A 257050-nucleotide genomic window follows, 5' to 3' on the forward strand; every position below is an offset into this window, starting at 1 on the left:
AACTACAAAGCTAGGAAATTAATATCTGGAATATCCCTTTAGGCTACTGAGTGCCTTTACTTATCACTGCAGTAAATGCAGGAGAAAAGGAGGGGGTAAATCTCGCTTCACTTAGTTGAAAAAGGTCTGAGTAATTTGTTTAGTTTAATGTTGCATCTTGATGAATAATGTGCCTGTCTTGGCACGAGAGGCACAATCACATGTTGTGAGAGGAGGCCATGGAGAAAGACTCAATCAGTGCCCATGATGCCAGCACAGAAATTAGCTGCAAAAGATGCATTTTTCTTCTGCAATCCCAGTAAATCTGTCTGTATCCTTCAGTCTGTTAATACCACTGAGCACCTAGCCTAAGAGCATGTTGTGCCAGTAAGCAGGAAACGATAGCAGCCTGAAAGTAAATATGGTAGAGCTGAGGAGACTGTTTGGCTTACAGGTTCTGCCAGCTACGTTATCACGCTGGGCCCAGCTTTCCTCCCCTGGGGCTCAGCTGCCCTCACTGCTCCCTGGCAGCAGGAAAGTTTCTGAGATACTGATGCAAACAGTCCTTGTGCCACACCCAAATCTAAAAGCTGTTGGTCATCCCAGCCATTCAGAGGAGCCATGGCTTCTCCACATTGGCACAAAAGAGACACAAAGATTTTCTCATGTTCGTGAACAGTGATGGACATTTTTCTTTTCAAGATCAGCCTACAATGTTCTGATCTCTCCTCTGACTGACAGCTGGCAGCAGCTCTATCAAAAGTATGGCTGGACCATAATGGAGCTCTGCCAAAGGAGCACGTGAGACATTTGAGGGCCTCTACTCTTGGGATCCATACCTTGATTTACAGCCAGGCCTGACAAGACACTCCAGTTGTTCATTACCTGATAAGTTTCAGTGGTTCTTGTCTGTGACCATTATACCTTTAATATAAACAGCAGGGAGATTAAATAACCTGAAAATGCAGCCAGGCTTTGCTAGGTCTTGGAAGAGCCCTTATGGCATTCTGGACAGCTCTGCTTTTATTCCATTTCCTCCATTGGCAGGCAGCACAGCTCATTGTGCATGCGAGTGTATTGAAAAGTGTGACATAAATGAAATGCACTCAGCTTTATGGGATATATAAGAACCCAGATGTGCCAGGACCTCTGGTTGTTTTACAAGGTCCAAAGCAGAGGGAGTAGGTGCCAGTCAAAAGGTTTGGCTTCTTCTGTCTCTGCTTCTTTCTTTCTCCCGCTTTTTAGAGGTTTATTGGGAAGTGAGGTAAGTGAACGACTTAAATTCCCTCTTGGGGAGTTGATCAGCTCGGAGTCTGCAAAACCCTAAACAGAGATCCTCCTGCTGACAGCTTTTTGCTCCCTGGATGCTTCTCTTCTGAAGCATGACCAGCAGAGCTGTGCTCTGCTCTGCTCGTCTGGAGCAAACCCTGAAGCCCCTAGGTGCCTCATGACTGGCACAGGGCCATCCAGCATGACTCTCAGCCCCAGCCCTCATCTTTCTGAGGAACAATCTGGCAAGTGTCAGCACACACTCAGCTGCTCTACTGCTCATATGCAACCTCACAGACCTACACTGCTTCCCATGCCTTGCCAAACACCTGCAGTGATGGATGCAGGTCACCTGCCAATCAATCCAATTAATCTCGCCAAGCAGTAAAGGAGGAAGGTGAGCTGCCACAATGTTCCAAGTGGAAAATGTTTATGCCAATATGTATTTCCCCAAAAACATTGTACTTCTAGTGATTTATTCCTTTTTAGAAATAATCTGATCACTCCAGGACCCCACTGCAGTAAAGGTTTGGTAACAAGCATCTGTGGTTCTGAAAACAGTGTGAACTAAATAAAGCAAGCAGATGGAAAGAGGGGCAGAAAAGCTACTAAAGAGAAATGGGTAACCTTTTTTTCAATTTAGCACCTGTAAATGAAGCCTCATAACCTCCAGCCCAGGTCATTAGTCCATGCTGCCTGTGCACACTGTACATCAGCAGTATTTTAATTCAGGCACAGCACAGGATTTTTCTAAAGTAACTTAACTTGTTTGTCATGCTTCAGAGAAATACATATGCACCAGTTGTGTTGCTTCTATCTGGCAAGAGCAGGCATATGTGTCAGGTAGACACATACACCAGAAAAATGCTGAGTTATGAATGAGATGATAGGCAGTTTCAGTTGTTGTTAACTCTACCAGAGACATTGTCCCAGCGATCATCTTCTGGATCAAAATTTCAGCTTGGAAGCTGTCACACAGACAAAAGGGCACGTACTGAGAAAGACTGCAAGTGAGCACATTTTTTTGTATCTCTAGCCTGCAGGTGAGGATCCAGTTTCTCAATTACCTCTTCTGGCTTTCCTCACCCCCAACTGCTGCTCCAATAAGAAATCAACAACTTTTTCTATCAGATTGCTTTCAGGATCTTGGTTGTACAACTTGTTAGCAGGAGTCTATGGTTTTGTGTGCCTAGATACAGGAATAAACCGCATCTTCCACTCACAAAAAATTCCTGCAGGAATTAAAAACAATTGCAGATGGACCTGCATGTCTATTTGCCTCTGTGAATAGCATCAATAGTGAGTTCTCTTGGTTCCAGGTAATTCAGTAATCTCATCTAAAATATCAAGAGGAAAAAATGCTCAGACATCTTGACTTACCCCTTAGAGATCATAAAGCAGACATTTGCATGGGTGAATCTTCAGAAATGAAAAGGAGAGTCTGTATGGTAAGTTATGATACTGGCACTTCCCAGAACAGCTATCATATTGCAGTTTTTGGCACATGTACTAGCAGCAGACAGGTAAAAAAATGTATGCATTAAGTCACTTTTGCACGCTCTTCAGGGATTAAAGCAAATGGGATTCCATATGCACATGCACACAGATAAATATTTATATATGCACATACTTGTGCATGTAGTGCTTGTCATACATTTCCTTTCAAACCTTTCTTAAATATTTTTAAACCTTCATTAAATAGAGTATCCTTTTGCACCTCCTTTCTATTGGACTTGAAAAAGAGGGTAAATTGCACAAAGTCTTGTCATATATCAAAATTCAATTTTTCTCCATGAAGTTGTATACAAAGTATTATTTAGCTGGGTAAATAAAGATTATGTCTTTCACCAGTTCCCTCCTGATGCAGTTTTCAATGATCTGTCCAAACTGGCAACAGGCATAACATTCTTCCATCACTTTTAAAACAAGCAGGGCTTAGTCCACGGAATTCGCTGGGACACCCAGACTCCCCCTCTGGCTTTTATACATGATTGCGAGTTAGCACAGAAATGAAGCAAACACTCAGCATTATGTGAATCCAAACTAAGCAGGTATTTAAGTGCTGTGAAGACCCAGACCCTTAACAAATTCCATAGACAAGGCCTTAGGCAGAGTTTCACATGACCATGTGGATTGGTTTCCTTGCATCACAGGGGAACTTTGATGTGTCCAAGTTTTCTCCAGATTCTGTCTCTCCTTACTGTGCCCCCAGCCTGCTTGTTCAGCAGTATTTTTGGACTATGCTTGTTATAGTCATTAAAAATTGCTGTGAAATACAGCAGGGCATCTATTTTATCTGTCAATCAAGCCTGTGACATCTTTGGTGTGACAAGCTGGAGGAGATAGTAGTATTGGCTCTGGTCTATTCCTCTTCCTCCTAACTCCTGCATTTTGGTTTACGTCACTTATTTCTAATATTTTCTACCTATGCAAAATTTTATTTTTTACTAAAGCACTCCCAACCTAAACCTATCAGTGTGGAACAGCTCATGGGAACTTCTGTGGGAACTTCAGCACAGATTTTCATGTGGCCATTTTCCAGTCTTTGGGCAAATAAGCTCTCCCAGGTACTCATCAAACTGAAGGACACATGCTTCATCCCAGAGTCTTGTTTGCAAAGTCATAGAATGACAGAATGACTTGAAGGCCCATGAGGGAGAGAGTGTTTCCAAATCTTTACATTTCCAAAGCAGTGGGGTTTGTAAAAATAATCCCTGAAGATACCTTCTTTAAATACATTTTGCCTCCTGATCAGTTCTGCAGAGCCCAGCTGACAAGGCTGCATGAGTATTGTGTGTCTAGGAGGAGGTCTTCCAAACCCATGTGAGACATGGCCTTGCTGTGTTTCCCCCAGTCATAAGCAGAAGGCAAAACTGGGAGAGAAAATGTTTTAAGACTATTTTCTAGAGAGAATGTTTAACAGAAGACAGTAGACTGTAAAAAGTAAAACACACCCTAAATCATTTGTTTAGCAGTGAACTGACACCAGACAAAACAACAGGAGATGAGTATTACCAAGTTTTAAAGTTATCCGTGTAATTAACCAGAACAATGAGAATAGCAGTTTGTCCCTCTGTTCTTTAATGAGAAATGATAAAGATCAATCTAGGGGAAAAAAAAAACCCAAACCAACCTGGGAAAAAGAGTTGTTTTTAAAATTTAAATTCTACAAGGAATATTTAGCTTATAAAGAGAGAAAAATTATAGGTATGTGCTTAATGTGTGTTTATGGTTTAGACCCTAGGAGACAGAAGGAAGAAAAATGATCTCTGCTTTTTTCCATCTTTCCCTCTAAGCTGCATTAGAATGAACAATTCGTGGCTGGTTGTCCATAAATTCACTGGGAAGTGGCTGTGCAAAAAACATGCTCAATGAGGGGCAATGGTCTTAAACCAGAGCAGGGTAGATTTAGATTGGGTATTAAGAAGTTCTTTACTACGAGCATGGTGAAGCACTGGAACAGGTTGCCCAGAAAGGTGGTGGAGGCCCCATCCACTGCTGTTGGAGATGCCACAAGCCTTGTGAAACTGTAGCATCTTTTAGGTTTGGATATCCCACTACCAGCTGAGTTGGGGAAAACAGAGCCTAGTTTCATGTCACAAGTGACATGGTTCCCCAAAGCCTTTTCTGCTCTGAAAATACTTGTCTGCCTAGCAGTAGGCCTGAGACTACTACTACTAATCTATCTCCCTTGATGTCTCACAGGGGCTGATCTTACAGTGCAGTCTTTCTCCCTGGTGCCACAATAAAGACCGCTCTACCCCTGCGATCTTTTTTCACAAAATTCCAAGGAACTTAGTATCTGTGAGACCACTGTCAAATTTGGGTAAGGTTGCTCAAGAGATTCAAGTGCCCTGGGGTGCAACTGACTGACAGGCAGCACAATCACACATGCCTCGTGTGCAAGGAAACCATGTGAAATCCCGGGATGTTAAGACACTGCCTCCAAATTCATTAGGCTACATACGCAGCAGTCCACGGATTCCTCTGCTTGCGACAACTTGACAGTGCACTCTCAGCATGATTTTCAACAGCCAAAAACTATCATAGAATCGTCACAGAATCACAGAATGGCTTGGGTTGGAAGGGACCTTTAAGATCATCTAGTTCCAACCCCCCTGCATGGGCAGGGACACCTTCCACCAGACCAGGTTGCTCAAAGCCCCATCCAACCTGGCCTTGAGCACTTCCAGAGAGAGGACTTCGACAGCTTCCCTGGGCAACTTGTTCCAGTGTCTCACCACCCTCACACTAAAGAATTTCTCCCTAATGTCTAACCTAAATCTATCCTCTTACAATTAAAAAAAAACCAAAACCAACATAGAATCATATCATCATCATAGAACCATTACCCCCTGTCCTATCACTACATGCCCTTATAAAAAGTCCCTTCCCAACTTTCCTATAGCCCCTTCAGGTACTGGAAGGCTATGAGGTCTTCCCAGAGCTTTCATTTCTCCAGGCTAAACAACCCCAACTCCCTTAGCCTGTCTTCATAGAAGAGGTGCTCCAGCCCTTTGATCATCTTTGTGGCCCTCCTCTGGACTCTCTCCAAGAGCTCCTTCCTGTGTCGAGGGCTCCAGAACTGGACACAATATTCCAGATGGGGTATGATGATAGTGGAGTAGAAGGGGGAGATTCACCCCCTCAATCTGTTGGCCACACTTCTTTTGATGCAGCCCAGGACACAGCTGGCTTTCTGGACTGCAAGTGCACATTGCAGACTTATGTTGAGCAACATTCCCAGGTCCTTCTCCTCAAGGCTGCTTCAGGTTTCAAGTCAGCAGAATCTGGCTGTTCAGGCTTACAGTGTTGCCCCAGACATTGTAATGCCAAAGGCACATTCTTAAAATCTGTTGTACTGAAGAGAGGTGTAAAAAAATCCACTTAGCTGAGGCTCTTCTTGGCCACAGAAGGAGATTTGCAATTGTTAGTAAGTCTGGTGTTCCCACACACTGGAGCCAGAGCTTTCATTTCTTTGAGGTAGAGAAATGGGGCAATGTGGCAGGAATCATGTCCCACACCCTGTGTTATAGGGTTGAAAGCAGTCACAAGGATGGGCTGTATCTGAGAGAGACTTCTCATGGGGCTTTTTTGAGCCCAAAGTGCCAATAAATTCATTTTCACTGCAAGCCAGGGCCCCAGGACCTCTCTCATCCACAGCCCTAGGCAGGAAGGACCAAAGGACTGTTTGTAGGGCCCTGTGAGAAGAGAAGGGCCATGGTATTACACTCCAGGTAGATGGAGCATGGCTAAAACTGTAGAGACTCAAATACTTAAGGCCTGTATGCAAAAGCAGCAAAAGTCATGGAGATGGTCAAGCTCTTCCTGGTCTTGCAGGTGGACATGGTCACGAATCCAAGGGATGTGCTGAATTGTAGCTTCAGGACGCACCATCTCTTACTAAGCAACACGTTTGTTCTTACCATCTTTAGAATGTGCAAAGGAGAAAGTTAAGGTTATCCTGACTGATGCTGCAAACAGAATTTATTCTGAGCAATAAGTTATGCCACAGGAATGCGCATGTGGCTGCAGGCACTTGAGAAATAAGTGAGCAGATATTGATTTAGGAGCCTTCTGTAAGGCTTCTGGTTCTTCGAATTGTTGAAGCTAAGGGGCAGGTATGCACACAAACAATGGTATATTTAACTTACTGTGATTGTATAATCACACAAACATGCCAATTCTACAGCTACATATATAAATTGAGCTGCTGCCTAGAGCTCAGATTCAAGGCTCCATATATATCTTGCTCACTGGCATCTTTATGGAGGCAAAAGTTTATATAAGGCAAGGCAGAAAGTAAGCAGAGAAAAACAGAGTGAAATTACTATGGGGCAGCAGGAAGTTAATTTTGGTTCTACAGATAGAAAATCTGTATCATAATGTACATGTTAGGCTTAGTGTCAGAGTGATATAACTAATTCCAAACTCTGACTTCCAAATGAATTAAAGGCTGAGACATTTGAAAGCAGAAAGAGACAAGCTGTTCTAGAATATACACAACCTTAACATGGAGATGTGTCCACTTAAAAAACATGAACAATGTATTTTAATCCAAAACATGAAGGAGAAATGGGATACTCATGGAGATAGTGAGAACATTCCAAATATTTCTCATTTCTAGAGAAATCCTATCCTACAGCTCTTATCTGGCCCTATACAGTAAGAGTGAAATGAGCTGTGCACCTAACTTTTTTTGGTTGTTCTCAAATCCCAGTCCAAATGCCTTAACCATCAATATTTTCCTAGGCCCACTGATCTGAATGAGAACTGAGAATCTGACTGAAGACAACGAAATAGAACCTAAATCTAGTTACATTGTCGTGACAGTAACACTGTTGAAGGGGAGAGGATTAGAGTTTTTTAATGCCCTGATTTTATAGGTTTGTGCAACACACATCAGTTTAGCTGGAGACATCTGGACTCTCACTTAAATGAATAAAAGCTTTTTTTTAATGCAGAGGATTCTCAAAGGAAATAAGTTCACTAGTGGGTGAATAAAACATGGAATAAATTAGAAATACTCAAGAGGGAATGAAAAGCACTGCATAAAATTAAAAAAAAATAAAATGTGATGTGCTTGATAAAGAAAAATAACAGAATGTAACATGTCCAAGGCTATGCAGCCATGAGTAATGACAAAAGGTGATATTACATATTGCAGAACCCTGATTACTTTTGTAATAGTGTATAGATCTGTGAATGTACAACTTCAAAAAGAAGATTTAAATGTCCTTCTCTAAGCAGCTTACCAGAGCTCCATTTTTTAAATCTTCATTGTTGTTTCTCGCTAATTTGTTTTTACCAGATTCTCCTACTATCTCTCATGCACTCTGGTTATGAGGTGTTAAAAGGATTAGGAGCTCATGGATTTCAAGAGCAGTTGATCTTTTCTACGCATTCTTGTTCCAGGAAACAAAAGCTTCATTGCTAACTGAAAATAAACTCAAAACTGAACATCTTTTGCAAAACAGTTGGGGAGAAGATGGAGAAGAAGATGGGGAGAAGAACAGCACTGTCTACTGCTGCTGATTTGTAGCTAATCTAAGGTGAATAAAAAATAAATCAGAGGTATGGGAGATTCACCACTTCAGCAAAAATGCTGTCCTCATTTCAGGGTTATTTTGAGATGATGCCCACCAGAGTAACATTTAAATCCTAGATGCCCTTATTCTAAAGCCTGATGCCACTTGCACATCTTCAGTTGCTGTGATCCCACGATCTAGAAGAATCAGTTCTACCAGGTCCGGGTTTTTATATCTGACCTTATAGCAAGGAACAACATTTCCCACAGTGCACTGTAATGACTCCCTTGGTGCACATGAGGATTGAAGAGCTGCTCCAGGTTGTTCTGGCTCTTACAACCTGCATTCTGTGCTTCTGTCACCTTGCACATGCACCATGGACCTAATGCTTGACAATGGAATGTTGAACCTGGACAGAACAATTGCACAATACTGAGGTAGTTTTAATTTCCAAAGCAGAGGAAGACTTGCACAGCCAAATTGAGATTTTAAATAGATGGGTGGGATTGAAAGAGCAAATACTGGAGACAAAGAGATCTGGATCTAATAAGACTTGCAGAACTCTGCCTTATGGCATCTGTGTGTTCACAACTCCCACCCTTAAGGTTTTATTTGCGGCAAAAACACTAAGGCAATACCCAGCACTTGGAAAATGTTGAAACAGATGACAGGATGAAGCAAGAGCTTGCAAGGGGCTGCTATAGACACGTAGCCTGGAAAAAGAAGTTAGTGGAAGTATCACCTGCTTTGCGAAACACTTCAGCAATGCCACAGAGTGAGAATGGGCCTTCATTCTAAAGGGAAATTGAGCTTATATTATTGGTAGCAAATGATATATTGGGAAGATATGTTGCAGGAGATGACTGGAAAATTGAGGGAAATAGTAGTTTGATTAGTGGGTTAGCCTTATGTTTTGAGACAGGTGAGCTTTCAAGAGGTTCTAATTCAAAGATGAGAAATCTTCATTTATCCCCAGATTAGGGCTCTGGTAAGTATTCCCTTGTTCTAGGACAGAAACACCTTGATCAAAGTGTCCTCTACCTCTAGAAGTCATAGTAGTACACAAAGCCCTGTCATCTTGTGTCAGAGCGTGGCATTTCATCCAGCTTGCTTAAGGCAGAGGGGACATCCCCTGCCTATGGAGCCAACTAGCTCTTGCCCAGGCTAGAGAAACTGGAGCATATCTTTGAAAAGGGTGCCTGTTATGACTTCCAGGTGATGACTCTTTCAGGGGCTTTGCTGAGCCAGCACAGAGACCCAGCTCACAACACAGCGTTTCTTTCCCTCCTGCTTAGCTAACCAGAGCAGCAGCAGCATCTGTCTGTGCAGCATGCTCAGAGTGTCTGGCGTTGGGAACATACCATGCTCTGAAGAAAGGGGATTCAGGAAGAAAAAACCCAGCTTCTTATAGCTGAGAGAATCCATCACTATTTTCCCCTGACTTTGGCCTGCTGCAGGCAGGAGATTTCTTGCTTAAATGCTGAGCTAACAAAGTCACTTGGAAAAGTGTGTATCAAAAGGCATTTTTTTCAAGGGGAATTTATTTTGCAGTAACAGGAATATGCCATTGCATACCCAGCCAATTTCATTTGGAAAGGCTCATTTGCTATAAACCAAAGCATCTTTTCCTCTTACCATGGACAGAAAAGTCTGTTCCAGAATCAAACTGGAGCTTTTTCTCCCTTATGCACTACAGCTACTGTCCTGACAGCCATGCTTAAGCTCGTTAGCCAGATACTCTGAATTTCAAGGCAGAAAGAAAAGTCAGAGAAGCCAGAAGACATCTGAGTTGCAGCACAGTAAAATCCATATTTTTAGGGATCACCATAAAATCAAAGATCAAAATCCTCCTCATGGATTCAGAAGAGGTGTCTGTCCAGTAGCAATACAGGACTCCAGGCAGGGTTCATATGAAAGGCTGTACTGGGAGAAGGCCCTTGTGCTCAGTGCAGCAGGGTTGGATTGGTTTTCCCCATGTGTTGTTTCACAATGAAGGCACATTTCCCAGGGAACTTCTGCTGCCATCCACAACTGCACAGCCCAGGGCACATACTTGAAAACCCTATCAGAAGCTTAGCTTCCAGCAGGAACATGTTGAAATCTGCCCATGCTCAAGGGAAGACGTGCACTGGGGAAGTTGGAGTCAGAGTTTTTGGTTGTCGGCAGAGAGCTTTTTTCTAGAAATGCTTTGGAAAGAAGACAGGTGCAGAGCCCCATCTGGCAGCCTAGTTGTGCTTCTCTGTTCAACCTCAGCAACTGTGTAAGGCTGGCATGAAAACAGGCCCACCACTGTAGTATGCAGCTTCCATTGATAAGTTAGTGGTACCTACGGGTGGTTTGCAATGCTCTACAGGAAGGAGCTGTCCTTTGAGCATTTTTTAAGGAGGAAAGTGAGTTTTAGAGGGAAACATGCTCATCAATAGGGCATGCATGTGCACATATAAACATATATCTAAAATGGACAGGAGTGTGTACTTGATGTAGACAGGGCTGCCTCTGCTGACTGCTAAACTCTGACATCAGTTTGGCAAGTGTGGGAAAGTGGTTGCTGCCTGAGATTATTGGGATTTAACTGCTTGCTTAATACAGAACACAGCAACAGTTAATAGAAGTTGGAGGTCTTTTTATGGAGAAATAAAAGGTCCAGGATTTCGTGTGTCCCAGAAGGGACAGATGAGGATATGGTGGTGCCTCTGGCACTGCATGGCTCTTCTTTGTCCAGGAATGAGCCAAGGGTGCTGACAGTCACTTTGTACTATTGAATTATTCAGGAGTCCTTCACAGATGACTGCAAACACGGGAAAGTGGGAGGTCCAGGAGGAAGTTTCAGAGGAAATGTCAGTGTTCAAGGAGAAAGTTAAGCATAAGCCAGATTTTCACAGGACTTCAGGCCAATAAAGGGTGGTGGACTCTCCTGATCAACGCAGCTGCTATGCAAGAAAGGCAGTTTCACCTGCTACTGAAAATCTTTGCAAGTGAAACTTTATAAAAATGAAAAACCTTACCCATATAAAAAACAAATCAAAGTAACAAGGTGGAAGATACCAGTTTAAATATTGGTAAGGTCAACTAAAAGACATATGTGGTATTTATGTATTTAGTGGGGACCTGTGACAGTGTAATGGGGCTGTTCAGACACTTCTAAAGAGATAACTTTTGTTTTATTTATTGGTATAGCAGAGCTTTCTCTAAACAGGTTGCAGATTAGACTTGTCCCTTCCTTCAGCCATGGGACACATAGAAACACTGAGATTAAATTGCCCGTGTTTTTTCTGCTTGTGTAGAGACAGGAAATACGGTGCTTGTTGCCTCCAAAACACCATCTTTCCCAGCAGCAGCTCATCATCTTCCTCCTCAAGAGGTATCCAATTCAGGCAGCTGCATATACCACACAGTGGCTAACAATTCAGACAACCTTGCATCAAAAAGTCCAAAGTGATACAGTTCAGCAAGACAGCTGGCTGCACTGAATAGCCTTGAATTACCTCAGCAGGATGTTTCTGTACTTTTTGAAATACAAAGTTCTCTTCAAGGACAGGCAGCAGAAATGTAATGGTAAATCATATGTCAGAAGCAACCTACAGGCAAAGCACACAATAGATACAGGATGACCCTACTGATTTATCAGGATGTCTCCTCTCTGCCAGAGGAGGCCAGGGTATCTGTTCATTTTTCTTTTTTTTCCCACTCTTTCTTTAATCTATGCCTCAGTTTAGTGGTCAGGGTGAACCAAAAACCAGATAACAGGATTGCTCTGTGTTGCCCCCCTTTCATCCTCCCAAGGGAAGATAAAAGGGGAATAAAGTAGAGAGACTTAAGGATTCAAAGTTAAAATTGGAACAGGTTTACTGGAACAGGGATCAGATAGTAACACATAGGATGAGGAAAAAATAAGTGTCCAAGGGTTCCTTGCAGCAGAGCCAACTCAGGAAAAGGGTCCAAGGCTCTTCCTAGCACCTGATGAATTTGAATCTTTCAGAGCACATGGCCAGGTAAAGACAAAGCAGGAACCTCTCTCCAAGATGCCTGAGCACAGTGAAACAGCAAGGAAGGAGGGTGCAGGAAGGGGAAAGACCTCTGGTCCTCCTGGCTTTTCTGGGGTATGACAGGACACAGAAGGGACTACTGACCCCTCTCCGTTCTGCTCTCTGGATCACTCAGAGTCTCAGGCCCTTGCTTTAGATCCTCATCTTGGTACCATAACGTTAGCCTAGGTCCCCTCGAACCCTAAGAATTTACCATCCTGCTTGGGTTTTGGCTTCCCCTTTTCCCAGCTCTACTGCCCTCAGGAGTGGCAAGGCTTAAGAAAAACTGGTTTAGGGACATTTCTGGTCATCAGGATAGTGAGCTGATGGTAATAAGGTCTCCCCGAAGCCGCCTCTTCTCAAGGCTGAACAAACTCCATTTTCTCAGCCTCTCCTCATATGGCAGGTTCTCTAGTCCTCTGATCATCCTTGTGGCCCTTCTCTGGACCCTCTCCAGCCTGTCCACATCCTTTTTGTATTGCAGGGACCAAAACCGAAAGCAGCACTCCAGGTGTGGTCTGACAAATCCAAGTACAGTGGGATGATGACTTCTTTATCTCTGCTGGTGATGCCCAGAGTCCTGTTGGCTTCCTTTGCTGCTGCAGCACACTGTTAATTTGTGTTGAGCCTGTTGTACACCAAGCCCCCGAGATCCCTTTCCACAGGGCTGCTCTCCAGCCAGGTGGATCCCAGTCTGAGCTGCACTCCTGGGTTATGTACTCCCAGGTGCAAGACCTTACACTTTTTTCCCATTGAACTTCATAAAGTTCTTGCTAGCCTACTGCTCCTGCCTATCCAGGTCTTCTTGGAGTGTGGCTCTCCCTTCTGGGATGTCAGCTTCCCCACAGAGTTCCTCACCTAGGAAAGGGTTATAAGGTTATAAAGCAATTTAATAAGATATCACCTGTTTACCCTTTCATCCTTTTACTCCTCTATTTACCCATTTTTTTTCCTCCTCAAATCACCTAAACACTGCTCCTTCCCACCTTTTCTTCCCTTTGGTCCTCCCCCTAAGCATAGCATAAAGAAGTCCTCTGCCATTCCAAAACCCCTTGCATTCCACCCTAGGCAGTGACTCCCCTCTGAGTGTGGAATGACATCTGGACAGCTGCTCCTAATAACTCATGGTGATAGGTTTCACCCCCAGACAGTGAGACTGATGGCAAAGACACTTCTGTCCTTGGGGATTTTCTGGCATCCTGCAATGCATCTGGGACCAGCCATCTTCCCAGTCTCTCATCCCTGTGCTGAAATGATAAAAGGTGTGCAATCCCTTGCTGCCTCTCTCACCACAGCACCACATCCATCACAAGATTGTGCAGCAGGCTCACCAGCAATGCTGCCAGCATTACCCCATCTCTCCTAACCTATGGATTTGATATAGCTGGCCCTGTTTAGCAAAGTGCTTCCTAATGGGAGATGAGTAGGTCTGTTCTGCTTGGAGTCAGGTATTGCAAATATCAGACTCAGATATCCCATACAACATGTATTCCCATCTCCCTACACCCGGAATTGTATGTGCCCCTGTTTGGTAATCTCATCTACTTACTAAAGCAGTGGTACCACAATCCAGGAAGTCTCTTGCTGTTTTTCCAGGGATCTGTGGCTCATTCACCTGCATGATAGGGACACATAGGTTTCTGTGGCAGACACATTGCTATTTCTCTGGCTGCAGAATAATAAAGGGGCTTTTCAGACACTCTGAGTGCTTCAGTGCTTCTGGGACACACAATACTGAAGAACAATGGTGCAGCCACAGGGGAAAAGCAAAGCTGATCAGATAGCCTGAAGAAAGGCTTAATTTTCAAAGAACGACTCTTTTATCCTTGCTATTCCTTTTTCTTAGGTTTGATGTTAATATTTGATGTCCAGCTATTTCTAGTGACAAAAGCTCTCCAAAACCCCCCCCCAAAACCAAAACAAAAAACAAAAAAACAAACAACAATCTTGCTTTCTACTCCCTTACTACATTTTCTTGGAAATAAAACATAGCTTCTCTGGCACAGAATTTTTTTTAAAAGAGCTGAATAACAATTTTTTTAAATTAACTGGCTTTCTCATAATAAGAGTCTTGAGTAGCTCTAATTGTATACTTGGCTTTTTTTACAACAGTTACATCAGCTTCTCTTTTCTCTGTAATTTATTGCCCAGTGTTGTTAGCCAGCACACGTTTATGTAATTTGTTTTTTCCAAATGAGCTGATTGTTCCTCAAATGCTTAAAGTTGCTGCTATGCTCATTTCTTAACTCAGGTTGCTGACTCTGCATAAGCCAGAGTCTCATTCTTCTAGATACAACTGTTGTCCACATCTCAGACCAAAATGTGCTGCAAGCCAGTTCCTGGCCTTGTGGAGATGTCAATCAGAGGAACAGGATGTAAATCACACCAGATGATTGGGGACTGATGAAATGCTGACAATCCTTAAGGAGCCAAAGGTCTTCTAAGGAAATTGGGAAAGCAGATAATGTTGCTCTGGGGCACTGAATCCTCTTCTAAACATGGTTCTGCTCTTTCTGCTCCACAGAACAACTTTTTACCTATTGATGTCCAGGAGCCCCTGCTACAAAGCCTTGGAGATCATGAGCTGCCACAAAACGTTAAACTGGGGAAAAAAACCCACAAAATGTTATGTGGTTCGTGGGGAAAGTTTGGAGGAAGCTCCTTGTAACTCCTGCCTTTTGAAATAGCAGCCCTATGTCTTTAAACACTTCCAGACCTCCTACATAAATTAGTTGTCCATTTTCTCATGCAGACACATGCATATGATTTTGGGTGACGCAAGACATATGTCACAGCATACTGGAGGGCAGGAAAGACTTGAAGCTGGATTTGTAGACCTGGGTGAAAATCCCAGTCTGGAAAATGGGTGAGGTACTGCACTGCTATTCTCTCCTCAGTTTGGTAGACTGACATTTCTGCCTGTGAACCAAAGGATTCAGTACATTAAAAAGTCCCAGAATTGTAGTTGAGCAAGCCAATATTGCTGGGAAAATGCTCACATGTAGAGATTGTCCCAGCAAGTGTCAATACCAGCCCAAACTCTCATGGTAGAAAAAAGAAGTACAAATAATCACTCATTTTCTGGAGAAAATTATAGGCAATGAAAATACTCCCAGGGTTCACAGCACACTTTCAAAACGGACAGATAAAAAAAATACATGCTATCAATCTGTCAAGCAGGTTACAGCAGGGAAAAAACATCAAGCACAGGAGCTAGCACCTCCAGTACTTTGGGAGAATAGGCAAACATGAATAGCAGAAAAGTCAATTATTCTGCAGCTTGCATGAAATTTATGGGACTTGGTCAACTGCACTAAACACAGGAAAGGACTGAATGCACAAAGCTGGACAGAGGGATTTCAGCTTAATTCAGCTCCAAGATGTGCCTGAGTCATAAGATATTTATGTAGGTTTACCACTTTTTCTACAAAACTCCTGTGAACAAGTTATCAAGCAGTATTTCCTGCTTTCAACTTTCCTGGCAAGGCTGCACTCATAATAGAAATTTCCATGTCAGAAGGAAACCCAGAAGTAGAGAAGTATGCAAATAGGAGAAAAGAATAGGAATTCATAGATTTATTTTTAGGTTCAAGAGTTCAATCTGGCTTATTTTGTAACAATTTTAACTGTTTCCAATGTATCCGATCCCAAACTCAAATGGTAGTAAAAATACTATAATCTAAGAGGAAAAAAATATCTGGATGTTTTTAAAGGGAAAACTGTTCAACTACTATGTTTTGTCAGCCTGGCCACAGTCACACTGTTAGCTGGGGAGCAGGGCAGAGGTGTGTGTGTCTTTTTTCTTTCTCAGCCAGGCTGGGAAGAGATCAGAGGGGAACATTTGGGAACAGCTGGGGTGCCCCATACAACACTCAGAACTCTGAGCTCAGATCTCAAGGGAACACCCCATTAATAGATTCCAGGAGGAGAGCAGACCAATTTTAAAGTTGTTAACCTCTAATTAGCAGGCATATATTTCCCTGTAGGGCAGTGGGGTTGGAGGCTCTTCTAGTTCACACAGACATGCAGACAGCTCTCATCTGGGTGCCCACTTCTTGCGTAAGCCCAAGCCTGCTGATCTTAACTTGAACCCTGTGCCTCAAAGCTCCTGCACTCAAAGGATTTAGTTTCAGTGCAGGGTTGGGAAAGACTTCCTTGGCTGTTCAGGGCTGAACTCACACTGAAGAAAGAGAAGAGGAACCAAAATGAAGATTGGGAAGGACACAAGCTCACCCAACAGCTTCAAAAGGTGCCCCTTCAGCTTCCCTAATGCTTATGAGGCAGAGGGGTTTTTTTCATCCTTGATTGCTGGAAACGACCTTTACTCCTTTCCATCTGTGTTTAACTTTAATCCACCCTTGCTCTCATGCCAACCTCCGACCCACAAAGGAAAAGCAGGTCCTTCATAAAATCCTGCCTCTAGAATGCATGCTGCACTTTCACTTCTTTGCCAGTTGCTGTTGTGTTACTTCTCTCTCTCACTGCTAATGTACTCACATGGCCAAGGCAACATGCAAACAGAGCAGCATTAACCTGCTCTCCTCGCTGCACAGTGCATGTGCATGGGTGCAAATCACCATGCTTTGTGCTGAGCAGAGGAGTGACAATGCTCCATAGCAGGAGTCACTGGCTCTGTCATATGTACAGCAACATGGATGACCATAAGAAGGGAAAATAAGTCCAAGTTAGCCTTTTCCAGACAAAGTGACTGTTTGAAGGAGGGCTCTGTTTTACTATTGTATCTCACCTTCCACTTGACCAAGATATCCTTGCAATCCACAGAATAAAGGCTAACCATTTGCAAGGCACTGTTTTAAAGTAAACACTGGAAAAATTACTCACCTCTTCATCCAAGAGATGAGAAGCAGCCATCCAGCCCCCAAAAGGTTGCAACATGCAATTCTGTCCACAACATCCTAAAAGCCATGGACAGTAGAGAAACACTGGAGAGAAGCACTCTGGATGATCTAATGTGACTGCTATATGAATGACTACTCTGCTGATACCAGTGACTCTCAGCACACACCTCCCATGGTACCTAAACACTATTGTGAGACTGGACAGCCCATCTTGTTAAGATCTGATGCTGTTTTACAATGCCCTGCCTTGCCAGCTTCCAGGCCTCTTTCTTTTTTCATTTTAGAACATGTTCACCTTAATAACAGTGTCAGAAATGTGTGTTCTCATTATGAATGAAAATCTGATCTCCAAAAAACTAATCAAGGAACACATTCTTGCCTGAAGCAGCATTATAATGGGGAAAAAAACTTCATGTGCATGTTACTAAAATCATCTCCTTACAATTGCATACTGTTTCCATTCATAGACTTTCCACCACTCACCTTGGTGCACAAGTTGGGTGGAAAACTGGCTGGCCAGCCAGGCTCAAAGCATGAGCAGCATCACTAGATACTTGCCCAGCTCTATTAAGGTTGGCCTTTAGAACAACACAGTAACGACCTGATACATCAGGGGGAACACTGGATGCCAAGTTAAACAGATTTAAGTATAGAGATCACATCCAAGTCCAGAAGAGCCTTGCATGGCCCCATCTGCCACAGCTTCAAATGTGAGAGAGTCCCATGTTAGCAGCACTTTCCATTTCAGCCATCCTGGCCTCCCTCTGCAGTTGCCCAGGAGGCTGCCATGGAGCTAAGCCCACCAACAGCACTGAGGGGTTAGTGCTCCCTGCCCACCTCCCTCCCCTCTTTGCTCAGCAGAGCCACTTCAAGTCTGCAAACATGAGGATTAGCAGCTCCCAGGAAGTTAATGCATTTTTCTTCCAGTAGCCAGTGGCCCAAAATAAAATATTACAGCTGTTGGTGTTGTGTGGGATGAGAAATTACAACAGGGCACCAATGCTGTAGACATGGATGTGGCATACAGCTACACTACAACTTTACCAACCCATAGATTAGAAATTACAATTTTACTCTTAGTGAGACACCCTCCCACCTTGTGATGGACCTGTCTTTGCACTAGAAAAGCATTAGCTATAAATGTGTAGCTGAAAAATAAATTCTTAATAAGGAGCTGAAAGATTGTTTTAGCTTTTTGAATGAAGACTGTTTATTAAAGAAAATAGTCTAAGTAAGGTTAACAGCTGAAGACACTACCTGAGGAAACAAACAAAGCTCAGGAACTGAATGAATGAGAGAACACTATATGATCATGGGACTTAAGTATCTAATGGACAAAACTGACAAAATCAAATAAGTCTTTACATACCAATCTCTAAGCTGCTCAGTGTTTGTCATGGGATTTAAAAAATTGTGAAAATGGAACTAGAGAGTGAGGAGAGAAACTTCAGTTCATCTTCTCAAGCCCTTCATTCTCACAGTCTGGTGTTTCTGTAGCATTAGCAGATGGCCTAAAGAAAAATACTTTACAAGAAAGAACTTTCTCATTGTGGATCAATCCGTAAAGGCACACTTGACATTAAAAACAACTTATTAAGTGCTTAGAACCATTTTAAACTTCACTCCGGGGCCCAAAAAGAGGTGTCTGACTTAGTTTACATCATCCCTTCCTCAGTCTGTCTACAGTTAATCACTACGTACTCTGATTTTGCATGGCATGACATAGGAAACCTGTTTAAAACTGTCTGAAAGGCAGTGTTTCAGCACTTGTGAAAACTATTTTCTCAGAAAAGACCACTTACTGAATTCAACCCCTAAATAGCTTCCATCTCCTTGAAATACCTTTTCTCTGCTAGTTTACTACTGCTCAAAGTTTCTCTGCTCAGATCCCCCAAGCTGTGCCACAAGGACAGAGAAGGAGAAACAAGCTGAGATTCAAACCTGTCTCTGCAAATATGCTCTTCCTTGGGAGGGGGACTGGCAATCTGTGATGGGCCTGCCAGGAAGTCACCAAAAACAAAACAGCTGAAAAGACAAGTTTGGGTTAGAGATGGCACTGGGGAAAAGCTGGGTTTTGTCCTTTAGCAGTGTGATGCTCCACCACCACCCTGGAGATCAGCGGTCCATCTCTAAAGCCCATGGGCAGTTTTTTGCCTGGTTCATTGTATTATCTGTGATGCTGCTTAGGAAGACAGCCATGAACCAGGACACTGCTATCTTTCCATTCTATACCATCTCCAGAAAGCATCTATAGAAACTCATGTGTGTCCTCATCACCTCTCCCTCTTCTACTTTCATCTACCAGACACACAAAGGAGAAATTACCTGGAATTGTTACCACCCAGCTATACCAGTCAGGCCTCAAGCCTGTGAGTTCAGGAATCCACTTTTACAGAGTGATATTTGAACAAGCAGCACATATGCTCAGCAATGAGAACTAGCAGACAATACAGTAGGACATTTCAGTAAAGAGATGGTGACAAAGAGTCATGACAGCCTGAAAATCTGCTTGGTTTGCTTTTACATTTCTTAAACAAAATAATTCCTATCCAAACACTTTTTTCTTTTTCTTTTTTTTTGCCAGCACAATTGGGTTATTTTTCCCCAAACCCTGGGAGAAAAGGACATTAAAATATAAGCAATTAGCTTTATTTTACATTTTAAAATGTCTGTGCAAAAGAGCAGCGAGACAGGAAGGTAAATCTGCTACAAGTTTGTTCTCAACAAAAGTTTGTATTTTACCAGAAACAACCCTCAAGCAGAATAAAATCAGCAAGAAATTGGTGGAAATGGGGGCTGATACAGGTGAATTCAAAGGCAGATCTTTTTTTCACCACCCCTCATCTAGGCCATGAACATGCAGGGAAGGGAGACTTCCAGCACAGCTGTCACTGAGTTAACTTCTCTCTTAACTCTTCTGAGACACAGCAGTCTGGGCAGATACTGGGAGCTGACACAGGTATCTGTCCGCATCTTTTCCCCCCAACTTATAACACCTGTATCAAGGTGTTATAATGATGCTTCCTTGGGTTTTGCAGCCCTGCTCTCCCAGGAATATGGGACAGTCACCAGGACATGAAAGGGCAGGGGAGGGAGCCAGCATTCAGAAGCCCCTAGGATCTGCAAACACAAGCACTGACCAGCAGGGGAAACACACGAATAGGATTTTGAACCCTGGTAAAAATGCTGGGAGAGAGTAGCTGGCAAAGAGGAGGTAGACAAGGTTTGATCCAGTAAAACCCATGACATTGCTTGCTCACCCTTTAGGGCATCACATCTTATAATACTCAAGGCTGTCCCACCACAGGCTCGTGACATGGCCATCAAACAGCACCTGCTGGTGGTGCTGGGGACACAGCCTATGCTTATACGTTCACCTTTTGGGTGTTGCTGTGCACCAGAAAAGGGGCCCACTTCCCTACTCCAATGATCAAGAACAGATTCTGATGCTGAACAGCATGTAAACCAAGGCTCAAAGCCCAGCATATGCTTCCTATCCTCCCCTGCATGCCTGACTGCCCCACAGCATGCATGCTTGGCATTTCCTTCCAACCATCATTTTCCATTTCTGATTAAGTGATGCTGAAATAGCTATGATATTTCCTCTCAGCCATCCAGGGTTAGGTTTAAAATCATGGCTATCTTCTTGGAAATATGATCTAAAAGGTGTCATGAGTCCCTGTTCCTGATTCTCCCAGGCACAAAGAATAGAGATCCCCGTTTCTTTCTGCCTGCTCTGGGCAAACACACACTTTTCCCCACCAGTCTTTCTCACATCACTACTTCTTTGTGGAAAAATAAGCGAATTTGATAAAAAGCAGGACTCACAGTGACAAGTGCTCACAGGTCTTCACCACACAGTGCCAGAAAGCCTGGCACAGCCTCTGGGTTCTTCCAGAAGCATCTGTTTTTCTCATTTCCAAGAAACACCCCCTAATCCTACATCCCCAGCTGGGACTGCTCATGAGACAACACACTCCAGATTTTGGATTTGTTTGCCTCATATAGGAAAGAAAATCAGCCAGAAGGACAATGAGGAATCAGTGCCCAGCGTAAAATATCTTTCCCTGGTGTTTGCCGTCTTTGTGGTTTCACACAAAAGAAGCCAGAAGACTTACCAAGCAGACTACAGATTTTCAGGAGCATACTTTCATAGCTACATCCACAGGAATTAATCTGAGACATAAATAGGTGATACAGAGGTAGGGAAACGTCAGGAACACCATGATGAAATAATCTGAAGCTGCTGTTGCTGAATTTGGTGTAAACCCTCCCCCCCCCCAACCATTTTCAAATGAGCTGAGGTATCTGCTGCAAATTAGATGTCAGAGATAAGTGAAAAAGAACCAGAAAAAAATTAAAACAGACAATAACCAACTCCTTTCAGAGGCCTAGAAAAAAACCCTAAACCTCTGTCATGGTTTGACTCAGGATGGGCAATTAAACCAGCAACAATAATGCTCTTGATCCCCTCCCACCCAGGTAGGGAAAGGAGGGAGAATAAAGAGAGAGAGACTTTCTGGATTGAAAAGTAAACTAGACAGCTTTAATTAAATACTAATGATAAAAGAAAACATGTACAATTATATACAAATATGTGCAGGAATATGCAAAGCCCCTATTGCCTCCTCCCACCCCCAGCAATTCCCACAGCATCTCCTGAGTTGTGAGCAGTTCTGAAATGTCCTGGAGCTGCCAGAGAGAGCGGCAGAGCAGGCAGGAACTGAGGGGAGAGTTATGAGGGTCAGGGATGCATGAGCCTGGGGATCAATGGTGATGGAGAGATGGAGTCCTCCCTGGACACTGGCCATGGATGGAAGAGAAAGGAAGAAGAAAGAGGAAGGGGCTTGACCTCCATGATCCCTGACCTTACACCAAGGTTACATAGATATATGGAATGGAATACTTTGGTCAATTTTACTGCCCATCTAGTCTACTCCTCCCTGCAGGAGAGCTGCAGATACGACTCTTCTGCTCCGTTAGTATCTGAGGCTCCTTAGTGACCTTGGCACCTCAGCAGCATTATCAGTCCACTAGCTGGAAAACTTGCTGCTACTTAAAATAGAGCTCATTGAAGAAAAAAAAAAACCTCAGTAAAAAGAAAATTGGCTACATCCTGGCTCAAACCTCAGAGAAAGTTTTATAGAAGAACTATTTAAAAATATAGATGTTTGAAAACCTAACTAAAATATGCATAAATCAATGTATCATACTGACAATTTATTCATTTCACATTGTAGTGCAGTTAATTTTCTGTCTTCTAAATGAAAGAACCTGTCTGAGAAAATGAGTGGTTCTGGAAGCAGAGAAATGAATATTTGCATAGATTCTCTCATGTGTAATAAAGACCAAAACTGTTTTTTGGTCTTTTCCTTTGTAGAAATATTAACAGGATCTCACTTTTCTACTTAGCCATCTATTTTTATTATGTTTGTAGGGCTCTGTTGCTTCTTCATCTGCTGCTCCAGAGCTAAGATTCATTGTCCCCTTCTTTCAATGACTTACTGCCATTCTTTCAACTGGGACACTTGTAAGAGCATGTGTTTGACTGTACAAATAACCAGTGACCACTCCACAAAGAAATCCCATTGCTTGGTCATTTACACATTATTTTTCAATGAAATAGATATGATATGGTATGTGCTGCTGAACTTAGTATAGTAATAGTGCTGGACTAGACATCGTGCAGTAGAAGGGGTGCTGCTGCCAAAAACAATGAAGAGGAAAGCCAACACATCCATCAAACTGTCTTTTACTATTAGTAGGATTATTCTGATTTAAAGCAATCTGGTCAGAATGCATCCACTATCATAACTAGAGCAAAACAAAAGAAGAAACACAGCTAGAAATCAGGCTCCCTATTCAGTTTGCTTCTCTAAGTGCCATCACAGCACTTGGAAATATCATTCACTGGAGTCCAAGGAGGAAGCTGAAGTCCAAATCTTCAAGTGTACATTTCATCTACGGAAGGAAAAATTACTTATTTTTCTTAATCCCTCCAAGTATGAAAACAGAATTGATGTGCCATTGTTATTGGCAGTCACAGAAGTGACTTTTCCAAGTAATTTGTAGTCTCTATAAAGTAGAAGGATTTGAGATTAATGACTCGTAACAGGAGTAAATGTAAGTGGATGGAAAGAACCAGCAAAATGAAAAGAAAAATGGATTATCAGGGAGCCTGACAGGAACAAGACAACGCCAAGAAAAGAAATGAAATGTAATAATGAAATCAAGTTTTGTCTGTGATGCTTCAGTCTATACCAAAACAAGGTTTATTGTGCTTGGCAGCAGACTGCAAGAGAGGGGAAGTGAAGCAGTTTGAATAGAGCTGTTTCTTTTTCTCTGGTCTGGCCTTCATCAGAGCTTGATGAGGAAGATGAATTTCCTAGAAGTGTGTATCTTCTAACTGAAGATAAGTACTGGAGATCTTAAAACTTATGCCTGATCAAAGTTAATTCAAACTGCTCCCCCATTCCCTCACAGGTATAGTAACCAGCCTCACAGGAGAGACTTCGCTGTCTCAGCCAAGAGGGATGGCATGGCAGCTTAGCTGGCACATGCACCCTGGTAGACCCAAAAGGCCCTGACTGCACCTCCTTCAATCAAAAGAGACCTGATGCCAGTGTCAGCATGAGGAAGAACTTGCCATTTCAAAAAACCAGGCACTGCCATGGCAGGGGCACAGCCATCAGACAGAAGCTTACCTAAAACCAGTCAGCTTCAACACATTACTGGTTTAGGTCCATTTTCACCAGAAGACACAAAAAGGCCTGGCAAATTTAACCACAACAATCTGCAAAAACATCCTAGTGTGAAATACCCATGGAAAAACTGACCTTACAAGGAGCTGTGCAGCAGGCTTTCCACACTGAGAGACAGAGCTGCAACAGAGACAACTAAGAACAGCCACAGTTCACAGGCTGAAGATAAGGAGCATATTTTAAATGCTGCACCGAAAATACATGACCTTGCTATTGTGAGGAAGCAAGGGACTGATCCAAAGCCCTTAAACTCGATGGAACAATCTCAGACCTTGCTGGATCCTCAAAATAAAGACAACAAGGTTTAGCTGTATCCTTTCCTTTACCACTTCAAAGTGTGAGTAGGTTCTGACAAGGCACCAGTTCTCTGGGGTTTTTAATTGTCATATTTATTCTGTCCATGATTAAATATATATATTATTATGTATAATATATATTGCCTGATCCTTACAGAACATATCAACTCCATCTTCAAACAGGCTGAGCAGGCACACTGTCTTCAGGGACTTTTAAAATGTATTTTATTTCATGCAAAGAACAATCTATTGCCATAGCGAATCAAATGCAGTGAACTGCACATCTCTAATTTTGTTCAAATAAAGGTTTTCATATTTTTTCTTCTTTTCAAAATTCAGGCTTGATGTGCTTTCAGTAAACACTGAGGTATTAGTCTTGCATAAACTAAACTGCCACATTTTCAAACTATTTGTTATGTATACCTGTTTTATAAGGCAAACCATTAGAAATCCTTCAGTTAATACTATGTTTATCAGCAGAGAGGGAAACTCCCAGCTCTGTGGAAAATTTGTCATAATGTGCATCTGAGCAATAGCAGTGAAACGTAACTTTCCTCTGTCGAGGCAAGATGGACATGCTGAACTGAGAGCTTCCCAGTTTTGCTACAGATGCCAGAACAATGGTTCAGATTGGCAGGAGACTTTTAATCCTTTTCAATACCCTGGATCGTGCAATACAAAGCTTATGTGTTTTTGATTCTTACCAAGGCTGAGGCTGTGACACTGGTTGGTGCTGGTCGACAATTTCAGCTGCCTACAGTAAAATAAGATTGTGCTTTGCCATTTGAAATAATTCAGTAGAAACATTAGTTGTTTTCCAGTGAAGTTAGAGAGTTAAGATGCATTCCTCATTACACACACAAGGAGGGCTCTCACACCACCCTTTTACATTTGCCAAAATAATGTGGTTTTGACCTAATGTGTTGTAATTAGACACTAACAATGCTTTAGGGACTGAGAGTTAGTTCTTCCTCATTTAACATCTATTATAGCTGCACTCATCCCAGAGGCAGTCCATAAGAAAATGAAGTGTATTTGTGTACTTGGTTTACAAAATAAAACTGGAAAAGAACTTATTTCAAAGACAATCCTACTCAGAGAAAGGAGGATGCTTTGTTTGTCTTTTTCATAAAACAAGACATGGTTTTGTGCATGCTGGACTCCACGAGCAAGGGCTGAGAAGCCAAAGATACTTCTGGAACTTTAGGAAAGCTTGAAAGTAAACTAGATGCAGAACAACAAGAACTTGCAAAGGTTTCAGGAAAGGGAGAGAGCTAGAGTGATACCCAGAAAAACAGAATTGAACTAGATTTTTTTTTCCATCTTGGCACAAACCTACCTGGTTTTCAGCTGTGTTTGTGAAGACAGAATGAGAGAAAAGTTGTTGACTTGAAACAACCATTTGTTTATTCTGAAGAGTGAGATGTTCAGTACATCTCTAGCTATTAGCCTAGCTTCTGCAGTGGAAATCAAAGCACAATATGTGTTCTGAAGCCTACAGTAAGGCACAGCAGAAATGAAACTGCTCATTGTTCAGCTGACTTCTTCCTTGCTACATCACATACATTAACTCAGGATTTAATGTTTTGTGCAACTCCACGTCATAGTTTTGATCAACACATCTTGCTGGCATGAAGCTCTCTGAAAATCTTGGACAGGACCATAAGAAAATTCCATGCTCGTTTTGCAGCTCCCAAGCAATTTGCAAAATTAATTTAAAATCAAACTCATGAAAGACTCTAGATTTTGAATGTGAACCTTGTGAGGCATCTGAAGTGGCTTGCATTCATACCAAAGTGGGGCTGACTGCAGAGTATCATTCTGAATCTGTTTGTATTCTCACTTATTACTGTATCCTGAGCAGAACTCTGATAATGGTTGCAAACACTGACATTTTGCTATAGATAATATATGCCACTGCCATTTCAGGAGGCTGTGTCTGCCTGAAGTCAGAGACAACTTTTCCATTGAGAATATCAGAAAGAATATCCTCTAGGACCTCAAAACATGGCTAGGACAAACAAATACTAGTCAAACCCAGACAGGTCAGAGCAATGGACATCTTGGGGTAGAGTGCTCTCCAGACAGAACTAAGGTAGTGAGATGAGACTGAGAGCCATGCTCATGGGATGCTGTAACTCCGCATCGGGAATGATGACACTCAGAAGGATATTTTACTTGCACTCAAAGCCAGGAAAGCAGCCCACATATCCTGCAAGCCATTTGATTCAAGAAGATATGCATGTAATTTTTGAGAAGTTTTGCAACATCGCGTGATATCTACTTTTGATGGTATAGGACATGTCAGAAGACGTAAGAGAGGGCAGGAGCCAGAAGAGAGCTTGCAGAGGTAGACCAGAAGTCACCAGCTTTGGTCCAGAGGCTAAAAGGTGCACAAACTTGCTGCTGCATGGAAGCAATTGTGCCCCACAAACAGGCAATGACATGCAAGCAGATCAGGTTATTAATTCCTTACAAAGAGGGAAAGCCTTTAGACAAAGTAATCCCATTAATTACAACACAAGGCAAAAGATTTGCCATCTAACCCTTTAAAAAGAGAAGGCATATTTTATGTAGTCAGTTTTAAATATCACTGCAAATATGACACACTAAATCACAGCAGTTTAGATTCAACAGTTTACTGTAAGTCTTCAGCTAGATTTTTATTAACTAACAAAAGTAATATTCTGTAATCCTCCAAAGAATATGCTCTTTGCTATCAAGATAAAGTAAGATAACTTTCGTAACTGGTCCTGCACGTCATTAACTAATGAAACTTGCATTTTAGAGAAGCTCAAAGCAAGGTAAAGTTATGCAATTCTGGTGGAGCATGCATTTAAGATGTTTTTGCAGCAGAAGCAGTAAGTGAAAATATTAAGTTAGGCTCTGATTGTTGATTAAAGGATTAAGGACTTTAAGCCATATTACATCAAATCTTCTGTAGAGAGAAAAAGAGGATAAAGACACAAGTAATCACTGCTGATTACACATGTAATATATGCTTCTCTTCCATATGGACTTGATTCCTTACATCCATGATATTTGAGAGATCACGTGTATCTTTCAACCCTCCACTAATAAATTTGAACTCACTAATCAATCTCACTGAGCAGCTGTTGCTTCCAGAACATTATATCCCTACAGGTTTTATGAAAATTGGCATCTGGCTAAAGGAAAGCAGTTCAGAAAACGTTCTTGCTGTCTGTTATAAACCGTGCTGGGCAGCAGTTGGTGACCCATCAGCATAAGTGTTCTGGCTGGCTAGTGAGGATGGATGTAGTTCATCATTACCTACAGGCATCATAGATGACAGAACAGAAGCAGCCTATAAAGGAAACAGGACAGGAACCAGGTTTATGTAGGAAACGAGTTTTAATTAGTTCTTCTGCTTCTTGAACACCTTGTTTTATAGGACATTGAAGTCCTTATGGTGTAACTTGTCTCATGAGGCAGCACCATTCGGAAAGAGGAACACACACAGTTATAAGACACATGTAGTCCAAATGTGAGTCTGTGATCCCCTGCTCTAGTGCCTAATTCTTGCAGGGTGGGTAATGACCCTTTAATAAGGAAAGAGTGAGCAGCTATTTGTTTTCCAGAGTGCTGGTTTACCTTGAAAGAACAAAAGTATATCTTGTAAATAAGGGGTAATGGTTGTAAACCGAAAGAAGAGAGATTTAGGTTAGAGATCAGGCATAAATTCTTCAGTGTAAGAGTGGTGAGACACTGGAACAGGCTACCCAGGGATGTTGTGGGGGCTCCATCCCTGGAGGCAAGGGCAGGTTGGATGGGGCTCTGAGCAGCCTGTTCTAGTGGGAGGTGTCCCTGCCCATGCAGGGGAGTTGGAACTTGATGATCTTCAAGGTCCCTTCCAACTCCAAACATTCTGTGATTCTGTGGTTCTGTAAATGAGGAGTGTACAGAGGCCAGGTTTTATTTTGTTGTTTGTTTGTTGGGTTTTTTTCCTTGAATATCATGTTAAGGATGTGACTTTTTAATAGGTTACTTATTATGGTTTGAGGGGGCACAGGCTTACTTTATAGTATCAATACGAGGTCTTAAGGAGAAGGTGTTGTTTGGGGATTCAAGGGAACCGGAGTTAGAACAGAGAGGGGTCAGTATTCCCTCCCATTTCCTGCCATACCCTAGAAAAGTCAGGAGGGTGGGAAAGTGCCCCCTTCCTGCACCCTTCTTCCTTCTTGTGCTCCGGAGTGAGGGTCCTGCTCATTGTCTTCAGCTCACCACATGCTCTGCAGGACCTGACTCCATAGGGTGCTGGCAAATGCCCTGGACCCTTTTCCCAAGTCAGCTCTGCCACCAGGGACTGTTGGACACTTACGTAAGCAACTACTGAAATCAGGTTTTGTATATATTTGTATAATTTTTAATTACTATCCCAAGTGTTACTGTCCCTTCACTGTTATTGTAAACCTGTTTTAGTTTTAACTTCCAACCCTGAAGTCTCTCTTCGTTATTCCCCCTTATATCTCCCCCTGGGAGGGCGCATGGGAGTAACAGAGAGCAATCAGTTCTCTGGGTTTTGGTTCACCCAGACCACTAAACCAAGACAGCTACTTACTGCAATAAAACATCTGATGACCAGACATTTGCATAGACAGGAATTTCAATCAGTGCCTGTCTGGAATGAAGCAGATTGGCATCATCAAATAGCAGCATAACTGCTCTTACAGGGCAGACATTTCACACTTCATTTGTACCCCCATAGTCTCAGTGGCAAAACTGAAAAATTATGGAATCAATAATCAACCTGTAAATGTGCCTTCCATGGGTAAAAACAGGGGATGGAGCAAATTGACAGGAGAGATACAAGAACATGTGAAATAACTAGCAGCAATATTAATTTCTCCATACACGCAGATACTATATTAAAAATATTTTTGGCTCAGTGAAACATTTGCTTTCCAACAAAGGCTTTTGTGTGGGTGGTCAGAAAACCTTTCTGTGTTTAGTTATGATCCACTGTCTAATTTAGGAGTATTTTATGTGCCTTATGTCCCTGCTCTGTTTAAAGCATCCCCAGTCAGAGATTTCCTCCCTCGTGATCCCATTCTGTATCTCAAATAGAAAAGGGACAAGATTGCATCTCATCTAGTGAATCAAATATGTCTTTGCCTGGAAGCCAAATTGGATGAAATATCTGCATTCATACCATGAAACACTATACTCCAAAACAGGCTGGTCACATTCAAAATTACTTTTGGGGCAGCAGGGAACTCTACCAGTACATGTCACAATATCATACCAGCGCAATTAGAAGCAAACAGTTCTCTACAGGACAACAAATCTTTTGCTTAAGATCTTTTTATAATGGTAAGTTCAGGGGACCAGTCGAGTGGTTACTGGTGCAACCAAGCACCAGTAATGATTACCAGCACCTACTCTCAGTGTACAAAGCAGCAAACAAGGCCTCTGTTATGTGTTTGGATTTTGTCTAGAAGCCTTTATATCTCAGCTGTGGAGATAATAATAAAAACAAAGAATCACAGAATGGTTTGGGTTGTAAGAGACCTTGAAGATCATCTAGTTCCAACCACCCTGCATAGGCAGGGACATCTTCCACCAGACCAGGTTGCTCAGAGCCCCATCCAACCTGCCTTTCAACATTTCCAGGGAGAGGGCATCCACAACTTCCCTGGGCAACCTGTGCCAGTGTCTCACCACCCTCATAGTGAACAATTTCCTCCTAATGTCTAACATAAATCCACCCTCTTCTAGTTTAAAGCCATTACGCCTTGTCCTGTCTCTACATACCCTTACAGAAATGTGCAGGTCCAGTGTGGGAGGGGTGCACATTATCTGCTTCTTTTTTTTTTTTTTTTTTTTAATGTGCCAGAACATTCATTTTGCACCTGGTGAGTAACAATATTTGGATCTACTACTAGTTAGAAGCCAGAGCATCTTTTGGCAGGGACAGCACAGCAGGGACAGCACAGCAAGAGGGTGCAAAGCTTACTGGAAAGGGAAGGCAGCAATGCAACCAAGTAACCTAGCTACAGCAAAGACACCTAGACATCTCACTAACCCTTCAGGGAGCACAATCGCTTTGAACTTTATAAATGGAGAAACAAATGCCAGCCATCTGTTAGCAAATCCTTCAGTGAGGCAGAGCAGAGGGGTTCATTAAATCAGAAAGGGCTTAAAAAAAAAAACCCACCAACAGCCTAATGTTGTACCAGATAAAAAAATATAGTCATCTCAAAATGCATAGCCAGAGATTAACAAGTTGCACACAACTACGGAGGAGGCAGGGAACCAGAAAGGAAGCACAGCAGATAGATGCCAGAGCTACATTTAAGTGCAGCACTTGGCTGAGGGTGGATGGCTCAGGAATGTAGCCCAGTCACTCAGATGTAAGATCTGAAATGACCCAGCTGGACTCTGGCTTTGTCACATGAAAAACAAAGCAGTGAACTGCAGTAGGCACCTGCTGGCAAGAGAAAGACAAGGGCATCCTGCTGCATGGGGATGGTGCACAGACAGCCTCATGTAGCTGTGGGGCAGCAAGGACAGTTGGAAACATTTAAATTCTTGCTCCACATGTTGAGTAGGTAGCTACCCATGCTCTTACACCTTGCCAGGCATAAATTATGTTCTGCTCTGCCCAAGACAGGGGCACAGGGGTCGGAATTCCAAAATCCTACACCCCAGCTCCTGCTGGGAGAAGGAGTATCCCCAAACACTAGGTGAGGGAGGCCATGGCTTTATCTGCAAAGTCCAGGCAAATGCCAAGGATGGAGCATCTTTAGGTCTCTGGTTACCTCTTCCAACAGAGCAGGGGAGAATGAGATTGCCCTGGGGTTTCTTTAAAGCTAGACCCTTATTCTATTAAAACTTGTTCTACTGTGTAATTTGGAGGAGATGGCAGGTTTCTGTGTAAGTTCTGATATGTGTTGGAAGTTGGACATATAGTTATGTACTGTGGATTTCCAGCTCTCCACTTGAAAAGCTTCCCAGGCCTGCTCAGCACTGTGACTGAGCTCACACAGTCAAGCCACAGTCAAGTTTGCAAACTGTGAGGGAGAACTGGAACTGAAACCAAACCAAGTTAGATTTGGAAACATTTGAGTTGAGCATAATAATGGTTTGGGAGGACAGCTGAAACACCAGCCTTCGTAAGGGGCAGTGCTGCTACTAGTCTCACCCTGTTTCAATTCATACAGTAGCCAGTCAGCTGCACTGCAGCTTCCTTTCAGTTAATGAAGTCTGAACCCTTCCGGTGCCACGGGGTTTTAGATTCTCCCCTTGTATGAATTATCACAGAGAGAGGGACCTACAGTGCCAAAGCCATCTATGTAAGCATATTCATACTAGCCGTACTAAAAAAGAAGTGTATTCATAATATCTCTATGAATAAAATTTTTCAATGAAACACAAATGCAAACAAGTTGTTCTGGGCCAAGAAGTCATTAAGTAGAAGAGCTGGCAGGAGAAAGTGTGGAAGCTTTAAGGAGGGCAAAAGCAGTGCTTGAGCTACAATGGTGAAACTCAGTACTACCACGTTCAATGGTGCTGTACCCAAGTCTTCTCTCAGTTCTTGCAGACTTTCCAAAGGTCAAAAATTACCTGATCATGACAGAGGGAGAAAGAAACAGAGCATCTGTAAATCACACCTTGAAGAGAAAACGGTAGGGTATGATTGCCATAAGAAGTAAGGCAACAGGAAAAAACACTTTAAAAAAGAAAACTTCTCTTTGCATTGAAGACCAAGATTTAAGATGGCTTAAGCCAACAATGCTGCCCTGCCTTTGATTCACATCAGCCCTAGGTTTAGGCAACCAGCCCACCTAAACCATTGTTAGCACTTCAGTAATAGCTCAAATGAAGCTACCTTGTACGGAAGAGATGCACATGGCACCCAGCCTCTCTGAGGCAGAGTCATTCAAACCAACAATTGAATTCCAAAAAGCCAAGACCGGGAACACCTCATATGACCATCAGAGGGACAGCCTACCATTTTCCTTCCCTTCTCAGCTGGAGAGCAGGCAAAGTGAAATAAGTTGTGAGATGACATTTCACTTCATTTTTTCCTATGTGCCTGCATCTAACACTAGTAAGATCCAAATGAATGCCTAAAATATCCAGACACAACTGCAATGTAAATAATTAATTAGCATAACAATATCAATTACAGACAGTGCCTTAGACTCTAGTCAGCTAATATGACAAGTGCAAATTTTTCATAAGATGATAACAATCCTGCCAGTCTATAACATCTTTTTAAAATTATTTTTTCTTTTGCTGAAAAGGTATGAACATCTACAACTTCTTTTCAATCACCACCACATTCTGAAGGAGTTTTTATTACCTTTCGTCATGACTCATAAGAGTGGGAAGCAACAGTTATCCCTGCTTCAAATATAAACAATAATGCCTTAAAATTCCTTCGGTTTCTGTCTTCTGAACTGTCTGATTCTCAATCAGTTGGAGGATGTCAGAACATATTTACTCTGAAGAACAGCAGATGTTTCCATCTTAAGCTAAACTTAAAGTCGGCATCAATCGCCCAGAGAGAAATAAGATAACACTGGATCTCTTTAAGGCTTTCAGATAATGCCAAACCATCCTTGAATAAAACAGCTCAGAGCTGAGCCACGGCTGTACCTTGCCAGTTTAACTAAATGCATTTCACACTGGGACGAGCAGCTGCGTGTACAAAAGCCCTGAGGTATCTTTTTTTTTTTTTCTAAATCAGATGTTCCCACACAGATGTAGCATCATTCAATTCAGATCATGAATGAATTCATATGCTTTGCCTGATTGAAGCAACATTTGCTCACGTAACATGCTTCCATGACCTTCCTCCTCCATGTTCTGTTGCTTACGTGCCCTACACCATGCAGGTACACACACAGAAGTCTACCACCCCAGGCTTTGTCTCCTGCTGGATGGGAGAAATTCCTCCTGCTGTTGTGTACATCACATTAGAGCTCGTTTGAGGACTTGCCCTTTATTTAAGGGAGATGCCCCTGAGTCCAAGAATAGTCCAGTCTCATATTGCCAAAGTACTGCAGCTGTGAATATAGTTGGAAGGGCTATAAGAGACAAAACCACTGTCTGGATGGCCAGGCTCAAAGAGTTGTGGTGAGTAGAGTTAAATCCAGTTGATGACTGGTCATGAGTGGCTCCTCAGGGACCAGCGTTGGGGCCACTCCTGTTTAACATCCTTATCAATGATCTGAATGAGGGGATCAAGTGCACCCTCAGCAAGTTTGCAGGTGACACCAAGCTGGGTGGAAGTATTGATCTGCTTGAGGATAGGAAGGCTCTGCAGAGGGACCCAGACAGGCTGAATTGATGGGCCAAGGCCAATTCTATGGGATTTAACAAGGCCAAGTGTCAGATCCCACACCGGGGCCACAACAACCCCATGCAACTCTACAGGCTTGAAGAAGGGTGGCTGGAACTAGAACCAGTGGGGGAAGAGGATACCAGCAGGATTGCAGTAGGTCAGCCAGGGGTGGGCATGGCATCAGCTGCAGGTGGCAATGTTAGTGGGAATGTTTACGCTCCTCCTGGGAGCACAGGGGGCTCAGGAGCATATCTGAAATGCTTATATGCTAATGCACATGGGATGAGAAACAAACAGGATGAACTGGAAGTGTTGGTCAGTTCCCAGAGCTGTGAAATCATATGTATTAGTGAGATTTGGTGGAATGAGCCCCATGATTGGAGTGCTGGGATAGAGGGTCACAGGCTGCTCAGGAGGCATAGGTAGGGCAGACCAGGTGGAGGTGTCACTCTATGTAAGGGAGAGGTTTGATTGCTCAGCCCTTACAGTTAGTGATGGTGAGGATTAGGGGGATGGCAAACAAAGGAGATGGGTTGTAGTTGATGTCTACTATTGTTGGCCCAGCCAGGATGTAAGCACTGATGAGTTACTCTATACGCACTTAGGAGAAATTTCTGGATCAGCAGCCTTTGTCCTTATGGGAGAGTACAATTTCCCAGACATCAACTGGGAATACCATACTGCTGTGAAGAGCAGGTCTTGGAATATCTTGAAGTCTGTAGGAGATAACTTCTTGTCACTGGTACTCAGTCTGCTAACGAGGAAAGGTTCCCCCCTAGACCTGCTATTTGTGAATAGAGAAGGACTTGTGGGGGGGGATGTGATAGTAGTTGGCTGTCTTGGCCACAGTGATCATAAAATGATTGAGTTTAAAATTTTCACTGTGATGAGAAAAAAGGCCAGTAGATTCATTACCCTGGACTTCAGGAGGGCAAACCTTAAACTATTCAGTGATGATGCAGCCCCACCTTGAGTTCTGTGTGCAGTTCTGGACCCTACAGTTTACAAAGAATGTGAAGGTCCTTGTTTGTATCCAGAGGAAGGCAACAAAGCTGGTGAAAGGGCTGGAGGACATGTCCTGTGAGGAGTTTGTCTACTTTGGAGAAGAGGAAGCTTTGGGATGAACTTTGGGATTGCTCTTTATAGGTTCCTGAGGAGAGAAGTGGAGAGGCAGGTGCTGAGTTCTTCTCTGTGATATCCAGGGACAAGACATGTGGGAACGGTTCAAAGCTGTGCAAGGGGAGATTTAGACTGGACATTAGGAAGTATTTATTTACTAGGAAGGTGGTCAGACACTGGAACAGGCTTCCCAGAGAGGTGGTCAATGCCCCAACCAGGTCAGTGTTCAAGAGGCATTTTGTACAATGCCCTTAATAGCATGCTTTAGCTTTTGGTCAGCCCTGAGGTGGGCAGGCAGTCAGACTAGATGATCATTGTAGGTCTTTTACAACTTAAATATTCTACCCTAGCCAACATTTCCTCTAAAAACTTGACAAAGACTGAGAAAGTCAAACATCCTGGCCATGACAGGCATAGTCTGGCTGTTACCTGCCTGTGTTTCGTTCTGCATTAAGGGTGGGTATTTCCCCCAGCATCAGCCAGATGAAGGGAGTCTGGAGCCAATGGCTCTAGGAAGCTGTTGCAAGGACTAAAATCCTGAAGGAACACCACAGGTTTGCTCATGTTTCCAATATTCATAATTTCTTGAGACAAGATCTTGTAATTTAACAAGGTATAAATAAACAGATGAATTGTAGGACTTGTTCCTGGATGACTTTTATGAATACATATACCCAGTCTGACATCACATGAATCACAGCTTATCCTATGGATAATGATACATGTCTGTGTATCTAGAAAGAGCTCATGACTTCTAGTCATAGTTGTTTACCTGGGGTACACCTCAACATTTATTCTCTTTGCCACCCTCCAGGTAGTGAGCAGAAATAATGTCACACAGCTCAGGTAACCAACAGCCAGGATGCAAATGGCTGGCTGAACACCCACACTCACAAAACTATTTGTCCAAACCATTTAACAAATAAATTAATTCAGCAGACAAACAAGGCATGTTCGCTTCTGTGGGAGGGGCACTGGAAGGGACCACATTTGCTATGCTTCATTCCTGCTGTTGTCTCAATATCTCATGTGCTTTCAAGTTTTTTTATATACTTTGGGAAAAGCTGAAGGATATGGCTGGGAAATGTTATAAAATCATAGAATCATAGAACTATTCAGGCTGAAAAAGACCCTTGGGATCAGTGAGTCCAACCATCATCCCTACTCTACAAAGTTCTCCCCTAAACTATATCCACCAACACCACATCCAAACGACCCTTCAACACATCCAGGGATGGTCACTCAACCACCTCCCTGGGCAGCCCATTCCAGTGTCTAACCACTCTTTCTGTGAAAAGTTTTTTCCTAATGTCCAGACTAAACCTATTGCAGCTTGAAGCCATTCCCTCTTGTTCTATTGCTAATTACCTGTAAGAAGAGACCAGCACCAACCTCTCTACACTGACCTTTCAGGTAGTTGTAGAGACTGATGAGGTCCCCCCTCAGCCTCCTCTTTCTTAAACTAAACATTCCCAGCTCCTTCAAGCAGTCTCCATAAGATTTATTCTCTAGGCCCTTCACCAGCTTCGTTACCCTCCTCTGTACTCGCTCCAGCACCTCAATATCTCTCTTGAATCGAGGTGCCCAAAACTGGACACAATACTCCAGGGGTGGCCTCACCAGTGCTGAGTACAGGGGAACAATCACGTCTCTGCTTCTGCTGGCCACACTATTTCTAATACCAGCCAGGATGCCATTGGCTTTCTTGGCCACCTGGGCACACTGCTGGCTCATATTCAGCCCCTTGTCAATGAGAACCCCCAGGTCCTTTTCTGCCAGACACTTTCCAGCCACACTTCCCCAAGCCTGTAGCCTTGCCCGGGGTTGTTGTGGCCTGAGTGCAGGACCCAGCACTTGGCCTTGTTGAAGCCCAGACCATTAACTTTAGCCCAATGATCTAATCTCTCCAAGTCTCTCTGTAGAGCCTCCCTATCCTCATGCAGATCAACACCCCTGCCTAGCTTGGTGTCATCTGCAAACTTACTGATAATACACTCTATGTCCTTATCGAAATCATCAATAAAGATGTTAAACAGAAATGGTCCCAACACTAAGCCCTGAGGAACACCACTTGTGACTGGTCACCAGCTGGGTTTGACTGCATTGACACCACTCTTTGGGCCTGACTGTCCAGCCAGTGCTTGATCCAACAGATGGTATGGTCATCCAGGCCATGAGCAGCCAGTTTTTTTATGAGAGTTCTGTGGGGAACCGTGTCAAATGCCTTTTGGAGGTCCAGATAGACAATATCCACAGCCTTTCCAATAGTTGGGCCATCAGGTTACAAAAGGAGATCAGGTTCATCAGGCAGGACCTGCCTTTCATAAATCCATGCTGACTGGGCCTGATCCCCTGGTTATCCTCTATATGTCTCTATTCAGTTAGTTTTCGCAAGTGTTTTCTGTGAAGACACCATTAAGAGTGGGTACTGAGGCCACACAGAGGTCCTATATTAGAAGCTTCTGTTTCAGAGCCCACACATGCTTTTTCCTTACAGGAAACAAAACCCAAAACCACCACTCGAATGCAAGCAAATGAAGTACTGGGCAACTGGCAACCCTGAATCACCAGGACTTCCATTGTGGATTTGCAAGGACCACAGAAATTTTATTTTGAAATACTGGGAGCAAAAGGTCAATTTGTGACCTATTGTTCCTTTAATTTCACAAATAATTCCAGCTGCTATTCAGCACAGCAACCATGCAGCAATATTGTCCTCCTCCACTCTGAAACCTTTGCAACCTCTGTCTTTGGTTCCTGGTGCTCTGTAGCTAGGAGTGCTTTTGCATACACACAGTTTAGACTAGGGACGGCCTTCACCACTAATGCAAATCTTTCTGTTTTCAGCATCTCCTCTGGGCTATGCCTAGCTGTTGTTAGGAAATGAATGTTCAAAATTTGGAGACCAGACTTTTGAGCAAGGTAAGCAAGTCGCTTTGCCTCTATGAGCTAGTAACTAGTTTGGGTCCATACTTCTACATTTCCAGTGAGCTTGGGAAATAACTAGTTTTGCATTAAGGTGGAGTGAATCAGAGAGATGGGGAAGCACAGTTCCTGTTGCAATATACTGAATGTAGTAGAGCATTTACTCTCATCAGAGACAGCCTGGGTTTCTGTCACCAAAAACTCCACAAAACACTGGTGTGAACAGGCATGTGAACACCCACAGATCAGAGCAGAAATACACCCCTTGTACTTCTGAGTGAAAGAGCTCATATGATCTTCAGAGGCTTTGAAAGTATCTGTGGACCTACATGTGGTATGAGTATTTGCAGGGAATTTGGGAACTGACATGCTCCTGAAAATCTTGTCAGTTCCACTGGGGGATTGGTTACATAATTCAGACAAATGCCAAGCTCCCTTTTCTGCACTTTTGGGATTAAATGTGTTGGTTCAGTCACAATTTTTCCTGTATTTTTCCTGTGAGCTAATTGTTTCAAGTAAAGAAATAACATGCTATCAAAGAAAAAAATCTCATTTTACTGATGAAAGTATTGTTTCAATTTTATATTTGCCAAATGTTTTCCTTTTTTACGCCTTAGAATCTCCCATGTTTGGAAAAAAAAATAAACAAACCAAAATCCCACAGACCTAGAAGGAACAATAGTGATTTCCTAACTGCACTTAACCATGCCAGGATAAGAGGAAAACTTTCATCAATAAAAATCACTCTTTTTGTGAGGTATGCTGGAAATACTCTGGTTTAGACTCATTATTTGGGAGGAGAATAAATTAGTAACTGGTACAGCTTTACTGCAGTCACCGTGCAGTTACAGAAAGTATCACAGCTTCTTTTGCAAAACCAGAGTGCAAAGACATCTGTGAATGGCACATTCTGGACTGTTTTCCACATTTAAACTAAGATTTCTGGTTTGCAAAGTCTCCCTGGATTGCAACAGCACAGGAAGGACCTGTCTTGGATGGCTTTCCCATGTGCCCTCTGCAATGCATTCTCACAGCCATCATTACAGCCATGCAAGTATCATGGTCTTGACTTGGAAACCCCTGCTCACTGAGGAACCAGTGATCCCATCACAGCAGGCCCTGGTGGTACCAGCAGTGGTCTTGCCTTTACCTAAAAGTGCAGCAAGAAGTCCTATCACAGTTCAAGCCCAGCCAGCTACAACCAGGTGTCCGCTCATTTATCCCTCCTCCCCCTCTGTGAGATGAGGAGGAGAAAACCCAACTAAAAGCTCGCGAATCGAGACAAGGACAGGGAGATTTTCCCACACCAATTATGGTCATGGGCAAAATAGACTCAACTCAGGGAAAATTAATTTATCAGAACAGGAGAAAGAGAAAACATGACCAGATCTTAAATACCTTCCCCTCACCTCTTCCTTCACTACAGGCCCAAATTACTGCAGTCCTACCTCCCTTTCAGCAGCAAAGGGGATGGGGAGCGGGGGTTTGCAATCAGTCCATTGCACATTGTTTCCTGCTGTTCCTTTCTCCTCAGAGGGAGGACTCCTCACAGCCTTCCTCCACTGCAATGCAGGGTCCCTGCCATGGGAGACAGTCCTTCCTAAACCCCTTCTACATGAGTCCATCCCAGGTGCAGTCCCTCAGGAGCAGAGTGCTCCAGCATGGACTCCCCACAGAGTCACGGCCTGTCTCAGGTGCAGTCACCCACCCTGGCATGGGGTTCTCCACAGCTGCAGGTCCGCATCTGCCTCGCCATGACCATTCATGGTCTTCTCCACCATGCTCCTCCATGGGCTGCAGGGGACAACCTGCCATCTCCCTGCGGGCTGCAGGGGAACCTCTGCACAGACCCTTCCTCCCCCTCCCTGTTCACCCACCTTGGTATCTCTGCTCTGGTGTTGCTGTCACCTCCCCCTCTCCTCTGCTCCCCAGGTCTTTTTGCAGTTCCATTTTCCCCTTCTTGAACATGTTCCTGGCAGAGGTGAATCCACCTTCCCTAATCACTCAGCCTTGGCCAGAGGTGGGGCCAGAATCAGAGTCGGGGGAGCTTCCAGCAGCTGCTTACAGAAGCCACTTCTGTGCCCCCCACTCTGCTACCAAAATCCCACCACACTAACCCAAAACAAGTTATTGTGGCAACATCCTTTCTGTCTGATGCTAGGAATGATGCATGGAGCTGTCTTCTGGTAAGAAAATCACACAGTAGCTCAAATGGCCATACTAATGGCACTGCTACGTGAATGGCGTCTGCATGGCACACCCACTTCGTGCCGCACAGCTAGAGGTATCTGAAGGGGCACAGCATTATCTCTACTATCCTGTCCTTTTCAGTGCTAGCTCTAAAAAACAGCATTTAAATTATACTTCACAGCACCTGAATGCCTTTCTCTCTGGGATTGTAATGAAGCAGCACCTCCTGGTACATAATAGGTCAGTCCACACAGCTTCAATACGTTCCTTATGGGTACATCAGGCTGTTGCAGTCCTGGCTAGCTGTAAAACTCAACCCTGACACCTAACTGACAAATCTGCTCTCCTCCTAGAGAGATCATCTTCTACCTCCATGCCTTCCATGCTATGGCAAAGCCAACTCCAAATTAATACATAAAAATAATGTATGAAAAACAAGTATGACTAATGTTTTCAGGGATTTTAAAAGAATAAACCTTTGTAAATCATTAGAGAGTTGCCCTGGCAACATTGTTTTCCGTTCCTTTTTGGCTCAATGTTTTCATGTGTGCCTGTATCCCTAGCTTACATTTCTGACAATACCCGATACACAGAACAAATGCGATTCTTGAAAAGAGAAGAAAATCAGCATTCAGCCAAATGAAGGTCTTTCTTCCCGCTCACAGCATCACAGCTGAATAGTCCCATCTATTATTAACACCAGTTAACAACACCAGTGAATTACAAAAGCTAGTTTAGACATTTTCAAGGCTGAAAAAAACATCATTCAGAAAAAATGTTTTGAATAGATTCTATAGGAAGGGTGACCCAGATTATGTGGGAGGGGCAAACACCACTCTTAAATTTTATTTAACTGAATACGAGCCCAAAAGGAGCTATAACTTTCATGTAAATGCCAATTTTCATTAAACATACAGAAACTAATGTAGCAGGTAGGAGGTAACTGGGATATTATTTAAGTTGACAGCTTTGAGACCTCTTCCCTTTGGTCAGCTTGGTCATGGAATTTGGCAAAGAGATTCAAGAGCTGAGAGCTTGCAACTAGACAGATGAACAGGAAAAAAAAATACATTATGTCCTCTTGCTCCTCCCACCAGAAACTACGCTAAAAATGTAAAATGGTGTTTAGAAAGACCAACAACTCCTCTCCTAGATGCCTTGAACTTTCTGCATGTGTCATGAAAAGTGGTAGCATCAGCTATAAAAGCAAAAATATATGTCTTAAATGTGACTAGAGTACTCCTAAAATTAAAAACCAGTCACTGTCCAGTGGTCTCTTCTCCACTACACTTCATGGAGTGCACTGACTTCCATCTAATTCAGGAGAAATACTTATGACAACAGCACTGTATCATTGCATTTACACACATATTTTAGTTAAAAGTTACATTTTATCTTCTTCTAAATAACTCTCTCAAGTGTGGTTATATAACCCGTTCACCCTGCAAGGGCAGTGCAGAGGAGCTGCAAGAGGACAGATCTCAGCATCACATGTGCTCAGACCCTTCCATGACTTTAGCCAGGCCACCTGGGCTTCACAATATGCAGACAAGCTCCTTGCACCAAGCCTGTAGCTTCTTGGATGTGCTGTGCTAATACGTGACCTGGCAAAAATTCCTGTCTTTCCAAGTCAAGAGATGTATTGCCTTTAACAACTTCAATGCTTCATCCTTCTCTCCTTGATGTAGCCCACATCTAGGAGTTCAAAAACATTTATTACTCTCTGTAATTACCTACCAAGAAGCAGCTGACAGCGTGTTGACATCATTTTGCCAGAATTAAACCCTCTAGATTTTCTGAGAAGGCATTTAAAACCCTAGTTATTGCTTAGAGATTAGCCAGACTGCCAAAAATCCCAGGATTTAGTATATAAAAAACTCTATTTTATCCAGAGTTTAAGGTGTTGAGTTTCTTTGCCTTGAAATTTTCCAATACCTTCATGTGACCTTGCCTCAGGGAAATAAAATGAAATAGAGAGTTAATTCAAAACAGTCTCAGTCAGCATAGATATGTTCATTTCCCTGCATCCTTTAGCATTCCTAGATTTGGCAGTGCTCTCCATGAAAGCAAATAGAGTCATCACAGGATCTCATCTGTAATGTATGGCTCTAGACTTACTGTGGTTGTTACCAGGAGCAGATCATCTGACTGTTCCTGTTGAAAGACAGAAAGCTTATTTTCTTTTGATAGACTTGACTCTTCCAGTAGCAAATTGCAGCCCTGATGTGGGGATGGACTGCTGGAGGTCTGTAGTCCAACTTAGTATTAGCAATACCCTCTTGCATTACTTGGGTCCCATCAACTACTTAATGGGAAATTCCCCTTCTAGTTAAGCACAGCCCATAACCTCAGGTGAAACTCTGAAAACACTAAGGACAACAGGAATTTCCCCTCAAGAGAAGCAGGATTCTATGTATCACATGGCATGTCTGTGATAGGTCAAATTAGCAAGACTGTGGCAGGACCTTGGTCAGACTGAGAAGAAAAAAAAGATAGAGGGGCAAATGGCCAGAGGGGTGCATGTCTAGGTGGACAAGAGCAGATTCAGAACACGAAAAGATAAAAAAATGTGAAACATGACCTGCTAAGAAAAAAGTGATGCTGGATAGGAAAAATACATGGAGCCAGATGTCAGATTTCACATTAGCATTGCTGTGCCTCACGCTTTGATACCCCCCGAGGGACACTAGCTTTGACAGCTTCCCATAGAAGACTTGCAGTAGCATATCACCCCCCATTTTCCAGGCAGCGCAGATGATGATCAGGTTGGGAAGCCACTGTTGATCAACAGTCTTCCCAGCACTCATGTCTCCTGCTGGGGTATGGATGCTCCTTTTTCAAGTGCTGTTGGGCTGGTGAGTGGCAAGAAGACTTGGGAACACGCTCAAGTTCTCTACCTCATAACCCCTTGTGCTCAGATTCATGGGAACTTTTGGAGTTGTTTGCCATAAGAGTTTTGTTGTCCTTACTTCAATGTTAGCACTGCTTTTGTTACACCTTCAAATTGCAACTCAAAAATCTTCCAAAATAGATGGTACAAACACATATTGAGTGACAGTGGTGATTTTGCTTTCAATTAACACTCCTCACTAACCTGAAAGTTGGCAGGGAGTTTACAGGGTGCCTCTGGTCTCCTTGGAGTTCATGTGTTTTAATTGCCAAATATCTATGTATATTTCTGGTTGGCTTTGCAAAGCTCAAATAGATGTGAATAACTCAGAAGCTACTCAGCCATCTGAGCAACCCTGTGGGTCAGTGAAACAGGCATAGTGGGACATCAGAAGTGCCTAGCTGGCCACAGTCAAGTATTAAGTGATTTGCACCGAAAACCTGGCTTTCATTTAAATGGTGTTTTGCAAAAAAAAAGGTCTTGTTTCCATCTAAACATATCAATTCTTCATCCAAATCCAAAGTCTTGGTAATCTTGGTAATAAAATGTTGATCATTGTTTTGGACAGATTATACTGTGACATCATATTAAACCATGATCTTCTGAACTCCAAGACAAAGGTGATTTGAATGGCTTATGCCATCTAAGGTATAAAAAATTGTGATGTTTTATACCTCCTCATGAGGTTTTTTGGCTTGAACAGGGCAGCCAGTTCCAGTTGCATGCACTCAACAACATTATGTAAGAAAGCAGTATCCTATGTGGTGAAGCTCTTCACATACTCAAAGGAATGATCTACCATGCACTTCTTGCCACCTTCTTCCTTTGAAGCACATTTTTAATGTTTCTGAAGGTACCATACAATATAATCATCATGGCATTACAAGATGCATCTTTTCCTTATCAGGAAATCAACTTCATCACCTGCTTTGTGGAGATCCGTCATTCCCTTTGCACTTTTATCTTAGGATCTCTGGTGACTGCAATGCCAGCAGTCTCAGAGGAGTTTAGAAAGGTGCTGACTGACATCCAAGCATCTGCAAGACTGCCAAACTTGACTGCTCTTAAGCAGAACCAGAGTCGGAGGATAGATGAGCATCCATCACCCTGTCATGATGTCTCCAGAGTTGTTGGAGACTTTCCCACAAATGTTTTTTATACTATTCACCTACAGGACTCAGTAATTCTACTTCTCTAAGAATCAAATTACAACAGTGCCCAAAAGCACTGGAAAAGACCTTTTTCCATTTCTCCACCGGTCCCAGAAGAGAATTATTAAACAGAGGCTGCTGCAATAGGCTTGGGCTGCTCACTCAAGAAACCAAAAGCCATAGTCACCTGGAGACTGCCCTTTACAAATTGGAAATTGTCATTGTGTGCCTCAGTAAGCTCAGATCTGCTCCCCTGAAGTGTGAACTCCCATTCCAATTAATATTCTAGTTTGTGGAACAGATAAAAATCCTAAATCAAAGCAAATGCCTGTTAGCTGTTTGTATTGGATGTTGTCGCAACTTGGTAAGACTCTAGCAAGAACTGAAGTCACTGCAGAATATATATAGAGAACAAGAAATCAGATTTTACATAATGGGATTTATTATACAACTTAGGTTGAAAAGTGCTTATTAGTCATGCAATTATTTAGTCACTTGTGCTGAGGAACTGGGATGACTTAGAGCCTCCTAAGGGTCACATTTACCTTTAGCTTAATTCCACATGCTATAATATCAGTGTTGTTCACTCTGCTGTAAGAGCAGCTTTCATTGTCCTTAACAATCAAGTGCTGCTTCTCCCACAGGGAAGAGAGCAGTCCCAGCATATGAAAGTAGCATGTTGACCAAAGAGACCTGGTTATTGGCTCATGGAGAAGCCCGTTCCTGTAAAGGAGAAAGTATTTACTTGCATCTACTGCCTCTGCAGCAGCACAGATTAGTCACAGCCCCTACCAACCTTTAGAACAGAAAAAAATCCAAGGACATTAAGGCAAAAGTTCCCATTGGATAGCAGAGCAGCAGCTGCAGGTTAACCTCCAGGACCACATTTTCAACACTTCTAGCAAAGCAGTTTAGATTTTGTACCTTTAAGTACTTATGGCTCATTCAGTGAGAACAGGAAAAAAAAAGGGGGGAAAGGTCTGAATCAATTAAAAAAAAATGTTTTCTTTTGCAATGTTCTAAACATATCCAGCTTAAACAAAAATCCAAGATCAATCAGTAAGTTTTGCATCTGTTTTAAACCAATATTAATGAAATCTCTGACATTTTTCAACACTGTCACAGAACTGACTTAAAATATCGACGAGGAGCAACATTTAGTCTAGATCATTGGACCCTAAAACTTGGAATACAGTGCAGCAGGGAGCAACATGGGAAAACTGTAGCCTGACAGGTTCAGGCTGGGCTTTCAGAGAAATGTCTTCCCCGGGATCTGGGTCACCAACGAGGTTGGACTTGTGACAAAGCTGCAGCCACGTTTATCTAGTGTTGGTAATAGGAGGTTAGATTACAGATCTCTAGCAGTTCTTCCCACCAACACTTCTAGAAGTCTCTAAAGAGTGGCAAAAATGCCTTTCCTTAGCACCCCACACACTTCCCAGCAACTGGAAACTTCAACACATCCTGTGTTACAGGATCTCTAGGTGTACCCTGCATCCTGAACAACATGAATTAGAGATGGCAAGCTCAAGATAAACTGACTTATTCAAAATAACACTACAGAAAAAATCAGTCCAAAGAATAGAGAGGGCTGTTGGGAATTTGGGACATGTTTCCAAAATTATTTCAAACAATGAGATTTCCAGCTTCTTAAAGACTTTTCTAAAAGAAGCCAATGCTTTGTTTAATTAGAAATAGGAAACCTACAAAGTTCACCCTTAAATGTTTTTAAAAGCTTTGTAAATGGATTATCTGAGCACAGCAGGCATCATACTTTTGGTAAGTGAAGGATGATATGAGCCTCAGGGAACTTTTGAAGATAGTTCATTCAATAATTCATTCGCTTCCCTCTGATACTGTGTTGAAGAAAAGTTAAACACTGGCTCTGCTTTAAGAAGTGAATAAACACTCCAATTGTAGTTTCCTCAGAGGATTAATTCAATTTGCTGTATTCCTCGAAGTAACCCTTTACATGGCAATATCAGGAAAAAGGCTCAGGAGCAAAGTACCACACATGCACCACTAGATACCTCCCCATCAAACTAACGCTTAAATCTTTCTGAAATACAGTTACTGAGTGCAGATATCACAGGTGGTGACACATTTTCCTCTTTTTGCACAACTTCTGAAGCTCCCTTCTAGACCCGATTATTTGAAACAGGCAGCTTCCTACATAGGAGGGAAGCCTTTCAAAAAACTTTCATCAAGGTTTTATTTTGGGATCTGCTGGATTCCGGGCAAAACTCCAGAGAATTATATTGGTTGCAGGAATATAGAAATCTGAGGACAAGATGCTCCATTCCCAGTAAGCCCCAGTAAAACCCCTTGAAGAAAAAAGTGGAGGAAGGGCAGGCAGGAAATCATCCCAGGCCCAGCTCCCTAGCATAAGAGCTGGAGAAAGTGAGCTGCCAACTACCATAAAAAGATAAGCCTGATACTTAGTAGATAAAGTATTTCCAGAATAGCTCCCAAGAAAAGTACCAAGAAAAAAGTCCACAAGACAAGCCTACTTTGAACTCTTTGAAATATCAGAAGGAAATAAATAAAACAATCCAGATTATTCAATAACTTGAAAGTCCTTTTTCGTTTGCAAGGGACAAGCTCCAATTTTCAAGCAAATTAGAAAAGTGATAATTTTAACACAGCATGATTTGGAATCTGAATTTATTTGGGATTAACTATTTTGAAAAAGTTGTACTTTTGGTCATTTAATGACACTTCTATTCAACTTCCTGAAATAAGCAGAGAAGCCACACAGGAAAATAAAGGTGGATAGTTTTCAGAGAAGGAGGAAACAGAGTAAGTGTGAATGGTCCAAGGATGCAGCAGGAGGAATTTTTCCCTGAAGTCTGTAGGCTGCTGCCTCCTTATTCTCTGCATGGCTTTGAGGGCTCAGGCATGGCTCATATTTCACTTCCACACGCCAGGAAGAGCATTTCCAACCTCGCACAGGAATTTTACAGGCCCAGACACCCTGTGCAACCTCCATCAGATATTAAGAACTGTTAAGAAATATTTGTGGGATGTTTATGAAAGAAGACTCTTGATGTCCAAGTTAAACTTTATGCAAGTTGATGTTTATGGGCCCATTTCTTTTCCTATGTTGAAAAAATTAGAATTAATTCTCTCCTGGGACCAATTTTGGTTTAGCTTTGAAAAGTCTGTTATGAGGTGTAACTCTGCTGACATACATCTGAATAATGTTTTCTAGGAAGGTTGGAATATTCTTTGCTTACAAGATCTGCAGATCATTTGGAAGCAAGAGTGCTGCTGTTTTCACTCTAGCCATGGATTCTGCACAGTCCTTCAATGCCAGAGGTCCACATTCCCTTTCAATAAAGAAGTGGGATTATGTGCATCATATCCAGGTTTATGATTTCCCTAACCTAAAACTGAGCTGAAGCTGGCTATTTGATCCAGCTCTGGGCCTTCTGATTCACTCCTTTCACTCTCCAAGACAACCAAAGACCATGAAGGGTTTTTTTGTTGTTTTGTTGTGGTTTTTTGGGGGGGCGCTAGTCAACCCTAGCTTGAGAAGTTATTCAGGAAAATTTGCAGAATCATGGAATAACTCAGCTTCAAGAGTCTGCAGTCCCACCCTCCGCTCAAGCAGGGCAACTAGAAACCAGATCAGGTTGATCATTGTCCAGTCAAGTTCTGAAAATATCCTGTGATTACTGGTTTTCTCTCTTCCTGTTTTTCCCCCTTGTATTGTTTGAATGCAGCAATTTCTCTGGCAATTCTTCACTAATACAGTGCAACTAAGCTGAAGAGGCGGATAGAGGGTTCTTGTAATTCACAGCCATCTTACTGACCCTGTTGAATGCTGATTCATTTGTAATTAGTCACACAGTGCTCCCATTTCTCAATTTCTAAGTCTGTTTAACATTTTCAAAATGGTTGTTAAAAGAACAGCATCAAATCCAGTTTTCAGTAAAGTAATGACAATCTTCCACTATAATTCAATGTGTGTCAGGTGAGTTTCCAACACCAGAAAGCCAACACGGGTTGAAGAAATTATTTTCACTCTGGTGAAAAGACACCAGTTTCCTATTTGGAGTGTCTGTCCTTTCTAACACTTGATCTCAGAGCGGTGATCCAAGGACAATAAATTCTAGCACAGTTTGCTTTGCTGAATTTGGCATACCATTAATGAAAATTTCCAACAATAAAATAAATCAAATTGTTAGAACTGTACCAACAAAAGCAAGAAATCTGAGCATCAAGGCCACATTGCCCTGACTCAGTTTAACAGAATCATGGAATCACAGAATGGTCAGAGTTGAAAGGGACCTCTAAAGATAATTTAGAGGTGATCCTCTACTCCAACTATCACCAGAAGACAGTGGGTACTAATGGATGCCATCCAGAGGGACCTTGACAGCCTGGAGAGATGGGCCAGTGCCAACCTCATGAAGTTCAACAAGGCCAAGTGCAAGGTCCTGCACCTGGGTCAGCAGAACCCCAGGCACAAATAGAGGATGGGGGAAGAATGTCTGGAGAGCAGGCCTGAGGAGAAGAACTTGGGGGTGGTAGTTGATGAGAAGCTCAACATGAGCCACCAGTGTGTGCTGGAGCCCAGAGAGCAACTGCATCCTGGGATGCATCAAAAGAAGTGTGGCCAACAGGGCCAGGGAGGGGATTCTGCCCCTCTACTCTGCTCTGGTGAGACCCCACCTGGAGTGCTGTGTACAGCTCTGGGGCCCTCAGCACAAGAAAGATACAGACCTGTTGGAGAGGGTCCAGAGAAGGGCCACCAAGATGATCAAAGGCCTGAAGCACCTCCGCTATGAAGACAGGCTGAGAGAGTTGGGGCTGTTCAGCCTGGAGAAGAAAAGGCTCCAGGGAGACCTTATAGCTCCTTCCAGTATTGAAAGGGGCCTACAGGAAGCTGGGGAGGGGCTTTTCATCAGAGAAGACACTGATAGGACAGGGGTAATGGTTTTAAACTGAGAGAGGGGAGATTAGGTTAGATGTTAGGAAGAAATTCTTCACTGTAAGGGTGGTGAGGAACGGGAATGGGTTGCCCAGGGACGTTGTTGATGCTCCATCCCTGGAGGTTTTTAAGGCCAGGCTGGATGAGGTTTGTGCAATGTGGTCTAGTAGTAGGGTTACCTGCTCATGGCAGGGGGGCTGAAACTTGGTGATCTTTAAGGTCCCTTCCAACCTTCATGATTCTATGATTCTAATGTGTTCTTTTTTTCCAATAAGCTAAAGAACCTTCTGCCAACAGAAAACCAGAAACTGATGGTATCTTTTTTTGCTCTTGTTTTGTTGATTTTTTTTTCCCCTGGCAGTTGTATTGAGTGCAGTCAGAACAATGGACAAATCTACAATGCACCTTCCAAACGTCCTGCCGTGTCTTGCTGGAGTCAGACAGACCTGTTGTAAGCCCAGTACCTAGTAACAGGGTGAATTTTCTTGGTCCATGTTACATCACTTTCTTGATGTACATGTGAGTTTCTTGAGAACTTAAAATTGAAGAAGTACTTCTGTTTCCTGAGTATGCTTCTGTCCATCACTGATTAATGCTAGTTCAAATCCTGGAGCACTGCAGCTCCAAAAATATCCAGATACATTGAGGAGCTGGAAATAATATGAAATCTTATTTCCATTATTTGGATAAAGGCATAATAATAAGCACTAGCAAGAAAACCCGGTAAGGTTCCTAAAGGGCATAGTTCTGGAAAATACTGCAGCCAGTTCACTAAAGATGTATGGTTGTTGTTGAGACACAGCAGCATGACAAAACATCAGGTTAAATACAGTATTTGAGAAAGAAAAATCTTACGACAAGAGTAGGAAATCCATGCCAGCAAAATACAGTCCTTAAACTGTACACGTGCATCGTGAGGGACAGGACACAGCGTCTTCCACCTCACACCGAGCTTTTCACTGAGGAAAACCTTCTTGACTGAAGAAAGAACATGGTTTCTGTCTTCCACTGGCAACCCAAGGCACCTCACTCACCAAGTACAGAGTTTCCCTCCAGCAGAGGGGAGTGCAGCCTGTACAGGAGGAGCTGTCAGAAACTCCAGGAGAAGGGAAGATCTTGACATTTTCACCAAGCCTGTAACGATGATTTCATTTTGCGCAAATATCTATAAAAAAACACCACATACCTTCTCATATAACTTGGCACTGGAGGAAAAGCAATCTGAGGTTAGCAAACTTTCAGAGGTAGTGAAGTTTGGAAAGAAGCTTGTGTTGAATGAAAAAATTGTTACAGATCAGTTCCCTGCTTACAAAGATTTACAAAGGACTGGTCACATTTATTTTTGTGCATAGGTTGCTCATAGTGCCAATTGAATATTTGGAAAATGTGTTTGCCAACTCGTTTGCTGGGTCAGACCTACAGTTCTGTCTAAATGCCCATTTTGCTTTTCTGTAAAGTATCTGCTCTCTATTCTTTTTGCTCACACGATTTTTTAGTGAGAAGTTTTTATCTCTGTCTCCATTATGGATTCATATTTTCCTCCTGATACTGCTAAGCGTGTTCCAGAACATTTGTACTTCCTCTAAAAAGATACTAGACAGCAAAATATATGTTAACTTCCAGCCTTTTGGTATAAGCAGGTAAGCACATTTGTCACAGTATAGCCTTCTGAGAGGAATAATCCACATCAGTGTGGCAGAGATCACTGCTAAAAGTTCTGCAGAACAAAAGCCAGACAAAAATGAGAGAGCCAGTCACAAAGACAAACATTTGCCTTATTTTTCTTACATTTCTTATTTCACAAATTAAATTTCAAAATGCATTTGCTTTCGTATTGAGCTATATTGTCTCATTATTGCTCTCTCAAGATCACATTTGCCCATCACTGTAATTGTGGTACCGTAAAGAAACTGTTAGAATAACACCTGTAAAGATTTCACAGTTCAGTGCTAGAAAGAGCCTAGACCATTGACAAAATGTAAGAGTAGTCTAAAATTCAAATGTGTCTCAGAATAAGTGCCTTTGTCCTCAGGTACATTTAATCCCTGAAATCCAAAAGGAACTGAGGAATCTTTTGTCTGTGCCAGACAAACTGGGCTCTCAATTAAAGTCCCTTTCCTACATACCACACAGCATCATGCTTCTATCCTGCCATGTCCATTTCCTGACCTGAGCTCTGCTCTCTCCTTTACAAGACTCTATATAGACTGAGGAAATCAGGTTTTTTCCGAAAAAAGGCAGTGTCAGCAGATTTAGACACCAGCTGGGGTAAGTTTAGTTTCATTTTGCTCTGGAGGACTGGCATCTGATTCGGTACATAAACATGCTTGCCAGACTTGTTCACTGATGAGGGTAAGAGGAATTGACAGCTCTCAGAAGAAATCTATGTCAGAAAAGTAAGGATGTTATTAATATGGAAAAGGTAGTAAAAATAATAAGCCATATGGAACAGCTACCAGACAGAAATCAGAATCCATCAACAGAAAAGCAGAAACAGCACAATTTGTTCCTCTCTCTCCAGGCACAGGATGTGATAATAAATTATTGTACCATGAAGATAAGAGATATTCTGAAAGTGTGTAACCTGCCTTATATCTAGAGCATATTTAAAGTTAAATTTCTAACGCAGCTTAAGCCATGACTCTTGGCATCTCTGCCAGTTCAAAGTACAACTTAAAAAGTCCCCAGTAATGAATCTACAAGTCTGTCTATCACTAAGGTTTAGGCTTTTTAAAATAAAATATTTATTTTGCCCACACAATTTTTGTCTTGTTCAAAGATGAAGGTCTGGCATCTAGTTTAAAACTCAAGATTCTGCATCATCCACAATTTTAGATGCTACTCATCACTAAACACAACACCACCTTTGCAGGCAACTTTTTCTCAAGCCATCCTAGCCTCCCTCTCAACTACCCTGGGTAACCCAGTGTCTTCCTCTACCCATATTGCACTTTACCAGCTTTCCTCACCTTTGACTCAAAGCCAAGCACTTCCTCTGCTCCCTACTCAAAATCCTGTCTCCATCTGCCATGTTTTGAGGGGGAACAGGCTAATTTTATGGTGTCAATATAAGGAAGAGGCTGTTGTTTAGGGATCTAAGGGATCCAGAAGCAGAACAGAGAGGGGTCAGTATTCCCTCCCATTTTCCTGCCATATCCTAGAAAACTCAGAAGGGTGGGAAAGTCCCCCCCTTCCTGCACCCTTCTTCCTTCCTGCACTCAGGCACCTCAGAGTGAGGGTCCTGCTCATTGTCTTCAGCTCACCACATGCTCTGCAGGATCTGACTTCATAGGGTGATGGCAAGAGCCCTGGACCCTTTTCCCAAGTCAGCTCTGCCACCAGGGACTTTTGGTCACTTGTGTCAGTGACCACTGAAATCAGGGCTTTTTAATATATTTGTATATTTTTCATTATTGTCTCAAGTGTTACTATCCCTTCCCTGTTGAAGTAAACCTGTTTTAGTTTTAACTTCCAACCTTGACATCTCTCTTCCTTATTCCCCCTTATATCTCCCCCTGGGAGGGTAGAGGGGAGTAAGAGAGAGCAATCAGTTCTCTGGGTTTTGGTTCACCCAGACCACTAAACTGAGACACCATCCTTTTCCCAGCCTATCATCCCTCCCATCACTTTCCCCATCTTGTGCAATACAAACATTCTGCCTTTCTCTGGGGGTCTACCAGGACTTTCTTACCCCTGCTGCCAATTCCCGTGTTCACGTTCCATAACCAGATGTGCTGCCTGCCACCCTAATCAACCACACCAGTATCCATCTTAGTTATGGATTTGCCTCTCAGTATCCTGTGCACAGCACACAGGGAAAAGGAGACAGTAAATACAAATCCAGTGCACCAGCTGGCTTATCCCTAGCAGTCCTGGTATTCCTGTTTCTCAGAGAAACATGTCCTTGTCTTTTACCCTCCCTGGGATTGTCTTCCACATCCTTGGTCCCAGGCTCATTGCCTTCCCAGCAGCCCTGTTTACAGGAACCAGGAATTGGGCAGGTGACTACAGGCATAGCAGAGCTGCTCAGCTGCCCTGCCTGCACTACAAGAAGCAGCTCATTGCCAGGCCAAGCTTGGACAAGCCACCACCATTGTCCATCTTATTCCAGAAACAGAGCTGAACTCTTTCTTGGCAGAGCAAAATGCTGTGCTATATGGAGACTAGTGAACACAATCACACATCCATAAGATGACAGGTAGCCTGGAGAAATGGAGACCAAATTCCGTAAACTACAAACAACCAGGCAGTCTTACAACAGGAAGCAGTAAGCAATCTGATTTCAGCTGCTGCCTATCAAAGGAATTACAAGGACAATTGCTTCTCTCAGAGGTAAACAATCCCCATCTTTTGAAAGCCCTCCCTCAAACCTGGCTTCTAGACTGGAGAATATGCTTGAGTCTGCAGTTGGAAACTCAGCTTTCTTTTTGAAGCAGCAGGTGCTGGACACTGAATGATGCAGCAATTACTACGTGGTTCATTTGTGAGCTCACCAGACAGCTCCATCCTTCTCCCAGATTCCTCTTTAAACAGTCAAATAAATCATTAAATCTCTGTATGCACTCCTGGCTCATCTGCCACCCGCCAAGAAGAGCAGGGACAGTCTGGGAGGTATTCCCAACATATTCATCTGATGCTGAGCCATGGGAGTTTAGCTTGTAGTGTGAAATACTAACTTTTAAAACTTCTCAGGTTGGAGACTGGTGAAGACACAAGAGTCAAAATTATCCATGTGAGGCAAAGGGTTAAAATAAAAGAGGTAAGTTTTTGATCCTTCCCACCAAATTAGCAGACAGCAAATCCTCACCAGCTTTGCTTTGCAAGTGAAGTACTTCCTAAATCAGATCAAAGCACTCCCTGAATCTCAGCAATAGTACAGATAATTTCTGAGTAACACATCCCATGGAGAGAGCTCTTCACAGGGGCTGCACCAGCCAAAACAGGATTAGCAAGTGGTAGAAATAAAAAGAAGTTTTCACACTTTCATTCTAGCGGTGAAAACAATCGCTGCTTCAGTAACTCACAATGTGCAAAGTGCTTTCACTCTAGAAGATACCCAGGCTTAGGAAAACATATACACGATGGAATCCCACGCCACCAAAATGCCACCACTTTTGAAGGCAAGCATTGAAATTGTTAAATCACATTTCAGATTCTTGTTCCAAGTCATTCAGGGGCACACAGAAAATGCTGACTGCAAGACAACTGGTATTTGGGCTCTTGAGATTACATAGAAGAGAACAGACTTTATTGTTTCAAATATAATGCAAATATCTGTCACCTGTCCTTGAATGCTACATTGCCATTATCCTTTGGAGGAATTAAAATGGAGAGTCCAACCAAAACAGAGTTCCAAAACGCTTATTTCTGTAGATTCTTATAGTGACACAGGCCCTCTCTGAACAGCCTGAAAACTCAATAGCAGGAAGGAAAACGCAAAAGGAGAAATGTTATTCTTTCAGAAGGTATACAGACCAGACTTAGATGTTATACATCTGTCTACACTTTGCATGATCATTTGCTGTCAGGGACACATTCTAGGGGAAACACCACACACAAATCCTCTTCATTGCTGTATGTGCCCAGCATCTTAGCCCATAGTATAGGCCATAGTATCTATTATTGCATTTATCAACCTTTGACATATCAACTGTTGTAGAGTTTTCTAATTCTTTTTTTTTTTTCCCCAGCTTTCTCTCATTTAGATTTTCAGTCTGTTCAGCATCTTCCGGCAGGGAGCTCCCCAGCTTCATTATGCAACAAAGGACCCATGCAACATAGGATCCTTCCTTAAGACTGTTTAAATATTGCTTTTAAGAAAATCTTGGAACATTTTTATGAGAAGCAACATCTACTCTTCCTTGCTCTCACTCTTATTCATGAATATGGAGGACTTGATCACATCCCTTTTAGTTGTTTTCTTTCTAGTCATATTTAAACTCTCCTTAACAAGCATTCACCCATACTTTGGTTCTCAAATCCCCTCTTCCTATCTCTTCATGGTATTCTCTGAGACAGAGTGCACAAAACTTCATGTCATATGCAAGTCTGAGGCACATGGTGGGGTTTATACTGCAGGATAACAATATTGTCTGTTTTTCTCTGGATATCTTTCCTAATAACAACTCATATCCCATTTGCCTTTTTGAACATGGTGAGCTGTGAACTGATGTTTTCAGAGAGGTACACAAAATGTCTCACATATCCTCAGATCCTCGTTGTGAATGGTATATGATGATTTAGAGACAAACAGCACATAAGCATATTGAAGGCTCCCCTACCATGCACAGACATAATTTTACAGTTAAATAAAATGAGTTTTATTTGCAAGATCATTATGCATCTCCTCAGTCAGTTTGTACCATCCAGAATAGGTCTGTGCTAGCAGGAAGCTTGGCCACCCTCTTCTAGACCCTTCCAAAGACATGCAAAGGATTCCACAGACAAGCTCTCCCCATGGAGAAAATAAGCATTTCTTCCTCCTCTACCTTTTTAAGAATTTATTAATAAACTTTCCTTCTAGTTTCATCACAACTCCATTTCTTATTGCCACATCCCCACTAATTCTGTTCTTTCTTATGATTTCTTAAAGTGCCTGGTAGCTCTAGTCCCCTGCAACACCCAGTGCTACCACCAAATTTGCAGAATGTTTCTGAGCTAAACTGAGAACTCTGCAGTCTGTAGAGATTCATTCATCAGCCTAATGTAACTCCATCTAATTTTTCTCCCTCTTTGCCAGATAGCAGGAGTACAAATTTAACAACCTGTCAATCATTAAGATTTTTCAGAACCTTGCTCAAGTTACTTTATTCCAATTTCCTTCTTAGGTAGGACATGAAAAATCTCATTAGTTTCATCAATGAAAGCTTCTGTCTCTTTGCATCTGCCCTTTCCTGCCTGCACAGATAAGGAAAAATTAAAACAAACAAACAACTCTCAAAAAGTCTAAGTTCTTAATTATGGGGGGGAAAATAATCTTACCATAAAAGTTAACACGGGAACAGCAAATGAAGTGGCTGTACTGGAGAACATATGTTCTTTTTGCAGAGATATTCCAGCTGACGCCAACAGCACAGTGTCTGCTCCCATGCTTGTCACAGCACCAGCTGACTCATTTCCAGGCAGATAGGAAGCCTTAGCAGGATCACACTGCCATTTAGCTCTCCAACGGAGTTGAAATTATTGAGAATCTGTCACTGCTTCCAGATACACTGGAAGCACAGACATAAAACTGCTTGGATGTTTTTAAACCAGAATCCTTACACTTCTGGCAACCTTATGAGCTTAAACCACTAAGAATAACTTTACAGGCTGGAACAGATAAGTTTAATCCAGAAGACCTCACTACACTTTCAGCTAAGGCTAGAGTTTAGCTAAAAACATAATTCCATTGCAAAAAATGTAGAGTTTTATGCAGATATTTTCTTATTGTCTTGCTAAATCCATGTCTGAAGATACCGCATCTTCTCATCTGAACTGGTAAACCTAATACTGTAGAAAAAAACATGCTATGTGGTCACTCAGGTTTCCAGGAGAAATCAATTCAGAAACTTGCTGGGCACCTCTGAAGGCCTTTTGGTACCTGCTCTCTAACCCAAGATGCCTACACGACACTGAATCAGGATATCTCCCTAGGGGATGTCTGGTCGTCACATACACGTCACAAGGGGCTGCAAGTGGATCTGCTGTGGTTCTTGCACTGTATAGGTAGCCATAATTGCTAGAAACTGGTAGGCTCAGAAATCACAGGCACTTTCTATGTGTGGTCAAACTCCTCACTAAGGCATCCATTGGACTAGGGACACCACGACTATTTACCTGGAGTCCACTTGGACCAACCACCTGGTGCTATACAAGGGAGCAGCCAATGACCTCCAACTGAACATCAAGATTTAAAGTAGTCTACTAAACTCTACAAAAAGGTGGCCTTAAAATGACTGAAGTTATCTAAAAGCCAGCTGTTTTAGCTTTTATAGACAGGCCTCAGTATGTCACTGTACTTAATAAACCATAAAACCAAATTATTTCTGTTTTTCCTCTTTGGCAGACATCCATGCATCCTCAGCTGCTTGTGCTATTTAATCTCCTCCAAGACAGGAGATGACACCAAGGAGGCTGTGGCACAGCAGCACTGTTAACCAGGAATAATTGTGGAGAGTGAACAGGGAAGAAGACTAACATCAAACTGCAACTGATTTGTCAGCAGAGGGCAGGGGTATCAGCAGAGATGACACCTCTGCCAGCCAGGTTTTTCCAGGCTGAGCCAGGCTTTCTTAGGACACAGCACAAAAACAGGTTCAGAAGAAAAAAAAAAACAAAACCTAAAACAGTTCTGAAGAAATTAATGCTCTCAAAAGGTATGACAGACCATTTCTAATCTAAGAGCCAACTTCTACAAAGAGCTTTTGTTAGTTGGCACCACCTTCATTAGTGGAAACAACATACCCAGGAGAAGGGAAAGCAGGACATTGGTATAAAAGCTCTTCTGAATAAATCTCTAGACTGTAGTCATGATCTGGATGCACAGGCAGACTTGCATACTGTAAGATATATGCCCACTTCCGCCTCTTGGGCTATATCAGCAACTACATTTGCAGCATAAGATCCCTGCCCATACCCCCCACCTCTCTTGTCACATAGCAGACAAGCCATGTGTGGCACTAAGAAAATATAGCATTGGAAAGCACCATGTCTTTCCTTCACACCCCTGTCCCATCCATTATAAGATGTGGATGACCAGGCAGGAATTGACAGGTGTAGATAAAACGCTTCCTCCTTCCAGGAAATTCATTGCTACAAAAGCCCCAGTCAAAAAGTTTTTCAGGTGCTATGAACAGGGCATGGATAGTCATGGCCTATAGTAAAACAGAAAATCTTTTAGTAGAAGGGAGGTCCAGGCATTTTTCTGAGACTTTTATGCTCTCTTGGAGATGTTCCAGCCTTTTGCCCCATCCCCACCCTGGGGATGATGCCTAACAAGTGGAGCAACTCACAAATAAGAATAAGCATTGCCTGTGCAGGGGTAGAATCTTGGTCTGGGACTATACCATGCCACTTCCCATGCAACTCCTTTGTGTTCATGCTTGATACAATATTTTCCGTGTGCTTGGAAGCCTGTCTCAACCAGTTCCTTTCAGCTGTGGGTTGTATCCATCTCTTCGGAGAGAAGGACTTTCATGCCACTTCATAAATGTTATCCCACCGTCCTTGCCACAGGAGGGAGGGATAATAACACCTCTTACTTCCCTCTGCACTCTCCTTCCCAAAATACAGCTGTCTAAAGCCCTTCTCAGGCAGAAGCTCAGCATGGAAAATTTCAGCCCCAGAGGGGAATGTCTCAAAAAGTTATAGGGAAATGAAAACAAAAGGGATTGAATAGGAACTGGTTTGTGACGTCAGTGCCAGTGGTTGCTACTAGAGCCCAGAACAGGGATTGCTTATGACAGGATGAAAGCAATCTCCTTTATACCACTCACAAAGATTAATTAAAGACCTTGAAAAATTTGATTTATAGACCATATATTCCTAACAACCATGTATTTGTTATTATACATCAGAAAACATCCATACATATGACATTTTGCTAAACTAGAGAAGTAAGATACTTATTTTTGCAGTCACTAGAAGTTGTTAAGCTATCCACAAGTAGCCTTCAAAAACAAGAAAAATAAATTCCAAATTATTTTAAATGAATTAATTCACAATAATCACTGCTGAAGTATCAAGTGATCGGTCTCTGTCTCCACTGTCTTCCAATCCTGAATATTAAACTAGCAGAAGACAAAACACAGTGCAAAGACTAGGGTGTCTGTCATGGAGGTAACCAGCCCACCCCCATGAAAGAAATGTTTGCCTCTGTGCCTCTTCCCTTGGCCTGCTGGTGAGTAAGGAGCAGTCTTCAGTTCCAGAACACTTTCTCTATCAAACATTTGGATCTTGGAAATACAAAGAATCACATAATGATTGAGGTGGGAAAGGATTGTGGTCAGGCTTGGATGAGATTAATCAGGGCCATGTCCAGATGAGATTTGAGTGGTTCTAAGCATTGAGATCCTACAGCCTCTCTCTGTTTCTCTTCTCTGTTTCCTGATATTGAAATGTTCTTATTTTCTTGTGGCTGCTGACATCATCCCCTTTGTATGCCTTGAGAAAAGAGTGGGGTTGTTGGGGCAGTCCTGCTATGGTGAAGGCCAGTCCTGTGCCTCACATGTCAAGGGTCTTCTGGATATAATTATTGATTAGCAGTAGTAGGAAGACGAGAGTTGTCACTGATGCCTGAGATGCTCCTGAAATGTCCTCTCTTGAGCAACATCTTTCCACTCACAAATGCTTCATGCTGAGTGGGGGGAGCCACTCTTCACCCAGAGGCAGGCAGGTCTTCCACTTCCAAGAGCCCAGAGGCCACAATTTAAACAACTCACAAAAAATATAAGTTGTTGGGTCGTATTTCTGACAGTGCAAAAAGAAGTAGCAGGCAAAATCAGCTCCATTCTTCCCCTTTCTGCCCTCCAACTGAGAACGAAGGAAATATTTTGGGCAGATAGCCTTGAGGAAGGGAAAAAATTAGGAAACATATTCAATGATTGGACATACTGTGAAGGACTGGTGCTCTGCCAGCCTGGGGCTTGCTTTCAGACCCCTGAGAACATGCAGGAAATCATTAATGATTGCCTAGTAATTTTATTAATTGCATATTAAATCTGTTCTGTGTTGTATGAACTGCAGTAACAATATTAAGTGGCAATGTGTGAAGTATAAGCAGTCATACCCAGCAGTGTTTCCTCCCCTGCTTTCCTTGCTTTTTCCAGAGAAGTGGTAAAGCAGGAAGCCTCTTGCAGAGGCTGAAGTAACTCTCACTTCACCTGAGCAGGGGTAGGAAAGCAGAGGCTTGGGATGCCCCAGAGGGATGCACTTACAGCTTTATGGCCCCAGCACTGGCAGTGTGAGCCATTTCATGCTTTTCAGCAGGAAGTGATACTTCTAAGCTTTGTGTTTTGGCTATATAGGCCATTAAATACTTCTGAAACGCTAGATCCTTGACAGGTTTATGGACAAATTGATACCTTCCTTTTATATTTAGTCATGTTCATGTGCAAATTATCGATTTTCAGTCACACTAGCACTGACATTACATCCTTGCATCACCCTCTGGATTTGAATTTTTATCCACTTCAGTTCGTACTACTGCAACAGGAGGGTGCAAAGAGCTGCCCTTTGCCAGCCCCCACAGCTGTAGCTGCTGCCTCCAGAGCTTATACACATCCATGGAAGGATCAGAGCCTGAAGCACAGAGCTACTAGAGGGAAAACAGAGACGACTCCTTCCACTGGGAAACCTTTGCAGCCTCAAAAAGAAAAGCATTAATAGGGGTTTTCAGTTTTGCCCTTTGTCTTCAAACACTTGCAAGGTCTCATTGCACTCAGTCACATACTGCAAGTCACCAGCAAGCCAAATTAGGACATCTTTTTGACTGAGGTAAAAGGTAGATGAACAAAGCTGGAGGGGTATCTCTCACTACTCATCCCTGAATGGAGTGGAGCATGAGGCTGCTGACATGTGTGGTAGTGGAACAGCAGAGCAGTGAGCAGGCCAAAGAGTTCAAGGGGATGAGGAGCAGGACTATGTGGCATGCCCAGAAGGGCTACTTTTCCATAGTGAGACACTCATGACTGCAAAGAGCTGAGAAACTGGGCATCATGAACGGAGAGAGGCAGACACTGTCTGAGAGGCTGTCAGAGATGGAGGAAGGGCTCGGGCTGCCTTAGGAAAAGCCTTTCCTCCACTAAGGTGCTAATAGCATGCATCTCTGGTGATGGTAAGAGATCAGATAGCAAGGTCAATGGAGTGTACACACATGGCATCTCTTGTCTCAAGGACATTCAGGTGTCACCCAAAGACTTCTCTTCCTACCCTGCAAGTAGTGTAGGAAGGTAGGTACCCTACCCTATCACAGCCTTGATACACCTATGGACCATATGAGGTCGACAACACCAGGGAGAAACTTTGAAACCAGGGGCCCTGCAGCAAGCAGTGGGCAGCTACCCGTTCTTCCAGCACAAGCATGGGCTGGGTTTTCTGTTTCTGAACTGTCTTCCCTCTGGGAGTGAAAGCTGCTTGCTGCCAGTGTCTGGCCAGATGACAGCCTAAAAAGAAGGCCACTGTCACACTGAGGAACGTACAAGTGGGAAAATGTGAGTTGTGGGGAACATCTTTGCTGAGGCTCCCACAGAGGTATCACCCCCTCCAACTGTGAACATGTCTGGCTTTGTCAAGCTAGCATGGAGCTGGTGGATCGCGGCAGGCATGGATCAAACTACATTTTCCCCGTGAAAGCAATTTTGCTGAATATAGACCCTTTAATTTTAGCAATACTCATCAGTGTCTCTTCAAACTGATTACAATGTTCATCTCAAAAGCACTGTTTCCACAGAAGTGCTGATTATTATTATCACACCAACAAGCTGATGAACATGAATTAAAACATTCTGGAGAAAAAATGTCAAAATGCCATCACCCTGAGATAACTGCAGAAACAAGGGACCCTCTGAGCCACACTCTCCCCACAGGATGGAAAACTCCTTCCCAATCCCAAAGGGCTAAAAATGACCTCTGGGATTCCCAGGATGTCAGTCACTTTCAAGTGAAATTCTATGACCAAGCTTTATTCAGATAAAGCACCACTTTTATCCTGGCAGCTCCACTGGCCTGGTTGGATCTGGTCATGGTTTCACGACAGGGAAAGAAACCAAAATGGGTGTTCTTCTGCCTGTTCAGGGCAAAGGAATATCAGGCCATAGGCGAAGTGTAGAGCAGAAAAAATTCTGAAATACACAATACTCAGCCATTCAGGGCTCCAAAATCTTCTCTATCTGTGAAACGACTGGCAGAGCTGTGCTAGTGACACTCAGTCATAACTGAACAAAACCTGCCCTCAGATGCCTGCTGTGGTTGAAAGTGTGCAACTCCATTCTTTCTGCCTCTCTCTTCCCTTCATCCAGCCTAAGACTCTGAACATTTTGAAACCTTCAACTATTGTGTTGCTACACTTCTGTCATGTTGGGTCATGTTTTCTGGAACAGATTAAATTTTTTGCTGTAGCACTTGTTACATGTGCCATCTGCTTCACAGGTGAAAAAACATAATGGCTTTTCCTAACTGCATTATAGCCATACCTAGAAACCATGCAGAATAAGACCCTTCTGTTCTAAGTCCCTTCGTACCTTCAAGAACAAACATAATTTGCTGCCCTAAAGACACAACAGTGGTAACAAGTCTTATCATTTCTGTTTTGTGCAGGAATGAACCCGAACAGAGAAAGTGGTGTGTGCTAGCTGTATGAAGCAAACAGATTGGCAAAGACCTGAGACTATAAGCAGGGCATGGCTTGAAGGCAGAGGCAGTGAGTTTGACTAAGCTAGCAATGCAGTAGCAAAAGCCATGAAAAAGAGAATTTTCCACTTTCCACTTTTGCATCAACTGCAGGTTGAGAAATTTTTTAATTACCTGGACTCAAATGGGGTGGTGTTTGGGCAGCAGACAGGAGTATCAGAGGGGAGGGAAGTGGAGAAGTGGTTTAAACCCCAATGGTGGTTAGCAAAGAAAATAAATTGTGGTGATTCTCTATGGACCTCAAGGGGCAGCTGGAGAAAATTCCTATATGCTGTAAAACCAGCACCTCCTATTTTCCAGGATCCACTGCAGGTATGAATTTTTGCCCTCACGCTCATTTTTTGACGGCATGTTTGGAGATGTCCCTTGATGACCAAGATGGGAAAGTCAGAAAGTAAGGGGATGTTTTATGCTGAGTGTTCCTTCAATGGTAACCAAATGTGCTGCCCTTTACAGACTCTTTGTCTCTGTTTATACTATTGTATGGAAGTTTCTTGGCTTCCCTTACATAGTTTCCGTGGTGCACTGGGTGCATTTGAAGCATATTGTGTTACATAAAGCAGCTCATTTTAACGTCACATGCGTTGTGCCATTGCCTCCCTGCCCTCTGCTTCAGGCACAAAACAGCTATGTGATATGTATGAGAGATGTGGCTGCCACAGTGAACTCTGTGCAGACTCACATGGCTTTTATCAAGCAAGTGACAGTGCTATCAGCACTGGGCCTGATCCTGATCAGGTGTAAACTGCTGCAGCCACTCACATCAGGATGTTTCCAGGAAAACAAACAAATCAAGAAAAAAAGGCAGCAGGATTTTTTCTTCTGTCTTGGCAACATGCAGTTAATTTTTTTCAGCTGTGGTTTTCAAGTTTTAGATGACAACTCAAATATTTTCACAGAAAACAAAACTTTCAGGGAAAACCTCTGTCTCTTTTACTTTATTTTCAAAAGCAAAACTTTCCTTCAACAAAATTGCAACCAGTGCTGAGACGCCGCCTGGATCCTCTGCTGACTTCTGCTGGCTGGGAATCTGGCCTGTTGAGACCTGAGGTTTCTAGCAGAGAATTTCAAAATTGTCATCTCTCTGATGCTTTAAATAAATGTAGGCAGCTGTCTGAGCCATACATCTACCCTAGCCAAAATATTGTTCATTCTAAGTCAATTTGCTCCTTTATAAATTGCCTACAAATAATTTAAAAAGCAACAGTGTTTCTTAAATTATCTTATCAAGCTCTTTAAATATTGAAATGCATCAAAAATTAATGCTTGGCAATTCAGGGTATCCTTAGTCTTGATTACTGCAGTATTCTGATCAGCATTAGATCCATTTTCTGCCAGCCCTAGGATCTGGAGTTGGTTCTAAGAGAGGGGTCATGTGCCCCACTCCCATGGGTGCTTGGTTCTGGGGGTGTTCTTTGAAGGAGAGAAATGTGGAAGTACAAAGAGCCAGTATGGTTTCAGCAGGAGTGGAGCAAAGGGGTTAGCGGGCACAAGCAAAGCCAGGAGCAAACATGTAAAGACACATGCACCATCTAAATATGCTGCTGATTGCATGTGTGTTGTCCAAGTCCTGCAGCGCAGGTCCAGGGTGAGCTGTTATCAGCAGACCCCTTCAGTCACCACAGCAGAAGCACAGTTGTTTAAGGGCTTTTCAGTTCCATCCTGGTCATATAGTCCTCAAGTATCTCAAGTTACATGCAAATTGGAGCCCCTACCATTGTTTCTGAATTTGGGAATATCACAGGGACCAGGCTGCTGTGATACTCATCTCTTCAGCCCCAGAGGCAATTCTGTCAGAAGGCAGGAAAGTGTGAGATTAAAGAAAAGAAACTGCAAGCAGATGAAGAAGAAGCTTGAAGAAATCCCAAGTACAAGTGAATGCAGACCACCTCCTCCTTCTCTTCTAGCAGAAGTCCCAGAACAAAATTCAAGTCTTTTATTTTGGAAGCCAAGGAGAATGTCCAGTTCAGCTGACCAACGTATCTTATTTGGAAATGTCAATATGCCATTTTGTATGTGCATTCCCAGGCTGGGGTACAGTGAAAGGGAGCAGGGAATACAAGGCTGGGTCCCTGACTTTGGTATTTACCACTCCCATCCAGGAACCAGGAATCTTCAGGACTTGTCCACCAGCATGCTTTCTGCATGGCAGATTGCTCCAAACTCCAGTCCCTAGTAATGCCAGAAGACATGCTCCCAGGCAGATAAACTGAGGGGAGATCAGCAAGTGGGTTTTAACAGATTCCCTCTTTCCTTATTCCCACCCTACCCCACCTCAGCTCACTGTGTCGTATTGGAGATTCAGGAAAATCAACATGTTCTTCTGGAACATTTTAACTTTGACTATTCAGGAGAGTTTCTGACAGAAAAATGTTCCACTGGAAAATTTCTGACCAGCACCAATTAGCATTTTTTCTATTAGCTTTGTCCTGAAGGCACAGTAATTTATGACTTGGTGAAATAAACAATCACTTAATGATCACTAAGAATTGGAGGCTACCCAGGTTTGAGGCATATTTGCTTACCCTAAACAGAAAAAGCCTTATTCACTTGCAAAGGTTTACATACTTAACACAAGGAAAGAATGGCTGCCTGAGTTTCTTGTGCTTTACCTGGGCACAGGCCCAACTGCATTTTAATCACTTTGATTTTTTTTAAAAAAAGGGGGGGAGTGGGGGAAATAGTGGATTTTCACTTGTGGTGCAGCAAGGTTCCAGCAATACCAGATACAAGCCATGTATGTGGAACAAGAGATGGATCGGTCTCAAAAAGTTTGTAAGATAGTCATGTTACTAAAAACGAGAGGAAGACAGAAAATGACACAGGTGCCTTAGGAGTTCAGATTTCCTTGCTATTCCTCTGCCATGTGACTATATCCTGAAGTGAGTTTCTCACTGAATCACAGGATAATTTGGGTTGTGAGTGATCTCTGGAGATGCAGTCCCTGCTCAAAGCTGGGCTGACTTCCACATTAGATCAGGTTGCTCAGAGCCACATACAGCTTTCATGGCACGTAATGCTACATAAATGCACCTGAGCAGCACATCTGAACATGTTGAAGACATCAGCTGCAGTCTGTCCCTCCACCCTTTCTCTCAGCAAGCCTTTATTTTGGAACCCTGTACAAGCCAAGTGCAGAATAACAAGTCCCTGGAGGTCTTTGGGAAATGGCTGCAGATGCTGGGCATATGTTGCAGCTTTTGCTGCAGTGAGAATACAGCTACAGGGTCTCCTAGGAAAGCAGACAGCTATATTTAAATCTCTCTTGCAAATTCACATTGATATTAAGAAAAGACATTTCAACGCCTCTTTGGTGGCTTGAAACTGCAGCATACAGGATGGGAAAGGGCACTGGTGGTTCAGAAGAGCCCACTTTGTCTCAAGGATACAGCACTGGCCATGGCAGACAGGACAGATGGCACAAAAAGCACAAAACAAAATAACGAAAGAATGGAGACACAGAACCTTGTTGCTGAGTGTTAAGCTGGGGAAGATTTCCCCCAGGAGGGTGTGTGGCTCTGGGAGGGCACCAGAGTGAACTGACTACTCATAGGGGGACCAGGCCATGGCAGACAAAGGTGTACTGCCCTCATCTGGAGCAAGACACCAGTCCTCTGCTCACCAGCACTCCTGAAAATCTGTTCGGTGCCAGGCCAAGCAGAACTGCTGATGTCCTCCACATGCCTCACCACCAAAGATGGACTTTCTCCCTCTGTACTACATGTTTTGGGGAGGAGGAGACGAGTCAGTGGGCAGAAAGGTCAATGGTGTTTTATTTCCATCTCCCTGTGGCCCACTTGGTGCTTGGCAACACCGCTGCCTATTTTTTCTTTTGCTTTAGGAAAATGCCTTTCACCTTATCATCCACATGCCCTGATACAAGCTTCACCTCTCCCAGCAGGGACAAACTGAAAACCTCTCAACGGAAAATATGAGAACCTCTTTGGCCATGCTGTGCAGGGAGTGGAGCACAAAGAGGCTGATGTCACTCATCCAGAGGGTGACATGTGGTGGCTGTGCAGAAGGGTGGATCAAAGCCAGAAAATAGCCTGCCCCCTTGGCCCCCTTGGTTACCAAAACTCTATCAGTCCAGCATTATCATGTTATTCTCAAAGCTACATAAGTTTATCTTCAGTTATGCACACCTCTGCTTTTCAACATTTCTTTCATGGAAAGGAGGACACATGCAATTAATTGAAGCAGCAGTCTTGCTTTCCTTTGCCAGCTTTGGTTAGCCATAAGGCTTCTTAGGAGCAACACAGGAAAGTCAAAAGACCTGTGAAACACAAATACACTCACGTTAGAGCCAAATCTTGTTTGCTTTTTATGCTGCTTTGTGGCAGCTTCACATCCATATCTGAACAACCTAATAAGGCAGAGAACTAAAATGACATAATTAACTGCAGGAAGATCAAATGTATTATTCAATATTTAACATTAAGCAGGAATTTAAATGCTTTGCTGAATCATGTTTTAATTTGCATTAGAGCACAGACCTCCTTAGTCACCAAGCCTGTCTGATAGGGAATAGTGGCATACATTCTTATTCAAGCACCCTCCTAGGATGAGCCTGGCTCTTGCTCTTGAAAGGTTGAAGAAACCCCAGGACAGATTTCCAGAAGGAATTTTTCTCCTGCCGTTACTTCCTACCACCCCAAACAACAGGCACTGACCTTTTGCTGCCTATTTCAGACTTCCATAGGCCTAGAGATTACACTGGGTTGCAGGGGTGTGCTCCCAGGGCAGCTGTTTTTGATCTGGATTCTGAGTAAATGCTGGAGACCTCCCAGGATCCCCATCTATACACACACACCCCCTCTAATTTCTGAGACACTGAACAGCAGAAGTCAAATATGTCATTTGAAATAATAACCCCAGTTGGGCAATTTGTAACATAATAATGAAATTATGTAGTTTATCATTAATTGTATAGGGTGGACCTGGTGAGCCTTTAAAAAAACTTCTATTCTGCCAAGTGTTCAACAGATGTTTCTGAAATACCTTAAACAGTTGAGATTATTTGTGTGGGGAAATATACAAGGAATTTCTCCTGCAATGAATCAAAACCACTAAGTTTGAGGATGTTGTGGTTTGGGCCTAACCAACAACAAAGAACCAGCCACGTGGCTGCTTGCTCACCCCACACGCACACACAATCTGGGATGAGGAGGACAAAGGCCAACTAGAAGCTTATGGGACAACACAAGGACAAGGAGGGTTTCACTCCCCGATTATGGTCCTGGACAAAACAGACTCATCTTGTGCAAAAAATATCAATTTAATTTATCACTAATCAAATGCAAACAGGACACAGACAACACAAAGAGCAGGGCTTGCATATGTTACCCCACCCCTCTCTTCTTCCCAGGCCCAAATCACTTTGTTCCCGGTTTCTCTCCCTCCTTCCCCCCAGCGGCACAGGGGGACAGGGGATGGGGTTTAGAGTCAGTTCACAGGCTGGTGGTTCCTGCTGCTCCTTCCTCCTCAGGGAGAAGGATTCCTTACAGTCCTGCCCTGTTTCTCATGGGATCCCTCTCATGTGAGAGAGTCCTTCACGAATCTCTCCAACATGAGTCCTTCCCACAAGGAAGCAGACTGTTCCATCATGGGCTTCCCACAGAGTCACGGGCTGCTTCAGTAACAGTCACCTCCCCTGGTGCTGGGTCCTCCATGGCTGCAGATCAAAGTCCATGGGCTGCAGGTCCACATTTGCCCCTCCTGGCATCTTCAGGGGATGCTCTGCCATTTTCCTCTGTGAGTTGCAGGGGGACAGCCTGCCATCTCACCATGGGCTGCAGGGGAACTTATGCTTGGGCACCTTCTTCCCCAGCACTGCTCTAACCTCTCCAGCTCAGCTCTTCTACCTTGCTCTCTGCTCTCAGATCTTATACAAGGTTTTTTATATGGTAATCACAGAAGCGCATCCACTGTCTCTCTAATGGCTTGGCCTTGGCCACCTGAACATGGGTAGCCACCCCTAGTAGCTTCTTACAGGAGCCATCCTGGACTTCTGGCCTGCTACCGAAACCATGCCAGAACCAAACCAGCACAGAGTATATTTTCAATGTAAGTGGCCAGAATATGGACCCCTGTCTTCAGCCTTAGATATCTAAGTGCCTGAAAACATCTTTCACTAGTTTTCTTTTACTCAGGGATCCCAGTCTGAAGTAATCAATTAGGTCAAAGAATCACAGAGTGGCTGGGGTTGGAAGGGACCTCTGGAGCTCATCTAGTCCAGCCACCCTGCTAAAGCAGGTTCACCTAAAGCAGATGGCACAGGATTGTGTCCAGGCAGGTTTTGAATGTCTCCAGAGAAGAAGACTCCACAACCTCTCTGGGCAGCCTGTCAGTGCTCTGTCACCCTCAAAGCAGCTTTTTCTGTGCTTAGATGGAACTTCCTGTGTTCTGGTTTGTGCCTGTTGCCCCTAGTCCTGTCACTGGTCACCATCAAGAAGAGTCTGGCCTCATCCTCCTGATACCTGCCCTGTTAATAAGATCCCCTCTAAGTCTTCTCTTCTCCAGGCCAAACAGTCTCAGCTCTCTCAGCCTTTCATGATAAGAGAAATGCTTCAGTCCCCTGATCATCTTTATAGCCCTTTTCTGTACACTTTTCAGTAGTTCTTTGTCTTTCTTGAGCTGGACAGAATACTCCAGATGTGGCCTCACCAGGGCAGAGTAGATGGGGAGGATAACCTCCTCAACTTGCTGCCCACAGTTCTCTTAATGCATCACAGGACATGATTGACCTTCTTGACCACAAAAGCACGTTTCTGGTTCATGGATAACTTGTTGTCCACTAGGACTCCCAGGCTCTTCTCCTCAGAGCTGCTTTCCAGCAGGTCAGCCCCTAACCTGTACTGGTGCCTGGGGTTATTCCTCCCCAGGTGCAGGACTCTTGTTGAATGTGGTTCCTCTCTGCCCAGCTCTCCAGCCTGTCCAGGTGACACAGGATGGCAGCACACCCCTCTGGAGTGTCAGCCACCCCTCCCAGTTTGGTATCATCTACAAACTTGCTGAAGATACGCTCTGTCCCTTCATCATTGATGAGTATGTCCAACAGGACAGAGCCCAGTGCTGACCCCTAGGGGATACCACTAGCTACAGGGCTCCAGCTGGACTTCATGCCACTGCTAACAACTCTCTGAGCTCTGCCATCCAGCCAGTTCTCAATCCATCTCACTGTACACTCATCTAACCCACACTTCCTAAGCTTCCCTACGAGGATAGTATGGGAGACCATGTCAAAAGCCTTGCTGAAGTCAAGGTAGACAACAGCAGCTAGTTATGCCATCATAGAAGGCTATCAGATTGGTCAAGCACGATTTCCCCTTGGTAAATCCATGCTGACAACTGATTATCTTCTTTTCCTCCACATGCTCAGAGTCCAGAATTAGTTGTTCCTTATCTTTACCAGGGATGAAGGTGAGGCTGCCTGGCCTGTAGTTTCCTGGATCCTTCTTCTCGCCTTTTATAAAGACTAGAGTGACTCTGGCTCTCTTTCAGTCCTTGGGCACCTCTCCTGTTCTCCAGGACCTTAGGTTCCTAATATCTTTGTTACTCCTACTTGCCACTATAACGTACAATAATAATGACATATAATTAGTCTTGCCATTTCACCAAGCCCTTAACATTCCCATTTGCACAGCAGAGATAACAAAGATCAGAGTTAAGGTTAATTATATGGCTACTTTCCTGACCTATGGCAAAGAGGGCTCCCTCTGTGAACATTTTTTTTCTTTATCAGCCCTTTCTGAAACTGAAACCTAGGAAGTATGGAAGGTAGGAAGGGGAACGAGGAGTGATTTATTCATAAATACATTGGCAAGGAGTTTCCAAACTGTAGCTTCCACTCTTCAATGCTTCAGGCATGTCCCACAGTGGCTACTCTAATATCAGAGGAATGTGTACTCCTGCTACTGCTGCTAATCTGGGAGCAGTCACGTGGCTCTTCTATAATCTCTCTCCCTTCAAAAATTTGACTCTTAACCTTCCCTCACTACAGACATGATGTATATTGCCTTGACACGCTTCCAAGTATCAAATATGCAAAAGCCTGACCTATAAGCAAAGCAAAGGAAAAAAATGGGAAAAAATAACAAAGTGTTACTCTGGAAAGAAGAAAAAAAAAAAAAAGAAAAGGTGTTCTGAGGTGCAAATAAATAAATAAATAAATAAATGAAGGAGCCAACAAGCAGAGAAGATCATTATTTATTTATTTGGGCACATTTATGTGTCAGATGAAGCTGAAAGCTGCCAGATAGCTTCTTTTCGACAGCTTGAAGTTACTGTTGGGAACAGATCCATGTATGGAAGCAAAAGCAGAAAAGCATAGATAAGCTGAGATCCAGCTATGCAAACCATCTTTAGAGACACTTAAAGGACAAGCACCCCAGCTCCTTTCTTTCTGGTAAATTTAGAGACACTATCATATGAGGGCTTTTTTCCATTCTGCTTTACCCACAACTGCTGAGACTCGGCTGGGGTAAGTGGAAAGCGATTCAAGCATTTCTTGGGAACACCTAGGTATTTGGTTAGACTAACATCCTGAGAAAAGCCTTACATCTGGGACTATGGGATGACTCCAATAGCTGGATAGCGCTTAAGCTCTTTGTGTAAGGAAAATTACATGTAACAGCTTTGCCGCTGGAGGGACAGAAACTTTCCCAGTGCCTGAAACAGACAAGAGAAAAATGTTGGAAAACAAGCATCCAGTCATGAACTGGATTTACAGGCTGACTGCTTTTAGAGCTTTGGTGGACTGAGGGGCAGGAGGGATCAGTGGTGGTTTGTCTGAGACTTTTTGTGTTTCTATTTAGAAAAAATCATAAAAATAGTCATGGATTTTTTCTTCTCTAGTCTGTCCTACTTTCGTTTTGAGAAGCATGTCTCATTTGGGTTAAGCTGACTGGACATTGGGAAGAACTTGTTATAAACTACTGTTGTTTTTCTTGGCACTTGAAAGCAGTTTCCCAATGTTTCTCTGTAGATTTGAGGTTGATTACATCCTGTGCAAGGATTTTGGGTACAGTTTTAACTGCCATTACAGTGTTGTGAAAGTCGACCCCAATGAAAACAGCTGTGTGCTATTGTGTGTGCTTTCCAAAGCACTGAAGTAATAGCTCTCCTTTAAACTAGCACCAAAATGTTTTAGCTCTGTGAAACAGGCACTGCCAAAAAAGCAGAGTACACCCTCGGCAGAACACCTTTCTCCTGGGAAGTGTTTTGTTAAAAAGAGCACACAAAAAAAAAGCTTTTTGTAGCCTTAGCTTAAAAATCTTGTTAGTTTGCGGTGGTGCAGTTAAATGTGAGATTTTTCTCTAAGTGCTACAGAATGGCATTTGGGTAACAGTTCATGTTCTTTCAGGTGTTATAATATGGTATTCATACTCCCACTGCAAAGTGCTAGGTAAAGCTTTCTCATTTTTCAGGTGGTTAATAGACTGGAAAAAAACACTAAAGCAGGTAAAGTGAAATTATACAGAAAGAACTGAAAATAATATCAGGAATATGACTGAAATTGTAGGAGATTTCCAGAGATATGAAGGATGATTGTAAAGCAAAATTACTAGACCACAAATGTCAAACGTTTCCGTTCATGAATGAAAATGCTTTCCTGTGTCGTTACATAAGAAGAACATAATGCAAGTGTTTGCTTTTAAGTCTCTAGTAGAGTCTGCAGTCAAGAGGACCCGTGTGTAGTCCTTGTTTCCCCTTATATAGCTAGCATTTCCATGGATATTCCCACTTTTCTCATTTTTATAATCACTGACATACGAATCTTCTCTTTGGTTTCCTCTCAAGTGCTGAAAAGAAAACACTCTTTTCAGAGTGCTGCAGCTGAAATTTGTCTGTGTCAGGCGAACTTTTAATTTTTTTATGAGTACCTTTTAAACACATAACACCTGTCCATAGAAATGCTAGCACAAAAATGAATCTTTAAGCAACTGGGCTCAAGAGATAACTTTTTAATTGCTATTGAGTCATTAACAAAGAAACCTTTTTGCTGTTATTGCTATGAAAGAACACTTCTGCATTTCACACTTCCTCAGATTGCTTCTGTTTTCTGTTGGATACGGTTCTGCTTATAGGTTACCGTAAGCCTGCTGATAGATTCAAGCTTTTCCCCAATATTTCTCCCTTTTTTTGTGTGTGTGTGTGATTTTTTTGTTTTGCTTTGTTTTTTGTTTTCCCCCTCTCTTCAAGGCTATGCATTGCCCTTTTCCCAGAGAGAAAGACTAGCTGGTGTGCACCGTCCCTGAGCAAGACATTACTCAACAGTTGTGCTGGGCAGACTGGGAAGAGGATAGCAGGATGGAGCTGGAAAAGCTGGGACCTATTTAATTTGATCTTCCCATTTGTACCAAAGGTTGGGGCAGTGTGGCCCAGTAGACAAAGACCTGGTGGCAGGAGTCATCACTTGGTCCGCAGTCTGAGACCAGACCTGCCCAGGGACCTTGAGAATGACCAGGCCTTTGCACCCCCCTCCTTCTCTCCCTCTATTAGAAGCATTTGTCAGGCAGGCTGTGTTATCACTAATGTTTTGTTATTATCAGAGTACTATCTGTTATTAATATTTACTATTGATTAGTCGTGTGTATTGCTAATGTTTGTTTGGTCCCTTGTGTAAAGTTGATGCGATCTCACTCAGAGACCCTAGAGAAGAATATAAACAGTCATATAAAGCATTAGCGACAGTATCACTAACGTATCTTTTATAAGTGACTAGTCATTATGAGCTCTGCAGTCTCCAAGCATCAACCCCGAGGTCCTCCCACGCACCATTCTCTGCCAGAGTGCAGGAAGGAGAGGGGGAAGGGGGAGCTCTGCTCTTTCTCACAATCAGACAGAGGGAAGCTGCTGAGCTGAGCTGGGACAGCACAAAACCCAGAAGTCGAGTAGCAAGGGCAAAGCTGAGCTCAGTGCTTATTCTCACTAGCCAGGGATAAAAGCTGCCCTTGACCTGGCAGCATTTGGAACGAGCAAGAATACATTCTGTCTCACGTAAGAAGCCAAAGGCCCACAGCACTTCTAGGTGCAGTGATAGGTTTTGTTCCTAAATCTTAGTGGCTTTCAAAAAAAAATAAACCACAACACACTTGTTTTTCAGACATCATGTCTGAAGAAGTCTTTGCACCAGACATCCACAACTGGTTCGTGATTTCAGACTTTCCTGTGAGAAGGGAAAGCCATGTTTGTGGGTTATAGTGTGTCCAAGAAGAGAGCATCCTCAAAGTAAATCACACAGAGGACAGCTACGTGGTGAAGTTGCTCAGAGAGGATTTCACAGACTGGCATTGGCTTGAAGTAAGTCCGGTGTATACTTTTCTCCTTCAGACAACCTCAATATTTTTATGGTGATTCCTGAAGAATGGAATTTGGACACCATCTCTGTCTTTTGTCTAGTGAGTAAGAAGATAGAACCAGATTCTGGAGACACATTCACAGACTGATTCACTCCTCTGGCCACATACATTTTATTGCCTATGTTCTGGAGAAATGGGCTTTATGCGATGGCTCAGCCTGTTCCCAGACCCATTTGCCAAATAAAACCAGGTTTGCTCAAGGAATTGAGGCCTGAAGAATATGATGTTCCAAAAAAAATCTGAAAATGGGCAGATGTGTTCTTTGGTTTTCTTGCTCCCAAAATATCATCTTCCTATTCTTGTCTTTCCTCCTTCAGGGTAAGGAACAATGATCTATCTGGGGAGAATGTCACTGAAGGTGTCAAAATGAGAGGCAGTTTTCTAGAAGGCTTCATTTCAGGACTGCATTTCAGGAAAGGTTTGTGTTTTCAGGCTGCAAGAACCATATGTAAATACTGCAGCATGTACCACGGCAGTCACTGCTTGCAATCTCATGAATAGCAGCACAAATAGGTCCAGTATCTTCCACATACATGTGGCCATAATCCTTTTGAGTAAGAATAAAACTTCAGATGGGAAGTGAAAATAGCCCATGTTTTAGAGAAACTGTGCTGCCATTTTTATTTCACTATGTTAAGCCATTCAGCCACACAAATTTCTCTTTTTTAATTTTTTTTTTTGTATAGTAACTGACTGCACAGCATGCAGAGATGAGTAGATAACCCTTGATGGCCTTCAGCTGGTCTAAATCCAGCTGCCAGTTTTGGTCATTCACAGACAAGAACTGCTTCTGAATTTCCATCCCATGATACAAACTGAAATAGGGCTCACAAAACAGCCCTGGATGATACTGAGTTTTAGGTATTTGGTAACTCACCAGCAAACTGAACCACAGCATTGCTGAATTGTGCTCACATGAGGGTAATCCTGGTGCTGGGGTTTGCAGACAAGGCATTCAGCAAATGGAGAAAACCTCTTAACAAATGCAGGAAAAAAAGAATCTGAATTCAGAGTTGCATGTCCATGAGATAAATAATTCAATTTTAGAGGTGCTCAGGAGGTTTTCCCTCAGTGGTTGGCAAGATGTGCCAGAAGGCTGGGTAGGAATATGGCTGCAGAGATCTCTTGTTGTTCCAATGTGCTTCAGATGGACTCCAGCAGTGAGCCACGAGCTCCACTCTTCAGACCCACCATCTGCTGATCTCACTGCTACAGGAAGGGGCAACAACATGAGAGTTTTAAGCAGCAGCGGTGTTCTCTGCCAATTTACAGGTAAAGCAGAGAATTTATGAATTGGTATTCATTTTGGAGTTCATTTTCTAAGAAACTAAGTATTAGTCTGGCAACACGTGAGAAAAACATAGCAACACTACTGTAAATCTGGAGGTCTTCAGAACTCAGTTTATTCTTATCTAGGGCTCCAACCATCACTGTGATCTAATCATAAATGTATTCTTATTGCATGGGGCCACCACAGGGCAAAGTGAAGTTATTTTTATTTCCATACTTCAACATACTTGGATTTCTTTTATATCTAATGCTGAACTTCCTCCTGAGTTTGGGATGTTTGCTTTTAGGATCTATCCCAAATCCTTGGAATGCTGAACTCTGACGTTGCTAACATAAAATGCAGATTTCAGTTTGTGATCTCTCTAGCTGAGCCTTTTCCAGAGACATGAAAAAAGAAGAGGAGAGAGGCACACATTTCACTCTGGAAAGTTCCACATCAGTTTATTTAAGCAGAAAGGTGGGCAGAGGTAGAAGGAAGACACTCACAGAACTGGGATTCTGGAAAATATCAGGATTTGAGTAAAGGTACAGTAGGAAAATATATATCCTAGAATGATTTGGGTTCTGCTCAGCTTAACAATGACTTTTGACTTGTCTGCAAATACCCAAAGAGGACAAACACTTGGGAACTTTTTCTGTCAAGGAATGCTGTATGGGTATAGATTTCCTCCTACCAGCCTGGGACATTCAGCTCTTGGGTTGTTTTATTCCCTGTAGGAATATACTATATTAAACAATGTGTAAAGCCTTTTTCCTAGCCTCAATCTCGCGGTGCTTTCAAACCCCTCATCCTGTGCTGGATGAGTTTCACCAGTTTTGTTCCTGGGATGTTTCCCAGGTTATCCCACAGATGGCGGCATGCCCTGGAGGTAGCAGGTGAACCCTCATGACACCACTGCACACCATTTCCTGCTCTTCCAGAGAGTTGTCCTTCCTTTCATCAGGATATCAAATTGGCTTTTCTTTCCCTCTTATGTAAGCAGAAGCAGGAAACTAGAGAACATGGAAATGGACCTGCAAGGAATGTGGCCTGCAAAACTATTGCTGCCTTTCTACCACCCCCCGCCAAGGCTTCCTTGACCTGTAGGAAACTTCTGCATTTGGAATATTCCCTTTTTGTTTTCTTCTCAACCTTGAGGTGTATCCAACACCCTTCTGCTGAAACTTGACCAGAATGGGGTTGTGGTTTCCTCTTTGTCAACTGAGTCCTGTAGACTGCTTGGACAGCAATGTGCAAGGAGACAAATGACATGGTGCCATATTGGGCTACCTGCACAGTCCCTAAGCCACTGGAAGATGGGCTGGGACCTTGTGATGCAATTTACCTGAAAACTTTCCTCCAGGCAGCTAGGTCTCCCAGGCTACAGGAAGATCTTACCAAGATGCTGGGTTTTATCTGTAACGTTCAACAAGCGTTAGGAAGCAAGAGACAGGACACGAGCTTAGTGGAGGTGGAGAGGCCTGCCCCACAGTGATTTGTGAAGAGCTTCAGTATGTCAGGCCATAGGCAGAAGTCTGAAATTCCTGAAGCAGCCAAGGGGACATGCTTGTCCATCTGAGGCAGCTCTGATCACTCTCAGGCTTTCAAAAGGGGCCTAGGGCTTGATGGAGCAGTCATAAGTCTTGTCCCACAATCTCTTCACTCTCCAAAATCATCTTGCTTTGATGCCTGTTTCCAAAAGTAGCCACCATGCATCGAGGTTTAGACTTTATTGAGGGAATAGGGAGCCCATCTTTTTGAAACAGCCCTATCCCATGCTGATTCCCAGCATCAGCAATCAGCACACTGAAAAAAGGAAGCAAAACCAAGGTGACATCTACTTTTGCAGCATTTAATTCCCAGCTCATTGCCTTTGCTATAGTCTGGCAAGCATGATATTACAAATACCCCATGCTATCTTTTTGGCTTAGAGAAAGTCTCCAAGCAGAGAGTTTGTGCTTCTGCCCTAGATGCAGTAATAAACATTTGGATTTGCTGCTAACATGTTGAGACTGCCAACATGTGAACAGTAAAAGTAAACCTTTCCTGTGGCCACAGACCACAACATGCTAGTGATCCATGGTATTATCCTGTTATTTAGTGAGTCATTGTCGCTGCTGAGAAATACACACAGTCAAATAAGTTGCTAACAATAACACTGGATGTGAGAGACAAGTGTTTGTTTTACTCTAGTGTAACTTATTCCATATGGTCCTTTAAAGCATGTTAAACACTAAGTCACTTTGGCCTGCCAACTATTACTTCAAGATGACCTCCTGAATTTAGCCTGCTTTTCAGAGCATAACTATTTGAAGCAAGGCCCCAAAAGATTCTCCTGTTCAGGAAAAATGCCCAATTCAGGAGCAAGACAGATGTTCTGGATTGTCCTACCTTTATCTGGATAAGTAGGTCTCAGTTTTTGTTGACTGACCAGAAAAGTGCTGTTTATGCTGCTCTGCTGCCTGCTCTGACACCTTTCAGATGTAAGCCACATGTTATACCAATGGCATGGCACACTGGCCATACCCTGACCAAGGAGGTTTAACTCTGAGCTTTTGCCTCCTATGTGTGTTTCTCCAAGTTGCTGATGAGCCAAACCTTTGTGGAAACCTTCTAACAGGTTTTTCAAATCTTCTTGGTAGTGTGAATTCATGGGCAAAATACTGCAAAAAGAGAGACACGCAGCTGTGAAAGGTGTCCTCAGTGCACTCACTGGCTACATTACTCATAGGTTTAACACAATGAGCTCCAGCACCACAGTGAACCCTTATGTGAGATCCTGGACTTGTGTTCCTGCCATGTTCTGTACTGGGTCTAGTCCACAGCGCAGCTTGGGGGGGAAAAAAAGCATTTTTAAGTTTCTCTCATTTTGAAATACTTTTGCCACTGGATACGGAAAACAGGTGCTCTGAGAAGAATCTTCCTCAATAACCTAGGGGTTTGCCTTTTGGCTTAAGTTGATTGGATTGGAAGTGAATTTCCAAGAACAAGAGTAGCAGATACTGAGAGAGAGCATTTTAGAGCTTTGCTGATAACCTCACCCTTCCCCCGAAGGGTGACATAACTCCAGTTTAGCAAAGACAAAACAGTTAATCTTGAAGGTTCTCTGCTGTGAGTGTGTGCAAGGATCTCTATGATCCTGAAGAGGAGAACAGTGTGTACAGAGCATGCACATTTTATTATTAGAGAAGAGAAAACTTTGTACTGCCTGCCATTGAAAATCTGTGTAGTGGGCAATGATTTGTCTGTTCAGCTACCGATCGTTACGTAAGATTTAGGACAAAGCATGAGTATTTTAGAAAAGTTATTCAGCCCCTTTCTAGACACTTGAGAATCTCCATTGTCTGCGTTATTGAGAATCACCAACAATCCACCTGAGGATCTGTATAAAGTGACAGTCCTTGCATTTTTAGAGGCTGGGGCAAGTCAAGTCTGTCTCGGTGTGCACCTTGATTCGTGTGCACCTGGAAAGTGCCTTAATGTTAAAATGCTTGAAGATACACCTCCACGATAATGCACTAGAAAACTTCTGGCCCTTGACCCTTGATTTCAGTGTTCTTACCTTAAAAACAACCAAGAAGACTATTTTTAAGAGTGCTTTGATGCACAGACCTAGAGGAATGCTACAAAACAGGACAAGTTCATAAGCATTACAAGCTGTGCCACTACTCATGTTTTCTAGACAGTTTATGTCCCTGTTGATAAAAATATACAAATTTTTCACATTCTGGTCTTTGAAATAAGAGAGTCTGGTTATCTTGAAATGTACCTTGATGTGTGCAGCCTACAGAAAATTACAGAACAAGACAAGTTTGAAGATTCTAACCTTAAAAAAGCTGATGTTTTGCCAGCACAAACTCCCTGCTTTCATTCTGAGTTGTAACTTCATTTCTTGTCTTCTGAGTGGATTTTATTTTACACATGTCCTTTCTTCTGTGGCTGTGACTTGTGCAGAGACTTTATTTTAGCTGGTTCTTTCCCCCCCAAGCCATCTGCGGGAAGGCACTGCAGTGAGTCAGGATCTTTGAAGAGCTGGAGGTGTGCTGAACATGGCAGATGTGCATGGCCTGATTGACTTAATGTACAGCCACATGCATGCGTAGCTCAGTTGCAACATGGTTCCCTGTGTTGGTCAATTGAACTATGGAACTCCTGTAGTGCCAATGTCTACAGTTAATGTCTATGTCTGTAAAGTAAGTCAGGAGAAACTGGGAATTGAAAGAGAGTCCAGCTGTCAAGGAAGGGAGGGTTGGTGTGGTTAGGTAATGCCCTTCAGGGATTTCCTCACCAGTTGCAGGGAGACAGCTCTTTAATCCCAGAGCACATCAAGTCCCTCCTGACCATGAAGGTAAGGTGGAAACAAGAAAGGTGGAAACAGCAGGTTTATTGTCCTGCTTCAAACTGTCATAATAAAGGACAGGGCAGACCAACAGCCCCAAATCTGTCCTGAGTATATCACTTTCTTTACCTTATATTCTGATTTTGCCTCTTTTATTCTTCCCAAGTTCTCCTTCTTTACCAAGTCCTTCTACTCTCAGACAAGCCATCCACCTGTATTTACTTTTCCCTTGCTGGCCTCAGGTTTCCTGACTTTACACACTTACTTGGTACTTATGATATGGTTGCCTTGGTAACTTCTATCTCAGTCAACAATTAAGTTAGTACCCTGCTTTTATTATATCAATGTTTTTATTTTCTACCACTTTTCATGCTGCTGTCTAGTTCGTGTAACTATTGGTCAGGGATGGACAGCTGCTTATATATATGACTCCTCTTCCTATGATCTGCAGGTTCCGGTGGCTTCTTGTATCCTTTTTTTTCTTGTATCTTATATAGCCCTAAGTCAGTGTTGATGAAATATATTATTTTGTCTTTGCTAGGAGGAATGCCTATGTGTGTCCTTGTTGTCTCACTTGTGTTGCACTTTGCTCAGGTCAGGCCATTTCTTTGCATACCTCAACTTGCAGTTCACAGTGGGACAGACTCCCAGCCAGGCAAGGGAAAGAAGCTGCCATGGCAGGAGAAATGTTTACAACACAAGCCTTTTTGTGCTGCCAGCTTCTGAGAGCATTTGGGTAAGCGTCAAGGTTCCTATGGCTGAGTGTGAAAAACTAACAGAAGAGGTAGGTTGCTGCCCTGGTTTAGTAGCCAGGGCAAACCACAAACCAGAGGGCAGAATTACTCTCCATTACCTGCCCTTCTAACTTCCCAAGGGAAGATAAAAGGGAAATAAGGGAGAGAGCCTTAAGGGTTGGAAACTGAAACTGGAACGAGTTTACTGTAACACAGAAAAGGGACTAACATGTGGAGGGAAGAACAGATATATAATCTTATATACAAATAAATACAAAACAGATCTCAGTGATCACAGTGATAGGTGGGTGAGGGTCCCTTGTGGCAGGGCCAACTCAGGAGAGGGGCCCACAGCTCCTCACAGTAGCTGGTAGAGTTGGATTCTGAAGAACATGTGGCGAGTTGAAGAACCTCCAAGCAGCACCAGCAGCAAGGAAAGAAAGGTGCAGGGCAAAGGGAGCTGAGCTTCCAGTTCTCCTGACTTTTATAGAGCATGGCCCCTCTCTGTTCCAACCTTCCTCGGTCCTTGGGGGTTCTAAAGACCCTCTCTCTGTAGTTCCTCTTATACATATCAACAGTTTTCCACGTCCACTTAAACCATAACAGTTGGTAAGTCAGTTAAATAGATATGAGCCTGGGACAAACCTTGACAGGACAAAACCCTAGTGGGATCATGGGCTTTAGAGCAGCAACAAGCTCTTTTCCCCAGTGTCCCACTGGCTAAATGGCTCCTTTGCTCAGGAAATTGGCCACCAGCCTGCTCCCAGGTTGCGTGAGTTTGGATAGCATTGCTGCCTAGACCTGCTCTCCCAGCATGGCCTAATGTCCAGTGCTCTGACTGTTTTTCTACACCAAATCTTTGTCCAAAGGTTAAAGGCAGGTTTTCTTTCACTGTACAAACCACAACAGTGGTTTTCTTTTTATGATGTGCTGAATATCTCCTGATTGTTCATCTCTCAGGTGCATTTTTCTGATGAAATGATGCTGAGAGCTAGATGATCTACACCTGATTTGAACTCAACACAGGTTTGCTCTTCCTGATCTGAAAACCTTTCCATGACACAGACTTCTCCCTCTCTGCAGAAAATCCAGCTGCTTACATCATTACTCTCATGGCTGTAGAAAGCTTTTTCTTCAGTCTTTCTGCCTGTAGTTTAACCTCCTGACTTCTTATCAACAGTAGGAGAGGGGAGCATCTGTTCCTTCAGATTGGTGATGGTGTATGTCTTCTCTTGACTGGACATTCTGCATTCCTGCGTTGTTTCCTCTTGAATCATGTCTTTTAGACCTCTCACTTCTCTTATTTCTTCCCGTTGGTGGTTCTGCATCTGTTGGTAGCCTTTCTGATGCCACTGGTCATGTATATACAGCCGTTAACTCTGGAGTCTACTGCTAGCAAGTAAAATGCCAGATAGTCTTCACAGCCCTGGGACAAATACCAAAATATCACATTAGAGTCTTGAGGTCCAGGAACTGGAACTTCCTTAGTGACTGAGGTGCCTGTGGAAGGGAGCAGAGTAAAAGACAAAAGACTGTATTCCCATCAGCCCTGCTAAGACACTGGTCTACTAAACATACAGCTACCTACACAGAAGTGCACTGCTTCTACTGCCGGATCTCAGCTCTCTCCCCATATAATCATGTCTTCCCATCCCTGCTGTTCCCTCCATACCTGCCACTCCACTGTCTGCATTGCTTGAATCCCTAAGTCCCTGCTCTGTCCTGTCCCCCTGATCTCCAGCTTACACGCCTACGAACACCACAGCAGCCTGTATTTCTGGACTGACAGCTACACTCAGGAAATGGTTGCACCCACCACAGGGACTGGGACACTCACAGAAGAGCAGGAGCTCATCTGAATAAAGAGAAGCACAGCGTGAAGAAGCCTGATCTTGCGCAATCTGTATTAGGAAACATCTGTACACATGCGCACACACACTCGCACGCATCCGTGTCCCTCTTGCATAGGCAAACACAGGGATACAGCCTCAGAACCTAAACAGTTTTGCCAGAGGCAAGGAACAGGTTCCCATAAGAGCAGAAGATTTTTATAAAAAGACTTGGGGACTTCTAACCACGAGGCAGGTGGCAAAGGAACATGTTCTATCATTTTAAAGCATCATCACAATCCAGAAAGCTGTGAAAAAGCTGCTCAATTCAGAGCAGCTTTTGAACAGGCCAAGTTTGAAATTCCAGGAGGACAATAGGAAGGGACAGCATGGGGAATTTGAAAGGAGAATGTTTTCCCACAAATGGTGCAGTTTCATTTCTCAAAAGTCTATGGCAAAAAAACCCCAAACCCATAACCATTAAGCAATTGAGAAGCTAAACCTGGCTTTCTTGTGTTTCTCTCTTTTTTGGTTAAACCCTCATTGTGTGCAGGGCTTCAATTACTATGTTTAGGACATGCAGCATTGTTTACTGTCTCACTGCTGCTTGAGCATGCAGCACAGAGAAGACAAACATTTTTGGCCTGTACATCTTCAGAAGTGTAAATAGAGCAAACTGTGCCAAAATAGCAAGATCTGTGGGTACACCTGTGTGAGACCCTGTTCATTGAACTTGCATCTAAGCTGTGGGGAGAGAAGGGAACTGGGATAAGAACCATGCTGCTACCTCAGCTGTTCCAGGGACAGAGTAAGCCAGGAGCAAGGGCATATGCCTTCTTCAAGGTGCCTTGGGGAAGACTGAGAAGCATAGAAATTCCCAGTCCCATGGGTCCTTGGGGCCTAAAGTTGGCTGCTGCATGCTGATAACAACAGACAGCATGTTCCTCGGCTCAGATCTATCCCCAGGACTCAGGGGCTAATCTCCAGCACAGCTGGTCAATGCTGGAGGGACACCTAGCTAGGCAAGGCCACTTGGAGTTGGAACAAGGCAGAGCTGAGGCAGACATTAGTAAAATCAAAGCAGGAAGGAGGCAAGGAAGATTTCTGACCACTCTGCAAGAATAGCACTGATTAGAGTCCATTGTAGTGAAGACAAGCTTCCCTTTAAGAGAAGTCATTTTGCACCCTCTTGCCTAATGGGCTTGGTTTTTGCAAGGTGTTCCAGCAGCTTTCTTGACCTGGAATATATAAATAAAATATATATATGGTCCTTTAGGCAGCTGAGGTCAGTCTCTTCTCACTTTTAATAAAAAATTTTTTAAAAGTCTGTTTTTCCTGGAATATCCAGCCTTGCTCAGGGCTGGAAAACAGATGGTACAGAGGAGGCCAAACTGCCTTCACAAACAGAGGCCACAGCCGGGGTCGTGCACTACATCTGATTCACCCTGTGTCTCCCACTGCTAGCAACAGGAACTTTGCACACAGATCAAATAAGGGATATGGCCTCATGTGACACCAGAGCTGCTGATGGAGCATCATGGTCCTAAATTTGTTGGACACAGCTCCCAGATCTTGCCATCCTATCATGGTATTTCACTTTTGTTTTTCTGAAAGTCCCAGCTCCTGGAGTCACATGATTATATATCATTATTTTATCTCTCTTGCTTCTGGTTACCAAGTAAACTAGAAAACAGCAAACCTCCATGTTTCAAAAGGAGAAGGCAAATCCAGTGAACACATTTGTTGCTTTTTAACTCTGGGGTTTAGGAGATTTTTTTTCTTTTCAGATTAGTTTTTTCCATGCCTGGGCAGCCTTCAGATGATGGTGAAAAGAGCTGGAGCTCCAAGTGGAGAGTGTTAGCATCTGCTTAGTTGTGTTCTGCCCCAGGGCTGGCACACCACAGCTCCATGGCCCTCTGCAGGATGTTCATCTTGAGGTCATGGAGTCCCTAGACTATTATTGCTTTCACCAGGAAAAACATTTCAGTTGACATTGCATCTGCATTTTTAGTTCCCTTATTCTGTAGTTTTGTAACAGCAAAGCAAAGCTTCATTCTTTTTCTGGTGGGAAGAGATGCTAAGGGACAGGCAGTCGCACAGGGGGCATCTAGTCCTTCATTTTCCAGTGACTTAGGCTGGAAACTGGTTTTTGCCTGTGAAGTGGGGACTGGAGTAGGACGCCGGCATGCACTGCTGTTGAGACAAATAACAGCTGTCAGAAGGCTTTTGAGTTTCTACTTCTCTGAGAAGAGTTAGGAGACAGTTTGCACCTTGTACATCTCTTACGTTAAGCCCAGACACTGAAGTAATTCTGTGCACACACTGAATTTTTCCTGTATATCCCTGATGATGAAAAAGCAGTTTTTTCAAAAAGTGAGATTCTGATGCAGCATTTGAAGAGTGTGTGGCTTGTTTTGCAGACTAGATGTTTGCAAAATACATGCAGCTCTCTCCTTTTTCAAGCTCCCTAAGTTCATCCCTAGCCACTTCAACTAATTCTGCTTTCAGTTCCCACGTGGAAGGGGGTTTCCAGTGCAAATACTCTCTTGGGTCTGCCACACACAAGCAGTGCTCTGCAAAATTTAGTCAGTCAATTTTTCTTCCAGGAAGACTTTCTCACAAGTTTTTAAATGCTATGCTCATCAATTAGTGTTCTGAATTTGTTTAAAGCTGCATAAAACATAGCATAGAGCAAGTACTTCAGGCAAAGCTTGAAAGCAGCACAAGCACAGTTTCTCCAGCTGCCTCTGTGCACTCCCAAAGCATTGCAGTGAGAGCAAACCATGCACTGCCAGTTTTTCATAGGCATCCCAAAACATCCCATTGAATACTACCTTCTCCCTAGGGCATAGTCTTTACTCTTGGTTTTCCAGGGGTGGAAGAAACCTTCCACATCCAAGACCTCCAGCTGGCTGATTGACTAACTGTCACGGGCTCAGACCTTCCTGGGATCATCACGACTCAGACTCTACCAGCTACTTGGAAACAGCTAAGGAAGCATTGATCCTGGAGAGCTCAAAAAGAAGTGTATGATATCCAGCACACAGAATTCCCCTTCCTATTCACTGCTTTGTCCCACTCCATTCTCCATATTTCTAAATGCCTGATTTATTCTCTTGACAGCAAAGGCCGGTTTGAAGGTGACAGTAGAAGGAAATGCTCCAACTGTTGGAAACTATGTTTCTGAGTATCTCTTTTAGAAACACACTCTCAGGGATCTCCAGATCTGCCAAGAACATGCAAAGGAGAGCCAGAGAAGGTTCAGTGGGCGCACACTCAAGCCTGATGCAAAGTTAGAAGCAAAGGCAGATGGATGGCAAGCCAGAGGTGACATCCCATCTGCTCCTGCAGAATCTCTCTGCCATAGCCTGAGGAACTCAAGAAAAACCACAACCAGAGATAACTAGCTAGTGAGGACTCACTGGATACCCTCCAGCATTATCTGAACCCACAGAAGCTGGAGCAGAGACTAAAGCATCCCACTGAGGAGATGTTCCAGACAGAGCCAAGGAAGGGTGGTAGGACAGCTGCTCGGAGGTGAGCATGCCGTGGCTGAGCTGAAGGCTGACCTTGCCCTGCCTCTTTACAAGGAATACAAGGGAGGAATTCTTCAAGTAAGAAATACCTGAGGGTTGGTGTTCCCCTCCTCTAAAATGTGTAGAAGCTGACAAAGCATTGATGGGAGAATTGGCCTGCACCATTCTGTCTTGTGTGTGAGAATCCGCAGTCCACTAATGGCATTCTTTGCAGGGAGGAATTACCTTTCTGCTCTGCATATGTAGACAATACTCAGAAACCTCCTCCAGTAACTGCAGAGAGATGCAAGCTGCTGTCAGAGAGAACTGTGGGTGTGCATTAATGAATGAATGAATGAACCATTTGTTAGCACTGGCATGAGAATCTCCATGATTTTGAGACTACTCATTAGTGGTTATAAGTCCCTTTGCAATGGTAGGTGTTCACTTGCATTACTGCAAAGAGAAACAGGGAAGGAAAGGTAGCTGGAGCAACTGCTGCCTCTCTCAGCATAGCCCAAGCTGTAACCGTGATGAGGCTTGGATATGCCCACATCATGACAAACCTGCTGTGTCAGGATATGAGCAGTCTTGTTGCATTTTTGCCTGGAGCACCAAGCAGAGCATAGGAGCATTTTCTCAGCTTGTCCAGCAGATTTCACAGCCCATGAAGAACTCTATGCTGTTACAGCTATCACTGCAGCTAGCCTGGCTGAGAAAATGCAGTGTGAACCACAGCCACTGCAGTGTGGAGCAGTCCTGTAACACAGTATCTTCCCTCATCATTTGGGCTTTACTATCTCCCCTACTCCCTGACATCCACGCTTTCTTTCAGAGCCCAACTGCACCTTTCTCTTGGAGACTGTGAAAGATGAAGGTATGAATGTGCCTGGAAAGGCGTATCTTAGGGACTAGGGAGAGGGGGACACCTTCATCCAGTTTCCCAGCCTCATATCCCTCCTAACCAGTCACTTTTCAAGCAGATGAAAACTGCTCTTAGGTGCAGGTGGGATAACACTGCATCTCTGCTTCACCTTTTCTGTCCCAGTGTCATTAAGACTGGGTAATACAAAGGGTTCATTTACATGGACTAGTGAGAATAACCACAAACAACAAAGGGACAAACTTGTTTTTTTCAGCTCCCCTCAAATGCCACAAAAATCCTTCAGCAGGAGCTACTGGGAAACATGAACATGCACTGCAAGCTGCAAAGAGAGGTGAGCTGGAGAACTGGGGACTGGGACTCCCTTCAGAGAGCAGCTCACCAGAGGCTCTCCATTAGCTGAGTTAACATCTTGGTGCTCGAGAGGAGCTGTGCACCATATTCAGTGAAAGAGCTGGGAAGTAGGTCAGCAACACAACTGAGGGAAGTGCAGAGCTTTAGGGAGAACTTCATGGCTGACAGCTAATTAAAATCTGAGTTCCACTGCTTACTGTTGCAATGATTAGATTTCAGTGTGCAGGGTGACAAGCAACAGCAGGGATTGTGTTTGCTGCAACCACGCCAATTTTTTCCGCTCGCACCACCATTTGCCATGCGAACTTGTGCAGCACCTTGTGTCCAGCCACTACTGCCAAACCAAACACCTTCGATACACATCCACTGCTCTGCTCAGGTCCTGATCAGAGCACAGCACTGTGTATGCTGTACACATTTAGTTGTGCTCATTTTATGTCAGTGACCCTGCCGGGAGAACCGAGTCCCATCAAAGTACCACATATGGCCACATGCAACCTCATCCCTCCTCTGAAGAGTTTTATATCTGAAGAGATGAGAGAGACACTGAGAGTTAGCTACTGGACACAAACCCATGTTTTTTCTAAACCAAATTCTTATTTGGAAATGCCTTTCATCCCATATATGCAGGCAATAAGGTCTTAAGGTTAGATGGAAGCTAAATAATATCAGTAACAGCTACAACACTAATAACAAGTAGCTGGTTTGTTGGTTGATCAGTTCACCACAAAGTGCTTACAAAAGAGTTTTGTGACACCAGTTCCTGAACTGAGAAATTTAGTTTTCCGTCTCTGCTGAAGGACTTGGTGATGCAAAAATCTTTTTAAAAAAGGAAAAGAAAGGAAGGAAAGCACAGATAAAATCCAAAGGCAACATTCTGGCTTGCTGGCTTGCAAGTGATGACAAAAATTACAGGCACAGATGACAAGATAAGAGCAAGAAGGTGTAAGAGGGTGCAAGAGCTAGAATAATGGCTCTGCTTCTCCACTGTTCTTGTTACACCTGAGGATCTGGGTGTAGAGGGCTACTCAAGGTCACCGGGTACTTGCAACTACCAGTTTGTGAGTTAATAGCTTTGGTCCTATTTTAATTTCCTAAAGTCACAGAGTTTTGCCTGGAGGGTGGGACAATGGGTTCATCTGCTCCTTCCTGGAGCCAGTGCCGGGTGGAGAAGTCGTTCAGGCATGATGAAAGAGGAATTGCCCATAGGAAGGACACCTGGGCCAGCCGGAGGTGCAGCAAGTCCTCCTGTGCCAGACTGCTGGCTTCCTGCAGAGCCTCCCCAACCCTGATGACCCTCCTGGGTAGACAGAAGGCTCTGTGGGTTCAGGGTTTGACCTGGACATGGTCAGTCGTGAGGGCGGGTCCCAGGAGGGCCTGAGATGACCCATATGCCCCTTGTACGTCTCTCCATGGCCCGTGCAAGCACCACAACATTGGTGATGTGAGAGGGGAGTGAACTTGAAGCTAGGGCTGCTTGGGATGCTCCTGGCCTGCTGCATCCCCGTAGCAGCAGCGGTTGGCAACGCTGTGGGGCTGGCTGAAAAACACAGCACAGCACTCCTTGCACACACACCCTGCTCCCTTCTCGACGTCTCTCCCGGGGCTCGCTCCCTCCTGCAGGGTGCAGATGGGGTCGGGTTTGCCCTGGCAGGCAAGGGCGAGCCACGGCGGGCAGGACTAGGAGCTGACCAGGCGGGGCAGGCAGGGCAGGCAGGGTTAGGGGCAGGCAGAACGTGGACGGGGACTGTCCCGGGCAGGGCAGGGCTGGGGGACTGCCCCAGGCAGGGCGGGCAGGGCTGCTGGGGGTGGGTCCGCAACCAGCCCTGCCTTTCAAAGTCCCTCTCTCCGAGGAGGAAATCGGGAAATATTTCCAGCAGGAGGAGGAGGAGGAGGAGGAGAGCTGAAGCAGCCCCAGCGGAGGGGTGACGGCGGGTTTCTCCCTGCCCGCGCAGCGCCGCGGAAGGGATGCGGAGGGAGGGGAGGCTGCCTGCGGGGCGGGCCGGCTGAGCGCATCCCCGGGCTGCTGGCTGTGCGTTTGCGTGTGTGTGTGTGAGGGTGTGTGTGCGCGTGTGTGTGTGTGTGCGCGCGTGTGTGTGTGTGTGTGTGTGCGCGCGCTCCCTCCATCCCTCCCTCCCTCCCTCCCTCCTTCCCTCCCGCCTTCTCACCCTCCTGCCCGCCGCGCCGCAGCCGCGCACCGGGGCTCCTCCGCCCGCCCGGCGCTCCGCCGCGATGCCCAGCCGCTGCTGAGCCGGCCCCGGCGGCGCCCGCTCCTGACCCCGCCAGGTAGGACCGCGACCGCCCGCCCCCAGCACCCCGATCCTGCCCAGCGCGGCGGGTCCCACGCTGCCCCGACGCTGGTTTCTCTAGCGGGGAGGATGGGGGGGAAGCGGGATGGATGGGGGCCCGGAGGCGATGGGGAGGAGGGATTGGGATGCTCCCCCTCCCGCCCTGGGAATGCTTTTTGCAGACCGGCCGCAGCACCTTTAGGCAGGCGGTGGGGCTCGCCCCTTTCCCCACCATCCAGTCGCGACATGTCGCGATGGGAGGCGCGGCTGCGGCAGAGGGTTGCCTCCCCTACCCCAAGGGCCGGGCATTGCCGGGCAGGTGGGGCCGGGGAGGGGGCTGGGCTGCTTCTCCTCCAGCCCCAGGGATTTCAGCCTTAAAACGGTTTCCGAGGTGAGTGGTCAGAGGCACCTGCAGCCACCATGAAATTCCCATTTTCGTCTTGATCAGCCTGTGTTATTAAGGGCTGGCATTAAGCAGCGCTCATCACGTAGGCTTTGTCTAGGTGGAAGGATGGCTGGGGCTCTTCCGTCATCTCGAGTTTAATTCTTTAATCGTAGCCTTGTTGCTTCCCTCCCTGCCAAGCCATGCTAAGCAACCTCACACTCAGCTCTCTGTCTCCACGGCGAAAGCAAACTGCCAAAATACTGTAGAAATGCAGCAAGAACTAGGGAGAACTGGAGTCTAAAAATGAAAGCTGTAGTAAAACTACAAGGTCACAGGCGTGTGGCTGCAAGTGTTTGATTTCAGGGTTCCTCTTTGCTTGTGCTTCGCAGGTAGCTGTTCCTTCAGTCCCAGATGTTGGAAATTGCAAGTCAAGCGATGGAAATGGGGGCAGAGAGAGGCTGGGGTTCTCTGTGCACTCTCCTGACACTTGCCTAGGCATTCGTGTGTTTTTTCTCACCACCACAAAGAGAAGAGGTGCACTTTTATTTAGAAAAGGGAAGCTGAGACATGCATGTTGATGTGATGATGGTGGATGTGAAAAAAAAAAAAAAAAAAAAAAGAGCTGTGCTGTATGGCTTTGGCTGGGGCAGTGGGTATCACAAAGAAAGGCATTTGTGTTCCCTTGGATGCATCTGATAAATGTTTCTTTCTCCCCTATTCCTTGTAATTGGTTCTTCAATAGCAGCTTTTCCCCTTTCCCAGTAGAGGCATTTAGGCCAAATAGGGAAATATTCTAGCATTTCTAGAGACACAACCTACCAGCCAAGCCATGAACCCTCACCACCATCTCCCCAGAAAGTTGACGCATTGCCTGTCTCCACCAGCTCTGTTTCTCTGGAAGCATAAACGACTCCTAAGCCAGTACTGGGGAACTGCAAAGCTTCCTATGCACCAGGGTTTGTGTTCAAGATATTTTTGAGGATATTGGATGTACACTTTATGCCTAACGTCCCTGAATACCAACACCAAGTAGCACGATTTTAAGCTGATGAAACTTCGCTTGGTTCTCTGTCCTCTACTTTCACTAAGGTTTTTTCATGGTCTTTGGGCTGTGAATTGCTCCTGAGACTTAATTCAGTGTCCTACAGCTGCCCAGGTTGCACCTAAGTTTGCTCTCCTGGTATTGCTGTATACAGCATGGCATGAGCTTTGCTCAATGTCCTTCCTCTGGGGAGTCTCCACAGTACCTTGCCTGATGCCATATAGGTACAGCCATTACTCTGGCTGTTGGGGCCTTTGGAAGTGTCCTGATCTGCTCAAGGCTGTCAGGGTTTCAATTTTCTAGCATTGTGTCTAGGATTGAATTTGATTTTCTGCTGTGTTTTTGGGGGTATAAAGTCCTGCTGGCTTACTGGGGACAGGTCGCTGCTCTCCAGCATCTTAATGAAACTCAGATCCTATAATAAAGCCCAGCATCCCCCAAGGCACAAGTATCACTGGACAACCAACCAACAGGTTGGTAATAGACAACACAAAAGGCATGTGATACTGGCTCTCCTTGTGATTGGTACAGTGACAACCTGAAGATTTGTTCAAGCTCAGGGTGTCATGATGTGTGTGCTCTCAGCCCATGGACATAGGTGCCCACAGCTGTGCAAATCCTGGATGCACCCAGGTCTGCTGCAGCGTGCTCAGGGTGCTCAGGGGGCTTTGCTGTCAGGACTCTGGCATCCAATATGGGCTGAGCTCACTGGCTGGTTTCTTTCCCTTGCCAAGGGCACGAGTGGTATCGTTCCAGCTATTTTCAGGAAGCTTGTAGGAGCTTGGCTTTCTCTGCTATCTCTATCCCCCTGGTAATTGTAGCTGAAGTAGGGAGAGGGGAGCCATGTGAACAGGCAGACAGACATGGAAACTGTGATTTCATATGCCTGGCTTCCTAAGGAAACCTGGCTACAAGTAGAAGTAAGATTTGCTGCTGCAAAGAGTTCCTGGGGAGACAGAGAAGGTGGGGGAGACTGGGCAGGAGGGAGGGGTGATTAACGTCACTTTTGAGATGGCCAACCAAGGCCTGGCACACACCTGGGTTTAGATTCCATTTTTTGACATCTGGTGGTCTAAAAACTGAACATTACTCGGCACTAGTGTTCATCTACCTCTAGATTCAGCAATGCAAGATCTGTACCTCTGGACAGTAACTCTCCTGGGAAGTGATGCATGGAGTGTGCCAGGGTGGGACTCTAGCCCAAACTAACCTGCTCAGCTCCTGGCTATGATCATGTCCAAATCACCCAGATCCAAAACCTACATTTGCCTCAGCCTTTCCCCTGACATATGCCCTGGGACATCACCCACCTCTTCGTCCCTGGATGGGCACAGAGATCTGGGGCTGGGGATTTGTCTTTGCTCCCATGAAGGTTTCTGCTCCTTCCTCCTGCAGGGCCCAGGAGAACATCCCACTGCACAGGGCATCCACACATAGCTACAAACCCAGTGCAAAATTGGTCCCAAAGGGAAAAGCAAACACAGGCACAGAGAAAGGAAAGCAAGAGGCCTGCTACTTTCTCCCACCTGGCCCCTATGGGGCATCTCTGCACAGAAGCTTCCTCCCCAGGCTAAACAGGAGCTTATTAGTGGTGTTTTATTCTCCCAGCACTCATGGGAGGTTCTTTTCCCATTTTGCAGAAGGAGACATGGAGCACAGGGAGGTGAAGGGCTGCCCTGAGATCACAGAGGGAGTCTGTTGGCAAGACAGCCCGAAAGCTGGCTGGTGGAGACCAGGCAGATAGCACTGTGCTTAAGTCAGCAAGGAAGAACCACAGGCAGAGGAAGGCATTAACTTCCCAGGAGGAATAATGAGGAAGAGCCTGATGCTGCTTGATAAAGAAGAGACCAAAACCAGGTAGTAGGGATAGAGAAATGGTCGGGAAACAGCAGGGAGTAGGAGGGGAAACATATTTAAAAAAAAACAACCCACCAACAACAAAACCAACCCAAAACTAAAACAAAACAACCAACTCCCCCCAAAAAAACGTAGCATTTCTCCCTTGCTTCCCATTTCCTGGCATTTTTCTTGCTGAGATCTTGAATCATGGGGGAAAGGAATGGCTTGCAATTTGGTCTCCATATGCTAAAAAGCAAGGCTGGAACCTACCAGTGAACACTTCTAAGCTCAGTCTCTACAAGCTACTGCCCAGTTCATCAAATCTGGAATTTTGTGGCAGGGATGTTTTATTTTCTCTATTTATCTGTTTATTTTGGAAAGTTGCTGGGGAGATTGTGGGAGGAGATTGGATGTTTCATTGAAGAGATAGGATACTTGGAAAAATCAGTTGCAGGCTGATAATTGTTCTAAATTTTTAATGTCCTTTACAGAAAACAGGGTGGCCTGATGTGTGTTTTACTTAATTGGCTTCATGGAGGGCTTGTGCCTCTGACTATATTTGGAAAGGTTTTAATATTTTTTCTGTACTGATGCAATCAGGATGCTGATGGCCTGGAAATAATTTTCCTGATGTGGAGGTCTGGAGAGTCATGGGCAGGGGGTGCCTACAGACTGTGCCTGTTTTGGAGAGTGGCAGAGCAGGGTGGAAGGGAGAAGGAGCCAGGAAGATCAGGAGGAGGGCTGTGAGCCAAGGGTTTTCCAAGTTGTGTTTAAAGTCCTGTCACACTGCACAGTCCTGAGTGGCAACATGGTATTTGGACATAGCAGCTTTCCTCCACAGGTCCAGATGTGCAGCCAGCATGGTGGAAGTGTCCTTCTGCTTTGACTGGTAAAAATCACAGCTGGCAGAAGCTACTTTTTAGCAAAGCTATACCATGGGTCAGCATCAGAAGCCAGCAGAGCCTGTGGCTGCCTAGAGAAATCTCCAAGCAGCACTACCTTGCAGAACTATTGGCATATATGCTTTATCTCTCTCAGCTATAGGAAGCTGGACTTAGGCTCTTGGCTGATTTACTGATTGATGGTCAGAGACTAGACAATTTGTTTGGGGGTTTTTGATGTTTGTTTTCTTTCCTTTTTTTTTTTTTTTTTCTACAGCTATGTCTTTTCCCAGCATAGGCTTTGTTCGAGCTGCCCTGCTGTGAAACAGATTGCTGCTTTCAATGAGGCATAAGTGTCCAGGCTTCAGCGTGGCCAGAAAGGGTCAGCAGGAGAGGACAGGTTTGCTAGCTCTTCAGAAATGGGGCAGTGGGTATGAGTCTCACCCGTGGAGGTGAGGTGTGCAGCACTTTCCTGGGGAAGCCTGGTTATGGCTTGCAGGAGACTTGCAAGTGCTGCTCTCCTGCCAGAGAAACTGGGGTGCTGTGACTTGGAGACTTCAGGTCTGACCTTGAGGTAGGAACATGGGTCACATAACCTGAAACAGCCATTTTTGCTGGGGGGGCAGGGAGGAGGGGCACTTACTGGCTATGAGAGCCTGTCCTTGCACTTGAGGCCTTTTTGGGAGTTGCTGTCTTTTCACCAGGGACACTGGCAGGGGAGTGAGTAGCTGGCTTGCTTTGAGGCCCTGTTTCTCTAGCTTGCAGGCTAGCTGTGCCTTGCAGTAGATACTAGCTGCTTCTTTGCCAAAATTTTTGGCCCCTCTGGCTGAAGAGAGACCATCATTGTCCTGCCCCTGACACCAGCAAAGGGTGTTCTGTGCTGCCTTCCCTGTCTCCCTGCAGCAATGCACTCTCACTGAGAAAAGCTCCTTTCTGTCTGGCTCTGACTATGGGACGGATAAAGGCTGGCTGGGAGTCCCCATGGTGTTGCAACATCCTCCTGGTTGTGTTCCCGCAGCGTGCCAAAAACGGTTGCTCTTGTGTGAAGAGCAAATGTCCTGCTGCCCCCAAGCAGGCAACCCTGTGGGAAGAGGGTGCTGCTCCCACCTCCCACAGGCCAGTGACATGGCTGTGGGGACACCCTCTCCCATACAAACTGGAAGTAAATTCACAGTGATTATGTTTATTCTGAAGCTGATGTCACAGTGGGATGGGCACCATCGAGTAGCATTGGTGGTGGCTGCAATGGTGTGAAGGCTGCTGTGTTATAGCTGCTCTGTAGAGGTTTCCTGTCAAATGCTGGGAAAAAAATTCCCCATAGAATTCCACACTCTCGGTTTCTGTGGACACTCATTCCTTGTGAGCATGGGCTATCTCCTTCCTTGCCCAGTCCTTCTTCTGTCATGGAAATATCTGGCCTAGCAGTGTTTTTTCAGTACTCTGAAAAATAATGGTGCTGCCAGCTTGTTGCAGATGGTCATAAACCTGTATGTGATACAAAGGTGTAGGAAAATAACAGGAAGGGTCTTACAGTGGATATTTCAAGGGTGAAGTGCCCAAATGGAGATGGGACTTTTGAGGTAGATTGCTGCAAAGGAAAAGCTGTATTTTGTGGAAACCCAGAGCAGCTTTCAGACTCACTTTGCATGCAGTGACCAGCCAGCCTGAAGGCGCGTTGCTGCCAGGGAAAGGTCAGAGCAGAGTCTAAAACGCTGTTTCCTACCCATCTGGCAGCTCCTGAGCTGGGGAGCTGGAGCATGAGCTGGCAGCAGGAGCTCTGTCCTACCAATTTGTAAAACCTATAGCTCCCAAGTCCAGCAGGGAGGCAAATATCTCTACAACCCTCCTAGCCCTGATGACTGCCTTCCTGGTTTTTCACACCACCAAGGTTTGGAATAAAGGCTGGACCAACATCTCTTGTCCACAGCTGCGTGTAAACTGAGCTTGCCTGAAAGGGACCATGCAGCCACTATCCAGCTTTCCTCCATGCCTAGGCAAAACCAACTGCTATTGCCCTGGGGAAGTTTGTCTGCAGAAGGAAGCAGCACAGCTTGGACTTGAGGAGAGCCTAAGTTAGGATCTGACTCTCCTGGTTAGCTCCAGACCTACCTGAAAGCTCTCAGATAGCTGGTTCCAGGGAGCCCAAGGGCAGCTCTGCTCCCTCAGTGATAAAAAGGTCTCTGGGTGCTACCCTAGGGCACAGGATGCTTATGGGCGGGTTGTGTTGGCCTGGGGTGCTGGTTTGGGGCTCTTCACCAAACACAAATGGCCAGCAGCGAGCCCGAGAGCAGCTTGCCCTGCTGCCTGGTGTTACTGTGATAAATCTGACCCAAGAGTCATTAGGGGAGCAACACCAAGGCCAGGAGCACTGTGGCAGTCAAGGTTTGCCAGGGCTGCTAACCTGGCATGCTGTGAATCAGCTACCACATTTGCTTTTATTGTTGATGGCCGGGATGGGAAATGCAATTGAGACACCCTAATGAAAAGCTAACAAAGTTGACTTTGGAGGGAGGGCTGGCATTCTGGTAGCCTTGCTTCTTGTTAGAAAGTGATATGAATGATTTGTCTGGGAATATTCCTACCCCTGCGCCTGTAGCAGTGTGCTGACCATGGGCTGAGACCCTATGCAAATGCAGGGTAAGAGGGTCTCCAGGGACCAAGCTGTTTATTTTGGATTGTACAAATAAAGAAATGCTGCTAATTTTATAACAGCTGCTTCTCAGAGATATTTTGAGTGTCAGGCTCTGCTTGTGTGTGTTTAACCAGCGTGTTGTGGCTAAGCATTTTCTAGCTCTCCGTAATTTGTGAGTCTGGTGTTAATAACACTTATGAATTGGTTCAAGTAGGAAAGCTGGTGAGGGTATGTGAATCTTGCTTACTGACTACACCACAAAATGCTGGAAAAAGTCCAACATAGAGTAGGGGGGTGCTACTGCCACTTGAAGAAGGGTCCTAGCCAAGGCTGGTGGGTTTTTCTTCCAAAGCTCCAGCCTTTCCCCACCCAGCTGAACTCTCCAGAAAAGTTCCATGTTTTTTATCTCCTGCTGTCTGGGGAAAAATGTTGTTTGTACATGGATAGCTGGGTGGGAAGGCCAGAAAGATGGATTGCTCAGATGCAAACCTCTAGGCCTTTTCTCCTTTTGTTTAACATAGTATGGGGCTTGACTTAAAAACGAAAACAACAAAAAGCCCACCAAACACAAAAACAATAAAACAAAACCAACTTATATTAGGATGTTTTAAAGGGAAGAATGTGGCAAATAAAGTTCAAGGGACTTATTAATCTGATTTAGTGGATGTCTTTTTTCTGGCTGAGACTTCCAGTGCTCGAATCGTTTTAAGACTGTAGAATTGGTCCAAAGTGTGATGGGACTCTCCTATTCTTTATGACCTAAATCAGTGACCCAAAGCATAGTATTTTCTCTAGAACCATCTGTTTCCTCTTCTTGCCAAGGGGATTTCACAATGCCTGATTGCTCTGAATAATTGTACGTGTGCAAGGGTATGACTTGTCACAGGGAGAAAATTAACTGAAGAAGGGCAGGTGGATGATCTTGAGTTTTCTGTTGAAACTACTACTATTCATGCAACTGAATAATACTTTATACCCACACTAATATTTTTTTTTTAGCCCTACATATTTAAAAGAAACCCCAAAACTACACTTAGGAGGTATCTGGGATAAACTGAATAGATACCAACTCAGCTCGTGTTTTGACCACCTCTTTATCAAATGTCCCTGAGACTTGTTTTGGAGCAGTGTGAGACACAGGAGTACAGATGTTGGGTGACTAATTCATGCTTAGGCTAAACTTCAGTGACCATGAGCACACATCTGTTTCAACTTAGCTATCCTCCAAATGGCCTGCGACAAGGTATTCTGCTTTAAAAACATCATGGTTTCAATTTTTACTGTGTAAGCAATGGCTGCAGTCTGCATCCTGGGAAGCAGAAGGTACCCAGGGACTGTGATCGGGGAAGCAACATTTAGGGCTTCTGACTCCAACAGTAAGAGCTTTTTGTAGCATTAGCAGGATTTCCAACGCAAACAACTCCTGCTTTTACATCTGTCTTCATACAAGGAGACTTGGTTTTACTTGTTCATCTTATCTATTCTTATCACGCAGCTCTCTGACTTGTTCACTTCCTGCTCTGTATATCTTTTTCTTTTCTTAATTAGAAAACTGGGAGGAAGGGGGAAGAGGCAGACCAACAGCTCCTGGTGAGGAAATGCTTTGTATATAAAACTGTCTTGATGAATTCTTGGTATTATTCTTCCAGCCCTACTACAGCATCCTTAAATAGAGGAAAAGGCTTTGATCCATCATCACAACGTCCCTTTGTGGAGCAGATCCCACAACAACAGTGTAGGATGCTTTCTTCAGCCAGTTCTTCACTTGCATGCAGCTCTGTACCTGCATAATATGCCCCTTCCCTACTGAGGAGGGGTGATTTCTCTGTCATGGGGTGTAAGGAGATGAATGGTGGTGACCGGGTGCTTTTCTTCAAGGAGGTGTTGGTGTATCCCTGTTTAAGAGGGTAAACGCTTCTCCCCAGGAATTACTTTTGCAGTCAGCAATGCAACATGTGTAGCCTGCTGTGTTGCTGGCGAGATAGCCTGGTTCCCAGCTGGGCTGTGAAACAAGCCCTCTTTCAGGAGGAAGAGGGAAGGTGTGCTTAGCCATCCTGCTTGGGTCACCCTCACTCTGGCTGGGCCTAGGTGACAGCTGGGATGCTGTCACGGAATGCAGCCATTAGCATAGACAGGTTGGTCCATGTTTCCCAGAGCATGCAGCTGTGCAGCACTGGTGTTGTGTTTGCTGGATACCAGACAGATGGCAAATGGTAGGGTGAGACTTGCCAGGTGCTGCAGAGGCTGGACTTTGGGAGGTGTTGACTGGATCTCCTGCTGGTGTCTCATCTCTGATACGGGTCTGGGAATACCATAATAGAATCATAGAATGGTTTGAGTCAGATGGGACCTTAAAGATCATATAGTTCCAACCCCCCTGCATGGACAGGGACACTAGATCAGGTTGCTCAAAGTCCCATCCAGTCTGGCCTTGAACACTTCTGGGGATGAGGCATCCACAACTTCCCCGGGTAACCTGTTCAATGTCTCACCACTCTTACACTAAAGAATTTATTCCCAATGTCTAACCTAAATCTCTCCTCTTTCCATGTATAATACATCACCCCTTATCCTATCATTACATGCCCTTAGAAAAAGTCCTTCCCCAGCTTTCCTGTAGCCCATTCAGGTACTGGAAGGCTGCTATAAGGTCTTCCTAGAGCTTTCTCTTCTCCAGGCTGAACAATCCCAATGCTCTTAGCCTGTCTTCATAGCAGAGGTGCTCCTGCACTCTGATTAGCTTTGTGGCTTTCCTCTGGACTCGCTCCAAGAGCTCCATGTCCTTCCTGTGTTGGGGCCTCCAGAACTGGACACAGTACTCCATGGAGGTGGAGTCTCATGAAGGCAGAGTAGTGGGGGAGAATCACGTCCTTTGACCTGCTGGCCACACTGATTTTGATGCAGAAGTCCAGGTGGATGACATCAGTTGCTCTCCCCTTGTTCATCAATGCTGTGTCCCCATCATAAAAAGCCACCAAATTTGTCAGGCATGAGTTTCCCTTGGTGAAGCCATGCTGGTTGCCGCCAACCACCTCCACATTTGCCATTTGCCTTAGCAGAGCCTTCAAGAGGATCTGCTCCATGACCTTGCTGGGCACAGAGGTGAGACTGACTGGCCTGTAGTTCCCTGGGTCTTCCTGTTTTCCCTTTTTGAAAATGGCGGTTATGTTTCCCCTTTTCCAGTCAGTAGGAATTTCGCCAGACTGCCATGACTTTTCAAATATGATGGAAAGTGGCTTTGCAGCTTCGTCCACCAGTTTCTTCAGGAGCTGTGGATGGGTCTCATCAGGTCCCATGGACTTCTGCAGTTTCAGATTCTTTAGGTGGTCTCAAACCTGCTCTTCTACAGTGGGCATCTTCCTTCTCCCAGTCCCTGTCTTTGCCTTCTGCAACTTGGGTAGTGTGACCAGAGCTCTTGCCAGCGAAGAATGAGGCAAAAATGTCGTTGATTACCTCAGCCTTCTCCATATCCCGCATGACCAGGTCTCCCTTTTCCTTCTGGAGAGGGCACACATTGTCCCTAATATTCCTCTTTACCGCTGACATACCTGTAGAAACTTTTCTTGTTGCCTTTGACATCCCTGACCATATTAAATTCTCTCTATTCTTTGGCTTTCCTAGCCTGTTCCCTTTTTTTTCTGTACTCCGCCCATGTTATCTGTCCCTGCTTCCACCTCCTGTGGGCCTTTTTTTTTTTAGATTTAACTGTACCCTGGAGCTCCTTGCTCATCCAGACAGGCCTCCTGGCATTCCTGCCTGCCTCTAGTCTCATTTATCAGAGTCCATTTAAAATAACAGTAAAGAAAACTAGTTAAGAAACCTTAACATGTGATCAAGGTTTCTAGGTGATCTGAGAGTTGGTGAAGTTCTCCAAAACGCAGGTCTCCTCACACTCTTGTCTGTCTTCATCTTCATTGGGATGCATTTTTCCTGGGCTTGGATGAGATGATCCTTGAATATAGACCAGCTTTCTTGGGCTCCTCTCCCACTCCAGGACTTTGATCCCTGAAGAGGTCAAAGCCAGCTCTTCTGAAGTCCAGGATAGTGAGCTTGCTTTGTACCCTCCCTGTTGCCCTAAAGGTGCTAAATTCCACCATTTCACAATCACTGCACGGCTGTGGTCTTTTGGTTTGGTTTGTTTTGGTTGTTTTTGTTGTTTGGGTTTTTTTTCCTCTGTTCCTTTTCTTTCTGGGATGTGGGGTTTTTTTAATGAGCAAAACCATTTCAGCCTTTTGCGTTCTTTTTATTCTCTAGCAATGTAAAGGTATTGACATAGTCATTTTCTTCTCTTAGTAGAAACATTTTAAAGTACTGTATGATTAAATTAACTTGGAATAGAGAAGTGTGGTATGGCAAAGACTCTCCTTGAGGAGAAAATACAGCTTTAATAACTAGGAATCAGGCTTTTATTGGCTAGTAAAATTGAGACTGTAACAATGAGCATGCTCAGGTTTTTTGCACCAAGCATCTCTATGTACCTAAAGACATCTGTTCTGTTGGTTTATGCACTGTTAACTAACTGCAAACCTCTTTAACAGCTCCTCTATGCTGCTGGAAAATCTTGAGGCCGGGCAAGGGCAAGCACTGCTGTCAAGCCTGATGAGTGGTGTTGTAAACAGAGTGAGAAAGGCCCTTGAAGGGGAAGCCATGAAAGCTGACCTAGTGGGAAAAGAGTGCAGGGACAGGTTTCCTCTCAAAGCATGCCAAGAAAGCCAGGCTTGGATGCATATGGGGCTCTTTCCAGTTTTGGGAAGGTGCAAAGTGATGCACTGTGTAAGGAATGGCTCCAAAATTGTTAATTAAAGACTGCCCTTCTGGTGTACCTTATGACCAAGTCACTGTTAAGAATAAGGTTTTGCCAGGGCTTGAGCTCACTCTTTGTAGATTTCTGATGTGGAGTAGATGCTTTGGAGGACTGTGAGCAAGAAAAGGCTGTGATTTAAAATGGCAGGTGTAAACATATATTTTTTTTTAAATGTTGAGGGAAAGTAGATTTCCCTGTCCTCTCCTGCTCTTACCCTGAACTCCAGTGACTGAATGCACTGTAATTTTTGAAATGGAAACACTTCTGCTAGGTGTGAAGCAGAATGATGGGCTTTAATTAGATGAGAAACAAGAAAATGCAATTGAACAAACAGGCTTTCAGCAAAGAGAAAGAAAGTGGCATTAAACATCATAGTAGCTAAAGGGGGTAGGTGCTAGGCCACTGGTAGCGTCTGAATCCATCCTTGTTCAGATAACTGAACTAGATGATTTGTACGTGGAAAACTGCAGTCATCGTAACACAAATGGGTTCATTAGATGGGTCTTCTTGAGAAACAGGGCAGCTTCATCAGATGTTTGGGAAAGATGGGAAGTAAACAGGGTACAGAGGAAAATGTGTTCCCTCTGGTCAGCCTCAGTTAATGCAGCTTTTCTTTTGCCTCTGCAGGTTGAGGACATTTGGAACCTGTTCAGTGGAAGCGGCCATGTCTCGAGCAACTCACCCATCCACCTTCCCAGTGAGCTTCCAACTCCTGAGCATTGTGCTGGTGTTGCTCTTCCATGCTGACAGCACGTATGCGGAGAGCCCCAGTGAGTTGCCCGTGAATGACACAGAGGAGTGTACTGGCTCATACATCTGCAAAAAGGGTGTGATTTTACCAATATGGGAACCCCAAGACCCCTCATTTGGTGACAAAATCGCTCGGGCAACAGTGTATTTTGTAGCGATGGTGTATATGTTCCTGGGAGTATCTATCATAGCTGACCGCTTCATGTCCTCTATCGAAGTCATCACATCCCAAGAGCGGGAAATAACCATCAAGAAGCCCAATGGCGAGACCAGCAAAACCACAGTGAGGATCTGGAACGAGACCGTTTCCAACCTTACACTGATGGCCTTGGGGTCATCTGCCCCCGAGATCCTCCTGTCTGTTATTGAAGTGTGTGGCCATGGCTTCACAGCAGGGGACTTGGGGCCAAGCACAATTGTGGGCAGTGCTGCGTTTAACATGTTTGTCATCATCGCGATCTGTGTTTACGTTGTTCCGGATGGAGAGATAAGGAAGATCAAGCACTTGCGAGTGTTTTTTGTTACAGCCGCCTGGAGCATCTTTGCCTACACTTGGCTTTACATTATTTTATCTGTGTCTTCTCCTGGGATAGTGGAGGTTTGGGAAGGCTTGCTCACCTTCTTCTTCTTCCCCATCTGTGTGGTGTTTGCCTGGATAGCTGACAGGAGACTTTTATTTTACAAGTATGTCTACAAGAAGTACCGAGCCGGCAAGCAGAGAGGCATGATCATTGAGCACGAGGGTGACCGGCCCTCCTCCAAAGCTGATATTGAGATGGATGGAAAAGTTGCTAATTCTCACGTGGAGAACTTTTTGGATGGGACACTGGTGTTGGAGGTGGATGAGAAAGACCAGGATGATGAGGAAGCCAGGAGGGAAATGGCTCGGATTCTGAAAGAGCTGAAACAAAAGCACCCTGATAAGGAAATTGAACAGCTTATAGAGTTGGCCAACTACCAGGTTCTGAGCCAGCAACAGAAGAGCAGGGCCTTTTACCGCATTCAGGCCACTCGGCTCATGACGGGAGCTGGCAACATCTTGAAGAGACATGCTGCAGATCAGGCCCGCAAAGCTGTCAGCATGCATGAAGTCAACAGTGAGGTGGCAGAAAATGATCCCATCAGCAAGCTCTACTTTGAGCAGGGTACCTACCAGTGTCTGGAGAACTGTGGCACTGTTGCCCTGACCATCATTCGCCGGGGAGGTGACTTGACCAATACAGTGTATGTTGATTTCCGGACGGAGGATGGGACAGCTAATGCTGGCTCTGACTACGAATTCACTGAAGGGACAGTGGTCTTCAAGCCTGGAGAGACCCAGAAGGAAATCCGTGTTGGCATAATTGATGATGACATATTTGAGGAGGATGAGAACTTCCTGGTTCATCTCAGTAATGTCCGTGTGAGCACTGAGGCCTCAGATGAGGGCATTCTTGAGGCCAGTCGTGTCTCAACACTTGCCTGCCTGGGATCACCATCAACTGCCACTGTTACCATCTTTGATGATGACCACGCTGGCATCTTCACCTTTGAGGAGCCAGTAACACACGTCAGTGAAAGTGTGGGGACCATGGAAGTGAAAGTGTTGCGAACCTCTGGTGCCCGAGGAAATGTTATTGTGCCCTATAAAACCATTGAAGGCTCAGCCAAAGGTGGAGGAGAGGACTTTGAAGACACCTGTGGGGAGCTGGAGTTCCAGAATGATGAGATTGTGTAAGTTAAGGTTTTATTTGCTACTTACAGTCTCTGATTCTCCTGAAATTAAATGCACATGGCTCCCAGAGCTGCACTGGAGGTGTTAGGGTGCCAGCGTGTTGCAGTAAGCCATGAATGGCCTTATGTGCTTGGGAGGGCCTGAAATGCTGCATTCTTGCCTTGCTAACAGACCAGAGAGTGATGTCTGTTCAGGAGTACTCCACCCTTCCAGCAACAGGGAGGTGGAACTGGTTTGTGAGCCCAGCCTCCCTCAGCCTACCCATACGCTGAGCAGATCTTTATAGCCTCAGCTCTACATTGGAGCAGAGAACAAAACCAAGCTGGTTGTTACTGCCCAGTCACAAGGACCTGTCTTGTGGAGAGCCTAAACTCAGTATAGGAATTGTGGTACCTATTTTACCTTGCCTTTTGAGGGTCAGGTCTTCTGGGACTGGGCTACATCCTGTTCCACTGATGATCTGTTCAGGACTTTGGTGAAGGTCACTTCACCTTTTCTTCTTTCACAGTCTGCAGGCCTCAATCGTTGTCCAATGTATGTCCTGAAAAAGTATTGTCATGCAGAGAAGCCTCATGGTTAGGATCCAATTACAGCCACGTTTAGCTGCTTGCAAATAAAAAAGAGGCTGGAAGCTGTTGGAGGCTTCTCTTGAGTGTTGCTGGATGGATGGTGGAAAAATTATTGCTACTGTCATGTTGTTTATTACATTATGTGGATAATACAAATTACCCCAATGAATCATGGTAGAAAACACTTATCCTTGGGAATGAAGACATTTCCTTGCCCTGTTGGGACTCTGGGAGGAGCAGAGGTTGGGAGTTGCGTTGTTCCAGCCTCAGGCTCTTCATACAGTAAAGTCTGTGGCTGTAGATCAGTCCCTGCCAACAACAGTAGACTCTGTAGCACAAAACCACTATATAGAACTTGGAGCAGTCACTAATAAAGGGCACTGCTTTGTCAAGGGAGAGGTAAATGTCGGCTAGGGTTTTGCATAGCATACAACTGGTCTCTTAAGAGCTGAAACAGACCCATGATGAGTGCCAGGAGGGAGCCTTTTATTCTGTCTCTTGTATCTGCTCTGTGTGCACAGGGAGAACGAAGCAAATGGGGGAATCCTAAAACTTATTGAAGTAGAGGGAAAGAAAAAAAGCAATTTGTAGTTCTCAGGCAGGATATTAGACCAGTTGGTGTTTGGACTTCTCAGGTAAAACTGAGCAAGAACTTCCCATCTACAGCAATCTGTAGGTCAGAACATGCATATTGCTTACCCAGGGGTCGCAAGAACAGAATATGTCATTTTTCCTGGCTCCTGAATTGTTATTGTAGTAGAAGGGAATGCAGTTATTTGATTTTGTTTGTTTGTTTGTTTGTTTTCCTTTTGGGAGAAGCAAGGAGTTGTCTGCAGAGATGCAATGAACTATGCTATAAGGCTATTCCCCAAAGGCTCTTTACTTTTTAACTATGTCACTCAGCACTAGCTGGGCTACTGGTAGGAAGACTTTGACATTTAATCTCAGTTCCCCTGGGATGTGACATTTTTACATGGCAGGCCAAACACAAGGCCACAGGCTCTGTGACTGTGCTTAGAGGGGCTTGGGCTTCCCCCTTGTCTTGGAGCCATCACTCTGGCCAGGATCTCTGTGCTGTCCTTCACCAAAGGCAGGTGGTGCCACCTGTGCGCTGCCTGTTGCTGCTCAGTCTGTAATGTGGGGTGTTGCAGGGGGACAGTGGTGCCTTCTCCCTGGCATTGCGTTGGGGCCTGCTTTGCTGTGTCTACTGCCTCTGCTGGTGGCCTTTCCTCCACTGCTCTGCCGTTCGCTGCTGACTTTTGTCAACAGCCCAGTGAGGATGGGATGTGCTGGAAGTCGGCTGAACACATCCTGTTGGAGCTGCTGCCTGGCCTCCCGGGGCATGCTGGTGTGCCCTTCCCATGGCAGCAAGCCTTCTCTTTCCTTTATTTACTGCCTGTCAGTATGTGCACAGCAAGCAGGAATTGGAGAAAAATAGTTTTCTTAGAAACCCAAGTGTGTTTTTTCTGTGCAGAAACGAGGACATTGCCCGCGTATCTCTGTTGCCTTTAAACTCTCTCTCCCTGGAATCACAGGGATGGTGCATGGGAAGCACCACCTTAGGAGTTCACAGCCTGGTACAGATGACGGCTTGGGTGGGAAGAGGTGGCCACTGCAGGGCCATGTATTAACCAAGGGGCTTGCTCCATTCAAGTGGGAGAGGACATGCACATATCTTGTTTTTCTGGGACAAGGATGAAACCGATTGTACAAATTGCATGTGCCTGAAAAGCAGTAGATATTAATCTAAAACTTACCTCCTGCAGTCCATGTTCAGGTGTTAGATGGTACAATCTGACTTGCAAAATATTTCCCACAGGTCCATGTTTATCTGGGCACAAGTTTAAGGTAGCCTGCAGCCAGGCAGTGTGGTCTGAAGATGAGGTGCTACTTAGTCATCCTTCATTGGAAGAATGTGCTCTAATGGGAAATATAATTCACATATGAACTAGCATATAGAGAGATAAAGCCTGTTTGCTATGTCATTACTTGTTAGTGCTGTGCTTCAGCTAAATGACAGCTATGTAGAATGGTGCAATTCCCCAGCACATTTGATTCAATAAAGTTCTAAAACTTCAGGTTTTCCCGTGCTCTGGTGGCCAGGAGATGGCTTTGCTGCCTTTGCTGCAGGTCTTCAGTGCTCAGCCAATTTAGGCTGTATCAATTAGTTTGATAAAATTGAGTGAAACGTTCTTCTGGGGCACTGACAACAAAGGCAGGGCAGGGCAAGGGGACACAGTGTCGAAAGAAAAATGGGTACAAGCATCTATTATTAGAGGGCTGTAAAATTAGAAAGCACTAGGAGGGCCATGATATTCTGGGGACCTTTCTCTGGTTCCCAAAAGGCCCAATTACTTAACATGTTTGTTTGCAACGTCCTTAGAGACATTCCCATTTTCAATCTGTTGATGTCCCCTTTCCCAGAGCACACAAAATAGCTGTGTAACTGCTGAAGCTATGCCACTCTTGTGCATTTAAACAAAGATCTCATTCTGATGCTACCAAAAAAGATACATCGTGTAGAAGTTGCTCCTTCTATGGAGCATTTTATCCCAGCACTATCTGGTATCCTTATGGGGTGATGCTTTTCTGCTCCTTCCTCCTGAAGCACAGCTTGTATGTTCAATGGGTGCACGTCAGCAAGTAAGAGAAACAGCATTTAAATGTTTTGCAAAGGAATTAGATGGGTTTGCATGACAGATTGTTCCAAGCTGTGTGGGAAAGCTTAATATGTCTGTCTTGGGTCTTCAGCAATGTCAGTCTCGGTGATGCTGCACAGGAAGCTGGGGCTCTGAGACATTGATGTAGACAGGGTGCTATGATTTAAAGGGTAAGAGGGAGCCTTCCCTCTGGGGTCATCCTCAACATGGTGACCCCAGCCTTGTTTTGCATCTCCAAATAATGATTAAAGCTTTCTTGTTGAGAACACGGAGAAAGTGTCTAGTTGTAAACTCCTTCTGCCCACCTGTCTTACCACTGCTACTGTGATCATAGGAGAGGTCACTGGTTCATCTAGCCAGTTTAATTCTATCTCCTGACCAAATGCCAAACAATTTTTTAAAAAAAGTCCAGCCTCCCATCTTAGAGGAGGAAGCAATCCTTTCCACAATTGATGGGATCTGTTCTCCTTTCTGTCTTGAAACATTAGGAAGGGCATCTCTTCTAGATGTGACTGCAAGACTATATGAAAAGTATGTGTTCTTCCATGTTCAAAAAGCAGTAGTTTTTCTAGTGATAACATTGCAACTAGAGATCTACTACAAACTGCATTCCAGATGTCTGCACCCACACCCTCCATAAGAAGTTTTTACTGCCTTAATAAGTCAGTGAGGAATATGGTACACACAATTATATGGATAACCAATTAAATCAGTATTTCATCTATGCAGTTATATGTGCAAATGCATGGAGACTCACATGTCAATAGATCTTGCTGTTCACATTATATAGTTTAGCTGTTTTTGCAAAAGGTATCTGCTGCAGGTTTAGCAAGTGACACTCTTCACCACTGAATTTGACTTTTCTAAGCCAGCTTTGGCATTTCTCTGGAAGCATAAATCTAGGAGTCAAATCACAAACATCAGCTAAATCCTCTGATTTTGGGGGGAAAGTGCCACCAGAGACCATCTAACTTCCCTCCCAAGAGCCCTTTAAAAATGTCAATGTCAAAAATACATACTATGGTGGGCTGGGACCACGTGGTACCTGCTTTTCTTTTCCAAAAGCAGGTGTGTGAGGAATTTCCAAGTAAACAGTAAGTAAAAATGCTGAGTCAGCCCTGGGATCTCTCTGAATCAGTTTTGCATCCATGGCCTGCAGCTTCAAAGAAAAAAATTAAGCCTCCACCATGGTCAGCATTGCAGTGGGATGCAATTGAAGAACAGAGAGGGTCTTCTGATGTGACAGAGAGAGAGCACTGTGAACCAGGCTGAAAGTGAAGCACATGTTCCCTTTTTCATGTTCCATCACTGAATACAGTATCTCTCTGTTTGTCCCTCCCACTTTGTTTTCGTGGATCAGTGTGCATCCCCTTCCTCACAAACCCTAGCTTGCTCAGGGTTAATGTCTGGAGGCACAGTGTGAGATAACAAAACAGACCAAACAAAGATTAAACTCATTTGGCCTGTTTCCAGCACCCAGCTTGGGTTTTAGAGCATGTTTTCCCCTCGCCACTGGCAGTCTCGCCTGGCCCAGTGGGACTTGCAGGCAGTTAAAATACAGCCACCAGGATCTAGGTCTTGGGTCCTTGGCAGGAACACCCAGTACCCTAGGTCCATCTTATGGGAGGCGGCCCTGGCCATGGGCCACAGCAGGGAGCTGAACACAAGCTGGGACATGACACGGAGGCCTGTTTCTCTTTCCAGGAGAGTTATGGGGAGGAGGAGTTCCCTGGGGCTGAAATGTATCATTGCTTTGCATCCTGAAAACCAAAAGCTGGTCATCCCCACTTCAGAGAGGAAACTACAGCTATAATAGGATGAGCTGTATTTTATTTTTCTCCTCTTCATTCACACAATGTTTAGTCTTTCCTGAACATGTCTAAAATGTTAGCCTTAATATCTCCCGGCTATGTCCAGGTCTCTTAAACTGCTGTGCTCTTGTCTCAGTTGCACTGGACAACCTTCACATTTCTGTTAGGAGACAGCAATGAAATAAGGCCACATGGTGTTTACAGACCTTCCCCTTTCTCCTGTGCCTGCAGGTGCTTGCTGCTGCAGACTGGGCACTGAGTGACACAGACACTGTGCATATTGAAAAAATCATTCCCAGGTGCCATGTCAGGTCTCAAGCCTGCAAAGTGCATACTCACAACTGTGTCCCTGTGCCTTACAGCCTGATCTGTCCCTCTCCTCCCCAGAGTAGGGCCAGTGGCTATGCTCCTGTGGCACATCATCATGGTGTTGCGGGGCAAGTCCTGCCTGTAGCTTGCTTGAGGATGTTGAGCACGGGATGCAGTCTGTGCTGTTTGTCCAAATAAGTCATGAAATCTAGGAATCGGTTTGATGATGTTCCCTGTGGAGGGGATTAGGCAGTGAGGTTGTGTTATTGGATCTAGCAAGTTGTGCCAGCACATCACTGGGGGGAATGGAGGGGGAGAAGGGTGAGGACAAGAGTGGTTAGCTTGCTAAAGAACTGACACAGTTTTTGTCCTTGAAAAAACAATGTTTCCTTATTTGTAATGATCTGTTGTTGGCAATTTACTGCTGCCAGCTGCATCTCTGCGGTTGATTAAGGGAGCTTGGATCTTAAATATGTAATAACTCTCTGAAAGCCATTGAGAGGCAGCTATTAGCTTCATCAGGGCCTGTGTACACATTCGCTGTGCTCCTTTATGAAAAGGCTACCTATTAAATGCATTGAGCAATTTATAAAACACAGTATCTAGGCTTGTTTTAAGAAATTAAAGCAGCAACCCTAGCAAAGCTTGTTGGCACCGGGAAGAGTTATCTTGAAGCGCTGCAGCTCCTTGCTGAGGAGCTGAAAGCGGGGAATAAGAGAAGCCATCTCCCCCTTTGAAGACCCTCTTCTTTCCCTGGCATGTGCTTGAGCACTGCTGGCAGCAGCATTAGCACTAGCTGTGATGTGCAGGTCTTGTCAACAGAGCAGAGGATCTGTCCCACCCCCTCTTATGTACATGGGATCATTTACCGTGGCAAATATTTGAGCAGGGAGAGGTGAACGGTACACAGGACCCCCAATCAAGTCCTGTGTTCAAACTGTGCATCTGCCTTGGGAATAGGCTTCTTTCCTCTTACACTTTGTCTCCAGGTTTGACCTCGATGGATGGCCCTCACTAGTTTTCTTCCAGCAGCAGGGCTGCATTTGTGGGCTTAAAATGAGAGCGATTGAACAAAAAGCAGACAGCTAACCACAGCCAGCATCCAAGCAGCTGTGCAGATGGGCAGAGGAACATCTGCTGTCATCCAAAGCCAAACAGAGAGGAGAAGCTGGACCTGGCAGAAAATTGTCTGAGTCAGAAACAGACCCTCCCCAGGGGGCAGAGGCTGAGGCCAGAGGCATCATCCCACATGCTGCGGGCGGATGGAATTCTATCAGCTGGCTCTCTACTGGCGAGGGAATGAGATGTCTCTTTGCCCTTGGCAGGCAGGCACACCAGAGGCGATGCACAGTCTTCTATGTCTGGATCTGCCCTGTATGTGTCCCTACTGGCTTTGCCCACACCAGGGACAAAGTTATATGGTTCACTAGCAAGGACATGCACATCACTGCCATGCAAGGGAAAAGACTATGCTCTCCCTTATGTCTGCTCCTTCCCCTGTTCTTCAGCACCATAGGATAACTATGTTATTATGTTATTAGCTTAGCCTTCACATTCTGGTCGTGGTGAACCACCTGTGTTTCTACAGTACTTTTGGATTAGGAGCTTTGATTAAAAGTCTTTCACAGCCACAGTGGTTTTGATGGATGGGTGCATGACCTAGTTGCACTGGTATGAGTGGGTATATTCTCTGCTTTGTAGTCTCAGGCATGGTTGCAGTTATGACTCTCCAAGTCATAAATGTCATATAGCCTGAGGACAACTTGGGAGATATCAAAAAATAGTGATGTTTCTGACATTGGAGGCATTGTGCTTGGTTTCCAAGAATGGTAATGCTGCATCCTGGGTGACAACAAATAATAACGGCATTCTCTGTTTTAAAAATATCTTTGTGTAAGACAGAAAATATTCCCACTGCTGTGCAAGAGGGTGACCAGCATGTGCCTCCTCCGTCCAGTCCCTATATGGTTCCATTTCCATAGTTTCTGGATTCATTCCTACATAATCAAAGTAACAATAAACTATGTCTGGCAATGAGAAACAAAGCAGTAACAAAGAACAGGGGGAGACACAGACTGGATCCCCATGAACTGGGTGCTGGAATGAGAGAGATGAAACTGATGGCATACGCCTGCCTCACCAGAGCAAAGTCCTTTCCTGGGAAAGGTCCTCTGAGCACAGATGCTCTCAGATGGCTGAGGACATGGATGCGGATGAGCTGAGTGGAGTCCAGTGCAGAGATACTATCTTTGGGTTTTTTCTAGAGGTGGCTTAAATTTTATGGCATTGTTGTCAGGAAGCTTCTTTGCACTTTGGAGTGCATGATTGATTCCCCTGGTTATTTTCTCCTGTGTTAGTCAAACACTGTGCAACTTTGGGGTCATGCAGTGTGGCTCTAAATTAACCACAGGCCCAGCAGGCCCTCAGCAGAGCCTTGAAATTCACAGGTGAAATTCAGGTGAAATTCACTGTCACCAGGTGACAAAGCTGTTGTCTTGCTGGCTGGGATGTAAGAAGGACAGAAGGTCCAGAACAAAATAAAATCAATGACTGATTTGCTTCGTTATCTTCCAGACTCTGCTGCTTGCTTCCAGGAGAACAAAACAGTTACATGTGCGGCCTTTGCAAACATTTTGGAGTAGAAATATATTGCTCTGATAAAATGCTTATCAGCCCCTCAAAGTGCCCAGGCAATCTCTCACCTTTACAGTGCTAATTGTTCAGCTCCTCAGCCTGTGGAGGTATTTCCACTGCCTGCCCCTTCTCCCTGGCACTCGCCCTCCTGTCTCAGCACTGCTCATCTGGCCTTGCCTCTGCTGTCCTCTAACCTTACCTGTGCAGCCTGAGCACTTCTCTTGCCAGTGTTGTGACAGATGACTTATCCTGGCATGCCTTTAGATATGGCCAAAGAACACATCTGTCTGGAGACTGCGGACAGAGTGCTCCAAGGAGCTGTGCATTGTCAGCCACAGCCCTCCTTTCCCTCTCAGCAATGCCATTCTGCAGTCTGGGCTCTGCTGCCCTAATACTGCACAGCTCTAGCATAAATACACAGCCCTGACACAGCATGAGGCAGAAAAAAGTCTGTTCTGCGGGTAGTCTGGAATAAATAGAGCTGTGATGAGCAGGGGAGAGGCTCACTGCTTTCATTGAGAATGGGAGGCTGAATATGAGATGAAACCTGTTGGTTTGGCTCAAGCAGATGAGGAGCAGGTTTTATTTGGGACCAGAGTCTGCACAGAACTTTGTATTTGCTTAGATCTGTAGATTTGCATTCACACCTGAGGTTTGGTTATTAAAATGTATGTTCTTCCTTAGAAACCGGGTATGTGATGGGATCTAGGGGGATAAAATAGCATTCCTATACAGTGTCAAAATAATATAAACAGTCACTATTAATGCCCCAGTCATAAATGATCCTACCACAGGGGAAATGGACAGAAGCATAAGTGTAAGATTTACCAGACTCACAAGCACTTCAGTGATCTGGAACTTAGAAAGAATCATGAAAAAAAGTTAAAATGGGTCAGTTTAGTAGGGAGGATTGTAACAGAGTAGTGTGGGAGTGTTGGGTCAGAGTCAGGCTGAGCACAAACTGGATGAAAAGTAGAGGGAAAGGAGATGTTCTGCCCATGCCTTAGAAGTGCAGAGGGAGAAGGAGAACGGAGCTGAACAGCAGATTCCACCAAGAAGCAGGTCCCTCTGTGGACATCTGTATTCATGAGGCCTGCAGGTGTAGGATAGAGATGATGTAACCTCAGACTCAGTGAGCATACTGAAATCTAGCCTCATGTTGTTAGGGGAATGCTTGAGGGCCTCTTAGAGCTGCTAGCAGTCCCTCTGCAAGGTTTCCTGTGCCATAGCTAAGATTCTCAGACAAGCTCAGGACCTGCCTTCAAAAGCAGCTCAGCCAGATTAGGTCTGCTTTCGTACCTAAAAGAGGCTAGAATATATCAACAAGTTATTTGTAAGTACCTCAAAGATAACAAGGAGATGAATGACAGCAAGCATATATTTGTCAAGAACAAATCTTATCAAGCCAACCTAATTTCCTTTTATGCCCGCCTTTTGGGTAAAAGAGAAGCAGTGGTTGTCATATTACTCAGCTCCAGAAGGGCTTTTAATGTTGCCTTGTTCAGTGCTGTTATAAGGAAGCACTGGCTAAATGGGCCACTGGAGTAATGGGGTCAAACCTGTCCGGAAAGAGAAATGTGGCACTGGATGGGGATGAAAAAGTGTTCAGCACGAGCTTGTTCTTAACTGGCTTGTTGCATGTGGAAAAGAGAAGTTTGGTGTTTAAACTTGCAGATACAGTGGAGAGGCTGGAAGCATTATTAAAGGTAGGCTGGGATGTACAGAAATGGGCTGGGAAATAGCCTGAGCAGAAGCAAGACACTTTAAAGTCCAAGTGCAAGAACAGCCATAAGCACAAATTCAAGCGGGAGGGAACGAATGAGTCAGGAGGTGCCATTGTGACCCAGCAGCCAAATCCCAGTTCACAGCATCATGCTCTTGCAACGAATAAGCCAGACGTCATCCTGAAGATATTAATGAGTGCAGCCATCCTTACACTCTCTCAGCCCAGCTGTGTCCAGCTCTGAGCACTCAGCTCCAGAAGACGTTGGGGAGTATCCAATGGAAAGCACAGAAAATGACTAGTGGTCTGAGAAATGTAACCCAAGGTGAGAGACTGTGAGAACTGAGGCTGTTGAATTTAAAAAGACACAGTTGTTGGAAAAGTCTAAGCTGTGAGCTATGTAAAGGACAGTAGGATATTCACTGCATCTGCAGGGTCTTGAAGAAACAACGGAGGCAATTCAGATTAGATATGAAGGAAAATTTCCTCCTAGAACAGATGGGTCCACTCAGAAGCAACTCGGGAGAGCAGGTGACCTCTGTCAACAGCCTAGAGACACCGTTCAAAAATTTACTGAAGATATCAGGTGTATTATCTCTTTTTAGGACAGAAATGGGTCAGATGAGGTCTTGGGAACTCTTCCTTTCCTGTTGTTACATGTTAGCCTGGCAAAAGCATTCAGCATGTGAGTCGCACTTCAGTCAAGTGGCCTCTGTTATGCATTGTCTGCTGCTGCAAATGTGTGGTGGGGTAACATGCAAAGCAACCTTCAGATGCAACAGAAAGACCAAATCCATGCATATACATGCAACCTTCAGAGCCTTCCTGTGACCCCCAGATCTGGGATGTTTGCTCACAATGGATAACTGGGCCAGGGCCCATGCTCGCCTGTCATCTGTCTCATTTGCTAATAATTAGATGCAATGCAAGCTTCCCTGCAGGAGGGCCCTGTCCCCATGGGGGAGGAAGCAAGACTGCACAAATTAAAGAAGCTAATTAGAGGGGAAGAGAGCATTGGTACTGAAGCCCCAACAGCAAACTTTGAAATCTAGATAAGGGAGCACTATTTAATTATATACAATTAAAACACCTCATCTCAGCCCCCTGAGAACTGGCAGCCTTGGAAAGCCTTCACAAAGGTGCTAATGAACAGACATGAAGGCAGAGGTGGGGTAGAAGCCTTGCTTATTCAGCTTCATCTGGGAAACACACCTGAAGAGAAGAGCTAGGAAAGGTCCCTTGGACCACCAGCTCCTTATTTCTGTGTGTTGTCCTCCCTCTCCCAGAGCAGGTAGTGGGAACTCAGGGCTCTGGCACTGAATGGGAGATTGCTCTACTCTCCCATGCAGCAGGGCACAGACCATTGCAGACATCTATGCAAGGAGGGGCTATCCTGAAAACATAGGGGAAATTGGAGAGTGTTGTAAATACTTTGCCTGAGAAGCAGTCTTTGTGCCCTTCTCTTCCAATGCACAAGAGACAAAGCTCCTGCCATTGTGCCTGCCAGCTAGGGGCCTCCTGGTATCTCCAGGGAGCACCAGGACAATGTTCCCTTTAGCTCCACAATCCTGCAAAGTTATCTTGGCTTATTTTCCCACAAGTTTGCTCTAGCCACTAAAGCAACTACTTCGCGTCCATGCTCCTTTGCCACAGAACATACACAGCTCCCGACTCCTGATCCTTAAGCCTACCGAATCAAAGCCAAGTGGGCAGTTTGATTTCCCTGTGTTCCAACATTCACTGTTGCACTCTATGCCAGCTGAGCCAGCAAGCTTTGTGGACTGCAGCAGTAGCTTTTATCCCATAGCTGCTTCTGGGTGTTAATGTAGTAAAATCACTGTGAGGGAAAGCTTGGATGGATTAATATAATCTGGCAGAGTACAACTGCAGAACCAGCCTGAAGTTTTCCAAAATTCCTCCTCCTCAGCAACTTCATACCCTTAAGAAAGGCTTTAGTTCAGCCAGAGGGCTTCTACCTCCTGAAGGCAATAACTTCAAAAAGCCCAAGCAAAAGGCTAGAGCTCCTTTTCCTGCATCCTTGTCTCCTAGTATCCTCTTTTGCCTGGTCTTTTACCCCACTTTCTTCTAGATCCATGTGCAGAACCCATGAGTCTCATCTGGGATGTTGTCACAAACAACTTCCCTGGTGATTTGTCTGCTCAAAATGTTATAAGACCTGAAAGTGATGCCAATGACATTGACGTTCATTTTATTTGCCTGAGCCTTTCTGGTGATGTTTTCCTCTGCTGTGCCAAGAGCCAAAGCCTTAGGGGATTCTTCACTCATTGTGTTTTAGGTGAAAATTAGATTTGTTGTTGAATCCCAGAGCTCCAAAAGATGAGGTTTTAAAAAAATGCTGACTAGCATCTAGAGTGCCCCTGTCTGGCTCCTGGTGTGCCAGAGGAGAATTTGCCATTCTTTGTGAGAGAAATCACTTTCTAATGTCAGTCCTGTGGAGCTGGAAGAGAAGATGGGAGGCTTAATTTGCTAATTCAAGTATCCCTAGACCTTGTATATGTGAGCATATTGGTCTCTTGGAAATATACAACCATATTTCTACAAAGCACTTGGTAATGAACCAAAACAGCAGTTTGTCCTTTCAGTGATGTGTGAGGAGTCATTAAAAGACTCAACCTGGGGAGCTCGTTATACTGCTAAAGTGCCTGTGAGAGGTAATATCTGTCACCTCCATGGGCACAAGCACGGGGCTGGCTTGCAGTGGGGGCAAGGCAGCCAGGCTGTGCAAGTGGGGCGGAAGAGGTTCTGAATTCCACCCCCAAGCACTGCAATTTCACGGCCCTGCTATAGGCATGCTGATATCATGCTGGGGTCTCAGGTGCAAAGTGGAGAAGAGCAGAGTCCAGCACAAGTGAGAAGGGAGAGCTGCAGCTGCCTACTTGGGCACTTAGGCATGTGCACAGTATAAAGCAGAGACCTTCTGGAAAACAGTCAGACTCTCAGGGCTTAAAAACCTAGGCACTTAATCCTATACATCAAAGGGAGTGTGGCACTCGTCTGCTTCATGGGCACGGTGCATTTGTCACCTTCAGCTACAAAGCTAGTTCACACTGCTGCTCTTTCAACTTGGTGTGAGTAGATGGATTTATTCACACAGCAACTGTAGCAATCTCCAAAAAGGATGCATATACCTCAAGGTGCCCATATACCTAAGGGTTTCGTATGTCTGTGCCTCAGCAATCAGAGTAGGTGAAAGACTGCCCAGGGAAGTGCATGTGTGGGCATGAGGAGGGATAAGGTAAAAGACAAGTGAATGTATGATGAAAATTGGAAAAGGAAAAGTGGAAGGAAAATGAAAGAGGGGCCAAAGTCACAATGCTTCATGTAAGTGCTTCCTCTCAGCTGCTGGTGAGCACTTCCAGAGCTGCAATGAGCTCAGATCCATGTTCAGAGCTCCTCATCCCATCAAAGCTTAGAGCAAGTTGAGGCTGCTTAAGTTTTCAACAGCTAGTTGGAAAAAACTGTTTGGCTGTTGCTACGTAATGGGTTTGACATCCATGTCTTAAATGCATTGAGCTGAAGCTGAACAAGTTTCAGCTTCAGTGTTCTTGCAGGGGAGAGCCCTGGCTTAGCACTAAGCAGCAAAGGTGAAAGCAATGAGGGAAAGAGAATTCTCCTGGCCATGCCAAGAAAAATCACTGTGCGTGGAAAATGGAGAACTAAATTTATCTGAATTTTCCTGCTATTGGTCAGCGTTTTGGTGCCAAGGTAGTCACACTTTGTGTGGATGGGTACATGTGTGTGAGAGAGAAAGTAAAAAGGTAACTCGAAGAGCTGCATTTTTTGTACCGTGTTAATCCCTTTCTTCCCAGCTAGAACAGAGGTTTAAGATTCCTTTGCTGGACATGAGGGGAAATGTACTGATCTGTGTGAACATTATTTAATTAGGAAAGAAAGCTTTACTTTTCAGGAAAGTTGCAATTTAATATATTAGTTTGGAAGATGGGGGAAATTAGTGGAACTTTGCAATTGTGGGTTTTTTTTAATTTATTTATTGCTTCACAGAAAATTCAAGTTGAATTTTGAACCAAACTCCTGTTCATTAATTCTGGGAAATTAAGCAGGGGATGGATTTCAGGCCAAATGCTTTGAAAACCTCTGCTCACAGCAACCATGGCAGTAGGTGAAGCAAGAACACACCACGTCTCAATTTCTCTGTGAAAGCCAGTTGAAAAGGTAGGTATCAAGTCAGGCAGCTTTTACAACAGCTCTTTGCAAGCAGAGATTTGCTTCTAGCACCTTCGTTCTGTGACAGACAATCCTGCAAAAGGAACCAGTGGGTTTTGCAAAGCCACATGCCAGCTTTGGATCCAGGAGATCAATGTGATGGTGATCTCCAGCAGCAACCATGGGGAGTGGGGGCATAGTGCCTGCCTTCCAGTCCCTGCTGGGGTTTAGCAATCTTTGATTTGTGGCACGGGTTTTATTAATTTACTTCTTTTTGAGCGTTGGCACATGTACTAATTAAATGATAACGGGTGAGCTCTACTAACGCGTTTGAACATGGGTAGCTTTAGACTTGCAATTGGGTCATTAAAAATTAAGTAAAATGTTGTTCTCTTTGAACCAGTTATCTCCCCAACACCACTGCCTTAAAGACTTCTGATGCAGAAAGGTCCATGTGTCATAGGGTGGTGTGAAGCAACTTTATGAAAAAGGGAGGCTGAGACAGAATAGCATAATCCCAGGCACAAATACAAGCTGGGAGGAGAATGAATAGAGGGCCTGATGAGAAGGACCTGGAGGTGATAGTAGATGAGAAGCTAAACATGAGCTGTCCGTGTGTGCTGGAGCCCAGAAAGCCAATGTTGGCCTGGGCTGCATCAAAAGAGGCATACCCAGCAGGGCAAGGGGGATGATTCTGCCCCTCTGCTCTGATGAGACCATACCTGGCTTACTGCATACAGCTCTGGAGCCCTCAGCACAGGAAAGACATGGACGTGTTGGAGAGGGTCCAGAGGAGGGCCACAAAGATGATCAAGGGGTTTGGAGCAGCTCTGCTACAAAGACAGTATGAGAGAGTTGGAGTTGTTCAGCCTGGAGAAGAGAAGGCTTCAGGCAGACCTTTTAATACCTGAAGGGGACCTACAGGGAAGATAAGGAGAAACTTTTCACCAGAGAGTGTAGTGGTAGGACAAGGAGTAATGGTTTTAAACTGAAAGAGGGTAGATTTAGGTTAGATATTAGAAAGAAGTTCTTCACCATTAGGGTATTAAGGCACTGGAATAGGTTTCCCAGGGAGGCTGTGGATGTCCCTGCCCTGGAGGTGTTCAAGACCAGGTTGGATGAGGCTTTGTGCAGTCTGGTCTAGTGTGAGACGTCCCTGCTCATAGCAGGGAGTTTGGATCCTGATGATCTTTAAGGTCCCTTCCAACCTTAACCATTCTATGATTATGAGCTTGTAACAAACCTGGGACTAACTGGTTAAATTTAAACCCTCAGCAGGCTGGAGGTCAAAAAATTTGCTGACCCGTGGGCCCTTCCCTCATGGACATCCTCCCAAGGATGGAGGCATTCTGCAGGGTGAGCAAAGTGGGTTTGGAGACATACCCACACAAGCACTGCTTTCTCCTGCTCCTCCCTTTGTTTCTCCATCAATCCCATTACAAAACAGGTCAACTTGAAATTGTCATTCCTGCAACATCTGGCACTGGGGAAATATTTGATTGAGAGTTATTCCATGGAAGTACCAGGCTGCATTTTCCTCTTTTGGTGAGAATGAGGAAAACTGCAACATACTTGTTTTTCATTTAAAAAGCTGAAGGAGGAGAAACCGTGTAGATTTTTAGGGAAGATTGGCTTGCTTTTTAGAGAAGATGCCTGGGACAAAAGAAAACGTTACCCTTGCCTACTTCTGTTCTCGGTAACGGAAATCTACATTGCAAAACTAACACTGAGTGATCTGCAGGGATTTGCTGTTCTGGGAAGGCCCTGGGCCATGATCTTGGTATAGGGGTACAGTCACATTGGTTGCGGTTCATTGGTTGTGAGGGAGGTGAAGGTTTGCTTGCATACTGTGACAGTGGAAATGTCTCACATCTCTTGAGTTGCAGAGCAAAATTACCTTAAAATTCTTCTTCTGTCACTCTGTGCCCTGTAGCAGTGCTCTCCAAAGGTGGTTGCAATATAGGCATAAATAAAATTTGGCACACATGGGAACTACATATACCTGAAGCCATAACAGAAACCTTAATGAGATAAATCAGAGCTTTTATTATCCAATTTCTTATTGTCAACCAATTTCTTGCATGTGTATAGATAACTGATGTTGTGGAGAATAGTTCTTGCCCTCTGGAAGCTGGCTGCCTTTTGAAATTCTCCCATCAGAAATGTTTTGCAGGGGAAGGCTTGTACTTTTTCCTTCTCATTATCTTGTCAATGGGAGCTTTATTTGCACTGACTCCTCCGAGTGGACAGAGGAGAATGTTCTGGCCGTTTTGTCTTTGCTCTGTGGATGTGGGCTCTGAGGCCTCAGGGGCAGCTCTTAATGTGTGAAGGGGGAATAATTACCCTTTCTGCCAGGACAGTTGCAAGGGTGGCTGCAGTCAGGTAGAGGAAAGCCAGCTCAGCCACTGCTGTGGCTGAAAATGCCTTGAAGCAGATGGGTTAATCATGTGGCTACTGCTTCTGTTGGTAGGCTATACAGCTGCTTTTTCAACAACAAAAAAAGCACTTTTCGAATCTCAAAACTCTTGGCACCAGACAAAGGCAGAACGTTTTTTAAGTCTGCAGATAAACCTGAAGAATTTTCCCTAAAAGCTGAACCCCTGGGTTGTATCTGTTGAAATTGTGGAGAAGATCCAACTAATATTTTTAACACTCTGATTTCCACAGAGGATGTTGCATGCTCACCTGAAAGAGTGTATAAGGCTCTTGCCTGTCAGCTGGGGAGTGTAATCAGCTGGCTTGCATGATTCTGCATGAATCATAGAATCATAGAATCATAGGGATTGGAAGGGACCTCGAAAGATCATCTAGTCCAACCCCCCTGCCAGAGCAGGGTCACCTAGAGTACATCACACAAGAAGGCGTCCAGGCTGGTTTTGAATGTCTTCAGTGAAGAAGACTCCACAACCTCTCTGGGCAGCCTGTTCCAGTGCTCTGTCACTCTCACAGTAAAAATTTTGTTTCTGATATTCACCTTAAACCTCCTATGCTCCAATTTGTATCCATTACTCCTTGTCCTATCACTGGTCATCACTGAAAAAAGCTTAACTCCATCTTCTTGACACTCACCCTTTACGTATTTGTAAACATTGATGAGGTCACCCCTCAGTCTCCTTTTCTCCAAACTAAAGAGACCTAGCTCCCTCAGCCTTTCCTCATAAGGGAGATGTTCCACTCCCTTAATCATCTTTGTGGCTCTGCGCTGGACTCTTTCATGCAAGTATCGCTGCTCTGGTTAGGGGTTTGGCCCTTCCCCTTCCCAACCTTCTGGCTGCACACATCTTGCAGATGCACCTTCATTGTCCGGTTCCCATCTGGTGTTTGTGAGCACCATGAATTTGGTTGTGGCACGCAGACAGGGAGCAATGAGGGCCAGTGGTCAGAGGTAACCAGGCTTCTGAGCCATGCAGAATGAAGAATGAGAGCAAAGTGGCTCTGAAGCACATGAAGAAACTGGGAATCGTCAGCAGTCATCAAGATCTCTCCTCACCAAATCCTTCTTCCCACAGAGACCTCTTGTCCTTCCTTGTGTTGTCTTTGTTTCCACCCTAGCCACTCCCCTGGCCCGCCAGTCCACTTTCCCCTGCTCATCTTCTGAGTGTTACGGGATCAGGAGAAGAAGGCTTGCACCCAGCCTCAAAACAAACAGGCCTGGGTCATCCTGCCCCAAAATGTGCTGTGGGCTTAGCCTCGCAGGCTCCCTGCAGGGAGAACTAATGTCCAGTGGGCTTAGTCCTCAGGTGTCAAAACTTAATAAATGAGCTGTGTTTTACTTGGATTTAAACCAGGATGCCTCAGTGCCCTTTGGGGATGTGTCCCAGGCTGTACCAGAATGTGTGGTGCTGCCTGCAGGGTGAGCTCCTGCTGCAAATGCACCGACCGGCACTCCTGAGGTAAACCTGTGATACAGCCCGAGTAATAGCTACCAGCAAAAGCTATTCAGGTTTGTATTTCCATCTGCAGCTCTCAAGCCTGCATCTTCTTACTTGCTGTCACTGCAAGGAGGTTTGTTGTGTCTGGTGGCTGTTTGCACCCTGAGAACTCTGCATGAGCTAGCTGGCCTTGCTGCTGCTGGGACACTGGCTGGGACCAACATGTGATTGGTTGGTGGTTTAGCGACCATGCCCAGCTGAGATGCAACATGAGGGAATGACAGAAAGAGAAACAAAAGAGGGTTTGTATTTAGCTAGAAATTACTCTGTCGTCATTTATGGCAGGGAGATATGCAGAAATGACTTTGCTGCTGTTTCCCTAGTAAGAGTAAGCAGGTTGAGACAGTATGTTAGATCTCACAAAAGGAAACATGACTTTTCTTGTAGAATCCCTTTTTCTTAAAATCCAGGTATTCACCACATTTTCTTGAAACTGAGGTGCAAGTAATGAATTGGGGGTGGGAGGGAAAGCATTTGACTGCCATGAAAAAGAAACAGGCTATCCCAGAAGCACTGTTATCTGCCTGTCGGACTGTTTTATGTGGTGTCCTGTTTAGACACATATCTCTTGAAGAGTACCAAGTATTGTGAGCTTCAGCTCAGACCTTTGGGATGTTGGTGAACTCACTTGACTGGTTTGCGATTAAAGTTATGGGTGAGCTGTTAAAAGCCTACATGCAGCAGACTGAGAGCATGGATGCCAGATCTTTCCTTTTGGGCATGAGACCATGGCCATGGTGGAGTGCATGTGCAAAGCAGTGTCTTGGAGACAGAAAGCATTTAATATCACAGGACCAAAGCTGATGATTCCTCAGGGGCTAAGAACCCATTCTTGCCCCCTGGAAGCTAGGAGGTAGGCAACAGGTGGCAAGCAGAAGGGGAAGGGAGGACAGAGTTGACATCTGTGGTGTTAGGTTAGCAAATGCTCAGCTAAAAGCGAAGGAGGGCGGCAAGAAAACACCACTGTTTCATCTAGGCTCCAGTTTTTTAATCCCTGGGGAGTGAAAAAGCGCCTCGTGCCAGGCTGTGTTCCCCACATGCAAGTCACAGGCACCCCTGTACTGTTTCTCCTGGCCAGAGGTGCCAGGCAGCTGCAGAAATATGGGTGACACATGAAGCACCTATCTGAGAAAAGCTCTGCAGCTCATTTCCTCCTGCTGTGCAAGGACACATGGATGATTCTTAAAAAAAAATATTTTAGAAATTGGGAATTTTAGTGGAAAATGTGGACTTTTGCTATCAAAAGGACTTCTCCACAAAAAGTAAGTCACTGCTAGCGTCTGAAGCAAAACGTTTCAATGTCTTGTGATTTTCTAGGTCCATTTTCATGCACTGGTTGGTTTTGCTCTGATTTCTGAAAGCCTGAATATCAGAAAGCACCATTTCTCTGTTTGCCAGCGAGCATCTTGTAAAATGCCCTGCCTCTGCTTGGTGATGCTTTGTTTCAAGAGTGCAGGGGGTCATCTGATGCCTTTGCAACAGTTAACAGCACTGTATAATTCAGAACTGCTGTCACAGACATGAGAGGCCAGGATACGTATCTGTGCACTTGCAGCATGTTGTGCCTTGTTGTACACATGGCTGTGAGCGTGGCATGCTGAGACATCCCTGGGAGGGCAGAGCTCTTAATGCAACAGCATGACAATCATACTTCAAAGCTGACTGACAATACAGTCTTGTTAATTTTACAGAAGTTAATGGATCTCCTTGGTGCCATGTGTATGAGGATTGCTAGAGACAGCATCTTTTTCTCCCCCCATGTAGTTCTTTGACCATATATAGCCAAGGTATCAACTTACAGGCCTGGGGATTTCAGCTTTCTGTTTAGATTTGAGATGAAAGGCTGCAGTTGGAAGTGATTGTTATAAATATTTCCTCCTATCTGGTAGCAGGCTGACTTCAGCTTCTTCTGAGGAATTCACCATAATTATCCTCTATAACAGCCGCAATGAAAACTCTCCTGGCTGAAGCCCACGAATGGAGCAGCCCCTCTGCAGCTGCCCCGGTGGGGTGAGGCTGCACCTTGTGTTTGAGGGGTTCACTCAGGATGAAGCCTCAGGTGATGGCAGACCTCTGCTGCAAAGCTGCTGGCCTCACCTGTTGCTGCAGCTCTGTTGCTTTGCTGTGGGGCTGCTGCTAGGGCAACGCGTGTGTATGATGTCACACGCTCCAGCAACATTTACAAGCCAAAGAAAGCCCGTGCAAAGTCCGTTGGGGATGTTTTTAGACTCTCTGCAAGCACAAAAAAAGAGAGGAAGCTGCTGTTCCCTTTGCAGGCTCAAATCTGCCTGGCTGCTTTCCCCCTCCTGGCATCCTTTGGTGGTTTCTCCTGAAGTGACCACACAGGGGATGGGAGTGGGGCCTGGACACTCTTTGCGTTGCGGGGATCAAGGAATTCACCTGGGCTCTGCTTTACTGGCCACCAGCAACAAGCTCCCTTGTCTAGGAAGGGTAAGCAAGTGTCATCCTGCACACCATCCCACCGTCCCTATTTCACGGGGTAAAGTCTTGCCCTAGTGGAGGGCACAGGCTGGACATTCCTGGAGGAGACTGCAGTTTCCATTTAGGGAAAAGTAATGAATACAGTGAGCATTTGGTGCCACTGTTGCTGTCCTAGAGAAGCTCTGGGACTAGAGTATGGGTAGCTGCTTTCAGTCTCACAGCTGAATGACCAGGTTTTTCCTCCAAATGCTCAGAGTAACAGGGAGGATCAGGGCTGTCACCCAGCCCAGTACTGTTTCTTTTTCTTTTTCCCCTTTTTCGCTCTCTCTTCTATCTTTTAAAATCTCTTCAAATATCTAAAAAAACACATCAAACCAGCCAGAGCTGCTGCTTGGTGAAGAAGGGCTTAAAAAAAAAAAAACGCAGCAAGATCAGTTAGAAATCCTGACTCTTGGGGCCTCTGAAAATGTCTCCCACAGAAATGCTGCACTGTTGTGCAATTTAGTGCCTCTGAAAAAGAATAAATCTTCTTTCGAAAAATCCATCTGCATATTGCATATATTTATAGTTAGCTGCAAGCCTTTCCAGTAAGAACTTTTAGAATTTATTTTAAATTAAAGTGACTAGCTTGACATACCAGTACTTAGCCTTTTAACAAAAACATTTTAGTAATATAAATACAGTTGCTATTATTAAACTCCAGGGAAAGCCAGCAAGCTGCTCCAAATAACCTCCCTCTGGTTTGCCTGTTTGAGCTACTCAGAACTGAAGCATTTGAACACCTTGTTGGAGGCCAGGGGTTCATTTTATTTTCTGCTTCCCTGATGGCTGTTTTAAAAGCTTGTTTTAAACTTTGTTTCCACTTTTTCTTCTTTTTTTTCCCTCCTGCTTTCCATTATGCTATTCCTTATGCCATTTTTCCTTTAAACCTTTTTACTATTTTCTTCCCTCTTTTATCACCCAGGGAAGCCCAATTCCCAGTGGTATTTTCTGGCCTTCTCTCTGAAGGCAGCCAGAAACCAGTCTGACAAATCCGTTGCTGGGTCTGACTTTAAAGATGGACAAGGTACCTCTGGGTTAGCAGTAAGTAAGGGTATTTCTGTGCATGGAAAAATGCCTGTAGATGAGATTTTAGGAAATCTCAGTCCATTTGTCCTGTCTCTATTTAAACATTTCAGAAATGCCAAGCAGGAGCAAGTTTTGATGCTCCAAAGTAACACCAAATATGGTGCTGACAGAGCTGTCTACAGGTTAAAAGACAGGTGACTGGAGTCAATCCCATCTTCTCTACGTTGGTCTTCACCCAGTTCGTTTTCAAACAATAGCTAAGCAGCTCTTTTTCATGCAGCCTTCAAGCCTGTGTGGCTGCTAAGAGAAGGAGGAGGCAACAAATAACTTCATCCAAAGGCATGGGCCCATCCAGTCACTTAATTAATGAGGGGCTTTCTCCTTATTTGTAATGTCCTTTCAAAACAAGCGAGTATGACTGGTAATGAAAGGAAACATACGCAATAGTTTAAAAATAGATGTCCCAGGGCAGTGAGGAAAATCTTTGCCCTGCTGTGTGTGGCTGGGCCCAGCATCCAGCATCTCCTGTTTGCCTAAGATTCTGTGAATGAGAACCCACTTGCACTGGAGCTGCTGCCCCAAAAGTGTCCCTCTCAACTCCTGTCCTCCAGCACTGGCACTATGCAGGGAAAACAAGCTTGCTCCTGCTTGTGTTCCCATGCTAGTCCAGCAATGGTCCTTTGGGATTTATCCAGAGAAGCCAGCTCTCTCACCATGTAATTATCTTGCCTGTGCTGGGAACCCTCCTGCTTGGCTGTCCTCTTGGTGCCCACAGAATCCTTTATATGGAGTCTGTTATCAGCTTCATCTTGGGCAGTTTAACCACAGTGTGGGTTCCTGAGAGCACACAGGTCAGACAGGTTATCTCTGAGTTGTATCTGCTGTCCTTCATCTCTTCTGCAGCCCCACAGCTGTGTCTCTACCCACCACCATGCAAGCCACATGCTTTTACCCTCCCTCCCCACCCTTTGTGACATTGTCCCTCCTATGTATCACCTCTCCCCTTGCTCTCTCTCCCAGCACCCGCAGCAGCTTATCACTTCACATGATGGAGCAGTATTTCCACATCCAGTGATGAAAAGCAGAGCCCTGCCACAACAGCACCTGGTAACACTAAACCCTGCCAAAAAGGACTTTGCAGGCTTTGTTACAAGCCTTAAAAACCCATACATCTTGCCTTTGTAGGTGGGAAACGGAGGCACAGAGGTTTGGGACCAGACAAAGTGGGCTCTGGAGAGAGCCTTCTGCAATTCAGTGATCCACAGGTGGGACTGAGTCTGCTGGGAAGAGAAAAACAGCAGCCATGTCCTGCCCACAGCCTCCTCCTGCTGCCTTCAATCAAGGGAAACCAACAGAGTTTCATAAGTTTTCTTATATGCTTAAGCTATTGCTGGACTGAGAGGCTGGATGTGGCACTCCTCACCACACTTCAAACCAGAAGTAGAAGCTCATGGGTTTTGGGTGGAGTTTGTATAAAATAATTCCTTGAGGTTTTTCCATCTTGCTTGGCTTCTGATGCCTGGTCGGTCTGTGTCTCTTAATGTGCATTATATGAACAAAACCAGGGCAGCTACTCACAGCTGGAAGGTCCTGAGCTGTATACCCAGCAGACATGGGGCTCTCTGCAAACCTTTGAGCAATGATCTGCTGATCCACACGAGCATATCTGTATCAGGGGGGACAGGCAGGATAGTGGACTGCAGAAACACAGATTATAAATGGCCAAGCTAGCGTGGGTCCGTGGCAAAGCCAAGATTTTCTGTCTACGACACATGCTGGAAGTAGGGAAGTTTAAAATGTTATCATTTGTCTCTCTCTCCAGCATGGGACATTGAGAGGTATCAGGAGGATTCTATGAAAATAGTTTCTGTTTTGTCCTTATTTCAGGTTTTCCTTTCCGTGTCCCCCCCCCGCTCCTCTTAATTCAGGTGCTTTAAGGACTGTATTACATTTCACAATTAAAAGCAGACAAACTTATTCAGCCATGATCTGAAAATATCCAAAATTTGCAATTATGGGGCAGCTACTCCCTCTGTCCCTGTCTGAGCTGGTCACTTTGGCACTGCCCCAAGCTGCCCCAAGCTGCTGCTGTACACCAGCTCGACTGCACCCACAGAAGAGATCCCCCAGGCTCCCACTTCCCTGCTTCTCTTCTTGCCATAAGAAATGGGGTCAGGCAATGCTACTGCCAGAATGATTAGGGCAGTTCTGCTTATAAACCAGAAAAAAAGCTAACACTCAAGTAAATATGGGGTAAAAATAATCTAATCCCTGTGACAACCACTTTATTGTTGGGTTTTCAGTCCTGGAGGTTTTCTGATGGTTCAAGAGATAAAAAAGCCTTTCTGTCCTATCTGGACTTTTTAGTAATCACCCACGTAATCGCATTGGTTGTAAACTGTGTGGTAATAAGCATGTGTACAGTTGTGATGCAAAAAGCAGAGGTAATCTGGCTGAGGGTGCCAAGCAATATGCAGTGCAGAAGTAATGATTATTAATAGTATGTGTTGACTTAGGCTGATAATGCTCCAGAGCTTTCATTCCCCGTATGTCACCAGCACTAAACAGAGACTTGGTGCGGAAGACAAATACCTTGTAACTAGGAAACTGCCTGGTCCTAGACATCCTGGAGGTAGCGTGTAAGTGGAGACAATTCACCAGGATGGAGGTTTTGGGGTGTATCTTGAGCAAAGGAAACCCAAAATACCAGGGCAGGGGATGGTGCCCCGTGTCTTAAAATTTTCTCATTAAAAATAATTAGGGATCTGTGTTTGGATGTGGTAACTGTTGACACAAGGCACTGCGCAGGCAGGAGTGATACAGGTTGTGTATGGGGAGGGGTCTTGTCTAAGTTAATTATTCCCAGAACCAGAAATAATTATTGCTGAGTCCTATTTTGGAAGCAAATGCAAGATGAGCTAGAGAAATATTAAATAGGAAAAATGAGTACATAATCTAAAGGGTAGAGCTGGTCGAAGAGGGGAAAAAGAAATTTAATTGAATAAATACAAAACACACAGTGTTGAAGTAAGAAAATGCTAGCTTAATCCAGCAAAAATCCCTAAACCAACCCAAAATCTAGAATCTTTACATTTTTTGCTTTCTGGCTCTTATTCCTTCTTTCCAAACACAACTATAGGTGACTGTCAACTCACAGGGAGGATTGAGAAAGAAATTATTTACTTTCTTTCTTAAACTTATTTCTTTTTCTACTTTTCATCTTTTCCAGAATTCCTTGTGTTTATGGGAAGGCATCTCTTATATGGCAAATGAGAAGTAAAACCATGGCTGTGGTAACCTTGTAACATTTCAGCATTTCATCAGCTTTAGGAAGTCTGTTCAACAAAAAAAAAAAAGTGAGAGAGCACTTTTTCCTTTTTTCCCCTCAATTTTTTTGACAGTTTTGAAAAACTAATGTAACACTGGAAGGAAAGTCAAAGAAATGGGTACAAAACAGCAACATTGAGGACTTAAAGAAGTGGCAGGGATATAGGTATTTCCTGTTATATAATAAGAAGAAATTAGTAATAAATATAATATTTAAAATAGTATTTTTGAAAGGCAGGGAAAATGTGGCAATCAAACATTTAGTTTGAAGGTCTTGAAATTTTCGACAAGGGATTGCAAGATCAGTTCTGTAGGGGAAAAACATATTTTAACATGACATTTTTGGACAGCTCTGATAGTAAATAATATTCCTCTAAAGACGGTTGTGGACATTTAGAGGAAATAAATAAATTTTCCTTAAGCCAGAGCAGAAAGTGGCCTCTAATCAAATGCAATCACTTACTTTGTTTCATTTAAGTATCTGAGATCCCTTATATTCAAAAGGAAAACTGGGAAAACCTCCCTCCATATGAACAATAAGTACTTCAGAGACAAAATTTAGAGCCAAAACTGTCAAAAGCAAAAATATAGCTGATTGTAGGGCGCTATGTCTCACATCATGTGAGCTGGTATCACAGCTGGTATTTAGAAAACTGGTCTTACTGCATGAAGTCATGATTTTAAGGGGTTGTGCCAAACACTAGGATGCAACTTAACATCATCAGAGCCCAGGAAATGCCAGCTGCAACTTAGGGCATCCTGGTTAGAGAAAGCTTTCATAAGGATTTCTCTAGCCATCCACCTCAGCCTGGCTAAGGCCTCTGAGAAGCACATTTTTTTTGCAGCTGAGCATTGTTTCTCGTGAGCATTCTCCTCTTGTCCAAGAGTGGGAAAAGCTGCAAACATTAGTCAAAACATCAGCTAAGAGCTTGCCCCAGATGTCAAGGAAAACAGGGGCTTTCTGCACAGCCATGCAGTCCCTATCTCTGCCTCTTTTTAGGTTCCTACTTCTCTGCAGCTCTAGGGTTGTCCCTCTCCACCCACCAAATATTTACCTTGATCTAGGTTTTTTGATCTAGTTTGCTTAGGAGACTTGAGTCTCCTTTGACCCCAATGTTAGGTTGTCATCAACTGGTGTGTCCCACCTTTTCTCAGGACTGGAGCTTGTTCTCTGTGCTGTACGGTGGACCTCCTCATAGCCATAACCTGGTTAGGGTTAGGATGAACAGCTTACAAGAAGCTCTCTGCTCTAGCCAGGGGAAGCTAGCTATAGCATAGTCCTTGTACTCTGTTCTGCACATTGTTGTGGTAGGGACTGATCTGGACAGCTTGTCCCCCCCTTTCACCCAGAGAAGAACAGCTTCAGATACTTCTTTATGTGCCCCAGCCCAGACCGGCCTCTCCCTCCCAACTCACTCAGCTGTACCAGTGGTGTCCATGGCATGGCAGCAAGTCATGTAGGTGGCCCTCTGGCTCATGCTGGCCCAGCTCCAGACCACAACGATGCCTGCAAGGACACTGGTTCTACTGCAGAGAGCAGCCTTGTCTTCCTCACTTGGACTTTTGAGGAGACAGATGTCCTTGCTGAGGTGTTTCCAGTATGGGAAACCATCAGAGAATCACATTTGCACTCTCCTTTCATTGCTCAGAGCAAATGGCTGTGCTGATACAAAGTGAAATGTAAGCAATAAATATTACCCTCCTGACTTGTTCAGGGTATCTGTGTGTGTGTCTTCTACCACTAGAGGAACTTTTTTCATTGCAAGACTGGGGGGGAACAGGAACCTTGACAACTGGGATCTCCCCAGCTTTGTCTGTATGAGACAGAGAACGCAACCACAGACCCAGCACACATGCCCAGGGACCTCTTCCCTTTTGGATATTTAGCAAGAACTGACTAAAAATCTGTGCTTGGGGGTGCAGCACTAACTAGCTAGAACTGCAGTTGCAATGGAGGAAGTGATTTTTTTGTTGCTTAAACTCATGGACTCAAGCCTCTTGAATCACAACGTGCATGCCCATGGACAATGGAAATAAAGGATCAATTGGGGAGCTAATGAACAAGTGCACTCTTTTGAGAACCTTGCGCATTTGAGGATAGGTGATTGGTCATGGACTCTGTCATGAGAGGCCTTAGGAAGACATATCATTGATTTTTCAATTTGAAAACAACCAACATTGCTTTTGTTGCCGAGTAAGTGGTTTTGGTCTCATTTTCCCACTGCATATTGTACTTTTCAGACTAAAAAAGACATGAGAAATAGAAGTGACTGATTTTTCCATTCCTTAAGCTGCCTCCACGTGGGTTGATTGCTCAGGGGATTTCAAGGCAGACTGAAACACAGACAAATGCTGGCTTCGTGTACGCTCTTAAATACTGCTGTGTTTCGAATTTTATTAGAAACTTGGCAGACTTTTGCTTGAGTTCTAACTTCCTTTTCTGCCTTTAGTTTATCAGCTGCCGTAATTTTAGATGGACAATCACAGTGTGCAACCACGTAGCCCAGTGCACGTGAGCAAGGCGAGCTCTCTAAGAACATGGCTGGTTAAAGTACTTACTGTATTAGTAGATGACAGCCAGGGCAAATTAGACCCGAATTGGTTCATTGCACAAGTGAGGAAACCCATTCTCCAGCATGCTTTGCACTATCAATCCTGCTGTGCTTGGACAAGAATCTTAACTGCCTGGTAAAAGACCAGGATCTTCTTCTCTCAGTCCTTAGAGTTCTGCCCAAAGACACCTTGGGTATACATATACTCAAGAGCATATATATTCAGGGGAGAGGATGTGATAAACCTGTACATCTGTCAGAAAGTAAATACAGCCTCGTGATCTTTCTGAGCTGACTGCAGCTCTAAATCCTGCGGATGAGGCAGCCATAATTCCTGTGTGAGGCACTGGAGACAGATGCACAAATCCTAGATTTGCATGGGACCTAGGTGTTTTTCCATTGCACCAAAGAAGCCTTTGACTTGTGAAAGAGCCTTTTATTCGGTTTTGCTGGAACACATCTTATTCAGGGCCCAAAATGCAGGATGGCAGATAGTGCTTGATCTCGCCATGAGCACCTTTGAGTTGGCTGATTAGGTCTCACAAACCCTTGAGGATGTGGAAGACATGAGTAAGCTGAGAAAAGATGGGTGCAAAACCAGTGTGGAAGGAAATCAGTCCTTTGGAGTAGCACCAGCCCTCAGCATTTTGGTGACCTAAGGACAGGGAAGAAAAAAAGCTGGTTGATAACTGATGACATTATTAATGAGATGGGGAGGTTTCTTGAGCATGGTCCAGACCACAGCATGTTTGGGAGTCATTGGCAGTTTGCCACCTGCAAGGGAAATATTTGTGATCTCCATCAGTGCAAGAGGGAGAAACTCCCTGTTTGCTTTTTGCTTCCCACACAAACAGATCCCATGCCAGCTGGTGTGCAGGCTCCCCACGGTGAGTGATTGAGATGGACGTCTCTGAAATAACTTCATTTTCTATGGAAAAGATACCTTCAGCCACCATAACTTCCGGTGCTGCAAAATGTCTTTGCCTTGAATTTCCTCTAGCACAGAGCTTCAATGCCCTGCAGCACAGATCAGGCTTTGGGAGAACAAGGGCTTAGCCTGGCCTGGCAGCCACAGCTCTTGGGAGCAGCAGTCTCAGAGAAGAGCACCAGATAACTTAGCCAGGCTTCTGGTTAGTCTGTAAAAATGCAGGTGTCACCCAGTCTCAAGGCAGGTGAAGCAATAACAAAGACAAAGTAGTGATAGGCAACGTGTACCCAGAGTGGTTTTAATAAGTGAAATAAATCACAGCAGATGTGGTGGCTCACAGCAGCTCTCATTCATGCTTCTTCCCTCACTTTGCTTTCCTTTCCCCCTGCTAATTTCTCTGCCGCAACGTATTATTATCCTGGTTTATTACCCAGCTGGTGGAAGCTCAGATAGTTTCCAAACCTGCCTTGGAGAGGATTTACACTGGAACAAACCAGCCAACATCTTTGCCTGGGAGAATAAATTAGGAAGTAAAGAGAACTGGAGAGCCTGACATGTTTGATGTTTGATGGTGCAGGATTAGGCATACCTAACTGAGCAAACAGCAGAGCCCGTGGTGCTTTGGCATACTCACATGCCTCTGCCTCTCTGGGACTGCCTCGAAGCTGAAAGCCCACAGGTCACAGTGCCAAAAGGCAGCCCCCCAGAAAGGGGGTCTCTGTGGCCTGCCCCCCCTCCCTTCATTCCTGAGAAATTAAAGCAAGTTCTGGGAAAGCAGCCGGGTGCTGGAGACCTTGGGAGATGAGGCTCAGAATAGAAACACTCTCCCTTGCCACAGCCATCTTGTAAGCTGTCTTTCAGCCAGAAAGGGTATGTTCTCCTCACTTACTGACAAACCACTGGCCATAGAGTGGGAGAAGGTGGGGTTTGCGCATTTCCCTGGACAGTTTTGGGGTTCTCAGGTGAAGATGAAGTGTTTGTGCCTATTTGTTTGCCATCACAGATGTGAGACTTTGTTTTGAAGCAGATGGCTGAAGGCAGCAAAGCACAGATGTCTCATGGTCATGAGTTTGGAGGGAAGGCTGGACTGTGCTGTTATTTTGCCATGCTTTGAGAAGCCAGACTTCTTCCTAGGTATGGCTTGTTGTGCTCCTGCTCTCATCCATCTAGCCTTGCTGATACAACTGTGCTTGGAAATGTCAGCTACAGCACAAGCTCTGCCCAGTCCTCTCCTGCACCCCATGCTCTAGCACCCCAGGACCTCTTACCTGCAACCAGCTGGGCGTGATAGCAGCCCAAGGTTTAAGAAACCCAGTATTAACTATTTGATTACTGTGGGGTTTTTTAAGTTATTTTTTTACCAGAAACTCCCAGCCACTTCTCCCTTCATAACATACCATTCTCCTCTAGTAGGTGGGTAATTCCCAGGCAGCAGTTATATGGCTCTCTGTGGCATGGTGATAACCAACCCTTTAAGGCTTAAAATAATCTCTGGGTAATGCTGAACCACCTAGAACAAGAGCTGCTGTAATGGCAAGGCTGCCTTGAAATGTCATGGTGTGGAGAGCTCCACTTTGGGGCTTCTGGTGAAATCTGCATCTGAAAGCCTGCCTAGTGCCATCAAGCTTGAACCAAATGAGCTTGTGGGGGCTGAGAGATGTTGACTGTGCCATGCTGAGCTGCATAGCACCATGTCTTCTGGAATGGCTCTTCTTTGGGTGAGACAGGACCCACCATCCCCATGCCTGAGGTATATCAGAGATGCCAAAGCCCAACTAAGGACTTTCTCAGGTGGTGGCAGTAGTGCCCACTGCACACGGGGATGCAAAACAGAGGGCAGCTGGGGTGACTCTCCCTCGGCATGGTGGACTGAATTGCATGGCGGTGATCCAAAACATTTTGAAGACATTATCTCCTGGTGTCTTTCCATTTGACATGAACCCATCTCACCTGGCAAGAGCCCAGAAGTGGATTGTCACTTGATAACAGCTAGCAGGACTCGCCTCGCAGGGAGCGTGGGGATGAGCCAGTTCATGCTTGGCTGTCTCCCCAGCCCCAGGCTCCTCTGCCTGGCAGCTGGGCTTGCTGGCAGAGCCCACACCTGGGAAAGGGAGCTGCTTGCCTCCCCATCATGCAGGGTGGAAAGGAAGGGTGTCCACAGGCCCCCATGCAGCACAGTCTGGGCTTCACTAGAGAAGGAGCCGCACATGTATCCCAAACTCACCACCCTAGCTCCTCCCCTGGCAAGATCAACACCTGTATGTTTCGCTGCAAATGCAATTGATTAATTAAGGTTGCTTTGAAGAGCAACATTTGGGGGTAGTTACACTCCAAATGTTTGGCCTCTCTGTGTGACTCTGAAACCACAGATGCCACTTCCAGTAGTGATTCCTCTTCCCCCTCAGTTGTTTCTTAGCCAGGCACTAGGCTCAGACTGCAGGAATCTGTTTCTCCCCAGACTGGACCTTCACAATGCTCTGTATCTGCAATAGGGCTACTGGGGCTGTAGTCCCAGAGGCCTGTCAGTCCCGGGTGAATGCACACAGCTCACTGTAGGTCTGACGGTACAAGTGCTCTGCAAGGAGCCAAGTGCCTTTTGGCCACATCAGCCTTGCTGTGCATTTGCAAATGAACCTGCGAGGAAGCACATGCCTGAGATGTAATGTGTCCTGCACATGCATGGTGCATGTGCAGCTGAATTTTCCTTCTTGCAAGTAGAGGAAACACTTTGAAGATGCCAAACCAAATGCCTCAGGAGTTATTCTTTGTTGACTTGTCCGTGTCTCTGCATGATTCAAGCAATTCAAAGTAGAGAGTAGGTTATTTGGGGACTCTTCATGAAAAGCCAGAATGGAGATAGCCTGGGGGAGAATCCTGGGAGTTTAGGAAATCTGAAGAAGTAGGATTCCCCAGGGCAAACAACCAGGGAGGCTCTGTTGAGGAAGAAGGACTGATGTGTTGGAGGTGGCAGCTGGATGAAATCAGATAAGTGGGTGTTTTTACCTTCTGCACCTGACAGTGTGCAGATTCACCATGGGTGCCCTTGCAGATACTTTGTTCCCTGAATACCAACAGTATTGCACAGGGCAGAAATCAGTGCAGCTGTATAAGGCATAAGTCAGTGCCTCCAGCCAAATCTGGTTTTGAATTTGGGAACAACTATCAGCCAGCATGGCCCACTCCTTGAACTTTTCACAGTTGTGTGTCCATTTAGGGCTTTGCACATCATGCGTATCAAGTACTCCCCAATTACAGAGATCAGGCAGGCAGAATCTCTCATCTCTTTCAGGGGTAAGTGAAAAATTTGCCTTGAGTTGCCTGTTTTCAGCTGCTATTCTCACCCTTTTATCTGAAACCCCTGAGATGTGAGAAGGAATGGTTCCTTGCACACTGCAGATGGGCTGCTGCATAAGGACAGAAATTAAATTATTTGTCTTGCATGTAATCCAGAGGCTCAGCTGAGTTACTCATCAAGCCCTTTATAAACCACTTTGTAGACTGCTGCTGCTGCTTATTACTTATGATACCTTACATCATCTGATGAGTTACAGTGTTTTGCCTGCTGCTTCTTCCATCAGTTTGCACCCTGGGCTGCTTTAGCTTTATCAGGCAGCTTCTGCTCGCTCAGAGCAACACAGCTCTGCCAACAAGCAGTGAGCAGTTTTAAGATGCATTGTGCAAACCACTGGTTATCTGGAAGCCAAAGGGTTTGGGCTCCCATCATATATACTTAGAAATTTTTAGCATTGTGGGCTTCTGTCATATATATGTAGACATTTTCAGCATCATGAGATTTGGATAAGAAAATTTTCCCAGCTATCTATGTGTTTTGGGGCTAAGCACACATGTTAGTCATGAGGCAGTGGCACGGTCTCTGTCTGATCTGCAGGGTATTTGGATGAAGTAGAATTTTACACGTATTTTCTGGGGCTGTGATTTCCATTTCCTCATCACCAAATACAAGACTGTGCAGGAATGAAAAGCACTGAAGTGCTGAAGAAGAGTCTGAGGGAAGCTACTTGGGAGAGTCTTTGATATGAAAGTGTCAAACTCTTTCTCACCATGGTGTCGTGAGGATAAGGGTATCATCTGAAAGTCTCTTACACTGTGTCCCAGCTGTTGCTGCAATTTTTTTCTCTCTTTAGAAGTTGACAAAAACTGCTCTGTGCAAGGGGAAAACATCACAGCTACTTTCTTTAAAAAGTCATGCCTCCTAAATGGCTCCTGTGCCTGGAGGCAGGCAATAGGGTATTCTGAATGCATCAACATGAAACCCCCTTAAAGCCATCGTGCTTGCTTTTGTTACAGCCATCTTGGTGGCACACCAGGAGACAAGCCTTGATGGTGGTATAATCCAGGAGCTCACTCTGCTTCGAAAGATGACTCCTGCTATCAACATCTCCAAAATAAAACACTCAGGACTTCCAAGAGCAAGGGGCAGCAGCCTGCCTGCCTGGCCCTGAGCTGCAGTGTGGTTTTGGATGTGGAAGGGCTGGGTTTGGGGCCACCAGATGTAGCGGGCACCCCCAGGAGAAAGCTGCACAGGTGGACAGGGCTGGCCTGTGCTCCCAGCACCAAGGATGGCAGGCAGAGAGCCCTGGAGTTACTGCAGGCAGATACAAATTTAACCAGAGTCTGAACTATTAACCATTTAAGAAAAATATGGGTTTTTTCTTTAAAAGAAGTATTGCCTGGGGTTTGGTCTAAGGCTTTACAGGTACCTTTAGCTTTAATGTCTATTGTATTTAATTGGCAACCCAGCACTATTGCATTACCACTTGAAGTGAGAGGGATTTCCAAAGCAACCTGGAGCTTTTCTCACTGTCTCCAGCAAGAATCCCCACCTGCAGCCTTACAGTCCCATGCCCACCACCCCCATCATGTCCAGAGGCCCAGAGAAACTCCCTTTGCACATACACCCTGGATTGCTGAGCTCCTGGTCTAGCTTCGCTCTTCCCTCTTCTTTGTCAATGTACAGCATTGTTCTGTTTAGAAACGGTTTCTTTTCCCCCTTACTGCCTTCACCTTGTCAGAAACTAGAAAATACCAGGAGCAGGACAACTCCCCTCAGGAGGAAAGGCGCAGAGGGAAATCATGCCATGAGCAGATCTGGTTTGCAGGGAGAGGTTGGGGGAAGAGGCCCAGCCACAGTGCTGACCCAAGGCAGCGTGGCTCAGCCTGGCCACAGCCCCAGGCTCTGCTGCATTGCCATGACCTACATACACCCGTGCTGCTGGTGGATTTATTCCCAGACAATTAAAGAGTTTGTTCCTCTTGGCTTTGCTGGGAGGAGCTCAAGAGGTTTTCTGGGGCCAGGCTCGTCTCGTCTGCCTTGGAAGAGCTCCTTAGCATGCACTTTTTGCTGTGTAAATAATAAATAGTACATTTAATATTAAACAGCCTGTGCGCTTAACTGACCTTGTTGCACATGTGCAATCTGGCAAATTAAATGCATAAAGGTAGTTTGTCTTTAAAGCCATGAAGGACTGCTAACATGCCACTTCCTTTTTTGGTGACAGCAAGGTTTATTCCTTTGCTCTTCCCTCTTCTCCTCCAGCAGTACCTTAGTGCGTCTTCTCCTGTGCTGAACACGGTTCTTGACCCATCCTGGAGTCCCTCTGCCTTGGCCATCCTGCCACTTGCACCACATAATCTACGACACACAGAGTGGTCAGGTTTGGAAGGGACCTCTGAAGATCATCTAGTCCAACCCTCCTGTTAGAGCAGGATCACCTATAGTAGATCACACAGGAACACATCCAGACAGGTTTTTAGTGTCTCCAGAGAAGGAAACTCCATGACCTCTCTGGGCAGCCTGTTCTAGTGTTCTGTTAACCTTGACCACCCACATCTCTTCATCCCTCTGCAGTGAAGCCTCAGCTGCCTACATGAGTATGGCTCAGTACACAGCACCAGGAGGTCCATGAACATGGGGGGTGGAGAAAGCCTAAGGAAACAGCAGAAATGCGTGTGCAAAGCTTGGTGGAGCTGAGACAAGATTGCTTTCTGACAGGGAGCTAAGCAGGATGCATAGCAAGGATGCTTTCTACAGTTACCTGAAAAGAGGCTGTAGTGAGGTGAGTGTTGTTCTGTTCTCCCTAGTGACTAGAGACAGAACAAGAGGACATGGGGTCAAGTTGCACCAAGGGAGGTTCAGGTTGGGTAGTAGGAAAAATTTCTTCACTGAAAGAGCAGTGAAGTATTGGAACAGGCTGCCCAGGGAGGTGGTAGAGGCACCGTCCCTGGAAGTGTTAAAAAAACAGGTGGGCATGGCACTTTGGGCGATGGTTTAGTGGTCACGGGGGTGTAGGGCTGATGGTTGGACTTGATGATCTTGAAGATTTTTTCCAACTTCAATGATTCTATGATTCTGTTATTCTATGATGATGAAGCAAGTGAAAATTAGTCATTTGAGGAGAAACAAATGTCAGTACAATGGGTGATGTTTGCCTGGTTAGCTCACAGACTCCTAGGGAGCTGCTGGAAACCCCATCACCAGAGTAATTTAAAGCCCAACTGTACTTAGCCCTAGGGAGAGATCCTGCATCACCAGCAGGGAGCTTGTGTGTGCATGCATGGATGCATGCATAGGTGATGTGGTGGAGAGCAGTATGATGCAGATGGTTTTTCCACCTCTAATTTCTATGATTCAGTGACCATTGATCATTTTGGAGAGCTAATCACACCACTCCACAGTTTCAGATGAATAAGAAGCAGGCATGATCTTTGGGGATCTGACAAAGCAGGCATCCATCTGTGAGTGTGTTATTGCATTAGCTAAGCATTCCTGTTTGTATTGATAGATGCTCTGCTCTTGCATTGCTGCTGACAAGTGAAGGCTGTGTGGAGTAACACGCAGCGGCAATAAGGCGAGGCTGGGCAGCCTGATTAGATTTTGTTATTTGTTTGTGTAAGATTCATGGGAGGCAGAGGGAGGGAAAAAGCAGAGATGAAGATGAAAAAAAAAGGTGCTGCAGTTGAAGGCTAGTGGTGAATGTACACAGCTGGCCTTTAAATCAGTCTTTGAGGTCTGAGAACAGCACACACACTCACATACACAAAACACAGACTGCACATAATGGATTTTGAGAAAATGAGCACTCAGCTCCCTCCTCCCAGCTTTACTTTTTGGAGAATGCCTTTCCTTCATTTTGGAAATGATTGCATTATCTCAAACTGCTGGTAAATCTTGTTAGCCAAGTAATACAGTTTGGACTAAATCTCTGTTCCTACATGGGCCTCGAGGGAATATGGAAAATAACCAAGGCAGCCGTGTTGTGAACTCCCACCAGCTATGCAAAGGAGAGTCCTTATTTCTGATTAACCTCAGTTCCTTTCTTTGGTGAGGCAGAGAGAGAAGCAGCAAGATTAATGAAAATTGGGTCTATTGCAGCCCATGGTATTTTCTAGTTGTGTATACCACCTTGCCACCAACTGAACTCATCACCAAATGCAGAATTAATCAAACTGGAGTTCAGGCCTGCGCTTATCTCCTTTGTGTGCGTGTGCATGTATGTGTGTGTGTGTGTGTGTGTGTATACACTAAAGTGCCTGCACCAGATGCATTTGCAATTGAGAGCAGAGAAGCAGATACAAGATGTTAATGTTCCTATTCATTATTTATGCAGTTGAGAATTTGCACCCAGAAAAGCTCATGGACCTGTGACTGATGAGTTGATTGGACACCACACCATCATCTCTGGTAGAAGCTGCAGAAACCTGGGGACAGAAATAGTAGCTGGGGCTGTAGGAGAGCATGTCCAATGTGTGTTCACGTGCTTAGGTATGCAAAGTCATAGCAGCTGCTCTAAAGGGGAGGAGACTTGTGGTTGATGGGTGTATTTCTCAAAGGACCCCAGAATAAGGTTGGAGCTTGTAGAAGGATCAAGATACCTTATATTTAAACCTGCCTGATCCCTGGCTTTGGGGGAATTGCTGGGATTGTGCCAGAGACAGGGCCAGCTGCACTTCTGTGCGTCGCACTTGAGTGTCTTGGACTCTCAACTCTGGCACCTTCCGCCTGTCAGCTCCTGCCTACCTCTGACCACTGCCTCCCTGCCCCCCCTCCCCTTTCCCTGCTTTTCTGACAGGGCTTTATGGGATGGGGGACCCTGCAACCACTGGTGGTAATGTGTTCTTACTGTTCTTACTTTCTCTGCCTGTTCTTAGATCAGTGGCTGTCCAGCTTGCCTCCTCTTATGTGGGTCTTTGTACCTCCACTCTGTCCATGCAAAACCCAGCGCCCTCTTTCTCCGTGGTGGTCCAGCTCTGAATTTCCCTTTACCATGAACCATGCCCGTTATCTCTCCTTGGATCCTCCAGGAACTATGGGCCTTTCCAGGGGTAATGTGTTGCAACCATTCATTCTTCCCCACTGCAGTTGGTGTAACTAGGTCTCATACAGGCAGGATTACCCTCATGACCAATGGTGACACCACGCTCATCCTGGGGTGGCTGTTTTTCTCACAGGGGCAATACAAGGTGAATGAAAGGGGCTTGAAGGCTTTCCTACTGCCCCTTGGTGAAACAGCCCTGATGGAGGGCAAAGAAGGAAACCCCCCAGCCCCTCTGAAGTAGTGTCCTGCAGCTGATTTTTGGCTGAAGATCTCCAAGTCTTCTTCCATGAGATAACTTTGGAAAAAATCACAAACTTAAATTGTCTGAAAGCCAGTTTAAGTCTGTTGATGGTGAATGGGATTGAAGAGAGTCCAATGGAAAGAAGTCAAGGATGTGCAGGTTCCTCCTTCCCTCCAGATATTGCCCACCTGTGTTGGGGAGCCTGGACTTCGTCACTGGAGGACCAGAGGCCACTCACCACCTGATCCAGCACTGCCTTGCATAAGTATTTTGTTTTCAGTAGCACTGAAAAGCCCTTTGCTGGGTTTAATGGCTGTGAGCAGCACCAGGCTGTCTGTGAGGTGCAGACAGTGCACTGTCCCACCTGGGTGCCCCATGCCTGCCCATGGGAGATGCAGATGGTGAGGATAAGCAGAAAGAAACACATGCACTAGGGCTTTCAGGGTCAGGCATGGTTAGCAAAACTATTTGTAAAGGTGAGCAATGTCAGGTGTGTGATACCCCGTGCATCAATGCTGGAAGGCTCCACATGCTCATTCACTCACCTTTCACAGGTCCCATGCAAGATAGTCCCTAACCCAAATGCAGGATACAGGGTCATGGTATAACTGTGACAAGTGATTGTGCTGGTTCTCCCACAAACAAACCACCTCACAGAAAGCCAGGGCAAGTGCAGATCTCCTCCCTCGAGTCAACCACACTGCCTTTGAAAACAAAGCACAGCTGAAAACTGTGCATAGTCTTCTATGACATCAGTCTTCTTTGAATTTAAAGAGGCCAAGAGAAGATCTACAATGGAGATTTCCTGTGGGCACGTATGCTCCAGTAGTCCCATGAGAAGGCTGGCTTTTACATGTCAACCACCTTCATATTAACCCATAGCAAACAGAAGAGGACAGCAGATGGTGGCCCACTAGGGTTACCAAGGGCATGGCAGGGGCTGGGATTAGCATTACGGTCTTTTTTCCCTTGGTGAGACCCTAGAAAGGGAGCTAGTAACCAACTCTAGTGACCAGCAGGCCTCTGTGCAGCCCTTCTTCTACTGCAGGCATCGCCTTGCCCAGGCCTTGGCAGCACTTACTCAGTACCAGGCAAAACTCAGTTTTGTTTCTGTGGCTGGGAAGTCCTGAGCCAGCTGCAGTCACTGTTGTTATTGCTGGACAGCACACCTGAGACTTTGCAACAAGGAGGTAATGTGGATTGGTGGGCAGAGCCCACTGGACTCTAACATGCTTAGTCCTCTGTCCAGTCCAGGTGCCAAGCTACAGCAGGACCTTGGCAGTCATGTTGTTTCTGTGATGCTGCTCCTCACCTGTATGTTATTGCAGAGTCGCTCCATATGAAGGCTGTTGATGTTTCTGTGACACAAGAGGAAAATATCAACATATCTAAGAAATTAAGCTATTTCACTATGATGAGTATTTTGCTTGTGCTCATTCTTCAGATCCTGCCTCACAGCAGCCATGCGCTGGTGTTTTGTTCCCACCACAAAGCTGAGCCCACCATGGGGAGATGTGATCCCTTTCTGTGTCCCAGCCACTGACACAGAGCAGCCACTTAGCTCCTTTTTCCTGGGATAATCACTTTTTGACTCTGAGCAACAGCATCAGGGTCCCAGTGAAGAGAGAGGAAAAAGCTTTTTGCTCCCTGCAGCAGAGCAGTCCTTCCAGCATAACCTGGAGAAAAACCTCACAGGTGTGTAGCAGAGTGGTCAGCTTTGGGCTCTGAACCTGTTGGAGAAGGGTGTGACCAGGTTTAGAGAGCACTTTCCCATTGGAAAGGCTAGGAGGACATGACCTTTGGAAGTGCACCCTGGGCTGCCTGCTTGCCCTTTGCATCTTGCAGTAAGTTAATTTCCAAACCCATCTCTTCCGACCAGAGTGTGCAGCCATGGAGCACAAGGCTGAAAGGAGTCAAGCTAGGGAGAGAGGATGGCAAAATAAGGCTGCCATAGGATAAAAACAGCTCATGGATTAAATACTATCCACTGTGAGCCTGGGGAAACCCTCCTCAGGGGTTTATGCTGTCTTACATGGTTCAGAGAAAAGGTAGTTAAATTACTTATCTAGTAAATTCAACTCTTTTTTTCTGTCTGAAGACATAGTAATTTTTACTGCTCATCTTAATTATTTGGGTGCATTTACACATGTTGCAGTAACCATCTGAATTCCTCAGGCTCCTCTTAGCACAAATTATGCTGTTGGCCATTCAGGTTGCATCAGTCCCTCTCAGATGAGCAGAAGGGTGCCTCACCTCAACCAGCCTTCAGCTTTTATCGGCCCTCCAACAACCACACTGAAAGATGACCATGGGATTTGGAAGATACTGCAGTAATGGTCTCACTGATGCTGGGCAGTGGTGTCCTTGACCCCCTACCATAAGATGATATCTCCTTTTCTATGCATCTGGAGCAGGACAAAGAGAAGCACGGTGGGAGGGCTGCACCATTTCCGAGGTCACTGCTTTGGGGCTATAAATCTTCCTCCAGCACCTTTGGACCAATTCTTTATTCCTAGTTGTTTCATCTGGACTGAATGAGAAAGCATATTGTTGACAAAAAACCTCACGGGCTTGCATACTTTTTTCTGAACTTTCATTTAAACATCTGATTCTGTCTTTAATCATACTAGTCTCCTGACTTCAAAAATACTTAATTAGTTAGTGCCACAATTCGGCGTGTTTTATGTGAGAATGTAAAAATCCTTTTGTTTCTTTTTAATCCATTGCTTTTTTCATTTCACCAAGAGATCACTTATTCTTGTGTCAAGAAAGGATAAATGAGAAGTGTCAGCCAGGCACTTCTGTATACTACTTTATCTTTAAGCTAAACAAATCCACTGAGTGCAGCCCAGTTTGCTATGGAAATCTCTGCACCCCTTTATCAGCTGTCACCCTGTTCCTTGATGTTCTCCCTTTCTGAAGTGGAACCATGTATGTGCCCTCACTGCAGATTTCCTTAATGTCATCGTGCTGGTTTGATACTATTTTTTTTTTTCAATCACCTGTTTTCATGTCCAAGGGTTTCTTTTGTTTTCTTGATGTGAGTGTGGAGTTCTTCATCAGGTTGACTGCTGCAAAGTCCTTTTCACGAGCAGCTACAGCTGATTTACAACGTAGGATGTGTAGGAGTAGTTTGGGTTTTTTCCCATCGATGTCTGTGCCGCATTGCATTAATTTCTTCAGACTTCCTACTCTCTCACCCTTCTCAGGTGCCTTTGAAGATTCTCACAGTTCTCTCTGAGCTTGAGTCAAACATACATATGCACGTAAATATGCTTATTTATATGTGTATATATATGTATACATATATGGAGGGATGTGTGTGTGTGTATGGGCTTTTTTCTCGGAATCTTAAAGAATTTACAAAACCCTGCATATCTTCCCATGCAATTATATGACACCTTGCTGATGAGCTTGTTCTCTTGAAAACTGACCATTTATTCCTCCTCCTTGTTTTCCATTTCTGAGCTGTTTCTGAAGAGGCTACTGCTCTCAGATCTCTTAACTATTGATCACTGGCTTTCGTTGCCATCCCTTCACGAGGCCTGGTTGGCCAGGTTGGAGCCATCTGAACTACACCCGAGTTAGTGCTGCACAGAGTGCTTTTAGATGCTTACCCTCAAATGTCTTGCTCTGACACCAGATGCCTCCGGTTGATGGCTCACTCTCCAAATTTAATCCAGTTACTGCACAAAGCCACTTTGTACACTGGGGAAAAAAAAAAAAAAAAAAAAGTAGGAAATTTTTGTGCCACATGTGAGCTGGGAGGGAGCATGAGAGGAAGCCAAAATGTCGAAGGCCTGTTATTGCTCTGCCAGCAAAATAATGAGGCAAGTGGATCCAGGAGCTGCATCACCCCCCATGGCTATCAGCCTGTCCCACAAAGCAGCTGCCCTGCTTGGTGCACTGAAACCTGAATAAGGAAGCACACAATCAGATCTAATTCCCTTCCAGCAACCCACCCAGGAGCAAACAGCCAGCTCCTCATGGCATGTAAATCACTACTGGCAGCTGAAGCCAATGAAGCTGTCCTTGAAAGGTTTGGGCCAGATTCTCTGTTTTCCAGGTGGGCCATAAAGTGGTAAGACCACTGCAGATCCTCTGTCAACACAGGAGGATGGGCAGAATCTTCATGAATCCTTAAGGAGGTCAGGAACACAAACAAGTTTTACAGAAAGCAGTGGGGATGTCTGGCCACTCCATGTCTTGAAATAAGATGAGTGGTAACCCCTTTGGTGAACATGGTGAGGGCTGCTGCATTGCTTGCCTTGTGTTGTAGCTTTTCAGCTTTAGACCCATGTGGAGAGGAGCCAGATTCCTTCATTTTATGAAGTTAAAAAATAAATAAAAATATTAAAAAAATTTAACTAACTTAACGTTCAGTGAGTGTCTTTGTGACACATTACAAGCCAAGGGGGGATTGTTTCACTCTAGTGAGGTCTGGTGTCTCATTCAGCAACAGGAGCTGCTATCTTAGTAGTTTTATACATAAAATTCTGGTTCACCATGCTGGGAGAAACTGAGTGTATCATGTATGCTGTTACTGAGCCATTGTCAAACAATGTTAAATAGTACAGAGCGGAAAGAGAGCATAAAAACTGTGAGGGTTTTTTAATCCCAGAGCAGCATTGCAACGTGTGTGTTGGGGGTGGAATTCAGAATTCTCATCTTTCAATAAAGTCACATTTCCCTTCAAACTGGGAAATCGGTCCCAACAAAAAAGCACTAGGTACCCCATGAACCATTCACTCTGCGAGGAGAAATGCCAACAGCAACCAAGAGTGAGCAGTCATCATCAAGCTGCATATCGAAATAATATTAGAATAGAGCCAGTGCAGGCTGCAGACAAATGAAATATAGGGACAGATCTGCATGCAATGTGATCCTGCTCCAAGCACCCTCCAGCCCTGCTGGCCAGAGCTGCAGTTGTTTTCTCCATTGGGTGCAGGCAGCTTTTCACTACTCCCACAAGTCCTTGTCTCAACCACTGTAAGAAGAAAGCAAAAACCCTCCTGTGGCTCCCTTTCTGCTTTTCTCTCATGGGTTACAAATGCCATGCTGCTTTACAGGGCCTTGGGGATTTTGCCTTTGAAAGGTGACTAAGGACTCCTGGATTAGCTCCGAAGTGTATATAAACCCTCTCTCTCAGGGCAAAGCCCTAAGGCTGTGTTTTTCAGAAGATTTTGGAGACAGTGTTGGTTTATGCTAGCATGTGGTCTGCTTCTTTGTGTTTTTCTTGCTGATTTGGGAGCTGAACCGATACGAGACTTTAGGTGTGTTTGAAGCCCAGCTTTTCATGAGTTGCCATCAAAATATACAGATACATGTGTGTTATATATTGTTCTAATGGCTGCATTAAGTGCTTATGGTTGTGTTAGTAGCCTGATCAGGGGGACTCAAGCTAATCTTGAGCAACATCACTGAGTGAAGTTGCCATGGTCCCTTCATTTTTTCGTCATCCTTCCAACTTTTCCAGCTGCGAGGAGTGTCTCACACGGAAAGGGACAACCATACACCAGCAACTGTCCACTGCCAACTCTCTCCCCCACCCCAACCAAATCTCCACTGGACTCTCCTTCACTGCAGACTCTCTCTCATGAGTGGTCTCTCAAAGGAGGTGGAGGGGGCACTTCCAGAAGGAAGAGGTGCACAGGTGGGGGGACAAGTGGCAGGGGAGGCAGGGGGTGAAAGTCAGACATCTGAGCACTGCCTGGCGGGACAGTCTGCTGTTTTGTCACACAAGACTTGCCCTTATGAAATACAGAAATTAAAATTCTGGCCAGCATAAGTATGACCAGCTAACACGCAGGTGGGATGGAAGGTGGGGGGGGCGGAACTATAAGAGGATTTTGCTTGGGAAGCCAGGGAGCAGGCTGCTGATCCACACAGAGCTGTGTTGGCAGTGTAGATGCATCTGGCAGAGAGCTGGCATCAGAAAGTTGGTGGTGGACAGTTGTCCTTGACCTTGTCTCACAAAACTGCTACTCCAATGAGTTTTAGTGAGCCCTGGCAGAGGATGTGATAGCCCTGATCTATTGTGTGAAAATGAGGGTGCAAAATCCAGCTCATAATGAAAGGTCTTTCTCCTGCATGATGCTGTGCCTCCTGCGTGTCCATACTTCCATTGGGGGAGTTAATACACTGGCCTGTTTGCCCAAGCACTGCTAACAGCTCTGCAAAACTGTGTGTCTGCCCTCAGGAGTCCTAGCCGGACTATGTCAGGAAGTAAGACCACATTCCTGACCCATACTTGACTTTTCTTTGACTGTCAGTAGGGTAGTGGGGTTCCTCATACCAACATCAACACTTGGAAGTCTTCTGTGGTTTAAGATCTGAGACCTGTGGTCTGAATTGCACTGAGATGAAGGGCAGATTAAAGGGAAGAACTTGGCCAGGGTCCTGATGTGCCTCTGTGTTTATGCATGTGCACATGCAAAAAACAAGTTAAAATAACCCACTTGGGTATTATTCACCAAAATATTGTGTGGGGGATTCATTTTCCACCAGGGATATAATTGCTAATTACATTACTGTGAAGCAATCTGATTTACAAAGTTTTTTTCTTTGCAGCCTACAACACGTAATTTTGCAGGAGCTGAGGTTATGGCTATTTAGGCAATGGAGGTATTGTTGTTTCTGTCAGAGCCCTGAGTTTAAGTTTTCAGGAGAGATGCTGCCCTTTAAAATAATTTCACTTTCTTTATTAGCTCAAAACTTTCCCAGAGCGAATGACAAATAAAGCCTGTGGCATTTTTCCAGGGGTTATTCTGAGATAAAAGCTATCTGGTATAAAGGGTTCCTCTGGCAGCTGGACAAGAAAACCATAAATCAGCATCAAGGCACAAGGAGAGCTGCCTGATGAATGAGGGATGCGCTACAGGGTTTCTCTGGTCTGGATGAACTGGGGTGAGCCAACACCATCCTGGTCTGCATCAGGAATAGCGTGACCAGCAGGACCAGGGAGGTGATCCTGCCCCTCTACTCAGCCTTGGTGGGGCTGCACCTCAAGCACTATGTGCAGTTCTGGGCACTGCAGGATAGGAGGGACATGGAGGTGTTGGAGAGGGTGCAGAGAAGGGCAACTGGGCTGGTTAGGGGTCTGGAGAAAAGGTCGTATGAGGAGAGGCTGAGGGAGCTGGGGCTGTTCAGCCTGGAGAAGAGGAGGCTGAGGGGAGACCTCATTGCTCTCTACAACTACCTGAAAGGAGGTTGTGGTGAGTTGAGTGTTGGCCTCTTCCCCCTAGTGACTAGTGATAGGACAAGAGAAAATGGGGTCAAGTTGTGCCAGGGGAGGTTCAGATTGGAAATTTCTTCACAGAAGGAGTGGTGAGGCATTGGAACAGGCTGCCCAGGGAGGTGGTGGAGGCACCATCCCTGGAGATGTTCAAAAAATGGGTAGACATGGCACTTTTGGCAATGGTTTAGTGGTCACGGGAGTGTAGGGCTGATGGTTGGACTTGATCTTGAAGGTCTTTTCCAACCTTAATGATTCTGTGAGAGCTGCTCAGGCTGACATGGCACAGAAGTCAAGGTAGCTCCTTCCCACTTTTGCTGCAGCCAGATGGGGGGCAGAGTGGTGATGGGTGTGCCGTGGGTTCTGCCCCGCAGTCACAGGGACTTTCTCCCTGTTGTGTCACCAGGACTTAACACAGAAAAGAAGTGGAGGGGACAGCACAGGTTTTTATCTGTGCTCTCCCATCCCCTCTCTGGTGGCTGCTGCATCAGCAGAGCATCAGCCTGACAGCAGGGCCACGGCACAGTGGCTTATCCCCATTCTGTGGCAGTGGTGGAAGGGGGCTTGGGGGCTGATAAGAGTGATGCCAACATACCCTCAAGAAATGCAATGTAGCTGAACAAGGGGGCAGCATGAGTAAGTACCTTGGTTACTCCGGTTCGTGGAGCCGCTAATTAATAATAGGGGGCTCAAGGGAATGTGGCAGTTTTCTGTGTGTGTCTATAGAGCAGTCATCCTCCCCTTATGAGTCCTTTAGTTGTCACAGGCAGTACACAGCCCAAGCCCCTTTAATTTCTGCAGACAGCGCTGAGAGGTCCTGGGGTCACTGCCAACAGGTTTTGTTCAGAAAGAAAGAGATGGAGAAGGCTTGGGTTGCAAGAGGTGAGAGAAGCTGCATTAATCATTGAAAGCAAGAAAAGAACCTAAAAGCCTCTACCAAATGCCTATTAATGTTGACTTGATTGTTTATGCCACTCATCAGGGATGAAACCAGAGGCAGATGCAAGAACTAAATGTTGAGTCACTGCAGCGCCCTGCCCGCAGTGCCTGGTCTTTGCTGGAGACCTTCCTTGCACATCCAAACACAAGCTTATGTGTTTGGGAGAGCAGTTCTGCTTTTGGGGGGGCTGTCTGCTGGAGGCCAGGCAGGGTGTGTGGCCACCCAAACAGCTGTGGCCAGATGCTGTGGGTGGTTTCTCACAGAAAAGGAGAGCTTCAGGAGTACAGCTCAAGGGCAGCCACATTCAGCAGAGGAAGCAGCAAGCCAGCCCACTGGGCTGGGGGACCTCCTGCTGATGGCCAGCAGCTTGGGCCAGCAGTTGGGGGAGTCTAGGGTGTCCTCCAAAGGCTCCAAGCAAGTTCCCAGAAGCACTTGCCCAATGCACTTTCTGTGATCTGCAGGCTTTTTACTGGCAGCCGAGGAGAGAAGATTCAAGCAGGAGCTTCATTAGGGAGAATATTAGGAGAAAAGAGAAGTGGAAATTTCACTGCTTATGCCAGGGTAGAGATGGTCATGCTCTGTAGCCAGGTATCTCAGGCAAAGGGGAGTGGGTTTTGGGCAACCTGATGGGGAAGGGCTGAGGAGGGGTGTCTCCCACCCCAAGAACTCATGCATGCCATCTCCATTGGTTCCTCAGCAGCTCCCAGCAGGTAGCAGCAGCTCCCTGTATTGCAGAGAGCTGGTGAATATTGCAAGGCACTCAAATGCCACAGCAAAAGTGATGAATGCAGACAATTTCAGGCAGATTATGTGTGCTAAATAAGCTGTCGGTACCTGAAATACACACTGCAGGACAGCTGCTGTGCAGGAGCAGAACACCTTACCTTGTCCTGCTGCTCCCAAATAAGTGGTTGTGGGTTTTCCGGCCCCACTTAATACAAACAGTTCATTTTTGGGTGCAGCTGAGCATTCAGAGCAGTGGTTTTCAGTGCATACTGATCCAAGCCTGGGGACGCTTCAACATGGAGCAATGCTCTGCCTTGCTTCGGTGCTTTGTGGTTGAAATCAGAGCATCAAAAGTCAGGCCATCAGCTCATCCCTGAGCTGCTCTCCAGTGGGGTTTGTCAGAGGCTGTGTTAGGAGGGAGCTCTGAGGTCTGTCCTGACCCTTGCAGAAGAGGAGCGTTGGCTGTGTCTCATGTCTCCTCTCTGTATAACAACGTTGCTGCACCTCACAGCAATGTGCAATAAAAACATGGAGGGGTTTTAGTGGAAGGCCTGGGTAAGCACCAAGGAGCAACGTGCTGGGCTCTTTCCAACTGCATACAGGCTTTGCTTGGCGTTCACACTGCTCTGAAACCTTGCCAGTGTCCAGCACAGCCAGGCTGAACGTCATGACAGAGATCAGCTACTGGTGCAAACCCACAAGGCAATGTGCTCCCCACCCACCTGCTGTCAGCCTGGGAGGGGAGCCCTGCTTCCTCTGTCTGTGTTATCCCAGTCCTCAGATCTGGTTTTCCACAAAGACCCTGCAGCTCCATCACCATCCTGGGCAAGCAACCACTGTGACACACAGCAGGCATCCTTTGTGAAGCTTGGTTTGCAGAAGCCTTGCAAGCGTCTCTTCAACCTGCACAGCTAACGCTGGTGAGGCCAGAGGGAATCAGCTGCTGGAAGCTGGTGAGGTGTCAGAGGACCAAAGGGACCCTTTTTTGGCACAGGCCTTCAGCATATCCTGCATCTTGCTGTTAGTGACACATTGAACACTGGCAAGTCATATCACCACCCAAGCCAAATCCATCCCTGGTAGCACTGTGAGTGAGTTACAGTATAATTTCTATCATTTCTTCTTAGCTGCCTTGGGTGGATGAACTGGCTGCTGAATTAGCCATTTACTTGCAGTGTCTCAGGATAACTGCAGTTAGCTGCATGTGGATTTTACCTCCCCTAAGCACATGCCAGTTTCTTTGGTTTCAAGGGCTGAACTCCTGGCATTTTTCATAGCACTCTTCTGTTCTATGTGCTTCTTTCCATCTTTGGATCAGGCTACATTTGCCAAGGATAAAAGGCCAGAGCTAACCAGGCTGAACTCAGAACTGTCGTGTTTGTGAAGTGCAGCCGATCTGGATTAGACCAGCAGAGCTCAGCTCACAGCACAAAAATAGACAAAATTCTTCAAGGCATCCTTTAAATGTTACCAGGTCTCTAAAAGGCGGCTCTGTCAGTCTGTCTTCCCAACTTTCTGCATAAATGCTCCTTGTTGCATAGAATGGGGACCATTTTCTCCCTGTCTGCAGCTTTGCTGGCATTTCAGGCTGTCTCATGGTGCTTAGACCCTCTGGCATGACTGTGATGATCTCACTGGGAGTGCACGGCCCAGCAACATTTCTGCTGTCTGAGAAGAAGAGCCCCCTGTTCAGGTAGAACCTTAGCTCCAGCAAGGCGGAGCCATCACTTTCTGGTCTTCACATGTATCAGAGTCCAGTCTCATTGCTTCCTCCAGCAAATACCTTATTGGAAGCTGGCTGTGCACACTGCTGAGCATGTGTAGCTACAACCTGTCGTGGCAAGGAGCTGCAGGAAGCAGAAATTTCCCAGGGGAGCCAGTTTTTATAGCTCAGTCCAAGAGTATCAACTCAGGCAGCCCTGGTGCTGCAAGAAACCTCCTGGGTCAGACTGCTTCTGGATGAGATAGCTGGCTTAGTGACCAGCTTGTCTTGTATTGGCAGTGGGAGCTGACAGGTTGCACCCAGTTCACACTTTCAGTTTCCCCTCTGCAAGTGGGAAGGGTGAATCTCGGTTATGTTATGTGTGATCTGCTCTAGGGGATCCAGTGCTAGCACAGGGGTTGAACTAGATGATTTCCAGAGGTCCCTTCCAACCCTTACCATTCTGGGATTCTGTTTGAAGAAAAATGTGTATTTTCCCATAGTGCCCAGGTTCAAGGAGACCAGATATTTGGGAGAGCATCAACCAGCAGAGAGTCCTGCAAACAAACGCTCACTGCAGCGTTATGGGGCCCTGCACATCTTGGGAAACATCCTGCACTGAGCACTGTTGCTTTGGACTTGTGAGGGACCATGGGTGACCTCAAAGGGGTCTATGAAGATCAATTCCACGGGGCCAGGGAGCTCAAATCTGATGGTCAAAAAGTTGTTCAGAGTTTGAAACTTCCACCTTAGAGGAAAAGAGAAAAGGTGCTAATGCTGCACAAGAGGCCATCAGCAGGTGCAAGTGCCTTAAAGCTGTCTCATCCTATGTTGGAGGGTTCAACATATTTTGTTGACTATTTCCTGATGCAAATAACAGATTTAAGATCTCTTGTTTTTAATGCCATGCCAGCCCTGATCAGTAAATGCCTGAATATTGATGGTAAGAGGTGGTCGCTTTTAATTAACAGCAGTTGCTGTCCTTTTCTGCCCAGACTCAGCTGGCCCCTGGCACACTCACAGTTGTGGTGAGGGGAGGTTCAAGGCTCAGAGCGGTGCTTTGGGCCTTGTTTCACTCATCATTGGGGCATTGCCTGCTCCATTTTTCTTGCTGTCCTTTTTTTCTTTCTTTTTTTTTTTTTTTTCTGCTCCCGTCCTGTGCATTTTTAATCACATCTCAGGGCAGCTGCAGCGTCCTAGTTTATTGCAGTTGCATATCTGTGTATCATCCACACTTGCTCTCCACACAGCTGAAGAAGCTTTCCAGAATAAAAAAAAATCCATCCCTCACAAGCACCACACAGATGAAATATGTATTCCTTGGTAAAATATTAAAACAAATCTCTTACACACAGGCACAGCCCATGAAGGTGTCTTTAAAACATACAGGGACGCACAGATACAATATTTACAATCTTGAGTAAGGCAATTTATAATCTGCCTGAGCTCCCTGACACTATTTGAGCAGGTTTACTTTCCTTCTTAACTATATGCAAATGGACTAAAATATCCGGCTGTAGGTTGTAGTACTAATTGCTCACTGGGCTCATCCAAGCGGCTTGGATTCGATAAGCAGGAGAAAGCACCAGACACTTGAGTGAATTTCTAACAGAAACTGGCCAGTCCGTTTGCCCTCCTGCAATTATTAAAGGTCAGGACAAAAATGAACCAGGGAGGCAAATGGATCTGGCTGCCTTTTGCTTTGATGCTAAGCTCTTGCTTCTCTTCCTTGGATTGTGGAGGAGGGAAGGAATAGAAGTGACCTGACCCATTTCTACTTGTACCCTTCTGTGTCTGCCTTGGGCACAGCACTGTCCAGAGACCTGGACCTGACTGTCACTGCTTGAAGCCCAGGGGCTGGTGAGGGGTTTCTTACGCCACTGCCTTCTCTCTGCTCATTTGCACCTCCAGAAATTTTCCTGTTAAAAGAAGTATCCATGCAGTGTATTAAAGACACTGCTCCACTTGCTCATGGATTCAGCTACCACACACAGAACCTTTTCACATGGCAAAACACAGCTCCATGCACCTGCCAAAAGAACAACTTCTGCTGTTGTTTATTAAAAAAAAAATTACTTCCAGGCCGTACTGGATCTTTAGAGATACCTTCTTGTCACCAGCTTGCACTTTGCCTTAACACTCTCACCCCTTGGGTGTTTCACCTCTGCATCCCCTGTAACCACTAGTACTGAAACTGTAGCAGGGACTGGAGCAAGGTCATGGCTTTTGCTGGTGGGGTGGTTTGGAAAGGCTCTCTCCTAGCCTCTGCCACTGCTCAGATGCACATGGTTTCCCAAGGATTGCCCGCACGTGTTTCCAACTCCAGCTAGGCATTGCTGTGGTGTGCTGAAGTTGTACAGCATTTGGAAATGACTGTTTACTGCAACCAGGTTGCAGGAAAACCAAAACTGGCCTCCAAGTTTCAGGATCCATGTTTTAGGAATCTGGTGGCTAAACTTTAAGACATGGCTCCTTCTGACCAGGTGGAGCTGGTGAGCTCTAACGTCTCATCTGGAGACCCAGAAATGCACAAAGCTACAAGGAGGCAGGCTCTCTTACAAACCAGGTCTGAAGCCAGGGAAGACCTGTATGATGATTGTCCCATCAGATCAGCAATTTTTCAGGCAGAGAGGGGCTGAGATTGCTCTGGAGCAGGTGACATCACCTGCATACCACCATAAGACCAGATATTGCAGAAGTCCTGGTGTAGCTGTAAAGCTTTTGGCACAGAATAGCTTTACAGAGATTCAGAGCCTGCTCATCACCGCTGGAGAAAATAATCTCCAGCACATACAGCATCTTCCTGCACATACAGCATCTTCCATCCTTCCAGCTGAGCCCTCTGCACCAAACATGTGAAGTTGATTTCCTCTTTGTCACCATAAGTTGAGACAGGTCCTGGTGCAGGATTGACAGCCAAGGTTGTCCCAGGCACCTCAGTTGTGTGTCTGGTAGCCAGAAGGACAAGTGAGTCCAGGGAAGCTTTGCAGCACTTCTGGCACATTTGCTCTCCCCAGTGTCCTGAGACTCTCCCAGCAGAGCTGAGTTTCTCTGGCAGTGCATAGGGAAGTCTGAACAAAGCTAAGACCAAAATCTCAAAATAAAGGTGCATGCTGTGCTAGAGGATTGAAAGGCAGAGTTGGGCTTCTGTGCTGGCCATACCAATATTGCAAAGGGGAAATGATATGGTGGTGTACCTGCTGTAGGAAAGGCAGCACCTATCAAACATGGGCAGGTGCAGCCTTTCCAGCCATGGCATTGGGTCTGGGGGGGTTTGGGGGCTCTGCTTTTGGGCACTGGCAGTTTATAGGGCCTGTTATGGAGGCCCAGCCCTGAGCTTATACTGTCATTGTTCATCACCAGAGCTTAAGACACCCCAGTCCAATGACAGGACACCTGTGCACAGCTGAGCATCAGGAGACCTTATTGCTATGTGGGTGAGACAAGGTGAAAGCAGATGAAGGTCTCCTGAATGGTGTCAGTGTGACTGGGGAGTGAATGTCTGGTCCCTGGAGAACCTTGACTGGGAAGATGCATGTAGTAAATCCCCACTCCACAGTTTCTCCCACACCTATTACACACTTACCATTCTGTTACACATTTGTTAGTATTTCTTGCAGATAAGTTTTCTGGGTGCTCCATCAAATGATCCTGCCACATTTGAACCTGGCATGCACTGCCTTTAGACCTCAGCATAGTTCATGGAAAGTGAAGGGTGAGCAGGGAGCTGCATTAGAGCAGAAGAGACCTGCCAGACCTTGGGCAACAGCCCTATACACAGGAGGAATGGGAGAAATAAGTGTGTTATGGCTGTGGAGTGGGGTGCAGCCAACTGGCAGCCTCACAAAAGGGTGTAGGGAAGGCTTCCTGGCATTGCTGCATCCTTGGTTTCGTTGCTTTTCCTAGAGGAGACAGTGGGAGCATTCTCCCTTTTACCGTCAGCTCAGGAAGTGCCACTTTTAAAGGTGCTGAGCAGGACTGTGAAGTGCAGTATCCAAGGCCCTTCTGCCAAACAACACAGGGAGAGTAACAAAAGCCCATCCTCCCCATTCAGCAATGGTGGCAGAGGCTGACATTTCTGCTTGCCTGGCCAGCAGCTTTTGAGAACAGGCTTCAGGAGGACCAGGATTTCTCTGGTTACCCTTGGAGCATGAAGATGGTGCAGCAAAATGTCCTAAGCACTTGCCCATGATGCTGCTAGCATGCCTGCAGCACACTGGGAATGGCAGGGATGGGAGTCTGGCACTGCATGGGCAGAGCAAGCAGAGATGTGGTTCAGGAGCTGCTGAGACTCCTGAGGGCTCCTGAGCAGTGCTGGGAGGGCATCAGGCATTGACATGTAAAGCCAGCTGTGCATTTGTGGTGTCAGTGCCAACAGCAGAAGCATTTCAGAAGTGTCATGTAATGCGTTGATGTGGTACTACCTCAAAATCCATCTCCCTGCACTTGGTATTTCCAGGAGCCCTGTGCTGAGCACCCAAGTTCCGGGAGAACTAAGAGGTTGAGCAATTGGGTGAATTATTTATCCATTATTCATTTACCCAATGTGCAGCAAGTGAGCAAGCGCAAAATTAAAAACCAAAATGATGGATGCTGCCTTGTGAAGGGCTCTTCATTCCACTCTTGAGACTCATTCAGCTTTACATATTGATGGCAAACAAATATTGTGTAAATCTATCCATCTCAGCTCCCTGCCATAGTTCAGGAGGCAGACGGTTTATGCAGTTGCAGCTACATGGGCTGAGATGCATGGTTTGCACTGCCTGGGGTTGAAGGGGGGCTCAGAGTCCTTTTAATTACCTCCTGAAGCTAGAAATTAGTCTGTGCTTGAGTACCTACCTACCTGGCAATACAGCATCAGCTAGCTGCAGTCTTTAATATGCTGATCCTTACAACATCCCTAAGAAGCACAGGCAATCTCAGCAGGGACTGCAGCAGGTCCTGAAATTGCAGGGCTGTTGTTACTCTGTGTTACTGCTTGGATAACTGATGGGTCTGGTTGCTGTTATTTTACTTCAAAACCTGCCAAGCACATATTAGTGTGGAGGAATAGGTAAGAAAAGAAATCCAAATCAACAGCTCCTTGCAGAGAAAGGTGGTGTGATGCCAGGGGATCCTGGGGAGTTGCTGGGTTAAGGAACCAGTGCAGTGAGAAGCAGCTTCCCAAGTCCATGCTGGGCTACACACAGACAGCATGGTTTCTCCCCTACTGCCCAGGCCAGCCACACTTAGTCTTTCCAAATACATGGACCTGTAAGACACTGAATTTTCTAGGCAGATCCCACCTCTGGCCCCCCACCCTTGCAACAGGAGCTGGATCCCCAAAATCCCAGCCAGAGGCCCAGCAGACCAAGAGGGTCTGTCTGCAAAGGGCACATTCAGAGCTGTCCCAGGTGAGCCCCAAAGCTGTGGATCTACTTTTGTTTCTCCCCCAGCTCCCTTTTGGCCTCTCACTGGGCCTGTCCATGCAACCTGAGCTCCTCACAGGAGCTCATTCCTGAAATGAGGTGGGTGGATGCTCAGCTCAGCAGGCAGCACTGTCCATTGCATGTACCAGCCCAGGTGTTTAATCCACAGAATGGAGTCAAGAAGCAGAAGCATTTGCAAACTATCTTCTCCCTGTGCAGTGAGCTGTCTTGTTGACCCCAACTTCTTTAGACCCAGCTGTGGTCTCCTTATCTCCTGATGCACAGTGATAGCTCTGGCCACAGTCTACTCTGTCGGTGTTCAAACTATGTTTCACACCATCTTCCCTCCCTTTCTCAGCCACCAGGAATCTGGGGAGGGACAGGAGGTTGTGCACAAAAAATTGGAGTTCATCTGCTCCCCAGCAGTCTGGAGGCACCTTCGGGACCAAGGTGGCAGATGTACAGCCCAGAGGAGCTACCAGAAGAAGGCATGCTGAAAACATCTCTGTTGGCTCTCCTGAGCCATAGGCGTGTGGCAAAGTGCCTCTCTGGAGACACTGCCCTTGCACAACTCCAGAGTTAGTTTGACTATGTGCTGCAGCATGACTCCCTCATGGTGCTCCTCCATTGGCATGCTTCTGCCTGTTCCTGCTTGCTCCACAACACTGTGCAGGCAGCTTGCTGTGTTGCAGAGCTTTCAGGACAGCAATAAACAGTAGGTTTTCATATAGGCAGGATTTTGAGGGTTGAAACAGCATGGCTTCAGGGTAAAGGCCTGAAGGATATGTGAGCCTGAGAAACAAATGCCATCAACCCCTCTCTTCCTTGCTCTTGGGAAGAGAGACCTGATATTCTTTTCACATTCGAAAAGCCCAAGACAAGTATCTTAAACATGGAGCATGGCCAGTCCAATTACTTCTCTTGGTCCTATGCCCAGGGTTTATTCCATGAAACATCTCAGTGACAAATGTTCTCACTGCAAGAAACTTTCTAGTACTTTTTTTTCCATTTCTCGATGCTGTATAAACTTCTGCCAGAGGCTGCCCAGAACCAAGGTGTAATTCTGATCCATCCAGACCTCTGCAAATTGTGGCTGGAAAACAACTCAGCAAGGTGATAATGGCTACAGCCTTGAGAAACAGCTTTGTATAAATGAACCCAGTGATTTCTTTTGTGGGAATAAACTTCCCTTGGAGATACTATGTTCGTTTCCCTGGGATTTCCAAACCAGCACCCTAAGACTCAAGCAGACTGTATTGCTCATTTTCAGGCTTTTTCAGGCATGGATTAATTGCAGACACCCAACTGTCTTGCCGTAACTAACCATATCATTAAAGTAAACTAACTGCCAACCTGAGCACATAAGAGCATGGCTGGATAACGTTTCTAACAAAAAGGAAAAATTCTGTTAGCAATTCAGGTCTACACCTTTGCCTGGCAGAGATCAGTGCCTCTCCGTTTGGTATGACAGGCTGGGCCATTTTACGCTACCAGAGCTGCTCTGAGTGTTATTGCTTGCATCCATATTTTTTACAGGCATGTTGCAAGAAGATCAGAGAAAGATGCGGGCCAAAATTTTGGGCAGTTAAACTCTGGTCTGTACTGTGCTTCTGGGCTGAGAGCCGGCACCTGGATCATAGCTTGGAAATGGGGAAGAAACTGAGAGACAGCGACACGTTTTGGAGGGGCAAGAAGCACGGTAGTGCCAGGCCCCCAGGCAGGGCAGGCAGCACCAGACTGAGCAAAGCAGTTCAGAGAGTTTGCTGACTGCTCCGTTCTGGCCCTACCTTGTCTCTCAACATCGGGTCTTATTATTCAGTGCAGGACTCAGTGCAAGTGAGTTGCCAACTCTGACCGCTTAGCCAAATTAATAGTGCCGAGCGGGAACAAGACGTACTGGCGAACTTCCCTGGGACCAGGCAGACAGAGGCTGCCCCCCATGAGAGCCAGCAAAAAGGAAGGCTCCCCTCTCCAGGCAGAGCTCAGCCCCAATGGCCTTTCTCTCTTGCAGCTCAGGGAGCCCCCAGCATCTGTTAAGCTCCACTTAGGGGTCTTTTTGATTTGGGAGGAATTAGGGAGAGGCAGGCTGCACAGATGTGCACCTCCTCCATTCCCCTACCACCAGCACTGGGGGGCCCAAGCCCCCCTGACCATGGCTGTCTCCTGCATGTAGCCTGGGGCTTGCTCACCTCCACTAGATATGTCCAAGCACTGATGGCACAGCAAGCAGCAAAGTGCCCTGGTTTTCTTATTCCTGCAGCAGTTGCTCTCTGTGCCCAGTCCAGCACAAACCCTGAGCCTGCAATCAGTGGCTTGACCTTTGGACGGCTTCCCTTTGGAAATCATTGGGCCAAATGGATGCTGGGGCAGCAAGCAGAAATGGCAGTGGGTGCAGAAAATCAGCAGTATCTGGGACAAAACAATCACTTGAAGAGCCTTCTGCAGCATGCAGACTGGCTGCTGTGTAACAATGTTACATGCTAGCAGGCTATTTGTCACTGCTTTCTCTTTTATTTCCCCAGTGAAACCCCAGGCGTCGTGTGCAGAGTTTTTCCCTCTGTAGTTGCCGGATATTCACAAATCCATCACTCACCATGCCTCTCTTGAGATCTCACTAGAAAGCTTGATGTCTTGGCATCTAAAGGTGCAAACAAAATGGGAATGACTGTTCTGAAGCACCCTGACAGCCCCAGGGTTTGCGTACAGGCTGTATGTGCCTGCCACACTGCAGGCACCACGAGCAGTGCTGGCAGGTGCCAAAGCAGAGCTTGGGCTTTCCTGCTCTGCTCAGCCTGGCTCTCCACTTCTGCACCTTTCCCCACATGCAGCCAAGGGCTGGCTGGGCTTTCTGGTACCCCTCTGACACCAGACTATGACAGACTTGTCTTCTGGATGCTTCTTTTTACAAGCCATGCACCAGCAGTTATTTCTTTGCTCGCTGGGGACAAGGTTGCCTATGGCTCTGTTCCCCGGCTTATCACAAAGATTTGATTCACAGAAAGTTTATTTTTGGGATTCCACAGAACTTCAGACTCGTGGGAGACTTCTGGGAGCTCTGTTTGGTTATTAAAACATTTGTGGCATCACCGTGGCTTCCACTACCACCACCCTAGCAAAAAAGGTCAGAGAAAGTGAACAGTATTCTCTACAGCCCATGGTGCAGCAGAACCCACCAGAGGAGTGGAAAACTGAAACTGAACTCAGTAACTGAAATTCAAAGCATGATGATGATGATTTTTTTTAACAAATGCTGTCATTATTCTAAATATAAAAATGTCTGTTTCCAATCCATTTTTCATAGGAATATTAGGCAAAAACAACTTGTAAACATGTCACTTTTGACAAAACCAGCATCTTTATGGCTGAAAAGAAATACTTTGAGAATAAATCTCTGTGCCAGTACTTGTGATAAGTCTTTCATTTCATGGTCTAATTGAACATTGGTTTTACAACTTAAAAGCAATCATCCTGAATTGCTTTCTGCTAATGTTAATGCTTCAGACAAAGGGGAACAGCCAGATTATAGGTTAATATATTATTGAGGCCAATCTAGGTTCCTCATACATCACTTTTTAAAAGAAAATTAATTTTTCCATGTGTCAAGAATTAAAATAGTAACAATAGGTGGTATTCTTACATCATTCAGTATTGCTGAGATTGGCAAGAACATTGCTTCTGAACAAAGTGAGTTGTAACCAGCATGCACACCCTTGTGGCAACATGAGTGTGACTCAAACCTGTGTTCCTTCCAGTGGAGAGATTAGATCTCACTTCCTGCATTGATAAGCAACATCCCCTTCATCTATTTAATAGATGTCTTCTATTTAAATTCCTTGCTTAGTGGGTGGCTTTGTGGATTGACAATTACTCACCCCCCAAACTGAGCTGAGAATGAAGCTACCGATCTTGCTGGTTGCTCTTCCTTGTGAGTGCTGAGCTTAGTCATCTCCAAGGCTCCCCTCTCTTCCTGTCTACCCTCATCTCATGCCACTGCATCTCTCGTGCCCTAGAGAAAACATGAGGGCTTCCTATAGGCAGCAACTGCCCTGCTGCCCACCTGCCTGCATGTGCCCATCTGCGCCGGCCTTGGGTGGGCAGCAGAGCTGGGTGGGAAGGCTGCCAGGGGCTGAAAGCTGCCAAGGGCTGCTCTATCACACCAGCAGTGCAGTGCCATGTGTCTGTGAATGGGGGAGGGCTGGTGCGTCACTCAAGCCAAGCAACCCAGCAGAGTCTGTGTGAGGCTGCTGATGAGCCTGGACAGATGTCAGCCATGGTAGTAAAAGTTTGGCAGTGGAGGCAGGGTCTTCTGATGGGAAGTAAACAAAAGCTCAAACCATTAGGCATCAGCTGGATCTGCAGTGTCAGGGCTGGACCTGACTTGGATGCATCTGGCTTGTCCCTTCGATGGGAATCACTGATGACTTGCACTTTTTCCTCCTGCTTCCTCCCAGACCCTCTTGTTTCCCAGTCCAGCTCCCTCCCAGCAATGACGATGGATTTGCACAGCCACTGCACACACAAATCACTGCACCCCACAAACACCCGCCCCCTCTCCCCACCCCCGCATGCTCCCTGCTTTTTTGGCAGTGCCATGGGAATCCCACTCTTTCCCAGAAGTCATGCTGGGAGTGGTGTATTTTTAACTCACAGTGCTGGGGCCGGGTGTCTGCGAGGCAGCAGGGCCCTCGGCTCCCCAGGCACTGCCTGTTCCCACCACATCTGCTGCTCTCCATTTGCAAGCTGCCTCTGCAGCACTTCTCATGAACAGCACACCACTGTCTCCTTGCTCAGCAGCTTCATTAATCCACACCTTGTTTCGGGAGTGATTTTTTCCTTCCATCAACTTTTGAGAGCCACTTGTTTTTGTCCTGCAGTTTGAGGTTACATCTGCCTTCTCACTCTCTCTTGCTATGTTGACCCTGTTGCCCAGCTTAGCAGTTTCAGAGTTTTGCTGGTACCTAAGCTGTTTGGGGGAGTCTGTGCTTGTGAGCTTGGGTAACAAGGTGGGATCACAGCTGGATCCAACCATCAGCAATGCTAAATTGCCCCTTTGCTTTCCTCATGTATCAGAGGGGATCCCTCATGCTCCTCAGGGCCTCTGCATGCCACTCTGGACCTCATCTGGGAGGCCTGCATGCCACTCTGGACCACCTGGTAATGCTGGTGAGAAAAAAAAAGACCCCCCAGGTTGCTGGGGGAATAGATGTAGCAGACAATGGAGGGCATCACATTCAAAGTGTGCTGTCCCAGCACTGCTTCGTCCCAAGAGCTTCTTCTTTCCTTCCCTGATGTGGAAAAAGCTGCCTAACAAATCGATGGCTCCTTGGGCTGAGGCAGAGTGGAAGGTTCTCTCATCTTCAGAAACATTCCACAGTAAAAACAGCAATCCAGTAAAAATAGTTGCAGCTGCGAGCTGTGCCTGACATTGGGGAGCAAAACCCCAGTAGGGGAAGCATCCTTGTGGGCAGAGGCTGTGAAACCACTAACAGGTGCTTGCAGGATGGAGCAGTCCTTGCCCTTGGTGGCACCAAAGGGCACACACAGCTCTCCCATCCTTTCATTGCAGGAGCTGAGACTCCAAAGAGAGCTGAGAGGGAAAGCATCACAACTTGATGCATTCCTTGGCTTGCTTCTTGAGATCAAGATGGTAGTCTGGACAAGCAGAGTGAAGAGCAGCTGCAACCCCAAGGAGTGCACTGTGCATAAGGATGAGCCTGGCAAAGGATTCTTCCTTACTTAAAGAGGGGCAGCTGATACCGACAGGGCTGAAGTGGTCACTCAAGAAATCCAGAGCACGTTTAGGCTCCCAAGGCCAAATCCCTACTGGTCATGCTGCTATCCACGTCCCGTACTTAGCCCAGGGAAGCCATCAACATAAATCTGCAGATGCTCGGAGATTTGCAGGAACATCTAGAGTCCCATGCAGCACTTCTAGCTTGGAGGTCCCCAGATGCTCCACAAAGCCCAACTGGTATCTTGGTGTCATAGAAGTGGGAGAAACTGAGGCACATAAAGGCTGAGACAGAGGTGAAGTGTGCCAAATCAGACCACATGGCTGAGTCTTCCAGCATGTGGCTCTCAGTCTGAACACTGCCCTGTGCTGGTGAGTAGCACTTCATAAAGACAGAGGAACACTTGGGTTTTATCTGCTTTACGTTATTTACTCCGCATTTGTCAGTCTCCTGCTTAAAGTGGTACTGTCTGAAAATGCCTCTTGTTAATAGCTTGTTATCAGGCCTGGTGCTGCTGCGTACAAGTGTTATCTCCTTGATCCCATCTGTCTCAGCAAGCGTGGATGAAAAGGGAGCAAGGATGGAGCTCAGTGGCTGTGGGAGCCTGGGAGAGAGACCTGGACATCCCACAGTTACACTGAGATCATCTCTAATTCATCTCCACTCAGCGGAACACTTAGAAATGTCACTAGGGAGCTGCAGTGGCTGTGATTGATTATATCTCCACTGCATACCCATGGAGGAGAGCAACTTCAGAAAGAGGAGACCTTGGCTCCTGAGCCTCCCCTTGAAGTGCAGGAATTAATTAGTCAAACTAATCCGTCCCCTGGCTCCTACAACAGCTGCTGCCTCCATGACACCTCCTGCCTTTACCTCTTTCTTCATCTCCAAGCAGTTTTAGAGCCATTGAGTCAACACATCCTTTCATCTGGTGTCCATGAGTGTCCCGGGATGCCCGTAGAGGTTGGGACAACTCATCATCTGTTGTAGGATATTGTCCCAGATAGCCTTGGTGGACTGCTGGGATGCCCTTGGGCTCTTAAAAGAGAGGAGGAAATAATAATCCGTGTTAAAATATAGTTGATTTCTTCTGGTAGCTGGCAGTTTCAAACACTGTTGCTGTGCATCCAGCCTCACTGTGCTTCTCCACACAGCTGCAGACAGGTGGCTGCTGTGGGGCCAGCTTCCACGCAGGTTAGTAGCTCATTGTTTCCCAGTACAGTTCCCACTGTCACTGGCTGGGAGGCTGGAAGGAACTGGCAGTCTTCTTTTGGCTCAACGAATAGTTATTTAAGGGCTGCTATGCTGATGAGAGGCTGAGGGCAGGTTATTAAGCTTTCTGCCTGGACTGATCCTGTCTTCAGTGGAGAGGGAGAGGGAAAGGTAGGGAGAGAGAAGCAGGACAATGGAGAAAGGCATCTGCACAAGGGTGTTTGGACAGGCTACTGTGGGTCTGCCCCACTGTTGAGGGCATTTGACCCTTGCTTGTCCAAACTAAACAAATGTCCCTTCCTGCTGATGGTTGCTGCTGTGCTGCTTGTCCTGGTGGCTTGCTGGGATTCCTGTTGGAAGGTGAGGCAGACAGAGAGGAGGGCAGAGACAAGCCAAATGTGAGCGGAACAGAGAGGTAGAAGGAACAGGTGGACACAGGACTCCTGCTGGGACTGGCTCCTTGGGCATCCCTTTGCCGCATTCCTGCTGCTGTGCCTCTCACCCTGATGTGATATGCCCAAGTCACTGGCTGCCCGCACAGCTCAGGAGGCAGAGGAGGCTTCTATTCCCCCAGATGTCCACAGAAAACCACATTTTATTTAAAAGTGAATTGGCAAATAGCCTGCCTCATTTTGATTCAAAAAGCTCCCAGACTGTAGAACAGCAGTGAAGGTGGCTGTTTTAATCTGTCATTTGCTGGCAGGTGGGGAATGTGCTGACTGCCAAACAGGGAAGGTCAACAGCTTTTGGGGGATTAAATTAAGAAACATTTTTGTGTTCCAGGTGTTGGGGAAAACAAGAACAAAACAAAAAACAACCTTCTAAAATCTTACAGAAATGGCTTCTTTTGCTGCCTGTAAGACAGAAGGAATCTCTTTTTTTTCCCTGCTTTCTTGCCTTGGAGTGCGGAGCAGGGTCTGGCAGGGCTTGGGTTTTATGCCAAAATTGTCTGTCTGCCAGAAAATGGGTTTTAGTTGTGACTGAATCTTGAAAGTGCTGCTGAGCTCAGAATGCTGCCAGTGATGGAAGCTCAGTGTGGAAACCGATTAAAATTGATGTTTCGCACACACTCTCTCAGGAGCACTCAGATGTGTGTGTTGGCCCTGCTCCTGTGTGGTCAGAACGATTTACACAGACAGTACCATTACATTTGGCTGCTGGAGATGTAGTACCTGAACACTGAACTTCAGATGTACAATTATAGGCACTTGCACAGAGTTAGGGTTATACAGAGCAGCTTTGCTTTCCTGCCCCTCGGCACTTCTGTGCACGTGTAGCTCTTTACACCCATGTCTCCTCAGTGCAATGCAGCTATTGCCAAGCCATCAAGAATATGGTGTGAAATTAGAAGGGTACTTGCCTGAGGCAAGAGAGCACTTGATAAGGCCATGGGGTCAGGGATGATGCTGTGTTTCTGTCTGGACACACTACCCTGCTGCTCTCTTTTGCAATCAATGCATTAAATACCCACAAACCTCTCGTGCTGGGTATTTGTCAGCAAGTCAATGCTAACAAGTTGACTCTGCAGAAGAGCTGCTGAGGTGGGTTTGGGCTGTCATTCTTCAGAGCAGCTCATTTAGGGCTTGCACTTTTGAGATGCAGAGTTTTGATTTCTCCCTGTGCATCAGCTAAGCCTTCAGCACGTGAGGTAATGGAATCCCATATAATTAGTATTTGTGGTTTGCCTCTGTTTGCAGGAGAAAATAATAGCTGGCTTAAATACCTCTTAGTCACCCATAGCTCTGCATGTCTGCACTGTACATTTAGAAAGCAGATGCAATTTAGCAGGCCAGGGGATTTTTATTTTTTTTTTAAAGAATCTTTTAAAAGTACACTTGTGAAATAATGGCTTTTAAGTATGGGAAATTTGATATGGCTCGGCAGTTCTCACCGATTAAAAAGCCAGTGCCAAATCCATTTCTAAAGTGCTAGTAGGAAGTAGAAATGTTTCCTGGGGGAGTTTAGAGCCCAGCTGAACAGAGGCTTCAGGAAACAGACCAAAAATGCTGTGTGTGGTTTTGTAGTATGTTTTTTTCTAAGGCTGGTTTTGTGTCATGGGACTGGGCAGGTTAGTTAAAAACTTGCTCTGTTTGCATGGAACTCTTACCTTCTCGGTGTCGTTTCATACTTTTCAGATGAGAGCATCTCCTCTGAGCTCTAGGGAGCCCTGGAGCTATTCCCTGTGCCCATGGGATTTGTGGCAGTTGCTTTTCAAAGCCTTTGGGGAGGAAGCATGAAATAACTGCAGGAAGCTGGAGAGTCTCTTCCCTGGCTTTGCCAAGGATGAGCCAGGTGGGCCAGATGCCAGTAGTGTGTCCATCAGAGCAGCCCTCTACAAACTCCCTGGCCAGTCATGAGCAGGGGGCAGGTTGATAGGGAAGATAAAACTAGAGGAAGGAAGAACATATTTCTTTGGCATCATGTCATTTCATGTGATTAAGCTGCTTCTTCCACCATTTCACTGTCTGCAAGGGCCTCCCAAAGGTTTCTGGGTGCTGGTTGCAAACCTTTGCAGAGGGAAGGCTGGAGAGGTGCAGATGGCTTCCAGACTTGTGCTTGCGTTATAGCCAGACAGGAGAATAGGAAAGCAGATTTGAGAGTGGATCCACAGTGTCAGCAAGGATCCAGGGTCCATCCAGGTGGTTTTCTTGCTCAGACCATACCACCAAGGCAGGGCTCAAGGGAGTCCAGTCTCAGCAATGGAGGAGCCTGGGGATGCCAGTAGGTTTGAGGAGAAAGGAGAGAGTACTGGCTGTGACAGGCAGCTGTGACAAGCACTGCTGCCTTTGCACAGGGAGTATCCTCAATGGGCAGCCATACTAGACCACAAGTGGGGCTCACAGCACAGCTTTTGCCACCAGGATTTTTAATTCCTTTCCAGCAGCAGAGCATGGGAGAGCTTCTTCTGTTGCAAAACCAGGAATTCAACCCATCATACCCTGCGAGTATGCTTGAATACATGCATCAGACCTGAAATATCCTAGACAAGAGGCAGACTCTGCTCCTTGAGCCCTTTCTTGCCAGAAGAGATCTTGCCAGTTGCTTTGCTGCTGATAAAATTCCACCCTAAGAGGCAGAAGGGAACTGAACAGAGATTTCTGCTACAGCAGCTGAAACCCCCTCACAGCCCTTCCTGCTGCTCAGGGGAGTGTGGCAGAGATGGACAAGCACCTCCTTGTGCTCCCTGTGCTCAGCCAAAGCACCAGCATAGCAGGCAGGGCTCTGGAGCTGGGCTGGGTTGAAAACCGGGGTGAACTTGATTTCAGTTTTCTGATCCCATCTAGCATTGGTCTGGAAAGAAATGGATGCCCTTGCTACTCATATCTAGGAAAAGTTGCAATTAATGCATATTGATCAGAGGAGAAAGCATATCTGTGGGCACAAATTTGTGTGAGAGGTTGCAAGAAAAAGGATAAGCCTGAATAATCAGACTTTGTGACAAACGCTGATCAGTATTACATTCTGCCTCTGAGTCTCCAGACAGAGTGTTTAACCTCTGGAATTAAACATTTCCCTGGTAAGAATTTAGAAAACTTAATGAGGCTCCTGGCTGAAATATTAAGCTTGGTGTACATTGGTTTGAGATCTCTCTGATTGTGTGGAGTTCAGTTCATCAGAAGCTGTCTAAACCTCTGGATCTTTGAGCAATATAACACATTCATTTCTCCCCTGCTTTATTGAGAGACCAATAGAGAAATGTGTACTTATCAAAGGCTATCAAGGAAGGCTTTCAAACAAATATAAAGGCCCAGATTTTTCTATATGAGAGCCACAACACATACATTTTCTCAGTGTGAAGTATTTTATCAAAGATTAAACCTGAGATGTTCATTATCTGGAAAATTATCTCCTATGAGTTGCATCTTTTTGGTGGTCCCTGGGGCTAAATAGTATTGAATACAAGAGCTAAGCCATAGGAGAAGAATGGATTTAATGGAGATGTGAGTTGGGCATTTGACAAGTGTAGGTTCAGACAGTTGATTATTCAGTAACTGGTATCCATCCCAGCTTTTCATTGCAATACTGATACCTAGTTTAAAGCAGTGTCAGATGGATTAATCTTTCATTTTGTGCTCTGGGCCTGCTTCTGAGTCTGGAAAGTGTGCCAGATGGTGTGTGTGCCCATGCGCATGTAGATGAGCACCTGGCCCTAGCTTTGGGGTCAGCCTTGCTTTGACTAAAGACCTCCAGAGGTCCCTGCCCACCTGAGCCCTATTACACCTGTGTATTTCTGACTAGACTTCAGGAGAGGGTATATGTGCTTTCCCAAATTCTGTGTGCCCTCCTATGCATAGAAATGTCTGTGCAGCAAGCTGAGCTGATTCCAGTCACAAAGAAGTTCCACAAAGAAGTAAGAAGAAAAATTGTGCCTTGCTAATAAAAAAAAATGAATTCTTTTAAAATAACAAAATAAAAAAAAGATATAAGGAAGGAAGATACTTATTTGTTCCTCTTAGGAATTAGAGTTCTGGTATTGCAGTACTTATTTTGGAAATTTCATGACAGTGATTTCATCCTTTGTAGCCACTTGTGGCTCAGTACATTTTTACCATGGTTGCCAAGTAACAATCACTAAGCATTTGTGTCTAGATCAGTAAAGGCAAGTGGAGGGAATGGATAAAATCTATTTTCAGAGGCGTAATCATTGGTGGCTCTTTGTAGGCTCACAGTTCAGTTCACTCAGCAGTGACAGTGTTTTGTTGAAGGCCTTGGGATTTGGAAATAGGAAAACAGAGGCTAAAGGGGTTTTTTATCATTATTATTACTCTTCCAGAGCAGAGTGGCTTATGACTGATTAAGGAGGCATTACCTGTGTTGGACATCAGGTCCTGCACACAACAGGCATGTTATAATGCACTCCCCAGGGCCAGCTTGTGGAGTGCTTGTTTTCACTCCTGGTTTCACTGTGCCAAAATCTCCTGGCACCACAGACCCTGCTCTGTCCCCATTTCACTCACACAGCAGCTGACAGCTGATGCAGGAGGAGAAAAGGTTTCCCTTGCTGCAAAAAACAACAGAGGAATAAGGAAAAAATAGGGAGGAAAGCTGAGAGATCTGGCGAAGAGTAATTCCAGGCATAACCCTGGCATGGCAGAGGCTGTGACATGGTCTCTGCTGCATGCCAATATGCCTCTAGCCTACACTGCTATGGATTTGTCCTGCCAGCCAACCTGACCTGCCTCTGTGCCACCAGAACCACTGCCTCCCCTGCCCAAGAGACAGGGTGTTTTTGCCCCGATACCCCAACCTTTTCTCAGGAAAACTTTCCTTTTCTGTGACTGCCCCCTCCTGAGCTTTTTAAACATCCTGCAACACATCTCAAGGTCACCTTCAGCTTTCTGAAGATACCCGTCCATGGATGTAGCATTCAGGGCAGGCCTGGAGAAAAATAGTTGCATACCCTGTCATTTTCCAGATGGCAGTCCTCTATATGTCCCCATGCACTGTCCATGCTCCTTGTTACTGCAGAAATAGCTTCCACTGATTCCAGCTTCCTTAATTCTTGCCTGAAGAGCTGCTGCCAGTCAGGTGTTTCAACTGCCCTGGTGATGTTGCACATGCCCCAAAACCAAGGCCATGCCTTGGAGAAGGGCTGGAGAAGATGGTAGGGACAACTGCATCTCCCAGCACCTGTTTCACCCCCTGATACTGCAGCCTGGTGGGAGATGAAGGCTAGGGTATGAGCACTGCTCTCTCTTCCACCAGCCTGGGCTGGAGTGTGCCTCTGCCTGGTGATGGAGTCCAGGAATATCCTTGGGCTTGGCTGCATGATGGCATTTCCATCTCCACGAAACTCCCTTCTCCTTTCCTCCCAAGAAGGAAAAGACGATCCTGGGAAATGGGCCATGCATTAATTACAGCTCATAATCCTTTCTGTGGCATGTGGGAAGCACCTGGCTCTTTCAGAGAGGGAAAGGGCAGCAATGGTCTCCCTTAATTCTGTTTCCACCAGGCATGTGCTCAGAGGAAGTGCACTTCAGTGAGAGGAGCAGCTGGGCACGCTGCCAGGAGTGTGGCCTGGGTTTGTCTTGGAGGATCTAGACTCAGGGATGAGCCAAGGAAGCGGCTCAGCATCCCTCCTGGGATGAGTGTCAGGGCTGCCCCGCAGGGAGGGGTGGAAACAGCAGGAGGTTAAGCAAGAAGTCTCAACAGCAAACACGCCAGGGAAGGGCGCATGTCAAACTCAGGCTCCCCTGCCCTTGGGGACTTGGAATAGCAAGAACGGTATCTGGCAAGCAGCACTGCTCCCTTCATGCATTGCAGGCGTCAGAAAGGGATAAAAAACAAATGCTTTAGTGAAGCGGTTGGGTATTCTGTAAGGTGACTGATTCTGCGTGCAGAGAAGTGCATCTGCCAAGGTCTGAGACACCCACATGTGCTGCACACTGATCACAGCCCTGGCTGGAGAGAGGGTGCGCCCCTGGGGCAGGAGTGCAGTGCAAGGACAGGGACAGCAGCCTCAGTCCAGCTGCTTTTAAGATTAAACAAAGAGCCAAATGGCATAGGTGCTTCTGATGGGAATAGGGTGTGAGGAAGGACTTGGGAGCAACGGGCAAGGGACTAAGCACTGGCTGCCTCTGGCACCAGCAGCACAATTCCCACTGGTTTCACAGAAGCATGGAAATTCCTGCCTGATCTCCCCAAACTTCCTGCTTACAATTCTCAATCCTTGCACATAAAAGCTGGGTTGTTGGAAGGATGCAGACAGGAATGGGAAAGAAGAAGGGATTTACAAAGACTTTTTGCAGCTTCCTTGGAGATGGCAGGCATGGACGGGAACCATCTCACACACATTCTCCCCATGACAGATGACCTCATGCAGGAAGGACATTTACTTGTGCGACGTGAGATTGCTGTTTCATAATGCTGAACAGGCTGAAAACGGAGCAGGGCCAGAGCAGAAATGTTGCTGCTTTCCTACCCAGGCCCTTCCCCTTGTAAAACAGCAGTATTTTTAGAAGATTGGCCATATCATGGAGTTCATTCTTTGATGTCTGTCGGATGGGATTGCTGAGTTCATCTGCAGTTAGCTGGAGTGATGTGAGCGGGATGGATTTGGACCCCACCTGCTTGGAAACCTTGATGCAACACAACTGCAAGTCCCATGGTTTGCCTTTGACATGGGAAAAGGCATTTGAGTTTTACTATGTGGGCCACACAGCTTTCGTGAATCTGCTGGTCTGTCGGACTGGTGTCTGTTTAAATGGGGAGGTAAGGGGATCTTGGTTTAAGACAGTGACCTCACTGTCTTGCTTTCATACAGCAAGGATCTGACTAGAGTGTTTTTAGAGGCACGGTGGCCCTTACGTTACGAACATAGAAAGTAAGGTTGTATATGAATTGACATTTAACCAATAGCATAAGGCACACTAAAAGGATCCTAGGACATAGAGCAAGGCACCATTTTTAATAACAGTGGAAAACACACATTTTGGGTCATAAAGAGCATATATGACAAATGGATCTGTGGTGATCTCCTCTCCTTCAGCATCTTGTTCATCCAGGGCAAGAAGGTTTTGAGGAAGGGAGAAGTAACAGAGCCAATCTGGCCTCGAGTGTCAGGGGAGAGAGACGTTCTCACTTGTGCTACCAAACTCCCCCAGAGGTGGTGGCAGGCAATGCTACCACTGCCAGGCTGATCCTGAGCAGAAGCTGAGCTCCTCTGCATGCAGCTGTCCTCCCTGCCATTGCTTGAGGATGGCCTGCTGGTGACCACAGCCCTCAACAAGACAAGACCAGGTTTGTCCATGGGTGGGCTGTGTGTTACCACTGACTGGGGAGTTAAAGCGAGTGGCTTCCTGGAAACTGTGATGTAGATAAGGCTTAACACTCACATCTGCACAATATGGCCCCATCTGTGTTCCAGGAAATATTTACCTTTAACAAATTTTCATCTTGTATCTTCTGAACAACAACAAAAAAAAAGTTCCTCCTTGATTGCAGTGGAAAAAACCTTAGTTTTCCACTTATCACAGAATGGTGGGGGCTGGAAGGGACCTCTGGAGATTATCTGGTCCAACCCCCCTGCTAGACCAGGATCCCCTAGAGTAGATCACACAGGAACACGTCCAGGCAGATTTTTAGTGTCTCCAGAGATGGAGACTCCACAACCTCCCTGGGCTTGCTTCAGTGCTCTGCTATCCTCAGAGTAAAGAAATATTAATCATATTTAGGTTAAATTTCCTGTGTACCAGTTTGTGACCACTGCCCCTTGTTCTGTCACTGGACACCACTGAGAAGAGTCTGGCCCCATCCTCCTAGCACCTACTCTTTAGATTAAAAAAATATATAAAATCTGGTGGTTAGAAAGGAGAAGTTCCGAATCCAGCAGGATTTGTAACTCATGTTGACAAAGTTTGGGGTAGAGATACGTGTTCTTTTCAATTAGATTTTGACCTCCATATCGAAACTTACTTGTTCTCTTCTGGTGGTCTGAGATTTGGGAAACAACAGAGCCAGGCCACTGATAATTGGCCACACTTTTAAAAACCCTGTCTCCCTCTGAGGACCACAAGTGGGGAAAAAAACATGTGACACATTTTTCAGAGCTTTGTCTGGCTTCATTTCATAAAGCAGGAGAGATAAGGAGTCCTGCAGGACCTCCATTTTTGAACATGAGCTCAGTGTTGGGTTTCACACCTCTGTATCAGCACGTTTCTGCCTCTGCAGTCTCTTACCTATCTGGGAAGAGGCCCATGGCATTTCTGCTTGGAGTGTTGGCACTCAGCCCTGTAGGTGTTGAGAGAAAGGCAGCCAGGGCCATATCTTCTTGGCTTCAGCCCAGCAGGATATCAATTTTCCAGCATGCTCCAAGCAGATCTTGACATCCCTCCTGGTGCCACCAGCTGCCTGGAACATTTCATCTGGCACCTACCAAGACTGCTTGATCAAATCCAACGTGGCTAAGCCATTTCTGCCTCACAGACAGTTTGGTCCTATCAGGTCTCCCTTCCCTGAAGCTGCTGAGTGATTTTGGTTCATGAACCCAACCAACTGCTGCTTCCAGAGATGTGTTTTTTCAGTGGCAAAATGAACCCAAGAGGCATTGCATGTGTCAGTTTGTTAGATTAGCAAAGTACCCAAGGGTTAGGGGAGATACTGTGTGCATGTTCAGGTGGTTTTGTCGGGAAGCATCCCACTGGCAGCTCAGTTGCTCTAAGGCGGCTCATGGGGAACCAGTCCACTAACACTTGGAGACACACATTCATTTGCATGGATTGAAATACAGCCCAAAGCAGGTGGAACATGGAAAGAAGTGCAAGATCAGCACCACGGGGATGCTAGAGAGGAGTAACGGATACAGGGACGTTTGTGCCCAGTCAGTTTCTGAGTCAAGTTGAGCTGAAAGGTTACACAGAAATGGGGTGTACATGGTCAGGCTGTCGTTGGAAGCTAAAAATAGCAGCAGAGTGGAGTCAGTTCTTGGTTAATCTGTGTTTGTTAAGGCCAGACAGCCAGATCCAGATCAGTACTTTCATTAAAAAGGCTGTATTTACGAAGCTGCTGAACTGGCCTGTTGCCCACTGGAGTGACACTGGCCACTGGGAACTGGGCCAGTTTTACTGGGTGACTTCAGTTTCCTCCTCCAAAGGCTGTGCTGAAATGTTGGCCTGGCCTGTTCTCCTGAGAGTTCATACATTGGGTCACGAGCAGAGCTGGGATTTCTCTGCTGAGTATGTCAGCTGCAAGCTCTCAAATGCCCACTCCTGTCCTCAGGAAATCAAGTCACACTGGACTTGCCCAGAAACTTCCTCTTTTGGTCAGAACTTCCCATCTTCTGCTTTGACCCATCAGTGAACCTTTAAAAGGTGAATTCAATGGGTTTGCCTGTTTTTGAAAGATTTGGAAAACCAGCCATTCTGCATGTGCTGGCATGAATGAGGCTCAGTTTGTGATTTGGCTGATTGATGACTTGTGGTTTGCCCATGGCTGACTTATGTCTTAAGTGAATTATGTGGATGCTGGGGTAGCTCAACCCTGTCTTAGACACCTGAAGACTTACATGGGAGAAAGACATCAGGTATGACCCTGCTGCAGAAAAAAAACTGCATGTGAAGTTTGCACGTGGTTAACAGCAGAAAGAGAGGGTGACAGACCGTAACTTTATAATGTCTAGTATGCACAGGATGCCCAAATGCACTTTTGAACATGGCTAAAATTATTCAAGCAGTCATGGATTTACCAAGGAGAGGGAGGGGAAGGAGGCAGGGCGAGTAAACAGGTGTGGGTTGGTGATCCTTTAAGCCTCACCCTCCCGTGAAGCGGGCTACAGTCTCTCCTGGGATACCCCACACCCACCAAGGTCAGCAGTGCAGTTCGTGGACCATCATCTTCTCTAAGGGTGCAGGGGCAGAGCTGTGCTGGTGAGAGGGGCTGCAGCAGGTGCTGGCTGTGTGTCTGAGCTCACCCAGCATTGGCAAAAGCCGCATTTCCTGACTTTGCCCCACCTCCCACTGCCCTAGCAGAAAGGACATTTATCCCCACAGTGCCAGGCAACAGAAAGACAGACAAAAATCATGGCCAGATTATTTATTTCTGGGAAGAATACTTTTTAAATACCTATCCAAAAAGCAGCGGAATTTTTAAGGGGCATGTCCATCACTCTGACAGCCTCTGCAGTTTGACCTACAGGCTTGGTTTACCCCAGTGAAATCACTGCAGTTCACAGCCTGCTTGGTGATGACCACTCACCTTTATCCTCCTCAGTTAGTTCTCTGCAGCCACGGTATCCCTTTTCCATGCCTGTCCAAGGGCACAGCATTTTGTGAGCTGCCCAGGTTTTCATATGGCATCTTTTGAAAGCTGCATGTGGATTTCGGAAAGGGCTGAAGTGCAAAGCAAAGACAGGAACTGTTGGGTCCGAAGAAGAAGCTGCTGGTGCTCCCACAGAGCCCACTGCTGGTGGACTGTCTGTCCCTGGGCGTGAAAGGAGGTTTCTCTGCAATGTTTGACTTCCTGATAGCCTGAATGGTGTTCCCTAGAGATATTGGTCTGTTCAGTGATGGAGGGGGTTGCTGAGAACAAGTCCATCAGTTTTTGCAGTGCTGGTATGAGTCCTGTGTCTCCATTCCTCCAGTCTTTGCTTGAGTGCACGACCTTTGGGATGCTCTTATATACCTGACAGTAACAACTGCATGGCTAGCACAGAGCATCACATCACTTTCCTAGAAGAAGTTACCATGGCCAAGGAGAGGCAACCAGAGGAGAGTGGACAGGCAGGGCAGGATGTCTTGATGGCCATGGGCTGACAGCTTGAGTTGCCTGGGAAAAGCCCAGGCCATCTGAGCTGCAATTTACATCAGTTCTGATGCCATGACAGATTACTTTGTTTGCCCACAGTCAGCTGATTAAAATGGTATTTTCCACGCATTTGTGCAGTGATTAGTGATGGAATGCAGAACATATGCAAATTGATGCAAATGGCTGGTGTGCACAGCCAGCTCCAAAGCCAAGCACTTGCATTTCCTCTGAGGCATTTGGGCTCTTTTAGTATCCACATGGAGGAACAGGACAAACTCACTTGTGATCTGAGCACATAGCTGAAGCAAACAGTGCAGAGAGAGCAGGAAAAATCAGCCACCTCCTGGATGCACTTACTGAGCAGCATCTGTTTTGGTTGCATTGATACATGGAATCCAGCTTATGCAAAGATCTTTATTAAATAAACACCTACAAACCACACCAACAAGCCTTCTACATACCTTGCTTCCCAACCTTGTTTCTTCTGTTTACCAAGGCCTGATTGGAGTGCTCTTTGTGGAATAGCCCGTTATGTTGCAATCAAAATGCCATAATGGTTGCTGGATATAATAACAAAATATGCTTCTCTAAGTATCAAAAAGAAGGTCTATAAACACAATGAAAGCAACAAAACAAATTCCCAAAACCTTGTCACAAAGATTAATAGCAAATATATATACATGTATATGCTTGCATAATTTTAACTTTGCTTCTGCTCTTCTTTGGCTTGCAGATCCAGAGCATTGCTTCAGTCTGAAATTCAGTGAGGCCATGTTTTCTCACTTCCAGGCAGTTTTGTGGGGATGGCGGGGCCAAGATAAATAAATAAATAAGGGCTTGCAGAGTGAAATATTATATTTAATAAGGCTGATGAGTTCTCCTGAAATCCAGCTGTGAAAACTTTAAAAAGTGTCTGTTTCCTGTGGCTATCGACACGCTAGAAAAAGGGAAGCCCTATGGGCTGGTCACATTTTTCCCAGTGGCTGCAGTGCCTTTCTCAGCTGGTCTTGATTTGCCTGGATATTGCTCATTTTCTTAGTGCTCTTAACAGCCCTGGATTGGAAATCCTGGCTCCCTGGGCACTGAGTGTATCCCCACGAGGTACTGGCAAATTAAGGGTGCCAGCTCAAAAACTATTCATCCTGGTTAGCTCTTGGCTTTCCCTGCACTTTGAGGAAACAAAGCTGGGTTCATGAATAATAGATTTAATGCAGGAGGCCTAATAAAAGAGCGTTCTAGGTGACTATAACTCTCTTCCCATCAGCAAGCAGGGTTGTGCTGCTTGTGGTGCTACCCTCACTTTTTGACACACTATGTTTACGGGGCTTGCATGTGTCCATCAGCTGGAAAACAAACACTTACTTGTGCCTGGCTGATGATCATGAGCAGGAGTAGCAGAAGGGAAACAGGGCTGCTCAGGACTTTAAAAGGCAGAAAAAACACAAGCCAGCAGTGAGGCTTCAAGTGTCTGGGCTGCTGCAGCTCTGCATGCCTCCAGGCTGTGCATGTAATTGCCCGTGTCTATTAAATATACATGGCCCTGTTATTTGTGGGACACCATATGCTTACCAGAGAAGTAACTGGGCTGACATGTGACTTGCTCTGCCGGTTAGGAAATGTAGAGGAATCGGTGCCTGTATCTAGAACTTGTGTGAACTGGACATAAATCAGTATTATTGTCAGCTTTCAAACCAGGCACATTCATATCTTCTATGGCACAGCTGTTTCAGTTGGGAAACAACAGTGTTTTCTGGCCCCAGGAAACGCTGTGGTCTTCCCTCATGCCTGAGCATGCTGGCTAGACCAAGAACATGGTGCAGGGTCCTCCTCTTTGCCCTTTATCTTGAGATCAATTTTGTAAATTGTCATCCATTTGAAATAAACCTTGAGTATTTTTATCTGGGTTTCTGGGAGCTTGGAAGCACACTTTTCTGGCTGGCTATTAGGATTTTGACATGAAATTGTTTATTTGAGGTGTAGAAATGGAAACCTCATCTTCACAGGTCACCCTCAAATTTTCCTCCAAAGATCAGTGAGAGCCATCATTAATATGATGCATCTTTTATAGCTCTGCGCAGAATAATTTTCCAGGCTCTCTGGCAGCTATGAATTGGAGAACAATAATGACCATTACTAGAGGGTTCTTCCTTTTATTTTTTTATTATTTTTTTTAAAAAAGAGGTTCTTTGACACATTGTGTAACTCAGAAAAGGAAAATTAAAAATCTCTCTCAGCAGATGAATGCAGCACCATTCCAAATTCCTAAGCCTTTTTTTAAAAAATCTTCCACACCCTAACATCTTTCCCAAGTAGTGCCAATAAAACTAGACACTTTTGCTAATGTGCTCTTCAAAGGTTCCTCTGGGGAAACAACAACCATAAGCAAGTGTTCACCTGTGCAGATGGCTGCTGAGTCCAAGGCTGCAGCAGCTGTGCCCAGGCACCTTGGCTCAGCTAGACATATGAGCCCCATGCCCACTGAGCTGGGACTCACCCTGGCTCCTCTGAGTACTTCTGGAGGCTCGTTCACTGCTTGCTGCCTAGCTTTTCCCCAATTCATTTTGAAATGCAGCCAAAACATGCTGAAAAAGGCAGGGGGGCGAGTTTGACTTCATTGTGCAGCCTCACAGCCCTTCTGTCCAGATTTGGTCCAGATCCCCACACATTTTGCTGCACATGGTGGTGCCATCAACTGAGTCTTTGCAACTGTGCTGCCATGGGTGTTCTTCTGGCTAGGCTCAGGCTGGAGTTTTCAGGCATACAGCCAGAAACTCTGACACTGCTTAAATCACAGAATCACAGGCACTTAGGGGTTGGAAGGGACCTCATCTAGTCCAACCCCCCTGCCAGAGCAGGATCACCTGAAGTGCATCACACAGGAACTCGTCCAGGTGGGTTTTGGAATTCTCCACTGAAGGAGACTCCACAGCCTCTCTGGGCAGCCTGTTTCAGGGCTCTGCCACCCTCACAGTAAAGAAGTTTGTCCTCACATTTACATGGAACCTCCTATGCTCCAGTTTGCACCCGTTGCCCCTTGAGCCCTGCTACAGCTATTATGGTTATGGTATAATTAAACTTTGCATATGTAAATAGCTTTAAAAATGTGAATTCTGGTGAGAAAACAGAAAAGCAACTGTGTGTGGCTACTAGAGGCTCCCTATCTGGCTGTAACAAACAAACATTCTCACAGTCAGTTCAGCATCCTGATACTCAGGTCAAAAAATAGATATCCCAATGGGGTGGTGTGAATTGGTGTGATGAATATCAGCAGTTTGGGGCTGCACCACTGAGCATTTGGAAGGTCACCTCACTGTTTGAAACAGGCTTTTTGAAGAGTATCCTGCTGAGATTCATTCTCTTCTTCAAAACCACTAATATCCTCACAACAGTACCTGTTTGTGCTTGAAGGAAAAGCTAATGAGTTCTAGAGAGGAAAAGCGGCAGAATACAAATGGCAGCCTTTATTTCCTGGCTGGTTGGTTTGGTCAATTTGTTTTCCCCTTACTACACCTTGCTACAGTTTCCTTGAATCTTGACAGTGTCTTTGGAACACTTCCTAAAAGCACCTTTTTTTCTTAACACGGTCATGACTATCACCAGCATGACTTTCTGGAGCCAAAGGCAATTAATGCTAGCTTTTTTCTCTCTCTTCCCCTCCCAGGCTTTGCACTGGGAAGGCTTTTTGGGCAGCCTTTGTTCCCTTGGCCCTTCTTTTTACCTGCCCTTCTTGAACTCAACCACTCCTAAACCATTCCTGTAGTTTCCACCAGGCTCAGGTTAGGGAGAAACTCCCAAGCACAGTGTGTTTCTAATTCTTTGTGCTTTAAATGCTTCTAAATTTTCCGGTTTTAAATTGCCTTTCCCAGCAGCAGCAGGTTTTTTTCTGTAGCATCACTCTACCTGCAGCCAGCCAACATGATGAGGAGGTTGGAGCATGGTCCTACTAAGCCAAGTGCTTTGGCCCAGAGTTAAACTCCAGTCGTGTGCCTCTGGCTTTCCCCAGCAGCTCTGGCTCACTAACTTGCACCCAGGAGCAGACCAGCCAAAAAAGGAGAATCATGCTCCACAGATCCCAGGCTGAGCACAGTGTAGATGCCCTTGAAAGCATCATCACTCACCTGGCAGAAGCTGATGAGGAAGACTACCAAAACTACTACAGAGAGCCCATCATCCTCACAGCAAGTGGTAGTCCATGTGCTCAAAGATATTCATAGCTCAGAGGCCAACAGTAAGGAGGAAAAGAGGAAGCATGGAAGTGTGATTTCCCCAGGCCCTGTGGCTGTACCTGCCACAGGCACTCAGGCCAGCCAGCTCCCCTGTCACAGCAAGAGCTTCCAGCTCCCCAGCAGCATCCAGGCATGGGGAAAGCCCTGCTGAGGGCACAGCTGGTGCAAGGGCAGGTTTGGCACTGGGAAAGGATGGAGCATTTCCAAAGCAGATGAAATCTTCCAAGACCTTGAGCTGCCAGTTCGAAGAAGCCTATGCATTTCTGCAAGTTTTTGGAGCCTTAGAAGTTGGTCTAATTTAGGAAAAATTTGATGGGATTTGCACATCCTAAGCATTGGAGAGAACCTTCTGCTACATTTCAACCTCTACACCAAAGTATAAGGAAGAGAGAATAACTTAGTGTGAGTTTTGGGGGGGGGAAAAATTGCATGGGCAAAGCAGGAATAATTTTTTTTCCTGAAGCTGAATCTTCAGTGGTGAAGATGGTGGGGCTTTTTGTAGCTCTCTCAGCAGCAGCCACTCCACATGGAAAGTTTCAGTCTGAACTGCTGAAGTCTGGCAAGGCATCAAGCAACTGAAGCAGACTCTAAACCAGTGGAGAGTCATGGGCAAGTTTAATGACAGGCTCTTTGACACACTCTGCTCTAAGTCAAAGCCCTGAGGGCATCAGCCATCTAGGTGAGTAAGTGTAAGACATGAGGATCAGCTGGAGAAACAGCATCTGGGAACTTTTCCCTCTTGTCTGAACTAGAGATTGCAAAGGGATGGAAAACAGCTCTCAGGCTCTGGGGTTTGTGTGGGAATCACCACTTCCACATGACATCAACAGTTTGCAGCATGACAGCAGTGCAAAGCTGGACCTGGGGAAGTCTTTGTGCAGCTCCTGATACGGGGTGTACAACGTGTGGAGCTTAAGAGAACCCTGTCTTTGCAAAAAATCTGCTGGGCTTCGGCTTATCACCTTTGTCACGGGAGCAAATCCAGCATGTGTGTGTTCACAGGGCCCTGCAGTAGGAGTTTCCATCTGATATTCTATATGTCCACCAGTCCTTAATGCTTGTAGACAGGGACTAGATCTGCTGAGTTGGCCACAAAGGGGAGTCATTTTTAGCCCCACACATAGCTAGATTTAGTTTGCTCCCAGAAGGACGTTTCTCAGATGACCTGAACACATAAAGACAGGTCTAGGCTGAAGGTACCAAGTGCTATATCCTGCTCCCACAGTTGCCATAAATGGTGCTGACACACATCTGAGTGGATTTTTCTGTATTGCCATTTTAAATGCTCCTTGCCATTTTGACCTAGGTGCATGTAAACTGAAATATGGACTTCTATTTGCCTGGAAGAGCTGCTGGCCAAGCTCAAGCCCATTGCAGGGACCCTGCACCAGATTGTAAGGAAGGCTGTCACAAAGCACTTGAGTGCTCTTCCACACTCATATTGCTCTTGGCCACTCAGTTTGTCTTATTTTAGCTTGGTATAAATCATCTCCTTGGTAACTGAAGACAGAAGCAGAATTTCTTCATCCTTCTCGTAGGGTTTGTTTCCTTCGTATGTCAGCACTGAGAGGGATCCTTAGCAAATATATATTTGCTTTTGTGCTCCTGCCACAGGCTTTAACCCCATCTATCACTGAAGAGACCTGGTGTCTCCTTCAAATGGTTTTTATACACAGAGTTTCAGGTGAAAGGGCTGTATTTCACAGTTTAGTTTCTTTGGAAGTAAACAGCATCAGTTACACAGTGTGAACAGTGGCTCTCGAAATTGTCCACGTGCTCCTGACCTCGAGTGTGTCCAGTAGCAAGAAAATCCCACTTGGAGTGATCTTTGTCAGGATGCTGCAGCTGCTGGAGTCTCAAAACCCTTCAGCAGGCATGAGGAATGGCTCCTTGCTGTGGCAGCACCCTCCAACTGGGGACCTCAGTCCCACACATCTAGCACCTGCCTCTGCTAGGACACAGGAGCCCAAGGACATTAGGGTTCTCCAGTCTTCTTGGGGCAGTGTCAAAAAGGTCCCTCTGAGGGGATGGGCATTAATCACTAGCAGCCTAAAGACCTGGGGGTGTTTGAAAAGGCAGGGGAAAAAATTCCATCTCAGGTCTCAGCTGGCACACTTTTTTCCTTTGCCTTCTGGAAAGGCAACTTGTTGGAAAGAAAGAAGGAAATAAAAAAATCAAATTAAAACAGCTCCCAGACTCTCTGAAGGCTTGGCTGTGTTTCCAGCCAGAGGAGGTAAAATCAGCTCCCATGCTTCCTCTCTCTTTCTGAAAACAAGTGGTGTCCAGAGACACAAATTTCAGAGGCAGATGAGCTTTCCCCATTGCTCTATCAGGTTCAGAGCCAAGCCCTGGGGCCAAGTTTGTCCCTTCCCTCTAATGTCTTGCTGGGCTCAGGGCAGAGGGGAACCCCACGGTTGGCACTCAACCCCAGCACACACTCCTTCTCAGCCAGAGCCTTCCCCAAAGGGGGGAAACGACAGTGTGAAAACACCAAGCAGCACCTTTAGTGCAGAATTTAGAGCTGAGATTTTGGGGCCGTGCATTAAGCATGGCCCCGAACATTAATGCTCCAAACATTGGCACCGTGTCAGGCAGCATTGCCATAGCAGCAGCCCCTCTCCAGGGATGACTGGGGAGTACTTTATGGGGACTGTTTCGAGTTTGATGGCTTTCTCCCTGGGTCGCTCTGCATCACCTCCCTCGCAGGGCTTGCCTTGTGGCATAGCAACAGCATTGCATGGCACTGGGGTGTAGTTCAAAGCTTGTGTTATGGTCTTTGGAAAAGAGTATCCCTGATGCTTCGAGGCTGTTTAACAGCAGCATTTCATATGCTGGTACCCAGAGGCTTCATGTTTATGCAGTCATGTAAACCCCCATACTGGTCCAGCATGGATGACTTGCAACAGGGAGTCTGGACCCCAAGTGAACTCTGCAGTGAGTCATTTAAATTTGCTAGAATGGGAGCATTGCACTTGAACCTCCCTTGACAGGAGATTACTTACAACTTCTTCTAATAAAAGTTCAGTGTGACCCTTAGCACCGAGCTCATAAAAGATCAAAAGGCTTCTCCATAGCTCAGGAGTCCATTAGCATCAGCAGGGCCCCAGCAGAGCGAGCAGGTAGGGTGTTTGCTGTGTGCTGTGCTTGCAAATACAGGTCACATCTGCATCCGTGCACACGCCGCATGTTGAGGCAGATGTTTTGTTCAGCAGGTTGACTGCACCTTGTGTGCATGTGTGTGTGCATGCACACGTTTTGCTAAGTTAGCACAGAAGCTGTCTGAAAACAGCAGGGCAGGCTGGTGGGAGCAGCACAGCACAAAATGGTTCAGTCACACCTACTTCCAGAGTCTTGAAGACAGTCACCTGCAACACTGGGCAAAGGGTGATAAACATGGTGATGGTGAACTGCTTATTTCTGCACCACTCTGAGGAGGCCTTGGTCATGCATCTGGATCAACCCTTCAAGAGTTTTGGGGGAGTCTCTTGAAAAGAGGGGACTGATGTTTGGGGGCAGCCAGCAAATAACAGGAGTCAGATGCATCAGTGACTGAGTATGGAATCAAATTGCAGCTGAATATTGCTCCTCAAAGGGAGCCTGCACATTCAATATTGATGTTTGCCCTTTGAATTTCCGTCGTGTTGCCTCTGCTATTGCTGAGCATTCTCTCCTTTTTCCACATACAACTGCTTTTCCAGAAGCACAGCTACTTTCAGCTGGCAGAGTGGCAGGACACAGTCAAGACCCCTTGTTTGGTGTCTTCCCAGACAAAAAGGGAAGATTTCCCTTGCCCTGAAACCCAGGCAAGCAGAATTTGAAATGTGCCTTCCCTGGGAGGAGGACTGATAAAAAATCTTGCTGCAGTGGCAGCACTGGAACAGCTGATCCACAGCAGACATTTGTTTGGCTTACTTGAATCTGATTCCTGTTGTTGAAGCCTTACTATTAGACATGGACCTGTTGTTTCACATGGTCCCCACTGTTTTGTTTAGTCAGCTTTAACTCAGCAAAGTTGCTAAATGGTTTACAGGACTGCAGAAACATCCTCTCTGCTGGCAGTTGCTCAGTGAAATTCATTCTGAGGAGTGCCAAAGCCATTTCAATAAGAATGATAGCTCCTGTTTGAGGAGCATTGTCATGGCAACTATGCCAGGCACACACGAAGAAGAGCAACTCATATTTATTTGAAAGGTTAGAGCAATTATTCTTGTAAGGGGGGACCTGACTGCAAAGAAAAGTCACATGCGTATTTGGGTGCATAGAGAAGCAAGAAGCACTTGCATGGTTTCCAGTCACCTGCCTAGGGGAAAACGTGTGCGAGGACAATCAGGGATAGGAGGGGTTTGGCCCAGAGGTCCTCTCCCACCCAAACCCCCGCATGATTTTATTCCTCACCATGCTTTTTTTCCATTTCAAGTTTTCCAGTGGAGATTTCAAATCCAGCCTGGACACCTTCTCAGTACAGCACAAGTCCCTCCCCTACAACACGTGACCCCTCTCAACCCAACTCCCTGTGAACTGGAGCAAATCTTGCCAGGGCAGCAGCACTGGAGACAAGTTTCTGTCCCCTTCATTACCCGCCTTACCCATGTTAATGCTGCTCCCTGTGTTACCCACAGACCTGACTGGGCAGCTAGGCACTAGGTGAAAACCCCAAAAAGGCAGAGTGTGGGGAGATGCCAGATTTTGGCTCTGAAGCCTGCAGGCTTAGAAATGGAATTTACGGGGTTTTACGCTGAGCAAGGATGTTGGGCTGGGTTGATCCCTGGGCAGTCTACCCTTTGCTTGCAGCAAGGGCTAAATTTTAGGGACTAATGGCAGGTTTTAACCCACATACACAGGGCTGGACAAAGCCAGGGGAGAAGTGACTTCTACTCTGTCAGCTTTTCCAGATGCCTTAAGCAATTGCTGCTGATTCACACCAAATGTGTTTTCCCTCCTAGTCGTTGTCACTTGCATTGCACTGTTTGTGCTGTCCTTGGAGATCCAAATACCAATCTAGATGGAGTCCCTCCTATTTGATCCCTCAATGATCCTGTCCCCAGCAGGCACTCTGGGAGCTTTCAGGACTGTGGATCATGATCACTAGACATGCATAGCAACGGGATTGGGGAAAAACTGCAAAGCACTGTTTTGTCCTGGTGTTACCACATCCAGACATGCGGGAAGGGGGAGACCATGCTTTCAGCTGTCCTGGGACAGTGAAACATTTGGTCATGACCAAGGGCTCAAGCCCTGTTTTGGGAAGATCAAGAGAGTACCATGCACCTTTGCCTAGCTGACCCCTTGCAAAATGTAACATTGCCAGGCAAATGAAGAAATGTGTTAGCAAAATTCATGGTCAGATCAGAGCAAACATAAAGAATTTCTCAGAAAAGCATTTCTGGTCTGACAAATCCTGCCCAATATGGTCTTCCTAAGAAAAGAGTCAAGAAGCATTCAGTCTAGCATGTGAAATCATCTTACCTGGCAATCGTTGCTCCTGAAAAGTGTTTTCTGAGGCACTGAGCATCAGCTGTGCCTGTCATCTCCCAGCTATTCCAGCAGCAACAGCTCTCAGTCCTCCTGTCTCTGCAAACCTCCTCCCACGTCTTGTATCTCCACAAGGCCAGGGAAGAGCAGGCTGGATCCTTTTTCCAGAACTTTCTTAGTAATGATGCTCTGGAGCAGTCCAGCAGTATGTATTTAAGCTGCATGTTGTCATTTAAACTCAATGCATCCTGAGTCCAGAGGAGCATTTGGTTTATGCAGACATGGAAATTACAAAACAGCCCTGTGGTCTTACAAATATTGATTCAGCAATCCTTGGAGAAAGAGTTTGAAAGCAACCAAGATAATAAGAGCAGCCAGACTAATTTGGGGGGAGGATAAATGGACTGATTCCTCCTCTCTTTCTTTGCAGAGCCTAGGCTAGTATGCTAAATCATAATTTTGGTGGACATTGGATTGTGCAGCCCCATGCCCAGCTGCTGGAACAGTAATCCAAGCTGCCACATCAAATCAGTTCATCTCCACACTTCCCAAAGCATGCATCAGGCTTAGCTTCAGGCATGTTTTCTTTGGGCATCCATGTTATGTTTGCAGCACACTCCAGGCAAAATCTTCATTAAGTGCAGACATTTCACGTCAGCATGTCTTGGTTCTGCAAAAGACCCTGCATGGGTGACTCATGGGACATCTTGCAAAGATGGGATCTCATTAGCAGGGACAGAAATTCTAATGAACCCTCTCGTCTGTCAAAGACCACTGGGTAACAGCTAAAATCATGTGTGACACAAGGTTGTTCACATCATCTGGCCCATTTCTGTGTATCTTCTGTCCCTCAGGAAGGTCCATCCCTGTGCTGTCTGATCACTCATTGCATTGATCTCTCCCCTGTCCCCTGCCAGACACATGTGCCCTGCAGCTGGGATGAGTGCCTCCACCGCAGACCTGTGTCTCTCTGCATGTGAGGCTGTCACCTTCTCACTATCAGATGCAATTTTGTTGTCAACTGGTGGAAGAAAAGCCTGATCTGCTCCTTTTCCTTACCAGCAACAAGACAACTTCCCTTCTGGAGTAGCTGTCAGAAATTTGAGCAATGAAGCTGCATAAAAGCAGTCCCTGGTGCTCAGGTTGGAAAAGTTGTGTGTTGCAGAGACAGACATGGGAGACTCTGGGTCTCTTTGTGTCTCTAAGCATGGACAAGGCCTCCAGCCCCTGCAGCCTCTGGGGAGGCTCACCAGGCAGATAAGGGCAGCCAGGGAGAAGGTGTGCAAAGCATAGTGGAAGTGGGTACGGGGAGAGAAAGAGACACCTCACTCTTGATGGTTGGCTCCAGCTGTGCTCTGGGATCTGGTTCGGGCATCTCACTGAGGCCACGGCCAGTTTGTATGGCCCTGGCCATGAGCTCTGGTGGTGCCCAGCCCTGATGATGATTTGTGGGCTTTCTCCCTCACAGCACCTGGTCCCTTACAGCAGCCCAGCTGTCCCTCTGCATAGGCACTGCTGGGTGCCCAGCACTCACATGAGCTGTGCAAGGCAGGGAGTCTCCAAACCACCTCTCACAGCAAGCTGTTACTTCAACTAATTAAATCACTGACTGAAAAGCAGATATATGAGAAATCAATGTGACAGCTTTCTGTAGGAGTCTGTGAACGTGTGCTGGAACGGGCAGCACCAATGAATGAGGCTTTGAAATGTCACCTTCCAGTGTGGATACCTCGTGGCTATTCTCTTGCTGCCATCACTGATCCTCTGGGTGGGAAGCGCTTGCCTGTTGGGTCAGGGCTGGCAGCATTAGGCTTAACCAACAGGACTCCACTCCCAACTGCCTACCCTGGATGTTGTAATTATGAATTTGCAGTTGAAAGTCCTCCAAGATGTTAATGTATTTCTGGGTGATCAGTGGATGCCGAATGAGTGACAAGCTGCATAAGCACATTGTTCCCTTTATTGATTCAGGAATAAGTGTCTGCCTGTCCAGGCAGTGGCAACATGCCATTTTCTCATAGACAAGCTAGTTACTGGCTGCTATAATAATTGGTTGCTTGTGTGTGATAATTTTCCAGCCCCATTGAAAACACCCTTACTGACTACATGCTATACACAATCATATTTTCTTAGCTGCAAGATCTCTGGTCTAGGCACAAAAGTCTCTGGAATGTCTCTGGTCCAACCTCTTCTCAGCAATTTGTGAGCTTTTGAACATCATCAAGGATGGAGGTTGCTGACCTCATTCTCTTATAAAAAAAAAAAAAAAGCACTAAAAAGGCATAACTACAGTTCTGAAAGAGCTAAGAGATGCATTGTGCAGCAATATAAAAAAGTAGGAAATGAGTGCTGGACTTGACACAGGTCTGCTCCTAGAGATCTGGCCCTGTCAAGAAAACCCTTTGAAGGAAAACCCCTGTCCCCCAACATGTTCTGCCTGGATCTCTCTGGAGCTGATGCCCTGGAAGCAGCAAACTCCCTTGGTCCTTGCAGTGCTGGTTGCTCGTCTGAGCCATGAGAGGGGTTTCTGCATTTCATTTAACTAAGCAGTACAGGGCAAACTGGGAATGGCAGAATTTTTGCAATTACATTGAGGATTTCCGCTGGTGCACTGTGACTGTGCAGACATTCAGGTTGGAAATGAATGCAAAAGTCCATGTATGTTGTCACCAGTCATTCATGGTGCCATCTGATCCTCTGAGACAGACAAGTCTAGTGGAGACAGGAGAGCTGGAAGTCCCAGCTCCTTACTCCTATGCCCAGTGCTGCACCCATCTTCTCATGTGGCCTTGGACAAAAAAATACTTGTAGAGAAACATTGCCCTGTTGGTCTGTGTTCTGCTCCTGTCACCCTGTGCTAGCTCATTACATATGTACCTGTCCCTGCACGTGCATGAGATTGCTCACAGAGTGTCTTCTCTAGCTGGCGTTTTTCTCTAAGCGTTTGCTATCTTCTTGGCCTGCCTTTGCCATTGTACAAAGCCAGTTTGCTTGCCCATTGACAGGGGACATTCAGCCCTGTCCTGCTAGTGCCATGTCCCTGCTGGGGTCACTTGCAGGCCGGCATGTGGCTACTCTCTCTTGCCCTTTACAGAGGTGTGCCCAGAAAATGCAGGTGGGTTGGCATGCTTGTGCCAAGTACATGTCACCTCCCAAGAGCAGCTATTTGCTGTTCATGACACTGAGCTGGCATTAGCAGCCATATTGTTCTCCCTGGTACATTGGATACCACAAATGCCACACCAAAACTTACCCAAGCCCAAAGGGAAGCAGGAGAAATCTGCAAGGTATAGCTAAATACATAGAAACCTGCTCTGGCTAGGAAACCCCTGAGACACAAGTACCTGGGGGCTAGGAAATCATCAGTTGGAAATACTGTCTATATGCCCATCCTGCTCTTTCATCCTCCTACTCCAAAATGCTCTTGGCAGCTGTCAGAAGAAGAGGCTGTGCTGGATTGCCCTTGGGTCCAAATGGGTATAACAGTTCTTCTTTTCATGTGCCATTCCTAGAGCATCACCAGCCAAGAGGGCTTTTTCATGGACTATTGTAACTAAGGACTGTGTGGGAATGCTCTGTTAAAAGACCTTTACAGTTCAAATTAAATGGGATGGTTTGAAACAAAAGCTAAATTCTGAATGAGAATGTTGTGCTTGGAGCGAGGGCAGAGATTTGTATGCCATCTTCATGAAGGCACTATCCTTCTCTTGTTGCTGCTGGGCTTTAGCAAGAAAAGAGCTGGAGTTGCATTTCTTCAAGATTTGTTAGTCTTTGATTTCTGGAACGTGGAAATTAGATGAAACTCATTCCCTCAGCAATTGCCTTGGCTACATATTCAAGGAAGAGCAATTTTTGGTACAGAAAAGCAGACAGTTTGATGCACTATGGATGCCCTCAGCTTTCTGTGCCAGAGCAGGGCTTTTTAGCTCAAGCAAAATTAACTCAACACCAATGGAAGGAAAAATCCAGCAGCAGTGGTTTGCTGCAGACTTCCCCCATAGTGTCACTGGGAATCCCTGCAGCAGCCAGGGGGGAAGGCAGATGTGCCAGGGCTGGTGGTTTAAGCCAATGCACAACCTGCCTTGGCAGAGGGACCTCCAGCCCCACACACCCAAATCTATTGGAGAGATGCTCCAGAAACTGCTTTTCTGCCAGCAGTGTGACTAGGAGACAAGTCAGGAAGATAACATTCCAGCTTTTTCAATAGCTGTGGTGTTGTACATTCATTGGAGCTGAAGTGTTTGGCTTAAATATACATCTCCTGGAGATGTTAGATTATGGCAGAAACACTAGTTACTGTTCCCAAATCAAACCTTATTCTAGACCTCTCTGAGATTTTCAGGGACAGCTTGGAAACATCATCTAGACTAACCCTGGACTCATATGAGGCGAAGAAAAAGTGTGATGGTTTAGAGGCTGCTTTAATCTTCTTTTTTAATATTCTGGTTTTTCTCTCTGTCTCGTGGGTTTTGGACTCCTGGTTTCTGGCCCTGCAGTGACTCAGCAGTGGGGGTTTCAGGGTGCTGTATGGTGTCCCTTGTTTTCCTGCTTACACAAGCACTATCACATCTTGTGCTGAACGAGCCCCTGAGCCACAGGGGAGAGAGATTTTAAATCCAAATTTCAGCCTGTACTTGCACTGTCACGACTTTGGGTGTTGGCATACTTCATCCCACTGTGTCCAGCTAGGGAAACCAAGGGCAGACACCTCAGCTGCTGTGCTCAGCACTGCAGCCCACATCTCCTCCTGAGCCTTAACAAGCTGCCCTGGCTCTGCCTCATTTGCATCGTGTATTAGAATGCAACAAAATCAGCCTCACATAGCAACATGTACCTCTGAAAAAGAGAACTGCAGGCAGCAGGCTTGCAAAACTGAACACTGAATATAGCATGAGCACAGGACTACATGAAGTCATGGGGAACATGGGCTACCATCCACAGCCTGCACGGGCAGCCCCATGCCAGCTCTAGACTGCTCACATCATCACAGCCCACACTATCCAGCAAATCTCTGCCTGGGAGAGGAGTCAGAATCAAAGACCATGTCAGAGGGTCCAGCAAGAGCAGGGTGTAGTCAGGGCATGTCTCATAATACTGCAGAAAGCAGTCCTTACTCCAGCACAAGATAAATGTTGCAGTTGCCTGATGCTCCTCCTTGCCCACTGATCAGACCCTGTGCAGGACCTTGTGGAAGGGCTGGGCAGCAGGCAAAAGGCAGTGCAATGGAGATCAGGCAGGCTCTAAGAATAGCCTCTATTATTCTCACATACTTGCTGTTTCTCAAACAGATGTGATCTCAAACACCATTAAGAGGAAATCCTTTTCTCTGGGCTTGCAGTCTCATCCCAGGAACAAAGTTGCCTCAGCAATTCTTGCTGATTGGAGATTCATCTAGAGAGCAGACTTGCTGTTTGTTCTCTCCACCCTTTTCCCCACCAAATTTGTACAGCAGAAACAGCAGCAGTGCACTTGTCTACCCAACACACAGCACTTGCTCTCACTCTGGAAAAATCACTTGGAAAACTGCATAATGATGGCACATTAAGCCCCAAGGCCACATCACTCAAGGAAATCCTATTGGTATTGGGTCTAAGTATCAGGAACAGCTTTTTTTAATTGGCACACAGGTTATTTTTTATGAGACAGAATTATTTTGTGGGGCTTTGAGGAATGCCACACATGACAAGCCAGAGCATTCCCATAGGAAGTTTATGTCTTGATACCTCTGCTCCCCTAAGGATTGATGAAGACAGACTTTTAAATTAACTTTCCTGAGAAAGGCTTTTTTTTCATACATAGAAGCAGGGTGCAGTGTACATTTTAATGGGAGTTACTAAGAAAATTATTGATTTTGTTAATAATGGTTTTGTAATTGTGCCATTCTTTTAATTCTGTCAGATCCTCTTTGATAGCTTGGCTGAGAGCATTTCTGCATCCTTCATTAGTTTTTTAACACACAATAATTTTGTGTTGATGGTTGGACTCGGTGATCTTAAAGGTCCTTTCCAACCATGATGATTCCGTGATTCTGTAATTTCCTCTAACTCATCATTCCAAAGAAAGATCAGCTGTATGCTTGGTAACCATTTTTCCTGTGTACAAACCTATTGCAGCAATAATTATAAGCAGAACTAAATATTACAGAGATTCATTATACAATTACGCTGAGCCCATGCTGCATTGTTAAACTTTTCATAGCCATCACTTGCTCTTGAGTAAATGGTTCCATTATAAGCATGAAGGGCAAGTTTAATACACTTCTGACGCATAGCAAATAGCACAAGAAATCATCCTAGCTGTCCCTCCAACTGCTTAGTGGTGTTTGCTCTGAATGAGAATAAAATTGTTGACTGTGCTCTCAAACACTTTTCAGCTTAACAGAGGGGCTCTTGGTGGCAGTACAGACATGCAAGGAGGGAAGAAAGGCAGAAACTACAACAGCATGGCCTGAATTTCATTTCCCCAGACCATGGCTTTCTTCCATGCTTATGGGTTTTCAGCGCTGGGACTTGGTCATATATTAGAGCAGCCTTGGACCTGCTCTGACTTGTGCTGGCTGCCCGTGGAAAGTGCAGGGGAGCAGGGGATGGGACAAGAGGCAGTTCTTTGAAGGACAGGACAGACAGACTTGGGCAAGAGGAGAGCAACTGGGAAGCTTGTTAAAGCAAGAGCATTCACAAAAGGGTAGTGCCATCAAGCATGGGGCTAAAGCAAGCCCAGCCAGGAGGTTGGCAGCAAGCACAGGGCTTCAGACAGTCGCTTCATTGCCTTTTTATTCCTTGTTGTTATTGCTTTCTTATTTCTTGTCTGAGACAAGGTCAGAGCCAGGAGGAGGTCTGGTCCCAGCAGCGATGACAGTGGACAGAGAATTCCATGTGGGAGCAGAAACTGCTGGATTTCTGCCCCCTATCTTTTCTTTGCAAGGGCTTTGCACTGTAGGAAAGACCACAGCAGTCCCCCAGCCACACACTAACCCCTTGTACTCCAGAGCTTTGGTCACCTCATGGCAAGCAACTTTCAGCTGGGTGTTTCTGGGTTACTTACATGAGTCCCTGAAAAGATTAGGAGAACTTCTTCTTTTCTATTTTTTTCTCCCAGAAAAGCAATTAATTCACTCAATTTTCACTCTGTTGGGTACCTCGAGGAGCAAATCTCTCTGCTGGTGGCCATAGCCTCCTGTGAGGCTTTCACCCTTCATGGTGCATGCTTTGTGGCTGTGCTCTGAGCAGGGGCTCTACCTTCAGACCTACCCTGCTGATGACAGTGGGGTAAATTCAGAAACCCCAACCCATGTGAGAAGGGAGATTTGCTGCACAGTTATTGAAAAGGAGAGAACCAAACCTTTGGGGCTTGGGAAGGATATGCTGCTTGCAAAGGAAAACAAAAAGTTGAATCTCCCTGTCCATGAAGCTTTCCTTCCCCCTATCCTGTCCAGAAAGACCGTCTTTAGACCTCCACAGAGAAAGTCCCAACTCCAGCATCCCTCTTCGAGCTTGTAAATTGGAGCCTCCAATGCCCAAACTGAGCAGCTGATCATGATGTTGTGCACGAATCTGCTGTGCCTGGCGAGACAGTCTTCTGTGCACAGGGACTGGTTTAGGCACTGCATTGTGTTTCCAGGGACTTAGTCTGTGCTGGTTCCCAGTGCGTGTGGCCCCCACAGCCTGTGAAACATCAAGGGGCTTTTCTGCACCCTGGATTTTTGGAAAAGGATGTGTCTTACTGCCCCTGGGCCAAGGCACCTCTGGGGGAGGCTCGTCCAGGCTGTGTCATATCCAGCCATGGCCTCTGGACATGCTGGAGATGATGGTATCCTGGGGGCTCCTGGCACTCTGACTCTGTGTCTGTGCTCATCCTGAGGCAAGCTCGGCCCATCGGCTCCTGCCTTTTGCTTTCTGCTGTGCTGCCCCTTCATCCTGTGCTACCGAACCCACTGTTTTCTGTTCACAGCCCCCTTCTCCTGCAATTTCCACCCTTCTCCTCCTCCTCTCCTTGTGTTCCCTCTTCCCTTTTCCCCCCTTACTCTTGAATCTCTATTTCTTCTTTTCTGTTCCAGCAAAACGATATCAATCAAGGTGATAGATGATGAGGAATATGAGAAAAACAAGACCTTCTACCTAGAGATCGGGGAGCCCCGGCTGGTGGAGATGAGTGAGAAGAAAGGTGGGGGACGTGCTCCAGGGCTGAGCCCCACCTGTGTGTCCCTGTCTAGCTCACTCATGCCTGGTACCTGCAACACCAAGCTCACATCCCCAATACCTATGGAGAAGGGCAGGAGCAAGGACACTTTTCCCTCTGAAATCAGCGTTTCCCCAGCCCACCAAGATCTGACCCTGGCTGGGCAGTGGGGCTGCTCCTGCCCTTCCCTATACGTCCCAGGGAAGATGTGCAGCTGCTTCCCCCCACCCAAACATCTCCGTCACCATGGCACCCAGGTGGATGTGAACTGCATGTGTGTGTGATGCAAATCATGTGTTTGCCTTTGTCTTGTGTTCCCACAGGAAATTCATTACCCTTAGAGTACTTGACCGTGAGGAGTATGAGAAAGAGTGCAGTTTCTTCCTTGTGCTTGGGGACCCAGTGTGGCTACGACGAGGAGTGAAAGGTGTGAGAGTAAAACCAGACCAGCTCTCGAGACGCTGTCGTCCGCTTTCTCTGTGTCTCCCTACTCTCACACTCCTTTCTCCTCGCACTTTGGCTCCCAGCCATTTTGCCCTCCCTCCTCTGAAGCTTGGCAACTGCACCTTTTTGCTCTGTTTTCTTTCCTCTTTCATTTTGGGAGGACTCCCATCTTGCTCACAAGGGCCCCCAGGAGCAAGACGGGCTCCCAGGAGGGCCCCAGAGCACCCAGGCAGGGGAAGATGAGCATCACCAGCCTCCAGTGACATTTTGAGAGTGCTGCCCTGCCACATCACACCTACACCTTCATTTAATCAAGTAGAAAATTCAGTCTTGAGAAGTAAAAAGGCAACACTGCATCATTTTTATTGGAAGATAAAATAGCCTTTGCTTGAAATAAAATGCATGGCCAGAGCAGTAATTTTACCCTTTTTATACTGGCACTAGGATCTGAAAATAGCTGAGAATCATGGCAGAAGCAGGTAATACCATAAGATGCAATCAGTCTAGGAGAAATCCAGTTATACTCAAAGTTTCATGGCTCTGAACCGGATAATAGCTTCTCATCGGAATAATAAAAACAATTTCCTCTTTCATCACATTTCTAAACCAACTACAAACCTTCCCAAAAAGACAGAGTTCACTTATTTTTCCAAGCAATTTCTTCTGCTAGGAAATTAAGTGAAAATTAATGACCACACTATTGGTGGTTGAACAAGAAGCAGTTTTTAAGTTACTTACGATAATTAGTTGCCTGACAACAGACCCTTATTACAGCCTTTGCAAAACAATTGGCAGCAACATTTGGTCTGTCTGCCTTGGAGCTGCTTTCTAATTTCTGGGGCTTAAGCTCTGCTTTCGGCATGCATGGGGTTGTAATCTATTGTTTGTTTCAGGACAGACAGGGCCCCCAGCAGTCCCCATGCTGAGTGGGAACATGCTGCTGTATTTCAGGCTAAAAACACATCCAGCAGCAATGCCACATCCCCCTCCGGCGCAGGTGCCATCTAGGTCAGCTGCATCATCCCTTCCATCAGATTTCCTGCTGGTTTATGAGACTAGCTAGCAGAAGCAGGGCTTAAAAATCAGACACACTGACATGGTCCAGGCTCTACAGGTGGGATTTTTATCATTAAAAGCTGCCGGTGGCATCTCTGGAACACAGCCAGTGTTGCCTTGATAAAGTGACTCAAGAACAACTCAACTCAGCAGCTCCAGCTTTGCCCAGCTTCACAGAGACCAGCATGGGCTCAGCCTTGCAAATCTGGCAAAAGCAAACACACTTTGCAGGCCCCAGGTTTGAGACTCGTGCTACCAAGTCAAGAGATCCCAGATGAAATTTTTAATTAAAAAATAAAAGGGAGAGGAAAGAAAGTTCCTCATCTTCCAGGTCACAAGCACAGCTCAGGAAACCTGAGGGAAGTTCAGCTTTGCAGTCAGTAGCAAGTCAAGGCAAGGAGGGCAAGTCAAGGTTCTAAAGGATACTATCACCCATGCAATTTTTTTAATTCCATTTTTGTGCTTTGTTTTGTACAAGAGGCAGCAAGGTGGAGCAAGCTGTGTGCTTGGTACCCTGGAGACCAGAGCATCTCTGAAATGTCACCCTTGGACCACATAGTTGTGGTTTGTTCTGTGCCCCAGAGGCCAGAGACCCACTGGTACATATGGGAGAGGCTTTTTCTTTTGTTTTGGAGACATAAAATGTTGAGTGACAAGATCCTTGAGCCAAGCCTTCCCACAATTTTTTCTTCTCTCACTGTATATGCCAGAAGTGCAGCTGCCCAATGGAGCTGTTGCTCCCCACTAGGCAGCTGGAGGAGGTCAAAACCAGTAGCCGCTGCACATGGGATGTCTTTGTGACCTCCCCTGGGGCAAAACTGCCTCAGAGACCAATGGAAGATATTGCACATACAATTCAAAGGGGGAAAATGAATTTTTGGAGTGTGCCTTTTAATCCTATATCCACCCTGTGTTTGCAAGAGCTTTATTTTAAATCAACGAGCCCATGAAACATTTCTGTTCCTTTATTTTTAGTGCCTTTCTCCCAACACTAATGGCATCCTGAAGATTTACAGATCTGAATTCTCTGCTCTGGAATCTGGAGTCTTTTCTGTGGATATTCCTTTTGATTTCATTATTTATTTACTTTTCTTCTTCTGTGTTTGTCTCTGTCTGTCTCCTTCACAGCCCTGTTGTTGAATGAGCTTGGTAAGCGCGCATTCGTTTTTCTTTTCCATTTTTCCAGTTTGCATATTTTCGGAAGACAATTTATTTTGTTTGACATTTTACTTCACTCACCACATTCTCTTTTAGGGTGGTCAGCACTATTTAAGTAAACTCAGGTATCTAATGCCACATCTTTCCTTGGAGTGGAGCCCCAAAGTCACTAACATTAATGAGTGGTAACCCACTGGGGTGAGGAGCATTTTTTCAGAGTGGGGTTGTTCCAGCCATAGTAAATCTGCTGACATCCCAAGTTAGAAACCTGTGCTGTGTAAATAAACCCACTGTCTCTTACACTGGCATAGCAGAAACAGGATTGCCTGGCAACTTACGGATGCTTGTGGCTGGACAGGGAAGTTGGCCAAACTTTTTTGAAGAGACAGTGCAAACTCTGTCTCTGTTGTGGAGATTTGATGCCTACCCAGCCTCTGACTTTCCTTGCTGGCCACCCCCAGGATAGGGTGGCCAGGGAGGGAAGCAAAGCTGCCCTCATTAGGCTCGCACTGGTTTTACCCACTCCACAGCATATTTTAGATATTGGGGGGTGGTAGATTGCAAATGTGGGTTGAAAAGCCTGTGTTCAGGTTTCCCCACACTATCCCTGGGGTGCATGTTGGGGAGCAGCCCCCCACGTCCACAGTCCCTGGCTGCAGGGCAGGGAAGGACCACCACATCCCTGCAGGCTGCCAGGTATTCATGTTAGTGTGCCAACACTAATCCTCTCTCTCTTTCTCTCTCTCTCTCTCTCTCTCCCTCTCATTTTTTGGTTTCATCTAGGTGGCTTCACCATCACAGGTATGGATTTCTGCTCTCTCCCTGCCTCCCTCTTCCCTCCTCTTAATGGCCATATTCTCACCCTGCTCTTTCCTCTTGATTTCCTCTTTGCTTTTGTTCTGTCCTGGAGGAAAATTCTGGAAGGGTAAGAAGGCTCCATGCCATGGCCCTGCTGCCCTGGCCGGTTATGCTAACAGTGTGTCCTCTCACAGAGTGCTCTGCCTGCTACACACACCTAACCCCCACCGCTGGGAGGGTGACCAGTCACCCCTGAAGCAACAGGCAGCCCCCTTAAATCTCTTGGAGCAGGGAGGGCTTCTCCACTCACTCCAGCCTTCCCCTCCTCGCTGCCTGCACAGGGCTCTGCAGAGCACAGGGAGTCTGTCCTCACTCCCCAGGCAGCAGCCAGGGTGCCCAAGCGCTGTGGGAGGTGTGGGACCCCATGGCTCCTTCAGGCACACAGCCCCTGCCCTTCCCATCAACAAGACCTGGCAGCAGGGCTTGCTCATCCATCATTAGCTAGCCAAGTAGCCATCATTAGGCCGAGCACTGCAGGGGGAGAAGGTGCCAGGTCCCACACATTGCAGAGCTGCCCCTGAGTAGCCCTGGAAACAGTACTTCAGAATAACAAGGCTCTGGCTGTGAGGCTGGTCCCTTTGACTAGCAGGAGGAGAAGGGCTTCCCAGCAGCATTGTGCAGACAAGGGGCAGCTGCCAAGGGAGCAACACTAACCCCATGTGAAGTAGGAGTAGAGTTTACTAACAGCACGGTGGTGGTTTGCACAGGGAATACAGTCCCTCCTGCTGATCTTCTGCTGATCACTTTGATAGGCAAACCTGTCTTCAGGAAGGTCCAGGCTAGAGATCATCCTCTTCCTTGCACTGTGATCACCATCCAAGGTACCCAGAACATGATGCTTAAAGGCTATGGTGGTCTAGCACAGGCTGACCTGGGTGTTTGTCTACTGCCATTTTAACTCCTGTTTCCAGTGAATCCATCCCTTTTCAGCCCTGATGTTCTTCTGTTCATCCCTGCAGTGGACTGGGAGGTAGCTCAGTGGGGATCTGCACAGGGACAGTGATAAAAGTCATGCTGCCTGGGGTTCCTATGCCCCAAAGTTGCACAGACACCCATGGAGGTGAAGACCTGCTCCATAGCTGTTGTAGACTCTCCAGTGCCTCCTGTCTCAGGGTTTGGGGCCAGGCCATGCCCTGTGGATGGCTCCTTGCACCTATATGGCACAGCACCATTTCCTCCCACCCCAGCATCGCATCTGGCTGCCAGTCCCCTCCCCAAGGTAAAGCCCTGATCAGAAGGAGCCAGAGCCAAGATTTCATACCCATCTCAGCCATGGGGTTGCTGGTCCTCTCTCTGGTTGCAATAGGCTGAAGGAAATGTCCTGACCATGCCCTGATACAGACCTGGAGAGCTGCAAAATGGAGCAGCCTTAGTGATGATCTGTCTCCTCCCAGCATCCCTGAGGGAGAAGCAGCAGGTACCAGGCAATAAGTGATTCCCCAGCCCTGAGGGTGAACTGAACTCCTGAGGTTGGACAAGTTACAGGATTCTTGCTAGAGTTTCCCAGCAAAACTACCTCTCTATTGCTCCATGACCTTCTCCTCCTCAGCTGCTCTGTCCCTCACGTTTCTGTTCAGAGGTTTCCTGACCTCCCCCTCTGACAGGAAGCCAGCTCCAGAGAGTGACCAGCTGGGCCTGGCTCACCAAGGGGCTCTTTGCTTTGCAGAGGAGAACGAAGAAAAGCAGCCACTGACCAGCAAGGAGGAGGAAGAGCGCCGAATCGCAGAGATGGGGCGCCCAGTTCTGGGGGAGCACACCAAGCTTGAAGTCATCATTGAGGAATCCTATGAGTTCAAGGTGCTGTTCACGTGCCCTGTCCCTATTCTTCTTCCCCTCCAGCTGGGGACCCTCCTTTTAGGTTTGCACACCATTGGCAAGCACACATTAATGGCATCACTGCAAAGGAAGGCAGGTCCTGGCATCACAAGGTCTGTGAGCAGGACCAAGGGACACTTTGAAAGATGGCTGACCCAAGGCATGATGAAAGGGTGAGGGTCACTCCAGTGAGATGGTGGTGGGTTAAAATACACTCTGCATCCTCACTCTGTCCACCAGCCCACAACCATGGTCCTTGGGGGATGATCCCAGACTTGCTGTCCCACTCACAGACTATGGTTAGTATTATACAAGCACATCAATCTGATGAGCCTAAGAGCTGACTGGGCTCCAGAATTAAGCAGGTTGCTTAAAAATACAACCTCATTCCTACAGCGATGTGCTACACCCAGGTTCTACTTACAGGAGGCCTTGAGTGAGCCCCAAGTCTGGGACCCCAAGTGCAGAGGGCTGATACCCTAAATACAAGTAATGTTTGTGAAGCTAAGCTGCTGTGAATGCTTGTACTAGACCAAGAGCTGAAAACTGGCCATGTCATTATCTTGGCCATTTTTTGGTAGTATAAAAAATAACAGACCACCCTTGCCATGTCGCAGTGGTGGCTGCCTCCTCTCCACATGGTTTTCCTGCCTGCTGTCAGTGTGTGTCTGAGGCTGCCTGCCCGGGAGCACCTTCCACCCATAGCTCCCACAGCACCTTCTCTGCTGGTGCTGAGCTCCAGTTCCTAAGCAGCACAAAAAGGCAGAGCCCAGCTTGGCAAATAGGTCTTGAGCAAGTCCCAGTTAGTGCTTTGAAACAACCCAGTAATAATTCTTCCCTAGGCATTGGGAACAACGGGAGCTGTGGCACCTCAGCACTATTTGCTGTTAAGCCTGCACTGAGATGGTTCAAACTCCCATCATGAGCAGGTTTAAAAGGGTATTTCAGAGTGGCAGGGAAGGGAATTGCAAGTACTTATACTTGCTTTCGTGGCTGGGGCTCTTGACCTGATCTTAAAATCTACTAAGCTTTTTCCATAAGCCCGTGGCTGTAAGTGCTAGCGCTGCAACTCCAGCCTGATAGAGTCTAATTCTCTCCTGTGTCTCCATCCACAGAACACGGTGGACAAGCTCATTAAGAAGACGAACCTGGCCCTGGTGGTTGGCACAAACAGCTGGAGGGAGCAGTTTATTGAGGCTATTACTGTCAGTGCTGGTGAGTTTGGACCACAGCTCCAGGTGAAATAGGATCAGCCTTGCTTGTGCCTCTGCTTGGCTGTATCAGTAATACAGACTGTAATGGAGCAGCACAAGGTAAAACAGGTGGTGGAGTTAATTAGAGTGCCTGCATAAAGAAGACAGCTGATTAAACCCTTTTGTGAGATCACCTGGTTGGAAATGTAGGAAACCTCCTGCATTAAGTATGTCTGTAGCACCCAGCAGAGAAACACCTTGCATGTTACCAGATGGCAGAGAGGAAAAATCATTGCAGTGAGAGAGAGAGAGATTTGGGAGGGGTACACAGTCTTTAAATCCAGAGCAGCATGAACAATGCTGGTGCAAAGCAGCAGTGCTCCCCATCCCTGGTGCTCCCTGTAGCACTGAGGTGAGGACAATGTGGTAACAAGGGTGCAAAGCCCTGAAGACTGCCACTGAATCCCCATCTCTGTGGGCCAAAATTTGGGAGAACACTCGCACTCCCTACCTGCAGCTCTGCTGTACAGGGTAACCTCTGCCCAGCACAAAGTAATTAAAAGTGATGGCCATACCTTTTACCCTCTGTCTCTGAAAATGAGGACAGGATATTATGCAGCAGCTCTTTCCTCAAAATGTGATCCCTCCTCTTGTAGCACAGCTATTCTTAGAGAATCCAGCCAAGAGCCTCCCATTATTTGGGATACAGGATAAAGATATTATGCAAGACAGTCCTTTCTGCAGGTTTTGTAGCTAATACAGCTAAACTAATCTATCCCAGAATTAATTATTTAATTGCATCCCATATTAAAGCAAACATAATCACTGGTACTTGGATCCCATCTCTGTGACCCATGTAAAGACTGCAGTTATGTGAAAGCCCTGTTGCCACCAGGTCTTGCATATACAGTCACCATCAGTGCTAACAGGATAATTAACAAGTATTTAATAAATATTACATATTTTGGTGGACATGAGCTGTCCCTGGCAGCTGGGGAACAGTATTGTCTCTGAGGTCTGGACCTACTTTTATTTTTTGCCAGGATTTGGCTCCTCAAGCTTTGTGCCAAGCAGGTTAAAATGCCTTCAACACTGGAGTTTGGGCTTGAGTTTTCCCTGCAGCCCGCCAGGAAGTGGAGCTGAAAGTCACACACTCCTTCTTCAAAACATAACATCCCAGCTGAGAAAAGAAACATTAAAACCCCATTTCCCACCCAGTGAGCTGCTGGTGGCAATGCTGGCAGGCAGGCTGAGCACCAGAGCAGCAGGAGGGTCAGGTCTGTGGAAAGGCAGTGCAAGTGCAGGCAAGACTGTGCCCCACAGTGCCACCCTGTGCTGTCCACGGGGCGGAGCTGGAGCCTGTCACCATAGCTGCCTTCAGCATGCACCCAACAGCCCATAAAGTCTCTTCAACAGCAAAAACATCCTGGGGCTTGTGAGCCTGTTCCTGAATGCATGCCTGGGTCACCATCCAAACTCTCTGCGTTTTGTCACCTTCCCAGGATCTGCCCAACTCTTTGAAAGAGAAACGTTATTGCTGCTTAACAACATGATATATAGATCTGAAGGAGTGTCATGACAGTGGCACTCATGTTCATATTTCAGTCTGTTTTATCATCTCTGTAAAGCTTTAGAACCATGAGAGTCCTGCTGCCATGCAGCTTGGGAGGGGATTAAAATACCTGCTGCAAAATTACCATGTGAGCACAGCTCAGTGTATCCTGCCAGTACCATCCTTTGTGCAACAAGCAAAAAGAACTTGGCTTCCCAGGCTGAAAAACTGTTCCTTATCTCTACGACAATGCACAGGAACAGGGTATTTATATCTGCCAAAATAGTAACACTGTGCCACAGATTAACTACTGTTTCTGCCATAGGCAATTTGAAGCTTTAAAGCCAAGCAACAGATAATTTTCTGTCAAGTTTTTGTAGAGATATCGAGTTTCTCACTGCCTCTTTCTTATGTGTTGGTCTTGATCTGCAAAGGTGCTTTGAAGACAATGTTTGCAAAGTTGCACTCGAACAGGATGCAGAGTAGGACTTTTCCCTGCTTTGTCAAGGCTTTATTTAGCCAAATATTAAAAACCTCCAAAGACTATGTCCATCAGCAAGGGGTATATGTCCCAGAGCTACACACACCACCCTCCTGGAGGAGCTATTTCTCCTGATGGCGTTTGTGGCCGTTGCCCCTAGTTTTATCCCTTGTCAGTGCAGAGTGGAGTTTCACTCCATCCTCTCTGTACATGCCCTCCAAGTCACTGTAGGCTCTTGTTTGGTCCCCTCCAACCTCCTCTCCTGATTCGCCAAGCCAGCTCCTTCCACTTCTCCCCATAGGCAGGATCTTTGAGGCTCCAGTCGTCTTGGTGGCCCCGCTGAATCCCCTCCAGCTTCACCTCAGCCCTCATGTGAGATGCTATTCCCTGTGCACGGAAGATACGTGCATTTGAGGTTTCCTCCTGCCTTGCTCTCATTGGCTTCATCCCTACTGTCTCTGAAACTGCATCTCTGCTGAGAGCCCCAAGGATGCCAGCAGAGTGCAAGGCTTACAAGAGCAGGTTGATTCCCCTGTGGGTTACCACATATCATGAGGGTGATCACAGTCTGGGTGATCCATGGGCCTTTTTCTTGCTGTGTGCTTCATGTGCTCCCTGTGGAACCATGAATGGAAATAGCCAAGAGGTGAAACTTTAGTGCACAGAGTTTGGCCTCCACTTTCCCAGGAAGGATATCATATTTTGATCCTCCAGTTGGCTTTTCATCGCCACTTTTGTGGTGAGGCAGAAAGCAATTACTGTTATGAGCAGCAACAGAGCAAGCAGTCCACCAGCAGCTTCCCCCAGTAACTCTGTTGTCATGGCACAGAGCCACCATTTGAACACGGGGTTAGTCGATACCCTTGTGTTTGTACACAGCAAACAGCAACACCATTTGATTCTCCATGTGGGAGGCTTTACGCATTTTATTATTCAATCAAACATCCACATTGTGAAGGAAGATGTGAAAGGAGTGATGTTCACCCTGGCCAGCAGTAAGGTGGATAAAGCACCATGTCATTCAAAAGCTTATGCCAGCCTGAGCAGTACTGTGGCTGCTGGGAGAAGCAGCTTTTCCCAGGCACAGAGCCACCATCCCCTTAAACCCAGTGTCTGGTGAGGTGGGAATTTTTCCCCTCATCCACTGCAGTGGAGCAGAGGCTCAGGTTTCACCAGGTGCTCTTGCCTGGTCTGGGACTTGACCCCTTTTTTCTGCCATCCCAAGATGTCCTCTCGAGGAGAGCCAGGCTCACTCAAACTGTCTGATGGAGATGGACTGCACATTGCATTCTCCCCTTGGTAAGGAGTTTCTGCCAACTGCCATGCAGGGACAGGTGGTGGTCCACATCCCTGGAGGTGAAAATATTCATCAAAGACAATGACAGATCATCAACCCAAGTGCAAGGGATGTCTTTAACATAACTCACAACTGCCTGGGAATCCACAACATCCATAACTTAGAAACCCATCCCTGTTCCTTGAGGTCAGAAGGAAAGCTCCCACTGATTTCATTGGGAAAGTGTCACTTCCCCTTCATGTCCAGGGGTGCTCTGAGTGCGAGCTAGAGGAGTTTTTGACTGTGCCACAGTTCTGGCCTGTGTACTGGGCCAGGCTGGGAGGGCTCCAGGTTCACCATGCAGCCTACTCAGAGGACAGGCTGGCCAGCAGGCTCACAAGGTACCATATCAGAGCTGCTCAGAGAAGGTCACCAGCCCCAAGGTACAAACTGGCAGGGCCAGCCCTGCACAATGGGGGCTCCTTGGAGGCTGGATGCCAAGCAGCTTTGGAGAGACAGGTAAGGTGCTGAGTCATGGAGCAGGGAAGGGAGAAACTAAGACCCCTTGGTGCCAGGACAGACAGATGAAGATGTGCTGGGGGAGAGGGTCAAGGAGCAAGAGGAGGGGGCCAGAACAGTCTGACATCTGCTGAGGTCTTAACCTGTGACCTGCAGAAGAGTTTCTGGGCACAAGCCAGCCTGCATGTCCAGGGGGCATGGCTGTGGATACGTAACTCCCCAAGAGCCTTTGGGGGCGTGCAGCAACTAGCACTTGGGGTCTGAGAGCCCCCAAGACATCAGGCAGGATGAGCACAAGGACTCACATCCCCAACGCCCCATCTGTGCTGAAGATCCAGGTCTTGCAGGTGCTGCAGGGAACACAGCCATGAGCAGTGGTGCACTGAGTGCGGCCAAGCACTCAGCACAGCACCAAGGTAGCCACGGTCTAACCCACACAATGTGCCTGGTGAGCAGAGATGAGGCCAGAACTGATGGCAGACTCACACTGGGAAAATGTTCCCTGCAAGGCATTAACAACAGGCTGGTAAAAAATGAAGCACTGACCCGGATCAGGGACAGAAAATAAAGAGAAGAAGGAAAGTGCATTTTTTCTGTGACAAATGATACCCCATAGCTGGCCCATGGCCTTGGGTACTTGACAGCTGCCTGGAAGGGGTGCACATGGGAAAACATTTTCATGTGCAGTGGGTGCCCACTGACCTTGGTCAGACCAGACCAAAAGGAATGGACAGCCAGAGCTCACAGGGAGGCACATGAAGGGAAATGCAGTCAGCACTGATGGACCAGGGAGGTTTTAGAGCAGGTATTCCTCATGGCTGGATCCTGGTTTGCAGAAAAGGTCAAGTGCCAGAGCTAGCAGCTCAGAAGGCACCAAAAACAGCCATCTTTCCAGAAATCTGGAAGCAACCGCAGACACTTGTGAAAAGCAGCTCAAAAATAACTTCTTTAGCAGAGTGTGTCTGTGAAGGCACATCTTGCTCGGTGGATTTTCTCACCCTGATCATCTCCAGCCAGCCTAAGGCCAGTTGTTTCCCACATCTTCTGCAGAAAGGGTTCCTGAGCAAGGGCTGAGTCCCAGAAAGCATCTGGGGGTTAAACCCAGGCAGAGGTGCTTGCCCTTTCTGAAGTACACATTCGTTTTCAAGACTGCTGCTATGGGAAGGTCTCTGTGCTGTGGGAAGGGACCAGGAAAGGCTATTGAGTCCCTCTAATGATTGACCAAAAATAAGATATTTGGAAGTCAGGACCTTCTAGGGTCCAAATGATGAGAGGTGGCACTGGGGGAGGGGGCTACATTATGCACAGGAGCTTTGCCCAGACTTCCCCAGGATGGACAAGTCTAATCAGGCACTTGTGGTTTTTACCAGGGGAAGACGATGATGATGATGAATGTGGGGAGGAGAAGCTGCCCTCCTGCTTCGACTATGTGATGCACTTTCTGACTGTCTTCTGGAAGGTCCTTTTTGCCTTCGTGCCCCCAACAGACTACTGGAATGGCTGGGCTTGCTTTGTCGTCTCCATCCTCATGATTGGTCTCCTGACAGCTTTCATTGGTGACCTGGCATCCCACTTTGGCTGCACCATTGGCTTGAAGGACTCGGTCACCGCCGTCGTGTTTGTCGCACTGGGGACATCGGTGCCAGGTAAGGACAACAGCAGAGTTTGTTGTGAATGTCCATCTCTGCCCAGTCTGGGTTTGGGCTTGGGCTGGGAAAGCAGGGCACCGTGAAGTCCTTGGTTCTGCTCTGCACGACACGCAAGAACAGAGTTGAGGTGTATGTGGAACTTGTTTTTCAGTCTCAAATGGACCAGAAGGATCAAACCAGGGTGCAGATTCAGTCCCCTGGAAATCATTGCAAGAATCCACCACTTGCAAAGACTGTGAAGTTTCTATTTCTGTGGACAGCCTCCATGGCATCCACTCTCAGAGTAGGAATTGCTCTTTGATTAAAATGTTGCCTGTGGGCAGTCCTGCATTTTCTTACTGAGCATCTGCTCCTTTAATCTTGCCTCCCAGGTGAGTTCCATGCTAGTCTGTACTCAGGGTGCTCTGCCCAGCACAGACAACTTTGTATGAGACCAGGTTCAGCTTTGGTTCCGATGGATCAAGGTGATGTTGCTGAGCTGAGGGAACTGCTCAAAATGTGACTTGTGAAGCCCCTAGGAGGCCCTGGCCCCACAAATGTTTGGAGTATGATCAAGTGGTCATCCATTCTCAGAAGGCAGCAAAGACCAAAGACTGACCAGGGAGAGAAAAAACCTACAAGCTTCCATACCTACGTGCCACTTTGTCCTCCCAATGTACACTGACTTGCTGCAACCCAGCTGCCTTTTCTGCTGGCTCAGCAAAGGGCCCCTCCCACATATGAACTGATGCACTGGAGAGGATGATCCCAGTGACATGGTTCCTCTGGGAAGTCCCACATCAGCTTCTGTCAGGGAGCCTGTGCTTTTCACTCACCTTCTCTGGGCTGTGCTGGCCAGATAAGAGACTAACCCAACTCAAGCACCCCTGCATGTCAGTCATACCTTGCCTTGCCACCCCTAGACTTCTAGCGATTAGAACTTGAGTGTTGAAATTGTCCTGATGCTATCAGAGCCCAAACAGGAAGCAGTAGAACCAAAAAGAATAAGAGTTTTAGGCAAGAGACAGAAAAAAGATCATTTTTTAGATCTCTGGCACTTTTAGGCATGAGGTTTGTAGGACTGTCTCACACCCTTGACAGTTAAAATCCTCCCTCCTGCTTTTGTCAACAAAAGGTGGCACTTAAGAAGTTCTTTTTAGGATACATTTGACTACTCTTGTTTGAAGAAGCAGATGCTCCCAGACTGTATCATGTTAGCTGGGTGCTAGCTGGGCTCTTCCACCCCCAGAAGGTGCAGGGCACTTTACAGGAGGCAGGCAGGCACCAGACAAACATGCAGTGCAATCAAGACTGACAGGGATTTTCCACGCATTAAAAGCACAACTCTTTTTTGCAGAAGTTTGTTTTGTTTTGCTTTGTTTTGTTTTGTTTTGTTTGGAGAAGTGCTCCTGTTTGTTTCCGCACTCTGGCTGGCACTGGCAGGATGGCCCAGATGTGCCACATCCCTCCTCCTGCAGTGGCAGCTGTAGCACCACAGAGTCATCAGCACTGTCCCAAACCCCATTACTGCACTGTCACCAGGGCTAAGAACAAGGGAAAATGCCTTTCCTTCCCTCAGCATTTCCATGGAAGCATTTTTTTAAAAGCAGCCTTTTGATTTCTTTGCTGGAAATCACCCCCTTTTGCTGTGCTTGTAGGTGTCCAACCCCTCCTGTTACACAAAACTGGATCTTCATGCCAGGCTGAGCTTCACCACCTTACCTGGGAGACCTGCTGGGAAGGAGTGTAAAGGAAACCCCATAGAATTAAAAAACATAAAATCTGACCTCACCGTTTTCTTTTCCTGAGCCAAACTCTGCTGCCTGTACCCAGGGTGATCTCAGAGTGCAGATGTGTTAAGGATTCCTCTTCTCATCATTAGCTGACAGTGCTCACCTGAACAAAACCCAGATGCTAATCCTTCCCTCCTGCTCATCTTCCATGCAGATCCAGAGTGGGTTTGGATGTAGTATCAGCATATCCCTATGGCACAGAGCAGTGTCATGCTGGTCAACTCAACACAAGATCTGCCATATAAAAGGCCAGCTGAGTTTTATCACAGATCTTTTGTCACTGGTATTAAAGCTGATGGAGCTGGTGGACAAGCATGCACCCACCTGCATGATTTTTTTCCCTAAGGGGTGAAAGATGAACACTTGTTTACCAAAGTGTCAGAGGCTGCATAAGACACTAGACTTTACTGAGGCAAGAAGTTTTGGAGAGACATCAGCAGTGTGGTGACTACAAGAGTGGACAAGGGAAAGGCAGTGGATGTCATCTATCTGGACTTCTGCAGGGCCTTTGACACAGTGCCCCACAACATCCTTCTCTCTAAGTTGAAGAGAGATGGGTTTGATGGGTGGACTGTTCAGTGGATAAGGAATTGGCTGAATGGTCACATCCAGAGGGTAGTGGTCTGTGGCTCGATGTCCAGATGGGAAACAGTGACAAGTGGTGTCCCTCTGGGGTCCATACTGGGACCAGTGTTGTTTAATATCTTCATTAATGATACTGACAGAGACACTGAGAGCACCCTCAGCAAGTTTGCTGATGACACCAAGCCGGGTGGTGCAGTCAATATGCCAGAGGGACAGGATGCCACCCAGAGGGACCTGGACAAGCTGGAGAAGTGGGCCCAGGTGAACCTCATGAGGTTCAACAAGGCCAAGTGCAGGGTCCTGCACCTGGGCTGGGGCAACCAGAGATACCAGTACAGGCTGGGGGAAGACATGCTAGAGAGCAGCCCTGTGGAAGAAGCCCTGGGACTACTAGTGGATGAAAAGCTGGACATGAGCCATTAATGTGCAGTTGCAGCCCAGAAGGCCAAACTGCATCCTGGGCTGTATCAAGAGAAGTGTGGCCAGCAGATCAAGAGAGTTGATTCTGCCCCTCTACTCTGCCCTGGTGAGACCTCAGCTGGAGTGTTGCATCCAGCTCTGGAGCCCCCAACACAAGGAGGATGTGGACCTGCTGGAGTGTGTCCAGAGGAGACAAGGAAAATGATCAGAGGGCTGGAGCACGTCTCTTATGAAGACAGGCTGAGGGAGTTGGGGTTGTTCAGCCTGGAGAAGATTCCAGGGGGACTTTATAGTGACCTTCCAATACCTGAAGGGGGCTACAAGAAGACTGGGGAAGACCTGTTCACAAAGGCATGTAATGATAGGACAAGGGTCATGGTTTTAAGCTAGAAAAAGATAGGTTTAGGTTGCACATGAGGAAAAAGTTATTTACTATGAGGGTGGTGGATCACTGGACCAGGTTGCCTAGAGAGGTGATGGAGGCCCCATTCCTAGAGACATTCAAGGTCAGGCTTGATGGTGCGCTGAGCAATCTGGTCTAGTGTGAGATGTTCCTGCTTATTGTAGGGAGGTTGGACTAGATGACCTTTATAGGTCCTTTCCAACCCAATACATTCTATGGTTCTAGGATTCTATGATCATTAAAGCAAACAGAAACACAAACACAAAACTTGAGGGGACCTGAAGGGTAGATACAAACCACTATGGCTCCCACAAAGCTCTTCTAACCTTTTCAGTTCTTTTGCAAGTGAACAAATTAGTGAATGTGGGAGAAGGGGTAAACACTGCAGTACTGGAACATGTTGTCTCTTGCTTGAAGCACTGTAGGGCATCTGGGGTGATACTGGGGGAAGCCCCACATTTCTGGACACTGAGATTTCCCTCCTGGGCACTTCTGGACTCTGTCACCTTCCTTGGCTCTGGCCACAAATGTCCTTCCTTGAGAGTGTTCACAGACAGGGCCGTACACTGTTCCCTTACCCACTAGCTTCACTCCCCAAGTGATGCCATTGATATTTCTCCCCAGGCTGCCTGCTGCTGTCCCTCCTTACCTGGCTGTTCCCTAAAGGCTTCTCTCTGCCTTGCCTTTGCAGACACATTTGCCAGCAAAGTCGCAGCGACGCAGGACCAGTACGCAGATGCCTCCATCGGGAACGTCACTGGGAGCAATGCCGTGAACGTTTTCCTGGGCATTGGAGTGGCCTGGTCCATTGCAGCCATCTACCATGCGGCACATGGACAAGCTTTCCAAGTCTCACCTGGCACCCTGGCCTTCTCTGTCACCCTCTTCACCATTTTTGCTTTTATCAGTGTGGGTGTGCTGCTCTACCGGCGGAGACCCGAGATTGGAGGTGAGCTGGGCGGGCCGCGGACTTCCAAGCTGCTCACATCCTCACTCTTTATCCTCCTCTGGCTCTTGTACATATTCTTCTCATCTCTGGAAGCCTACTGCCACATAAAGGGCTTCTAAAGGGACAATCAGAGATAGTAAATATATATATATATCTATATGTATCTATATAGAGTGATATATAGGTATAGATATAGATATACTGCTGTGTATAATGAAGAGAGAAAGAATAAAAGAGATTTGCCGTGTTCACACACCTGCTGACGGAAAGCAGCTTTGGAGCATCCTTTGAACTAGGCAGGACCCCAAAGCCAGCAGGACCCCTCCCCGGGCAGTGGCCCCAGCCAGGAGCCCAGCGGCAGGGCCCTCTCTGCAACTCTACCAACAAGAGCAGCTGATAGCCACTGAGCCCTTTCCCATCGCTCTCTCCTACCCGCCAGTCCCCCAGCAGGATGGATGTGAAGGCAACCGGGATGCACCGGTGCGGGGAAGGCCAGAGTAGCTGGTGAGAAACAGAGCAGTGGGCGAGGGAAGGAGAGGAAAGCAAAGGGTCCTGATGCACAACCACCATCCGCCTGCCTTTGCCACTTGGGAATGTCCCCTCTGGCCCTGCTGGAGAGAAGCGAGAGACCGAACTGAAGACAAGGGGAAATTGGGAGCTTTCTAAGGATAGAACACAAACCGTTTTCGTCATTGATTTGGGCTTGGGTTTTTTTGTTTGTTTGTTTGTTTTGGCGTGTGTACAACTAACATTTCCTGCCCTCCCCCTCCCACCCCACCTGCCCCTTGCCTTTCCCTCTCCGTGCTTCGGGGATGCACAGCTGCAACCTCGTGTCCAGTGTCCTAAGCTGAGGCTGCGCGGAGCAGCTGGGGCTTTCCTCCCGCCTCCTCCGTCTCCTCGGGCATGCTGTTGTGGTACTTGTAACATCTGCATGAATGAAATGAACCCTATCTGTATATAGCATCCTATAGTGATAGTCCTTCCAGCCATGTGGGTTGAGCATTGCAGATACAAGTGTTTTCTTTTCACCAGTTTTTATTTATTTTAGTTTAGTTTAGTTTCGCAGTAGGTTTTTGTTCGTTCGTTTGTTTCCTCTCACTGGGGGTAACAGGAGGGAAAGCTGTCCCCCCTTTATTGCTCCATGTGTGGGTCCACGAGAAGCAATAACAGCCACACAGATGCAGGTTTTCCAGGGGAGGAAAATCCACACCCCAGAGACTGCAGGCTCCGTCCCTCCACGTGGCCACAGTTCCCCCCACAGCGGCCAGTCCAGGACATGCTGAAGCCAGTGTGAAGGCCTCCACGGTCCACAGGAGGTTTTCTATAAAGTCCCAGGGAGCCCAAGAGGGATGAGCATGGTTGGCTCCCAGCACCTCTGCCTTTATAGCCAGTGGCTGCCTCAAAATCCCTTAGTCCCATTCAGAGATGACAGGTCCCGTTTCTAAGCATTAAGCCATCAGGATCAGTCCCCAAAGCTGGTCCTTTCCCACAGCCATTTGGCAGCTGAATAATTCAGCATTAAGGGTTGAATGGCCATAACAAGATCTCCCTCACTGCTGAGCATAACCAAGAAGCACCCCCCCACACCCCAAGGAAAAAGGCCACATTTTGCATTGTCCAAATCTGAAATCAATGGGAAGGGTGAGACAGGGAGGTGTAACTCTGCATCACTCCCTGACTCCAGCAGCGCAGGCTGGGATAGTGAGCTGAGCCCAGGGAGATATAGGTGTAGAGCTCCCCTGGGCACAGCACCACGATGACATTGTGCACTGGTGTTGAGAGATGTCTCCTTACCTTACGCCCTTCACTGGGCTTCCTGGTGTCCCAGCCAGGCAAATGCCCAGCCTGCACGTCCACTGGTGAGCTCATCCCACCCAGCTAAAAACCAAGTCTGACACTTGGTACCATGACTGATTGGCTGGGGGGTATTTGTAGTATTTTGAACAATCTGTGGAACTTTTACTTAACCTGTTGTAAAATTTTCTCTAGGAGTATGAAGTTGTGGGTTTTTCTTTTCTTCTCAAGCCATTTTTTCACCTTCGATGGGTTTTGGGGGTTCTTTTGTTTCTTGTTGTTTTGGGGAAGAATCAAACACAGGCGCAGGATGTTCAATTTTATGATTACCTTTATGTACAATTATTTCATCTTCATCTGTTTGGCTTCATTGATTTTTCTTTGTGTGTATTGCCCACCACTATAGGCAGAGTCCACTAATTGTGATGGTCCTTTTCAATGGTACACAATGCACAGACAAATAAAGTTTGTAATAATTCCTGATGGATCCAGTAGTGCTCCTGCATATTCTCAATGGAAAACCCTTCCCCCCCCTCCTGTTGTCTCCCCTTACATTGTACCCATCTCTTCTTTACTCATTGGTTTGCCTTCCTTGTGTTTCTGCTACTGACAGGCGGCCACAATGCCTCTGCATGCCTGCTCTTCCCCCATCTCATGGTTTTCCTCCTGCTCCATCTCCATTGTGCCGTGGGCTTGGGGTGCTGCAGTACAGCCAGAGCTCGCAGCCTGCCAAGCTCTCAGGGGGATGCAAGAACATGCCTAGGGCCAAAGCTGCAGTGCAACCATTCAGGGGCCAGGAGTTGCTTCTGTGCTTGCTCCTTCGTCAGTGCTGGCTTGCCTCGGACTTGAGGAGGGCCACGCACATGCCCCCAAGGTACTTTGCAGCTTTTCTTGATTGTGTCCCCTAGTTACAGAGAATGCCTCCTGCTCTTGTTTCAGCCTCACAGTGACTTGTGCTCTTAAGCCAGTAGCTAACTTACTGAGAGATAAGTGGCAATGCAAGAGATGCATCACCAGGACAGGGTCTGGGAGTGCAAAAGCAGATCTGAGACACCCCACGAGGTCACTGGGCAAGCCAGAAGCTCAGGTTGCTCTGGGCAGCTGCCTGCCCATGCCCCAGTCCAAGTGCCATGGGCTGTTTCTGCCCCACGTGGTTTGACAGAGCTCAGCCAGGACTGAGGAAAAGAAAAGTCTCTACATATCCAGGGATGTTACTCTTCCCTGTGTTTCATCCAGCATCTGTTGACCTATCCCCAAATAAACTCTCCCTGTGATGCTTACAAGGTCCCTCTCTGACAGATGAACTCAAACACCAGCTCCAGAGATGGGTCCCAGACAAGTGCTGCCTTCATCTGGTGGGGCTCTCCATGCTCCTCCCAGTGAGGTATGGATGCCTGGGGTGCATGGTCCTGGGCTCCTGCCTACACTCCTGCCCACATTCCTGCCCCTCTGCTGCACAGGGTCAGGATGGGGTCGCACAGCCGGTCAGACTGGCACCAACAGCAGGATCTGGCTTTTGAGCTCCAGGCTAAAAACCTGCCACCAAGCAAAAAGAGAGAGGGTAGGAGGTGGTTGATTTTGCTACAGTCTCGCTGTGCCTGTAGAGGCACAGGGGCAGTAAAATTCCCATCTGCCCGTCGAAGGGGTGTGTGGCAGAGCAGGTAACTAATGCATCCCAGCAGCCAGACTATTTAACATGATCTCTGGGCTGCTCTCATGCAAACCTGGCCATTCTCCACACCCTATGCTGCTTTTTGCCAGCCATGGCGCCGACTTCATTCTCCCTGCAGGTGCCCAGCACTCTCCAGGATGAGTGCAGGTCAAGCTTCAATGCTCATCAAGTCCCAGGTGAATGCAGTCAGTCATGTCCATGTGCTTTTCCCAGGCAGTGAATTATTACTGGTCTCCTGACCCATTAATTACATCCACTGAAAGGTGATGTTGGTATTTTACTCTCATCATTTGCTTCTTCAAAATAAATTGCAGTCGCTGAAGTCATTAACAAGTCAAACAGGACTTGTGTAGCAGCTTGGTTTAACAGGCAGTAAATAACTGCTCCATTTACAGAGTTTTCTAAAGGGAATGATGGAGCATTGCTTGCTTAGGACAAGGCCTAAATCACAGAGTAAACACCAGCCTTGTTTATGCAATTATTCTCTGTCAGACATGTGCTTTTTGGCATCTTTAATTAGCTTATGCAAAGCATGACATGTATTTGCCCAGTTGCTCACATGGAGGAGCCACAGATGTGCAGAGAGCCTTTTGCCTGGCTGCTGCCTTGCCATGCCAAGGAGGGGAAGGACCACTCCACTGAGCCCCATCCACCCACCTGTGTTTGCAAGGGTGTAATGCCTTCTCTTCTGCACCCATCTCTAAACCAAACCCTCCAAAGGCAAAAGCAAACTGCCCTCCTCCACAAGAAACAGGCAGCCAGCTGCACACTCCCTGGACAGCAGCACGGATCACAGCACATTTAGTGCTGCCCTCCCAATGGTGCCCTCCTCCTCCGTGGGACACAACCTGGGTCCCCCATCTGGTGCCAGTGCCCTCACATCTCCTCCATTCCTGCCAGCCTCCCCACCCTCCCTTGCAAGGGAAGGGTATCAAGCACCTCTGATAGAGCCCCGGGCTCAAGAAGGTTGCCAGAAACAGCACTTTGAACCCTCAGCCTCTGCCTGCCCTGGCTGCCCTCATCACCCCACCAGCTGAAGGAAAACCTTTTGCTGGAAAAAGATGCAGCACAGTGCTGCTGTCCCTGTTCAGAGACAGACATCCAAACAAGAGGCCACTGCAAAGTGCCTGAGGACAAAGGGAAGGAGTGCAGGGAGCAGTGACAGCCCTGAGCACCTTAGCAAAACCATATCCCCAGTTCTTCTGGGACCAGTGGAAGAAGAGGCAAATCTGAGCCACAACCTGAACGCATGGGAAAGGTGCAGAAGAGTCAGGAACTCCACAGGTTCCTGATGCGAGCGGGAGCTGCAAACCTGCAGCATACCCCAACGCCTACAGCCTGCCCTACAGCCTGCCTGCAGCTGTGCCAGGGCGGTGTGGGAACCGCTCCCTCCAGAGGTACTAATCCCTCATCACACCGTCCATGTGCCACTCGTTTCCAGGCAGCCAGGGGTTGCTCTGGGGCAAGGGGAGATTGCAAGAGTCTTTTGTGCATCTTCTTCCCCGCTATCATTGTTTATTTAAAAGAGAAAAGGGAGGCTTTGAGCCCTTTCTGGTTACAAGTCTGGATGCAGTCCATAAAGTCATGGTGCTATTTCTGCTACAGGCAGGGAGGGGGACAACCAGAGCCCCTGTGTTAGTTTTACAGCTATTTTTAAATGCTTGGGTATGTATATGGGAGCCATATACATACCTAAGGAGGAGACTCAGCTGCATTCCTGGAAGGGCATAGTTGGGCATAGCCAGAAAGGGATGAAGAGAGAGAAAAGAAGGAAAACTTAATGTCGGAGGCTGTTATTCCAGGAGAAACCCCTGCATTATTTTTCTGAAGGCTTTGGCACCCAGGCCCATCTGGAGGAGTGCATTTCCAGAGCTCTCTGGCCTCTCTGAGAGTGCGATGACTGACCACACACATACATACACAAGCACAGCACAGCTGCAGAAAAGCCTGTTTATCTTGTAAAAAATTGACTTGCCCAGGAAAGCATCCAGAGGCATCTGTATTCTTGCAAAAAGCACCACGGGACAATAAATACAGTGAGATTCCTCACCTTTTAAGGACTTGAGCCTTCCTTCTTTTGGAACTTGAGGTGCCAAGAGTCTCTCACCAGCCAGCTACATCCCTTACGCAGAGGGAAGGGATGATGCAAAGGAAAGGGGCCTGTCTGGCCAAGCCAAAGCTGTCACCAGCAAAGTCAGAAGACTGCTGTTACAAGCAGGATTTGCTGTCTATGGCACGTCCCTGAGAGCATTCACGGGGTCTCCACATGGTGTTTCTCTCTCTCTGGAGCATCCTGAGCATCTGATGCCTACAGGGTGGCTCAATCACTCTCCTGCAGGCCCTGCAGCCTTCCTTGGCTCCTTCTCACTCTCCCAAGTGGAATGCCCACTTGGGGGTCCCCTCCCTGTAAGTATGAAATAGGGCACTGGTGTGCACATGATTCCCAAAGTAGGCACTGTAGAGCATTATTGGGCAGTGGAGCCAGATGCTGGCAGTGTGATGTCCTCCATGGGGACCCCCAGACCTGGCATTCCCCTTTTGGGCACTGCCACAGCATGTCTTCCTGCCCCAGCTGCTATGGCTACAGACGTGCATCTTGATTTCTGCACAGACACAGCACAGCCTCCAGCATTTTTGGCTCTTTGTGGGCACCAACCCCAGCCAGTATTCTTACCTATTGGATTCAAAATAGACCTTTATCTGTTGTACTGCACTTCAAGAGCTCTGTGCCCTTCACAGCACACACAGCCCACCTACAACAGCGTGTAGTTCCAGGTAATGCTGACATGGCTCCCATGCTTTCATCTACAGCCCTGTGCATTGCCCTGGTCTTGCCTTGCAATAAGAGCTGTGATTAAATGCCCCTTGGCTGAAATTCCCCTGTACAGATGAAAATGAACCAATGCCTGTTGTGTCCTCATTTGTTTGCCCCATGTTGCTTCCTTCATCTTCTCAGCACTTGAGAAAACCTGCTCATGCAGTGAGCCATGCAGGAGAACTGTTTGTCTTGCTCTTAATCAGGAAACATGAACTACTTCTAGACCTAGACAGCAAAAGATAATAACATTTACATCATAGGAGCTCTGTTATCAAGAAAGAAAACTTTTTTTTCCCCCTAATGACAACTCAACTTCTGACAATGTTCGTCCAGCTTCTTTTTTCTGTAATGCATTAAGAGGCACAGGTCTGCAAATAACGCAGCTTTCAAGACTACCTGTTGAGGATGTTAATCAGCAATCCAGCTAAATGGTTTTATTTGTGGATAGAGGGGAGACGTTGGTGAATTCTCCTAAGCTTCCTAGCTTCTGCTGGTAGAAACATACCTGCTGGTAAAAGCCACAAAATGTCACTTTTGGTACAATTCAGCCCTCTGTAGCCCAGGTCTCTGTGCCAAAGAGACATGGCATGAGGTTGTAAAATCAAAACCACTACCTCCACCCAGCAATGATGGGCATCTTTATACCTACCACTGTTCCTAGGATATCCAGAGAGGTCTTTGGTACTCCTGGTGCAAACGTCACTGTTAATCAAGCCAGAAAAGGACACAAAGGACACTGCACACTACAACAAACCAGCCCACAGGATATTCCCAGCAAGAAGTAGTCAGACTGCCAGGGAGCAAAGCTGCCACCAGGAAAGCTCAAGTCTCTAGGGCAGCAGTTTCCCCATGGGACTCTCCACACTGTTCTCTACATTGCTACCACAGTGAGCAGAGCTCAGCATCCTGCAGGCAGAGTCAAAGGAGAGGCCTGGGCTGCTCATGCCTGTTCATGTGAGCATCAGCCTTGATTTCAGCCAGACAGCCCTGAAGGGAGTGGCCATAATATTCTTAAGAAGAGGTAAATGAGATAGGAATTAGGCAAAAAATGACAGTAGCAGTAATTTAGAACCATTACTAATTTTCCACTGTAATTAAGTGGTCTGGTTATCTTGATGCTTGAATGACCACTCCAGTTCTTTAAAGTAATTTCTGTACACTTGAAATGCAGGGAAAGCAGCTGCTTCTCTTTCTAGAGTAGAAAACAGGCTGTTACTATGAGCTTAAAAAGGACACAGAAATGCATCTGTCCTGGCAGAGATGTAATTCAAATCAGCAGCTTCTTCCACTTTCCCACCCAGGGGTGGAGGGACACTCAGGGAAGGACCTGGCATCTGCCTACACAGCCTTTCCTGGGAATGCTGGATGCTTCCCATGGGTGAGGCAGCCTAGGGCTCCCTGTAATGGCAGAAGATGGGAGAGAAAGAACTCAAAATAACTCACTGGTCCTAAAAAGTGAGTGAAACAGCTAGCAGCTAGGTGCATCCCATGAGGCACAGCAGGCAGCAGGCATGCGGTGCTGGAGCACAGGCAGCTCACCTCATGGACACCCCCTGCCAGGGCTGTGGCTGGGGATGATGCTACCAAGGCAAGGTTACCCTCTGGTATTTTTGATATGCTTCAAAATGATGGCTCATGCTTCCCTGCTCTCCTCTGACAGCAGCCACTGACCCCCTGCTCAAGGAGCCTGAGGGGAGCTCCCCATCTTCCCACGAGCAGCACAGGGGAGGCAGGCTGGGAGGAGGCTGCGACTGCCCTTCCTGATGCACCCAAAGCACCAGTGAGACCAGCCACCCACCATGGTCACCCCCTGTGTCCTGTGTCACCCATCATTCTGTATGTCTTCTCCCTCATAGCTGCAGGGCACTCCAAGGTTGACAGATAGGAGGTTTAAGGTGAATATCAGAAAAAAATTTTTACTGTGAGAGTGACAGAGCACTGGAACAGGCTGCCCAGAGAGGTTGTGGAGTCTCCTTCTCTAGAGATATTCAAAACCCGCCTGGACGCCTTCCTGTGTGATGTACTCTAGGTTATCCTGCTCTGGCAGGGGGGTTGGACTAGAGGATCTTTCGAGGTCCCTTCCAACCCCTATGATTCTATGATTCTATGATTCTATGATTCTAGATGTGCAAATCTTGACAGAGATCTCCAATGCACCACCTGGTGCCCCCACCAGAGACAGGGCAGGCAGACCCCAGCTAGACAGATCCAATTTTTTTCCAAAGCAGGGCTGAAAGGAGAGTTTGAAAAATAACTTGCTTGTTTGGAGATGAAAACCAGAGTATGGGTCATAAATTCAACCCCACCTTCCCTCTGCTGCCTGCACTGTACCTGGTACCATGAGCCAGCACTGCCCTGGCAGTGCAAAGCCCCTGTGCCAGAGGGTCAATGCTGAGGGTCACCCCTCTGTCTCTCTCGTGGCTCTTCATAAGTTCAATGGCACAATGCAGCTACACTATTTGAAAAGCCATAATATTTGTTGGTACGACTCTTTTATTACCGTCAATTTATATATATTTGTTGATAAAAGAGAGCATCTAGGGAGACACTTGTAGTCTACTGGGAAATAATTCTCTGATGCTGTATATTCTGTACATGCTGTATAAACAAAGCAAAAGAATTAAATCAAAAAGTTTGGTGGACTTGCTGGCACATGCTGGGAAGGGAGGTTGGGACCAGGTGAGCCACCACCTTGGGCTACTGCGAGTCAGGCTCGGAGTTCCCGGCAGAGTCACCATCCCACCGGGGTCCTGGCCAAAGCCCAGGCCAGAATCTGGCAACAGAGCACGGGCAAAGCTCCTAACTCCCTGGGTGCTCTTCCCCGTGCACAGGTGAAAAAAGGTGATTTTGCAGGCAAAAGCAGCTGTGCTTGATCTCCCTCCTGGGGGTAAAGCACAGAACTGGGTACTGCTTTTTTTGCCGGGAACTCTTGGTGCAGCGAGCCCAGAGTTGCCCACCCACTTCCCTCCTCTCCTGGCCAGGGTGGAAATCCTTTGGCCACCAGCCAGTGTGACATCTCTAAGGCATATGGTCAGAGAGAGATGATTCCCCAAGGGGGAGGGATGTCCAGCAGTGGCAGAGACTGGCTCTGAGCATCCGGTTCCTTCAACTCTTTCCTGTGCTAACGCCCTGCAGTGGCACCAGCCGCCTTCCCCAGCACGTTTCACAACAGCAACCAGCTGTGTGCTTCTAACCTGACACACGCTGTTAGAAAACCTGTTTCATATTTTCTGTGGTTATTGATCTACAACTTTTGAAATCACTGGAGACAGTTGTAGTAGCCTAAAAATTGTGCTGAGCTCATATATTTTTATATTTGTGGTGTTTTCCTATTAATAGAGAGTAGTGAACCAGTAACCCTATAGCTGAAAGTGAACTATTCAAAATAAATATGACTGCAGAAAATGTTTGTAAAAATAATTTATTTGAAATATTCTGCCAAAGATAGGTCTCTAATGATCTGTAAAATGTCATTTCTCTCTTTTTGCTCTGAATGTCATTGTGAAAGCACCTTTCTCCGCACTATCTTGAAGATTTGCTTTTTTGTATCTTTAAAGGCAAAGAAACATGCCAATTTTTTATTTTTAATTATTATTTTTTTTTACCAGAGCAGTAGAAAGGCACAAAACAACTTTATAACAGTGATAAGCAAGATCCAACAACAATCACTCTGATGATCTGGTATCTCCTGTAGTACGTCTCACAGACAGATGTGTTTCAAAGCTGAGAACTGTTCTCTAGCCAGAAGGTCTTGGCTGCAGCAGCTGCTGCTGCTGTGTAGCTCACCTGAAGGAGAGAAATCTCTGGACCACCCATTTGCAGGCTTAGGGCATTTGGACCCCCTTGTGGGTAACTTCTGCCTCTCTGTTACTTATAAGCATGACAGCTTTGTTAGCCCTTAAATAGGGCTGTGCCTGTGCACATGGGTAATCCTTGCTAAGGGCTTTGAGAGGCTTCAGCCTGACAAGGTTTGGCCTCCTCCAAAGCTACTGCCACAATACATCTGGCACCTGCAGCAGCCCCAGCCTGGTGGCAGAAGTAATCCTGCTGACACCTAGATCTGTCCCCTTCCCCACATGGGAACAGGGACAGGGACAGCCAGCCACCACGGGGCACCATACCTTAGTGAGAGGATCAGTCCCGGCAGATGCGCAGCTAAACAGGGGGATGTACAGCGCTTGACCAGGGAGAAGCTGCCCAGACTTGTCTGGTTGGAAATTACAAATTATTTTTTTTAATAGGGAAAAAATCTTACTTCCCTTCTTCATTTCTTCCTCTTGAAAGAACTTTTTAATGCTAGGAAAAGCCTTCATTATCTTCTGTGATCCCCAAGTCTGTTGCAGTGGAAATAAATTCTCAGCCATATCTGTTAGGCTTCGCCATATCAGAGAGAATTTTTGGCTCAGGTTTGGTTGTTTGTTTGTTTGTTTGTTTGTTCTGTTTTTGTTGTTGTTGTTGTTTTTGCTTCTGAGTAGATTCACGGTTTCTTAAATTTCTTGGTTGTAAAGATCTGGAGGAATTAAGTGGTAACAAAGAAATGAGGGCCCTGTTCCAGTGAACGAGCTCCTGCGTGCAATTCAACTTCTGACTCGCCGAAGGACAGGTACATGCGTAAGTAAACACTCTCTTGGACAGGCACCCAGAACCAGAGAGGTGAAATGCAGTTTCCAAGCCGTGAGGTGGGTACAGGTGTGACAGGAGCACTGCCACCCACCCAGTGTGGGCGTCACGCAACTGCACAGTGAAGCACAGGGCACAGTCTGCCACTGTGGGAACCGCTTGCCAGTGGGTTTGTGTTCCCCTGGGCAATGAGCACCCTGAGCCCAGGGCCATGCCAGCTGCTGCATCACAGGGAAACGCTAGCAAGCCAGGGAAGACAACTGAGAGAAGATCTGGGTTTCTGATCACTGTGCATTTTGTTAATTAGTGAATTCAAATAGTTTTATTTTTACCAAAAACAGATAATCTTTATTCCAGTAAAGACAACTGTTGACTTGAGATATATATATATATATATACATATATATATTATTTGAATGGTTTATATCCTGTTGCTCTAACTACATAAAATGGAAACATGTTGCAAGTTGTGTCATTCCAATATACAAAATAAATGACTTTTCCCTGCATGCTGCCTGGGTATGTTGTGATTTGAACTAAGAGTTATATTTGAATTGCCTTATTCAAGAGGTTGTGTGTTACCTAACCGGAGAATGACCTGGCACTGTTCATCACATTACATGTGTACTCAATGCTGTGTTATGTCAAATTCAGATGAGATGTCTGTCTTCTATGTATTTTGTGGGAGACCTTTTATCTTGTTAAACTGTGATATGCAAACCTCTCATTGCCTGAAATAGTCAGAGTTGTATAAATCAGTGTCTTCAGCTGTTTTCCTGATTTTATCATATTTCCTAACACAAAATATAGATGTTTGTAAATTCTTCATTCATTTTGTCTATTTTTATGTATGAGGCTTTTTTAATCTGGCAAAGAAGCAAGATAAGGCAGCTTCCCCTGAATTTTTCAATCAAGGCTCAGTTAAATTTCTATCCCCTGAAAAGATGCAACAACCAATTTTCAGCAGCCAGAATTGGAATTAGGGACGTATGTTTATTGCTATTATTTTTTCAAGCTCAGATGGGCCATTATCTCTGCAGAACACAATGGTTAATGACAAGTCAGTGTGATGCTTCTGTAATGACAACCCTCTGGGGGCCAGGAGCTTTACAGCAGCTTCTTTAGGCCCCACAAATCTGCTGTAAGTTCACAAAATCACAGAATCACAGAATCACCCTGGTTGGAAAGGACCCCTGAGATCACCAGGTCTAACCATCAACACAAAACAAAACCAAACCAACCCGAACAAACACAACCAACCACACACTGCACCAAAAAATACCCAGAAAAAAAAACCTCCACAACCTTTGCCACTAGAGCATGCCCTGAAGTGTCACATCTACATGTTTCTTGAATACCTCCAGGGATGGTGCCTCTAACACCACCCAGGGCAGGCTGTTCCAGTGCCTGACCACTCTTTCAGTATAGAAATTCCTCCTAATATCCAATCTGAATTGATTGGGGAGGGAGAGAATAGCTGTCCCTGTCACAGCCAGACAGCTGGAACGAGAAAGAGGAGAGATGCTGCTTACTAATCCTGGCTTCAAGGTGTTTTTTCTCCTTCTACAAGGCATCCCAAGACCATACCATCTGCCTTCCTGCATGACACCATAAAACTGCATCTTGTCCATTCCTTAACCCCATGGCTGCAGCACCTCCTTGAAGACCAACATCATGTCCTGAAGCTGCGCTGTGCAAAATCCCTGATGGCAGCTCCTAAAGCATCTGCAGATGCCATAAGTGTCATTTTTTTTTCTAGCTTTGGTTTGCAGCCATGGGATCATGGTACTTCACAGCTGGCTAAGAGCCATGTGCTCCCCAACCAGACACCAGTACCTCCAGACACCAACAGTTCAGATCCTTTGGAAAATGTGCTGCACTGCTGACGGTAGCAGTAAAACTTAGGCACAAATCTGGTTTGATGGCAGCACAAGGACAAGGATTGACCCAACACCTCCGGCAGTGAAGTTCACCAGCCCTACCATGTTACTTCTCTTGTCCTCCCCACTGCTGTGCCTCTTGGCTGCAGCACTGTGCAGCCAACAAACAGGTCTGTTTGGGGAAGAGACCCCCCAGAAGCCCATCCCTGGCTCTCAGCTGACCAGAGTATTTCTGAGCATTTTCCCTCCATGCCTAAAATGCCAAATAAAACAGCTGTTGAGAGTATTAAAATACTCTTGTCAGAACAAGCCATGGTCCTTTGCTCAGTTGTACAGGTGCCACATCACCCGAAAGATAAGCAGCATAAATGTTTCAGGCATACAAAACTGTACTGAGGTGTCTCAATTATGGTGTAAAAGCCTCCCTGTGCTCTCCCTACTCCAGTTTTTGACCAAAACTGCATATCTCTGCTGTATGAAAAACTGGTCATTTTTTATGTCTAGCAATCATCAAAACACACAGTCAGGGAAGTAAACTCCTGGAGCACAACAAGCCATGATCCTGGGTCATTCATTCCCTTTCCAGATCAACCTTTTGAGTGCTAAAAATGTTCCTGTCCATCCAGAAATACACCTCACTTTTTCTTCTGGCAAGCTTCAGGTTTGAAGGATGCTGCTGGCAAAAGAGAGATGCACCAGGAAGGGCTGGGATAGTACAGGGAGGAGGACGTTGTCAAAGAGTTCTGCGCAGCACCCCAGAGAAGACCAAAAAAAAAGGAAGGGTTAAACCAGTTTTGCTACAGGCACTCATTTTTGGTTACTTGCTTGTTTGTCGGGGTTTTAAGTGGAGGGTAAAAATGCTCATTTTTGCCTTATCCATTTGGGGCTCTCGCTGTGACCCCAACAGTGTCTGTGGTACCGCCCCCCATTCCTTGCTCTCATCACTGCTGCTGAAAGGCACCATCTGGAAGCCACGGGCTCAGTCCCAGCTGGCAGGAGAGGAAGAGACCCTCACAGCTTTCAGTGGCATCCGGACACTGGACCTCCCTCACCCTCATTTTGAACTGCCACGTCCTCGGCTCTGCTGGCACAGCTCACATTCCGTGCAGTCCCTCCGCAGGGGCTTGTACAGCCTTGGGTGTGCAAGAGGCCACCCTCGATGGCAGGGATGGGTACACAACTTCCCCACAGCAGACGTGACCTAGAACGGGGTTAGCCCTGCTCCAAGCCAAGGCCAGGTGGGAACCTTCCAATTGCTGCTCCTGCCACTGTTGACCTAGAGGGGTGGGAGGTTAAAGGAAAGCTAGAAACAGGAAATTTCAAAATAAGCCTGCAGACAGGAGCGGGTGAGGAGAGGGGACGAGCTGGACTCGTCCTGCCCTGCTGCAAGGTTGGTGCTTGCCTCCGCCCAGTCCCACCGAGGTCTCCAGGCCACGCCCAAGGTGGTGGCAGCGCTGCCTGCCCTGCCCGGGCCAGGGCTGCTCCGGGAGGCCCCAGGACCGCGGGGTTCACCGCTGCAAGGCGCTGGGCAGGGCAGAGGCAAACCAACCCGCCGGCGGGCTGCCCCGGCCCCGCTCTCCGCACTTCCAGCCCTCAGCTGCGGGCGATCCCCCCCCCAGCCCCGCCGCGGCGCCAGGGCCGCCGAGACCCGGCGCAACTCGGCGCACGCACGGGGGGCGGGGCGGGGCGGGGCGGGCGGTGCCGCCATTGGCCGCGGCGCGCCGGGCTTTCCCGCGCGCGGGATGGCGGGGGAGCGCGCGGCGGGGCTGGTGCGGGAGCTGCACCGCGCGGCCGGCGGGCACCTGCCGCCCTTCCGTGTGAGCGGGCCGGGCCGGGCCGGGCCGGGCCGGGCCGGGGGGAGCGGGGCCGGGGGGAGCGGGGCGGGCCCCCGGGTGCGGCCGCGCTCACGGGTCTGTCCGGTGTTGCAGGCGGAGGGGCTGCGGCAGGCGCTGGAGGAGATGCGGGCGCTGTACGAGCGGAACCAGGCAGACGTGTGAGTCCCGCGGAGCCCAGGGCGGTGCCGCCCAGCCGGTCCGGACCTCCGGAACGCGCCTCCTTCTCTTCCAGGTCCGAAGCGAAGTCGGGGCGGACAGACCTGATTTTCCTCATCCGGTTCCGGCACTGCTGCCTGCTCCGAAACCAGCGCTGCCTCCTGGCCTACCTGTGAGGAGTGGGGCCGGGGGAGGCGGGGGTGGGGGCTGCCGCGACCCCCCGGGGGGCACGAAGTGTCTGTCTGCTCGTCCTGGCCGGCCCAGGGGCGCAGCCCCCCGAGAGTCGGGGTTCCCGGGCGCTGGGTGCTGGGACTCCGGGCCCAGGGAAGAGGTGCGGCAGTCTCCTTGTGGGCAGTGCTGTTACCTCCGGACAGCTCGTTTCCTCCTGGTCTTTACAAGCTGTCCTTACTAGATAGGCCCGGAAGCACATCCGTGAAAGGCAGGCAGGTGGAATGACCCACGTTTTTTGCTCTCGGCTGTGGGGCAGGCTGGGCCGCCAGTGTTGCCGGGGGACGTTGCCAGCACTTGCCTCAGCCAAGGTGCTGGTCTTGCCCCTCGTTTCTTCTCCCCTTAGGTACGACCGGTTGTTGAGGATCCGAGCCTTGAGGTGGGAGTATGGCAGCGTCCTGCCAAACGCCATCCAGTTTCACATGTCAGCTGAGGAAGTGAGTCAGCCTTGTCTGAAATCCTTCCCCTCTTTCCCTTTATTCCTCTTTAATAAGTTATCTATTGAGCAGAGTCAAAACAGGGTAGAATTCCTCCGCTATAAACATGACGCTTAATGCACCTTTCTGTACGTACAGATTTGTTTGTTCATTGTCTGTGGGTACAGTCCCAATGGATACTGAGTGCAGGTGATGCGTGGCACTTTTAAGGATCAGGTAGCCTTCACCACGTCAGACTCGCAGCCAGCAGAATTAAGTCTTCACGTGCTGCTCTCAAATGCCACCCCTAGACCAAGGTACAGCGCTGCTAACATAAGCAGCACGTGTCCTACCTACCCTAAATCCAGATTGCTCTGGCTCTGGGGCAGATTTTCCCTTTAGAAGAGCTTGCGTTCACCTTTACCTGGCACAAAAACTCTTGGGAACAGGGGTCTGACAGCACAGATAAAGTAGATCTCACTCACCAGGGCCCTGTCTTTCAGCATTAGCTGTTTGGCTTTGCATGAGGGATGGCTGTTGATGTCCACAGGTGGAGTGGTTCAATCGGTACAAGAAGTCTCTGGCTACCTACATGAGATCAGTAGGAGGAGAGGAGGGGCTGGACCTTACACAGGACTTAAAACCTCCTAAGAGCCTGTACATAGAAGTAAGTACAAGATTGGTGGTATGTCTGTGAACAAAATATTGCCCAACCATTTTTTATTTATTTTTTTTTTTAGAGAATTTCACCCCCATCCCAAGTCAGAAGGTCATTAAGCAGAGCATTTGAGAGCACCAAAGCTTGCAGAGGCCTCTACATTTAACACTGCCTGCCAGTGTTTTACTCCCTCTTCTACTGAGGGTATTTTGAATGATGGCAGTTCTAGTCTGCAGAGAATTGGGTGTGGTGGGGGGAGTGGTCTGAATCCCAAGTTTCTGCAGCATTTTGGAGAAACTTCACCAACTCTCAGATAGTCTGGAAACCTCGTTCACATGTTAAGGTTTCTTAACTGGTTTTCTTTGTTATTTTAAATGGACTCTGATAGATGAGACTAGAGGCAGGCAGGAATGCCAGGAGGCCTGTGTGGATGAGCAAGGAGCTACCAGACACAGTTAAATCTAAAAAAAAAAAAAAGCCTACAGAGGGTGGAAGCAGGGACAGGTAGCCTGGACAAGGGCTCAAGCCACACTGCCCAAGTTGCAGAAGGCAAAGGGAGGGACTGGGAGAAGGAAGATCTCCTCACTGTACAAGAGCAGGTTCAAGACCATTTAAGGAACCTGAAGGCACACAAGTCCATGGGACCCAACAGGATCCATCTGCAGCTCCTGAAAGAACTGGCTGATGAAGTTGCAAAGCCTCTGTCCATCATATCTGAGAAGCCATGGCAACCTGGAGACATGGAGAAATTCCTACTGACTGGAAAAGGGGAAACATAACCCCCATTTTCAAAAAGGGGAAAAAAGGAAGACCCAGGGAACTACAGGCCAGTCAGTCTCACCTCTGTGCCCAGCAAGATGGTGGAGCAGATCCTCCTGAGGGCTCTGCTACGGCACGTGGAAAATAAAGAGGTGACTGGTAGTAGCCAATATGGTTTCACTAAGGGCAGTTCCTGTCCGACAGATTTACTAGCCTTTTACAGTGGTGTCACAGCATTAGCGGACAAAGGGAGAGCAACTGATGTCACCTACCTAGACCTGTGCAAAGCATTCAGTACTGTTCTGCACGACATCCTGGTATTGAAACTGGAACAATAACAGATTCCATGGATGGACTACTTGTTGGGTAAAGAACTGGCTGGATGGTCACATTCAGAGAGTTGTGATCAACGGCTCAATGTCCAGATGGACACCAGTGGCCACTGCCCTTCCTCAGGGGTTGGTACTTGGACCAGTGCTATTTAACATCTTTGTCAGCAACATGGACAGTGGCATTGAGCGCACCCTCAGCAAGTTTCCTGATGACACCAAACTGTGCAGTGTGTTTGACACCCTGGAGGGAAGGAACGTCATCCAGAAGGACCTTGATAGGCTTGAGAGTGTGCCCACCTAATGAAGTTCAACAAAGCCAAGTGCAAGGTCCTTCACTTGTGTCAAGGCAATCCCAAACACAAATACAGGTTAGGTGGAGGATGGATCAACAGCCCAGAGGAGAAGGACTTAGGGGTGATGCTGGACAAGAAGCTCAGCACGAGCTGGCAATTTGTGCTCGCAGCCCAGAAAGCCAACTGTGTCCTGGTCTGCATCAAAAGAAATGTGGCCAGTAGGTCAAGGGAGGGGATTCTCTCCCCTTCTACTTGGCTCTTGTGAGACCCCCACTTGGAGTACTGTGTCCAGTTCTGTAGCCCCCAACATAAGAAAGATATGGAGCTCTTGGAGTGAGTCCAGAGGAGGGCCACAAAGATGCTAAAAGGGCTGGAGCACCTCTGCTAGGAAGACAGGCTGTCCAGGCATGAGACTTGGAGTTCTTCAGCCTGGAGAAGAGAAGGCTCCCGGGAGACCTTATAGTGCCCTTCCAGTACCTGAAGGGGCTACAGGAAAGCTGGGGAGCGGCTTTTTACAAGGGCTTGTAGTGAGAGGACAAGGGGTAATGGATCAAAACTGGAAGAGGGCAGATTTAGGTTAGACATTATGAAGAAATTCTTCACTATGAGAGTGGTTAGACACTGTCACAGGTTTTCCAGAGAAGCTGCGGAGGCCCCATGTTCTGGTTTGGTCTGGTGGGGTTTTTGGTAGCAGGGGAAGGGCCACAGGAGTGGCTCCAGTAAGAAACAGCAGCTCACCTCACTCCAAAACCAGCCAAGGAGCCAGTAAAGAGACAATAGATGCGCCCCAGTGATTAACATGTGAAAGAACTCATATAACACCTGAGCAGAGAAGGAGGGGAAGGAGAGCTGTGCCCGTGATTGGTGAGGAAGAAGGTGCCAAAGCAGAAGTTTCCCTGCAACCCATGGCAAGATGGCAGCTGTCCTCCTGCACTCATGGAGGAACATGGTGGAACATTCCCTGAAGGTGCCAGGAGGGGTGAACTTGGCCACTGGACTTGGATGTTTTGGCTAGTGGATTTGCTGCCTGCAGACTCCAATTGCAGAGTTTTGGAAGACCCTGGTGCCAGGGGAGTTTGTTCCCAAAGCAGCCCATGACTCTGGGAAGCCCAGGCTGGAGCAGATCTGGACCTCATGGGAAGGACTCATGAAGGAGAGGTTCGTGGAGGACTCTCTCCCATGGGAGAAGCAGGGGAGGACTGTGAGGAATTCTTCCTGAGGAGGAAGGAGCAGCAGGAACCACCAGCCCGTGAACTGACTCTAAACCCCATCCCCTGTCCCCCTGTGCCGCTGGGGGGAAGGAGGGAGAGAAACCGGGAACAAAGTGATTTGGGCCGGGGAAGAAGAGAGGGGTGGGGTAACATATGCAAGCCCTGCTCTTTGTGTTGTCTGTGTCCTGTGTTTGATTAGTGTGAAATTTATTTTTTTGCCCAAGTTGAGTCTGTTTTGCCCAGGACCTTAATCAGTGAAGAACCCTCCTTGTCCTTTGTCTCAACCCATGAGCTTTGTCCTCCTCATCCCAGAGTGTGTGTGTGTGTGGGAGGGGAAGTTGAGTGAGTGGTCATGGGGCTGTTCCTTTGTGGTCATGTTGGGCCCAAACCACAACACCCCATCACTGGAAGCTGTCAAGGGCAGGTTGGACGGAGCTTTGAGCAACCTGGTCTAGTGGGAGGTGTCCCTGCCCATGCAGGTGGGTTGGAACTAGATTAATGTTAAGGTCTCTTCCAACCCAAACCATTCTATGATTTTACACAATTGATGGAATAAAGTAAGAGCATGTGAGAAATCAGGAAGTAGCTGATGTTCTCTTTGAAAGAACATGTACTGACAATCAACCTGCTCCCTAAGACAACTTCACTCTTAACAGATTGTTATTTTCTGGGATGTGTGTGCGGAGGTTCTTCTGGAAACACTGTTGCTTTTCCCCAGACCCTGTCTCCTGTGCTGCTGTTCCTCTAGTCTGTGGAGGGTTGGGCTGGTCTGCTTCCGCATGTTTCTTGTCCCAGGCCTGGTACAGTCCTGTATTTCCAGGTCTTCACTGTACTGAGGCTCCAGCAGGCATGTAGAAATGTGTCCCTACTTACAGTTCTGGGGCATGTGTTGTAAAGTCAGCAGTGATGTTTCCTATGTGAGATGTGATCATCTGAGAGTTGTGTTTAAACTCTGCAGGTGCGGTGTTTAAGAGACTATGGAGAATTTGAGATTGATGATGGTACCACTGTCCTGTTGAAGAAGAATAGCCAGGTATCCGTGACAAGAGTGTGTGGTCTGTTCTCTTCTTACTTCCTTTCCACTCCCTGATACTCCCCTGCTTATCCCAGCTTCACAGCCTGTCACAGTTCCTGCACACAGGGCTCCCTGCACATGCTACAAGCTGCCTGCATGCCCAGGACTGTGGTTCAGCTCTGCCTGGTCTTGCACCACCATGCAGCAGGTGTACAGCACAACAAGCAGGGCTAGTTATGTGCAGCAACAATTCCAGTCTGCCTGGGTTTCAAGCAAAGTTTGTCTCTTTTTCTGTGCAGCACTTTTTACCCCGCTGGAAATGCGAGCAGTTGATCAGACAAGGAGTCCTTGAGCACATTCTGTCATAAGCATGCAGGGCAGGAGGGACCACAATGGAGACTGAACTGTGGTGGATGTGCAAGACTTAAGCACCTCAACATTTCTGCAGTGGACACCTTGCCACTCCTCTTAATGGCCTTTCATACCTGACATGAAGATCAGCCCTGATAAAAAGTATGCAAACCATACTGGCCAGCTCTTCATGACCAAAGGGTGCATACTGGTAATGTAGCAATCCTAGGAATCCAGCATAGTGGAGGGAGGAATTGGAACAGGGAATGGGGAGGGGGTTTTATCCAAGCCCCTCTGCTACAAAAAGGTTTTGAGAATGCATAGTTATTTGGAGCAGTTCTTTGTTTACAACTACACATGTGGGAGTAAGAGACGAAGCAGCTGGGCTCCAGGAGCCAGGACAGCTCCATCATTGCAAAATAAAGAACTGCTTCAGCCTTCAATTTAGTGTTTTTCAAGAATAAATATTGTGTTTGTTAAACTCTCTGACTTGGCTCTCTGACCTAACCCATATTGACCCTGCAGGGCACAGCTCACCTGGTTATTTAGGTGTCTTGGTAGAGCTGCTCCAAGTGTCAGATGAGGCTGCACAAGCTTCTGTCTAAGGTTAGATGTGAAGCCTTGTCTCCCCCATCAGAGGTCTACAGATACTGTTTCTTAAGATGCTGAGTGAATGAAAACTGCAGTCTGGGGCATGGGCCTGGCCAAGGTTTCTCCCAGCATGCTTGAGCTGTGCTTCTGTTCCTCTAGGAAGAGTTCCCTATCCGAGCACTGGTCTGGCAGGGCCAAGGGGCTCTTTGGGGTGGGAAAGGGAGCAGAGTTTTTTAAGGATTCAAGTTAGAACAAAACCAGAGCAAGGCTGAAGAGAGGCTCTCCTTGTCTGGTTTTCCTAATGGAGCTGCTCGCTCTTGAGTAGTAGCTGAAATACAGCACGTCCAAAAACAGACCAGAGGTTTGCCTAGCCCCCATCTCTGACAGGAGCCAAAAAGCAAATACTTTGGGAAGGATAAAGGAACAGGATAAATGCTTGGGGCATTACTGCATTGCTGTCCCAGTCCCATCCAAGGAACCTCCCCAAGCTAACATCTGCAGGGCTTCCCTCCTTGTAATAGCCAAGATTGCCTCATGACCCTTGTAATCAGGGCTGCCTCCAAGGCAAACGGGAGCCTCAGCTGTCATTCACCAGGGCAGAAAAAGCACCCTAGACCAAGGAAGCCTCCTCAGTCACAGCCTCCAGCCATCTGGCACTGCCCCATGGTTGGGGAACTCCTGCCCTGGCAGACTAGGACTTGAAGACAGTAGCTGAGTTTCAGCTCACGGCCAGTTTATGCCCTTTCGTTCCTGAACCAACAACAGCTTGAGGTACTCTTAAGCCCTATTCTTTGTACTGACTTTGTCCAGCCTCTGCTTTTGCACCCTGATCCAGTCAGGCTGGTCTAGTCTCTCTTGTACAGTAGTCTCCATAGCCCTCAAAATCCTAGGAGTCCTTTCACAGCTAGTGGCAGCCACAGCCCCATGTAAATATTCTCTGCTCTGCACAGAACAAGGCAGGGGTACTGCGACAATGCAGAGGGTAATACCCTGGGCAGATTAATAAATTTGGTTATTTGTTGATGTGAATAGTTGGCTTTGTGGCCTTTAAGACAACTTATTTTGGCAAGAGCAGTATCCACTGCCAGTGTGTGAAGGCCTACAGGGAAGGCAAGATGACACAATTAACTTACCATGTATCTTGGTCTCCTTTGAAGAAGTGCAGTGCTGAGTAGGAGCCACCAACCCTGCCCCAAGCCTTGGAGGCTCACATGTAAAGAAGCCTCTTCCCTCAGCCCCTCTGTCCTGCTCACTGCAGAGGCAAGAACCCGCAACAGATTTGTTTGGATCCCAGGCTCAGGCTTTAGGAGGGCCAGAGTCTCCTAGAGCCTAAGAGGAGCTGCAGAGGGAATAAAAATTCAGCAACAGTTCGGGGAGGCTACTGAAATACAGAGCAAGCTGGAGATGGCAGGAGGTGCCAAATGCAAACATTTTAATGCCACAGCTTTCCAGACACAGGAACCTGCAAGCCCTCCTGCCCTGGCTTTCCAGCCATAACAGCATGGCCCCATCAGCAACCCTCTGCAGAGAAGGAACATCCACACCACCACCAAACATGCTGCCAGGGTGCAGGCTTATGTTGCAATGCAGGGATGGCTGCCCTGAGACAGACCTGACTTCAAACAGCACTCTCTGGCCACTATGAAAAGCACCAAAATTAGTGCTTTCAGTAGAAACATTCAGCTATCCACAGAACCAACTTCCTGAAAGGACTCTGGTTTCTCCATTTTCGACTTTCTACCCAGGAAAATCCTGGCAAGACCAGGGAGGACAAGGCTGATTTCCCAGCCCAGCTCTACCTCCCTTTCTATACCGCACAGACACTGGCCAGAGGCAGGGCTGCCACAGTGGGTGCCCCATCACCCATTCAGAGATGCTGGCGTGATTTTTCCAATTAGCTGCTTCAGAGCTGAGGCTTGCTCCTCCAACAGCTGATTCTTCTCCTCCATGCTCTTCCGCTTCAGCTCAGCCACCTGCAGGGCCACTGCAAGCCCCCTATTCTCCTCACGGAGGTCTTCAATCAGCAGTTTGTTCCGGGAGAGCTGGGCCTACAGCAGGGGTGGGAGGCTTAAGGTTCAATATCCCCACACAGGGGTCCTGGCCAGGCAAGGACTTGCAGCACTAACCCCTCTTGCACTCACCTGGGCATCTTTGAGCTGAGCTACCCTCTCTGCCAGTGCAGCTTCAGCACTCCTCAGATTGTGCTCCAGTCCCTCTGCCTGCTCTACAGCTGCCTGCAGCAGACGCTCATGTTCCTCCTGCAGCGGGTAACAAAGCCTAACATTGGGTTGTCCCAGCACTCACCTGGCCCCTGGCAATTCTGGAACATGCATTTTTCCAGGGCTCCACTCACAGACCTTAATAGTACCTGAAGGAGAGCATGAGAGGATCAGTGGAGGTGGTACAGGATGCAAAGTGCAGTGGGACGAGTGTCTTAAAGCAGTACAACCTTCCCTAGGTCAGCACCAACCAGTTTCAAGACAAGGCACAGATTCCCCATCAATGTTTCTATAAAAACAAGCCAATGACCTTCCCTCTCTCAGCTGTGTCCAGAAAAGCCAAGGAAAAGACAATAGTTTCCTTGGGTGCAGTTTTTGTGTCTGCTCATTTTAATTCCTTAGGTTATAATTTGCTCCATCTTTGCCCAGGTTAGTTTCCTGAAACAAAGAACAGCATCACAAAAAAACATTGCCTTGTTGCCCGCCTGGCCTGCTGCAGGCTACATCTCTATTTGGAGGGCTCAAACATTTTTTACCCAGCCTGAGCCAGCAGTGTTTCCCTGCATAATTCCTGCTCCTCTAGGCACAAGGTATCTGGTCTGGAGTAGGTGGATTAGAACGCGGAGGGCTCCTGTTTGCATGACTGTGACTGGGTTCATAAGGAATGAAAATTTCTGCTGAATTTTAAGATCAAGTGCATTTTCCACATGGACTTTTGATAAATAGCATCTTCAACCCAAACCTCTGGTGCCTTCAACCACAGCTGCCTTCTAAGCTGGCAGTGCTCCTGCCCAGGTACCCTTGACTGAGTTCCCACAGTTCCTTGCTTACCTGGGTCCTGACCAGCTGCCTGCATGTCTGCTCAGCCTGCAGGTGGATGTTTTCCTGGAGCTGCTGAGCCTTGCACTGTTCCTGTCTCAAGCTCTTTTGCAGCTGCTCAAACTGTTTCTTTGGCACCATGTTGTTCATCTGGGCCTTGGCCTGCTTCAACTGCAGAGCATGCTGAGTCTGGGCCAGGCTCAGGCTTGCCTTGGCTTCCAAGAGCTGTAACACAGAAAGGCTGATAGCTGGTTGCATCTTTGTGCCAGCAATGGGACAGACCCAGAGCATGCTGCAGGTGAGGGGAGAGATTAAGACACACCCTCAGCCCCCTCCGTAGCTCTCACACCAGCAAAGCAACAGCAAAGTGGCAGGACCATGGGAGTGGTGCTTGGTGGGCAGCCTACAAAGCCAGGGATGGAAAGCACTGACAGCTGCCAGAGGAGAAACAGGGACCCCTTGTTGAGCAGTGAGGAGCAGGAGCTGATGGAGGGATCCTCTGGGAGGATTCCTAGCACCAAGGGCTGCAATAGCAGGAGGCAGAGGGGTCTGCTGGCCTGTGTTCTTAGATTCCAGACCAGCTAGAGCTTCATTCCCTGCCTGTACTACATGTCCTCTACTTCCTGCCACCAGCAAAGGGCAAACCTGATACTGAGAAACAGGTCTAATCCAGCTTTGCCCTAGGGCTACTGAGGGGTGACTAGCATGAGCAAGCTGTACCCTGGAAAGCCAGTCCCTAAGCATGTTCCCAGAGTAGAAGGCAGGATAGGGATATTAACACATTTTGAGGTTTTTCACATTGTCTTTCCTTTACCCTAGTGGTCCTTGTTTCCCTGCTCTGATCACCTCGTTCCCTTGCCCTCAGACACAACCTACATCGCTCCTGCCATCCCTGCCCAGCCCTTACATGATCCTGCCACTCCCCTAGCTCCTCAGTCAGCTAAGCCATGGGGAAACAAAGCTCCTGTGAGCCACCTCCTCCCATCTCCTATGCCCAGCCAGCCTGCACCAGGCAAGGACAGAGGGGACACCTTAGGGGCAGCTGCAAGCAAGGACCCATCCCAAGCTGCCCCTGAACTGGCTTCAGACATATGTGAGTGGGAGGGAGAGAAAAAGGACAGTCTTTTCAGCTCTGAGCAGGGCAATATCAACATCACAGGGAGCACTCAGTAGCATGCCACCCTGCCACCAAGTGACACCCACCTTGTCCTGTGAGGCCTTGAGTTGCTGACGGAGCAGCTCTGTCTCCATCCAGTGTGCTGCATGGTGCTGGTGGTGCTCCAACCTTGTGGCTGTCTCTGCTCCTCGTGGCCACTCAGCCTCCATAAGCCTCTGGCTCTGCAGCTGGACAGTGCCACAGCCAGTCCCATGGCTGCCTGTGTGCTCATTGAGTTCACAGCCCAGCTGATGCATCTTCACATTCAGGTGGGAGACCTCCCCCTTGTTCTTCTCACTCTGGAAAAGGTTGAGAAAAAAAACAATTCATGCACAGAGGCTTAGAGTGGGAAGAGAGGCAAGAGAGACTTAATCTGTCCCCTGATGTTCCTACTGGATTCCCACCCAGGAACAGCACTGTCACTGCAGGGCACTGCAGGCACTCAGGAGAAGTGCTCCCTTTTCTCAGCCCAACTAAAGCCCAGTGACTGGGTACAAGCACAGCATTCCTGGGTAATAAAACCCACACAGGTGATAGTCCTGGAGGAGGTCACTAGGGAAATCAGGGGGAACGACACAACTGTACAGATGTGTAACAGAAATATTAAGGTTGGTAAGAATACAGTATGAATGGGAATGTGTCTGTGAGAAAGTACCAGACAAAAGAGCAGAGAAAGGGCTACAAGAGCAGCCTGCATTAACACTAAAAGGCACCATCCCCCAGACCTTGCTCCTAGGACACTGTCCCCCAGCAGTCAAGCTGAGCAAGGTGCAGTTTCTGGTCCGTGCTCTGACCAGGACACAGCACAGATAATATGTCAGCAGAAAGCCTGCATCCAACAGCAGGGTGGAAACACACTCCCAATCCCATTCCTCTGCTAGCCTCCCAGGAAAATGGGCAACCAACACAGATTTCCTCCAAAGGAGGAAAAGCAGAGAATGGGCAGTGGATTTGTGGCTGAAGGTTAATGGAGCCAATACCAGTAAGGCTAGTAAAGGCCACCCTGCTGCAGCTGATGGCCCCAAAGAGTACAAAAGATATGTCAAAGATTCCCAGTCATGAGGAATCCCAGGAACAGGGTAAGGAACTAACAGCCTGCAACCCTCATCCATGTTGCACACAAGCCATCTTGGCCAGGCCTTGTGTGTGCACATGTCCAAAGGTTTATGAGCATGTGGGTTTGAGACTGGGAGTGAGCAAAACCTCTGGGAGAAAAAGTACAAGTAGGTAAAGACAACCTCATTAGAGATTTTGTAGCAACACTCTGCAAGACCTTCACTGGCTTTTGTCACACATATTTTGCCTATTTGACAAGCTATTAAAGGAAGCTGGTTCTTCAAAACAAGACAAGAGTGTGAATGTTTGAAACAAACATTCTTGTTCTCTATGAGCACGTGCAGTTTTTGTCCTCCTAAATCCTTCAGCTAGTCAGCTCATCAGCCTCTTACCGATGCTTTTAACTCTGCTATTTCAGCCAGCTCCTCCACCTTCTCTCTGCCCAACTCACTGGTGTGCTTCCTGTCAGGGAGAGGGAAATTATCCATTTGAGGCCAGAGAGCAGCAAACCACATCCCCCCAGAGAAGGGCACTGTTTCAGGGAGTCACACATATGGTTTTGGCCTGCAACATGATGCACAGCCAGGCCAAAACGGATATGGCCCCAGATTGATTCAGGAGTGGGTCAGGTATCTCTGCCCCAGTAGGTGACCCAGCCCAGGGCAGACAGATGGGGACATCCAAAGTCCCGCAAGATTGTCTGAGGCCTAAAAAACAGGGGATGAAAAACAGTGAGAGAGCCAGCTTAGCAGACTTGTGGGACCATCTGCACCAGAAACCTGGCTCTCCTTGGATTTATGTCTCAGTACTGGTGAACTCAGTACCTACCTCAAGCTTTCTAAGGCAGCAGCAGGTCACTAGCCAAAAGGTTAGTGTGGTGAAGAAGACTATCCTTTCCTCCCTCAGCATACCCATCCCCACAGCATTCTCCAAATCCAGATCCAGAGCCTGTGCTCCGGACTGCTCAAGCCTTTGGCTGTCCAAGTCCATCCCAGCACTGGCTGCTTTTGCATGGAAGGATGTGAGAGTGCTGGCTTGCTCAGAAATGAGAAAACAAGGCAGGTTGAGCCAGCTGAAATCTGCTAAATGCACCTGGGTGGCTGTTCCTTTTAAAAGCATTATCTATCCACCCATTAGCCAGCCTTCCACAGCTGGCTCCTCCCTTACTCTTTGTGTTCAGTGCCCTTCTCCTTTGCTAGCCTCAGCTCTTGCTGGAGTCTCTCAAGTTGACTTTTCAGCAAGCTGTTCTCCTCCAGCAGCCAGCACAGCTCTCCCCTGCAGGGAAAGAGAACAGAGTGAGAAAACCATGCAAAAGCCCAGTTTGCTCTTGGCATCTTACACTGGCTCCCTGCTCTGTTCCCATTTGATTTGCAAGGACAACAAGAACTAAAGAAATCTGAGAAACAACCATCCAGTAACTCACAAGACATGTCAGGACAATGAAAATACATTGGTAGATAAGAAGATCATCTTCAAGAGATGGGAAATAAAGGGGAATAAGGACAAAGAGCATCAGACCCTGAATTCAAGTGGCTTCCAGATGGCTGGAATTATTTTCAGGCCTTTCAAAGAGTGGGCAAGTTCTTCCTCTCTTCTCCAAGGAAGCAATTGAGGACTAATGCATGGGCTGTGTGGCATTTCCTGCCTCTGTTTGGCAGGACACTCCTCACAGAAGCTGCTTTCTAAGTCAGTTTTGCATCAGGATTCACATGCTGTTCTTCCTGTGATATCTCCAACACCCACATACAGCTGTACAAAGCAGAGGAGACAAGTGCATCCTCAGCCACAGCCACGTGAGCACATCCCAGCTCTCTCACCACACTCCCAAGGGTAGTAAAAGACATGCAGGGAACAGCAAGACAGAACGTAGCTGCTGTTACAGTGTCAAGAGAGAACATAGCTGCTGTTAGAAGAGAGTCTTACACCATCATGTTCTTAAGCAGCCTTGTGTTTCACAAGACATCTGCTTTTTGCTGCAGCAGCAGCACTGTATTAGTTCTGCAAACTGTCTTTGTGCTCAAATCTGCCACTCTCTTAAGCTCTGGGTTCATTCTACAGGCAGTGCATGCCATCTTTGAGCTGCATCAGATCGTTTCACCCTTCTCCTTTTCCTCTCCCACTCCATTTTGACAGCCTCAATGTCATATTTCCTTGTATGATGTTGTGCCATTCTGTATCCCAGGGCTTTTTTTCCTCTTCTTGCCTTTCAGATCAAGTCTATGTCTGACATGCTGCTGTGTGAAGGCAAACCATTTAACTTTGCTCTCTCTGCCTCCTTCCCAAGTACATCCCCTTGTCTATCAGGATTTCATTTCTCCTTGCCAAATACTTTCAGCTTTGGCTCCAGCTTCTAGATTGAGCAGGCCACTTCCTGCAATCAGATATCTGCGCTGTCTGAACTGGCCCATGCATCCCATAATTTTTCATTTCTTCTCTGTTCCCCCTGTGCTGAGATTGCAACAGGAGATTTTGGTCTACCAGCTCATCTGAGTCTTGGGAACCTTCTCCCTTCCCCCCAGAGGGTAGTTCACCAGATACCTTGTCCCTTCCAACACCAGAGCCCTCAGCTCCATGATCACTGAAATTATTCCCATGTCATCCTGGTGCTTTTTTTCTTCTCAACAGCCGACATCTCACACATCTTGACTTGTTCCCCATTTACCTTCTATTCCAACTTTAGCTGCCTCTGCTTCCTTGCAGAGATCATGTGCTTTTCTTTCCACTCCCACTGATGCCTCTTCCAGGCACACTGCTCTTGCAGGTCTAAATCTGGAGACTTTCTCATTGGGAATCACCTCTTCTCACACCAATGTTGCTGCAGCAAACCCTTACAGCTGTCCTCATGCTGACATTCACTCAGTGACAGCTCTTGATTATGCCCAACTTCTGCATCTTTCCTAAAGATAAAACCCACTTTGCTGACCTGGATTTGATAACAGCTTTAAAAGCTCAGCCAGCCTCAGACCATACTTTTGCTGGAGAGGGAATGCGAAGTTTTCTTCACGTTGCAAAGTCAAGGCAATTACTTCAATGTTATAGACAATTCCCACACCATTTTGCACTGCACAAAGACTCATCCATCAGATGTTTACCAACCACTCTGAAAGCTCCAGTTTCCTCTGCGAGGCCATTCTGGGGCCTGAGGAGGTTTGCAGAACTAGCACCACAAGCACAGGAAGGGAAGATTGGGGAAATCATTCAGTGACAATCTTAAGCTCCCATAAGCCAGTCTGTTTTGGCTATACAGAGAAATTTGAGCCATTTTTTTGTGCTTTTAAGACAGCAGATTGTGATGATCTAGCAAGTAGAGGCAGGTTTGCTGAAGGACCAAGAAAGAGAGGCATAATAAGAAAACACTGATGAAAGCTCTCTTATTTCCCTGTTTTGAGAGGCAATCTTTGCTGGGCACTGCCTCTGAGACAAGCCTATAGAATATGCAGGGACACTTAAAGTCTTCAAATAAAAGCACTAATATAAAGGAAGTTTAGATGTCTCACTTCAAACAGCTGCAGCCCTGCAATACTGCCCAGATTTTCTCTGAAATGAAAGCAGCTCTCCTGCCCCACAAGAGATCAGCCCAACCTAGTCTGGTATGAGCAGGGAATGCATCCCTTTTCTCCCACTTTACCCCAGAAACAGAACAGTGCCAGACCTCAGGTTGTTTCTGCCCCTGCGGTGCGTCCTCTGCTCTTCTCCCTGCTGGCCCAGCTGCTGCCCTGGATGGTAAATATCTTCAGGGTGCTGTTGTCCCACTCTAGCCTGCTCCATCTCAAAGCTCTCCTCCAGCTGTAGGCTCCACGCACATTTTTGCTGTTTCATGCTACCAATTACAGCCCAGTACTTCGCAATTGTTTCTTGTAGGTCTCTTTTCTGGTCTTCCATTTTGTCCATCTCAGCCTTGAAGCTTTCCTCACTGTCCTTCCTCTCTCTCTCAAAGTTTTCCCTCATTAACTTGATTTCCTCCTCATAATAGTTTATCTGTTGGGAGGAGACAAGATTTGGATATTAGCACCTGAGAGCTCTCCTCTTCTCCAATAGCTCTGACTCAGATCTACCCGTTAGTCACTCTCAACAGAAGACACTCTTCAGGCAGTTCTGGTCCACGCTAAACTCAGGACAACAAATCAGTATCAGACAGAAGCCTCTAACAGGCAGATATTGGAGGGACCCAGTCCTTCCCAGCAAGCAGCACAGCTCTCCCCATCTTCCTTGTTTGCAAGGGAACCCAGAGAGAAGGGAAAGGCCAGAGCATTATCTGCCACTGCTCCTCATAGCCTTCCTACACCCTGTAAAGTGGTCCCTTTTCCAAGATGCAGTGGTGAGTAGCTGCTGCTCCCCATGGCTCCCCTGTAAACACTAGAAGCTCCAAGATTTGATAAGCACAAAGGCAGGAGTGTGAAGATCTGCAAGCATCTTTGTGCTCCTTGAAATGTCACCTGTGTGGCAGTTTAGGATTGACTGTTGCAGTGCTGCAAAGGAAACACAGCAAACATCCCTGACCTCTCAGTTCAGCAGCAAAAGGAGGAATGAAGGTGGAAACTGAGGCTTCTCACATGACGACTCACTGCTGCCTGAAGCAAGGGCTGGGTTCATGCTGTTACCTTAGGGCAAGCAGGTGCAGCAAGTGCAGAGAGACTGGGCTCTGATACTCCTCCCTGCCCTCAGAAAATACCTGGCCGCTTCTCCACTTGGTCATGTCACTGGTTTAACCGCAACAGCAATGTTGAGTAGAGTTAATCATGGTTCCCCATAAGGATCAAGATGCACACAAGCATTTTGCAAGGTGTCAGAGATTTCCATAAAGCCTTTGCCAGCCAGTGAGGGCTTCAAAGCTTCCTACCAGCTAAGACAGGCTGGGGAAGCCCACGCAGTAACTCCAGCAAAGAGACCAGGTACCACCTTGCTCCCCAGCCTGAATTCTCCAGCAATCCTCCTGGAGCAGATGCACTATCAGCCACGCTGTAGAAGGCTGCTCACCAAGCAGTTGTGCCAAAAGGCCACCTCCCCCAGTACCCCTCACCTTGGTTTCCAGCTGTAACTTCATATCCTGCAGCTGCTCTTGGAGCTGCTCCATTGAGAGTGGCATCTCTGTGCACGCAGAAGTGGGAACCAAAGGGCTGGGAGAGCAGCACACTGGCAGAGAGGAGCCCTTTGAGGGCAAGCCTACAAGACAGGACAGGCCTGGCTGAACTGATCAGGATGGCTGAAGCTTCACTGAATCAATTGCATACAATGCCAAAAGATGGAGATCCCCCATCTATCTGGCAACCAGTCCCAGGTCTGCATGACCTCTCTGGGCCAGAAGCTTTCTCCTAGTGATCAATCTGAATCTCCCAAGCCACACTTCAGGGCTATTTCCTCTTTATTATATTGTGTTTTCTCAACATTATCAAAAGTGAAAATCTGTGTGTTCATTCCCAGGTGCCTAGCCCACAGGTCACCATCACCAGCTCTCAAGTTGGAAGAGCCTCCTTCTCCCCATCTCCCTCTTCCTCGTGACCCAACACCCCCCTCTTTCCTCCTCTAGCTGCCCAGTGCCAGAATTGGCAGCAGCAGCTCAGGGACAAGCTGCCCCACATTCCCATGGAAACTGATCCAGAAGGACTTTGTTCTTGCTAAGATGGGAGAAACAGAGAACCCTCCTGCATTTTACCTCCTGCTGGCAGCCCCCACTCAGCCCTGCTCTCCTGTAGCTGGAGACGCAGCCTTTCCAGCTCCCTCTGCAGCATTCCATTCTGGTCCCACAGCACCTGAAACAGAGACTGGTCACAATGTGGCTACAAAGTTCCCCATGGCTGCAGGGGGCCAAGCACCCCCAGCTCTCAGCAGCAATGTGTACTCAGGGTCTCTTGCAGCATGAAGAGCAGAGATTTTCCCTGCCAGCACAGTCAGAGAATAAGGCAGGGGCCTTTTCTTCCATCCCAGACAGGCAGAGGAGAGATTTTGGAAGAGCCAGAGAAGAAATACAAGCCCAAATTACTGTGACCACTATTACAAAAACCATCATTAGACACTGCACAGCGTGAAGAGCCACAAGCAACTACCCCTGCATGCAAAAGGACACAATACCATGGGCTTCTGCAGACACCTCAGATTGCTGGACATCATGAGACCCCTCCTCACCTAAACAAAACCAATGCTAGTGACCAACAGACAGGAAACACTGTGATCTCACTACAATCCTTTACACAGCCCAGAGGTTTGCATTTATCTTCAAGACATTCCTGTGGTCATCTGGGCTAGCCAACTATGCAGACAAAGCACTAGCAGGAGTTGTGGTGAAGTAAGTCCCACAGGGCTCCGGAAGGGAACATTTCTAGGTTGCAGAAGGCATAAGCTGAGGCAAGAAGGTGCTGATCCCATGGGAAGCAGAGCATGAAGCAGGTTCTGCTGCCTGCTTAGCACAGAGTCCAGCATAGGAGTTTATCGCTTCTCAGGGCCAACATTAGCTTGCTCACTTTGAGCAGACATCAAAATATATCCCATATGCTGTCACACAGGAAACTGATGGGCTGCAAGAGATTATAAACTAGGATACTTCCAAAGATCTCAAATAATAAATATTATTGCACAGATCTAGACAAATGCAAACTCAGTTTGTTTAATCTCCATTCTAAACAGGAAAGCAGAGGAGGTGGGGGGCCGACAGTATTCAACAAGGGTAAAGAATAAAGCCAAGTCGGTGCCTTCATAGGGGCAGATGAAGCCTGAAGGCTGAACCCCTCCATTCATCTGCAGTCTCATGGAGAACTCTGGGGCTGCTCAAGGGAGGAAAAACTGCAGCACTGAGCATCTTCAACTCTTTGGTGCCACCTGGAGCAACCTGCGCTGGATAGTACACCAGCCTGTTCACCTTTAATTACAGCTTCTAGAGGGGCTGCCTGCTGCATCCATGAAACGGCTTTGCTGAAAATGTGGATTTCAGCCCCTGGTGGGGGATTTGGGAAGTCACCATCTCTACTCAGTGTTACTCCACAGTCACACATAGCACTTGGAAACAGATGGGCAATGCAATAAGCACAGGACTCAGAAGCCAAGGCACAGAGCACCCAGCAACTCACAACATGCAAGATACACAAGTCACTTAAAAACGAGAGGAGGGAGATGGAGGCTGTGCTCACAGCCCAGAGAGCCCAAAGCTCTGGGCAGAAGGGCATGCAGGAGGTAAAACACACACATCACCAATTCCTGGACCACACACACACCAACTACCTGGACAAGCTCACCTTGACTCTCTAGCAGAGTCCAGCAGCAACAAGTTTTGTAGGGGTTGTTAAAGTGGGGCAAGAAAGAGGAAAGAAAAACAAGAAGATAGAAGAAATTAGCTGATAACATGCTTTCCAAAGAACACCTTTCTCCTTGCGTTTGAGAAGAAATGCAACACAGCCCAGTGTGGTCTGTCCTTATACACAGAGTTACATGGTTTCTAAACAAAATGGCCCACGGACACAGGGTGGCAGAAAGGGAGGAATTTATGACCCAGCCCTACTCCCCCCTGGCAGTATCCCAGCAAGGGAACTAACCCATGGAGGGCTGCAGGAGCAAGGAAACTGCTCTACTGGAGGCACAGTTGTGTCCTGCCTCCTGCCACAGGACAGGATAAAGCAAGAGGAATCTCCCCTCTACACTGCTATCAGCTGCCTCCTTCCTTTCCCCCGCAGGCCAAAGTGCCCAACAGATGTGCTGATGAGAGCTGTACCTTCACAACAGCATTGGACAGCATTGCTGGAGAACTGCCGACCCATACCTGGCACTGCTGCTCGTACTCCTGGACAATCTCTGCAAAGCTCTCGCTCTGGTTCAGGAGCTCTAGGCTCTCGGGCTCCACCTGGCCCAGCTGCACAAGCAGAGGGAAACACTTCTCATCAAGGAAATTAGCAGCTCCCCAAATGGAGAGGCAAAAGCTCTATTAAATCATCAGAGTCATGGTGCTGCACCCACAGATTCAATGGAAGGTTCCTATTGACACCTGTGGGATGGGTCAGATGCAGAAAGAGGAGGAAAAACATTTTTCTTCATGTGTGAGATACATCAAACTACAGACAGACTAGCTTTTCCAAACTGGCTAACAAGATCAGACTCATTTCTTTCCCCAGACCCATTTTACCAAGTGCCTTGTTGGAGTGGAAGACACTAAAACTTAACCTTTGTTTCAATACTTGTGAAAAAGAAAGCTTTTAATTTCTGGAAACCAAACTCTGAAGTTCTCTCTTGACGACTGCAGATTTGTACCATTTTCTACAATTGTAAACTTTCCTAACTTTCCTCATCTTGTTTTTCAAACTTCGAAAAGCTTAAATTAAGTGCTTTTTCTTCTTTCCAAGTTGTCATTAATGTGCTGCAGAGTTCAAAGAGAAGGAGACCATAATAACTGACCCAAAACACGCAAGATTTCATAGAAAAGTGTCAACCTTCTGATGAGTTCCTGAAAAGTTCCTATTAACTGCAATGGAGGAAGAAAAGCTACCTTGTCCTTCACACGGCAGCTGAGTTCCTTCTGCAGATCCAACACCAGCTCCTCAGAGGCCGCCAGTTTCTCAGCCATCTCCCTGACCTTGTTTTGCAGCTGAGTGTTCTCCTGCAGGAAAAGGGAAAAGACTCTCTTGATGTTGTAAATCCACACGTCACATTGGCCACAGGCCTTCAGCAGGAAGCTGTAAAACAACTGGTACATCAGCCTGCCGGACACAGCACAGCTTGCAGGAGACCCAGCTTTGGACAGTACACTCCTGATACACACCACATGGACTGGGCTCATCTCTCCAAAGGACAGATGTAGGAGCATATTTTGCAGACAAAGAACTAGAAAGCCCCACAGGCTCATCGTTACCCCTGCTTCATAAAACTATGGTTTCCCTCACAGCCAACAAAGGCAGCAAGTCCTGAGCTGTCTCTGTCTGTACTTCCACACTGAACAGCACTGAGAACATCCCAGGCAGGCAGACACCATCATCTGTGCTTTTGGTATGATCCCTGGCACAATTTTAGCCTAGGCCACAGGTGTTCAGGTCTTACCAAGGGCCAAACCGTTCCCAAGAGACAACATGGGGGTTTAATAATGTCATGGCAAGGGAATGAGCTCTGTATTTAATTCAGTAGCATGGATGTGGCTGATGATTTCTCTATATAAAACTCCTATCTTTCCCAGCAAGAGCAATACAAACCATCCATCTTTGTCACCAGCTCTGCTTTTGTGTCCTCTGAAGAAGTGAAGTTGTTTCACCCAGGGCAGTTCTACTTACCTTCATTGTGTGGTCCAGTCTCCCTTGAAGGCTGGCCTCTTTGCCCTGGAGGAACTGTGTATCAGCCTCCAGCTTCATTTGGTGATTGACTGCTTGCTGCAAAAGCAGCTCTTTTGCCTCTATTTCTGCATGAACATCCCTGGGAAAAAAAAGTGACATGGTTGGGGCACTCAAAGCATGTTCTCAGATGGTCAGGAGGTCCCAACACCCCTTCTCACCATGCCCAAAGCAAGAGGGGAGAGCTTGGTCAGAGGGATGCTGGGACCTTAGTGTGAGGTCTTCAGGGTCTTCTCTGCCATTGACACAATGGCAAAACAAGACAGAGACTCATAAGGGGAAACCGGGACAGGAGAGAGACTGTGGGTACCCATAGGAAAAACATTTTCACCTCCCCACCAAAAGAACCCCTCCTACTTGAGCTTGCTCTGGGTGACCTCGAGAGCGACGTACTGCTTGTCCAACTCCCTGCCAAGCTGCAGGCAGCGTCTCTCCACGTTCTCCAAGTCCAGCCTCGCCTTGTCCCTCTCCCTGGCAATCTGCATCACCTGGATCCTGCAGGCACAGTGGGCAATGCATTAAGAAACATCCCACACACCCAGAGAAGGGGCCTCCTCACAAGGAGAAGCACCCTTACCTGAGGCACTGCAGTTTGTATCCATAGGAGGTGACAGCTGCACGCTGAAGCCTACTCCTGGGGACCATGTGTGTGCTGTCCAAAGGTGCAGTTCTTCCAGGCTCACCTGCTCCGTGTGGTTACTCAGTCTCTGCAAGGACAGCACTGACTGAAATCACTTTCTGCCACTTCTAACAGTGCCAACGTGACTCCTGTTGTAACACCATCTGACCACCCTCCAGTCTTTCAGAGATCCACCCCCATCTCACGGAGATGCTTAGATCACATCCACCCTGGATTTTCACCAGCCCTAGAGTGGCCATCCCACCATGAACCTGACTGCAAGCGCTCCTTCCAGCCTGGATGGCTGCTTGCTGAAAGGCCTTGCTGCTCACTTCACCCACCACCATTGGAAAAGGCAGCACGAGAGACCTTGAGAACCTCCTCTAAGTTCTTCCAGGGCTCAGAGGACAATGAAAATTTCAGGCTTGACACATTTAATGCTGCAGATGTTGGAGAAGAGATGTGGGCCCACGCAGCTTGGCTGGAGGGACAGACTGCTTCCTTGCACACTCTCTTCTGACACTGAGGAAAACAAGCAGCAGAGTCAGTCCATGCAGCAAAAGTGGTTTAGATCACACAAAGAAAATGTGGATGAAGCTTGCTCCATGCGCTAAAAAGGGACATTTCTACACAAGGGATACAGAAATGCTAGTGCTCCTGAAGCCAACGAACTGGGGTGATCTCTCCCCTCTGCCAGGCTATGTATACGTCTCCCTCCTGTAAAAGGTGAGGCTCAACAGCCCTCAGTTGTTCTGTACTACCATCCCACTCTACCTGCACAGGGTTTGCTCCTACTCAGGCAGCTCCTAGACCATGCCCAATAACTGACTGACAAGTAGAAAACTCTCCCCATGCCACAACACTCAAATGCCCAACTAATGTCTATTACATCACCCCCATGTGAAATGAAATATATTGGCCTGAATTGTTCTAAGCAGAACCCATTCTTCAGCCTCCTTATTTGTAGGAAAATGGACATAGAATCCTTCCTCTGTGTGCCAGCTGGATTTGTGTCTGCATTCCCCACGGCGTGTTGCAGAAACATCAAACACAAATTAACTCTTCTGTGTAAGCAATGACCTATGGTTTCTTATCCAAAGTTAATGGAAATCACATCCAAGGAACTGCAGATCAAGGCCATCAACTAGGATTCTTCTTACAGAGAAATCTTTCTGCCTTTCAGCTCACCCCATGAAGTGCTGACAGTTTTGGCTGCTGGAGAGACATCGATGTACCTTGGAAAAAGGAGGTCATGTGGCTGAACAAGCCAAACAGCAGTTCCTCAAAGCTCGCCCTTCTCCCTCCATCCTTCTCCAGCTTAGTGAATATAAATTTGAGTTCCCAAAAAATGAGTACAAGAGAAGACAAACTCACCAGGCACAGGTGAGTTTGAGCAGGCACACTGCTCAAATCATCCAAACAGCTTCTTAAAATAAATCCCAACTCTTTTACTGTCTAAATGGAACACAGCTAAAGAACTCGCTTTGAAAATTAACACTGCTTTGCTTCCATACACAAAGAAACAAACTCATCTCCACAAGTCTGAAATGTGAGCCCAAGACAAGCACAAGAAGCACTTGAAACCTGCTTCAGCTTTGGGAGAGAAGGAGGATTAAGGCCTCATGTCTGTTCTGGGAACCTGAAGAGATACAGTCCCCCTGTGATTTCATTTTGGAAATGGCAGGCTATTTGCAGAGACACACAGCAAAAGGACAAGCTGCAACAAGTGAAGCTGCGACTGGACATAAGGAAAAAACTCTTCCTCCAGAGGGCACTGCAGCCCTGGGAGAGGCCGAGAGAAGCTGTGGGGTCTCTCTCCATCCTAGGAGACAGTCAAACCTAGACGAGGCAAGTGCTGAGCAACTTGGTCTAGCTTGAAAGTCAGCCCTGCTGTGAGGAGGACTAGCCCAGTTGCCTCCAGAGTTCCATTCCCACCTAAGCCTGCCTCAGTCGGACACTAGAGACCACCTTCTTCCTGAGGAAAGCCAACTGCATCTCCAAGGAAATGCAGCTGTGCTGGGGGATGCCAGCTCAGGACCAGTGTGATCTAGGGAAGGCAAAACTTACTTTTGACAGTCACTTCCTTTGACTCTACACATTCACTGCCCAGAACTCACTTCCCATTCCTCTCTAAACAAGCCAGCTCCCTGCTCACCTACTTCCTTCAGCCAAACACAGGCTGAGGAAAGGCTTGTCTCCTGCACCTACCTCCTCTGAGAGGGCCTGGACTTGAGCTTCAGCCATGTACAAGGAAGGGCTGGGCACCCGATGGGAAATGAAGGCTAGGTCAGGCCTCCAGCACCCATCAGCCATCATAAAACAGCCTCCCCACATCTACTTGTGAAACAGCACTGTGAGGAGCAAGCTCCCTGTATGTGTTCATCCCTGCAAGGACAACGGGCAAACAGAGCCAACGCCACTGACACAAGGACCCAGCAGCATGATTCCCCTGCCACAAACTCAATCCAGGCATGTTAGCACCATGCCACCCTTCTACATTCCTCCACAAATCCCAGAGGCTCTGTACCATGTCCTCTCCTGATGGCTTGCCAATACATTACACACAGGGAGGAGGTAGGCCATCATACCGTGTGTCTCCACCGGCAGGATCACAAAGGCGTTATCGCTTTCTTTGTTTGCCTTCAGGTTCTGTGATAAGAAAAATGAGGGAAGAGCATCAGCCACAGTCTGTCCCAAGGCAGGAGTCACACCCTGCAAACCTGCCAGTTCTGCTTAAACATGCAGCTCCTGACCTATCTGTTCACAAACAGAATGGGAACAACCCATGTGAAGAACTCAGCCTGACCCACCCAGGCCCCCTCAGACGTGCTGGGACTGGAAATGTTTGTGTTTTTTAACAGCTTCAATTTACCATGTCAAACATTTTAGCCCAGGCCTCGGGCGACTGCCCTGCCATGCAGAAGAGAGCCTTCTCCAACAAAAGCTTAAGGGTTTGTTCAGAGATCAGCCAATCACCCAGGGTACCCATGGTGGGAGGATGGTTAAATCTGCCCTCTGTTCAAGGGTGAAAAAAACGTTGTTGGAGGAGACAAAAAAGGGGAAAATATGAAGATGCAAATCCTGCTAAAATCCCAGATGGGAATGAAGTATAATGGGGTACAGTATGCCCACACCCAAATCCTCTGCCCAACAGCAAACCCAGAGACGCAGCTCTGTGAAAACTAGATCCCAGCTGCTTGCACGACATAAAGGGAGACCTGGAGAGGGCACTGCCTGATGAAAAGGATGGGTTATTCTCCTCTGGTCTCTGTGGTGTGACACTCTAAACCTCGTTCAACTGACTGGTCTGGAGCTCCGGTTTACCAGCCCTCCTGTGACACGCCGGAACCCGCCGCAGAGGCAACAGGGTCCGACCGCCAGCCAACCCGAGTGCCCGGGGCCTTCCCGGGCCTGGATGTGGGCTCTGCACGGGCAAGACAGGCCGCGCGTGTAGACACCAGCACCTGCGGCGTCCCAAGGGGGAGCACACCCCCGTGCGACCAGAGGACGGGGCCCACCCGCCTCATCCTCCCGCAACACGCCAAGCAGGGCGCTGCACCCCCACCTCCCTCCGCCCGCCCTTATCCGGGGCGTCGCACGCAGGGCGCGCAGCGCCGCGCCAGGCCAGGCCATGCCAGGCCAGCAGGCCACGCAGGCGGCGGAGACGCCCGCCCGCCAGCCCACACCGCAGCCTGCCCACAGCCAGGCCCGGCCGGAGGGGGCGGCACGGCTGCCCCTCCCGCGCTCCGGGCTCCCGCTCCCCCGAGCAGCAGCAGCAGGCCCCGGCCGCCCCGGGCCCGGCACCCCGGGCCCGCACTCACCGCCCCGCCCCGCCGCGCATGCGCACGCCCCGCCCGGGGGACCCGCCCGCCCCGCCGCGCATGCGCACGCCTCCGGGCACCGGCTCCCCGCGCATGCGCGGCGGGGCGGGGCTGGGTGCGCGGCCGCCATCGCCGGGGCGGGAGCGCGGGGGGCCCGCAGCCATGTCGGGGTCGGCGGGGTCTGGCGGGACGTCCGGCTCGGCGCGCAAGCGGCTGATGAAGGAGGAGGACATGACCAAGGTGGAGTTCGAGACGAGCGAGGAGGTGGACGTGACGCCGACGTTCGACACCATGGGGCTGCGGGAGGACCTGCTGCGCGGCATCTACGCCTACGGTGCGCGGCGGGGCGGCGTGGGGAGGGGAGGGAGGGAGGATGGGGCGAGGGGAGGCGACGGGAGGGGAGGGAAACGCGGAGATGGAGGTGGGAAGGAGGGAGGGAGGGAGGGATGGCGACGCGGGTCTTGTTGCGCCTGCGCAGCGGGGCCTGCCCCGGCGCCGGGCCCGCCCCGCCCCGTCCCGCCGGCGGTAACGCTGGCGGTAACGCCGGTCTCCGCAGGCTTCGAGAAGCCCTCGGCCATCCAGCAGAGAGCCATCAAGCAGATCATCAAGGGAAGAGACGTGATCGCCCAGTAAGTCGGGCTGCCGGCCCGGGGGGGGGGGTGGCAGGGAGCGGCAGGCCCTGGGCGGGTGGCAGGCCCTGGAGCTGGGGTTGTGGGTCGCAGGGGCGACCCGAGGGCGGGGACGGGACCTGGCAGCCCCGGTGCTGGGCTACTGCTTGGCAGGGTTAGGGGGATCCCCCCAGGAGCGGTGCGGGGTGGAGCTGGCTGGCTTACACGCGTTGGCTGTTGGCGTCAAAGTTGATTAGCTTTCGGTAGGTCGCTGTCGTAGAGGTTCAGCTAAGATCCTGGCGTTTTCAATGAACAGGGTTCTGAAGCTCTTGGAAGTGTTTTCTGGCAAAGTCAGAAAAGCGTTATCGACAAGTCAGTCAAGGGGAAAAGCAGGAGAAAGTCTTTATTACCTCTCTAGAGACACAGAGGGGATATCCATCCCACTGGAAAAAGTAATCTCTAGGTCACCAAGCAGGAATTGCTAGACCTCCACATTTTGTTAGCTTATCTACTACTGTTCAGTGGAGAAGAAAAAATCAGGTGCAGTAAATTGCAGGAAGTTAAAACGCTGGTGTGATACAGGAGTAAACATGCCAGAGCTGGGGAGCCTGCAACAGAGTCCACCCTCACTGCTGTTGCAGTTCTCAAAGGTGCTTTTCTGCAGATCAGGCTGTGATTGTAACAAAACTTTTGTCAGATACACTGTTGTCAGTATTGGCTTTTTTTGCAGCGAAGGAGGGGTAAAGAGCAGAACAGTGGAAGATAACTGAAATTGTCTATATTGTTTGTCCAGACATCCAGAGTATTCACCAAATGTTTGTTTCTCAGGTCACAGTCAGGAACAGGGAAGACAGCAACATTCTCCATATCTGTTCTGCAGTGCCTGGATATACAGGTAGTTTAATAGCACACGTTAAAAATGTTTTTTAAATAAATTGGCATAGTTTTCATCATAAAAGTGCTCAGGTTTAGAGTGAACAAATGAAGCTTTACATTGAAGTCTTTTAATTATGAGCGGTGAAGTTTAGACAATTGCTGACTGAAAATTTCACCAGTCTCTACTCTGTGGGAACTCAGCTATTAAACCCACCTTGGCAAAATAAGTTCAGATGAAGTCTTGTAATTACAAGGTTGGCTTTAACAGCTGACCTCTTGCACATACTAATACAGGGCTAAATTCATCTCTTAGCAAGTAGAATTGTCTTCAAACAGTCCTAACAGCATTAGAAACCCTTCTGAACAGTTGACATATATTGCACAGAATGAGACCTAGATTTTTGACTGACAGATGTTTGCTTTTGTTCTAGCCAGGGGTATTGTAGCCATCGAATTGTTCTTTAAATAGATCTTGAATGTGTAGATGCTGTTGAATAAAATAATGATTTTCTGCAGGCCAGTGCCCTGTTAAATAAAGCTGAGATTTTTATTCCCCTGTCACTGCTTGGGGACATAAAAGTAAATGTTGCATGTTCTAAATGAAAAGGTCATGTTTGTGCTTTGTTTCTGTAAAGTACTTACTCAGTGTTCAGACAAGACACTTGAGAATGTTTTCTGGGAATCCTTGTGCCATGCAAGGTTGTTACCTGAACTGAACATATGAAGTGTAAGTGATTTGAATTTGTTCATGTTCTTTTGAAGAAAAAATACACACTTCCATAATTGTTTTCCAAAATTAGTTTGGAATGAAAAGTGAATTACCAAAGAACAGCCTAAGCACTGTTGCTTCAGAAGTAACTTCATTAACAGGCTGTTACTGTATAAATGCTCTGTGTGAGAGCAGTTTTCCAGGTGTGCTGACTCTTGCAAACACTAGGTTTTAGCACAAAATGCTAGGATTAGTCCTTCAGAGGTGGCATTTCAGAGTATTGTGGGATCTAAAATCTGTTATGCTTGGCTGATGCCTGCCCTATGATCACCTGTTTTAATCAGGTTCGCGAGACCCAGGCGTTGATCTTGGCACCAACTCGGGAGCTGGCCGTACAGATTCAGAAGGTAGGAACAGTTAAATTGCCATCTCTGAAGTACTCTCAAGGCCTGGGGCTGATTTTCAGGTGATCCCCAGCAGAGCTCAAAGCACTGCTTTTTCTTTCTCTTCCTGAAATGAGGAAGAGATTCTGATAAAGGGCTGTTTTGCTCATCTGCATTATAACCGTTCTTGCATATGACCAAACTGGCTAGTGGTGTAAGGATTTACACCTTCTTAACTGAACTTTTCAGGACAGCACCTTGAAAGCAGCTGTGATCCCTGGGGAGCTGAGTTCCCAGTGTATGAAAGCTTGCTGTCAAGGAGGTTTTGGTAACAGACACTAATAAAACTCTGTGTGGTTGTGGAGACCTGCATCTCTTCACAAATACAAGCTTCGTGAGAGCTCAGTTCACTAAGCCATTCCTTTGCATCAACACAGGGTCTTCTTGCTCTGGGTGACTACATGAATGTGCAGTGTCACGCCTGCATCGGGGGGACCAACGTGGGTGAAGATATTCGGAAACTGGATTATGGGCAGCATGTTGTTGCTGGCACCCCAGGCCGTGTGTTTGGTAAGGAGATGAGGGGAGGCTCCGTGACTTTCAGGCTCAGACCTGCCTGGAGCCATGGGAACCTCCTGCAGCTTTTGTGCTCTTAGATTCAAAATAGCATGAAAATTACATAGATCGTGACAGTGTTGAAGTAACATTAATCTGAAGTATAGCAAGGTAACAGCTCACTGTACTAATAGCTGGAAAAGTCTAGAGAGAAATCAACAGGGATAGTATTTGGACTTTCTCTGTTTGCATTTATCTTTTCATTGTCAAAGTGTTTCTCTGTATGGTGGCATGGGAGGGAAGAGTATTTTTAAAGCAGAAAATGGTACAGTCCCAGGAGATACTTCAGAATCTTGGAGGAGATAGGAGCTGGGTCTGTCTGCCTCTCAAAGTTAGGTCCACATTTTCTGTGCACTGGCCGTCGCTCTCTGTTGTGTCAGGTGCACTTGCAGCTGGGACTTTCTGCTTTCACAGAATGAAGATTTTTGTATCTACTGTTCATGGCAGTTATCACAGTGATAGTGTTAACCTCCAAGCTCACAGATTCTGGATCTCTGAGAAACAGGCAGCACTCACTTACACAAGCACCTGTCAGTAGGAGAACGCAGAGCTTTACAAGCAAAAAAACCCCCAAAAAATTAGCAGCTGCTGAACTGAGCTGGCTTTGAACAGCACTCTAATAGCAAATAATTTTTAATTGCAGTATTGAGGGGTTACACAAAGCCATGTCCTCTTTCACACAGGATGGGGGTTTGACCAGTCTGTTCATTAAAAATGTATGTAGCGTTTTGCACTTCTCACATCCAGCTGCAATTACTCTGGGAGACTGGGTCACTGTTCCTGTGCAGTTAGTAAATAGCAACCCACAGCTTAGACAAGAGCTTCCCTACAGTCAGTGCTGCTTTAGCCAGGCTGCAGAGACATAACCCTCAGGTGCCCTGGGCATGCTGTGGCCCTTGGATGTGCCCTCCATCCCCAAACACGAGTCTCTGTTGGCAACAGGGAAGGTGCCTGTCCCTCCTCCACCAGAATGCCCTGACAGTGGCTGGGAGCATGAGCTCAGTGTAGGCTCACTTGCTTTCAGAGCCTTCTCATCATAAGTGAAATATTACAGATATGATTCGTCGTCGAAGTTTAAGGACTCGTGCGATCAAAATGCTGGTTTTGGATGAAGCAGATGAAATGCTCAATAAAGGTAAAATATTTGTATCCCTTCCTTTCCTCTCACCTCTTCGAGATTCCAGAGTGTTCCAGTTGGCAGTTCTCCTTCAAAAAGCAATTGGTTTTGTCAAAGTGAGACAGCTGTAGGCTGTAGTGGGTTTAACGACTGAATATGTCTTGTCTCATTAAGGTGTAGTGTTTTCTTCAATAGTTATAAATTCTTGAGCACTGCCCTTCATACTTGACTGTATCCCACGGCCACATTGTGATGGATTTGGGAAAATTAGGAAAAGTTGAGCAATATGTGACACTGGCTCTGTGTTACTGATTCACTCGTTAATGTTCATCACAGATTAGGCCCAACAGTGAATTCCAAATCAAATAGTGAAAGAGCAGATATTTGGGAGAAAGGTGTGCTAATTGTTCTGTGCCACTTGATTTGCTTTTCAGGTTTTAAGGAGCAGATTTATGATGTGTACAGATACTTGCCTCCAGCTACACAGGTGGTTCTGATCAGTGCCACTTTGCCTCATGAAATTCTGGAAATGACCAACAAATTCATGACAGACCCCATTCGCATCTTGGTTAAACGGTGAGTGAGTTTCCTTGGAAAGAACAGGAGCTCTTGGAGTTGGTCCAGCCCTGGGCAGTTCACAGTATTATCTGATGTAAATACGCAGAGTCTGTGTCACATTCCTTCTCACCATTGCAGTTTGTATAGATGTTTGAAGACATGCTCATGTCCTCTTTTCCAGTGGAGACCAGCTCATCTCCGTGACTTTATCCTTGTCCAGTTCTGTTTGCTGCGACTCAGCCTTGCTGTCCCCTGCACTCTCATCCTCCCCATGTATAGCAGTTTCTTCTGGCAATCCATTTTCCACAGCTACCCAATTTCTGTGCTCTTCCAGAGGATTTTTGTTGGCCTTCCACACTAGCTTTGACTAATCCTGAATGATCTTGGCATAGCTTACGTCTGATGTGTCACAGCTCCTCATGCACTGGTCAAAAGGAGTAAGTGTAGGCAACCTGACTGGAGGAGCCTCACTCTTGCATGATTTCTTAATACTGCTCCATTTAACTTTCTTCAGTCTCTCTTGTCAAGAAGCTTGAATGTAAAGAGTGAGAATTGAAGCTCTCTTAGAGCAGACTTCTCTAGTTGTTTTCAAACAACTTGGACTTGTGTATAGACCCAGCAACCCACAGCACACAGGGCAGAAGTTTGGTCTCTGCTGAAGCACACCCAGCCCTTCTTGAACTCATTGTATGTATTCATGTACTTGTGATATCTCTACAGTGATGAGTTGACCCTCGAAGGCATCAAGCAGTTTTTTGTGGCTGTGGAGAGGGAAGAGTGGAAGTTTGACACCTTGTGCGATCTCTACGACACACTCACAATCACCCAGGCTGTCATCTTCTGTAACACCAAGAGAAAGGTACAGCAGCCATCTGAGAGGCATGTTGCTCTCCTTCAGAGAGGAGAGTGCTAGGACAAGCTCAGCTAACAGGTCTGGTTGTTTCCTGTTTGGAAATAGTTTAGTCAGGAGAGGCAAAACATTTGTCTTTAAGATGTGCCTAGTGTAAAGAATTGGTTATAGGCAGACCTGATATACTTGACTTTTTAGAGAAGTAGAACTTAATTAGGTAAGAATGTGCTGCCAGTCCCCAAAACAAACCCACACTTAGAGTAAATGCCCTTAATTCCTTTCCTTTCAGGGCTCATGGATGCTTTGAAAAGAATATTTACTTCCTTTAGCTCCAGAATGCTTGTTGGAGTGTCTCTCAGTCCTTACCAGTGTCCCTGCAAGCATTCTCCAAGCATACCTAGTAGGTTTGGCTGTCCAGAGCAGAGAGCCAGCCCAGGTTGCTTGGCTGTATGCACAGGTAGACTGGCTCACAGAGAAGATGAGAGATGCCAACTTCACAGTTGCATCCATGCATAAATGATGTGTGTATGTCCCTGCAAGCATTCTCCAAGCACACCTAGTAGGTTTGGCTGTCCTGAGCAGAGAGCTAACCCAGGTTGCTTGGCTGTACGCACAGGTAGACTGGCTCACAGAGAAGATGAGAGAAGCCAACTTCACAGTTTCATCCATGCATGGGGACATGCCACAGAAGGAGAGAGAGTCCATCATGAAAGAGTTCAGATCTGGTGCAAGGTAAACGCCTTAAACAGTGTTGCTTACAGCATTGCTACCTCAGGGCAGGATTTTTTTTCTAGGATCTGGAGGGAAGCAGCCTTAAAAACCCATAAAACCTCTCCTCTCTGAATGCCTTGTTCAGCTCAAATTAGGAATAGCTCTGATTTCCATCTGTCCCCCTTTGGTGTCACAGGCTTGGGAGACTGCCACTTTCCAAGGAGAGATCATACTTACAAGGCATAGAATTAGTCTGGTTTATTTTGCTGAAGAGGTTGGGCTGCATTTAAAATAAGTCAAGGAAAAAAAATATTTGTGCTCTGTCCTGTATTTTAAACTCTTAAGAGCATTGTATTCTTTTTGAAAGATCAAAGCTGTCTTGGCACTATCTGTCTTCACTGAAATTTAGTGATGCTACATGGAACAAGCTTTCCTTGCAGCAAAAGTGTGGATTCTGCCAGTGTGCTGTGGGGAGGGAGGAGCACAGAACAGCAGGGGCCCCTGTGCTGGAGACTACAACCTCTCAGCTCTCGTGCCCACCTCAGTGGGGTGCAGCAGCTTTAACTGTCCCTTTCTCTTTGCAGCCGAGTCCTTATTTCAACAGATGTTTGGGCTAGAGGCCTGGATGTGCCTCAGGTGTCCCTGATCATTAACTACGACTTGCCCAACAACAGAGAACTCTACATACACAGGTAGGCTTGGCCTTCACGTGGGGCAGTGTGGCTGGGTTACTCTTGGGCAAGGTGGCTGCCATTTTCTCATTCCTTTTGCCTCCACAGAATTGGCCGGTCAGGCAGATACGGCCGAAAAGGTGTAGCAATCAACTTTGTGAAGAACGATGACATCCGCATCCTGCGGGACATTGAGCAGTACTACTCCACCCAGATAGATGAGATGCCCATGAATGGTGAGTGCAGGCCAGCCCCAGGGAGGCTGCTGTCCTCTGCCCGTTGGGAACTGGCATACTGCATCTGAAAGATAAATGCCAGATGCTTTGTTTTGCCATGCCTGGTTCCCAAGCCCCATCTTGGCTCCCTCTGGGCAAGAACCTGGGAAGAGCAGTATGTGTGCTGGAACTGCTGGGCTGTGAGTCTCAGCACTCTTGGTGCATACTTACATTCTCTCATTTTCTTTTATTTCAGTTGCTGATCTCATCTGAAGTTCTGTGTTTACCAAGAGTTGTACTGTTTGGTAGCCTCCATAATTCTGTTTTGGACCCACATCCTTTTATTGTATGGCAGATCATACGTTCTTGAATTGAGCTGCACTTGGGACCTTGTGTAAATAATGTGTTTACTCCTGCCCATGTTTTTCAATTAAAAAAAGGAAGTTTTACCATAATCTGTTCTTAATTACTTTAACCCAAAATAGTAGCAAGCAGGGAGTTTTGAGATACTGCCATACTTGGTTAGCACAGTCAAAAAAATACTGGACACGCAGTATATCTAGGTTCATAAGTAACAGGGTTTCCTGTTCTCCACCCCTGTGTTTATTGCTGTATTATGTTACCTGATGTACTTTTTAAGTTTCTTTAACTTGGCTTGTAAGGATCAGCCACATACAGGAAAAATCCTTGGCCTGACCCTAGCCTGCTTTAAGAAAATTCAGTTACAAAATAACCAGAAATTTGTTATGTATGCCTTTCTGGAGAAGAGAAGGTTCTGGGTAGACCTCATAGCAGCCTTCCAGTATCTGGAGGAGGCTTACAGGAAAGCTGGGGAGGGACTTCTTACAAGGGCTTGTAGCAAGAGGACAAGAGGTAATAGATTAAAACTGGAAGAGGGGAGATTTAGGTTAGACATTAGGAAGAAATTATTTAGGGTGATGAGACACTGGCACAGGTTGCCCAGGGAAGTTGTGGAAGCCCATCCCTGGAAGTGTTCAAGGCCAGGTTGGATGGGGTTCTGAGCAACCTGATCTAGTGGGAGGTGTCCCTGCCCACGGCAGGGAGGTTGGAACTGGATGATCTTTAAGGTTCCTTCCATCCCAAACTATTCGATTTTATTTCTGGAGCCAGAAATCACATCACATTGCTCTGGATGAGTGTTTTCCCTCCCAAGGAACAGAGGGACTTGAGCAGGCACTTGTGAGGAAGAATGCCTCATTAACTTGATACCAACTGGAGAAATAAATTTTAATCAGCATTTCTTGAAGTAAAAAAAAAAAAGCAAGAAAGCAAGTATCGTACCACCTTCTACACCTTTCTGATGCTGTAGCTTGTTACATTTTCCCAGCCTCCCTATAGCATTTTGTTGTACTTTGCCAGCCGTACTTATCTTCCCTGTAGCTTTCCTGCCTAGCTCTGTATCCTTTTTGAGGCAAGAGCTGGCCAGAGATAAACTGCTGATCTGGGAGAAGTTCCAATACTTTAATTGGCTTTTACTTGCTTAGGGAATATGGGGGAAGCAAGACCTTAGCACACCACCAGTATGCAGAGAACTGGAACAGTTCTTGGGGCTCCTTTTCTGAGTCCTGAGCAGACAAGCCCTAGGTAGAGAAGTGCATTTTTACCCCCCATGTTTTCCACTTGGGAAGTTCCTCTGTTCCCGTGCATGATGCTGATGTTCTTAACAGGACATAAGCAAAAGCTGAGAAATATTAACCTTATTTTACTAAGAAAACTAAGGGGTTGCCCAGTAGAGGTGAGGTTGTTACAGCTTTGTGCTCCCATGTGCCATCAGCAAAAAGGCTGAGCCAGCTGTCCCACTAGGCACACACATGCTCACACCACCCATACAGGTCAACACTGAGCACTAGCACAACCAGCAGCAATACCCCCTATCCTGTCACTCTCCAGCTAATCAGGATGAGGGTCTGTTGGTGGGAAATAAAGAAGCACACCTACAAGCTGCAATCCCTCCAGTAACTGGGCAAGGATGCTCAGTTCATTAAGTAGCTGGCCACAGGCTCACCAGTCTGCTACGGGAGCCGGTATGTGGATATGGCCCACAGCCCCATTCCAGCTGCTGGTTCAGCCTGCCCTGGCACACACGGGCAGTGGATGGTCTCCACCTAACTAGCCTTTGGAGAAGTTTATCCTATAACTGGCTCTTGGAGTCTCTAGTTGCCTCCTATAGAGGGAGGCACATGCACAAAAAAGATGTGTTCCATGCCCAGATGCTCCAACAGGTACAGCCTGAGCCTTGGGGTCCCTCTAGCTGCCTCAAGCAGAAATAGATGCCTATTCAGTCCTGGCTGAGGACTGCTTTTAATACCTGGCTCCCAGGCCCCCACTTGTTGGCTACATCTGGCTCAATATTGTTACACGAACATACAATTTCACCCTGCAGTTGCTGGCACTCCAAACATGCAGCGCCTGTGACCCAAGATCCCACTCC

General features: G+C 46.5%; 4 protein-coding genes across 16 annotated transcripts; 3 read left to right on the plus strand and 1 right to left on the minus strand.

The window, feature by feature from the left end:
• Positions 1–70564: 70564 nt before the first annotated feature.
• Positions 70565–209759, plus strand: SLC8A1 (solute carrier family 8 member A1). Of its 4 annotated transcripts, none has more exons than XM_051613980.1 (9): positions 88540–88700; positions 100913–102748; positions 191416–191522; positions 194166–194186; positions 194979–194996; positions 196720–196850; positions 197984–198083; positions 203260–203535; positions 207410–209759. In XM_051613980.1, the coding sequence occupies exons 2-9, from the start codon at positions 100950–100952 to the stop codon at positions 207784–207786; spliced, it is 2829 nt and encodes a 942-aa protein (XP_051469940.1). In that variant the 5' UTR covers positions 88540–88700; positions 100913–100949; the 3' UTR covers positions 207787–209759. The 4 variants fall into 4 exon arrangements, with proteins under 4 accessions (XP_051469938.1, XP_051469939.1, XP_051469940.1 ...); XM_051613982.1 differs by lacking the exon at positions 88540–88700 and adding an exon at positions 97049–97071; XM_051613978.1 differs by lacking the exons at positions 88540–88700; positions 191416–191522; positions 194166–194186 and adding exons at positions 70565–70609; positions 191861–191964.
• A 12394-nt stretch (positions 209760–222153) lies between these two features.
• Positions 222154–228186, plus strand: GINS1 (GINS complex subunit 1). The gene is made up of 7 exons (XM_051613977.1): positions 222154–222268; positions 222380–222444; positions 222519–222614; positions 223017–223107; positions 223637–223753; positions 227298–227372; positions 227654–228186. The coding sequence occupies exons 1-7, from the start codon at positions 222194–222196 to the stop codon at positions 227720–227722; spliced, it is 588 nt and encodes a 195-aa protein (XP_051469937.1). The 5' UTR covers positions 222154–222193; the 3' UTR covers positions 227723–228186.
• A 1520-nt stretch (positions 228187–229706) lies between these two features.
• LOC127382400 (ninein-like protein) lies at positions 229707–247304 on the minus strand. Of its 10 annotated transcripts, none has more exons than XM_051613969.1 (17): positions 247286–247304; positions 246053–246113; positions 243834–243986; positions 243423–243552; positions 243203–243340; positions 242789–242927; positions 242014–242124; positions 241294–241383; positions 239200–239296; positions 238567–238709; positions 237199–237524; positions 234714–234821; positions 233939–234008; positions 232538–232789; positions 231347–231559; positions 230438–230554; positions 229707–230344 (listed from the first exon to the last, which is right to left on the minus strand). In XM_051613969.1, exons 4-17 carry the CDS (start codon positions 243488–243490, stop codon positions 230156–230158), a joined length of 2061 nt encoding a protein of 686 aa, XP_051469929.1. In that variant the 5' UTR covers positions 243491–243552; positions 243834–243986; positions 246053–246113; positions 247286–247304; the 3' UTR covers positions 229707–230155. The 10 variants fall into 10 exon arrangements, with proteins under 10 accessions (XP_051469929.1, XP_051469928.1, XP_051469927.1 ...); XM_051613968.1 differs by lacking the exon at positions 247286–247304 and adding an exon at positions 246683–246981; XM_051613967.1 differs by lacking the exon at positions 247286–247304 and adding an exon at positions 246337–246981.
• Positions 247305–247372: 68 nt separating this feature from the next.
• EIF4A3 (eukaryotic translation initiation factor 4A3) lies at positions 247373–255053 on the plus strand. The gene is made up of 12 exons (XM_051616209.1): positions 247373–247619; positions 247842–247914; positions 248722–248788; positions 249823–249885; positions 250299–250431; positions 251531–251611; positions 252028–252169; positions 252872–253010; positions 253618–253733; positions 254297–254404; positions 254492–254619; positions 254855–255053. The coding sequence occupies exons 1-12, from the start codon at positions 247379–247381 to the stop codon at positions 254869–254871; spliced, it is 1308 nt and encodes a 435-aa protein (XP_051472169.1). The 5' UTR covers positions 247373–247378; the 3' UTR covers positions 254872–255053.
• Positions 255054–257050: the final 1997 nt, after the last annotated feature.

Source organism: Apus apus, chromosome 3, assembly GCF_020740795.1.
Source record: "Apus apus isolate bApuApu2 chromosome 3, bApuApu2.pri.cur, whole genome shotgun sequence".
Classification (NCBI taxonomy): Eukaryota; Metazoa; Chordata; class Aves; order Apodiformes; family Apodidae; genus Apus; species Apus apus.

Coding starts and splice junctions, on each gene's coding strand:
- LOC127382400 (XM_051613969.1), bottom strand. CDS start 243,490: ATGGTCCCCAGGAGTAGGCTTCAGCGTGCAGCTGTCACCTCCTATGGA. Junction 241,384..242,013: donor GCTGCCGTGTGAAGGACAAG/GTAGCTTTTCTT, acceptor CTGCTTGTGCAG/CTGGGCCAGGTGGAGCCCGA. Junction 237,525..238,566: donor AGTTACAGCTGGAAACCAAG/GTGAGGGGTACT, acceptor TCCTCCCAACAG/ATAAACTATTATGAGGAGGA.
- GINS1 (XM_051613977.1), top strand. CDS start 222,194: ATGGCGGGGGAGCGCGCGGCGGGGCTGGTGCGGGAGCTGCACCGCGCG. Junction 223,108..223,636: donor TTCACATGTCAGCTGAGGAA/GTGAGTCAGCCT, acceptor TGATGTCCACAG/GTGGAGTGGTTCAATCGGTA. Junction 227,373..227,653: donor TGTTGAAGAAGAATAGCCAG/GTATCCGTGACA, acceptor TTTTCTGTGCAG/CACTTTTTACCCCGCTGGAA.
- SLC8A1 (XM_051613980.1), top strand. CDS start 100,950: ATGTCTCGAGCAACTCACCCATCCACCTTCCCAGTGAGCTTCCAACTC. Junction 102,749..191,415: donor TTCCAGAATGATGAGATTGT/GTAAGTTAAGGT, acceptor TTTCTGTTCCAG/CAAAACGATATCAATCAAGG. Junction 198,084..203,259: donor GGCTATTACTGTCAGTGCTG/GTGAGTTTGGAC, acceptor GGTTTTTACCAG/GGGAAGACGATGATGATGAT.
- EIF4A3 (XM_051616209.1), top strand. CDS start 247,379: ATGCGCGGCGGGGCGGGGCTGGGTGCGCGGCCGCCATCGCCGGGGCGG. Junction 253,011..253,617: donor TCTGTAACACCAAGAGAAAG/GTACAGCAGCCA, acceptor CTGTACGCACAG/GTAGACTGGCTCACAGAGAA. Junction 253,734..254,296: donor GAGTTCAGATCTGGTGCAAG/GTAAACGCCTTA, acceptor TTCTCTTTGCAG/CCGAGTCCTTATTTCAACAG.